Raw genomic sequence first — 288,358 nt, 5'->3', positions numbered from 1 at the left:
CACTGGTTTGGACCCACAGAGGGGCAAGGCTAAAAGTAATCTCACAAATTAAATAATCAATGCAGGAAGATCCTGGAGCTCACTGGGCAGGATTTCCAGCCCAGCTTTTGAGGATAGCTCTTGAGAAAAACATGATAGTGTAACTAATGGGACTCCAATACAGAAAGATCATGATGCCAATTCAAACACAAAACAAGTTAACCTGCAGATGACTTCAAAAATAACTGATCAAGAATGCATATTAACTAAAAATATAAAGCAGCATGAAAAAATCAACCTCTATTATGTAACTGCAGAGCATGCTTAAAAGGATTTTTGCAATTGGAATAAATAAAAAATAAATCCTGCATAGAGAATAAAACCCAAGCAAGTCTCAGTAGGAAATAATGTTACAGGTGCCATCTTACAGAAAGTGTTGGAATTTAAGGAATTGAAAGCTTTCTGGATTCAGGTAAATGTGAATGCTTGTACAAGATGGGAGGACCAACCTAAAATGGAAATTAAGACAACTAAAGAAATTTGGAGGAGTGCCTCATGAAAAGCTTTCAAACAGAGTAAAGTGTTTGAAAATACACCAGAGGAAGACAAGAAAGGATGCAGAGGATAAACAAAGGTGTTCAAGGTAAACTTTAGGAGGCCAACCAAGCAAGCAGGCAAAAAGTTGGAAACCAGTTCATTCATCATAAATGAATGTGTTCAGGGAAAATAGTCCAAGCTATACTTACACATGTTCACCTCAGAAATGGGAGTCAAAGCTGAGGAGGGATACCTAAAAGTCACCCTTCCCAAATTATTCTCTCCAGACAAACCAGCCCAATGTGCAGAAGGGGCCAAAACCAAGAGAGACTTTGAGCATTATGAGAAATTCAGCGAAGAACAAGACAAAGGGATCCATGTCTCCACAAATTTTACAGAGACTTCTACACTGGTCAAAGACAGCTCAGAAGGATGTAGCAGAGCTGGGAAAAGTAAGGAGAAAAGAGGAGGTAATTATAATATTCAAGGGGTTGCAGCAGCTTCCTTAAGAGAAGAGAGTGAAAAGGCTGGAGAGAAGTCCCAAAGGAAAGAGAAAGATTTACCAAATCATGCAAGAAGTTTGCAGAACTACATTTCAGAACTACATTTCCTCATCTCCTTGCAACACCACAATTGGGAGGTACTTGGTGCAACTAAAAGGGGATTCATTTTTAAAAGATAAAGAAAGTATTTCTTCTTAGTGGATCCTAAAGTTCTGGGATTTGTTGTTATATGAAGTCGTAGAGGAAGACACTATCAGACAGTTTGGAAAGGAATTAGACAAATTCATAGACACCAAAGCTTAAATCACGGCTCAAAGGACCAGAAGGATATAAATGAATAATAAAAAGCAGCTTCAAGCACTGAGGAATAAACTGCAGACAGTCTGTAGTCTTTCATGCTTTGTCCAAAGTAGCTTCTCTTTCTGTCATTGGGAAACAGGCAAAAAATCTCTGCTACAGAAGTAAATGTGTTTAGAGAAGCATACTTTATAAACAAATTTAACTTTAATTCTCCCTGCATTTTAATGAAAAGGAGAGAAGATTCTGCAAACCAGTTAAGGAATTGGAGCACATACTCTGACACAAAGTCTCATTTCACCCTGGGCATTTTTGATACCATCAACACAGCTGCATCAGCTGTGACACCAGACAGAAGGAAGTTTGGGATTTCTGGTGGATGTTCCAGAGCAAGGCTCTGCTGGCTTTGACACCTCCCTCTTCAGTGGTGGGCTGAGAAAGTGCAGCCTTAGAGGGATCCAGCACTGCTCTGCTGCATGCTTGCACAGCTCCCATCAAACCAAAAAGTGAGAAGGCATCCCTTCACAGAGAGGGAACAACCCACCAATTAGCAGAATAGCTATATATCAAAGACTTCATTTAAAAAAACCCAAACCCACACACACCAAAAACACATACCAAGCCATGGACAAGGACATTTTTGGTCAGCTCTTACTCTCTACAGATTGCAAGATTGCATGAGGCTCACAGTGTTTGACTCAGCATACAGAGGTTCAGCATGAACTCACAAAGGGATTCAGGTAGAAATTCAGGTGCCCTGACAGTCACACACTTCTCACAACTGGAATAGCACAGGTAAGATCTCAATTTTGGCAAGAGGCAAGCACTGCCTAGAACTTGCTCTTACAACTGGTATGAGGATGGGAATCTGTAAATGAAATCTAAGAATAAGCCCTTACTGCAAACATACCTCAGATTTTTCATCAGTCTAAGGTCTTATTTATTGCACACATTCAGAAAGAGGATTCCTTCCCAAAACCAGCTAGCTAGCTTGGGAAGTAGCCTATCCTCATGTTGTCTGCTCTCTGAGGAAAAAATACTGCTGTTCTTTCAATAATCCTGGAATGCAAAGGCTACTCTCCACCCATTACTTAGGTCACTCCTTTTTGGCTTTGGAATTCTTCGTGCACCTACTCATGGAAAGCCTTTTCCTCACTCCTGTGAGCTCATACACATTTATGTTAACCATGCCTGTATCAATCACTTCAGACTTTGCTAAGAGCTGGACTAAAGGAAGCTGAGATATTCCTCAAAAAGAACCAGATGTAGCATCCACAAGAAAAAGAAATAATTATCACAGTAAGGAAGAATGTCAATTCAATCAGTTTCTATTCAGGCATTGCTCAAAAAAAAAAAAATCAGTCTTAGCAAGTCAACTTCAGGAAATGCTGAGGAATAAGAGATTACACTCTCACAAGATACTTTTCTGTTCTCAGGTGACCCATTAGTCATTCCTCCCAAGTGAAGATTTCCTATTTAACTATTTTGAAAAGATCCAAGCAGGAATTTCTTCATTGCTTTCATCTTGATAGCTTTTTGTGTACACTAGCACCACAAATTCAGACCCAGCCTAAAATGGATGTTACTTCATTTCCTCTCCCCACTCCCAGTTGACATCAGATTTTTTTTATTTTTTCCTTATAGCCACAATTAGGACAAAGGATCAAAAATGTCCCAAGGAGCTGTTCTTCAAGCACTACACAGCCATTACCACCATATATTGCATTATCAATAAAAGAGGCCAGCAATAACTGCTGTTTCTAAAGGAGAACCAAACCAGCTCTCTTTATAGGACAGCCAGCAGCAAGATGACTTTTCTAATAGGTACCAAATTGCCACTCTGATTGGAGCCAGCTGCCTAGCAAAAAACTGGAATCATGCACTGATATTTTGGAGCACTTGCTTTTGTAAAACATTGTCTGGGTGCAGCACTATTTATATACAGCCCTTCTGCATGCTGTATTCCAGATGAAGTGACAGCCACCATCTTCAGGCAGCTGCAAATTCATCTCTGCCCCTGAATCATAAAAATCACAGTATTTTTTTCCTCAATTCACTTAGGTTTAATTAGGACAGAGAAAAAGCACAGAAAATAGTATACCTGTTTATACAGAATAAACAGGTATACTAGCCTACCATTCTACATGGCAGTCTTCAGGAAAACTCATTCAGCTCTTTTATTTATGCTATTCCATTTCAACTGCCTCGTACCAAATTTGCAATGGCAAAAATTTCATCTTTTCTGAGCTCTCCCACCTCAAGGTTCAGACAGCCTGATAAGGGGAGGATGGGGGAAGGAAAGCAAAGCAGAAGGGGCACTTAGCCACTGAGGAAGAGTATCAGTGTTAAGATGCTCAACATCTGGGAAGAACGATGAGCAGAACTCCATGATATCAGAAGGCTAATTGATTACTATGTTACACTATAACTATATTACAGAATATTCCACTAAAAAGAGCTATCACTAACTAACTACAAAACCTGTGACTGCCTGAGAATCCCAACACACACGTAGATCCAACTGGTCAATGAATCAAAACACCATCACTAGAGTCTACTCAAGCCATCACCTTGGGTAAACAACCTCTAGAACACACTCCACATGGGCACAAACACAGGAGCAGCAAATGAGATATGAATTGTTTGGATCATTCTTTTCTCTGCTTCTCTCACAGCTTCTATCTATTCAGAGGGCATGTGAAACTGCAGAGGGGCCACTGCCCAGCAAGCTGGAAGGCTCCTTTCCCAGGTTTGCTATTCCTTACCCCAGTTAGACCTTCTCCAGGGGCCACCCTCTTCCCTGCAGGTGCATAAAGAGTTTTCAGGCTTGAAAGAACAGGAGCAAAATGTGCCCAGTTTGACTGACTCCCCTAACCAAATGCAGACTCTTGTCTCCATTATCAGCACTAGACTGGGAGGTGCTCAGCTCCCTCCATGCCTGGAGCTCCTCCATCCATTGCTGCCACCAGGAGATAATGGGTTTGCTCCATGCCTACACAGTCTGATAGAGACACCTCATCCTGCAGCAGCCTCTCATCCAGCAGGCAAGAACAAACATCTCCATCTGGCAGCAACTGCAGCTTCTGTTTCTCACAAGGGAGGCCAAAACCAAAAGCAATGCACAGATAGCTTTTTTTTCTCAAGCACTCTTGTCACAGCACATGTCACAGTCCAGACATCCACGAGAAACAGAGCACCATCATACAATTTCAGAAAACTTCAACCCACACAGAGAAACACCACACCACTTCAGAAGGCTGCAAGGATCTGCCCTTCTTGCCCTTCAGGCCAGCCTTTGATCCCCTCCTGTTGATGCCCTGCACCTGTGTGCCCTCTGCTCCCTTTGGTGCTTGCTCAGTGCCCCTGAGCACTCCTTACCTTCAATGCTGCTCACCTGTTCTGCACAGCTGTAGCCAATTAGGGGTGAGGCTTGGCCACAGCCCCGCCCCAATCACCACAAACTCTGTGCCTACCACTGCTCTGCCAAAATCCTGCCATCCTCCCATATCACTTTGCTCCTTGTGCTCTCAGGATTTTTCTTTTCAATACCCTTTTACCACACTTCTTTTGGCCTTTAGGAAGCCCTTCCGTCATAAAGAATTCCAAAGTTTTGTGACTTTTAACAAAGCAAAAATTTGGCCCTGGAACATTTGCACACAAAAGGATCTGTTCTACAGCATTATGGATTCAAAGTTCTCTTATAACTCCCATCTACTGTCCAAACCAAGATGCATCATCTTATTTGCCACCTACTGTCTTTCTGGAATCCAGTACTGTAACCATGAACACACATGGGGAAAGGCCTAAACTCCAGTGTTACCCCAATTACTTGTGGTTATTAATCATAGGTTAGCTTTTGAGCTTCAGCATTGCCCAGAGCTACAAACAAGTTGTCCTGGTTTGAAAGAGTTTAAAGAGGTGGCAACTCTGAAATGGGTAACCTCCCCTTGATTCCAACCAATCCCTTTCTACCAATAAGGAACAAGTGAATGGATATATGCGATAAGATATAATTGAAAAAAAAACCAAAACCAAAAACAAACAAAAAAAACCAAACAACCAAAAAACCCACCAAAAAACCCCCAGCAACAGCAACAAACTGACCTGGGAATAAGAAAACAGTGAAAACTAAAAATACCCCATAGGCAAATGCAGTGATCCTCAGGAGTTTTTGACACATATTAAATTGTTAAAAAAATAACAAAAGATTGACCAAAACATTGTTTCCAATTTTTGGAATTATGTCAGATGCAAAGAGCACTGAACTCAAAGCTTCTTTTTAACCAAAGGGCTCTGAATTAGAGGATAAGTAAAAACCTGCTTTGACTTCAGTTTCATGTTCTTTTCTACATTTAAGCTAATCAACAACCACAAGTCTTTGATAATGACAGTTAGGAATGACTGATTTTTAGGAAACATCTGTGTCCCTTCCTAAACATACCACAGGAAAAGAGCTACTTTTCAACTTGGTCTAACTGGACAATTGTTTGAGAAAATTCAGCGATACAGGCCCAACATCCAATTCCCTTCACATGAGAGGCCTACAAATAAGCAAAGGCCTCAGACTTGACAAGTTCCACTGGGTTTTATGGGGGGACCAATCATCACTGATGACCTGTACTAAGACCTAGGCCTACTCAACCCATCCATCTGCTGATGGACCTGTTCCCAGTTCTGCTCTTCCCACTACAGCCCTGCCTGACATGGACAGAGTCCCTGCCAGCGCCCACAAGGACACCTTCCCTAAGGGAGGGGAATGGAGCCCGCAGAGATTCCTGATTGTGACACCAGAGGGACTGGAGTGACATCACCAGCCAGGCCTGAGGTACATAGGGTGTTGTGCATCAACACACCTTGCAGTTGAGGAGTGGATGGCTGAGAAGGAGCTTGCCCAAGGCCACTGAGCCAGTTTTGGTGCCTCTGAGGCAGTTCACAGGCGTCTCTCTTCACTCAAGGCAGCATCGGTACATTTTGTCAGGAGGAGAAAGGCCTGCAGTGCTGCGGCACACATCCACCAGGCATTCCTCCGTAGCCACCATGGTGCAGCAGAGAGCTGCTGAGAAGCGTCCTCCTGGCAAGGAGCGAGGTGAGAGCCAAGTCTCCCTCCCCACAGCTCCCCATGGCTGGCAGAGGGGCAGCAGCCAAGAGCAGCAGAAAGGGGAAGCAGGAGCTCTGCAGAATCACCCCAGACTGGAGGCCCTCCTCTGACGGGCCAGGCTGGGCTGTGGCCTCTGGCACTTCCAGGCCCTTAAGGCAACCCAGCAGGGCCTTGGGGACAATGCTGCAGGGACATTTCCCGAGTCCTGTGAGGTGCTCACACCACCTCCCCTCTCTCTCTGTCTCCCCAATGCACTCTGTGTCACCGGGCAGAAGCAGACGCAAAGAGAAGCGGCCGCCTCTCCGTACAGCCCAGGCCGGAGCAGACCCGCCGCCGCTCATGGACACAGCGGGCCCAAGACTCGGGCAGCCAGATGGGAAAACCCATCCGGCTCAACCGTGTGCCCCTGCTGCGTGCTGCGATCAGCCGCCCCAGCCCCAGCACCACCACTAAGGAGGTGCCAAGGCTGGCCCGGGCCATGGGGCTGTCCCGGGCCATGGCGCTGGTCAGCAGCAGCAGCCGCGGCCGCAGCTTCCCCTGCCAAAAGCGGGCCCTGAAGCGCGGCCGCCCACAGGGAGCCAGAGAGCCGCAGGCACCCGAGAGCCCGCTGGCAAAGCGCCGCAGGATGGACCATGTGGCAGCCCAGAGCGCTGGCACCAGCAGCCAGGTGGCAGCGCAGCTGCTCCAGGACACTCCGCCACCCAGGAGCCAAGCACTTCTCTACATCCCACCCTGGATCTTGCCCCGCTCCCAGGCGGGGCCGATTCGTACCAGGCAGATCTGGCAGCAGCAGCGGCGAGACAAGAAGCCCTACAGTCGGCCCGAAAACCACAGCAGGACCAGACAAGCACCAACCCCTGGTGCTCACCCCCGTCACCCCTACAAATAAAGTTTTCTCTTTGTTTCAACCGGGAGATTCCACATTCCTTTTTCCAGTCATCTGCAGCTGATGTCCACACAGGGGCCTCAGCTCAGCGAGACACTGCAGCACGTGTGTGCCCTCAAACACCCAACCCGTCCCACGGCAACACCCAGTGTCACCATGTCCCATGGCCTGGAGATACCAGCCCTGCTGCTGCCAGGGGAAAAACAGAACGCTGCAAAAGGGCCAAGGAGATTTTGCAAGCATTCCTGGCTCAGGCGGCCTCAAGCGGGAGGGCACAGCTCTACCTGCTGCAGGTGCCCAGGAGGGAAAATCATGGATGCATCAGGATTATTCTTCTCCCAACACAGCCCAGGCACATTTCAATCTACCATTGCTGCCACTGAGGTTGCACGTACCAGCCTGGAGAGTAACTGGGCTACTACAGCTCATGCTGAGAAGGCAAAACTAAGCCCAGCCCCTCCTCAGAAAAAATACACAGCATCTGAAAAAAAAATAGGCAGCACCCTCCTGTCCTCTGCAAATGGGACAAAAAGTTTAAAAAGTATAAAAAAATTAAACAGGTTTTGGAGAAGATTCAGGTCAGACTGCGTGAGGCTGGAAAAGACTGTACAAGTTCTCAGAGGAAAATTAGTAGGAAATCCCTTCTTTCTGCTATTAAAATCTCAGGCTCTTGCCATCAGACACTCAAGCCACAAGAAAAGTGCTTCAGCACCAGCATCCAACTGAGCACCTGCTTGATGCACCTCAGTGGAAAGACATCACTTTGCAAGCAGAATTCCTCCTCTGAGTTACACACAACATATTTTTTCCAACTGCAAGTGCTACTGGGTTTTGTTACCCAGCATTTAATATTAAATTGTGTAAGTATTTGAAATGAAAAGGGAATGAAAACTCACAGTATTTAAAGAAAATTGGCTGCAAAACTCCAATATTTGCACCATTCTAAAAAGGGAACCAAGGTACCACAAGTCCTAAATGACTCATCACTAGAGCTCTCTCAAACAAGGAATAAAGCCTAAGAGGTAAATGAACAGATAGATTTGAATTTTATTGGGCATTAATACAGCTTTACAAAGGATTAGCTTGTTTGCAAGACACCTTTACTTTGATTCAGAGATTAGTTTGGGTTTTCCTTCAAATTCCAGAGAGCTGGCAACAGATCTCTGGGTGGTGTCCACAGGCCAGGGCAGTCAGGGCAAGGCAAGGGCCAACAGCTCATGGGAAGCAGCAGAAAAAAGCACCATGGAATGGGCTGAAGGTGGGATGGGAACAGGATGGAGGCACCTCTGCTCCCACCTGAGCTGGCCTGTGGGTGGAACTGGGATGAATAAACACCCACTTGAACCCAAAGGGAATTCTGCACTCCTATCTGGGGTCCCCAGCATAAGAACATGGAGCCACTGGAGTGACTCCAGAGAAGGGTCACAGCAATGATCCAAGGGCTGCATCTTCTGCTATGGAGATGGGCTGAGAGACCTGGGCTTGTTCAGCCTGGAGAAGAGAAGGCTCCAGGGAGCCATCATAGCCCCTCTCAGTGCCCAAAGGGCACCAACGTTCTCAAATCCTGCCATGGTCACCCACTCCAATCCTGGAATGTTCCACTGCCTCAGAACCTGGACATGGCTGCTTGTCACAGCACATGGCACAGTTGAGACAGCCACAACACACAGAGTTCCACCACACAATTGCAGAAGGTTTTAAGCATTTTCCAATCCACAGGAACACCTTTCCTCATCAGAAGGCTTCTGGTGCCTGCCCACACAGAGTAACACCACAGCACTTCAGAAAGCTGCAAGGATCTGCCCTTCTTGCCCTTCAGGCCAGCCTTTGATCCCCTCCTGTTGATGCCCTGCACCTGTGTGCCCTCTGCTCCCTTTGGTGCTTGCTCAGTGCCCCTGAGCACTCCTGACCTTCAATGCTGCTCACCTGCTGCTCACACCTGCAGCCCATTGGGGATGGGGCTTGGCCACAGCCCCACTCCCAATCACCACAAACTCTGTGCCTACACCAAGGTTCAGTCAGAGACAGCATCTGAGCAATACCTGTATCTTAAAACAGCTGACAGAAATTAATCAGCAAGTAATTGAGACACACAGCTGACAAAATCAAACAGGCATCTTCAAGACCAGATAAAACCATCTAGCTTATAATCCACATGAAAACTACCATGTCTCTTACTGAACCACAAGATAGCTGTATCTACCTGGGGGGGAAAAAAAACCTATAGTGCAGTAACAACATTGCTTCCTTTTGTCTTATTTACCTAATCAAAATGGAAGAATAAAACTCCCAAAACTCTATTTTCAATTGAGACTGTAATGTGGATATGGTAAAGAAAGCCACTTGTGAATTTAGGGTAGAACTATCAGAACAGAAACACAAAGCTTGGTGAAAGGCCCTTGTCACAAAATCCAGAACATTAATTACTTTCACAGAAATACACAGCAATTAAAAAAGTCCAATAGTCAGGATATACATGCATGCCTAAAAGACAAGTCTCAAAGCAGTGTTGTGAATTATACAATACTTTATCTATTGTAAAATAATAGTTTTAGAAACACATGCCCTTCTGCATTCCTCTTCCCCACAAATGACCCAGAAACAAATCAAGTCACTTCTGACTTACATGTCTGGTAGCCACAGCAGCCAAGGGTGGAAGAGGTGATTTGGCTTCCCAGTATTCCCAGCTGGTCAGTGGGGGCACACACCGCAGTTGAGGTGGCCACGACACACAGAGTTCCATAGAATTCCAGAAGGTTTGAGCCCACACAGAGTAACATCCTACCACTTCAGAAAGCTGCAGGCATCTGCTCATCTCGTTCTTCAGCCCAGCCTTTTATGCCCTCCTATTGATGCACTGCACCTGTGTGCCCTCTGCTCCCTTTGGTGATTGGTCAGTGCCCTGGGCACTCGTTACCTTCAATAGTATTCACCTGCTCCCACAGCTGTAGCCAATTGGGGATGAGACTCAGCTGCAGCCCCACTCCCAATTACCACAAACTCTGTGCCTACACTTTCTGGTACTGAAATTTTTTGTTTGTTTTTGGCCCCCAGTAGACACATATTGAAGTTTGGTTTGTGATGTAGGTGCTTTTCATCACTTTCTGAATAAATAAAACAAAAACAAAATGAAAAAAAATATTCAGAACTTTGGAAGTGCTCATAGTAAGAATTTCCAGCTTCGGCAGACTTGTATCTGAGGGCAAAACCAAGGATATCATTAAGGCTCCAGTCAAGTGCAAGAGTTAAGGCCACAAGACTAAGGGTGAACAAACTCTCCTCTGAAATATGAGCATTGTCTCCTAACCACAGCAAAACATCTTTTCTCCTGAAATTGCTTTCTTCCAAACAACATGATATGTAGACATATGTCAGTGACATTACAGGCTTAAATCAAATTGAAAGCATAAGATAGCCTGAAGAAGTTACACTGGTTTAGTAACTGGTGAGGGTCAAAGGAGTTACAGATGTGCTGCTGGCTTCCTGTGCTCATGGCTCTTGTTTGCCAGAAGAAGACAACTTCTGGCAAACCACTCACTTTTAATAAACTTTATTTAACAGAACAACTGTTCTCAAAAAACCTAGCCAAAAAGTGGCTTGTCTGCTTACATTACCATTTTAGCATTCACAAGTCAGTTGCATAAACTTACAGCTCTGCAGAAGGAAAATATTTCTTGAGTTAGAAAACAGCCACGATGTTCTGGATTTTTGGACCAGATCCTGAGCCTGTGCATATCTGAATATCCAGAATTGTCCCACAGACCTAATTTTAACCTTTATTTTTGTAAATATTCAGGGTAAAAAGAACAGATTTTTGAGTAGTAGTAGCCCATATCCTTCCTTCTTCCCACCCTCATTGTTATCATGTCAATTCCACCACCTTTAGCAAACCAGCTTTTTCCAAACTTAGAGGCTTGGACTTAGAGGACATTTATTTTTCTCTTTTCATAGGAAAAAAAAAGGTGAAGCATAAAAAAAACTAAGTGGCTCAAGGTGAGCTAACAAAAAAGACCCCCCCAAGAGGCAACAGTTCAGCACAGAAGTTTTACCTAAATGTAGGAGCAAGGAAAGCATCTCCTAGCAGAATCATCTTTTTGTTGCAGGTATATCAAGGATGGTGACATTAGTGATGTGCAGTCCAACAGGATTCAGGCTGACTCAACTCATTCATCACCAACACTTAAAAAATGCCACCAGCTTTTTCTCTAGACCATTTTTCTTATACTCTCACTAATAAGTTCCTGAAATAACTCAAATTTGGCTCTATTAAGGGACTTCCTCACAGTACTAAAATTCAGTACTTACAAAAGGAAATGCTACATTGTTAAAATAAATTTTAAAAATGCTATTGTTAAAATATAATGATCTCTGCATTTTTGTAACTCATAGAAGAGCTTGAAGGTTTAAAACTGATAAAATCATATAATATACCAAGGAAATAAGTTCCTGAAGGTTAGATGTTATTTTCCATAAAAGTCTTAAAGAAGAGGTGAAATTTCAACCCCAATTTGAAAGAAAATAATTTGAAAATGTCACCACTCTCCTTAGCTTTTAGGGGAGCTAAACACATCCAAAAGCAACTGGGAAATATTACATTTTCCTTGTGCACAATGATATGAAAATATGCTTTTGCAACAAATAAGTTAATAAAGGCATTTAAATGAGAGAAAGCGAGACTCAGAAGCAACAAAATATGATGGTTTAATACTTACACTTTTGTCAGGTCCTTATTTTGCCCCACACTACACCACACCACCTACAGATTTTAGCTGTCTCTCTACCTGGCCTCAATATGGAGAGATCCCAAGAACTACTAGTAACTACCAGTCTCCCTGCTCTTTAATTTTGTGCCTTGAGGTTTAGCAGAGCTTTTACTTGGCAGAGACAAACATTCAACCCCTAATATCAATCCAGGCTGGGGATGAGCAGATGGAGAGCAGCCCTGCCCAGAGGAACTTGGGGAGGCTGGACATGCCCTGGCCATGGCACTCACAGCCCAGAGAGCCAAACGCGTCCTGGGCTCATCCAGAGAACTGTGGGCAGCAGGAAAGGGAGGGAGGGAGGAAGGGATTCTGTCCCTCTGCTCTGCTGAGAGCCCACCCTCATCCAGCACAGGAAGGATGCTGGAGCAAGTCCAGAGGAGGTCACTGGAAGAATTGGGTTTATGCCATCTGGAAGAGAAGGTGACCTAATAGTGACCATCCAGCACCTGAAGGGAACCTTTAAGTAAGATGGAGAGGGGCTTTTTGCAAGAGCATAGATAAGGATGCAGGAGAGTAGGTTAAAATTGAAAGAGTGAGTTTAGACTGGATATTAAGGAAAAAAAGATTCACTGTGAGTGTAGCAAGGCACAGGAACAGGCTGCCCAGAGAAGCTGTGGATGCTCAATCTCAGGAAGTTTTCAATGCCTGGTGTCCCTGCCCTTGGCAGGTGCTTGGAACAAGGTCATCTTTAAGGTTCAGTCCAATCCAAACCATTCTATGTTGCAGACATCTTTTATGAAAAATCCTTTTCTTAGGATTTTTCCTCCTGAGAAGCTGAGAGGCCTCAGGAACAAAATGTAAACATTGATTATCTGCTGCAGTGGAATGCAGGAGGTGGATCTGTGATTGGCCTATGTTGGATGTTTCTAATTAATGGCCAATCACAGCCCAGCTGGCTCCCACAGTCTGAGCCACAAGCCTTTGTTATCATTCTTTGCTATTCTATTCTTAGGTAGCCTTCTGATGAAATCCTTTCTTCTATTCTTTTGGTATAGTTTTAATGTAATATATATATCATAAAATAATAAATCAAGCCTTCTGAAACATGGAGTCAGATCCTCATCTCTTCCCTCAACCTGAGACCCCTGTGAATGTCTGTCACAATTCTATGATTCTGGGATCTAGTAAACAATGACATACTTTTAACCTTTACCCAGCAGCAGCTCTTCCTCCAAATTCATCACTGCCTACATGTGCCAGGCACTCCCTGAGACACACCTAACACTGCAATCCTGGTCCTACAGACATCCCTAAACCAGTTACTCCAAGCCAGCTCAGGTTCTGCTGGCAGAGCATCTGTGAATAAAATACTCAGCACAGGGTGCAACACCCAGCTGGCCCAGGCTCAGGCTCTTTAAAAAGATGCTTTTTTAAGGCAAGCTGAGCCCTTCTGAAGGAGCAATAGTCACAGTAGGACTGCAGTGCAGATATACTTCAAGAAACTGCACCTGCAAAGTCCCCTCAGAGAAAAAAGGGCAATTCCCTACACCAAAATGGATCCCTGAGGATCTGAGCAGAGGTCAGGAAGTTTTCTCTAATGCACTTTGCAACACAGTAACACCAATGAGGAAGGAGCAAGCTCCCAACAGCTTCCACAGTACCAGAGGGATCTGTGTGAAACAGAAACCTCACATCAGAGGCACTCAAACTCCTTTACATGGGAAATCCTTAGCAAGGGCAAAAGAGGTTCTACTGAACCTTTTTCTTTCTTACCAAAGAGAAAAACTCTGAACATTGCAACATTTCCTCTGGAAGATATTAACACTGGTCACCCCTTAGCACAAGGAAGATATTTTTACATACTTGTCACTGTCCTATTTTCTGGAAAAATCCCTTCACCAGGATTTCTTCTCCTGGGAAGCTGAGAAGCCTGAGAGAGAAATGAAAACAATAATTATCTGATTGCTTCTCCTGTGTTTGCTGCTTTGGAATGAGGTCTGGAGGTTGTTTACCAACTGCTCATTGTTTGATTGGTTTCATGTGAATTGTTTTTACTTAATGACCAATCACCATCTGCTGTGTCAGACTCTGAGGAGTCAGTCGTGAGTTTTTCATTACCATTCTTGTTAAACCTTCTGTGTGTATCCTTTCTCTATTCTTTAGTGTAGTTTTAGTATAGCATTCTATAATATTGTATTCTATAATCACATGGTGGTAATATCACATGGTAATATTAATATAATATAATAATAAATTAGCCTTCTAAGAACATGGAGTCAGATTCACTGATCTCTCACCTCATCCTGGGGACCCCTGCAAATAACACACATACTAAAGCAAATTACTACACAGCTTTAAAAAAAAAACACCTTATACTCAATGTAGTGATTGTTCTCTGTGTTGCTGGAGCCAGTTACTTCATTCATTTGCTACCATATTAAAAAAAAAATCCACAGCATCTTGTACATTCAAAAAAAAGCATATAATAACACTGACAAATATCACCTCAATGCACAAGTAATGCAAAGAAACAACTGCATGTTTTTCTGCCTCCTAGGTGGTTAACACTGCTTTTAATTTCATCTCTGTCCTTTCACATTATCATCTGCAGAAGATCATGGCCAGGAGTTTGCCCTGGTAATAGCTGACTGTTCTCTTGGATATCACTCCCTGCTCTTTATGGGCAGCCCAATATCCATTGTGATTAGCAGGGGACAGCCCTGTCTCTCCAGATCAGTCATCAGTGCTTAGCAGTTCACTCCAAGCATCACCATTAATTGCTGTAAAAGAAAACTCCTGCATTACTCTTTTAAATAAACAAACAAAAAAAACCACAATAATTATCTCTCCAGGGAAGACAACAATGCTTCAACACAGTTGGGAAGAATTTGTTTCCATCTGTAATTCCAGGAAACAACACCTTATTTATCAACTTTTTTTACTTGGTCTGAGATTTAATGTTCCATGAACCTGCACTAAAATATTACTGCCTAAAAAAGTCTCAGAAAGGTATTATCAAGTGGCTCATAGTAATTTCAATCCTAGAGCTGCACAACCATGCATAGAAGATAATCCTAAGGAGAATGGAGCAACAAGCCCTAGCACAGGAGTAAGTGTGGGTGAGAGTATCCCTGACTACTACTAAAAGATAGTATTTCTATTCTCAGTTTAGCTAATGTTCTTAAAAGAAAAAAAAACCACAATATATTTAAGCACCTATGGTTTTAACCTCCTCCATATTTGTGGAAGGCCCCAGAAAACTCAAACTTCTTTTAAAAGGGCATTACAGTTGATCATGTTCTCTGAGTTAGACACACAGAGAAATAGCAACAACATCTTCTCAGGGGGTCAAAACAAGACAAAACTTGTCTGGTAACCCTAGAAAAACAGAGAACTTTGTCAAAAGGTTTAGAGCAGCATTCAACCAACATGAAATACTTCATGAAATATTTAATTTAACCCATTCAACTCCACACACTCTAAGTCAGTTCCATTTTAAGTGACTGAAAACTTTCAAGAGGGAATTAGTAGGAGAAAAAGGCAGAAGAGAGATACAAAAGAAGAAACATAACTACCAGTCCTGGTTTCCAGCAGTGTTCAGCTAATGGAAATTCCAAGAGGAGGTAGGGTCTAAACATGTGCCTGCCCCATGCTCTGCTTAAAATATCCCTTGGCTTTCCTGTGCCCCTCCTCCAGGTGGGATTTTGGGTCATTTTCCCCCTCAGGAGCTGGGTGAGGGGCTCCAGAGGCGGGTGTGGAGCATTGTCTGTGCTGTGCCAGGGGTGGGCAGCCCCTGCCAGGCTGGGATACAGGCTCTGGGGGCAGAAGGGCATGGATGGAACAGAGCATCTCCTCACCCAGCTGACCCTTCCCCTCACATGCACACGTGAGATGGTTTGAGCCATCAGTCGTTCCAGTCACTCTCAAATTGGACAGGCTCTCTTTGAGAAATGTGTATTCTCCTCAAAAGTTGCATTTATCAAATTTTACTTTGAAGAGACATTTTTAAAACAAGTGGGAGATGTGGATTTGTTTTGTTGACTTTTCTTCTTGGAGTTTTAAATGATCTGCTCTCGAAATGTGTCCATGGCAATCTTGCTGGTTTTGTTTCTGATGGTGACTGACATGCTTAAGGGAAAACATGGCCTACATATACTGAGCTGATACCAAGAGTGTTTTTAAATATTCTTTCATAAACATGACATTTTACGTCCCCATTTGTTAAAGTAAAAACAAAATGATGCTATGTGCAATCATTGCATAAATCATGTACATCCCATTTTGCCATAGGATAATTATGTTGTCTTAGTGAATACTTTTTTCCATCAGATATTTTTCTTGCAATGAAAGAAAATTTGGGTAAGACAGGTTTAGAAAATTGCACTGTGAGAAAATTGCTGTTGACTAATAGAATCTCCTTCACCAAGAGCAATCCTTCTTCTCCAGGACAGCACTTAAAATTACATTTCTCAGTTGAAGGAATTGTAAATGGGACAAAGTATGTCAGGTGAACAAATATTTTTCAAAAGCCATTGTAGAACCATCGAGGATTTTACAGACACTAACACTGAGCTGAAGGCAAGGAAATACAAAGTTTAATGCTAGTTGCACACATATGCCTTCCTTTGCCACAGCTGCCAAATATCATGACCATGCCAGCTCCAGACAGAAAGCAGACAGAGAGTTCAGTTCAGGCTAAATCTCTCTTTTAGTGGTTTTGGCATGAAAATAAACTGATCACAAAGCTGCCATATGCAGTAAATCCTTTCAGTCATCAATAGCTCTCACCATATCAGCAAAGTCCAGAAAAGCAATTTCTGAAGTAAGTACTCAGGAACATTCCTTTTATTTTGCTTTGTGTTTTTGGAGGGCAGATTTTTTTTATTTGCTTTTTTTTTTCTCCCCTCGAGACTTCCTCTAACTTGGTTCCATGGGCTGAATGCCACTTAGTGGTTGTGACATGCTAGGTGCCCTCCTGGACTGCATCATCTCATCCAGGTTCATCCCAAAGGAATTCAGTTCTCACAGGCAAAGACCACCACATGACACAAACCAAAGCAGAATGAGTGGGGGCTTCTGCAGTCTTCCCTTCTTTGTCTAACCTAAAGAAGCACTCAGGATGACTTAAAAAAAAAAAAAAAAAAAAAAAAAAAAAACCCACTTTTTTTCCATGAAAGTAGATTTATGCACAAAATAAATCAGATGAACAATGTTTTTTGTTGGATAAGAATATCACTTTAAGAACCTCACTTAGTGAGCAAGTGAGGAGTTAATAACAAACTTTCTGGCAAGACTTTTTTTAGCTCAGCTTTTCATTGAACACAGCAAAGGGACACTTCTGAAAATGTCTCAGTCAATCAATATATGAATATCTAAAGAGAATATGTAAGGAGGATTTGTGTGTCCCAAATAAAGTTCTGACATGGAGTCACCATTTACCATTCACCATAAACTATTTTGATCACTATTGTCAGACTCCACATGGAAGATCCAAGCCATACAAGTGGAATATTTAAGATCTTTTTGCTGCTCTTGTGCAAACCTGATAATGAATTCAACCTGCTAATTAACTAGCTTCTAATTAATTCCTGTCAGCCATTAGTGTGCTGTCACTCTAGCACCTACATATTACATTAGTTTTCTTGTGTTGTTACTTTGCTCCTCATTTTTCTAGGTGGAGCATATTGTGAATTTTATTTCATACTGGAAAACCTTCATGGAAGTATTTTCATGTACAATACTGTCATTGAAAATACACATTGCCTAAGATAATAATTTATAAAGTATCTGGAAAAACTTACCAGAAATTCAAGGTATTGATTTTTTTGCAACTGCTTCCATATTGATTATTATTACATTGTCCTGTACTCTTTCAGAAATCCTTATTATTTACAATAAATCTTTGCATAACTACTGCTAACTCTAAGTGAACACTAAAGTTCATGGACCTGTTCAAAGAATTAGGGCCTTAGAATTTTTAAGTACAGTATTTTTAATTTTAAATTAAGAATTTAATAATTAAGATGGTATTTTTTCTAATTGATACCGGCACCTGTAGCCCCTTAAAAACAATTGTTTCCCATGAATAACTAAACATGAATTCGAAAATGAAAATATGGTTTGCCTTTCATTCTAAAACATCTGTTCATCTGGAAATAATTAAGGACATGTATGTTCAAGCTTCCTTTTTGTTGTTTTGTTTTTTGTGAGATCTATTTTAAGACATTTTAATTGTGAGCATTCTGATCATCAGCATGACAAATTCAGTAAACAGAGGTCATTTCTGCATTGTTAACTGTAAGCTCAGACTGCTACAGAAGAGAGATGGAGTACAGGTAAGACTTAGGCACAGTTCAGCTCATCTGACACCAACCATCAGGGTCTAGAAAAAAATAACAGGTCCAGTCCTCAGCTGGTTGTTGATGATAACACCCTTGGTGTGGCTGAGACCCACTAATGAACACAGGCATTCAACTGCCCAAACAAAGGCAACATGTGAACAGTCCAGGTGATTTTTACTCCTATTTTCATCCATTTGTAGAGGGAAGAAGCTCAGTAAGAACAAATGGACATCCAAGATGAATGCCCCGTGATTTTAGCTCTATTTCATCTGCAGAAATTAAGCTGCACCTTAACTACTGAATGCACAGGCAACCAAATACCCAGTGGATCTGTGTTGACACTATTCCTAGCTCCAAAGAACAATTCTTAAGGTGTTCTTTGAGATGCAAGCCTACTTAAAACAAACATTTGTTTCCTCTCTTATCTTCTCAGTAATCAGAGTGCAATCTTGGTGGGTTTGGAGCCATAGGGTCACAGAGATCTCTTGGCTACAAATACCTAGGGAAATGCTCAGAATGATAAACCCTTTCCTTCCTTTCCTCACCACTTTTCCTTCTGCATCTGAAGGAAGAAGCTCATCTCCTTTCTCCTGTCTGCACACAAAAAACACATGTATTATGTTCAAGCCTTCTGAGCAGGGAGCACAACTCCTGTGTTTGTGTCACCAGCTGACACTTATGCTGGGAGGAAATGTTCTTTCTGGCAGCTCTGGAACCTAGAGGTGATTCTTTCTTTTTTACCAAGGTAACAAGATGGGCAAAGCACCATCTGGCATCCAGAGGTCTTACCTGAGATTTAGATGACCACAAAGTAGGAGAGTTCCACTCACATTGGTAGGTTAGAAATCCTCAACAGTCAATAAATTGCCTGGCCACAGCCTAAAGCAGGAAGAAATATACCCTATATAGCTTAATTCTTCCTGTCTGTTCTCTAATTCCTGATTTTTGGAATTGTAATCAAGTTCCTTTGGCAGACTGGTAGGTAGATGGGGTTTTGGCCTTCACACCCACCAAAAACTTCTCAGCAAACCAAGAACCATGAGAGCATCCTTGATGCAATACTGCTGGGTAATTTGGAAGTTATATTGGAGTAAAATAAAAAGGTATAAATGAAGTTGCCTCTTCCCCACGTAGCTCTTACTACCTATATCACAGTATGATACAAGCAAAAAAAGACACTCCATGTTTCTATAGTTAAGGGTCCTAAAAGTGAAAACAGTTTTTTTTCATACATGTTTTTGAGGCCTTTTCACATAAATTAAGTGACACCAAAATAAATTTAAATAAATATTTAAAAATAATCTTCCCAACTGCCTCCAGTTTCTCTGAGGGACTTTTAATCACTTATCTCCAGTGCCAAAGAAATGTTACCTGCCCCATTATGAAATCCCAAGGGAGGCACAATGCTCTAGTTTTTCCACCAGTAAGACTAAAGAAGGTCACAGATATGGAGGGAATGAGGGCGGGAAGGAGTGAAATATATGGCTATGACAGCCTAAGAACTAATGGAAGAAACTACTTACTTTTACCTATGCTGTGATTTTTGCAGTGTTTGCATATATCACTTATCTTGCTATAAAAGATGAAAAATAAATCTTCTTAATGCTGAAGACAGTCTAAATTCACTGGGAGTGAGGCACTGTACAGCAATTTGCACTGCTAGCAATAGTTTTAAATATCTTCCTCCAGGTTAGGCTTTCATAGCACACAGCAAATTCACATCTATTCAGAAGTGAATGTGTGACTCCAACCAAGTCTGATTTTAGGGAATTCATTTCTGAGACAAATGACCCAATTGAGTCTAATGGCTCTGTGAAGCTGCCCAGAGTAAAACATATGAGTAAGAGATTGCATGTTTGAGGCCTAAGACATTAAGAAACATACTGCTGCTACCCAGTGATAGCATCATTAATGCAGCCATTTATTGGTTTATTTTTACTTAGAACAGGAGAAAATGCATGGCCCTTCTGAGACCATGAGAAATCAATATACTTTCAGCTTTTAATAACATGATCTAAAACACTCTCTATAGTCTGCAGTGAAATCTGCTGTGGGTATATGATGCCTTTCATTCTCACAACAATATTATTTCCATTTTAACAGACCCAAGACTTCAATATAACCATAATTAAGGCTATGCTACACTACCTAAAATGAAAATTATATATATTAAAAAACCCACAAACTTCTTTTAACATATTTTTTGGTAATAAAGAAAAAAATTAGGTCGCCAAAATCTGTATAAAATATTTTGCAATCACCAACTTGCAGCAGCAACAAAGTTTGCATAATAGGATATCATTGACTACGCATTCTGTTAAAATAACAACACATTCCATAGATGCTTATTGGACCCATTGATACTCTATTTTGAGAGGATCCACTGCTCCACATGAACATTTTTCCATGTAATTTTCCCCTGGGTGTTAAGCTCAGCAGGATGAGCTCATCCAGAAGCATTATGCCTCCAGGAGAGAGAGGGCAGCACTCCTTAAAAACAGGGAATGTTAGGCCAACACACATCACCATTCCTGAACCACCAATGCCACAACCTTGCATAAGTAATTTATGTTTGGCTTTATTTGAAATTCTCCTTACTCACTATTATTCTCACAAGAGTTGGGCTGGAGCTCAAAAAAATCATCATTGGTTAATCCTGCAGAGCTCATGTGTGAAACTGTGGCTTTGGAGGTGTTCTATTTTCAAAGCTAAAAACTCAAATACATCTGTAGTAAATATATCAGTATTAACTGGTATTGGCTCACCTGTCTTTAAAAAAAGGGTTCATTTGCAAAAGGTATAATCAATAATAAATTGTTTGAAGACCAATCATTATTTCACTGAGTATAACAAAACAGCCTTCCCCTGCTACAAACACTTAGCACTTACTGTTAAAAGGGCTTTAGCTTACTGGCAACATGCATTGTTATTTATTTTTGATTTACGGTACAAGAAGATGTCTTTTCTTCCATAAAGTCTCATCTTCCTTTCAAGTACACCAAATCAAGTGCACAGGTGTTTTACTTGCTTGTACCAAATGTTTCACCCCCATTTTTAGGACTTTTGTAGTGTCACCAGGGTCCGAGAGAATTAAGAAGCTCTCAGAATTCTCATCTGACAAGGTTATTTTAGAACTCCTAATAGTCTAAGATACTAATTCAATTTCTCTTTGTGCTTATAATTTAACACCTGGCATCCAGGACAATGCAATTGGGGTGGTTCATTTTGCCCACTGTATCAAATGATGATACAAGTGCTGCAAGCATCACCAACAAGCAGGAGGTCTGTGGGACTGCACATGGGCAGACATCATGCTGTAGGAATACATTTCCAAAACTGAGCCAAAAGGTGTTAGGAAGAGCTTGATTCAACCTAAACACAATGAGTAAGTATCTGTAATATTTATTTTTCCTTCAGGCAAGTGGATGATGAACTGACATCACAACTGACCATCACTTAATCCAAGAGATTCAGATTCAGTAGCCATGCTCAGCATCTCAGCTTCTGCAAGCCCTAAACCTTGGTGCCAACCAGTTCCATAAAGGGGATTGCAGCTGACATCAACACTGAACCACAGGCACTGAGATATTGGCAAATTTAAGACTTTGACAGGCTGAAGAAAACCAGGAGAATACAGCCATCTTCTGCCTCCCATTTCCTGGCTAGACAGGGCTCTGTGAAGATATTTTGTTCTGTTTGCCTTTAGAGCTTGAGAGTAACAGTGGTTCTCCAACGTGGTACTGAATTAGGAGGCACTGTGTTTGTATTGTTAGAACCTTAATTGGAACAGTCAGAGAGAAATGTTTTATTAGAGAGAGAGAAAGGACTTTTTTAATAAGACTCTAAGGAGACTCAGCTTTAATGATGCTTAACGCCATGTTTTAAATCTACAGGCTATTTCTTGTTAAATGTTGGTTGTTTAACAGCAGGCTGGCATCAGATTGCCTGCTGTGGATAGTTAGGGCTGGCTTGTGCAACTTCTCACAGTCTCAACATTGATGAAAGATGGCACCAAATATTCATTCTTACAGTGTTTCCTCCTCCTGACACTTTGTTTCTCAGGCTGCTTTTTAGAACAGATGTTCCTCACATGGCACAAGCACAAATATAATAAACTGTATCACTTGAAACACCAGGCAAGAGACCAGGATTATAAAAAGTAGATTCATCTGTTCCTTCCTCATCAGTGTTTAACACAAACTTTTGATATGGATATGAAGATACAGAAGTAATGAAATAAATACTCTCGTCATTAAAACCTTTTAATCTCAAGACAGCAATTGAAAAAAGAAACCACAATACAGAAAACCAATTTTAGTAGTGTATTGGTAAATCAGCTTTGCTTTATAAGGATGTTAAGACTAACAGACATCAAATAAGCAAGTTTTTAGAAAAACCTATCCAAGTATGAGTTTTCAGTTAAGTTGTTGAGCCACAGTTCAGTTACATCTCAAATCGGTCGACTACCTTTATTTTTTTAAGGGTTTTTTTTTGTCCCCTTATCCCACTTGGGGAATTTGCACACTCTCCATTTAGAGAGGGGAGACGGGAATGTTGGTTTTTGTGGGGTGGCATTTTGTTTTTGGATATTTTTTTCCTTTCTGTTGCAAAAGAAAACTTCAAATGCTGTCACAGATGAAAGGATAATTTTTTTTTTTCAGTAGAAGATTGAAATATAAACAAAATAAAATGCAACCCACTACAAAATTCCACAACATTAAAATTTGAATTCTTACCTTTCATACACAGAGCAGCAGCAAGCAAATTTTAAAGAATGATCATTTTAAAAAATAAAAATTGCCTCTCTGCCAAACTATACATATTTTTTGTCTAAATGTGGCAACATGTATGCAACTGAGGAAGCTGTTTGATACAGACAAAGAAAAGATGACATTTTAAAGGGTAATTTCATGGACTGAAAATGGTATTTCCACCAAGCTTTGAACAGGAAAAAGCACTCAGAGTTCTGCACTAGTTCTGATTTTTCCCCATAGCCCCTTTCAAAAAGGCAGGAACACCCTAATGGAAATGGGGGAAAGCCCAACCAGAAAGGCTGATAAGGTGATTCAATCACTCATGGGGCTGATATTAGCAGTGGTAAACAAGGTTCTCTCACCCAAACCTCACCTTCAGGAAAGGGGCAGAAGTAATGAATTAATCTAGAGCCCCCAAAACCCCATGAGTTGTTAGACAAGTCTAATAACCAGATACTGTATTATTGATGCTGACATTCTTGCTGTTGATCCAAGAGGGAAATTTGCATTTTCTGGTAGAAAGAACTATCTACAGGAAGTACATAAAATGAAGTGAAACATCTCAAAAATCCTAGCACCATCAAAGACTTACACAATGGAGTAAACACAGCATAAAGAGGTAAAAGCAAACAGCTCACACAACCAAGGTCACAGAAAAGTACTTTCTGACATGTTTTTTGGGGAGTAAAGATTAAAAATTCAATAACACGTTGAAAACAAACATTATTTTCAGATTACTAGAAGACAAAACCAACCAACCAACTACACCACCCAACTGAACCAGCCAAACAAAAAACCACAAAGGAAAAATAATAGCCAAACTTTAAATATTTCAAGCCTGTAATGTTTGTAATTCTACGTATGGAAGAACAACTTAGCAGTGAAAGCCCACAGTTGCCTGGCTGGAAAATGGAATGATTTCTTACTGAAAAGCCACCTGAAAGTGAGCTGAAATGCATGGAGTACCTGACAATATGAATGAAACACAGAGCACCAGAAGGCAGGATGAGGGCAAAACCTTGCATTTCCACCTTCGGCATTCTTAAGTCAAACATTTATATTAACACACAGCAACCCCTCACACAGGACCTATCATTTTCAAGTATTGCTGCACTCATTCTTGCATAAATACACACACAGATCAGAGCTAAAAACACCTATAGTGCATTACACAGTTCTTTCAAAATGCCTGTCCTTTCTAGCTTCCACATTTTTTATGCTTAGAAAGCATTCAATTTTAAATTCTGCCACTAGTAGATTCTCTGCAGCATTTCTGGGGTGGCCATTCCACATCCTAAAGTATTTTAGTTTCCTTTACCTTTTTTGTTCTCCTTTTATTGCTATTCACAATTTTTTTTAAATTACTTTTCTGTAGTTAATTTACCTTTTTTTTTTTCTTTTTTGCTCTGAGCTCCATTTAAATTTTTTTCTCTATTCAAGCATTTGAGATGGTTATAGTGTCCCTTTTGATTATGTCTCCCTTTTCTGGTTGGGGGTCCTCCCTCCCTCCAAAACCAAATACATAATTCTTCTATTGAATATTGCCTGCATGAAAAGGGTACAATGAAACCATTTAATCTTCTCCCACTAATTGGTCTCTTCAAATCTCCAATCTCTTTTAATAGGGTTTTTTTTCCTGAGTTCCTTTCAGCAAATTCACATTTTGTTGTGCCAGCTCCAGCAGCACGAGCACACATCCGGCTAATGCGGGCCCCTTTACATATTAAAAACGTACATGCAAATGTTGAGCACAAAATAGAATGACTTCAAAACACATTTCAGAAAAAATCACACACCAGTGCAAATCCTTTGGAGAACACCCAAGTGTCCTGGAATTAACCTTTTACCCCAGGAAACAGCTAGAAGCACGTGGTAATATAGAACACTGGGGTGATTTGGGTTGAAAGGGACATGAAAGATTAGCCAAGCGCAGGGACATCTTCCACCAGATCAGGTTGCCCAAAACCCCAGTCAACCTGGCCTTGAACACTTCCAGGGATGGGAAAACATGCCTAGCTTGGGCAAGAGAGGCAGTAGAACAATGGCTGTTCATGTCCTACCAAGATCCAAGCTGAATGTTTCCAATATTTTACAGCTATGATATAGATATACACATCATTAACTTAAGACACTCATGTCTCAGACATAGGAATCACACAAGTCCCAGTACTTAGATTTGGAAATTAGTCAATTAATACATATGCTGCAAAATGCTCTTGTACCAACACATTCTGAATTTGAAATCAGCTAAATGACTGCTATTTCAAGGGTTAAAACATCTTACACTGTGGGGTAAGGAAAAAGGGAACAGCCTTCTTCAGAATCAATTCAACCCATCTGTTGAGACTAGTCCAAAATACATTTGGATGAAAATGAGCTTAAAATATCACTGCCTGCTAAGGGCGCATCCATCCAGAGAGGACAGTAATCCTGTCATTTCTGTAACCCTACACTTAGGTATTTTTAGTTTGGACATATCAAAAGCACTAAAATAATCCAGCTTGGTGCTTGCCAGGTGAAGCCTGGAGCCTAAAACCATCTCTGCTCACCATAGACTTGTGGACATCTGCATTTCTGCCTGTTTGAGCTTCTCAGCCAGAAAAATTAATTCTGCTAGGAATAAACAAACTTTCTATGATACATATATGCTCCACCTTAACCTTGTGCCACCTCCAGGTATTTCTCCATGCTGATTTTTTTCTCGTCTAGACATCTCTGTGTGCTAGGATTTAGGTTTTTAGGTTAACCTCTTACATTTCCCCAACAGATGCTCCATACACTCCAATCAGGGATTTTGTTAATTTTGCCCCCTAATGGTGAGGACATCTCAACTTCAAGGGATTAGGAAAGAAGGAGGAAATCCACAACAGGTGAATTAGAAGCGGATCAGACACTTCCCCATTGGAAAAAAAATGTAAATGATAAAAGCTAAGTTTGATCCTCATGTTCATGCATGCTTTCAAAATAGGATTTGTCAATTGCAGATGCAAAGCAATTTCAATTTTATATTAGTCACTTTGTCTAGTTTATATTCTGAAACATTAAAGCTGCATAAATGACCTGCCAAGTATTGATGTAAGCTTATTGACAAAACAGAATGCTTTACAGTAAGGGCATAATCTCACAAGGCTCCACACAGTGACTCTGTAATTACTGTTTCAGCCTCTGCACAGCAGATCTCTAATACACTATGCAAGATTCACCAAAACTTAAAAACAAAGAGCTGATTTGTGTGGGAATAAATTATCTGAAAGAAATACTCATTGAGAACAAAACCAGAATTACTCTAAAATGATCAATTATACTTCTTTCGCTAAGGTTTAGAAATAGAGAGTAAACTCGGCAATTTCTTTATAAATTCATGAAATCCTTGTGCAGTAGCACATGGATCCCTCCCACATCCTCTAGAAAGCTACAGCAGTGCAACAAAACCTAAAAAATAAGCACAAGAGAATAGCTGCTGTCCTGGCATTCCATGTAAAACGAGTAAACAAACCTCTGTATGACAGGAAATCAGGCCCAGCCAGAGCTCCTATTTTGGACTGGGCAGGAGCAGAACCATCAGTTATTTCACAAGGACAGGGAGAGAAAAAAAGTAACAGAAATCAATACCAGGTTCTACTAGACTTGTCTATTTTAAGTCCATAAATTATGCCTGTATTTAGTTTTCTTCTCTTGACTTTCACTGTCATCTTGTATGTGGCTCTCTGCATTCCCACTTCCACTCTCCTTGCTTAGCGTGTTGCATATTTATTTTATCAGGAATAATTTCCATTATGCTCTTTCCTGATAAGAAAATGAAGGGGAAATAAAATGTAAAATCTTAAATGTTTTTCATCATCTGTGAAATGCAAACTATTTTATGGAAGCTTTTGGGACTGGATATTATACTTAGCTCCTTTATCAGAGAAAACATCCCTAACAACTGATTTGTCAAACATGCATATTTTTGCCTGGTTCTGGTTGCTTGTTGGCCAACCACTGCATAAACCTGCCCTAAACAGAGAGCACAAATTAAAGACACAAAGGTTTAATTCATGCTGCTTGCATGAGAATGACCACTTGGAAAATGAATTTTGAAGACTGGCTTTGCAGTGAAGGAGTTGTTCCATGAGGATTCACTCCTCTACACAAAGAACAGGCAAAAAATGGATCCATACTTATAGATGCATTGCTCAATAATCCATCATTTCTGTATCAATGCACAATTCAAAAAATAATGCAAATCATTCTTCAAGTTGCTCTATTTCAGAAAGTTTTTATTCAGAATTCCTTCAGGTTTTTGCCCCTATTAATATTCATCTACAAGAATGATGCCTTTAAATACCAATAACTGTCACTCTTCATCCATAATTTATGAACTTCTTAACACAAAATCCATAGGTTTGACTTTTTGCCCCTTGACTCCAAAAATTAAAGCCAGAAAAAGCTATAGGGAACATCATAGGAATGTAACTATCATTATCTGCAATCTCAAAGACATCTGCTCTTTATATATAGTCCATATTTTTTCCCATCTGGGCCAGAATGCTATTAAAGGCACCCTGTGGTTTCAGATCAATTTTATTTATTTTATTTACATTTTAACAATGTTTGACAAGATAAACCTCTTAAGAAATATTGTATCATTTATGAGAAAGGGCACTGAACCTTAAGAAGGCAGATAAACTGAACCCTTATAAAGGCTTCCCTCAAAGGGATGTTTTCATTTAAGTCAATGTTGTCCATCCAGAACATGGCTTTGTTCTTTATTATGTGGGACTATACTTCAAAAGAAAGAGTAACATGAAAACATGCAAAAAAGCTTTAAATAAGGCTTTGTTTAAATAAATAAAAATAAGGATTAACAGGAGACTGAATAATCAAACATTTCAGAGAGAAGGCGGAAGTCGTCTGTAAATCGAGGTGAGAAACTTTTTAGAAGCATTTCTTAATATGGACACCAATTTATTTACAAATTAAAAGATTTCATTCCTTTTGCTCTTGCAAATCTAAAAAGCACATAGAGCAGATTATATGATTTGGGAGACAATGTTAACCAAATGTTAACACTAATTTTGAAAGATAAGGAAGGACATTAGGTATGAGCCCACGAGCCTTCACAATTGTGTCCAGTATATATAAGATTGCAAATACATACCATCATATGTGTAAAATACTAGCACAAAAAACATATATACCCCTGCCTGAAATCCCATTTTTACAAATGCAGATGGTCATGAAGGACTGGACTCTTTCTGTAAAGATTCTTATTGTATTTCCCAAGAACAGACACATTACCTCATTCCTACAGCAGCACAAAAGCATGCAGCAGAGAGATCCCCAAACTGACTGAGACCCAAACAAATCAGCTTAGACTTGGAAGCCCAAAAAGCACCCCAAAACCAACCCTATAAAGCCCTGCTGCCTGGCCCTGTGCTGACACACACACACACCCCAACCCAAGCTGGCACTGGTAACCCCAGCAAAGCTTTCCTATCTACAAACCATCAATATTTATCTATATCAACACACAACCACTGCTGCCATAGCAAAGTAGAAAAAACAACACTTCAATACTAAGCTGCCAATTTCAACATCCTTCATTTTCTTACCATTTTTATAGTATTTCCTATCAGGACTTCAGGAAGTAATGTTTTTCTAGAATTCTGTCTTACAAACATAAAATCATGACAATTGATTTAAGTCCTGCATCCTTGGTTTACAGGCTGGATCTCACAGCAGGAAAGCTGAACTCAGAAATCAGAATAAACTGATTTATATATAAATTTAGAATTTGTGCTGGTTTTAAATAAATTCAAACAACAAAATAGGCTCTCATGCTCAGCAACAAAGACGCAGCAAGAGAAGGGCAAAAATCCAGGCAGAGCAGATATTTTACTAACATAATCTTCTAAACTTCTGATTTTTCAGTGACAGGCAAAGCTGTTCATTTTCCTGACCATGCTTTACAAATATGGATAAAGACAGTGCATACAGACCAAGCACCTCTTGACAATGCAAACTGTGTTTAATATAGGGAATCTCAGCACAGCAAGACTTGACAACTCTGAACAACAAAGCACTGACCAAGAAGACACCACTCAGCAATCCTATGGCTCAGGTTTTGATGGTCTAGGGGATGGGTATTATCACCAGGCTTGGATATGGTAAAAAGGCAGCCATACTACAGGCTTTAATTTGCAATAAAAAGGGGTTGAAAGGATCTGTGGCTATACCATTCTTTTTCAAACATTCATTTAAAATACCATTTCTTGGGTAGATCAAGTAGCTGGAGAGTGTTACTTTCACAATTTCAAGTGGTGTTTTTTTACTGCTGGTGGATTCAGGCTATCAAATTTAAATAACATTACGTTACTCTGAAGCTTGCCCAGTGTTTCCTCAAAGGGATTGCACAAGGACTTCTTATTGAAAATATTAAGTATCACATTTTTCAATCTCTCTCATGACAATTCCTCTTTGAATTCAGAGATTGCCAAGCTGTCCAAAAGGCATACTGTGCAGCTCATGCTGAACGTGAGCAGATCACAACCTGGAAGGCTATCTGTGCAGACACACACACATGCACACAAAAATCAGCCAAATTGTTCCAACAAGGCTTGCATGAAGCCAATTTGTGTGATGTGCACTGATAACACATCCTATTAAATGATTTGTGTTGATCTGATGGATTTCTTTAAAAAGAAAAAGCCCCCCTGGGAAAAGACAATAAAATTTTATATTTAACTACCCTGGACAATCTGTGGTAGTCTGTTATAACAATCTTCATATTCCACCATTTAATGTGGGAATAAGGCTCACAATATGGATTTCTTACAAGGTTAAAATCCAGATATAATGAAGCACTGTTCAGAAAACACACGTGTAGAAATGCATAACCAACTGAAATACAACTGGATGAGAAGCAGACGTAGTTGCTTTTCATGCTGTTCATCAATTTTTGGGGTCTCTTCAGCCCACTTTACCAGCACATACAAAATTAATTACATTATTCATTTTGGTAGAGGTATGCTCAATTACTATTTCAGATGTAAGTAATATTTTTTTCTTCATATTGTAACAGAAGGGAGAATTTACCCGGGTGCAGTAGAGAGTTTCCTGATTTCATGACTTGTCTGAAATTCTGGTGTGAAGGATTATCATGTATCAGCAGCTGTCATTGACTGTAACTGGTTTACCAGATCTTTAGCAGTGGTTAAGGGTCAACCTGCTCTGCTTGCATTAATGTCATACATCATTGAATTTTGAATGTCAGTATAACAGAACCCAAAAGCAAGCCTACAATTCTTGTTGCTGTGTCTGAGCAAGGTCTGATTATCTGGGTTGATGGACCAAATTCAGTTTCCATCTATTTGAACTGGAAGTGTATAATCCACAGCTGAGGGTCTCACTGCTGCAATTGCCCTCATTTCTGCGCTGGCCAAGCAGTGGTAACTGCATCTACAAAAGCTGAAGTTGCAGCTCTGCCTTGCAGCCAGGCTGAACCCTTTGGATGCCTGACTCTGGTGGCACTAACCTCCCAGCAGCTGCCACCGTGGGAGCCGGCAGCAGAGGTCACACTCCTGGTGGCTTCTATCACTCAGGTACCTCAGGGCACCACTTAGCACAGTGACCCAAAATCTCAGGAGAACGACCACTTCAAGTTAAGTGATGCCTTGCCTGTTGTTTCAAGCTGACATCAGAAAATCCAGACACTGAAGCGCTCCTGGCTGTGAAACGGAATTTCGCAGCCTGCAAAACCATCAGATTAATTTAGGAGGAAAAAGCAAAGCAAACCATTGAGTGGCTGTTTTGCACGACAAAGCCTGAAAGACAAGCACCAACAATGAAAATAATGAGAGGGAGGGGGAAAAAAAAAAAAAAGGCTGCCTTCCTCTACAGTTGTAGAGTAAGCCTTAATGCAGTCAGTAGTAAGTGCTATCTCCATAACTGTTTGTTTCCACTCTGTTTCACAGTTTAGAACACACTTAAGTTTCCTTCTGCTCTGGTAAATTGATTTTTGTACAGCATGAGGGGATGTGTTCTGCTTCCAACCATAAATTTAAGGAAATAGTACGCATCTCCTTACACTAAGTAAAAATCAATTTTCTACCTGTAGGTGATGAAACTATTTCTCACACCTGCTGAGCAGACATAGATTTCATAAGGCTTAAAGTCATAAACTGGCGCAATTCAGCAAGAGCAAAAATAAAATGTAATCATTTTAAAGATATTATTTTACATGTGACTCAGGTGTTCCTTTCCAAAGGTTATCTCTAGTTTTATTTACTGTTTTAATATTAAGCTTTCTCCTCTTCACTCTTGTATGCTCTGCTGTCATCAAGAGACTGGAGTCTTGGTAAAACCCCAAACCACATCACATCTGAAAAATGCAAAGCAGCTGTCTCTCCCCTTCCCCTGATAATAAAGGGCATTCTAGAAGAGCTGCATTAAAAGCTCAGATCTGAATCTGAGCACAACAGCAAGACAGCTGTTAATATTTGGCTGTAGACTGCTACAAAATTACCTTATTTGCAAAGCTTGCTATGTGGTGAGCACATAAATGATAACAGCATGACAAAAGCAGAAAGGTTTATTCCACACGTATCTGGGTCTGCCTTCAAATATGATATTCAATATGCAGCTCTGAACATATAATCATTCACTCCAAGCAGTTCTGCACAGGCAGCATTTTAATATGGGGAAAGCAGTACTAAACTATTTCCCTGTATAATGGTACAGAAACAAGTATTTTAACATTCAAGGGGAATAAAATGCTCAGAAAAGAAATGGCTGGCAAAAAATTGGCTTATTTCTGGCAAATGCATTTCCATTCAAATGAGAAAAACTTCTGTCTGTCAGTCAATCAGCACATAATTTATATTAAGGTGGTGATAATATGGCTTCCAACATTAGGAAATTAGTGAACTACAAAGAAGATTATATTCATTTTCCTTAAAAAATAAAAACTCCCCAACAAACAAGCACAAAACCATCTCTATCAGGTTCAAAATGGAAAAACCATTCAGAAACAGTATCTGATGTGAATTTGGTCAGTATAATGAAGCAGAAATAAATAAAGCCAGATGAGAAGCAGGAATTAGATACCACATGTCTGAGTTGGAGTAGTTTATTATCATGGTTTCTTTTGTTAATTCCCTAATTTGAACAACCACGCAAATGCAAAATGAAGAAAGGAAAAATTTACTGCATAGACAGCCTCAACCAGAACTTTCCAATTTTAATACTAAGAAATTGATTGTAAAGAGGCATATTTAGCACATCAACCATATCAGCTTCATTTTAAAGTCAGTGTCCTGCTTTTGGACAAGATAACACCATGCCAGCTACCAGAAAGAAAATTAACTCAGTGTTGGATTTAGAAGATTGATAACACACGGTGCTTCAGCTTACCCCAAAATCAAGGACTCTTTATTATCCCTTACCCTGACAGTGAGGAAAAGCACAAGAAGCTGGGAGGGAATAGAAAAGCTGACCTCAACAGGCCAGAGCACTGCTCTGTGAGCAGAATGGTACCTGCTGGGCTTAAACCACAAAAACCAGGTAAGTACCCACAAATGGACAGCTGCTGCAAGTTCAGTGTCCAGAAAACAAAGCCATTTGTGATTTAAATTCCTAAATTTTGTTTGATGTCAGGCATCCACGTTTGATTAATTTGGTCCACCATATTCATCTTCCAGCACAAGGAGCACAGATGTGCTATCCCAGAGGAGACAGAAATTATCTCTGCCATGCTCTGGGCAGAAGTTGCACACCATGAAGATGATTTAGGAGCAGAGCTGTTGCAGACGTTTTCTGAAAAATCCTTTGCTAGGATTTTTTTCTCCTGAGAAGCTGAGAATCCTCAGAGGAAAAGAAAAACCATAATTATCTGCTGCTGTGGAATGCAACAGGTGCATCTGTGACTGGTCTCATGTGGTTGCTTTTAATTAATGGCCAATCACAGTCCAGCTGTCTCTCACTCTGGTCAGTCAGAAGATTTTTATTATCATTCCATTTTTTTTCCTTTCTAGCCCTCTGATGAAATCCTTTCTTCTATCCTTTCAGTATAGCTTTAATATACCATTTTCTTTTAATATAATATATATCATAAAATAATAACCCAGCTTTCTGAAACATGGATTCAAGATTCTCATCTCCTCCCTCATCCTGGGACCCCTGTGAACACCACCCCACAGAGCTGCTCCCCAAGCACTGCCAGCACCTTACAGGTAAAGACAAGGCACTCAAACTGGAAGAAGGAGTTCAAGATTCCCTTTAAGAACAGGATTTTATCCCTCCTTCCCATGGGATGGTGACCAAGGTCAGCCTAAGGAAAGGCGATATTTAAAATACACCGGGACAACCTCTGACGTTTCCCTATTTCCCTCACATGCAACACTGTGCTCACTGGTGAAACGTGAAGTCACTTGGCTCTAAAAAGCAAATTACTTTTTGCCACATGTGCTGCTCCTTGCTCTGAACTATTATATTAAAAAAAAGTTAATCCAAAGCCCACTGAAAGATCCTTTCAGCTTTGCAAGAAGAAACATTACTGTATTTTTGATCAGCTATAGCTTCATCAATAGACCTAAAAACACACTCCCCTTGAGTCCCCAGGAAAGGATCACAGCTCAAATGAGACAAAGATTACTCTAAATGGTGGCACAAACCCCAAAAGAAAACATGCCTTACAAACGAGTGCAGCAGCTTTTAATTTCTGCATTGTGCAGTCAAGCATACACATTCTTGTCTGATGAAGAAGAATATAATCACCTAGGGGCATGTCAAAAATAACTGTTGCTTCTCCCTTCCTATCCTTTCTTGGGAGAGCAGAGTTTGGTGAGGCAATCAAGAAATTACAACTGACATTTCACAAACTGATTGTCATGGTTTGGGTTTTGTTGTTTTTTTGTTTTTTTTTTTTTGTTTGCCTATTTAGAGTACGTATGACTATGAGGCAAACACACTGAGAATCTGACACAGCCTGCATAGCAGTATCTGAACTAATCCTGAAGAAAATTCATTCCCTGAAAAAATAAACCAAGACATCTCAGGAGTTCATTGTGACATCTTAGATCTTTTAGTGTGAACTGAATGCTTTAAATTCTGATATAGACAATTTCAGCTGCCTACATTTCGTTTTTAAAAATTAGGAAATTAGTGAACTAATTAGTGAAATTAGTGAATATTCATCAGTTAAAAGAAATTTCAAGTTCATCCTATTTCAAGATACAGTCTGATGAAGGGAAAGCAACAGAGTTTTTTTGGTGCATGGGTTTAGTTTTCCTTTCTTAACTTTCACCCATTACAAAAAAAATTATTTTGCAACCATTCCTTAATGTAGAACAGGATTTTAGCACCCTCCTTAAACAAAACAGTCCTAAACTGAAGAGTATTTTTTCTTTATCCAGTATAGTACAGAGAAACAAGACAATTTGGATATTTTAAATATTCATTTCCATAGCAAATTGTATGGCTTGTTGCTTTAGTTGTGCAATAGCTTTGTTTACAGAGACCCAAATTTCACCTCAGCTCCAGAATTCTTGACACCTGTTTCAGATTTAAATAAATTAATTCAGGTTATACTATTGCAACAGCTGGAAATCTGGTTATTTCTTAAGTTAGTTTAATTTCCAGAACTGTTCATTTCAAGAACAAATCTGTGTAAGCAAACCAGCCTTGTCCTACAAATCCCTGAAACATGAGGAAGGAAGTGTTTGTACAACTAAGTTTTAATCCCTGACACTAAGCCTTAGCATACATGCACTAATACTTGCATTATAAAGACTAACTATTAAGATGACATGGTCTGAGATAAATATTACTGTTTTTTTCCATTACAAATTATATATTCCCCAATGATGCTGACAGACTTTCAAAAAAATTATAAAGAACATTTCCAATACCTGCTTATTAGCATCTACACTTGAATTTCTCTTAGAAGGGACAGTTTCCTAGGTTTTGCACTCCTGCATTCATTCCACTGCATAGGAAAAAACAGAAAACAGACCAGAAAATCCTGAACATTCAAAAAATTCCTCCCAGATATTGATATTGATAAAAGTTCATGGAATCCTACAACATCTCATGTTGGAGGGAAACCCATATTACCAAGTTTGACTTCATTTAAAGTAGAAATTAAATTTTCTTTTAAAACTGCAATGAATGAAAGACCATTAAGGGGAAATTTAAAAATCCGAAAATTAAATTGTATCTTGGTAGGTATCAGTAGTTCATATACCATTAAATACTTTGTTAAATTAGTAACGCCACGTGATACCAGCAAGTTTCCTGTGTTGCACAGAGGTGATATTGCTAACAGCAAATGAAAGAACACAGAATGGTGATGTTTGGAAGGGACCACACTGGGTGGATCATCTGATCCAACCCCCTTCTCAAAAAGGGTCAGCTCAGAGCACAGGATTGTGTCCAGATGGTTCTGGGATATCTCCAGTGAGGGACACTCCACAGGCTCTCTGGCCAATGTGTTCCAGCACAGTCAAGTTCTTCCTCAAAGAAATCAGAATTTATTTAGGTGCCTAAGACTTAGAGAATCAGCTACTCATTCCTCTCCTGTTACAGAAATATCCCCATGATATTCCAATCCAGAGTAGAGATATTTAAAGGTGCATATCCTGCCTTGCAAAAAATCAGATGAAGTGCATGTGTTTGTGCTGGTAGAAATGCAATAGTTTGCCTCACTATTTTGTAAAACCACAAGTCACATAAGATTACCATCATCCTCCTTCTGACACAAACCCTAAATTCTCATGTAACTCAACAGTTAATATTTGCTTTGTGTTTCAAAAATCTGATTCACTGAGATGGTTTCTAAACACAGTAAATAATTTAAGATACTGCAAAGTCTGCATGTGGAAAGGTTCACATGAACCTTGAAAATTCTTTTGTTGCATTATTTAGTATAGCTATAAATGTCAGATTACTGTTCATAAAGGTATGTCTATTTAGAATGGCATTTTCAGAATAACGTTTGCAAAAGTTCACATCAGTATTCCTCTCAGTGCTGCTAAACCCAGTGTTGGTTCCTTTTTTTCTCTTTATTTTTTAAATTTTTCAACATGGCAGGCACCTTTAAAAGAGACGCAGAGCTAAAAAGAGAACAAAGATGAAGCATGTTCTATGTCAGGTCAAAAATGTTCCAGAACTGTACAATTGTTATTGCCATTGTCTGCCTCAGTTGTCTATTTATATTTATTTGCTGCAACACATGGAAGATCTGATCAAGTAACAGCATTCTCCTCTGAGCTTTATGCAGTACAGTTACAATTAAAACAAACAAACAACCTCACCCCATTAAGAAACAGACAAACAAAAAAGCTGTCTGTTCTAAAGTGTTTTCCCTCAAAATTCAAGAAGAAGAACATGAAGACAGGGGAATTTAAGAAAAGCAAGAAAACCAAACAAATAATAAAACAACATGTTTGCCAGGATATATCCAAGTGCCCAGAGGAAGATTTTAATTAATGACAATGAAGATATGGAGTAAAAACAAGTCAGAACCAATCACTTGGTATTAGTTTCAAAAGTACTTGTCTTGTGTTTTCACACTGAAATCTTTTTCCAGAGCTGGAATTAATTACCACGAAGATCACTTACAGTTTCTGATCCTACAAGAAAACCTGATTCATTGAGAATGCCAGCTAAGCTGCCATTAATGACATGGAAGTCAGGGTTAAAACATGGCAGAGGAGGTGAAGAGTTAAAAAAAAAAAGCTTTATCTGTTCTTAGTGCTCCTCTACATATCCAAAACACTTGAGCTTTTATGACACGTATTTATTTTTGTTCAAGGGGAATTAGCCACAATGTAGTGAAACATGCTTTTATACAGCAACAGATCAGAATAAATTAGTTAAAACAAAAATTCACTCCCAAGCTGATATCATATCAGGCAAACTCATTAAGGAACAAGCCATCAAAAATAACCAGCTCTATCATCTTATTGACCACTTCTCCATGTTTTTCAGCACCACAGCTCAGGTGTCTACCAACATGATATTGCATGAAGCACCATGAGAGAGAATATCTACCTTCTGAAAGGTAAAACATTGCAGTGTGCAAGGTTTCATGAAGATCTTCACTAAGTTTACACTCAGTTGGCCCAAGGCACAGATTTAAATATTTCCTAAGATACACGCTTAATTGGTATACAGAACTGAGAACAGGAAATATCACAGAAGCATAAAAAAATCATCTAGATATCCAACACTGGCAATGTCACAAGTTTAGAGAAGTCTTATAATACAACTTCCTTTTCTATAAGCAAAATATTTTTTTCTTGGAAGCAAACACAATGACTTCATACAAATAAGAAAAAAAATCTTTTTTTAAAGAAAAATTTAAAAAAAAAAATTTCTTTTTTTAACAAAGTAATTTGGAATCATTGCAAACACTATTACTACAGCTTAGGATTTCAGACTGAATTTAGGTGCTATGCTATTTAAAATGCAGTTGGTTCATGTTCTTCATAAAAGAAAAAACCACTGTCATATATTAGTCGCTATAAGCATTTTTTTTCCAACATTTTTCATTGGAAAGCAAACAGAATATATATTATGAAGCCTTACATTTTTTCACTACAGATACTTATGAAAATCTAATGTTAGGCTTTAATTTGAAATTTTACCTGCTTTATGTTTCCTACCAATTATGTTTCTTCATGACATTTCATTAGAGCATGGTAATTTGAGACACTTCTTTTCTTTCATTTAATTTCTGCTATTTCAATAAGTAACAGCTGTTCCCAAATAGAACTGCAGGAATTTCTTTTGTCAAAGCATTTTCTATTTATATTTATTTGCTGAAGCAAATCAAACTTCTTTAAAAACAAATATTTTCCTCATATGACCTACTAATTTTTTTTTTTTATCAAAATACCTTCTCTCGATGACAGTTTTTCCAAGGGAAGAGTTCTTAGCTACATAACTCAGAATTCACACATATAATACAAGGCACAAATGTCTTTCAAAAAATGTTCAGGTTCTGTTTGCTTTAATAAATGCAACAAAACTTTATCCAAATGACAAAAGGCAAAACTAGAAAGTTTTAAAAAGGTTAACCATCCTTTAGCCTGGCTCAATCAGTGGTTGGAGAGGCAATGAAGCTGACATGTGATTTATCCCCATGATGTAGTTTGCACTATAAACCATGAAGTGTTATCTACTGGAGAAGCAGTGAAGCTCCTAAAAGCAAAATTATTGCAAGCAGTAAATATGATACATGCAGTAAGACAAATAAAATGAGATAAGCCAAGTTCCAAAACACCAACACTAGATGTATTCTTTATACACTTATAAATTTCAGCAAATGCAGTCTGACACCAATTCTACTCCAGAAGTGTGGGCAAGGCTTTAGCAGTTAATAAAAACCACGAAATAGTGTGTGCATAATGTGAATGAAAGCCTTTATTCCAACCAGACTCTCAGGGAGCTCACAAATATCACAGTGAAATCCTTTGTCAGAATTTATAACAAATATTTACTGCTTACTCTCATCTCCACTTCAACAACACAGAACACACAGATATGTTTGCCAAGTGATGTATTTCAAGTGTCCACTGCCCAGAATTTGATCTATAACACTTTAAGGACCTTTCAGCCCCAAATATTATTGGTTTATCTCAAACTTCCCCAGTGGGAGCAGAATTGCCCACAAAGCCCAAAGCATGATGCTCCTTGAAGGTACTGCCATGGGACCAAGAAAATTCACTGCTACATGAATTTATGAAAGCTTTGTCTTGTTTTGGCATTTAAAAAGCCTTTACCTCCTTTTATCTGTCACTTTTTAACCCAACATCATCAACACATTTAACACTTTGTCTCTTCCAAAACAAAAAATTGCCTTTGCTGAATTCTTCTCCGTAACAAGCATCACTTTTATCACTTGCAAAAGAGGGCCCCAAAACCAGCTGGTTTTTGTTTGGGCTTTTTTTTTTTTACTGAATTCTTCTAAAACTAGAAATGATAAAACAAAACAAACAAAAAAAAAATAAAACCAGAAAAACCCATAAAGCACACACAAAAAAAACCACCCAACAACAAAAAATTATTCTGGCTGAAATAAATTTACCCTCTATTCTGACTACTTCTCTCTACAGAAGAATTGAATATCATCTCCTGGTTCAGAAACTGTACTTATCAGAAATATTGTTCATTTTCTCACAAAAGGTGATCAAGGAAAGAAAATATGAACAGGCAGACTAGATTAGAGTCCTTTAAGTGAAGTCTCTGAAGAAGGGTGAAAGATTTTAGAGAGTTACTTATAGAAGTAACTCTAAAATCCAAATGGTAGAGGATTCCTGACACTTAGGAGTACGAAATCTACAGAAAAACATCACCTGCTTCTAATCTGTGCACTATTTTCCGTCTTGCCTGACAAAACACAAATATAGCACTTGGAAAATCAGAAGTTTACTTGCCTTCACCTGCTAGTCCCAGAAAATACTGAAGACTCAAAACAGTAAAAGAAAAGCTAATAAATAGCTTTGAACTGCTGATCTTGGCTTTTAAATAATTGAAATAACTTCTTCAGTCTTTCAGAAAACAAATTTGAAGAGCAAATGGAATACTAAAACAGTGAAGTACCTCATTCTATATACATACAGTAAAATATCTCTTTCAAAACCAAAAATTTCTTTTGCTGAATTCTTCTCTGTAACAAGCACCATCCCTTTCAAAAGAGGGCCCCAAAACCAGCTGGGTTTTGTTTGGTTGGTTGGTTTTTTTTAATTAACTCTCCTGAAACAATGTAAACATTACACAAGAAAAATTCAGCTTTCTCTTAAAGATTTGTCACACTCCACAAGGGCATTTTAAAACTATATGGTGTGGATTTTTTCATTCAACCCCTGGTTTCCAACAGGACACTCATTTACATTTTCATTTTTATCTGTCTTCTTAAAAGATAAAAAAAGTCCTTATTTTTTTTTCCCTAAAGGTGAAAACAGTTTCTTCTACCCCTATCAACCTGAACAACAAAAACAGCAACTTCCCACAAAACTCATTAGTAGTCTAAAAGTCCTGGCAACATGGGACCAAAGTACCTATAACAAATCTATGTTAACCACATTTTTCTATCTTCATACTTCTGTGTCTAAGTTATTCATTGCTAAAACTGGAAATGAGAGACCTAGTCTCAGCAGAGCTCCAAAAGGCCTGGAAAATGGAAATTTCAATTGAATTGAACATTTCAAGGTATTTTTCTATGAATTAAAAAGGAACTGGTTTGAGTTTTCCCTCCTTCTATTTCTCTATTTCTTTACCCCCCAGTGCTTTGGAATCTAGAGGGGAGAGAAGAGAAAAATCTTCAGTGTCCTCATTTCTCCCACACTCTTTAACTTCATCTGTGACTTTAATTATATTTCTTCTCATAAGCTTGCCTTGACTTTATTTTATTTTTAAAGAGATAAGAGCTTGCAGCAGGGCTCCCTAAAAAACTCTTTCAGCTCTATTTTTAATGCACACAGTAAAGTCAGAAGCATATATTTAAAAATACAAAGAGTAGCTGATTATTAATTCCAGTTAAACTGAAAGAGAATCACTGATCTGGATTATATTAATTAATTTTATATAATCAGTGTTTTTCTACAAGGGCAGCTTTGTGAGAACTTACAGTCTGTGGGACTTTGCTTAATGTTAATTCCTCACCTTTTGTGCTTGCACACTTTATAGAATTGTTGGGAAAATTTAGACAAAAGTAACGATTAAACCTTGGATATTTGCACGAGCTAAAAATGGAATTGCTTCCTTTTGATATTTAATTACTGCTCCAGATTTCTTAAATAGGAAAAATGTTTATAATTCTATGTGCAAAGTTCTCTTTAAGGGTAATCATTTTATCACTGTACAGCATGATTCCAAACCACAATTCAGCACTTGACAGCTTTTGTTCAGCTTGGTTTTGATAATTGGATACAGAAGTGGCTTTTGGCCATTTGGGTGAAACTCTTCAAGTTTCATGGAGCTTCTGAAAGCAATCAAACTTAAACACATCACTCATTCTGCTGAGCCAGCCTGACAGTTTTGATAGCCCATTACAGTAGTTTACATTTCATTTTTGAAAGATTTCAGTGGACATCTCAGAATGAGACTAGCTTGGAATCTTGAGTTCCAAGGGGCTCTGACTTTGATCTCAGGTCATCATTTCTTAATGCAAGTAACCCACAGAGAGTGTTTTCATATTAACTGTGAACATCTGCAGGACTATATTCTCACAGCCTTCTCACAATAATACAAATAACTACATTGGGCAGCTCAAGAGGCAGTTCTGTGAATCAACAGGAGCACTTGGTTTGAATAAAAGCAAGCCACCAATAGACTCACGGAAAACAAAGTTGTGTGCATTTTTTCACAGAGACAGTGAAACACAAATGTATATTGGAAATTCTCTCTATTCTTTTCTCATTTGAACTGCTTATAGTGATGCACTACTGCCAAATAGAAAGATAGAAAGTGTCTAATAAATGTAATCAGCAACTAGTTCTCCACTAGTGTACATAGAACCCAAAAGTGTTCACTAACTACTCAACTGTTTCTTGAACCATTAGCAAACAAAATCCCCATACTTTAAAATGTGCTACTAAAGAAAATTTCCATCAAATACGGTCAAGGCTATTTTTTTAGGCACCCCAGAGAGATGGTCCACTGGCCTTTCTGTTGTTTTTGGTTTCTTCAAGGTTTTGGGGTTGGTTTGGAAAGGATGAGTAGGGTGGGTTGTTTTGGGTTTTTTTTAAGTCTTGATCTTCCCCCACTCTCCCCACCCATATTTTCACTAAATATAAGCAGGCACTAACTTAACCCATGCATCCAGAGGTAAAAGTGGCAATTCAATGATTCTTTCCCTCTCCTAAACATAAGAACAGTATAAACCTTATTTTGGGAGAACCATAGAAGGATTCTAAAAGGGCATATGCCACACCATCCTGTCCCATCTTTTCCCCTTTTCAATCAAAATAAGTGAATGCTGGAGACATTTTTAATCAGAAGAGAATCTATTATTTCCTACTTCAGGCCCTCCTCTACCAGGAGAAACACAGGTTGATTAATAGATCTTAAAACTTCTGCCTGAAGTCACTCACTTCATACTAATAAATACATAGTCTAGAGTTGATGAGGGCAGTGCGTTATGAAATTATGTCCATCAAATATTAATTACCAGCAGATGATTACATAAATTTACCAGTTGCAAATACTACTTCTCTTCACCAGCATCTCACAGAAACAGCATTATGTGGGTTTTTCCTTCCCTATTATAAATATAATGTTCCTTGATGCTCAACAAGCACTAGGGAATAAAGCTTTATCACACTCAAAGAAAATACAGTTTCTTTTCTCATTTATATATGGCAAGAAATAAAGCTAAGGCTGAAATTGATTCATCTTTATAATGAAAAATGCCTTGGCAGAACACACTCTTTACAGGGAAGAAGCAATAAAATGACAGTCCCAAACAATTAGGCAGTATCTATACCAAGAACAGAACAGGAGAAGGTCTGTCAGCATCCTTGGCAGATTTCTGGTGGGGATTACACCAATGATTCTATTTTCCCCAGAAAAAAAAATAGTAGTTCAAAGTAGAGGTAACAAGGCATTTTCAGGTCTAAGGGGCTAGAGTTTGGATGAATTTTAGAATGTGAGCAAGTGTGTATGTGGCTTGTATTTCAATTTGATTATCAATTCAATGGACAGTCTCTTGGGCATCAGAATTGTGTCCCTGTTGCAATGCATCTACATCAGGAAAGACAAGTAAGCAAAGATGTTACAAATACTTGTGTTTGTGAAACAGAACTCTGAGTTTTTTAAGTAAAATGCATCATTATAATGGTCAGAGACATTCAGGTAAATTCATTTTAGGTGTGCCTAAAATTTCTAACATTGGATTTTGCAGTTAATCAGCAGCAGTTAATCACCAGCAATAGAAACTGAAACTCACAGAACCACAGAAGCTCAAGTTGGGAGGCACCTCTCAGGATCACCTCATCCAACCACCCTGCTCAAGCAGTCACCTAGACCTGGTTACTCAGGAACACATCCAGACTGAGTTTTAAATAACCTCTAAGGATGGAGACTCCACAAACTCTCTGGCCAAGTTGCTGCAGAAAGAGTAAAAAAAATGGTGGTTTTTTTGCATGTGTATGGATTTCCCATTTTTCAGTTTGTGCCCATTGTTTCTTGCATGTCACAAGATACACTGAGACATTTGGCTCAGTATTCTTCACTCCTCCTGATCTAATTATAGATATTGACAAGATCCCTGCAAACCTTTTCTTCTCCAGGCTGAGTAGTTGCAGCTCCCAGCCTTGCTCCAATAGATCTGATTCTCTTATCCCTCCAACTTTACCCTATACTGGACTCACTCCAGTATCTCCACGTTTCTTCTGTAGGGCCCAACCGTGGTGCCATCACTCCAGTTTCATTTCATTTCATTTCACTAGTTCTTTCTGGAGAAGAGGGATCAACTTCCTCCTCCTGCTGGCAACACTTCCTGACCAGGCCCAGGAGGCTGCTAAACCTTGTTTCAAAGGCACATCACTGGCTTATGGACACATTGGTGTCCATCAGAGTCTTTTCTGCAAAGCTATTTTTCAGCTGGATGCCATTGCAGGAGGTTATTCCTCCTCAGCTACAGGGCTCTGCATCTTCCTTTGTTTAATTTCACAAAATTTCTGCCAGACCCCTTCCCCAGTCATCCAAAATCTGTGTATTGAGTTCCACACAGCTTTGATAGGCCTTCTTCACATTGCCCCCAGTCATTACACCAAACTTGATAATGAAGTAACAGCACACATTACAATATGCACAGTGAAGATTTCCTGATAATTTTACCTTCTATTTTAAGTGCCCAAATCACCTGCTGTGTAAAAAGTTCTTCACCCTAGCTACAGATCAACAAACTGATCATCTTTTCAAGATCTTTAAAAAACCCACAAAACTGCAAAAAGAGTGAGATATCCTAAATCCTCCTTCTTAAGAAATTCTCTCACCACTGCACAGAGAATTATTGTTAGTTCTTCTCTACCAAATCCTTCTTAACCAAAACCAGCTACACATCTCAACACATGCAGTAAAAACCTAACAAACCACTCCAGTTTTAAACTTTGATCAGGTATTTTAAAGCTTTGGATGAATCACTGGGAAACAACATCAGTTGGGAGCAATGATTTTGAAAATAACGAGGTTAAATGCTGCATTTTAAATTAACCTTGTTGTATTTTTTAGTTCAATCCATTTCTAATTTTACGGCATTTATAACATAATAGAGGTTAGTTATCTAGTCTTATTAGCATAATAAAGAACTATAACCTGTAGCAGTCAGGAAACTAAATTACTGCTTTTACATTTAAGTATTACTTTGACAAATACATTGACCCTTACATTAGAGGTTAGAAAAATGCATTATTTTTCATTTTATTTTCTTTTTGGACAAAGTTTTCGCTGAAAGGACTGTTGAAGGATAAAAGAGTGATGTAAATGGGGAGGAGGGAATAAATTATTAATAAGGTGGGATAATTTGCACAGCAAGTCTTCCACAAGGGCTAAGCATAAATTCCCATGGGAACAAACCAAGATTTTAAGTGGGGAGAAAATAAACCTATTTTGATTTTTTGGCAACATTCCTCTGAAAATGACATCTTGTTTACTGTTATTTTTTAAGCTTTATGTTGTACCATGTCCAGAATTAATGAATGAATTTATGACTAGTCAGAATTAATTTCTTTTGGGTTTTAGATACACATTGGTTAATTTCATAAAAATTATAAAAATTATATATATTATATATATAATATATATAATACATAATGTATACTATATATTATACATATATATACATACATATACATATATAGTATATATATAGTATATATATAATATATATAATATATATATATATAATGTATATATTAGATACACATTTGTTCTATTCATAAAAATTATATATAAATTTCCCACAGCTGGTTTTCAGAGAGTTTAAAATGGAAACTGGAAGACGAACCAATTCTGCATGGCATTTCAGAGATGCTCTAAACCAGGGTTTATTGCCTTGCTCCTTCTGACATTAATACACCAGAACAGAACAGCTCTACTGGAAGAGACCTGGAACAATCACCTAGTCTGGGGCAGTTCAGGGAGTAACATGATCCATAATAATAATTACAATCTTTACATTATATTCAAAATAATATTTAAATTAATTCTAATATCTCATAAGGCATGTTTGAAAACACTAATAATTCACCAAGTCCAACCACAATCTTGGTAGCTCACTCTCAGGTATGGAAGTTATCAGGATGAATTTGTCATTAGAGAAAATAAAACACCAACAAAAGTGGTTTAGTCTTTAGGGTGGAGGAAAAAAAAAATCAGTCTTACTTCTGGTTCAATTTAGGTACTTCTCTCATTTTTCTCTACATATTAGAGAGGCCCACTCAGAAGCACAAAGCCATATGAAGAGTCCTAAGGTTGGGTCAGTTTTGGGGTTTTTTTTTTTGTTTGTTTTGGGGGGCTTGCAACTCTTCTCCAAAAACAGATGAGCTGCACAGACTACAAAAAAAAACAAACATTCCTTTTCTATCTTTTCCACTTGTGGAAGTGGCACATAAAAACACAAGGGCAAATGGGATGGAATTCCATTTTTTGGGGAGATGGGAGGAAAGGGAGTGTTCAGCTGGCAACCGGCTCTTTCCTTTGGCTTGCAAGCAGAATGTCACCCTGGCTGGTAGCATTCGCTGATTGATCTGTTAGGATGATGTTAAACCCACTGTGCATTTTTCACTGAGTGTCTACAGTGTGGCATATTGATTTTGCCCTTCCCTGGCTCACTTCTAAAACCTACGCAGTCAAAACTGTTACTTACTTGAAGCTTTCTGCTTTTCCAGCCCTGCTCTGACAGATATCTCTGTTATGGCACCATCTGCTATCTTCATATTCCATGACTGAACCACAGGCTAGCACTTGTGCTGTGACAGTTTTTGAGGTGTAAAACACACTTCTCCTGACATCTGCCTCAGCTCATCCATCCTCCAATTAGAAAGCCCTGAGAAGACAGGCTTGAGATGCTTTACATTTTAATTTCTCTATAGGATCCTTCTTCACTACAAGGAAGCCAAGTCTCTGAAGATGGTATTTCAATTTTAAAAGAGAGATAATAGGTTTTGTACACAAAATAGTATAATAGGCAGGCAGGGAAGACCTTATACACCAAATTAACATTATTTATTCCTGTCCAGTGTCTGTAAAAGCACACAGGAACAGGCACAACAGGGCCAGATATTCCAAATCTTGAGTGCAATGACACACTCCAGTTACAGAAAATACCTGCTCTTCCAGAACGAAAAGGAAAACACAAAGCAAGCTGATTAGATGAGTTTTGGTCTACTGAACTAGGAAATGGAAGCTGTTCCCATCTAAGGCTTCATCTCTGCACAAAGTGAGTTCAGAATAAATAAATTCTTTACAGGTAACATTCTGATGACATTCACCTGATTGTCTCACTTAGCTAGTACAAGCTTGTTAGTGCTGCAAAATTACTTGAATAATTCAGGATCTAATATGGAACTTATTCTCCAACCTTTATCAACCACGATGAAACAAAGCTATTTAAGAGCAAGGTATATTTTCAAATTGTTACATTACCAGAAAGACAAGCACATGTCTAATCAAAGGAAGAACGAGGGTTGTGTCTATTTCTTTTCTAACTATATCTGACCACCTAAAATTCAGCATAATCAAATGTATGTGGAACATGTTAGAATTCAGTGGAGGAAGTCATGGGAAGTAACAGAATGAAAGGCAACCTATGACCAAAAAATCTCAGTTATGAAAAATGTACTAAAATATAAAAAATATCAATGTTATAAACACAAAAGAGCATGGAATTGGTGACCTTTCACCTTTATTAAACACATAAAGAGAATCCATGCTACTGAACAGAAGAATGATGTTACTTTCCAAATTTGAGTAATGCAGCACAATGCAGAGGAGTACTCTTAAAATATTCCAACAAAAAAAACTACAAATCAGATGGGTTATTGCCATTCAGTTCCAGAGTTATTATTATGATTCATTTCTTATAGGCTTCTTAAAAGCATTCAAACACATTTCATCCATAAATAAGATAGCTTACAGTACATGTTCACATCCTACCAGATATAGTCATAACCAGCAATGTAGTTTGTACATTTTGTACTAATAAGAGTACAGATTTCCACCCCTCTCTCTGTTGTTCCAGCTTCTCTCTTGCCTCTTTGTCTTCCATTGCTCATTTTCCTGAGCCAGCCCTTTCAGCAATAAACTTGCACCTGAGGAGAAAATCCTTTTTCTCCTAAATTCCACATTCATACTTGTATCAGTTTCTGTTTTTAAGGAAAGTTTCCAGCCTGATTATTCTGGGAGTCACACTACCACTGCCAGAGACTGTCAGTGCTGGGACCAAGGCCTCTTCACTGCAGACAGCTTCAGCAGCACAAGCGGTGCCCATTTGATTCCCTGCACGCCTGACTCACAGCCAGACCTGGTTTTCCTTATCACAGCCCCAGGTATCTCATTCTGTAAAGCAGTTTATTCACAGGGCAGTAATGCAGAAAATGGTCGAGCTGGTGCCTCTAAAGAAGGACCCCCAGCAGAGGAACCCCTGGGCTTTTATACCTCCTCAGTCTCCCCATGCACAGGTCTCACTCTTCCTTCTCAGACCTCAACTCCTGCCCTCATCTCTGTGTTCAGTCACCTTGCTGGAGTCACCAATATTCATCTCCTTCTCTTATCCAGAATGTCAGGAATTCCCGACTCCTGCCACGTCTCGGTCTCCATTCCCTTAGCTGGTGTTACCCATCTTTCCTGCCCTTGGTTATCCCAAAGGTTGGCAGTTCACTGCCTCTTGTCAGGGGCTCCCACCCAGAGCTCCATCTGCATGCCAACCTACACCTCATTCTGCAGCTCACAAGCCCAGCCCTTGGACCAGGAGCATCTACTGGACTTGGACCATCTCTTCCTCATCACTGTCAGATGTATTTCCAAACTGGTGCCTGCCTAATATGCTTTACATACATTGTCCTTCTGTCCAAATAAACATCTGTTCTGCATCAACTAACTCACTAAATGCTTTACACAGGGTCCAGGGCTTTCATGACACTATTTGCAAACAGTTTGCCTAGAATAATTCCCAGCTGCTCTAACTGCATACATACATCCACATGCCTTTCTAGTTTCTCTGACTCCAGAGTGCCAAAATCCCTCTGTCAGCACTCATTGATGACACAGACCTCAGCCACACACAGTTAGCCAAGCTCTCTCACTTTTGGCTATCATAAAAATCCTTACTCCCTCCCAGGAGAGGAGGGCTCATTCATGAATGACGATAACAAATAAATCTATCAAGGCAGCAGTTGCAATTTCTTTCAGTGTCCTGTACGATGAAGATCCAGGGACATTTGTGTCTGTTACTGTATTTATTTTATCCTTCCACAAGCATACACACTACAGTTTATGATGCAGCTAAGAAATTTTTTCCTTCATAATGTCAAACAAGTGGACAGATACTCTAGATATTTAACTTGCAATTCTGTTTTTTTATTTCTCTGTGTCATATAATGCTGAATAAAAATTGTACAAAATTATCTGTTACCTCTCACAAAGTGATTTCAACATGCTTCACAGATAGTACTACAGAAAACATCTGTGATTTGGCTTCTCAGTGAATAAAACACTGCAAGTTTTACCAGACTTATGAAACAACTACTTTCACAATGACAAATTAAAATCTACCTAATTTTCATTTTGACCCTGTATTTAGTTTAGAATTTTAACTGCTCTGCTAACAGACCTGGGACTATTTGGAACAACACCCTTTTTAATGAAAAGCTAGAAGAAAATCACAGACCATTCACCTCTAGCTCTGGGCACACATAAAAAGTATACTTTCACTACTGCCTTAAGTGACAGACGTGCTTTCCTGAATGCCACCCAGGTAGAAAACCATGCAGTTCTTGCAGGCAGCACTCTACTGGTGCATGTTGCAGATTAGCATCCTAGACTCTTTCAGTATCACCAGGCTTGGCACAGCTCCAGTTTTACACTTCTCACTGAAAGATTGCATGGATCTAAGTGAGCAGAGGAAGAAATACTGCCACAAAAACACTGTCCCTTACAGAGTCAACTTGCATCCAGCACAAGGACTGAAAGGAACTAAAAGCAGATCCTGATCAGAGATACTGTGGGATGAAAAGAGCTCAGCTGGGGCAATAGGAGTCAGGTGATGATGCCTGAGAAACTGGGGACAAAAATATTCTCCCTGGACTTCTCCTTCCATAACAGTCTGTAACAGCTTTTATCCCTTTTTCTTCAGTTCCACATTTTTCTCCATCAAAATCCTTCAAGTGTAAAAAGAGTTCTGGCCCCTTCCAAATTCTTATGCACACCCAACCTTGTCACTGTTAAAACAGTCTGAGGAGCAGAAAAAGCCTTGACCCTGTGTCAAGAGCACTGCTCAGCAACAGCAGAAACATCCCTAAATTATCAACACTCTTTACAGCACAAATACAAGACACAGTCCCATACCAGACTCTGCAAAGAAAATTAACTCTACTGCAGCCAAAACCAACACAAATACATTTGCAAGCCCTGGCAACAGAACAGTGCATTTCTACCCTTAAAACAGACAGAATTTTAGTGACATTTAGTGTCACCAAAATCAAAAATAATTGCTCAACCACTGGCTTTCAATTAAGTATGTTTATTTTGTCAAGGGCAACATTTACTAGAAATTGTAAATAGCAAGCTAGCCGGAAATCACGTAAATCATAATCCCACCTAATTAAATTCTCCATTTAATGGGCTAATATTTATTGACAGCTCACTAAAAATTAATTAAGAAATACAGTAATTGCATGTGTTGAAAACAACAGTGCTATTAGGAGGGTTTTTTTGGTGTGTCAACTGCTTGAGTTTTGGTTTGGTTGGAGTTTTTTTGTAAGCATACAGAAGGTTATTACAAAATTGCCCCAGGCCATACTGTTAACATAAAAAAGCCAAGTACTATTCTTTAGTCAAACAACTCATTCCAATTTATTGGAAAATAAATTACTGGGGCTCTTCTATCCAATTTTTATTCCTGCTTAAGAGATTGGACACTTACTAAATATTGAAACCTAGGAAGGCAACAGAGAGAGGTTAGTGAAGCACATGTGCTAGTTTACAGTCTGTTAGCTTGTTCTGGTCACTTTGGTGTTTCTGCCCTGTACTTTAGAATGAGTTACTGTGAACATCTTTTTATTAAACTCAGCCTTCAAGGCATTTTCAGACTTTGCACTGAGATTTGGCCTATGGGTGGCAGATGATACTTTAACTTTACTTGCAAGGCACACTGACTTCTGACCTACCCATCCATCCACTGGTTTAAGTTTTAGGCCCAGAAACAGAAGCCAGAAAATTCTGGCAACAAAAAAAACAGGCCCAGAAGGGAGAGGCACATTAATTAAATAAAAGGAAGAACATTCACCACTCTGTGTTAAAGGGTGACAACATGGGCACAGATGAAACAGCAAATGAAAATTAAATACAAAGAGGTCTGATGGGAGAAAAAGGTGCAGCTGACTCAACACAGCAATGTGTTCTTGAAAGCTGTTCTAGGACCAATAAAAGGTATTTTATGGCACATGCAAAAAGGGTATTATTAAAATAGCTAGGATGCTAAACGCAGGATCTGTAAATAACCAGATGTGTAACAATGGAGAGTACACAAAAGGGGAAAAAAGCAGTAGAAAAGTCCCAAGAAAACAAGAACATGCTTCTGAGGTTAACAATAAGCAAAGAAAAAGGAGATAGACCACTAGCATCTGTGCTAATTATTAACTTTGAGGATTTCTTTGTGAGTCTCTGAGGTGGTGACCTAAACCGCAAAAAAGCAGAAAACCAGCAGCCAGTTATCTGAAGAAACTTTTATATCAGCAGTGATGGTCAGGACAGAAATTCTGTTCAGATTAGAGAACCCACCACTGTTTTTATCACCTGTCACAGGTGAGGATCCTCTGTCTCCACCTGTGGGTACCAGGCAAGGCACTGCTGCCTCGTGTTCTTTCCCCCCACACGCAGCAGCAGGACCATGAGGCACCCAGCAAACCACAGGAGCAGGTGCCAAAGGGCTGTGAAATCTGATGGGAATTGGGTCATGCAGGTATTAACAGCTGCAGCTGACCAAAAAAAAATTCAGCTTGCAGTTTAAAACCACTTCTAAATACTTTACCATTCATACTCTGGAAATATCCATGGCCAGCACCAAGAAAAAACTGAGGAACAAATGTATACATTCATACACACTCACAGTAAACGTGATGATATTTAAACAGAAAAATCTTTGCTTCCAAACCCAAGACCCCAGTAGAATTACAGAGAGCTTTGGGTCATTTTCAGCTTCCCCAGCATCTCCAGAAGCAGACAGTCAATTTCAAGGGGAACAGGTAGAATTTCAGAGAACATATAGTATTTGCTGGTGCTACAGTTGGCAAATAGAAGCTACACATAGCCAAAGAGATCAGCTTAAAATGCTGCATCTTTCAAAATCCTCAGCCCAGAGAAAACTTCTCTTGGAGAAAAATCCCAAGAAAGAAATCAGATTAAGTTATCAAATTCTTAAAACACACCAACTTCCTTTGACCCATTTAACTTAACAAAAGCCCTGGCACTTTGTAAAACCCCTTAGGCAAGATCTATGCATTTTCTTCTTTCAAAACTGAAAATACAACACTTTTCTCTTATTAGTTATTAGAATAAATGTGTCATGTCTTACTAAGATAACCAGTGTGAACAGAAAACACTCTTAAACTAAGCAGCTGCTAACCCATGATTCTCAAAAGCATACACAAAGGTTGCAAAGTTCAAAGGATACTAAAGTAGTAAGATGCTCAAATCTCTGAATTAAATTACAATCTGGCATGCAATTCCTGTGGATTGCTTTTAAAAGTCTATCCTGAAATACCACCAATAATAAATAGAAAATCTACTTTAAAAGGAACCAAGCTATTGAGCAGTAGTTTACAAAGAGAAAGGAATTAAATTTAGCCTGGTTCATCTCAATTCCAAATCTGCACACCCTACAGATAAAATTCCAGACCAGATTTTTCAATTGTCTTAATATCTGATGCACCTTTCCATGACATAACAGAGAGATGTGTTTCTCTAAGGCCTTGTATCTCTGCTGTACAGCACAGGCCCCTGTGTTACAGAAACTTCTTCCAGTAAGTTCTTTATTATTTACAAATTGTTCCAGATAAAAATTATGCTAGCTTTCACAGCTGCCAAAAAAATTACTACAATGGAAATTTATGTTTGCAAATGATAACAAAAGCATAAAGGCAATACATATAAAAGTTAGATGAATTTTGTCTCTGAAAAGCAGTTATTTAAATTAATTCCAAGAGCTTCACAGTATTTCCAGTCCCCACAGAAAAAAAGGATTTTTAATGTAGTTTTCAATTCGCTCTTCATGAAAAGAAATTTAATTTTATTATCAAAATATAACATTTCAAGGCATTAACAATATCTGATTTAAATAACAATGTGGCATGATTGTTGTTTTTATTTAATTTTAAGATTTTTCATACAGCACCATGCAAAACAAATTACAGTTATGGGACCTATCACTTAAATAGATATCAGCAAACATTTATGAGGATACAAGTATCATTCATATTGCTGTTAGAGATAAAAGAATCTTTGGCTTATTAAACTAAAGATCAGAGAAGGGCAAGCTCTTGAGCACTTATTCTGCAACAGCATGTAAAAAAATCCACCCTGCTACTGCACCCAAAGCCCCAAGGCAATCCAGCCATATGTGCTGGCAACTCAAACATGAATTCCAAAGAAACTGGGCCAGCACAGCCCACTGTGAACATGGGGCAACAGCAGCAAATTACCTAGAAGTACCTACCTAGCTGAGAATAGCTCCCAAAAGCTGGGGAAACCCTTGTCTTTATTTAATGGGTTATCACATATTTGCCATCACAATCTAGAACACCAATCCCTGGTCTTCCATTTCCCTCTGCCTTGCCTCACTCATTTACGCTTGGAGCAATCTCGGGGCAGAGACCAAATCTTCATCAAAAACACCTAAGCAGCATCACAAAGCCTGATCAGCCCCTTCAAACTCCAATTTCACATTTAGATGAATTGCTAATACTGACAATATGACTGCTCTGGTAGTCAAAGGAGAAGACAGCACTCCATGTTTGATATTACTTGAAAGTCCCAAAATAACTCATGCCATCAGTCATTATTCTGTCAGAGATACAGGTTTTTTTAAATTTGTAATTGATACCAAAGAGCCACCTTAAAGTCATCTTTTTGTACTTTAAGAGAGAGAAGAAACAATTCAGCTGGAAGTCAAATGTTCCAAGTTATATCAGATTAATATCAGGTCTATCCATGCCAGCAGAATAATTTACCTTAGGTGATACCAAGTAAAATTCTGGACTGCAGATGCTGGTCCTTATTTGCATTTTGAGCTCCACAGTCTCTAGTAGCTCAAGAAAAACAGCTGAAGGAACAGAACCATTTTGTCACAGCATATGACACAGTTGAGACAGCCACAATACACAGAGTATCACCACACAGTTTCAGAAAGCTTCAAACATTCCCCAATCCACAGTAACACCTTACCTCATCAGAATGCTTCTGATGTTTGCCCACACAGAGAAACACCACAGCACTTCAGAAGGCCTCAAGGATCTGCCCTTCTTGTCCTTCAGCCCAGCCTTTGATCCCCTCCTGTTGATGCCCTGCACCTGTGTGCCCTCTGCTCCCTCTGGTGCTTGCTCAGTGCCCCTGGGCACTCCTTACCTTCAATGCTGCTCACCTGTTCTGCACAGCTGGTGCCAATTAGGGGTGAGGCTTGGCCACAGCCCCACCCCAATCACCACAAACTCTGTGCCTACCACTGCTCTGCCAAAATCCTGCCATCTTCCCATAGCACTTTGCTCCTTGTGCTCTCAGGATTTTTCTTTTCAATACCCTTTTACCACACTTCTTTTGGCCTTTAGGAAGCCCTTCAGTCATAAAGAATTCAAAAGTTTTGTGACTTTTAACAAAGCAAAAATTTGGCCCTGGAACATTTGCACACAAAAGGATCTGTTCTACAGCATTATGGATTAAAAGTTTTCTTACAACTCCCATCTACTGTCCAAACCAAGATGCATCATCTTATTTGCCACCTACTGTCTTTCTGGAATCCAGTCTTGTAACCATGAACACACATGGGGAAAGGCCTAAACTCCTGGGGTGTTACCCCAATTACTTGTGGTTATTAATCATAGATTAGCTTTTGAGCTTCAGCATTGCCCAGAGCTACAAACAAGTTGTCCTGGTTTGAAAGAGTTTAAAGAGGTGGCAACTCTGAAATGGGTAACCTCCCCTTGATTCCAACCAATCCCTTTCTACCAATAAGGAACAAGTGAATGGATATATGCAATAAGATATCATTGAAAAAAAAAAACAAAAACAAACAAACAAAAAAAACAAACAACCAAAAAACCCACCAAAAAACCCCCAGCAACAGCAACAAACTGACCTGGGAATAAGAAAACATTGAAAACTAAAAATACCCCATAGGCAAATGCAGCGATCCTCAGGAGTTTTTGACACATATTAAATTGTTAAAAAAATAACAAAAGATTGTTTCCAATTTTTGGAATTATGTCAGATGCAAAGAGCACTGAACTCAAAGCTTCTTTTTAACCAAAGGGCTCTGAATTAGAGGATAAGTAAAAACCTGCTTTGACTTCAGTTTCATGTTCTTTTCTACATTTAAGCTAATCAACAACCACAAGTCTTTGATAATGACAGTTAGGAATGACTGATTTTTAGGAAACATCTGTGTCCCTTCCTAAACATACCACAGGAAAAGAGCTACTTTTCAACTTGGTCTAACTGGACAATTTTTTGAGAAAATTCAGCCATACAGGCCCAACATCCAATTCCCTTCACATGAGAGGCCTACAAATAAGCAAAGGCCTCAGACTTGACAAGTTCCACTGGGTTTTATGGGGGGACCAATCATCACTGATGACCTGTACTAAGACCTAGGCCTACTCAACCCATCCATCTGCTGATGGACCTGTTCCCAGTTCTGCTCTTCCCACTACAGCCCTGCCTGACATGGACAGAGTCCCTGCCAGCGCCCACAAGGACACCTTCCCTAAGGGAGGGGAATGGAGCCCGCAGAGATTCCTGATTGTGACACCAGAGGGACTGGAGTGACAGCACCACCCAGGCCTGAGCTACATAGGGTGTTGTGCATCAACACACCTTGCAGTTGAGGAGTGGATCGCTGAGAAGGAGCTTGCCCAAGGCTACTGAGCCAGTTTTGGTGCCTCTGAGGCAGTTCACAGGCGTCTCTCTTCACTCAAGGCAGCATCGGTACATTTTGTCAGGAGGATAAAGGCCTGCAGTGCTGCGGCACACATCCACCAGGCATTCCTCCATAGCCACCATGGTGCAGCAGAGAGCTGCTGAGAAGCGTCCTCCTGGCAAGGAGCGAGGTGAGAGCCAAGTCTCCCTCCCCACAGCTCCCCATGGCTGGCAGAGGGGCAGCAGCCAAGAGCAGCAGAAAGGGGAAGCAGGAGCTCTGCAGAATCACCCCAGACTGGAGGCCCTCCTCTGACGGGCCAGGCTGGGCTGTGGCCTCTGGCACTTCCAGGCCCTTCAGGCAACCCAGCAGGGCCTTGGGGACAATGCTGCAGGGACATTTCCCGAGTCCTGTGAGGTGCTCACACCACCTCCCCTCTCTCTCTGTCTCCCCAATGCACTCTGTGTCACCGGGCAGAGGCAGACGCAAAGAGAAGCGGCCGCCTCTCCGTACAGCCCGGGCCGGAGCAGACCCGCCGCCGCTCATGGACACAGCGGGCCCAAGACTCGGGCAGCCAGATGGGAAAACCCATCCGGCTCAACCGTGTGCCCCTGCTGCGTGCTGCGATCAGCCGCCCCAGCCCCAGCACCACCACTAAGGAGGTGCCAAGGCTGTCCCGGGCCATGGGGCTGTCCCGGGCCATGGGGCTGTCCCGGGCCATGGCGCTGGTCAGCAGCAGCAGCCGCGGCCGCAGCTTCCCCTGCCAAAAGCGGGCCCTGAAGCGCGGCCGCCCACAGGGAGCCAGAGAGCCGCAGGCACCCGAGAGCCCGCTGGCAAAGCGCCGCAGGATGGACCATGTGGCAGCCCAGAGCGCTGGCACCAGCAGCCAGGTGGCAGCGCAGCTGCTCCAGGACACTCCGCCACCCTGGAGCCAAGCACTTCTCTACATCCCACCCTGGATCTTGCCCCGCTCCCAGGCGGGGCCGATTCGTACCAGGCAGATCTGGCAGCAGCAGCGGCGAGACAAGAAGCCCTACAGTCGGCCCGAAAACCACAGCAGGACCAGACAAGCACCAACCCCTGGTGCTCACCCCCGTCACCCCTAAAAATAAAGTTTTCTCTTTGTTTCAACTGGGAGATTCCACATTCCTTTTTCCAGTCATCTGCAGCTGATGTCCACACAGGGGCCTCAGCTCAGTGAGACACTGCAGCACGTGTGTGCCCTCAAACACCCAACCCGTCCCACGGCAACACCCAGTGTCACGATGTCCCATGGCCTGGAGATACCAGCCCTGCTGCTGCCAGGGGAAAAACAGAACGCTGCAAAAGGGCCAAGGAGATTTTGCAAGCATTCCTGGCTCAGGCGGCCTCAAGCGGGAGGGCACAGCTCTACCTGCTGCAGGTGCCCAGGAGGGAAAATCATGGATGCATCAGGATTATTCTTCTCCCAACACAGCCCAGGCACATTTCAATCTACCATTGCTGCCACTGAGGTTGCACGTACCAGCCTGGAGAGTAACTGGGCTACTACAGCTCATGCTGAGAAGGCAAAACTAAGCCCAGCCCCTCCTCAGTAAAAATACACAGCATCTGAAAAAAAATAGGCAGCACACTCCTGTCCTCTGCAAATAGGACAAAAAGCTTAAAAAGTATAAAAAAATTCAACAGGTTTTGGAGAAGATACAGGTCAGACTGCGTGAGGCTGGAAAAGACTGTACAAGTTGTCAGAGGAAAATTAGTAGGAAATCCCTTCTTTCTGCTATTAAAATCTCAGGCTGTTGCCATCAGACACTCAAGCCACAAGAAAAGTGCTTCAGCACCAGCATCCAACTGAGCACCTGCTTGATGCACCTCAGTAGAAAGACATCACTTTGCAAGCAGAATTCCTCCTCTGAGTTACGCACAACATATTTTTTCCAACTGGAAGTGCTACTGGGTTTTGTTACCCAGCATTTAATATTAAATTGTGTAAGTATTTGAAATGAAAAGGGAATGAAAACTCACAGTATTTAAAGAAAATTGGCTGCAAAACTCCAATATTTGCACCATTCTAAAAAGGGAACCAAGGTACCACAAGTCCTAAATGACTCATCACTAGAGCTCTCTCAAACAAGGAATAAAGCCTAAGAGGTAAATCAACAGATAGATTTGAATTTTATTGGGCATTAATACAGCTTCACAAAGGATTAGGTTGTTTGCAAGACACCTTTACTTTGATTCAGAGATTAGTTTGGGTTTTCCTTCAAATTCCAGAGAGCTGGCAACAGATCTCTGTGTGGTGTCCACAGGCCAGGGCAGTCAGGGCAAGGCAAGGGCCAACAGCTCATGGGAAGCAGCAGAAAAAAGCACCATGGAATGGGCTGAAGGTGGGATGGGAACAGGATGGAGGCACCTCTGCTCCCACCTGAGCTGGCCTGGGGGTGGAACTGTGATGAATAAACACCCACTTGAACCCAAAGGGAATTCTGCACTCCTATCTGGGGTCCCCAGCATAAGAACATGGAGCCACTGGAGTGACTCCAGAGAAGGGTCACAGCAATGATCCAAGGGCTGCATCTTCTGCTATGGAGATGGGCTGAGAGACCTGGGCTTGTTCAGCCTGGAGAAGAGAAGGCTCCAGGGAGACATCAGAGCCCCTCTCAGTGCCCAAAGGGCACCAACATTCTCAAATCCTGCCATGGTCACCCACTCCAATCCTGGAATGTTCCACTGCCTCAGAAACTGGACATGGCTGCTTGTCACAGCACATGGCACAGCTGAGACAGCCACAACACACAGAGTTCCACCACACAATTGCAGAAGGTTTGAAGCATTTTCCAATCCACAGGAACACCTTTCCTCATCAGAAGGCTTCTGGTGCCTGCCCACACAGGGTAACACCACAGCACTCCAGAAGGCTGCAAGGATCTGCCCTTCTTGTCCTTCAGCCCAGCCTTTGATCCCCTCCTGTTGATGCCCTGCACCTGTGTGCCCTCTGCTCCCTCTGGTGCTTGCTCAGTGCCCCTGGGCACTCCTGACCTTCAATGCTGCTCACCTGCTGCTCACACCTGTAACCAATTAGGGATAAGTCTCAGCTGCAGCCCCACTCCCAATCACCACAAACTTTGTGCCTACACCATTTCTATCTCACATCTGTCTCACATCAAAAACTGTGAGGGGAAGAAACCCAACTAAATTTTAATTCGCCATCTCCAAACCACAAGTACGCAGAGTAGCAGGAGTCCTCAGTTATCCCAAAGTTAGAGGATGAGGTAGAAAGTGATACACAGATTTCTGGGAACTGCTGAAATTCTGCTCAATGAATTTGAGCAGGCTTGCTTTGGGAACACTGACAGTCTGGAAACATATGAAACAGTGTCAGTTTGCACAAGATCACATTCTCTAGGGCCAGATTTCAGATTCTTTTCATTGCATTTTTGTGTGTAAAGACTGGGATGTCAGAGTTATTGAGTACATCTTTCAGTATTCATTTGCTAAATGCAGAAAATACTCCCCTTGGAATAAGAACCCTGAGTGGTCAATACCATGAAGTGATCAGCATCCTTTTTTTCTTCTTCTTCTTCTTTTTCTTTCTAGGAAGAAAAAAAAAGGAGCACAGTTCAGAGTTTGAAAAGATAAGAACAGCTGTTCCCATCAGAACAACCACGGTGCCTTTGTTATCCAAGATCAGAGGAAAAAACATTACTTTTAAACCTTCAACCAGTAGTTCTCTGGAGAGAGCAAACTGCTTTCTGAAGAATAAATTAAGCATTCAATTAAACTCTACAACAGGTAACTACTGTTCTTACACACTTTGGGGAAAATTCATTCAATGGTATTATTGCAGTCCTGTGCAAATAACTCCAATAAATCACATCAAATTGAAAAATTCTCTTTTCAGATCCAGCAAAACATTCAATATAAGGAACATGCAGATTTAAAAAGGGAGAAAAATATTAAAATAGCTAGAATACTGGCATTATATCAGTCCCTGATTCCCCAATTGCAGCATTAGGTTAGAGACACATCCATTTCTGTAAAGATCTTTATGTGTATAAGGTCTTCTTGCACCACTTCTGATTCTCTACTTCCCAGAATTACAAATGCATATAGAAGAATTCTGAGGTATTTCCAAACACCAAATAATATGGCATTAAAGGATTCATTTGTCTCCATTGATTAAGCATTTAATTCAGGTTAAATTACTATGTTTATGAAATAGCTTCAGGATTTATTGTATTTCCATGATAACTCATCAACTGCACTTTAGCTTGAAGGAATATAAGAAGAGAACTTAATTAACACTAATTTCCAAACTGCCAAGAGCTGCTGTAGGTTCAAGAATTTTATCTACATAGGAGCATGACCCAAATAAATAAACAAAAAGGTACTGCTTCCAGACCACTGAGCCTATTACTAAAATTGATTGAGCAATATTGACTTGGATATTCTAATCATCAAGAAAAGTTAAAGGCAACAGCAGCCTCTGAAGATACAAATTCTTTTAACTTTCTATTAAAACACTGACCACGGTGAGTTAATTAATCAGTGTATTTATCTCTAGATTTGATGTAATTTAAGTAAATATTATGTTGGACACCAGCTGCCATTTTGGAAGGAGTTCTCCAAGCTCAAGAAGGCAAAATAAATAGAGGAAAACAAAACAGTGAAACAATTTTTAAGTATTTTCCCTGTTTTAGTAAACCTGTTTGGGAATAAACTATTATGGATAAAATAAAAAAAGAAAGCCACAAAATTTTCACATGAGCATAAATGTGAAAAATATTTAATATACTACTGGGAAATAAAGTGTTAAAACACAATACCATGATATAAACTTTCCACTCTTAAACAACATAAGTGTAAAGTTGAATTGAACATCTCCTTTTTATTGCTATGTGTCAGATTGTTTTTCTTTGTTTCTAAACCAAAGATGCTGTGCCCTTTAACATAATTAAATAGCTTATTGGGTCAAAGCCCTCTTGAACTGTAATGCTTTTTTAATAAGATATTTGAAGTGTTTTCATGCAAGCAAATCATTATTACAGGCAAAATCCCTTTTCACAAAAAGACCCTTTTAACTGCTTAAACAAAGATAATATAATAAGGAATGGCTGCAAATATAAAAACACATAATTTATAGTAAGTTTTTCTGAAAAGAAGCAAATATAATTTCACAACACTGAGGAAGAGTGCAGCCACTTGGGTAAGATGATTAGAATGACTAAACACTACTTGTGTAAGTGTTCCAAGACTATGTCCACAATCAGTCTAAATTTAAAGTACATATCTATAATGTACGGGTAATGAATATGCACACATCTTTTTCTCTCCACAGAGCCCCTGCCAGGGTGCTATGATCAATGTAACAGGAGAGAGTATTGCTTAAACAGTGTCTCAAATCAAAACCACAGCATTACATTCCTAGCTGCAGTTAACAGCATCTCTAAAATGTGTAAAACACTGAGAAGCAAAGCCATGAGGTAGCAGGTGAGGATGGCTTCCAGCTAAGAAGAGCTCTTGAAGCTGTTACCACATTTGGTATGGGATTTTGGTAATTGATTCTGCAGGAACCTCTGTAAGTTGCTCTCTGTTGGAAATCACATACATCCCGTACCATTTGTTATGTCTGTTCAGAGAATCTGCACTGGAGTTGGCAGCCAAAGCAACTGGCAACGGGAACATTCTTGGCTTCAACACTTCCTAAGTTTTCCACCCAGGAAATATTAAAAGAGGAGTGAACCTAAGCATCACTTCAAGTTTATCAGAACACACATTTTACTTCTTCAGCCACTACAAAAGATGTCATGCCAATTTTGTCATTCCAGAAACCGTTTGGCGTTACCAGAGTTTCTTGTGATTTCTTCCACTGTAAATATACCACTCAGAAACCCTTTCTGCAGATAATAAGGACAAAGCATTAGTCTGACCCCAGCCATACACGTTCTCAACACAGTACTCACTCCCCTGGAGAAATCTCTGTCCCTGGACCACTGCAGGTCATGCAGCATCTTGATTAGGAACAAGAACCAAACCACAAAACCTGATGTCAAGAGTGAGGAGATTCCAGTGGGAGTCTTCTTAAATCCTGAATTTAATCACAGCCATTAAGCCAGTGCAATTACATGTCAGTAGGTGTGATAATTGTCAGATGGAGCAGGGGAAAAGCAAAGAGCATTCATAGGTAAAAATTACAGTTTGGGTGTTCCCCTAGGTTGATAAAAATGTGCAGGATTGGATACAGAGATGAGTTCCAAAGATGACCTAGGCAAAGACAAATATATGCCTTGAAGGCTTGTCAGCTAATTTTCAAGAGTGGATAAACTATCTCCGAGCAACAATTATTTATTTTTTAAATGCTCATTAAGAAGTGATTTATTGTGGCAGAGATTAGCAACTCATAAAATCATTATATATTTACATGGAGAAGGCTGCAAATATTTTACTTCACCCTTCAGTTTAAAACCCTTCAGTAAGATATGTACACTCAGATAAAGAGTTCTCCTTGCAGATCATTTATGTGATGCTGCAGCACATATTGGTTTAGCAAGTGTCCTTCAACTGACAATATACAATGTAAATGCAGAGAGGAAGTCTGCAAATTTTGAAAGAGAGCTTTTTGAAAGGCCTTTTACGGATTCACACAAGTTTAGAAGGGGATAAATTGTTTGAAATGTATCAATTCACATAGCAGAGTCACAGAAAGAAGAGCCAATTTGGAGCAAAAAAAAAAAGTCACTCAGAAAAAAAATCAGCATCAGTAATGGAATTGCAGCTCCTTTTATGTGGTGCAAGCCTTCAAAGTTCCTGTACACCCACATCTTCAGAAAGAGTCTAAAATCTCTGGATGTTGGAGCAGAAATTACATATAGATGATTAAAAAAAAAAACAGAGGAAGAGAGGACTGACATGATGAGAAGCAGGCATAAAAAATAAAAAGATCATCCACTGGATGTTTGGTGTTTACCAAATTCATGAATTTCAAGCCAGTCGAAAAAACGTTGAAATGTATAATTGCCTAGCTCAAGAGTTAAGAGGGTTTTTTTTATTATTTTCTCTTACATTAATCCTTTCAGTTAATCTATTTACACACATGACCTGTTAGGACAAACAAAATTGCTGCAAACTGAAAATTTAGGTCCTGTGAAAATAAGAAAAATCAGATGCCCATTTCCTATTTCTTTGGTTTGAGAATTTTAAATCTGGTGAGCTGAGGGGTTTTGCCTTTTCTCAACAGTTATTTGGAGGCACTTTCTTTTAATTTGTTTGGGTTTTTCTAGGTTTGTTTTATTTTTTCCTCAGCTTCAGAGGCAAATGTCTTTCTCCATTCTGCTTGCTCACTGACCCCGCAATCCCTGCATTTGTCTAACGATAAGGAGACACTCATAGAGTCCTGGAGGTAGAAATCAATTAAAACATGATGACCAAAAGTGTAAACTTTCCAAGCAGTCCACTGCTGGCTTCTTTATGAAAGAATCCTAGAGGTACAGTCATTGTTACATTCATTAAAAAGAAAAAATAAGTTAATAGGCTCAAAGCCTACTCATGAAGAGAACAATTTCAATACCCAAGATACCAGAGAACAAAGGGTTTAAAATCTCACTCTTACATCTCACATTTAGGAAATTTATAATTTAGTACAGATCTTTTGGACTAGCACACATTTGCACCCAAAGAACCATTCACCTGGAAACACCAACAAATCCAAAACACTTCAGAAATTTAGCCTAAGCAAGTAAGAACTGGCACACTATTTCATGTGAGGAAAAAGTGACTAACTCCAGAGATTTCTAGAACAGGTAAGAGCTACCATATCACAGTAAAAAAGAGATAACAGCAATCTTTTACTTCATGCGTCTGTTATCTAATCTTTTTTTGCTTGTTGAGATGATAAAATTTGAATTTTTTTTCCCATTTTGCCTGAACCTCTAGTTCAAATTTCTGCCATGGCAGGTGGTTGAAGACCACCAAGGAAATGGAAAGAGAGTTTCCAAGGAAATGGAAAGAGAGCTGTCCTGTTAGATATCTCACTAGGCTCTGAGCTGATCAATCTCTGCTCTCTTCTGCTACAAGGGAAAACAAGTTCACCAAAAGAACTCCAGCTCTTATTCCCAGCTGAAACACAAAGCTTCCAACTCTTTCCCCCCCTTACAGACAAGAGCCAGAAGAGCTCAAATTTCTCCTCAACTTTAATCACAAGTTCCTATCAGACAGGTCATCAAGAGGATTTGTTCAATCAACAGAAAACTCCAATATTTTCAACTTTTTTTTTTCACATTTCAACAGTAACTGCTCCAAATACAAATCACTATTTGATGTGTCCACAGCTGCTCTTGAATGCCATGATCAGGCAAATGGTCCTGAACAATAACACCTACTAACCTTAAACAGTCAGGAAAAAAAGAGAAACAATTAAAATGATGCATTTAACCCAACGTCACTATGCAGATACTTAGTTCCTCACAGCATTAAATTGAATTAATAAGCCTATTTCTTGTTAAAGACACTTTATATAGTTTAAAGACAAATATATTGATATATTCTGAAAATCCAGAAATTAGGTTGCTTTCTGGGAAAAAGAAAGAAAGAAAAGAAAGGGTTCATAACAATGCTGATAAATTTCCTTGAAATTGATAGAGAATTATGGTGGTTAAAGGTGCAACAAGAACTGTTAACCTGGAGAAAAAAAAAATAGCAAGAGGCTGTGGAAGATGGGGTCAGAGGGGGAAAGGCAGACAAAAAATGAGGTCCAGTTGAAAGAACACAAAAAAATTAGGAAAATATAGAAAAAGAGAAGCCCTCATCAGGAAGCATTACTAGAGGAGGGCAGATGGGAAGAACACAGATGTGGCAAGAGGTCTGCAATGCACATGCTGTTATGTGCCAACTGCAATAGCATCCCAGGGTAGTGACATTCAGGATTACTTGGGTTTAGCAAAAGTGAACTAAAACCATCATACTTGTATTGTTTAGGACCTTCTTTCAGCTCCTTTTTGCCTAGCTCCCAAGCATGGGATCAATTAAATCTTCTGAGGAATGTTTCTGTTCTGAAGGATACTGTCATCTGCTCCTCAGTGGGAATTAGACTTCATTACCAGAGCTGCAGGGCATGCTGCAAGGCACTTGTACAGAGCTGGGATTTGATCAAGGTGAGATCAGTACCTGGGAAAACAGCTGCTCATTGGTTGGGTTCTGTCTGTTTCTGTAATTTGTTTCAGGCATAATGAAGACCTGGAGAACAGTTTTGTGCAAGGGAATCACAGACACTCATCCTGCTGAAACATCTCTGTAGACCTGAGCAGGGGATTTTCTTTAAGCTTCAAGCTTCATTGCTGCAATGCTCAAGCCATTTATAAGGCTTCATATGAAAGTACAGAACTACAGCAGACTAAAATGTGAAGATGTAGAGTCCATCAAATCATCAAATTGGTTTTGGTTTTGTTTTTTTTTTTTTTTTACCAATGAAATCATTTCCAAGAGATTGAGTCAAGTCTTTGGTGTGACTTATGAGGATCACATTAGCTATTAACACAAAAACTGTGCTAGTTTTAATAAAGCATCAATGTTCAGCAAACCTTTACACTCAACAGGAACCAATCTGTCATGCTTAGAACAGCAGATATTACTACTCTTCTACATCAAAAAAAGGATTTACAAGTAGGAGAGTCATTGGTACCACAGCCTGTGCATTGATCACCAGCATCCACTACACTTCACTAAAACTTAAGGAAAGTAGAAGAGTTTCCAAGGAGAACATCCAGTTTATCACGCCAGCATACAGAGACAAGCAAACAAAGATAAAATCCTAGTGTGAGAATGCACAGTTAAGGTGTGGCTTGGAAAAGGAAGGCAACAGCCTTTATCCACAGGAAGGTTTTTTGAACATATTTGCCCCATTTGTTATTTTTTTAAATGTTTTTTTCATTTATACAAGACCTCTACACCCCAGGCTTAAGAATTTGTAAATTTCATATGTACACCCTTATAAAAACAGCAAAATTTGGAAAAATTTTTCATTCTTTTTTTCCTTACACACCTTTATAAAAGCAAGTATTAGAACAACTCCCATTTAAAATTTGCATTACATAGATATCTATGTCTAGCATAGTCTAACCTTTGGTTAGTTTGAAACCTCAGAGGAACTTATGTGCTTATTCATATCAACAAAATTTGACAACTGCCTGCCAATTATTTGTCTTACAGAATATTTTACTCAGTTTTCATTTAATTTATACTTGTTTTGGAGATTTAATTGGATGGCGGATTTTAATTAGGCAAAATGAAAAATTAGGGTTCATGTTTAAACTTCAGTTTCTGGAGATAAAAAAAATTATCTTTTCAACAGTTTCTGGCCTTTACAGAGAAGATTGTGCAACCAGCTTAGATCAGACCAAAAAAAAAGCAAAGCACTAGCCCAGAAAAAAAAACAGGAGGCTTAAGTGAAAAATATTAATACCACATTTTAAAATTCTGCTTCTATGCTGAAAAATAATAAAACAATGCTCTAGTACATAATTTACTATGTTTAATAGGGCTGACAGAAGTTTAAGAACATCACAACCTGTCAGTCCCACTAACACCACTGGATTCTTCAAGTCAAAAACCTTTGAGGTAGTTCATATTTCATCATCACCAACGAGCAGGACACAGTCCACTCTCATGGCTCCCTTGTCCCTCTGGGTTTTATGTTGTTTATTAAAACTGAATGTCTTATTAAGACAGCAGAGAGTAAGCAATTAGCTAGAGAAAATATTGAAAAGAAAGGAGAAAGACACTCTTTAATTTATATGTCAAAGCTTTACATAGACATGTTGTAGCTCTTGGGACACTGGTTTTAAAATTTACTTACCATTTCTAAGTCTATGTTCACATATTCCTTGTAAAAACATCTTGGAGAATATATCTCATTACAGCTTGTGACACAAGTTATGTTCTCCCAGTAAACCTGGGGAAAAGAAAATATACCCCAGAGAACAGCAAAGTAATAAAATCTGACATAAAGAAACAAATTATCATTTAAAAAAATCTAATAATGGCTCCTAGCACTTTTTAATAAAAGATACTCAACTGCAGCATCTTGAGGAACATGACTTGTTTTAATTATTTATTGAGAGTTGATGGTTTATTTGAAAGAAAATGCAATTATATCCTGACACTTTAATCACTATCAGTTTCTTTTGTTCACCTGATGCTGCTAAGAGGAAAGTTACCTTCTTGTGGAAATTCTGACATTTCTGTAATTGGTTTTGCAATCATTCCAAGAGACTGAAGGTATTCCTTTTATTAAAATTGTGCAAAAATTTGAGTTATGATATTATTAAGATTGATGGCAAACATCACCAATAACCCAAACCTCAAATAAAGCTTTTTTTTCCTGTTAAACAGAAGCCCTATATTGGCTTTGGGCATCAAAATTTCTGCTAAGACAAAAAACACAAATCAAACACAGCCCCTCAACAAACCCATTCAAATCAATCCATTAACCAAAGGAAAACAAATTAGGGAAAAAATAATCAAAGACTAGCAAATCAAAGGCTAATAGGATGAAAAATACTCAGCTCCACCATAATAAAATGGAATTTTGCTAAATTTAGCCACTAGGTTAGAGCTTTGTTTGCCAATTGGTCAAAATCAAGAAAAATAAATGACACTCTCACAAACACTGTGCCAAGCTTTGGCTAATTTCAGTACTTAAAGGATCACAGAATATTCAGTAAGACATTCAGCTGAATTAAATATCTAACTTCAAAATAAAGTTAACTCATTCAATAGAGATTCTAACCTTGTTTATCCATAATTGTGTGATGAACATGTTCACCACCCTTCAAGGTGAACACACAGCTGTAAGAGAGGAAGAGGAGAGGAAAGGGAAACATGGTAAGCAACAGAACCACATCATTGCATTTTTTAGGCTGACTTCAGTCCCCATACAACTGCACCTTTTTTTTTTTTTTTTTGGCCTGTCCAGGGACTTTAAACACATTAAATTATGCTGCAAGTGAGAGATGGTTACCAGGTCACTTAGAAGTGACCTGAATGTGTCTTGGCCATGGTTCGCAGCACAATTTTCAGTGGGACTGATGCTCTGGCTTAGTGCATCTGTGAAGGCTTACCCAGCTCCTGGCCAGCATGGAGGAAGCTCAGGAGAGGATCCCTTCCATGCTTTTTGAAGAGGGGAAAAAAAAAGCTTGCAGGGTCAAGTGAAGCAGATGAAGTGCTGTGACACTTAAGAACAGGCACGCTTCATTTCCCCCTCAGAGTTCCACCACACCTTTGTGCAGTTCAACCAAACATTAAAACACCAAACCCTTATCTGTGCCAGACCCATATTATGTAGCCTTAAAGGCTTACCCAGAGAAAAAAAGCAATCAGGAGCTGCAGGAAATTGGATGGACCAGGTGTTCAAACAAAGCCTAGCTTCCAAAAAGCATGCAGAATGTGAAAAGTCAACAGGTATGTCAAATATAGCTAAATGGAGAGTTATTTTAAGTTCTCTTTGTGGGATTTGGAGATAAGCAAGGAAAATATAAATTCCTGAATCTGTCAATGACAGAGCCTCTCTAAACAACCCAAACTGTGTGAACCTTCAAAGTAATTTAAAAATCACTAAGCTAATATTAAAGTAGCAATAGGTATTTTGAAGAGAAAGATATACTTGTTTGAATTATCCCCCATGGTGCATAAGTACCTCACTTTGCACCCTCAAAGCTTTCCAAGTGTCACAGTTGGTAAATGATGCTGAGAACTCTGCCCTTTACTCCCTGCACAGGGAAAAAACCCTAATAAAGAGCTGAGCATGTGCAGGATACAAGTTCAGTCATGAAATTAAACACCCTACAAGAATCCATAAAAGTTATTGAAACATGATCTTACAAAATAAAATAAACACAAATCTACTGCCCTTGTTTTGGAAGAAAGATTCTCCTCAGATTGCCATGTAAACTTCTCAAACTACTTTTTTCTCTGGGTCACATATGAGACCTGAATCAGAAGAATCTTTGCTTGCAGTCCCTATGCTGCATCAGACTGGGAGGGAAAAAAAACCCTACAAAATAAAACAAAGCAAAGAAACAAAAATAACAAAAAAAATCACCAGAAATCCTGTACAAAAAGCAAAAAAACCCAAGAAAATTAAAACAAAAAAAAAATCACTATGCAGTAAGGGAAGTAACTCCTTTAAACAAGAACTGGCCCCTTTTTCAATATGAAATCTACTGCATGCCTAATTTTGGAAGTTAATCCCCCTTAACAGTCAAGAGAGTGTGTGTGGTTTCCCATAAGGAGAAAATGCACCAATATACCCTTCTATGTCCACCATCCTATACCACATTAACTTGCAAACAACTTGTTCAGCTAAATTACAGCATTCCACTCATTTTCTAGTCCTCATGCTGTGAGAGATGAAACAACATTTTGCTGCAGCCAAAAAAAGGATTATTGAGTGAAAGAATGAAAGCAGTTGGTTCCCTATCTGCTGTTATCTATGATTTGGATTTGTTCTGGTTGATCTGTTGGGTTCTGCTGTGAGCGGGGCAGGGTTGAACACAGGACCAAAAAAGAAGGAGGATGAGAGGGAAGGGGAGAGAAGAGTAGGTGGTCGGGAGAGATGTAAATTCCTGAATATCCAACCAATGGGAAAGGGTATAATAAAAAGTTGCCATTTTGTTGTAGGGTGTCTTTGTTCAGCTCATGGAGGAGAGACAGGCACCAGGCTCTGCTGACTCCTCATAAGAAAACAATTTTCTTTGGCTTCAAAGACTTTGTCCCCACTTAATTGTACCAAATGCTGAGTTTATTTCGAACAGTGCAAATGAAATTTTTCTCAGCACCTGCATACATACATTCTAAACGTGCACAGCTGATAAAGATCATCAGTTGTAAAGTTATTCTTAAAGCTAACTTAGCCTAGGAGTACACAGCTTTCCACTGAAGTTTTAACATTCCTCCTTGAGAAAAAAAGGCAAAAATCCTCCTTAGCAGAAATCACAGCCATGCCTTGCACTGAAAAACATTATTTGAAATACTCTGCATGACTTCATGGAAATCGCAGGGAAGGGGGAGCAGGAAATCAAAATGTGATTTTTTTATCCTACTTACTTATTCACATAAACCTTATGCCATCAGATTTATCTAAATATGTAACAAAGTTTGATATAGCTTCATTTTTCATTCTACCTTTTCATTTTTAAAGAAAACTTCATCATGCAATTTATTGGTGCTCTTATTAGGCAATCGTTTTCCAGTTGCAGGTCATGTATTGCCATTGCTTTCAGGATTTCCAGGCCACCAGTTCCTGATGGGAGACAGTGATCTCAGAAGATGACACATAGAGCAGTAAAACAGAATACCCTGACAATGCAAAGACAGGCTGGTTCTAAATTAAATATTGTTATGGCACTCCTTCAGGTGTTCAGCACTACATCCAATTGCAATAAATATTGATATGTATCCGTTCACCTGATTTAGATGAAAGATTCTCATGAAAGCTTATTTCCTCTGTTTGCTAATGCACCACAACATGAGAACCATTTGTTTATTCCCAGCTGCCTAGTGTGAAATATCTAGGTCATTCACCTGCATGCTGTTCCTTAATTACACTGCTCTTGATACTCTCATGGAAAGAATACATTCCAGTATAATCCAAGAAGTACAGTGCATAAATAATATTCACTGATGAACTGCAATGGAAAGGTTATCCAGTCTGATAGAAACTTTAATTTAAAACAGAGACCAGAGTAACAGGTGGACACATGGATGTCTACTAAAGGAGGAAAAGCCACACAGCTCTCTGCTCACATGTGTATTTTTCGTCTCAAGATGCTCACATCATAATAAGTATGACATTAATTTATGAGTTTCACCAATGACTTTTTATGCTCATTACCTTCTAATACCTAAATAACACAGATCAACAGAATGACAACATTAAATGATCAAGTGGTTACTGAATGCAAAGTACAGAAACTGTACAAAATGGACAGTGTACAGAAAATGTACAAAACATTCAAGAGTTGGACTCAATGACCCTTGTGGGTGCCTTCCAACTTAGAATATTCTGTGGTTCTGTGTGAAAAAGCAAACTGACAAGAAAGCATTTATCTGTACAGCTATCATATTTTAAATGTCTACTATACCATCACCAATTTCTATGAACTGCTCTGTTCCAAAGACACAAAAAAGCTCAGAGCAGAAAAATTCCCCACTCAACTCTTTTGCACGATTTTGGCTTTTTAAAATGACAGCACTCACATAGTGAAGCTATGATATCATAAGTAGAGAAATAATCAAGATACTGACCACTGCCAGAAATGGAACACATTCAGAGTCTTACTTCCCACCATAAATCTCTTAAAATTTAAGTTTGCTCCTCAACTATATGATCCAAAGCTGTTTCTGTAACAATTCTGGTTCAGTTCAAAGTCAAAGAAGGATAAGGTCTATTTTCTAGATGTACTTCAAAGTTAGCCCAAGCTGATGGAAGCCTTGAGATCAGTATTTCATTTCCTTTTTCCTTTTTTATCAGTAAGATGATAATTACAGTCTGTCATTTTTAACAGATTATTTTACTGCAGTTGTTGGACACTTTTTTAATATATATTCTTCTAGATAAAGATTTTTTTTACCTTCCTCAGATTCAACTTATCCTGAAATCAAAAGAGCATGTGTTTTTTCACAATGAATTTGCCTTTCTTGATGGACTTCTATTTTTCTGTAAGAAGCATCTGGGACAACTTCAGGTAACCTTCCAAAATAATGGCATTCCCTATGGCGGAAAGATTCCAGAAAACAAAAATCAATTTTCCTGCTATGGTCATTTAGTTTTTCTTGTATTTAAATGAGAAAATAACCAACAGTATTTCTGTAGGCAGCAGCCTGACTTGCCAGCACTGTGTGCCTCCAAGCCAAAAGCCACAACAAGAGCCCTTTTCTGGGCTTAATCACCTTATGTTGATAAAGACCTACAAGCTACTGTTCCTTTAAAAGACATTGCGCACAACAAAGCCTGGGAATTGCTACTACAAGCCTTAGCCTTTAATATCCTAAATTCTAAACTCCATGATATACTGAATAGAGGACAACTACCACTAGGCTTCTAGTGTACAAAGAAAAGAACCTGCAGGTTTGGAATGCAACACAGGTATTTCACAGTGAACACACGTTATCCAGAGCTCAGGAAAAAGAACCTGCAGGTTTGGAATGCAACACAGGTATTTCACAGTGAACACACGTTATCCAGAGCTCAGGAAAAAGAACCTGCAGGTTTGGAATGCAACACAGGTATTTCACAGTGAACACACGTTATCCAGAGCTCAGAAAAAAGAACCTGCAGGTTTGGAATGCAACACAGGTGTTTCACAGTGAACACACGTTATCCAGAGCTCAGGAAAAAGAACCTGCAGGTTTGGAATGCAACACAGGTATTTCACAGTGAACACACGTTATCCAGAGCTCAGAAAATCTGGGAAGTAGGACATGAGCCCAGGTCTTCGTACTTGCAAATAAGCATCCTCACACCTAGTCAAGTCTTCTCCTATTTTGGGGCATTCTTTACTTAAAACAGTCAATTCTGCACTTTTATTACATTTTTGCTGAAAGTCTTATGCACAGTATATAAACATCATGTTTTAATTGCTAGACTGAAGACAACCTAGGTGTTAATAACCCCTATCATAATTTCCTTAACTCTGTAAAATAATGTCACATTAAAAGATATCTAACACATAACTTGCTTTTTCTTTTTGAGTTAATAATGATCCTGATGCCTTACATTTAAATTGAATTTGCACAAAATCAGCTCAAAACTTTAAGTTAGGTGTGCATATTTATCATTACGGTGACACTCTATGGACAGATCCAAGAGAAACATTTTACTGAGAGTAGTAATCCCAAGGGCAAGCAATTCACAGGGACTAGATTTCTCCACTGTGAGAAGTATTATGTAGAAGTTATAGCTGTGACAGATAGATTCTGTGGCCAAGGAGATATGCTGAGAGCATACCAGACAGGCCTGAACGAGGAGCCACACTGGACACACCATTGTAGCAACTCCTGTGCTTGGAAACACCCTCAAGGCATAATTTTACCTGTATGAAAGAGACATTAGGAAGAAGCTGCTTATAGGTTAAAGAACACTGGTTTTTCTGAGCTAGTTTCCCAGTGGAGGGAGAGAAGAGATAAAACAAGAAGGGGAGCTGCATCAGAAGATGGAAGTTTGCAGTGCCCACAAGAAAACCCAAAATAGTGAATAGACAGGATTTACCTGTGCTCTAAGTAGTTCTCTGTCAGCCCTGAACAGACAGGAAGGGTGGAGGTTCCTCAATACAATCATGCCAACCAGATTCCCATTTTGATTTAAAGCAGCAAGAATTTATTTCTCTTTATTGACTTTTGTCAAGACCTCAATAGGCAGTGAAATTTCATCCCCCCTCTCAAGTTTCACACTTAGTTGCTATAAATGTTTTCCTACATCAAAAAACTAGTAAAATAATATAATGCTAGTCAGCTATGTCTTTCAAAGTATGCTTCTAACAGTTACTGAAGTAGTATTTATGCCAATGGCATTGCTGTGTCCTTTACTGGAGGCAGCTGCATATATTACCATCATTTAATGCAAGAAGTTTCCACGTTTATGATATTTTATGCAAGACATTTCATAGTTATGGAATGCAATCAGTAGGCTTCTTTCCTTAAAAGGCTTTTTAAAAACTGTATTTGCCTCAGAAGAAATTGTGCTGTATCTTGTCACAGATTTATGCAACATTATGGTAGCAACCACTTAATATCCATAAAGATAGACCTCCCTTAATATCCATGAGCAAAATATGAAAGTTAAAAATTCCAGTAGCAAGGAAAAAAAAAGTTTAGTACTTGAACTATGGGGATAAAAAAAAAAAACTTTCATCAGATTCATTTTGAACTCGATAAAAGTGTAAAATCTTGAATTGATTACTTCTATCACTACTTTTGAACTGGATAAAAGTGTAAAATCTTGAATGGATTTATCACTGCTTCCCTTATTCTCAGTGGATTTACTAAAAGGGCTTTTCTTTTCAGCCTTCAACTACATGCCTAATGTGGAGTCACATTAATCAGAATTCTGGCGTGGAACCTTCAGCTATCCAGTCGTACCCATTCCTTTATCAGTCTTGCCCTCCTGCTGAACCCAAGCAAGCCCACCTGTTCAGAACTACCTGTAGGTCATAGGAAATCAAACATCAGGTCATGAGTGAATCCTCTTTCTTTGGGAAAATCTCAAAGGAAAAAGGTTCCACGTGTTGCCTTGCTTGGCTTGAGGAGGGCAGCGGCTGATCTGGAGAATGTTTCCTTCAGCACCAGGTACAAATCAGCTCCCAGCTGCATTTTACTTTCCCCTTTTCAAAATTCTTTCCTCCACGTGTCACGTCACTCACAGACTTCCCAAGGCATGGCTGACCAAGCTCACCCCTCCCATCAACCCCATTAGAGATCTACAAACAGCAGGCTAAGGTTCATCTGCCCAAAACAGGAAGGTAACTGAAAGGGATTTCAGAACCTGAAACAACTAAAAGGTCTTGCACCATGACAGAGGGCTGCTTCAGGATGCCATCCATGAGCACTACAGAGCCCAGGGCATTATTTAGAAGGCAGGGGGAGCCAGCTGGAAATAAACTCTCAAATACAGGTCATCCTCAAGCAACCAACTTGAAAGTCATGGTAAGCACCTAATCAAGCCAGAAATTGCTTCCCTGGTGTCAGCTCTGATGGAAAAAGATCATTGCCCCAAATAACTAGTTGGAGGTGTATTTCTGCACAATGACAACTTTAAAGCAATACACATGTAGGACAGCATGAGTCCAAAAATTCTGCCCCGTAGGATTTCTCAGAGGACGCTGAGTAGACTAGGAAAAAAATCCTATCCATAAAATTTTGTTTACCACATGAAATGAAGTGAGTGTGAGTATGAGATAGTTTGTACATTCTCAAGATACTGAAAAGACTATTGGAAACAACATCATGGAAGAAATAAAAGAAAACCAGTTGCAGAGAAAGAGCATTTTCACATGAAACATTAACACATTAAAGACACTTGGAGCTCTGGAAATGTCTGAATCCCAAATGAAACACTTCTGAAAGAACAGTAATACTGTTCAGTGTATGCTGTAACAGTTAAAAAAGCAATACATTGCTAATCTACATAAGAAAGGGAGTAGAATAAAGTGAAAGATTGCATAAAGTCATCATAGAAATCAAATTCGTATTCAAGTGGTATATTGTGTTCACTTCAAGGGTCTCCATTTCAAAAGGAACAGATGATAGCTGATTATTTCAGAGACAAGCAAAAGATGTGATCAGATGTGCTCAGTCCCTATATCCAAGGCAAGGAATAACTTCTTAAAGAATTATAATAAAATTACTCAAAATATAAATTGTTTAATTCCTACAAACCTTTTCTTGAAAAAGAGGTCCAGTCAGACAATTTTTTTTAAAAAGAAAATTCAAAACACCTCTTTATCTTCCCTTCTTCCCTTACATATAGCAGTTAATCTGTGAAAGTCATTGCTACAAGGTTATGACCTAAATAGCAACTGCAGAATACATAAATGCTAAAGTTAATTTTTGCAATCAGTTAGCAGTAATGACAAACAGGAGCCAAACAGTAACTTGTGAGGTCACCCTTGCCAGCTCATGAGGCTAGGGAAGAGAGCTGCTTCTTTCTGTCCTTTGGAAGATGTTTTCAAATGTTTCTGAAACCTTCTTTTCCTCTTTCATTTTAGCTTTTCTCTCTTGTTGCCTTTTTAAGCCATATGTGGAGAGAGCATATCTTAATACTCAAGTTTCAGTTAAGAAGCCCAAACACGACCAAGGAGTTTTTTCAGGTTTACTGTTGTCCCAAGCATTTTTAACATCTATACACACACACTGGATTTATTGATTGCAGACTTCATTATTAAATTTTCTGGGGTGGAAGCAGGATGTCTTCTTTCAAGAGAGCTTTTTTTTTTTCCACACAATTATAATTTTATAGTGGGCACTGCTAGGAGAAGCTTTTATATAGGAGATGATTTTACATAACATTCATACCAGAAACACACTCTTTACTGCACATATTTCTTTTCCCCAGGGATAATGTCTTTAAGCCTCTCTAAACTTATTTATCTATCCCTGGATAGGAGCCATTCTGTTACAAAATTGAATCCAGAAAACACAGCAACAAAGCTGAATTTTTAAAGTGAGAGACTGGATTGCACTTTCACCAAAGAAAAGTCTTCATTTACACCTATTCCAGTGCTTAATTTTGAATCCATCTTCCCTCTTCTCTTCAAAGGAGCATGCTTCACTCATCTCATTACAATGACAATTGATTGCCAAATTATCCAACTTTATTTTTTTCAGTTCAAGAGGTTTTTCAGTTGAAAGCGATTCTCTGCCTTTCCATTTAGTTTGGTTTTTTTTCTTTTCCTGGATGGCTAATTTTTCCCCTAGTTGGCATAACTGACTGAAAGTCCCAAGTTTTGTCTCTGTATGTTGTCAGTGGAAAAGAAAAGGAACGCATGGGGGAGGAGAAGTGTTCTGAAGGTTTATTCTTGGGGGTTTTTTTCTTATTGTATTTTCCTGTTGATAAAGTTTGCTTTCTACCCTTTAAAGTTTGTGCCTGTTTTACCTTCCTTCTCCTGGTGCTTATCTCACAGCAGAAAAATGAGTAAATATATTCCAGTGAGTGCACTGGCGTTTAGGCAACACCAGACCCACTACATAATTGGTGCATTAGCCAGGAAATCAAACAATTAGCAAACCAAAACCTCTACACAAGGCGGTAAAAAACTTTAGATGCTTTTCACAATTAAAAAATTACTTTTACTGTCAAATACATCAAATTGATGAACCTGAAACTGAAGGCTAGTATGTATTTGAACACAGTTTCATATTTACTTAGAGTAGACAATTCTACACTTTGCAACATGAGCCTGAGATCTCTGTTTAATGGCACTGGGTCTTACTTTCACTACATTTTATTTAATATGACAGAGTTCACTTGTTAAGGAGGCAGTTCATATTTCCTCCATTTTTTTTTCTATATCCTTCTCGAAGATTGACTTAGACATGGACTATTGTCTAAAAATAACTCTTCTCAAAATCCCAAAAGCCCAGGCTTTTCACTGCAAAATAGTGTTTACAAAATATTTCTGGCACTCTGAAAGAATTAGTGATTCTAATTTAAATTTTATGACACAGAAGCCAGAGGCAACATTAAATTTTTTGGGTCTAGAAGGGACATCCAAATGCCATCACAAATTCTAATCATATGCTGCTGGGACATCTAAATCTTCTATATGTAAGTATCTTTTGGCAAGGAGAAAATCCTTTGAGTAAACACCACAACCTTCTTTTCACATCTGGCATTTCCAAATGGAGGGTCACTTTTCAGCTCCTCTCACTTTCTGTCTTAGTTTTGCCTAAGTTAGATGGAAAATGTAGATGCATCTTAGTCTCCTGACTGGCCAAGAGAAGACAGAGAACAAAAAACTGCCAGACACAAAGATCTCCCATCTCTGATCAACCAAATTTTTAACTGGACAGGAAAATTCCAATACCAGCTATATCTTAAGAGTTGCCTCCATGTCTTGGTTCAGATAAGCATCTCAGCAAGTGCTTAATGCCAGCCTTGTCTCTGAACAGCTGTATTTCTGCATCTCTGTTAAATGTTCAGACTTAAAAAGCAGCACACTCTTCCACACACACATTATTGCTTAATCACCTAGCAAATGTTGATTTCAACACACAGGTTAATGCTTTCAGTTAGATCAGGAACATGCATATACCCAAGAAATCAGCAGGTAGGTGCATCTTTACCTGTCAGCTCAGATACAAGTTTTGGCTGGGGCATTTCCCTTGCTGGTCATAGGTAAAATAGCAAAAGCAACAAGAGGAGCACAACAACTCATAAGTCAGGTCAAGGACCAGCTCTTCAGCACAACTGTTAATAGGCCACTTCTGGATTTCCTCCTTTTCATAGTGATTCTTCACTGCCATTCAGCTATTATCACCTTAATACAAGAATTCACTTCCTCTCTGCCTGCTGGTTTAAACTGAAAGAGATCTAATTTACCCTCACTTTTATTTTTTCAACTCATCTACACCACAGACAAGTGTTTCATTCTGCAACATCAAAGATAATACTGACCACAAAATTTCCTTCACTGTCCTGAAGTCAATTCTTCTTAAAAGCCAAGACTTAGAGATTTGCCTAGATGTAAGCCAGCACAGCAACCAGCCCCTAGTTTGGTTTTGTCTAGGCAAGAAGAGTAAATATTCACACAGTCAATCAGGATTTAAGAGAAATAGACAACTGAGAGCCTTGTAAACACTGAACATAAATATTTGAGTTTGGATGTTTGAAACAGGTTGTTCTCCAATCACACAGGATGTAGATGAGAAGCTATTACATAGCTACAGAAATGTGTCATGGACAACTTTCCTAGCACTGTGGTAATTAGAAAAGATTTCCCCTTTCCTCAACACTGTGGAAGTTAAAACTATTTCCCCTTTCCTCAGCACTTTTATGATTTTTGGACAATAAAGAAAGAATTATTATGTCCTTCTTTCAGGAGCAATACAAGAAAAAACTTGCCTGCATTTAAATTCTATAAAAATAATATATTCTATGACTCTTAGTTTATTTGTGCAATTTTATAGAGTCCTTCCTATGGGAAAATTACTCAGTGGGTATTTTTCTCATGGTTGGCCTCAGATTTATTTCAGAATAGTTCCTTTTACATTCCAGCAATTAAAGCTGGAGTCACAAGGCACTTCTTTGACATCATTACAGCCAAGTGCCCCAGGGTTTTGTTCAGCACCAGTAATACTAGACTTGCTGGGTGCTTCATGGCCAAAAACATTTTCCAGGGACTTCATATCCCAACTCTTGTTTGATTTCTACCATTAGCTGTTTAGGTGTGCAAGGAAGTTCAAGGTCTCAAAAGGAAAAATGGATCCATATCTGAGCCAGACAACTTCTCCAGATCTCTCCACATGTACAACAGTGCCCAGGTTCCAGGCCAGCTTTCTCTGCCTCATCAGTGAAGCCACTCACCTCGTGCCCTCCTGCAGACTGCATCATGTCTCAACCCAAAGTAGGATCTTTCCTCAGCTGAAGGCTGCTGGAAATCCCTGTGCTCCCTTAAATGTCCTCAGCATCCAAAGAGTTCCTCCAATTCAGACCTCTAGAAAACCTTTAAATTAAACATTGAAATGTGGGAATCAGAGAGATTGCATATTCGGTCCTACTGAAGAATGAACCACGTCTGAAATCTGTCACTAAGTAATTTAGGCACAAAATTAATTAATGTAATGCAACACTTAATATTGATCTGCATGGTTCATAAGTGACCTATAATTTATGCTCACTATGAATCAATAATTTTTATCCTTTCACTTTCTATTTTTGAAGGGTTTGAGAAGTTCCAACAGTTATTGCTCACATCAAATGTCAAAACAAATAGTGATTTATCAAACTCTAGGCTCATTTTTTCTCTTTGTGTCTTCTGGTTTTTTTGTTCTCCATACATAAAAACAACATCAATAATTTCTATATAGTACAGATAAACCATCTCTTCTTTCTTAGTATTCTCCTTCTCTATATATAAAAACTCTTAATTTTTACTTTTCTTTCTAGCATATGTACATACATATATATGGATGACATTTTAAACATTAGTTTGAAGTTATATATAGTAGCTAATATTAATGTATTTAGCACTGTACCCTTAACTGTGTATTTAAAAAATTCTATACCTATACTATATTCCATCCATAAATTTAGACCCCAATTTATTAGAACTGCCCTTCAATACATAGTGCTCTGAATTTTCACCCGTTCTGTAATTTTGCCAGCCCCCAAAACATCTTTGTATTTCCTTTGGTACCTAACTCTATTTAAGGAACATGTGCAAGTTAAAACATGTAGGTTTTCTGAGTTACCAGTCAGTGTATGTATTGAAGCATCTTAAAAAAACAAAACAAAACAACAACAACAAGAAAACAAAAAAAAAAAAAACCCAAAAAAAACCAGCCCACATCTACATGCCTGCATCAGCTGGTTTTGTCCTCAGAATGATGAATTACAGTCTTCAAATTTCATGCTGAGTCAGAGAATATATTTTGATCTACTACAGTATTCAGTGTCCTAGTACACTGAATTTCGTCAGCATTACTCTCTCAGGCAGATGGCTGTGTTTGTGTTTAAAGTGTAGGGGAAGTTGCATGTAAATAAATTCCTGATTCATTTTGATTGAATGGACTCAAGAGGGGTACAAAAGGCACCTGAGGAGTCGTGGCTCCCAGAAAGCAGCCTCAGGGTTTACATGCAGGCACAGGTTCTCCAGGCACTGAAGGACCTCAGAACTACTCTTCCTAACACAGTACAAAAACAAATTGGAGGTACCAAAACAGGACAGGATGCAAACAAAAAGCTGAGCTCCACTTTGATTGAGAGCATCAAAAGCACCAGACTTTTTCACCAAATTCTCCCCCCAGAAGGAATTACCTGGAACTGACATGATTATCTCTACTAATGCTATAGTATTTACAATAGCTGAAAACCATATTTGCTTTCAAACACATTCCTTATTCAAAGTTCCACACATGTTGGGTAAGAAAGCTAAAGTTTCTGAGGCCAGGTTTAATAGGCAAAGTACATTAATCACAACTCTGAAGAGACACAACTCCAGCTCTCAAACAGTCCAAGATGTAATTGCAAACTGAAGGCCTGAAACCAAAATTGGGTCCTTCAACTAAAGTAATGAGGGGGGGGGGAAAGAAATCAATGAACTAAAAGTACCTATTGAAGAACTGGAGCAAATGTTTTCTATCACATGAAAAACTATTTAAATAAGAATAAAAATATAAGGTACGAACAAGATTTAAAAATATTCCCAGAAATGCTAATCAACTCTAGTTTTTGCTTCTTCATTATTAGAGATACCAATCTCTTTTGTAAGTTCATCATTTTGAAGCAAATACCAAAACATCACAGCTTTGAGGGTAAGAATTAATCTTATCTCCAAGATAAGAAAAGAGCAAACCTCTAAGCTCTCCATAGGTCTGCAAAGATTTGGCAGTCATACCCAAAGGAACAATGTCTCCATGTTTCAAGATAAGAATTCTTTGGTGGTACTTTTTATAGCAAAAATATTATAACAAGGCAGTTTACAAATACAATATGGACAGAAACTTGTCCTGAAGCAAGAAATCCTTTTCCCCAACTGAAACTACATTAGTAGGGTAAATCTAATCCCTTGCCAATGAAGGACTCTGGTAACACAGCTGGTAAAACCCAGGCTGACAGCACATGCAGATATAACCTTGTGAACCTAAGCAAAAAAAACCCACAATTTTTCAAATCCTCTATCTATTTAATATATAATGCTAACGTTACTAGCTTGCTAATGATAAATCCAAGTGTCAAAGTATCGTGGGTTTGGAAAAGGGTTATTAAGATCATTGTAGATCACTATTGGCAAATCATTCTGTTTTCTTCTGTTCAGGTTAAGATTCATTGGATCTTACTTGCAGGATGAAGTTCTCACAAGAGAGATTCATATTTTATTTACTCAGCTGTTGGGATTTACTACTTGAAAATAGAGAACTTTTTGGCCTACATTGTCAAAGCTTACCAATTTTGACCATAATAATTATGTGCTGGCTACTACAATAATATATAAACTATACTTGGGATCATACAATCAAAATAATTTTAAAAGCCCAATTAATTTTGAAGTGGTTCTTCCTGTCAGAAATCCAATCTGTCTGTTGAAGGCCAAGAATTCACACAAATTAAACTAATTCACATAAAGAATTGACATCAGGCAACAACGTGCAATTAATTAATGCATTGCTGGATTAGCATTTAGTAGCGATAATTATTCATCCCTAAAGAAATTAATAATAACTCTGCAATAAATACCAGAGAAACCCCACACTTTGGGATCATAAAAAGATAAACATCATCTTTTTTAGTTTCTTTTTGGTTTGGGAATTTCCTGTTTATTTATTCTTAACTGATGCCCATCTTTCCTTCAGATTCTTCTGTGAGACCCTGCAAGTGATAGGTAGCACATTTTCCTTTCTTATTAGCAAGTAAATTTTCTGAAAGGTGACCAAATTACATGAACTCTCAATTTGCTTTCCAATGCCATGCAATTTTCAAAAATATCCAGTATATAACAAACACAATGGTTTGTTACTTGGTGTTATTTTGAACATTACTTTAGTGTGTGACATTAACATCACAGCTCGAAGAATGAGCAGGAAGACTGGTGCAACTAAAAATAAATCAGTAGTAACAGTGACCAGTATTACTGCAACCCCAAAGTGAGAGAAAAGAGAGACCAAGCTTTTCAGAATTATTAATATTAAACTTGGGCAATCAGAGCTCCAGGCAGCTTTGCAAAGTGAAGCCTAAACATTCATTTTATCTTAATCTTCCCTTAAAATTCTAGCCAGAGGAAGAAATTCAGGGGTACCTTTTCTGCAAAATAATATTATCCTTTATCACTCAGACTGAGGTGCAAAGTGACACAAGAAATTGAAAATTTAAAACTCAGGGAATAAAATCTTAGACTCCATGAAGTTTCTAACAAAATCTGCATGACAATTCATTGGACCAAGTTGCAATCAGTGGTCCTTTTTCCCAAACACTATGATTACAAACCTTCAATTTACAATGAAGTCTCCTAAAATATCAGTGTGTAATTCTTGCAGCTATTTTTACATGTATTCTAAGACACATTTTCTACAGCACAGATTTTTATTATTACTATTTTTCCCCTCCAAATGAACTATTCAAAATGTTTCATGTTTTTCAATGCACAACATCTAATGTTAAAGGCTGACATACTTGGTAATTATAAAGTTTGATCAGGTGAAAATGAAATACGTGGTAATATTTTAAAAATTATAATGACAACTATGAACTAAACAGACCTTTGATCAAAGTCCAAAAGCTAATGAGATGTGCAGGCAAGACACAAGACAGATATGTGTAGAGAACAACTTGGGAGGAGGGCAAGGAATTTTTACCAAAATTCTCAAAATGAAAAAGAAAAAAAAAAAAAAAAACAGACCCAAAAGACAGAAGATAAGTGGCTTTGTCAAAAGGGAATGAGAAAAAGAAAATGAGAGGCTAATTATTCCTTATGCAAGGTGAGTAGAGGTAAGATGGATGATGAGAGAGATGAAAATCTGGAATGTTAGATGCACAGCTGAGACTCTGAGACTATTAATTAATAAGTGGCTGTAGGAAGCTGGCCAGAGCTGAGTGTGAAGTACAGCGTGATAAAGCTGGCAGAGCTGTGCACTGCTTGCTTTGTGAAGAATGATCTACAGGCAATATCACCATCTGCCAGGCAAACTCTGAGATCATAAAAGGAAAGCTTCATAATGGTTTTACATCGTTATTCTTCAAGAATCAGACGCTATAAAGTTGGCTAGTTTATGATAAAATATTTCACTGGAAATACAAGAGAGGATTCTGGTAGATGGGAATGGAGTAAATCTGGGTCACAGTGTACTCCTGAGCTGTGACCACTGCATGGTCAGCAGGTTGAGAAATGTGAATTTGGGCAACCTATAAGTCTTCATAAAAACATTAACTTTGTACATGCTACAGTGTGATCTGAGTTAATCTCATTATTTGAGTTAAATTCCCTGAAGAATGAGGCCATTCTAGGCATGCTCCAGGAGCTGCTGGATCTAAGCAGGGTTTCCATGTGTTTTGCATCCTCTGGACCACAAGGTCCCTTTGGAATGGCTTTTCTCATGTGGAAATCCACAGAACAGAGGAATTAGTGAGATTCAGCAGACAGATGAGACAAGACTTTAACATTAACCACATGAATGTGTTAATAGAATGGAATAAAATGCAAGAAATTTAATAAATGGAACATTTTTTTTAAAAAAAAGGACTAAGCAAAGAGATTAAAGGCCAAAGCAGTTGGCAGTAGGCACAGGGAACAGGGACCAGCCTGTAAAGAAGACTAAGTCAGTAGTCAGAAAGGAAGATGAGATGGGACACTACTTCCAAATAATGAAAAACCTAACAAACTTAAATTTGGATGGCATAGACACTTCATGTGAGACATGATAGGTTTTTCTTACTACTAGAAATGTACATGCTGATGAGAATGCTAAAATTTAAAAATAATGATTACATGCTGATTAGTTTGGAGAAAAGGAAAATTAGGGGAAATAACATTTAAACTGCAAATAATGCTGCACACACACAGATATGCCTGTAAAATATACATATTGTTGAAATCAACAGGGCTATTGTGAAGAAAGACTTTGGGAAGAAGAAAAAACACCATGCCAAGCAGATAAATCCATATGAACCTTAACAACAGATTTTCAGCCCAATTCAGCATTTAGACAGCAATCAAAACAGCTTAAGATTGCCCTCAGATCATGTCAGAAAATGCTAGGATCTCCTAGCTGAAAATAATAATACAAATTCTTTCCCTTTTTCATACTTCTCTTTAGCCACGTGGCACTCAAGAAGCTGCTATTTTCCACCTCAAAGTAAGCTAATAGCATTTTCAAAATGCAATTAGAACCTTTCAGGAGAAAGCTCAAGTTGTGTTTGTATAATATGAAGTTAACTCTCTACTACATTTCCCAGACAGGCACACCAAAGCTAATAAATTCTTCTCATGTCTTCAGATTATTAACACACCTACTGGCAATGTCAAGACGTTAGTTTAAAGAATTTCAAATATGAAACAGTTCAATAATCTGGTTTAGGACAGCTGACTGACAAAGCTAATTAACTGCCTGCAGAAGATTCTTTATAAATGAAGCAGCTTCTGTCTGAACAGATTTTCAAGAACAACAAAATATTTGTTTTGTCTTTGTCTCTTCTCTCCTATTTTCTCCCTTCCAGCCTTCCCCATCTCATGTAATCTTTGATAAAAGTTTCTTTGGTGGTATTTATATCTTGCCCTTCCTCTGACTTGGTGGTTTCTTATTCTCTATGTCCTTTTATCTTCCTGCTGGAAATTTCTTCTCCTCTCCTCCAGACCTTTTCAGGCCCTCTCCACAGAGCACTTTCAGCTTTTGTGCCTTGCATCCCTGTGCTCTGCTCAGCTGTTTCAGCACCTCCATCTGCTTCAGATATTTTTCACATTGAGAGACTTTCCACCATGCATCATTCCCAAAAAGAAAGGAACCTGTTTGCCTCCAGCTTTAGTTGCACAAAAGTAAAACAGTACTTCAGGATTTCTTTTTCCCCTCGGAATATTACAATTTGGGGCAAATTTTTATGCAAAGGAAGCTGACACTGGTAGCTCTGGTTTCTAACAGCCTTCATTGTCAGAAAGCACTATAATGCATCTCAGGCTTGCCCTGAAAGACATCATTTGGCCCATTAGATGATCTCTCCCTAGTGAGAAAAACCTATTTATTATACCAGATAGTATACCAGTTTAATGAAATGAACAGAGCTAGTGAAATTACCTATTGCATAATATCCATTACAAATTAAGGGCACTGAGAGGACTGAGATTAGAAAATACCTGCAAAATTCAAAATAAAACAACAGCAACAAGAGGAGGAGCTATTTTATGAAGATGAACATTAACAGACTTTTATTCCCATCAGAGCCCAACTCTGAATTTAAGTATTTCTGCATTACAGGCAGAATAACAGCAGGACTGGAAATACTTCTTTTTAGGCTCTTGCTACATGATGCCTGTGTCACAGACCATCAGCAGCAGATTAATTTTATCCAGAATGTTTTTTTTTAATCATAAATTAATTACAAAAATGTAGACATTCTTCTTATGAAGCAATATATTCCTCAAGTTTTTTTTTAACACCAAAAACAGACTGAAAAAAAAAAAAAACAGTGCATCTCTGGGTAAATATCAAAACACTGAGGGATCAGATTTCCAGCTGGACTTGCAGAAGCATTTGCAAAACTTCTGTTTACAGGTCTGTTTTTGTCTGATCCTGCTCAATCCTCTCAGAATGAGGGGCACCCACTGGAGAGAAGTTTATCCTTTCCCTCCCTGTGTCGTTCACCCCCTGACCTTTCACTTGCTGACAGCCTATGCAGGAAAAAAAATCAGGATTTCACATTAAATCATCACTTTAGCAAATGACCAGCATCATCAAGGAAGGGAGATGGGTTAAAACAACTAGAGTATTACTGAATCCCTTCCCACATAATTTCTCTTCAACAGGAGTAATTTTGTTGATCTTGCCACATTTCCCCTCTTAGCTTTTTTGTGGAACGCATACTCACTGTCTTCAAAAGATCTACATCTCCCACCGTTCAAAATACAGAGGGGACAAATGTTTGTTAGCTATTTACAGGAGGCTAAATGAGACATGGAAAGCCAGTTGTAATGCTGCAAAATGGAGAGCTATGTTATTGTCACTGTCCTTCCCCACTCTGCCCTCTCCAGAAGTCAGATGTATTCACACTCGAAGCCCTGCTTAGACTCCATCCTTAAATTCATTAAATGTATCACTTTAGAATCAGATATTTTGCACAGTTTCAATCAAAAATTAGACTGCCCTTTCTGCTGTCAGATAGGACAGATGTGACAACAATTCTTAACAGATCATCTAGGTGCTAGATTTTGGGGAAATAAAAACACATGAACATGTGGTTAAGGATGCATATATTCATTAAAGGATAATTGGTAAATAATTTTCATTAATAAACTTATCAGACTCAAGCCTGAGAGTCCATCCATAGATGAGTCATTCCTCCCCATCCCTCTTTAAAACTCACTGATTGTGCTTTGCTTTTATAGGGCTTTGCTAGCTAATTAGGGAATTTCAGTAATCTATTTTTAATATGTACCATCTTCTGTTCTGTTTAGTGCAGCCTTAAGATAGACTTTTATCTTTACTGCTGTGCACAGATCATCCGAAAATATAAGTTCTCTGCTACATGACAACTTATAATGAGCCTTAATGAAGCTTGGGAACAGCTGTTAAAAACTCCAGTTGAATAGGTTTGCCCAAGCAGCAGTAGCTTGTAGTGCTTTTTCCTCTTACAGCACTGTTGAGTCATCTCCTACTGTACACAGAATGAGAAAAATCAAAAATGAAACACCAAAGCTGGTTAATCCTTTTTTTCCCAGACATTTTACTTTAATCAGAGTTTTAATAAGTACATTATGAACCATCATCTCTTAAGCCTTTCACCTTTTTAATTATATTACTGCTCTGAACATCGACAAAAGCAAATGTTATTATGCAAATTTTGCTCCAAATTCGTGTCCTTACCGAGAGCATAAGAGAGTTCAAACACCATCTTTCATTATGCTATAGCTAAATGAGCTACAAATCATTAAAATTACAATAAGCTCACAATTTTACATGTTCCCTAAGCTAGAAAACAAAAGATTATATATTTTGAGTAGGATAAAGGATTTAGAGAGCTCTGACCGTCAAACATGATTGAAACAAACAAGTTCTCGTTCTTCGTAGCATTTGTCTTACCTCTTTGACCTTTAAATGCTTAGACACTAAACTATCTGGCATAAAGAACACTCAGTGCTTTTGTGTTGCTTTTCTCCTTACCAGCATGTGTAGATTTCCTGAAGCTTCTTCAATTTACTTCTTAAATACCATTTGCCAGTCATTCATTTACAGCATATGGGAGCAGTTCACTTTCATGTGTCAAATCCAAGGCATACTGCGTGAAATATGAAGGTTGTTTTTATTTCTTTCCCCCTCCAGTATCCATCCTTGTTATCTGGTTTTGTTTCTGTAACACCTATGGGCTTAACTCCCACTCTACATGGCATGGAACAGCTGCAACAAAAAGCAGAGATCAAAAGTACATCGTTTACTCTGGAGCCCGGCTAAGAACTAAGAACTCATATGACAGGAACACAGGAGAAAAAGGAAATAGATGATTGCACTGGACCTGATAAGCAAAATCCACAAAACACCTAGACTTTTTCTCTTCTCGTTCCCTCAGTCAATATTTTCAAATAGAAATTTCACAAAGTCAAGACTTGTTGATGTTGCCAACATTTTGAATGATTCATACCAACCCAACAGGGCCAAAAACTAAACATATCCTTCGGGCTTCACCTCATTAACTAATGTTTCTGAGCATTGAATATTTCATTATGAAATTTTCAGTTGTTCTGTAGGAAAACTGCAAGAGACAGAGGATTCTTACTTGTTCTGTAAACGTTGAGTCTTGTATTTGCAGGGTGCCCCATGGCAGGAAGGAATGATGAATCTGACTCCATGTTCTTAGATGGCTAATTTATTATTTTATGATACTATATTATATTAAAGAATACTAAACTATACTAAAGAATACACAAAGGATACTTGCAGAATGCTAAAAAGATAATAATGAAAACTCGTGACTCTTTCCAGAGCCTCGACACAGCTTGGCCCTGATTGGCCAATGAGTCAAAACAATTCACATGAAGCCAATGAAACAATCACCTGTTGGATAAACAATCTCCAAACACATTGCACATGTGAGCACAACGCAGGAGAAGCAAATGAGATAATTATTGTTTTCCTTTTTCTCTGAGGCTTCTCAGGAGAAAATCCTGGGCGAAGAGATGTTTCAGAAAATGTGAATGTGGCATTTGAGCAAGTCTGTGGACACCCTGGCCCAGGGAAGTTTCACTTTCAACTGCAATGGCGTTGAAATTTGTTCTTTCCTTCACCAGTTCTGAACTCCAGTGCAAGTTGACTGGCTTGCACAAAGAGTAGGCATTGTTTGGTTGTGGAAAGAGCATTATTTGCTGAGTTTGAAAAAGTTTCAGTCTCTTCAGTTTTCATGCCAGTTACGCCAATGTTTTATTTGCATGATGGTTTGGAGGACACTACACAATTACCACAACCCCATAGACAAATAACAAAGACATAACTAGAAAGAAATGGATCTGTACAATCTAGACCTGAGCTTGGCAGCTTATACACTTTCCAAATTGTGACTGTCCTGGGAACACTGCTCTTCTAAGTTCTCTGAAAAAAAAATATACACTATATCTGATAACTCTGCAAAAGAAAAATAAACACTAAGACCTTGATTCTTAGTTATAAGGAGCTTATCTGAAGCAGTTGCATGAAAAGAGTGTAAAGCATCATTATCATAATACATGATAAGAAGTGCAGTTACAGTGAAATTTTAAAACAGCACAGAAAAGGGACGTAATTTAATTCAAAAGTCATTCACAAGGAAGCTCCTCATGCATGAGAAATGCCTACAAAAATAATTCTCACAATTTGGGGAAGAGAAAAATCTTTACACACCATAACAGGGCTAGAGTATATGCCAGTCCCCCAAACATGGCATTAAAAGCCCAGAAGCTGTTTCAGGAGGAAAAAAAAAAAAAAAAAGAAAAAGAAAAAGGACAAAGATCTTCCCAGTTTCACCTAGTTATAAACCTTGTCTCAAAGCAAGACCGTTTTCTCAGCTCTATCAGGCCATTTATCTAAGATAATAACTGGTACCTTCAAGAATTATTTATGAAATCATTTTTTAGTCACTCGAAAGAATATTCAACTTTTTGCATCATAAGGAAACAAAGAAAAAAGAAAGGCAGGAGAAACCTACTGGTGGTTCCTAGCCTATTTTGCATAACTACTCTCTTTTTCCTTGACACATGGAGAAAAATGTTTTGGATATCTTGATATACACATCAGGTTTTGGGAAGGGAAAGAAGGGCAGTGGAGGCTGGAAGAACACAAGAGAACAAAGAAGGAATTTTCTGGTTAGATATAGCTTATCTGGAGATAATTTTTAGTTCATTTCTTGCATACCTTTTAAAGGGAAGCAAAGGTAGCTACCCCAACTGCCAATGTGTTCAGAAGCCATAAGTAAAATCTGGCTGAAATATGGAAACAAGGTAATAATCTCTGACACCAAACACTCCTTGCCACATGAATGTCAGCTCAGAACAGAGAATAGATACCCCCTAGCATGCTCAGGTCTATAGAACACTACATTATTTTACAATTAAAATTATTTTAAATTGATCTTCTAATTCAAAACTCTTTCACAAATGAGCTGTTGCATAAATTCATAGCTTGCACAGAGAAAATAAAAAATTTCAGCTTTGTGCTTCTAGTTTAGATCTGTAAAAAACATAATTTTGAAAGACAACCTGTATACCCAAGGTAACATCCTGCCCCAGGAATTCCACTGGCATTTTTCCATTATTTCCAGAGGAAAGGGCTTGTCTCACTCTTTTATTCAGTTTTTTGTCAACTATCATAACTGCATGTTTGGTAAATTTTCTCTCTTAAATCAAAAGACATCAGTGAAATGGTTGGTGCTAACCCATTGCATTTTCAGTTTATTCAAGTATTAAGAGAAATTACCAGAAATAAAATGTCACCTATCATCTCTTACAAAATGTGGCTTCAATACTATCAAGCCACATAAAATACAGAAGTGACAAATAGCCATAAATACTGCACACAAGCAAGTTAATATGGAGTCTATTAAACTTGTACTTAATTAATTAGGAGTCTATGAAAGTTGTACTTCAATTATTGCCCAGAATTCTGTGCAGTGTGTATAGGCACTCCTCTCTTTCTGATAAATGCTTGGTTAGCATGCACCCTTGCAATGGCTTCTCAGACCTTTGTAGTGCTATTAAACATCTTTAAATCATTATTGTTTCTTTATTTTTTGGTTCTGCTCACTTAAGGCAAGGACCATTAGGCAGAGAAAAGAACTTATTTCAATAGAGAGAGCAGCACATGAGCACATGAAATGTCCCAGCTCAAGGCAGCAGAATACTTGCAGGGTGACAGGCAGTTGTATTTCCTCACCCATCACCACAGCTGTGTACAGAACTTTTATGTTACCTAAACTCATTTATTGATGAAAATCTGACCAGTTTAAAAACTATTAAAGCCCACCAAAAAATCCCTTCAGTGTGATTTATCTCTAACATGATTTTGGTGGCCCTGATGAAAGTATCAGCAATACTTTACAACTTTTCAAAGAACATCTCATTTAAAGCTGCAAAGACACTTATATTGTCATTTAAAATTAAACAACTGATAATTACATATTAATAATGGGAATGAGCACCAAAACCATAACACAGTAGCTATACAAACACTTAATCCTTCTCTTTTTATATAATGATACTAATTATTTTAAATTAAATATCTTTACATAATGCTGATAAGAGTCACAGAATAACCATGCTCTTAATCACCTTGTGACTTGAGAAGAATCATAAAACATAGGCCTTGTGCTATTGAATCCCAAACATGTCCCTCTATGTGTTTTCCCACACAGATCCTAGTTCAATTTTAGGGACTGTACCAAAGCCATCCCCTGAAACTAAAGAAATATTGATAAAACACAATCTGAACACTATTGGGATACCCAGCATTTTCAAATAAAAGAGTTGGGCTTTAAAGCTCCAACACAGTTAGCAAATATTCCCTAAGGGAAGAACTATAAAAAGGAAAAAAAACTAAAAAATCTTGGCAAGTGAACCTGAATCTACAGCATTCATTAACTGTGATACAGCAGTTACATGCCCCCAAACCCTAACCATGCTCTCTATGCAAATAACACAGGTTTAGCTTAAAATAATGAGCCAGCTTAAACCTAAATGCACTTCCAGGGAATCAATTAGAGCTAAGCCATTACTAAATGTGACCCACTGTACACCACTGGCTTAAAATGGGCTGTTTTATATGCCTAAACTTCTTATTTCATGCTGACATTTTGCCAAGCAACCAACTCGGCAAAAATTGAAATAGTCTTTAATGAAAGTTTCAGTCAAACTATACTCTTCACCAAAACATGTTCGTGCCAGACAATAAACAGAGAGACACCAGCCTCACAAATTCAAGGTACAGCTACTCAGAGCTATTGCTAAACAACCAAAGTAATGTGAATTTAAAACCATGGCCTCATGAGGAGCCTTCTCCTTGAGAGAAGGCATGCTGCCATATGCAGACGTAAGACAAAAAAAATGAAGGTCTGTTTTCTAGAACAGACCTTTCCTTCCAACCACAAATGTCAAAAATTTGTGTTTAACAGAATGCATTTTCATAGCTAAGCTTCATAAATTTGCAATGTGATAGAGAGCATTCTGTCAAACAACTCCCAAATAGTTCTCTTGGCTGTGAGGTCTTAACATACTATTAAAAAGAAGAGTATGTGAGAAAGGAGGGATCAAAATAGTGATAAAGAGCAAACACTTTGGGCTGAATCGCTAAAGGATACTAGAAAGCATTTGCTTCACTGTATCAATTAGCAGAGATGGATATGCCAAGCATCGAAAAGAAAATATTTGCACTTTGGTACTTCTCCAACTTTTAAAAACTTTGCAAGAAGCGTAAACTTTTTCATTTAACTTGCACTTCTAAACAGCAGATAAAAGGTCAGAAGTGTGAATACAGCTTAATTTCTCTGGCTAGTGCACACCTGACAATGAAATATCTCATCAAAGAAATCCTATTTAAGGGGAATATAACTAATTCTTTGAGCAGCAACACAGGAAGACCTTTTTTAAATAAAAGAAAAAAGATAAATTCTTGCAGCTGGACACTTTCCTTTGTCAGCTGTCATTTCTCTGGTTAGAGTTTGCAGGTATCCCTCAAATGCTTACGGCTCCATGGGCTAAATTTCCCAAAGTAAAGGATGCAAGTAATGCTTTAAACTCTGGCAGCAGTAAAGGGAAAAAGGCAAGGCACTCCCTATTGCATTGCTGTGAAAACATGCTTCAGTAAGTAGGTGCACTCTATTATTTTAGCACTCTCAATAAACTGTCATCAGTAGAGATAAAAAAAGATTGTTATGTGATTTCAAATTGTATTTTAGGTCATTTATTTTATTTGCTGGTACTGACTTTTATCTGCAACAGTGGCATACAAAACAGTCATTTCTGTGATTTAGACACCTAGCCATCTCATTTACACTCTTCATACTCCAAGAAAAAACAAAAAAACTTGCACTTGCAATACCGACAGTTTAAACTCAGCAGAGCTGCAACATGACATCTCAATCTGTTGAGATATATCATGCAATTACCACTGTAGGCCACTTCAAAATTATCCTCCTTTCTTCCATAATGCCATGTGGGGAGGGAGACGTGCTGGCTTCTTAAGTTCTTGTACTTCCCCGCTCTAAAGATCTCCACTGAGTCAAAATATCCGTCAGTCTGCAGATTACATTGTCATCTACTTTCAACATACTGATTTCCACTGAGACAAAAATCAGGTTTTTTATTTTTTAAGCTGCCTTGTACTTCAACAGAGATGCCAAAGTAGCAGCAAAACTAGACGTGATCCTCTCTACACAGCTAGGCTTTCTTTATGCTAAATAAATCAGTTTCACTCTCTTCCAAAAGGGTCTTGCCACATTAGATTAGATTACATGTTTCCTCTGCCCTTTCTTCTGCATGTGTTATAATAAATCAAAGAAAACCAAAAAGTGACCTTAGAGAAACAGACCCATTAACTAGAGTTGATGAATTTTCCTCTTCACATACATTTTGTCAAAATTTTTGTCCTTCTAATACACAAAAGCACCTAGGCAAGAACAAGACGACAACTGAAGTACATGGTATCCACTCAGAAATTAACAGATATCTTCCATTCCACCCTTCTGAATCCATGTCCTCTCAGCACACCTAAAGTCAAGGTGAGAGCCAAACATAGAGTTTTTAAAGAGCAAAAATAAAGCCTAGCAGAAAAGGTAGCTTCACAAAATACCATAGATCAATATATTGATCTCTCTCAAGTGAACATTGGGGAGCTATGAAACTTCATGAACAGATACAAATTAAAGAGCAGAACTATAAAGGGAAGCAAGTAAATGGAAGAAAACCAGCTATTTATTTTTAGCTTCTTTCCAACCTCTGTTAGGAAATGTAAATAGAAGATGAATTTATATATTCATAGAAAGGGCATTGATAGATATATTTATAGATATTTATAGATGTATTTATTCTGAGTAAAGCTGGACAGCAAAAACCACCTTGACAGACCAACACATTTCTAGACCAGCAGATTTTCTCTGTTGGATTAATTGGTTTCTATCACCAGAAATGCTTGAAAGATCATATTTTTGATGATATAGCAAGACATGTCTGTTAACCAAGCTCTCAATGATGATTTTGCTCATAGGATTTCTGAAAATGCTCTTATGCAGTACAAAAATTAAATCAAAACTAAAATCCCAACATTAAATAAATAGTTGACAAACGACACCATGGGCATGTTAAACAACCATATTGTAAGCATTCAAAACTTGGCTGATATGAAATGTTTCTGTAGTGCACAGAGGACCTCAGTACTGCTTAAGGAGACAAGAATTAAAGAGCTGTCAGACTGCCAAAACAATGTCATTGTAGGCAGCAGATGTGCATCCTGTCAACAGCTACTTTCACACAAAACAGTAAACCAATGGCAGGCCTACCTTTTGGTTTTGTTATTAACAGATTACTGCAGGGGATGTAAAAAGAGAAACACATTCTTCTGTGACAACTGGAAAGAATAGCATGAGCATAAAATAAAAAAAAAGAAAAGAAAAAAAGCAAAGCTAGGTAACCACTTGCTGGCGTTGCAAAGGCACCATGCTGCAAAACAGATACTCAAAATCTGCTTTCTGTATTGCAGGCAGAAAATAAATTATTAACAGCTTTGCTACGTGGCCTTCTAAGAGATTAATATGCAAAGTAAAATTTTCTATCAGCACAGGTGTTTATCTTTGACATCTGCTGTTAGGTATTAGTAAATCAAATTGGTAATTTACAATTCAGGAGTCATGTACAGCAATGTAAGTCCAGAACAATAGCAAGTCCAGTCCAATGTAATGCCAAGAATTCACCAACAAATACCAACACTTCCTCATTTGCTGTGTGCATGATCTGGAATTCACAAAGCCTTGGAGGTTTTTAGCTAATGATCACAGTCTTTGATCTCCAGAAAATTATTATGGCATGTGTAAAAATGAGATTCGTAAGAAATCTCTTAAAAGAGAAATTAATTTAGTGATTATATCACTTTTTTTTTAAAAAATAGAAAAAAAGAAAACAAAAGCACAGTTTAAATTTTAACAAAATGAATTGATCCAAGTACTCATCATCCATATTCAGAACACCATGAAAGACATTCCTGAAGATAAAAGATAGTTCCATGAATGCATTTGCAGCCTGACACACATATTCATTTCAGCATATTGCACCATCAATTATTCCTTTATAAACTCTACTAAGATCATTTGTCACTCATTTACGTTTCAAGCCTTCTGAAAGTGACAAATCTCCTACGTTTCTAAGTACTATTGAGGGTACTTAAGAAAAAAAGCAGCATTAATTTTTCAAGTTCTTTTATGCACATACCACAAAGCAAGAAGATTTTGTCACTGAGTAGCTTGGTAAATTTGTGTTCAGATATTCCCAGTCTTGGTTGAAAAGCTCTGTCTTCACTCAAGGCATCACTAACAATTAACATCATGAATTAATTCTAGTCTTTCTAAAATGTCACCTCTGGTGGGTTGAACACAGACTATCAGACCTCAAAATTGCATCAAGTGGTGGGATCCAACAGGTGGTGACCAAATCCCTTTGTACTCTTATTCCCTGCTTCTACCTCTCTTTACCGCACAATTTTCTGTTAAATAAAAATCTGCACTACTGGCTTTGCCATTTTGTCTCACTTGCACCTTAATTTGGGCAAAGGCATCGCTGTGAGAATTTTAATAACTGCATCATAACATTATTAAAACATTTGTTATCTATGAAGTTCAAATTCTCAGGGAGTTCCCCCCCCACACACTTATTTTTCTCTGTATCAGCCAAGCATCCAATTCTCAGACAATATCTAATTGTAAATATTCTATAATATGCCCCAGAAAAACAAAGGTGACCCATTTCCACCAGATTTCATTGGAAAGAAACTTTTTTGGGAAATTTTGTAAGATTTAAATTGAAGCATATCTACATGGTTCATTCAGAACTCTAGTTAAGGATTAGGAACATAACTTGACATTCCTGCTTTCAAAAACACCACCCCCCTGAGAGCCTGAGAAACCTACTGAGAGGAATTTGCTTCTATCTGTATCTTGGCTCTGGCCAGTTTGGTTTGGAGGGTTTCAGTGGGAACACTAAACAGGGGAAAACCATTCCTAGGCCATGATAATCTAATCTCAATAACACAGTTTTTCCATGGGGAAAGAGGTCACTGAGAAGGACTGCAATTAATCATTCTCTCCCTGAAGATGTTTCCAGCATCACTAATTCTATTCATGCTCCCACTGATTTCATACTCATTATAAAAATTCTTGATTTGTATTGTTCAGTCAGCATAACTAGGAAAGAGATTGCCTGAGATCAGTGTTATTAGAAAGAGCCTGCTGGATTTGGTATCCTTTTCTTTCCTGCTCAATCACAGTCAGCAGCTTCAAGCTGAACACACATGACTTGGTATTTTGATATCAGCAAAACCCCACCTGTCAAAAAGTTTGTGAGAGCTCTGGGCACTTCAAATACAACAGTTGAGGTAGATTTCTATAGATTTTAGTACCAGTTTTTTCCCTGGCATGCCCAGTACTCCTCTTGTGCACAAGCTGTCCCCACTTGCCATGTTTTTGTAAATGAGATTTTGCAGCACACCTTCCCTAGCACTGCACTCTGGGTGCACTGATCTTCCAGGCTCCTCAGCAGCGACCTCCTCTTCTGGTGCTATCAATTAATCATTTCAGAGGCATATAACACCTGAATCAAACATTACACAAACCATGTAAATGTTTCCAAAAAGTACACTGCGCTTTAAATAGTACAAGAGATGCTACAATAGTAATGAGAGATAACACGAGTAAAGAAAGCAATAAAACTCTTCCACACATCCCTTATTTAATATGTGCTGGCATCTAACATCAAAAATCTAAAAGCAACCAAATCCAGAAGTCATTTACCTACCCAGCTTGCAGTAAAATCAACAGGATTTAGGTACCTATGTGATTTTGAGAGGTTTATTATTGTCTTTTCATTCAAGCTGTCTTTAAATCACTCATAAAAAAAGGACTTAAGGAAAAGGTAAGTCCTGAATTCTATGTGTAGTGAAATCTGTAAAAGAAGTCAAACCTACCAAAGGATTTTAGGCAACAAGGGTTAGAAGCTTGTATGACACAAAGCATGGGAACCTAGCTCCATTTAAGCACACAGTTTGTAGAACTCAATAAATAGAAATTTGCCATTTTAGAGGCTAAGAGAGATTTCATTAGAATGAATTATATCTGAGAGCCTTGAACAGGAAATGCCTCATTTTTTTTCTTTTTTTTTTAATGGCATTGCAGACCTACTTTTGGGTGTTACAAAAGGACAAAAGCAAGACTGTGATGCATCTTATAAAATATCTTACACCATGCACCTTGTCTGAAGCTTCTGCATTTCCAGTGTATTTTATACATAGCCTTTATGTGTAAAACAGACATTTTTGGACTCATGTCCAAGAAAACTGTCTCAGAGGCTTAAAATTCACCTTGACCATTAAATAACAATTCAAAGTCACAATATTATCTGTGCTCTAGAAATTATTTCAGTAATATTTAAGGTTACTGAAAATGAGAATTTGAATGGTATAAGTTTTGCAGCAGTATGAAGAATATATGAAGATGAAAATTTTTGCAACACAGGATAGCATTTTCATCAGAAAGTTGTATTTAATGGACTCAAGTCTGAAATACTGAAATCACATGAGATATCCTATTTTCATATTATTTGACATCAGACCTAATCACTTTGCTTGACTTGATAAATCTTATAGAATTACTGTCAAGCTATATTTGGCTGAGAGATCTGTTTATATGAATATGATTCGTAGTTTTGCTGCTAAGCAAAAAGATAAATCCATCTGCTTTCTTTCATCTCACCTTTTTATGAAAGCTTGCAAGATGAAGCCTGTAGCTTTTTTTTTTTTAATCTTTCTTTGGCTGTTCCATTTTCAAATATCAAAAGAGGGTTTTTCAACACAGCCTACTGAAGCTTCTTTCCACTGAGGTTATAAAACATGATTAATGCTTTGCTCTAAAACTTACATATCCAAGATGGTCACATATTCAAATGCTCACCAGCCTTCTGCTTCAAACAAAGTGCAAAGAAATGTCATGAGCCAGATTTACTCTGTTGAGTTCCTTCATTGCAAATACTGAGAGCCCAAAAAGAAAGGCGGGAGATTTCACTTCCTTACATCTTAATATTTTCAGTCTCCTAAATATTTGGGGGCCTGTCTTCCTCTGTTGATATACTGTGTGAATTCTAGATCAACAAAGTCTTCAAAACAAGGTTAAACACATTCCATGGTAAGCAGTACCTGTGTAGTTTACCTAGAGCACAGAGCCACTCACAGGAAAAAGAGTTACTAATGAGATACCCACCTCATCTGCAGCAGGTCATGGCTTCCCAGAAACCAGATTAAGGACAGAAATAAAAGTAAACCAGAAATGTTCATGGGATTAAGAGGAAAAGCTCTTTGCCAAGCACAGGAGCAGGCACACATAAGCTGCTCAGAACAGCAAACAGAGGAGTTGCTCAGTAGTTACAGGAGATTTACTAATGTTTACAGATCACAAAACAACATTATTGGTCATGCATGCTCCATCTTCCCTTGTCAGTCATCTGGTTCCAGCTGGGCAGACAATGCTAACTGGAAATTCCACCTTTGCTGCTCACTCAGGAGATCACTGACACAGTGACAGATTTCTTCTTGTGAAATTCGGTTACACATCACAGGTTAAAATTTATAATAATGCCTGGCAGTAAGCCGCAGTTTATATTTTATATTTTTTTCAGAGAAGTACCCCTGAATAGACAGAGGCTGATTTAGTAGTTCTTTCACTGTATATACCTAGTGTATTTCTTTTCCTGTTTATTATTCATGAAATATTCAGCAGGAGCACAGGGCCACCTGCAGAGAAGGAAACCAGGCCAGTTCTCATGGATCTCCCTCCTAGAAAATTTAGGCAGAAGCAATTTTTAAATAGAGGGTTGGAGCTACCAAGAAAATCTTTTATGACAATGAAAAAATCTTACAGAAACATCTTTTAGAGAGAACTGGGGGTGTCATGCATTCACCCCAGCTCTTCCTAGGATGTTCCTACATTCATACTTTCTAGATTCACCTATGGGGTGTACAACACTTGGGATTAAAATGGGAAGACATTTTTTTTGTGTTTCAAGTGCTTCAAAATGCAGCACCCAGGCTCTGGACATGGTAGGGTGCTAAGCTATCACTTTGGGGTTTTTGTTGGTAAGCAGATTTCAAGGCCTACTTAAAGCCTCTGCTTAAAATCTAGGTGTAGAGCTTCATTATTTTCCAGGAGTGAAATCTCTCATAATTTTCAAGCCACTTGCTCTGAGATTGTTGGAATTTGTATGAACAATAAGGCTGTCACTGGACAAGTTCACATTGCTAGTTTAGAAATTGCTGGTCCACCAGTTTAGAAAGTAAGAAAGCTTTTCCTCAAGAATGCAAAGATATTTCCAAACTTGCCATATATCAGGGGAAAAAAATATGGAAATCTTTCATTCATCTGCCTTTTGCCAGAGGTCTCACAAAGCAAAGTTTATAAACAGAAAAAAAATTACATTTAGCTCTTCTGGATGATAACAAAAATATAGTACAGACAGATAGCACTTATGACAAATAAAAAGTAATTAGAACAGAGTTGGCTCTTCCCTTGACCTCTAAAACCTGAGCAGGCTCTTAGCTGGACACAGTAGCTCCAAGAAATTTTCTCCCATTACTCTCCATCTTGTATTTCCATTAGTAGCTAAAAGAATGTATTCCTGACGAGGATCACTTGAAATACAGATTATGGTGCTCAGAAGAGCCATGGTGGATAGCCTGAGGTAACATGAGCTGTGATGTACTAGAACTGTACAGCCACGCATATATTTATCCATGGGCTCTTAACTACCTGCTAGCCTTCAGGATGGTAAAAATTGTATTTGTATTTCTTCCTAAAACAAAACAGAACTCCTGCTGTTCTGTTATGCAATATCCAGTTGGGATTTTTCCACTCACTAGCTCAGGAGATTGGTCTTTGTATGTGATGCCTCCTTTGATCCTACCCTTGTCTGTGTGCCATGGTTCATACAGAAGATAAATTATGAACCACATTTACTCATGTTCATTATTTTACCAAGTGACAGGTATATTGGCCATATTAGTGATGTCACAGATATTCTTTTTATTCCAGTCATCTAGGGTGGCATTTGGAAAAGGGTACTTTCTACTTAAAATCAATATCTTCTCTAGCTGCTATAATATTTCTTCTTACTTAAAAACGTTACTCAGAATATAAAAGTCATTGATTACAAGCAGAAAATATACTTACCAATTACCAAAGGAGAGTGGAAAAATAAAAAGTGCTCTCTAGTTCAAGTAGTTCCAGCTGGTGACACACCACTACTAATCAGCACATGTTTCAAAAGCACCAGGACCTCCTCAAGAAAATGCTTGGGTTTTCTTCTTATAAGGCTGAAGCACAAAGTGTGGTTTATTCTAGTGAAAACATGAACACATTTTTAATTCTGCATTTCTCAGAGATATGCTTTCACAGCAACTGAGTCAGAATATACTGTTCTTGAATTATGGTGGTGAAAAAGCAACTTGGCTTTTTTTATGCAAGATTTCCAGACTATTTAACAGAATCTGAACAGGTGAAGAGAGCAGTGAAACAGATTTAAGATTAGAAATTTGTCCTTTCTTCTTTGGGCTGAAGATAAAGTAATAAATTGTGTACTTGATTTTGATAGGTTGTGATTACCTAAGAATGGTGTTACTAATTACTATACAGGAAAATATCAAAATTTGGAAACAGCATTATTCCTTTGTTTGTCCTCTTACCCCCAAACCTGCTGCAACCACTTCAGCATTTGTTCATTTTCTCCATTGTGGATGACTGCAAGGAAGTGTCATGGATTTGTGTAGTACCTCTGGCCATGTACTTCTCATTTTCACATTCCCCAGCCATGAATAGGGTGTGCTTCATATAATACCATGGAAGAAGAAACGCCCCAAAATAAGTTACATATTCTTAAAGATCTTGGTTTAAAGAATAATTTTCAGTGACATTATGATAGCTAATATAGAAGTTAAACCACCTAATAATATATACAGTAATTTCTTAAATTATATCACTCTATACTTAGACAGTTTAGTTATTTAAGTAAAATAAACCCTTTCATAAATTTGTGTCCTCTTTGATAACCTTGATATATGAGAAACAAATTCCTACTCTCTTCTGAATGTTCCTTTCCTTTTGAGTGTCTATATAGTAAAATTTTAGGTACATCCCAGACAATTACTCAAGTGTTTGTGCAAGAAATGCATTTGTGTGTTTTTGGTATTTTATGAAGTAAAAAATATTCTGAAAAAACATTTTGGTACTGGTTTATTTGGCAAACCAGAGATTAAATTTGGCATGATTTTTTAATGTGATCCCTAAAGCCAATAAATGCTTTGGCCATCTTCTCTTCCCCACAAATTCCTTCTTCCTTACCCTGACATTATGCAGTCATTAAAGCAGGCAGAGCCTTCAGGTAGCACTAATAGCAAGTTATTTACATTGTAAAAGGATGTTTTGGAACAATTCCAAATTCCAAGCAATTCTTACATAAAATGGAGTGTCATACCTTGGTCAATACTGAACTCCATTTGACAAAGAATACCTTGACCAGTATGACAACAAGATTATTAAAAAAGAACTTATTAAAAAAGGTTCAGCCTTTCAAAACATTTTCTTCTGTTTATTATAAAATTTTTTCATCACCTGTAAGAGTTGCTCAGGTGACAAATAAACACAGAAAACCAAAACTACTACAAGAAAAAAAATAAAGTCCAAATATATAAAGTGGCCAAAAAAAATTTCATCTTCCCTTACTGAACTTTGAAAGCATGCATAAATGCAACAAAAAAAAAATTCAAGAGATGGAGTGCATTTTGCTATGTTTTGATTTGTTTTATAGTATGGAGATCTGTCACATTCATGGTTTCCTCTGTGAGAGGCTGTCTATTTGCATCTGCATTCTTATTTTTTAATATAACATTTTTATGCTGCTAGCAAGTGCCTTTTCTAATAGCATTTCATTTAAGAGGGGTGCTTGAACTTACAGCAACTTCTTGCAGCATGAAACAACATAATACAACCACATAACCTTTATATGCATATTGAACAACTTGGGAATTTTTTTTGAAACTCACAGAATTATTGCACTGACTTTTTTATGTGGCTTAATAACAGCAATAGATGTGTACACAACAGATGTGTGCTGCCCTGACAAAGCAAGGGGTGCTGCTCCAGAATTTTTTTTCATTTTCTTCATCATTTGTAGTCAAATGAAATACTTCAGTGGAGCTCAGGCTATAATAATAATAAGGTATGTTTAACCTAAGGGTTACTCATACTTGAGGCTCAGCAAACTGAGGAATCAGAGGATTACACACAGGGTATAGTGAAAACCAGTTCAGGTAAAGAAGACAAAAATGTGATCTTCATAAAACTATAACAAGGTTCTTTGAGCCTTTTTAGACCCTAGGATTGAACAAGATCCATGAACAGCTCAGTCGCTGAAGCCCTTCTTGGTGCCCCCCACAACTGAACAGTCACCTTCAGAATATGTCTGTTTCTGCCACTTCATAAATGCAAATTTACTTTTAGCAGGGCACAAATAACCCACTCATTCATCCTTGGCTACAATCAGATGAAAATTCATGTGCTGAGCAACCAGCCGTGCATTACTTTTTGTTACAGGTCTGCTCTATCTGCAGATATTTCTCTCCTTGTCCAGAAGAGGGACAAGACCAGGTGATGAAACTGTTAATATAAATCTCAGGATTACAGTCAGGAAAAAAATTATTATTATTATTATTACTACTACTACAAAAAATCCTCTAGAAAACCCTCCAAACTGTTATCATCCCATGGTCTCTAAACCACATTATTATTGTTCATTTCTCAAAACTGCCACTGGAAAATCTGGGTAACCTTGCAATTTCTGGCTGATCTCCTGCCTTTCTCAAACCAACAGAAGAACCTGAGTGTGTGACCTAGAACAGAAAGGAATTCTTGCATCTCCAGCCCCCAGGCTAAGAGAGACTATGCTTCTCTTAACATGAGCATTCACCTCTCTTGGAAAAGTTTCTGTAATTTGCTTATCTATACAAAGCAGTAGCAAAATAATACCAAAGGATAGTTCTGCAATAAAAAACAAATATATAATAAAGTAATAAAAATAAGTAAGGTACTCTTTCATGTGCATCTAAAGGCAAAGACAAAGATTTTGACTTTTCAAAACCAGCTTCAGGAAAGACAACTCATTATTGGCTTATCCATATCTAAAGGACAACGTCCTAGACCTGACAGCACCCTGTTTTTAGAATTCACACTATCTTTTTTATTTTTTGATATCATGCCTTAACTTCTATTGACAAAGTGTTCATCCCCTAGAATTATATCATCTTCTATTACCTAGAAATGATTTCTTTGAAAAAAATATAAGTGATCCTGCCAGATGTAGAAGCAATCTATTCTGCCTCTTGAATAGAAGCCCAGCATTAAGTACAAATTTGAGAAAGGATAATGTACAGGGTCCTTGAAAAAAAGAAAAAAGCAGAAAATTAGTTGCATTAATGAGCAATATATACTGGATTTTAGTAAATATGAGTAATAAATATTGCTATATGGCCTCAAAAAATTATATGATTCCCAAATTATGTCTGTAGAGGATGAAGCTCTCCTAAATGCATGCAAAACTCCTAATCTAATGATCAAAAAGTATTAAATAATAAAATCAATCAGACATCTTATGTCTCCTCTAGAATGAATTTTATTCATTAAAAAGAAAACCTCATGATTATCATCACTCCAAAATCCTCCTTTGTACTTGCTATAATCTTAGAAAATAAGAGGTTTTTCTCTGGGAAATCAGAGTCTTTCTGCATGGCCTGTTTGTGTTTCAATACCTCTTACCACCACTGTGTAACTGGCACCTTTAATCTGCTGTAGAAGTAACCTTATCATCCCACTGGCATTCCTAGGAATAAAAGGAACATCACAGTATGAGTTTGTTAATCACTTCCAAGGCAAACAAAAGCCCATTTTGCTGTCTTTGTATTCTGTTCAAGTTTGTCAATGTCAAGTCAAGCCTCTAAGGCAACACGTCTTCAATTAGAGATGTAAAATCCAGTTTTGCATGCAATTTAAATCCTGCAAACTAGCAATCCTCTCATGGAAATCACAATTATTTCCATTTTTATGCATCAGTATTTCCCATCTACCATCATTTTTCTCTCACATGAAGTGATACTTAATTTCCAAGACTGAGCATTTTTGACAGGGGTTTCTGATTTGCCATTCAGTTACCATATTACAGTCAGGCTAACACTGATAGATCTTTAAGCTAGAGGGATAAATGATATTCTTCTCTGCCACACTCTTTACAGAACTCACAGATTCCCACTCCACCCTCACCAAGAAAAGTTAGTCTTTTCCCACCCTCTCCACTAAAACAGTATAGAACAGATTTATGACCAATTTAAGTTTGAAGAGTTTTTTATGCTGACCACTGAGACAAACATGTGGCCATGTAACCATGGCTGGAGATGTATCTCTAAAATCATCAGAATTCCACATGAGAAACTGAATTTTGATTTAAATGGGTATGGCTGTGTGCATGTGAGGCCATATCTTTGGTTGGTTAAATCAATATATTCCCTTTGCTTTCAGGGAAATTGTGATTTGGATCCCAAACCAGCACAACACTGCAATCCCACTGAGGTCTGTAAGTGAAGTTCAACAGCAGCATTATATTGCTAATATAGTGCTAACAACAATGGATTCCTAAATCACACATTTGCTGTGATCTAGAACATGAAACTTTTCTTTTAGTTTTCTGAAACAGAGCTCGGACACACTCCCAGCTTTAAATGAATGAGGAAATGTCACAATTCAGAAAAACGTGACACCTGTTAATGTTCTTTAAAGCAGACATGTTCTGTGTTGCAAAAATGCTAGGATTCTCTTGTGTTCTGATAAGTACTCACTCAAAATTAGTGCTCTATTCATTAAAGCTTCTCTTGGCTTTTTTTTTCCCTTTTTTTGTGGCAGAAAATCAGGACTTCTTTTCCATTTTAAAAAATATACCCAAAATAGTCCAAAAAAGGTAGACTTTTTAAATTTACTGCCTCTTTGTTTTCAATTATTAGACTGTTTAATTTCCCTGTCTCACTTTTTACCCTATTGAATTTATTTGAATTTGATCATTTTATTCACCCACTTTTTAAAGGCCTCTTTTTATTAAAAATCCTTTTCATTTCTCTCTCTTCTCTTCCTGCAGAATTCTGTCATTCTTGAATCTCCAGAAGACATGAAAGAGTATCAAATTTGCTAGAGGACAGTGAGGGTTGTCCTATGATTTACTTGAAAAAAAACAGAGCTCTTCTTGGGAGATAATTCTGAAAGGAAAACTTTCAGAACCTGATATACCTCCTTGTGTAGGGGGTAGAAAAATAAAGAAGCAAAGATGAGCTTGGGAGATGTGGTAGGACAGGTATTTTAGTAATATTTGTCTCTTTTTCTAATGACTCTATATAAATTGGCAATAAAATGGAAATTTTAGTAATGCATCTGTTAAGGTCTCTTTTCCTTGCAATACTCCCTGGCTTTAGCTCGACCCATCAGCTTTTACCTCCTATTTTTTTTCCTTCCTGCCCTGCTGAGGAAATGAAGTGAGAGCGAGGCTGGGTGGGTGTTTGCCAAGGCTACCTCATCCCACTGCACTGCACTAGGTCACACTTAGAGGATGAGGAACCCACAACTGCATTGAAAACTTCCAAAAATCCTGGCAAATAGCTCTGAGTCTGCAGTTCTTTGTGTCCAGGAAAAGACCTGGGGCTGTGCCCCACTGATTTCAGCGTACCTGCCTCCAAGGGGGGATATTTAAATAAAAAAGCACATGCTTCTACACACAGAACACCTGGCTGGAGCCAGGAGGCTCCACCTGCCTCAAAGCACCTGGGATCAAGGATGAAAAAACAACGGGATCAGGACCACAGAATCTGCAAAACAACTTGAAGCCAATAGATCTGTCAAAGGCATAGGAACCAAAAGAAAACAAAAAACACCTCTTCACAATTAGCCCACAACCACTTAGCTCTGTGGTCATGAAAACACTTGAGAGAAAACTTGTTGCCAATATAGTCAAGGGCTCTCTTAATTTCATGCACTGTGACTTCAACAATTTATTCATGTCTCATTTTATTTCTCTAAAATTGGCCTCATTTAAAAGAAGGGAAACCACATTTCATGCTCTTCAGTTTCATTAAAGAGATACAAATTCCTTACCAAAAGAAGACTCTTCTAAATTAAACCATTGTAGCAGAAGAAAATATTGATATTTTGAATCTGAAAGGACTCTGACACAATCTATATTCTCTTGCATATCATTTTTATGGTATTATTTTTTAAAAAAGAAAAAAAAGCTCCTCCCTTTAAAAAATCGTTTTCAAACGTGATGGAATATGCAACACTCAGCTAAGAGTAACACAAATGAACTATCTCACAGATTTTCTAAAGTTTGTCAAGAAAGAAGGCCACTGATCTCTTCCTCCACAGTGTGGGAATACAATATTTCAGCTTCTGAAACTAACTTGTATCTGCTTGACAAGGAAAGTATGGTTAACTCCCTTGATTGATACCCACTCCATAGGAAATGTGATATAAACCCTATATAAATTACATAAGATAAATCCAGCACCATTCAATATGTGGCTCAAAGTGAACTCAATTTTATGAGTAATAAATGAACAGCTCCAAATTCCAGTAGTTTTTTATGTTTTTCTTGGCTACAGGACATATAAATACATCAAGAGGGTTTTTTTTCCACAAGGGTTAAAAACCATTTATTTGGCTGACTTGAATGAAAGATGAAGCTCATTTTTTATTCAAATCTTACTTCATAGTAGATAAGGGTCTTCAGTTCCCCTTTACATTCACATTCATTACAGAAAAGAACAGTCTGCTGGTGGTTGCATCATGTGAGAATGACAAAATATTTCCATGAAATTCCCCACTGAAACTTCTTCCCTTCTCTTTTTCAGGTTTGTCTGCAAAACAACAATAGGGGGAAAAGAAGTCTGTCCTTTCTGTCTTTTAGATGTATCTAAGGAAAAGAAACTCTTCCAAACTTACCAAAAGCCTTTTCCATAAACACCTTCAGTCCTTGATGTTCTCCACCTCCATCCTCAAAGCTGAACTGCTTCAGTCTCCTGTAGGTACAGCTTCCTGAAGAACAACCTTTCAGGGTCCTTCTACATGGCAAAAAAATAGAATGTAAGTCCTTTGTGCTTTCTTGATTCCCATTGACCTTACCACAGTAGCCCAATATCCACCAAAACACACAAACAATAATTTCCAATAATCCATTGGTACCCTTTCCCAATAATCCTATTTATAAGAGGCAAGACACACCAGGGAGCATATTCCAAGGAACAAAAATGGTGTTTCTTTCACAGCCTGAATAAAAATGGAAGAAATATTTTCCAACTGGAAGAGCAAATTAATTAGTGAGCCTTGTCAAGCTCAAAAACCCCCCTCTATCAAATTAAGGGAAATGAAATATTAATTTTGTTATTTTAAACTCATTTTCCTTACAGTCCACTGTAAATACTGAAATATAAGAAATATCCCATGAACAGACATTCATATCTCAGGTCTATTTCCCTGTTTCCAGGGATCAAGGAGACAAGGAGTGCAAATCCATTACTTACTGACTTTTTGCAGACTTTTTTTTTTTATCATGAATCACTTTTCTTCATGTACATGACTGCTTGGATTCCAGAATAAAATGCACATTTTCAGAAAGATTCTGATCTGAGTGGGTCAAGAGAAGGACCATGAAGAGCCACAAATAGTCATGGCCATAAACCCATCCTGGGTTTTATGCATCTGTTAAGGCAGATTGCCTGAAGTGAATCATGGCATCAGCTCATAAAGAAAGATGTCATGTTTTAATCCTCGCCATACATCAATACCAGTAATTTAAAAGCTTGTAGTTTATCTATTTCTCCATGTAAAAGAGTGGATTTCCCCCTCAATGTGCTGGGTGGGAGAGTGAGTTCCCTAAAACATAACACACTGGGAAGCTGTGGTCTAGCATACCTTGCCAATTTTGCCTGAAGCTGTTTCTGTCTACAATAGAGCAAAGGAATTATCATTTATTTCAATGGATGCTGGCTCAGATGGCAAGACATTATACACAAAGCTTTAGGGACTGGTTTTGATACCCAGGGTTTGGGATTTTTTTTTTTGGTTTTGCTTTTTTGTTTTGTTTTTTGTGGGGTTTGTTGTTGTTGGGTTTTTTTGTTTGTTTGCTTTTATTATGGCTCATCTCTGTGTTTCCTGATTTTGCTGAAGTGAAGTTCAGCTGTTTTCACAAGCTTACCAATTCAAAGCTGCAAATACCAAAGTTGCATCCAAATTCCCTTTTCCTTTAAGAGTGCAGGATAGATGCTGTCTCATTCAATGGAGAACAGAACTAAGTTCATAAAAGGGAGGAAGGGGAGTCAGCCTCACAATTCCACTAACTGTGGGAAAGAGTGCCTCCCTGTAAGTATATCTGGAATTTCTTGCTCCCCAGTAGAACAGATACTGCACTAACATGGTTCACACATGGAAAGCTGCTCCCCAAAATCGTTCCAGGGTCATTACAGTGACAACCCTGAGGCCACCTCAGCAAAGCTGGCTTTTTTCCAGGACAATGGGACAAATGTGATTTCTCCAAAATGTGTGTCCCTTGCACTGTGTTCTGTTGCATTTGCAGATCAGTTGCAGACACAGCACAACTGACCTGAATGTGCTCAGTGAACCTGCCCTGCTTTCCTGGGCACACAGCAGTCCAAAAATACCATGTTGTCTGCCCCAAATAAACCTTCTGCAAGATAAGTAGACATGACAAGAGAAACACAGAGTAAAAGGTACCACAGAAGCATTTAGATTACATGTGCTGTAAAACCTGCCCAGAAGTTTGGTCAGGTGTCTGCTATGTGCAGACACATTGCCAAAATAGCCCTGCAGTTCCACAGATACAGCTCCTACCTGCCAACTTTCCAACAGCAGGTCTGTCCAGGGAAAACACTGCACCCAGGCAGCAGGATGCACGTTTGCCAGGAAATTGTCTGTCTTTGAACAGGGCTGTGCAAGGCAAGCCAAAGTGCAGAACTCTGTACTCTCTAGCTAGCTCAGGCACCAACAAAACAGCAGCCACTGCCACGATAAAACTTTCCACATGTCCTTCAAGTGGGATAGAGTTTGTAGCTGTAGGAAGAAGAGAGATCCCCATTTGATCCTCCCTTGGTAAATTCAAGGAAGCAAATTGAGCACATCTCTGGAGCTGGAGAGCAGAGCTGCTGAGCTTGGGAAACAAAAGGATCCAGGTTGGTGGGGAGGGCAGGCAGACAGTGCACTACACTTCACTGCTGAGGAGAGGTTTGCCTCTCTGACACACCAGAAAACAAGAGAGCATGACTTCTAGGTGCAGCACTTTGTATTACTTCTCCTGCTGTCTCAGACACTGAAATGAGCACTGCTGTAAGTCACTACCTGCATGCAAGTCAAGTGCAACACACAGTGTATTTTCCCACACAAGTTAAAGGCCCATTCAGAATCCCAAATAATCATTTACCTCAAAAGAATTTGCTCATTATGTGCTTTGCCTGGCCCTCATGGTCTTGCAAAGCCCTCTGAATAGTCAGGCCTGAAATAATCTCCTGCTGCCTGTAACACTGGCCTTTCTTTCTTTTCATGTAACTGCAAACAGGAACTCCTTATTCACAAAGGAAGAGGTTATTAAACTCAGCAGAGTTATTCTAAAAAAGATAGAAATGAACTTTGACTGCAATCTTAAGTGTGAGTCTTGCCTGGAAAGCTGTTTGCCACACAAAAGGCAAGCAGGGAGCACAGATTCAAGGCCGGCCATTTTCATGTGTAGTCACCGCTAAGCTGACAAGAGAGTAATCTGCTACCTCACTTTGTTATCAATGGTGCTTTAAGTTTGTTACTTTTATGGAGGGATCCTTTAAGCTGCATGTTCTCTTGACACAAACCTCCCTGTTTTAAACAAGGCATACATCTCAAAATGATTTAGATGTTTGTGGTTGACACCACTCAGTTGCATCACTTACGCCAGAGTGACTCGGATGAGCAACACGAAGACAGATAAATCTAAGCAGCTGGAGCCCTGTCTGATTAAATCTTTAAATCCATAGTGGTTCACCTGTAAAACAGCATCACAGTCATGACATGAAAACTAAGCTGGTGGTTAGCCAATGAAAGTGCACCACAGACCTCCAAAGGCCAAGTTTTAACTCACCTGCTTGTTTTAAACAGGATGATGAATGACAGTGGAAAAGGCACTCAGTCTCCCTTCCTGTAATGCCCTTCTTTGTTTCCTAGCTGGACTGGCCAGCTACAATATTTCTTTTATACACAAAGCTTACTAACTCCACTCCAAACCTGAAGTATTAAAGCTGTTCTCTCTGCTAACCTTTGCCTGGTGCACAAATTGCCACAACAACCTGGCAGCTACTGTGATGGAGGTACAATGCCTTGGAAAAAAAAAATGGTCTGGAGCTGGTCCGAATGATTATTAGCACCAGCCACACTTGATAATAATAAAAGAGATAATCGGTATTTAACTATCTTGTTGGTAACCATCAAGAAATCAAATGAGCTAATTACTATTTCCTTTCTTTCCCCACTGATCTGCAATCCCTGGATGAATGCTGTGTAAACCAGAAAAATTTTTGTGGCCATCCTTTAGTAATTGACCTTTAGCTCTCCCCATTTCATTTGCCCTAAGTGTTAATTGACTTTGAAAAAGCAGTATATTATCCTTTTAGAAAAGAAAGTCTGATTTGTGCCCGCCAACATCTCACAGCATCAAAGCCCTGTTAAATCATAGAGCAATACAGCTGAAAATGAGTCTCCAGAAGATGTGGAAAGAGGGTGGGGGAAGGAAGCACAATTGCTATTGACAGAGCTCCACTGCCATCTAGAGAGAACCTGCACCAGCTAATTTGCTGAAAGAGAGGTTGTTAGTCAAAATATTTCCATTCTGATGTTGGGGGAGGTAGGAAATCCACTCAGGTTCACTGTATCTAATAATTTTTTAACCAATTTTTAGTAATCTGCAGAAAAAGCAGATCATATCCTGGAAAATAATCTACCATTAATTCTATGGAAATCATGGGAGCAAGCTTTAAAGGCTCACTTATTAGCTCCCCTGAAATGATGTACAGTATCTGCAGAGTTTTGTTTCAAAGAAGCTTCTTTGAAGAGGTGAGGATCTTTGTAGAAAGGTGCTTCACTCCTAAACGATCTACATTTTAAAGTCTGTGTTATGTCCTCGGCAGCTGCCTTTATGATGTTGCCTGTCAGTAAAAGTGGAAGAAACAATATGCTATACAGGGTAAGATTTTTATTTGTTTTTTACTCCTTCAAGTATATAAAATTTTCTTTTCTTCACTTTTTATATGAGATCAGGAGGCACCCACGGAACACATTACTAGTAAGAGTCTACTTTAATCTGACTGATTTAATTCACTCAGTCTCTTGACCAAAAAGCTACAGAACTCCATTCAGTGTATGAGACAGGTCAGCTGCTATAAAAGCTGGAGAAGTGTCCCTCACTGGGAGCAGCTAAGCCAATTACAATCTCAAAGCAGCTGACACGACCTAGCTAAGTGCATCTGGAACAAAAGGAATTATTTTAAGGTACAGCCAGCAACTAATTTAACTGGGTCTTTAATGAACCTCAAAATGGAGGGTTCATTACTGCTGTGTCACCAAAACACTCAAGAGTGACTTGTGGTGCTCTTGGCCTCCATCACTTATGGATTTACCTTCTGATTAGAGAGCAGTGTGGGGCTTTTAACAGCCATCATCTGTCTACTGACTCTGAAAATTTTAAAACCAAGACCTGTTTGAGGACTGATAGTCTGCCACTGTTAAAAAGGCAGCCAGGATATTTTTAATAGTACAGCATAGTTTGTGTTTGCTTCCTTTGTGAAATCCTATTGGACTGAAATATCTTAAGATATACAAAGTAGCAAATTAGTTTGTGGTTATTTCCTTTAGCTAGCTGGTTAGATGCTCTGTGGTTGCCCACTTTGGCAGCAGTAGTGAGTTAATAGCGCACAGAAAATTATAATGGTAGTTAAATTTTGGTTAAATATATGTTAAATGTGATGCATTATGCAATTATGAGAGTATCTGAATTATATTTTTCATCTTATTTCCTGACTAAACACAGCATCTCAAAACAGGTTTACTAGGGAAATTAGATTCATTTTCACTGAAATACACTGAATACAGTCAGGTTTGCTAAGCCAAGAAGTGCTTTCAGTGAGGTGACCGTCAGTCTTCTTGTTCCCATCAATGCTGACACTGATGATTCCTGGATGGAAGAGCACAGTAGCTGTGAATGATGGCTTTATGGAGAGAGGGAATCCAATACTTCAACCAAATATTAGGAAACAGAGCACAGAATACTCAATCAGGTGCCTGACTGGATGGATCTCCCAGTCCAAATGTGATGCAAATTGCTGAACGTGTTTCTGCCAGTGAGCACAGCCAAGAGGCTTGTCCTGAGGAAAAACCCAAATGCACCTTTAAAAAAACAAATTACTTTTTTGCTGACAAATACAATTAAGCTGTGCAGTTCAGGGGGAGAATGATAGCCATAAGAAGAGTAACTGTGAGATCTACTATGCTATACTACAAACACACAAGGCTAGACTGGGCTTTTTGCTGTTTCCCTGCTTCTCATCTTGCCCAGAGACCTTGAAGACAGTCCTGAAATAACGACAAAGACTAACAGCTCACCCTATAGCAATAATGCATTAAAACTGAATCAGATAAATGTCAAAAATAAGAGAGTTTTGGACAGAGAACTGCTTCTGGTGAAGCGTAAGTACAGGGTTTCTTGGCTTTCTTCTTTTATTAGAGGCAAATAAATTCAGACCATAATGCTTGCAACATGAAAACCAGCACCTCATCTGGTATATTTTACACTAGAAGTTCTTTTAGGCATTATTTCCAATAGACAGGCTTGTTGCTATCAGAAAAAAAAGTACATCAGCTTGTTATAGATGGGAAGAGAACAATCCATATTGTGAAAATTAAAAGATAGCATCTCTTCTGTGTCTAGAATTTATTGTGGAGTTCAAAGGGCATTGTTGAAATTCTGTTTGATTTGTACTCACAACTGGATATAATAGGATAGGCTTCATGAAGATATGGATCTCTCAGCCTTTTCTGAAGGCTGTCTTAAAATATTATATTTCAAGGGACATAAATAAAACTGCTTTACAGTGTGACTGTAATCAGCTTATGTCACATCTTGATGCTTCCTTCCCCTGGCTTGCAGACTTCCCCTTCTTTTTTACTGAAACTCTTTATTTCTAAGGGTAGACTCTGCCACACTGTTTTTTTCTTTTTTTTGTAAAATGACTGGTACAATAAGACCAAGCACCCTCCCTAAAGGTAACTGTCATGTCAGCATCCAGTCCTTGCTCAAAATGAAATTCCTAGAACATATTCATTCATGCTAGATATTTCCATTCATTTTAGCAAAAAGAAAGGCATACATAAATCTTTCTCCTTCTTTCACAAGCTCTTTTCTCATAGATTCATTCACTGAAAATTCTTATTTGAGCTGGAGCCTGAATTAAGTAGGCTTCATATTAAATGCCAGGTCAAACACGATTACATTGCTGCAACATAACATTTTATGATTTGTAAGACGTTTATTTCTGTACTGATTTTAAATATTTTGAAAAATAGGCTGAGGTCTGCTCTGTGGAGAGCAAAAGCAGCAGTTTGATGTTGTTTGCCTGATTTCTTCAGTGATCAATGCAAGGACTAACCACAAGTCTATCACTTAGCTGAAGTTAAAAGTTGCCATTCTCGCAGAAATGTCAGGAACCTGCCTTCTTGGTATAGAGTATCTTGAGCTAGATCTTGACAGAATATCATCGTGTAACCATGACAATTGATATTAAAATCAAAGCCTCATACTCAGGAATAGCCAATATCATCATGCCCTATCATATATATAGATATTTGTATGTATAGATATGTATATATATATAGAGGCTATACAGAAGAGCCTTGTAATATAGAGGCAGGAATAAATAAACAGGGAACAGGTATGCTCTTCTCTTCTTTACAGGTAGACTCTAGGGATAACCCTTCTAAATTTCTCTGCTTTTTAAAGGGCTGCCACAATCTTTCATTTAGCCTTTTAGAGACCTGACTCCAAGCAGCATCCAGCTTCTCATGATTGCTGCAAATTACTGCCCTGTATACACTTTAATATGTGAGACATAAGAGATGAGGTGCTTGGGAGCATAAAAACCAGCGAGCACAAGAGAGCCAGAATGTACTTATTGACTAGAGGCAGGCCCAAGTGGAAGAAGCTGACTTGTGGAGCACTTGAATATTGGTATTGATTTTGTTTTCTTTATCAACACGAGGAGGGGGGGAAGTACAGCAAAGCGGTGAAATGTGCTGATCGCACGGAACGGGCGAGTCAACAAATGCACAATGGGGAAGCAATGAAATTCTCATGGATTTAGCTAAGCTAAAATCACGGGCAGATAAGTGGCTTACAAAATTCAATTTGAAAAAAGGTAAGATACTGAATCTGTGGATAAAATAACAGGAGAAGGGAACTCTATTTTCACTGGGCAGGGAAGTGACTGCTGAAAAGCTGTGCTTTTTAGCATTTCAATGGAGGGAACTGTGTGCAGTAAACTCAGGTTTCTCTAAAAAAGCTGCCCTCCTGCTAGCACTTCTTTTTCAGACAGTAGCCAGAAGAGAGAACTAAAAAGAATTTGTGAATTTCTTCAACTTTTATCCAATTGGGTCTTTTTCATATTAAAAACAGAGGGAAGAAAAAATATTTAAGAACATAAAAATTAAAGGAGATTATGCTAATACCACACTAGATTAGGTACTATAAAAGTGACATTCAGAATACATGTATCACTGTGATTACAAAAATGAGAGTTGGGAAAGTAGAATGCAAAGAAGACAACAAGGAGATATATATTGGTTAATACTAAATACTTACTTAGGCAGTCTGAGGAACAGGGTGTACGTTTGGAACACAGTGAAGAAGATTAACCACATCACTCTTACTGGCTTTACAAGAAGAACAAATCCCAAGATATTGTTGTGAATCCTGTAAACATACTGTTAAGGGGGAAAGGGAAAAATAAAATCCAAACCCTGACATCTGAGACAGGATTTACTAAGGAATGCAAAATCCCAGAGCTGTCAGGATTTTATCAGCAACTTTTGTACTACTGAGAGCTTCCAAGCACTGGTAACAGCACTCTGACCCCAAAGTTTCACTATTGCCATGCCAGCAATTGTGAGAATCTGTTACTTCTGAATATTTTACTCATCAGTAGTACAGTTAAAACTGTCACAAGATTGAGTTCTGATCAGCTTTCCATTGCAGCCTGTCTGCCTCCCCAGTTTTCCCCTCCTTCATCCAATTCAGAAAGGTTAAAAAGGAAAAATACCTTCCAGAATTCACTAAGAAAAAGAGACCCAACATTTCTCTGGCTGTCAAGACAATAGCAGCAGTCAGAGTACCCACAGAACACATCACACAGACAAGATCACATCCTGCAATCTCAACAGTGCAACTAAACTGACTTTTAACAGAAATCAAAAAAATTATTAACAAATAAAAGGCCCCAGCAAAACACCAAAACCGGAAATATTTGGGGAAGAAAGAGCTAATAAAGGCTTTACTCTATACTTCAGTTATTTTGGGGAAAAGCAGAGCATTTTTTCTCCAATGATTTCTAGGTCTCATGCACACACTTTTCATGCAAAGGCAGGCTCTGGTTTTACTTCAAACAATGTAAAGCTTGTTGGGACCAAAAATTCTCTATGAGAACTTTCCATTTAATGGCTAAATATTAATAGTAATGGTTTATTGTGGTTGTTTTGGTTTTTTTTCACAGGCCATTAGAGTCAAACTGACCCCCCAAAGTCTGCAATGCCTTTGTAATGTCTTCAGCATCACCTGACAGAAAGAGCCAGTGAGACATGGCCCAAGGTTGCTCATTTCTTTCACACAGCCAGAAGATCTTGGCAGCACAAACACACACATGGAGTATGGCAAATTTCTTTAAAATTTTGTGGATAATAAGACTACTGCTACAGGCTGAATACTAATTGCCTGAAATCAAAGTAAAATCAAAAGCAACCCTCACTGCTGTTAATTTGACAGCTGGTCATTTGCTCAAACCTGAGAGAGAATCCTTGGGCCAAGACAGCTTTTAGAAACATAAAAATGCACATTCCTGTAGGAAGCAACACAGCAGCAGGGCTTTGAAGATGGAACCTGGTCTTTATTTAATAGACTGGCAGCTTTAGGAGAGAAATCCAGCCCATGTGCAAATGTGCCTGCAGTTAATGAGTGCATGTGCAGCTCAGAGGGGTTACAGATCTCCACACAGAACTGTGATCTAAAGCTAACCCTCAATTTAGAATCTAATGGGGGGGAGGAGTAATAATGTATAAATAATTCATAAGAACCTTAATTGCTATTTCTTTTGTGTGGCAAGAGCCCATTAGTATTATGGGTGATCACCTGGTTTTTAATCACAAAAATGGTGATTATAGTTGTGCATTATGTCAACTGCCCAGGCCTGACATGCTACAACAATGCAGTGACTGATTCTGCAACAGCACTTGCAGATTTGTACAAAGAGCACAAATACTTCCACCAGTTATACCAGTAAAGGCATCTTACCTTACCCAGTGAGAATATGTTGCATGTTACCTTAATTCTGAGATAAAATATGCCTACATTTTTTGCACTCTGAAGTCCATTTTGTTTCCAAACCACTAAATACAGGGTTAGATATGACATAATTATATATATATCATAAAATACGATATAATTCACTTGATCTTACTGCTTTTTCAGATTAAGATGCTTTCACAGCAACAGTGAAGGAATGGTATGGCAGAGTACATCTATGCACATTCTCATCCACCCCAACACTAAATAGAGAATTTACTGAGGTTATGAAGCCTACTCTCTAAGCATCATTCTGTGGACATACTGTAGCCTGTCAGTGTTTGATCTAAGCCCATATTTAATTTTTTCCTAACCTTTCAGAAAACACAGAAGTGGTAGTTTAAAGCCAACTAAAGTTACAATGCTAAAGCAGCTCAGAGAGAGGTAAAGCCAAAAAAGCAAGCAAACCTGGACCTTGATTAGGAAAGTTCATTCACTGCTCTCTGGTGTTGACCATCTGGTTCCAGAAGCAGCACTTCCATGTAAATAAAATTTCACTCAGAGTGTACAATACACATCACCAGCTTTGCCTCCAGTCTAAAGTCACATCTAGACAGAGTGGAAAGTGGCATTAGAAAAAGATTTGAGATATCAATATATTCTTCCCCCAAATGCAATCCTATGTGTTAATACAGTAACTCTGTGCATCCCCAGAGTATGCTGAAGGGTGTGGCACTCACATTCTCTGAAAAAATTCCTTCACTCAGGGTTTTCTCCTGGGAAGCTGAAAGGCAGTGAGAGAACAGGAAAACCATAATTATCTCATTTGCTTCTCCTGTGTTTTGCTCATCTGGAATGTGTTAGGAGATTGTTTACCCACAGGTGATTGTTTCATTGGATTCTGCTGTGGGTTATTTTCACTCTTTGGCCAATCAGTGCCAAGCTGTGTTGGGACTCTAGAGAGAGTCAGGAGTTTTCATTATTATCTTTTTAGCATTCAGTAAGTATCATTTCTGTATTTTTTAGTGTATAGTATTCTATATTCTTTAGTATAGTATTATTTAATATAATATAGTATAATAAAGTAATACATCGGCCTTCTGATGAGATGGAGTCAGAGTCATCATTCCTGCCTTCATCAGGGCACCTTGTTTACAATAGAAGGGTCCTACAGACCAATGTACAAACAGCGCCCCAGCCCTGCTCAAAAACCCCATAAATCTACAGATAACTAAATCCATGAGCATCTCCAGCTCACTTGCCTCAAGTTGTGTGTGTGCCTAACAGCTTGTAAGAGCTGGGCCTGAAGAACAAATTACATTCCTTATGCTCCTGTGGTTGAGCACAGAACTGTTTCATCCCCAGCCACCAACACAGCGCAGCCACTCACGCAGGAGAGTGCCTGACCTCATGATGCTACAGGGAGGAGTGCAGGTAGGGTGATTAAAATTACTCAGACAGAATGAGTTTTAAAACATGAAGCTTATAAATTATCTAGTCTTGCCAGTGCCAGGGGGACAGGCTGCACAGCAACTTTCATACACCTGCTCTCAGCTCCACACAGACACAGCTGGAAGGTAAAAGTTGCAATCTTGGCATCAGGCAGAGGAGAAAGCAGAGGGGTGGACTTCCTGCCAGCACCTCGATAATGAGGGCACAGAGGGAAGCAAAACCGTGGGAATTATCAAGCTAAAAAGCATTTCTTTTAGCTACAGTATTCACTGTATCCAAATTAAAAGGATCATTTCATCAGCTGACTGCTGGTGGAAGCAAAGTACCCGACTGCCATCTACTGGCACCAGCCGCGTCTCAGCAGTGAGCAAACTGCAATTAAATAAAGGAATTTCTGGTGGTTCCTGCAGCAATTGGCTGTTGGTGGTACCATGCCAAAAAACCCACCACCAAGGCAAGTTCTGCCTACAGCAACTATATTAAAAGGCATCCAGAAGTACAGAACTCTGACCCTTCCTGATATGTGCAGGAAACATAGCAGGGACAAGTTCTGACAGAAAATCAAAAGCAGCACCAAACTGCAGTCACTAAATGTCTGCTGGCATCTGCAAAACTTGAGGCAGGTTCTACCAAAGCTAGCACACAAATCCAGCAGAACAAAATTGTATTAATCAGCCTGAAGAGTATTTTTCTCTAAGGAAAACCAGCACCTTTTAATATACACTCATGCTGGGTATTCTTATGACATGCATCTCCACAAAAGTTGGTGAAGCCTTCAACTCACTGTTTTCTTCTGAAATTATGAATAAAATAAGGCAAGTTAACTTAATAAATACTATAAATTCACTGGCTATTTAGGTCCAAAAAAATTTCATGCCAAGAAAATCAAGGGCATACATTTTCTTCTGTTAATATTCTTTTGGTATTCCCTGGATCTTCCTTAAGTATAAAATCATTTATGGCCAAAATTGGGCTGTCCAACTATTCTATTAATTCCTCATCCTCATTACATACTAAAACACCCATTCAGCATTTTTTTCCTCTACTAATGTACCAGAAAGTCATCTGCTCAATGAAATTTACTGCTTGCTTTTTTTTTTCCCTGTGTATACAAGAAATTGTTGTGCATTTTGTATTAGGTCTTTATTATCTAGTAATGATGGCTTGCTAATTAAATTGGGGTTTAATGGCATAGTTAAATTCTAATTTATGTTTTTGGAGCTTTATTTAATTCCTTTAGTTAAAATGTAATCACTTTCTCACTATTATCTGATATTACATAGGAATAAAAAAAATAATATCAACTCCTCATATTCAGCTGATTTTCTTCTATTAAATCTTGTTACTTTTCTTAACTGAGAAACTTTTTTAACCACTCTAAGCTGATTTGAGGGCAGGGAGAAAAGATGTGCAATTTCTGTGGATTCAGCTCCTTGCAGTAGTCAACTTTCTGCAGCTTCCTGGGATCCCACTGCACACACAGATTTTATTTATTTTTTTGCAACACTTATGCATGAAAACAGACAAGCAAAGAAAACAGAATAGCTCTTTACACCCTTCCCTTCTTGGGCTGTGAAGAACTGCCCCTAAGCAAACCTGTTTCTAGCAACTTCCCTAGGAGCCACTTTGGGGAGTGAAATGAGACTTGAGGAGTGATTGCACCCCCAGCTCTGCCTCAGAGTGATGCTCCTCCCTGTATTCTCACCAGAGCACGTTTTGCTCTTAAATGCTGGCTTTTGAAAACTGTCGGGTCCGGCTGTCTGTCTCTGCCCCGACACGGGTAGAGTGGTTCTTTGGTGGGCGCGATGCAAAGGACGAGTCTGGACTCTTCAGCTTTCGGTCTTCAGGTTGTTTATTATTTCTTATCTACAAAATTTTTCTGTCTGCCCAACAGAGGTCTGATCTGCAAGCAGTCACAGGCACTCTCTGACCACCCATGGGGCGGTCATGTCTTTTTATACTAAAACCTACGTATACAATATTTACCTTTATTTCCCAATGCTTTTCGCCCATGTTAGCAAGTGCACCTTCACTAGAAACCAATCTCTAAGTGCCAACATCATCACAGGAGATGGAGGACAAGAAGAAGAAAGAAGAAGGACAAGACACGCCCTGATCCCTCCATCTTGTCTCCATAACCCCCCTGTACCAAAAACCTTAAAGTCTATATCTCACCCTCTAAATGTGTCTCTTTTACACCTTACACCTATCACCTAAAGTGATTCTCTTGTCCTCAGACTCTTGTTACTTCTGTGGATGGATCAAAATCAAGCCACCAAACACTCTTGGCAACATTCCAGGGTTTTCGAGACCCCCAAGGGTTCTCCTGGCATCTCTGGACATCGGGAACGATGTGCTGAGATCCCACAGAAAACAGCTTTTTACAGGCAATCCAGCAGGAGGTGAAAAGGAAAGTGTTTATCCCATGCATTGTGTAAGATACAGTCCAGCTATAAAGAGAAAACTGAGTTGCACAGAAGAATTCATCCAGTAATCCATACAGCATGTCTTGAGAAAGATGTTTAAGTGGGTTAGTCAGACAAACACTGAGACATAAAAAAAAAAACATTTGAAAGCTATACAAAAAAATCTGGTAAAAAGTAGATCCTACATTTCCAATATTTGAATTTTGAGTCAGTAAAGTTGTCTGTAGCCTGGTCACACCAACTTTTACTTTTCACTCTATTCAGAAAGAAGACTTTTTTTTTGCAAACCAATCATTAAATACATGTAAGTCAAATGAAAAAGCACAGATATTTTAAGTGCCACAAAGTGAGAACTATTGCATATAAATAATCCTGCTTCACTACAAAGAGTCAAAACGTTTTTGATTTACAAATTTTGATATTGTTTCATCTCAGCTTCAATATCTTCATTTTTAGAAGCAATCCTCAAACTGGATTAACCCTTTGCAATCTGCTGCTCCTCAGAAGTCAATAAAAGCTCTTTCTGTGTGCATGAGATATGAGGAAATGCCCTGAAATTCATTACAGGCCTATATCCCCTCTAAGAACAGCTGCAACATGGGCACTGTTTTCTGATTTTACAAGGGCAGCTTCTGTGCTTTCAGACTCATAAGTGTAAATTCAGTTTTGTACAACCCAAAAATAAAAAGCCAAATTATAATTTTTGTTAGACATGCAGTACAGAAGACTTAAGGTTTTTATCCTACTCTTGAGTTATTATTAAAGCTGTTAACATGGGAAGAATTTGCATTTTTGAGAACTGCATGTCATTCATCTCTAAAATATCCAAATCCCTAACTCAGTGACTGCCTTTAACAATACTATCAATAGATGAAAGCTTATCAATGATCCTTTGCTAGCATTACTTTAAAAGGTAAAATTCTCCCAGGAGCAAGAAAATAGGATCTAACTCTTTGAACATGTTTTCAATATTAGAGTAAAATACCTTTTCCTAATATATTTTTATGTATTTTTTAATTTTAAAACTAATTCAATTTTTTTTGTTCTATATTTTTTTAATATATACCAAATGCAGCTTTAAGATGTAGGAGACAACATTAATTTCTTTGGTTTTGACATTTTTAACTTACTTTTAATAGGCCTTGTTATTTTCCAGTTGCTCACTATGCAGAGAGCATGCAACACTACAAGCTCCTCATTTACCTCTGTGATAGATGCCAAAATGACTTGGCATTAAATGAGCTGAAATTTCTTCTAGTGCATGGAGGAAAGTTAAGCCCAGAACCACAACTGAAGTCCATAAATGAAAGTTTTAGAGAAGAAAAGGGGACAAGACTTTCAGTATTTTAAATGGGTGGATTTATGTTAAATTTTCTAATAAGAGTTTCTTCCCTCCAAAATTCTCATGGTCCAGTTGTGTTACTGGAAGCAGCACAGTGTTAAGGTCTTGTGCTGCTGCACACAAACAGAAATGCTATTATTTTAATCTTAGTCACATCTACTCTGTAGCTGAAGTGGTCTTCTTAGTCTGGACTTTAACCTATGCCCTTTAAATATGAATAGTTTGCTCAAAAAGGTAGAACCTAAATCTAAAAATGTAGATTTTCTAAATAAAATCTCCCAGACTACTGCAGTGATGTGGGCTGAAATGATCATACCATTAATATCTGAATACCTTCATTTTCTCAGCTCTTCCTGTAAATCATTGCTTTTGAGAGCAGAGATTTATTGCCATGCAATAATTGTGCACTACATACAATAAATGTGCACTACTTTTGCACTACAAAGGTTGGATTTATGGAGAAAACTTGATAAAAAGGAACAGATAACTTTTGTAAACTTCAGAAAAGCACGTTTTAGTGTCACATGTTATGGCTGGTATCCTGGATTCTATACTTTTGTAGTTCAGAACTGAAGTTTACAGGGAGATTTCTCCATTGGGCAGTGCTGAAACTCAGCCATTACACATTGCCCAACCTAATGTAGATATTCAGTGCACTGCAGCACAGACTTCTCCAGCCATGGAGTATGTCTGGCAAAACAAGAAGCTCTGTGTCAGGGCTCAAGTGGAGCTCCACACGGGGAAAAAAGAGAACCATAAAAGAGAGTTTCTTCTGAGATTTTTTTTTATATATAATTGCAGTTATTCACAATGCTCCATGAAACTGAAAAGCCCCTGTAAATCCTGGAGAGAGAGAGATTAAAAGGCAAGTGAAGCAGTCAGGGGCACAAGATAAAGATTCCAAATCCATTTCAGCTCCACATGCAAGGAATGGAAACAGATATGGGCTTACATGGCATCTATGTTCACACAACAGCACTGAAAATTTAGGGGTTTATAAATTAAACTCTGACTTGAAGCAAGAACAATCAGACACACCAACATAATAAAATCCATCCAACAATCCAAATAAGCATGCAAAAATGCTTAAAAGTAACATAATAAATAAGTAATTATAATAAAAGTAATAAGACCAGATGAAGAAGAATTAAAATTAAATGTCATTCAGGGCCATTACGAGGTAATTTCCTACACTCACCTGTTCTTTTGAGCAATGAGGGAAAGCAAAATGCTGCATTGTCCAAATGTCTAATTACAACTCTTCACAAAGCTGATTACAAATTAATAGCAGAAGCTCCAGTTTCCTGAAAAATAGGAAATTCATGAACAAGAATGTGATTATTATAGCATGTGGTGCTCATGTGTTATTGGCTGCACTACCAACAGATCACATCTTGCAGAAATCCTACAGAAGCTCCAACCTGGATCCAAGCACCTATAGGAAGGAACATCATTCCCACTACAAGCTGAGTCTAACAAGGGACAAAAAAATACACGCTAGAGGAAACACAATATGCGAACATACAATCAGAACCAGAAAAAAAGAATAATTTATATTGAAATCAGTCCCAGGCTCTACTTGCAATTTTTTGTTTTCAACTATAAAAGGGCACATACCTTGGATTCTGTCAGAGTTGTAAATAGCATATGGATTATCTCAAGCAAAAAATTACACAAACATGACAACAACAAATGACATCATAAAATCCAATGCAAGGTTGGCCACCTCATCATTTTCAGAAGATGAAGAAAAAGAATCAGAATTTTAAGACCCAAATCTTACTGAAGACCCTCTCTCTCCATGTTCTTCTGCTAACAAAACCCAAGGGAAATCTGTTCCTGTACCAAGTTCTTTGATAGCCAAACAATGACATTATTATATGGTTTTAAATAATGTTGAGGACAGTTTCTAAGCCTCTGCATATAATATAATAATACATAACAAGTCACTGCCTTTTTTATTCATTCCATCCTCTGCTGTAGAAACTAAAACTCTTTCCACACACAAAAAGAGCTCAAAACATGCAATCATATATTCAAGGATTTTTCAAAAACTGTATTATCATAATAAAAAATAAAAAAAATAAGGAATTATTTTGAAAATGGATAGTACTACTCTTCTAAATCACATCAACAACTAAGTGTCAAGGGCCTGCTATAACTTGGTACCAAAAGAGTGTTCTATACAATTGCCTTGGATTAATGGCTATTTTATGCTAAAGGATAACTTCTTATTCTGCTGCAAGAAGCACATACTTGCCATGCACTGCAGACATTAGGAGTGTTGGTTATGATGTATGCATGGAAACCATCCAGGGGGAAAACAAATCCTATAAACTTAAGTGAATCCACACTGGACACTGGAAGTACAACTGTGAAGTTTCAGGAATAAGCAGTAGAACTCAGAGCTGAAGGGAAATAAATTTTGAGTATTTTGACCAGTTTTTTTTTGTGTCTCAGTAAGAGAAAGTATTTATAGGGACATGTCAATTCAATCTATCACTACATAAAACAACTCCTAGGAGGGAGTCAGGAAGAATTTTCTCAAAACAGCATCCTAGTTTGTTAAACACAGTATGGCATGACCCCATTCTCATGTAGCCCAGTGAAAAACAGATTCTAGTAGCAGTGGGAGGTATATGGAGTATGAGATTTCCATTTCTTTTCTATGAGACTCAATATAAAAAAAATGGCATTGGATACACTTTAAAAGGGCAAAGCCGATCTTCTTTATTTCCATGCTCCCCCAGCTTCTGCAGTTTTTCAAGTCTTACAAACAATATCTAAAAAGACAGTGAAATTTCCCTTGTGAAATATGGAAAACACAGAAGCTTTTTCTTCACCCCAAGCATGCTCACTGGGATTCAACAGGGCAAGTCCTGAAAATAGGGCTTTGAATAAAATATCACAAGTAAATAAGGGTGCAGTCAGAGGCTGTGTCTATTAAAATTACATATTTAATCTCCATCCCAGGATAAAACATGGTCTCTGCACCACCCCTCTTGCATTCCCTGTTCCTCCTTAGGAATTTCCTGCCTTGTTGTTTGGAATTTAAGCATTATTTCATAGCATGCCAGCTTTTACCTGCTGCTGGTTGTGGCACTGTCCTTGCAGGGCTCCCAGTTCTGCAGAAGGGAAGATGGAGGAATTGGGCATGACTGTGCCATTGAAAGGAGGCAGCAGGATGCCCTGCACAGTGCCAAGAGGTCAGGGAGCTGGGTTACTCTTCCTGAGACTAGAAGTGCCAGGAGCTCTGAAAACGGAGCACAGATTTTATTTAAAAAGAAGATAAAATTATGCCAGGCTTCCAAAATGTCAAAAGGCCACCCCCTGTATTAGGATAGACAAACACAGGGTGGGCTGGTAAATCCTTTCCCAGCCTCAGCTCTGCCCTCAGCCCCATGGTCAAACAAAAAAAAGCAAGAAATTTCTGGGTAACTGATTCCAGTCATCCCTCTGAGCCCTGAGGGAAAACATCTTTCTTTCCATCTCTTCATCCCAGGCTGCCCACTGGCCTCAGCACATAAATCCTCAACATTTTATCCTCTTTCAGTAACTTGGATTCTGCTTCATATTTATCAATAATCAAACCCTCAAGGAAGGAATATTACCAGTTTTCCTCCTTTGTCTATAAGGGACAATACAGTTCCTGGTGTTACAAAAACAACAGTAATATCCTGATTGCATTATTTTGCCACTATTTGCCTAGAATAGAATCAGCCCCTCGAAAAAATGGGTTTTTTTGAGGATGGAAGGAACAGAGTGAGTTTTAACCATATTTGATATTGGCCTGCATTGCACATAACATGATTTCAGAAAGCTCTGGATTCAATCTGGGCTAAGGCAATGCTCCCACAGTTGAAGTTTCTCTTGCATAATTCAGAATTTCCTGGGTATAAGATTTACAGATAAGAAGTTTCTTCCATGCATAAATACTACAGCAATCACTGCTCCCACAACATCTATTTTTCCAATTTGCTTTTTTTCCTCACTCAGGCCATATCTTGCCTGGATAGGTGAAAGAGAGAAATGGCATTATTGTCATCTCCATCAAAGATGCAAAAACATGCTACAAAGCTAAAATACCTCAGCTCTCCTGTCTGCTGAGTTTCCCATTTGCTAATGACTAATACAGAAGCAGGTGCTGTTCCAAAGCCACAGGAAAGCACTGAGTTTGCCATATGACAATAATGCCAAGGCCATCATGCAAAGCTGTTCAGGAGAGGGGAAGATGGGAAATTAAACACCTGTAATTAATTTCCTTCACAGAACATCCTCTGGCGACATCTGCACAAACCTCCCTAAGTCAGAAACCCATCTGTGATGTTTTGCAATTGGTTCAGAAGCCAGTTTTGCTCTGCAGACTGACACTGGCAACAGCAATTAAATGAAGATGGAATGCAAGGTCTTGCTGAGCATCCTCTGCTGGGGGGCAGCTCAGCCACTGTATTTGGGAACTTCATGGAGCTTTTGTGTTGTTTTTTGGTTTTTCTTGTTTTCCTTGCCAATTTGTAAATTGTTCTATTTGCTTGCTTCCCCTCTCTTTAAGACTGATACTATCAGCATCAAAATAATAATAATATATTCATTTATTCATTTCTGAATGCTTCTAGAGCCATATCCCAGAATTTCAAATAGTGTTTTAATAGAGACAAGGACAAAACAGGGATGCTTGACATCTGATATAGGAAGAGCTGCCAGCCTGAAATAAGTGCAGAAAGGTACCATGCATGTATTTTTCAAATAGCTAATGTAACTGCATAACAGAGAATTAGAATTAGGTGTTTTTCTGTGTCTCTTATCTACTACACATTTACAGAGGAGGAATGCAGCTTGGAACATTCATCTCCTTTGCAGCTGTTATCCTGCAGAGATTTTCCAGAAGTGGAACTAAGCACAAGTGACCAGGTAGGACCAATTAACCAGACCCATTCTTGGTAAAACACTGAAATTACACTTTCAGGGTACACCCTAATTTGGCATCCAGATTAAAAAATGCAGAATTAATTTAATAATTAAAAATCAAAATCAACAACATCATTGAAATCCTTTTTCATACAGCTACAGGTGGAAAACAGCAACAAGCCTCATGTACTTTCCTGCAGCACAAAGCACTGGAAGAACAAACCCCCAGCTTGGAGGACAAAACAAATTAAACTGACAGACTTACCAAAGGAGATTTCAACAACCTGCCTGGCCACCTCATTAAATACATTTCACATAATAAAACTGTTCAGCAAGATTGGTAGCTTGTATTAAGTGGTCACAGTAACCTTCCTTGATCTTCTGCCTTCTCATTTTCCTAATACAACCTAATATACAATTTGCCTGTTTTAGTGAAACTGAGTTCAATGAGATCGTGTTTTCAACATTTATTTTTCCAGAATAATCCCTAAGCCTTTTTCTTGATCAATGTGCTGAATGATTGTTCCACTCAGCAGGTATTCCCCAGATTATTTAGTTTCTTCTGCTTTTAATAAGCTTACATTTCTGTACATTGAACTCTATCTGTCTGCTGTTGGCCTAGTCTCAAGAGAAACACTTGCTTCTAATATTGATTGCACTATGCATTATTTGTTTTGCCTTTAATCCTGGCACATGAAATCCTGAAGGTTTTGTTTTCAGTATTCTATTTCAAGTCAGCTTGAGTGATGTCAAGAGAACTGGCTCATCCAGTTCAGAAAAGAAATAAATGGTTTTGGAAAAAAAAAAAATCATTGCTTCTATATGAATTTAAGTGTTCCTTAGTAACTAAAAAAGTGAAATTCATGTTTCATGTAACATAAGAACTATAAATTACACATTGCCATCAATAACCTGAATAATTTTAACATCAACAGTCAGAAAAACATTACCTTGAACCCAGCTCTCACTAAAGAAGGGAGAAACATGTTTGAGACAGACTTGCTTTGAGGTCCTTTCCAATCTATGTTCTGAGATGGTAAAGCTTTGGAAACACATGCACTTACGCATGCCAGTAGCCTTCCTAAAGAAAAATGCAAAAAAATCTTGGAGGTGACTGCCACGTGAGATATTTTTATGTCTGAAATGTAGGAGATTCCTTTCCCATTTACATAACTTCACAAGGACACTTAAAGCACTTTAAAACATTATGAATTCCAAAGGTTTGTGAAACATATATTTATATAGATATTGTTTTATATATGTATATTATCGTGGTGGTGCATACCTTGCAGTGACTCTTTGTGTGCATACACATGTGCAATTGCTGTGGCAAACATGGGAGAAATGCTGCTCTCTCAAATGTTTGAGTTCTTTAGACATCTAAGGAAGTTAAGCCTCTAAGTAAGTTTAATTTAAGTCATAAGCTGAGCTAAATGCTGTTAAGTGTAGTTCCTTTATTAAATTGTTAAGTTACAACTGAAGTACTGGTGAGTGCTGTTAAGCCTGCTGTCAGGCCATATTCCTTTTTATCCTTGCCCTTTTTCTCCCTTTGTCACATGCACCTAAACACACACAGATAGTTTTCTGTTTATTGCTGCTTGGATTGACTGACTGAACTTTATTTCTTGCTTTTTCCCCTGCGTGCCTTAACCCTGTAGTAAGTAGCAGGGAGAGCATTTCCAACAAGCCTTTCCGTGCTGTCGCTTAATATTAAATCCTTTCTTTTGCTGAGACCCTTGCCAGTCATTCTTTAAGCAATCTCAAGAACTCCTTCTCAACAAGTATCCTTAAGGAAAGGTTGTTAATTTCAACAGAGCAGGTTGCTTTCAAAATCAAGGTTTTTAACACACAACTGTGAGTGACACAGCTCCATCTGGATGGTTTGGTTTTGAATGCATCAATATACGTGGCCGAATAGAACATTCTCTTTCAAATCACAGCCTCCTTTACCCCTCATACTTCAGCAATATTTCCTGATATGATGAAGCAGTTGCTCATCTCATTTCTGAAGGGCTTTGTTTAGCTCAGTGATAGCACTGATTATGTGCAAAATTATCAGTTATCTGCTATTATTACCGAGCAGCACCATCTTCGTACATATTTACAGAAAACTCTCTCTCCCTGCCTGTTCTCCCTGTTTCCACAGAGTGAGTGTGTTTACTTGAACACTGCCTTTTGAAAAACATCAGAGAAATCAGTTCTATGCAAAGTCATTGTGACCAGGCTCTGTGAAAGCTACAGAAGGGTTTATGCTCCAGCAGCCACCTTAGCAGGGCTTTAATTATGAACAGGAACTCTGCCCTAGTGGCACAAAGGAGTTGGCACAGAAGCATTTCACTCTCCCACTGCTCTCCCTCATCCCTCAGCCCCACTGGCATGGTTTTCCAGGAAAGGAGGGCAAGTGAGGGCAGTCGGTGCTCTTCCAAAAGCAGCTTTAGTTCACCATTAGCTTCCTGCCAAGAAATCTGCAGGGTCAACAGGGAATGTTGTTAGGAAGGCACAATGCTTGGTGCTGGGGGTTTAAGCTTTATTGCAGTGTGAACTTTGTTAAACATTTAGAACGCCTTAAGAAATACAGTGTAAGCACAGAAAAGGGATATCTACACTGAATATTCCTCTCACTCTTTTAATAATGGACCAAAGTCTCTGTAACTTGACTTTCCTCCTCAAGAAATTCCCTATCTATTTCCACATTATTATGTGCTTCAATTGTGAAATTTTATTTCTTCATTACTCTCATTCTGGTACCAGCTCTCCACAACCTGAGTCCTGTTAGAGAAATTAGGGGATTCTTTCCCTTTCAGTCACCTGTACATCAGTTTACATTCATAGATGTCTAAATAAAAGAAGCAATGCCTTTATTACATTCTGGGACTCTGAGAAGCCAATTCCTTTAATAGCTTCCTCAAGAAATGTACATTGTCTCAACTGCAAGATCCATAATGGCTTCCTGGAAATGCTTCAGGGTATAGAGTCTTTACTAGATTAACTGCAAAATTAAGTCTCAAATTAAAGTTACTTTGCCAATTCTGCTAGCATCTTCATCAAGCTCTGGGAAATGTATTTCCAGAGATTCTCTTGTTACATTTAGGGGGAAGACTACCATTCTGTGCAAATCCTACAGTGTTGAGGTTGAGATTAATCACACTCAACCAAGGGAGCAAAGGCAGATGTGCAGTAACCATAAGCTCCCTCCCTAATCCTTAGAGATCACTGGCAGAAAGCAATTCAGGTTGTTAGAGGAATGAATGACTTTTGGAGTGTGCTCATCTCCTCTGAGTGACTACAGAGAGATGCTGACAAAACATTCTCCTGTTGGGCATATCAGCATAGCACTGAAGCTTCAGTAGCAGGAAGGTCCAAGCTCTTCCTAGCTATCAAATAGACTATCAAATTTTTATCCACTAGATAAAAATAACATTCCTCTCTCAGCATCAAACATATCAGGGGATCAAATATAAGAACCTTATATAATAGCTATATCAAATATAAGAACCTTACCCAGCAACCTTACACCATTTGCATCTAAAAGAGCTGTACAACAGCCAACAACTGTTTATCCTAAACTCATTTTGAGCTCCCATTCCCTTTGCAGAGCTCATCATAACATTTATAAAATTGTTATATCATACAATTGTTCCTAACTTCATTTAAATACCTGCATCTGGATATAAAGGTCCAGCAGTATAAAGGCCCTCTAGGTTTCCCTTAAAACCTTCGCCCGTGGCACTCACATGTAAAAGGAGGAATGACTTGGCCCAGGTGTTTATTCAGGAACCTTCTGGAAAAGATCAAAAGTAGTTAATTGTAGTTAAACCATTACAATCATTAATGCCACTTGATGTTCATAGCAAAGTGGACTCATCAAGAAGAGAAAGTGGTGGTGTGTCCACACCCTTGTAAGGAAACAAGGAACCAGAATGATTGCAAATCAACCAACCTTCATTAGCAAAACATCAGCATTAGTGGCTCAGAGCAGCACACCAGCTTATTTGATCCTGTTTTAAATTCTTTAAAACTTCAACTACAGTTTCCAGCAGTGCAAGGTTTAAACTGCTTACTGTAACACAAAATCACCTTCCTGAATGTATAATTGAAGCATTCAATAAATGAGGCAAGTAATGGAAAAGCGGGCGCTATATACAACAGTAAATATTTGACTGGTTCTTCAAAAACAAATTGCAGCATTTCAATATTTACTTGCACTCAGAATTGCTGATGGTTTCCCTGCTGTGCAGTGAAAGAGAAAAATTATAAATGCATTCATAATCACTTGACCTTCCTTCTAAAAAATTATATTTGCCAAAATATTCTCTGTATTCCCATTGTTTGTGAAATAGAAAATGTAAATTGCAAACACATTTGGAAGAGGTACTGGTTTGAAACAGCATCTCAAACTTTGATTTTCCTCTCTGCCTTCTGCCCTAGAGCCAACAGCAATTTCTCACTGTGACAAGACAGATCTGGAGTACTCAAACTGTAGCAGCATGAACTATCATCAGCACTTGCTGAGCATCCATCTCATGTTAGACACAGCTCCTAGCACGTTTATGCTGCAATGGAATCCTAAGAGTAACAGGGGCTGCCTGCAGATGGCTCTTGGATTCCTAACAAAAGTGAGTCCCCTTGTTTCTTACTTTCTCTGGTGTAAAAAAAACACATGCAAGACAGATAACAGGTATCTTATCTCTTGAAATGTGTGGTCTCTTTGGTGCTTGTGAAGGCTGACCTAGAGCAGAGGCTAGACAGTGTTAAAGAATAAAGCAGGGATTTATTAGGAGGCCTCAATGTGATCTGCCTTGGGTGGCACAAGAGCCCAGCCAGGGCTACACCCAAAATGAACCCAAAATGGTCACAAAATGGACAACTGGTCATGGGGTCTCACACCTTTAGCAGTTCTGGTCCATTTGCATGTTGGAGTCAATTGTCCAGTTATAGCTTTAGTCCATGAAGTCCCATCCTTCTTGTTTTCCTCTCTTCAGTCCATGTTGTTGATGCTCTTGGGCCTGAGATCTGGACTGCTAGAGAAGGAATTGTTTTGTCTCCCTACTCTGCAAAGAGAGCTCACCGTCCCCTAAATATGAAACCCAGACCCACACACTAAAGCAGCACAGAATCTGAAAAATATAAAAGCTAAAAACTGAAGCATCATCTTGATGGCAACCCCTCACTGTACACAGTGATAAGGATACTGTAAAATATCACTCCATTTTTATCATTCAAAATATTTGGAAGAAATCTCATTTAAAATAGTAAGGATAGCCTGCCTGCCCAAACCTTTCTTCAGAATTAAATATCTATTTAATTCAAGCAGCTGACACAAAAATTCACCTCATTTTTTGCCCCCCATCTGTCAGGCATGCAACTGGCACCAAATTATGAATCTCATCGTCATCTCCACCAGGGAAATACTAAATTAGACAATGCACTCTTCCTAGGATTGATAGTATGGTATAGTTTATTTTCTTTTAAAGCTTCAATCTGACTCTTATTCTGAAATACCTACTCTGTAAATGGGGGGAAAAATCCTTGGTAACGCTTGAAGGCATCTCTTCAGCATTATCTGTATTTTTCCACATCAAACCTTGAGTTTTTCACGGTGAAAAGTGGAAAGAGAAGGCTGATTTTTTTCTCACTTTGATGGCCAGTAGTTAAACCAAGTGGGTAAGCAAGACTTCTAGGCTGTCCTTGGAACCACTACTGAGAAAAACATCCACCTCCAGAGGGCATTTCATCCTATTCCACAACAAAAGTCACAATACAGAATTACAGTCACCTGTCTGCTCACCACTGAATAACTGAAACAGATGCTTTTTGTCAGATAACTAAAGGTGAGCAAGCCATCTCAGGGAGTGTCTCTGACCAAAGCAAACCATGCAATACATCAAGAAAAGCAAACCTCAACCTCAAAAATAATACATTTTTGTTTTCAGTAAACATCTTGTTGTCCATTTTTCCTGTTTTTCCTATAATTTCATTTAACATTTGTTTTCTCCAATTCTTTTGAGCATTTGTGGAATGGTGGCTCCAGCAAAACAGGAATTCCTGGCCTATTTGTACATCAACAGTTAGAGTGTTTTAGAGGAAAATCAACAGTTAGAGTGTTTTAGAGGAAAATATTATGATTAAATATAACTATGCTACAGATAGTTTTATTATCCTAAAGATAAAATGCTATACAAATGTAACAGTTTTTTTTTTCTATGATCAGAATACTCTTTTTAAAAGCTTTATGAGGGAAAATGTGTTCTTTTTCAAAAGCTTGGCTGAAACCCTTGGCTGAAAAAGCATTAGCCCATCACTTACCTGAGAGACTGGGTTTTATGGATGACTATGAAAAGAAAACAATTTTGTCAAGCCTAATTTTATATTTTCTACCTTTGTCAGCTTGTGTGAGTAACTTCAATCCCCTTTTGCACAGCTTTCAATATATTAAAAATAATGAATAAAGGAGGCTGTAATGGGAGAGGTCAAATTTGGCAAAATAATTAAATTACTAAACATGCAGAAATCTCTTGCTTTCCAGATCTATGAGTAAAATATATGGCAATTCAATTTCCTTAAACACTTGACAGGACCTATTTTGTATGAGATTTATTTGCTAACAGGCTTTCAGTCACATTAAGTGCTCACAAAGTGCACAGAAGCTATATTTTACTGCACAGCCCTAATTGAGCTGTCTGGGCTAAAGTAGCTGAATGTTACAGAAATGTTTATTATACAAATCCATTTACTCTCAAGCTAGAAAAGGACATTCCTGTACATTTGAGTGCAATTTATCCTAGAAAAAAGAAAGCAAAAGATCTTTTATCACCCTCTCAGATCAATGAATTATTCTTATGGACTTCTTTTACAACTCAAAATCTGATTTCACTCCAAACTGCAAAAGAGAAAAGTCTCAAATGCTTCTCAGTTATTTTTCAATTACATTTAATATCTCTTTCTCAACAAGAAATATAACTTAGTGAATTGCAGCATTCAAGCAGCACTCTCTGAATGGGGAAATTACATATTTTTGTTTTCAGTAAACATCTTGTTATCCATTTTTCCTGTTTTTCCTATAATTTCCTTTAGCATTTGTTTTTTCCAATTCTTTTGAGCATCTAACCATCCAATTTGAGTTGACTGTTTAGACACACAAAAGTTACACAGAAAACAAGAAGGAAAAAATCCTAAAACTTGCATGTGAAACACAACTGTGGCTGAAATGTCACATATCCCCAGATTCCATATCTATGTATCCCATAGGTTTTCCTCATGGCACCAAAGGAGGTAGATGATGGAAATCAACTTCTCTCAAACACGGGATTAAAATCCAACTCTCTTACAGAGTAGGGATGTGTTGCAGGACCTAATTCAAGGGTAAAAGCTGTAGCAAAGGTATTTTAGATGTAAGAACGTTAAATAAAAACTTTACCTGTTGTCCTCATTTCCAAATATTTCTGTAATTGCTTACTAAATAAATAAAGGGGCTGAGAAAAAAAAAAAACGCAAAGCAAAACAAAACCACAACACAAAAAAAATTATATTTTGGTTGAAACCCAGCTTTTGCCTCAATCTGGTCCTACTTAGGCAACCCAAGGTACTTCAACCTGAAAAGGGGGGGGGGGGGGGGGCAAAGAACACAAATGAAAAAATGAAAAGCAGAGTCTGAGAACTGAGTTCATTTGTAACCATAAGACTCCAAAATAATCTAAAATACATTTTCTTAGTAGGCCTCCATGCCAGCACACCAACACTGTAATTGCAGGCACAGACATCATTAGGCCACAAGGTGGAAAGGAGCTTGCACACAGAACCATAAAGTAGAAGAGACCTCTATTCTCCTCTCAAGTCTTCTTTCCCACCTCTGCTTTTCTAAATAAAAATTTTATTTTCTAAATAAAAATTTATTTTATTTCATTTACTTGTCTCAAATGTCCTCTGATTACAGTTCAGTGTCTACACCAGACCTGCACCTTGACTGACTGATTTTTCCCCCTCTGTCCATGCTTGGAAAGCATTTAATAATAATTAAAAATTCCTCTACACAGATAATCAAGAGGCAAGTGACTTTGATTGATAGTCACTGTCTTGGAAACTGGAGGATGAAATTTTCTGAGTTTCCTTGAAGGAAAGCTGGGTAGATAACATGTTCCAAACTATCACTGAGACGTATTTTTGCCACGTGCCACGTTGCTTAGAAAGATGGTACAAATACCAGTGATTGGCACAATGAAGGAGATTTGCTGCATCCATCTGAATTCCTCATGCACCTCATTTGCTCTGGAACAAAGCATCTCCTCAATATTCCTTGACCCTCCTTGGTGGCATGAGAATGAGCACTAAAACTGCAGTGAAGCAATTTTCATCACAGAGAAATTAAGAGAGGAACTGAATCTGACACAATTCAAAATAATGATGAGATGTGTGAGCAAGGAACAGTGTGACAGGGTCTTCACAGGATGCAGATGTATGTGAAACAGAAAAAATTCGTGGGCTGCATCTCAAATCCCAGCATGGAAATGGTTAAGATAATTCTGACACACACTGGTGCCAGCAAAAGTTTCAAAAGGGAGGAAACATGAAAGGTGTCTTCCTCAAATATTAAGAGGTGTGAGTTAACTCAGTGGATTTGAAAGCATTTGAAGTTGAAATCTACCATTAAGTTCACCTTTAAACAAATGGTAAAAAACCCCTGAATAAAAGATTAGTCTCTAGTAAAAAAGAGAAATCCTGCACAAAAAAATTCTACTTTGTTGAACATGTTCCTCAGTTCTGTTTATTAATAATGTTAAACAGCATGACTTTACATCTGAGACAAATTTGGTAATTTTGTCCTTCCCTCTCCTCAAGGCTGGACAGGAAATATCTCTTAATCTTCAGTAAAATATTGCCTGGGATTCATTTGAATCTTACTTCCAAGTGGGCTTAGCAAAAGTGATGTGAACCACTTAATATAAAAGCTCTAGGTGATCTTAAACATCACATAAGCTAAGCTAAAAGCTTATGAATAACTAAAAGTTATAAATAACACTTTTAAGGACTTCAGGACAGATCTCCCTGAGATGAACAACTTAGTTGAAGTACATATTTCAGGAAAAATTCTAGTGTTGGTTTGGTTTTTTTTAAACACAGATTAACAGTTTATTATGCAGCAAATAGCATAAATCAGGATGTATTCCATGAAACAGTGTGGTGAGATACATCAAAATCTCTACTCAGTGTTTCTTTGGCTAACTTTAATATAGTCTTGCTTTAAGGTTATTGCTTTAATAAAGTGCCCTCTGCCATTTTATGTTTAGCTTAGAGGGTTTAGCTTCTATGCTGTGTAGTAAGAAATTCTGATTAAGATCTTCTGTCTGTTCACTTGCCATAATAAGTAATTCATCCTTCATAAATATATCTGACTTGCCTTCATTAAAACTTGAGGGGCAAAGCTGAAAATTTAAACCTTAGGCAACCTCAAACCCCTTAAGCAAGGAGGACTTCTCAGCACCTCATGACTCAGCAGCAGGAAGGATTCTTTAATAAACTTTGTCTGAAGCTACCACTCCACCCACGGCATCACCTAAACAATAAAAATTAAAATCTTCTAAGGAGATCTACAATACTTTTCTAATGGCTTTACCTTTGTATTTTAAAATACAGGAATTCCTTTCTGCTCACGCACACTAGCTACAATGTTTTCACATGTTCTATTATGGTAGTAATTCTATTATTATAATTATTCCATTACATGTAAAAACAGTGTTAATAATGTTTGTGATTCCTCTATTTCACAAAAAGCCATTTTTGGCTGGAACAGTGGGTGTATAAAATAGGAAATAGTGCAAGAAGCTGTTTATGGGGAAAGAGTAGCAGAGAGATGCTACTTCAGTCACACCTGCCACCAAAGGGACACTTTAGAATCACACTGTCATAGCTGCTGCCACACACACTAGGCAAGAACACACAGTAGAGATAAAATCCAACTTTGCTGCACTTGAACTCAGCAAGAAAGAAACACTGCCTGACAAAAACTGCTCAGCTTTTCCATTACCCATTCCTACTAACCATAGAAAGCTGCCAGGCTTCTTGCTTCCTTCCTCTTCAAGCAAGTATTAGGAATACCATTGAATACCTAGGAACACCTAAAGGTATTCCTTTAGGACATTTGCCAATGACCTAAAATGGACATTGGGAAAGGCCACTGAGCCCCTACATTGCAGGGAATAGGCTCTGCTTATTGATTTTCATGGAAGCTCCAGCAAAGAGGCCACAATTGTAGGGGACAGCCCCTTCCCCTGTCACACACACCTCTCCTGGCTCTGCTTCCATGAAGTTGCTATTCCAGCATTCCCTTCACTGAAGTGAAAGGAGGGAAGCAAGACCTCAAAGCTGTTGGTTTTTTTTTCTTGTTAGGCAGATCCCTCTTTCTCTCAATACTACATTTTAGTGTGCTTATTGCTTCACAAAGAACAAAGATGAAATTTCTCCTGAACGTGACATCTTCTGATCCCCTGACGCCTTTCACACAAGCTGGAATTCAGACACACAGGTGAAGTGGGAACTGAGAAGTTGCTCCATCTCTGCCTATATTGTGTCTATGAATAAAATGAATAAATGGCTCCATACTGCCAGGCCTTTTTATTAAGCCCACCCAAAAAAACCCCAAACAAAACAAACAAAAAAAACCCCAGCTGTGCATTTGCAAAAACTTACACTATTTTCTTTACCAAAAAAGCCCTTAAACATTTAGACAGATCTAAAATGAACTTTCCAGCTTTGGGCTGCTACCCTGTAGAACATTCTGGCCATGGCTTTTTATCAATTCCACAAACCAGTATTTTGACAAACAAGTTGGACATTGAAACCAACAGCTGCAATTTGGCAGCCACGGGTTTTCTGCTTTTCATTTTAATAATGTTTCTGCCCAGCACTCCCAGCTCTTGCTATTCCAGCTGCAGCAGCCATAACTCATGTCTCTGGGGCGTTTTTGTGTGTATGCTTTGGAGTAAAGAGGCCTCACAGGATGTCTAATATGATGTCCTTTGCAATCCATTATTAGGGTATGAATCACCTTGCCAGTTAATCACACCATTATGAATGCTGAAGGCATAAAAAAACCAAGAGGGATTGAAATACTTATATTTCCAGATTAAGGAAAGCTCTTTAAAAAAAAATGCAGGCAGACTAGTGAATATAGGTTTTTGAACAGTGCCAGATTGGCACACAAAAATGAAAAATTTTAATCAAAAGGGCTTTTTGTCTTAGTTGCTTGAAATGATACTGGAAAAGAAAGGGGAAAATACAAACTTCCATCTTCTGCTAAAAATGGATGTGCTGAAGTGGGAATTCAGTGCACTTGGAGCAAACCCAAGATGATTTCAAACAATAATAGATAAATACATCAACCCTCGATTTACCTGCTCTGTCATTTGAAGCTAGCAGAGGCTGATGCAGTTCGTCAAAGTCATCAGCAGCACTGCAGAGCAGCATTAATCTCTCACTCGTTTCTCCATTCGTGGCCCCCTTCCTTCCCTTGCATGTACTTTGCTGCCACCTCCAGGACACACCTGATTTTAGCCTCGAAGTTTAAAAAAACCTTTTCACCAACCCCAAAAGTTATTTTGCTCTGAGGTGCAATATTTCAAATTGCAAGCATGGGTTTGGTTACATTTAAAAAGGAAACCCCCAAAACTCTGTTTGCAGACACCATTCACAAGCACGGGTGTTGGGAGAGCTTACAGATGCTTCTTCCTTAGAAAAAAGCAAAATAGTGCTTTAAAATAATAGCCTGTTTAGCAAATTACACAGCAAAATCTATAAAAAAGATTATGGCACACACTCATTGCAGAGTCTTTTGTGAGTATTATTGCCCCTAATTACAGGGCAACAAAAAGCAAACAGACTGTTCTTAGCTGGAAGTATTTTATAACATTAGGATTTATTTTTTCTTTTTTAAAGCTGTGTTAGGTCATTGAAGTCACACTCCTACACCCTCAGAAGCAAGCAATAACGGCAATTTTTAAAAGGTTCCAAATCCTCTACAATGAGAAGGTAGTAGCCCTATCTTTCTCCTCTTTTATTAATGAGAGGATCAGTTTCAAGTGGATAGAGTATCAGGCATCATGAAGAAATTCATTCTTCCAAAAGCCATAGTGAGGTGTCACAGGGCAGAGTTGGACACTATGGACTATGGAAAATTTGTCCTAAAATTAAGACTATCGTTAGACTAGAGGAAATCCTTTTAAGATGTTCCACAATTAGCAATATCTGCTTAATATAAACAATGCAAAAGAAGTTGCTAAGGCTAATGGGATGGACTGGTTCCAGAAATAATATCTTTATTATTTCATTACTTTATCTTTTGGTACCTTCAAAAACATAAGATTTTGAAGTAATCATTTACAATCCTGAAGAAAAGCTCACCAAAGTGATTAATTAATTTCTATTTAAATATAAGATTCAGTGAAAGCTAGGTCATATTAGGAACCTTTCCATCTCAAAAGCACAAGGTTAATTCCACTGTCTAATACACATATTCCAGGTTTCTATGTGCCTGATTAAAGACAGCAAGGGGGAAATGAACACATCACACACCTTTGCAGAAATGGGCTGTGCCACTCACTGGGTTCTTTCTCTGCAGCGATCATCAGCACAGGTACTGTACATCATAGAAATTATTAAACAAATTTAGTGACATCTAATCAGAGTCTGTAATTTATTAGACTTTTGCAGAATTTACCAGCACAAACCACATTTTGCCTGGCTTCTGCCAAAGCCTGTGGAGATGGAAGCTGCAACACAAACACAAACATTTTTCCACGCTGTAGCTCAAGCACTTTGCCAAGCATCATTAAAAATTATGTATTTAGGGTAAGCTGTCTCCATTTTTACTTTATTCTTACAATTATTGAAGACTTCTGTTGCTTAAAATGAGGTGTGTGTTCACTGGGTTCTTCTAAAATTGCAATAATCCTGCCAGAAAAAAGTATTTAATACAATTTCCATCGATTTCCTGTACCAATCATTACAAATTTATCGAAGCATAAAAATGCATAGAATAGGCTCTCACTGGCTTTACAATGCTCTTACCTTTTGGAAGTCAAAAGGCTCAATTACTTTTCCACTGTTTTTGATAGAATTCACTTGCTTTCCAATGTGACCAGAATTTGAAGTAGCTATTAATTTGTACACAGTAAACGTAATATTCCTTTATAGCTGAGGAGAGCAGTGTGAGAGGAAGAAAAGATAAAAAATTCAGTGGAATGTTTGTATGTAACCTGATTAACTTTGAGCCTCAGTCCAGAAAACAGCCCATTATATGCCAATATTTCAGAACTACTACAGATATTATAACAAAATAAAAGAACTGCACTCAGAGTAAAGACTCAGTTGCCTGGAAAATCAATCCATATGGAAATACTGCTCTGGGACCTTGGACTAACATGATCATTTCCTGAAAACCCCTTTAAAAAGACTAACACTTTGAAGATACTCAAATTTAACATTTATTTATTTTACTCAAAAGGAAAACGTGCTAATTCACAGCACATCAGCACCTCATCAACATGGCACATTGGGAAAAGGGTTTGTCCGCTAAAAGAAGTACAGACCATGAAGTAACAAGGGTTTTTGGGATCATTTTCCTCTTGGTTGGCTTTTTTTTTTTTTTGCCTTTTACATGCTCCACATGTAAATATTAGAATATTAGAATTTACACTGAAATATTAGAATTACACTGAAAAATATTAGAATTTACAGTGAAAAAAACCCTGTAAATCCAGAGAAGGTAGAAATTAAAAGGAAAATAGTAAATAAACAGACTTCCCAAGAAAAGACAATTTTTTGTTAATGACATCAACTTATTTTTCCTATATAGAACAGATAAGGACATCAAGATGCTTTTGCCATCCTGATTAAAGGGTAACCGGCTTTCTGGAATCCCTAACAGAATTTATACACTCCATTACCATATAGTATCATCAATTTCATCTTTTTCAAGTAAGCCTTGTCTCATTTGTCAAAATACCAAAGTGCAACCTTTTTTTTTTATAATTTATACTGCTGGTGTGACAAGACTGCTAATTACACCGCTAATGTAGATAAGAGTTCCAGTCTCCTGTGTGGAGAATTAATCCAAATTTCTGACACATTTAAACCTTGTCCTCATCACATAAGGTTGAGTGGAAACAGTATTGCTTTGTGCTAAAGGGAGGAGTTAATCCTTCCTTAGCTTTGCTTTAGAAATAATGTTCATAAGAGTACAGCAACCCCAAAAAACCCAAGGGGGTACAATTTATAATTTCACACCACTGCAGCAAAAGGTGGTCAGGGTCTCTAAATTCTCTGAACACAGGCATAAAATTCATGATGTCAAAGAACATTGGGGGAAAAAAATCCACATCAAGATAAGCCACAAAGGAAAAAATTAAATTAGTGACCACTGTGGGCATAGTGCAACTCCTATTTCAGGCTAAATCTCATTGAGATGAGAGTCCCAAGACAGTCCTATTTAAACTAATTTAGCATAAAACACCACTCAATACAATGGTGGCAATATCTAGTCTCTACTGTCTCCTGCAATTTACTTTTCATCAGTAACCTTCCCCACCTTCTGTGCAATTTCACAGCAGAAAAAATAATAGCTATAAAGGCTACTTTAAAATAGCATTTCCAGTTACAGACAATTAGTTGTAAAGACATTGAGGTACCCTAGTGCTTCTATTGAAATGTAAATATTTATGATTTTAACAGCTTACTATTCAAAGCAAGACAAGCTACTCATTTACCACACTTCTTTTGTTCAGAACACTTTGAATAATATTTACAGTCAACATTTTATTTTTTTTCAGGGAAAGTAATTTTTTTTCCATTAGTTCCAAATTCAAATGTTCTTATCATTATTGCTACTAAATACTATGGCATCTTTTTCAGAAACTATAACAACCACAGGAAAAGGGAAAACATTTCAATATTTCAAATATTTCAAAAGCACACTGTAAACAATAAATTGTCCAATTCATAACTGCTGTGGCTGAAATAATGGTAATCATTTCCTTGCTATAGTTTTGCCTCAAGACCTTTACCAGTGACAAGTTCTTCCCATTTGCCACCCCTTACTCATGCCCACCCTACCCAGCGTGAGTTAGAAAGGCCAGTGCAGCAAAAGCTAAATTTTAAGTGTTATTTCCCACTTCTCCCAACTCACCTCACCCAGCAAAAGCAATAGACAAGAGCCAGCAGGAAAGGCAGCTGAGAAAAAGAATCACACAGGAGAGGGCCCTGAAGATGCCTTACTCCCTGGAATCCTGACCCTCAGCACCCATGGAAGTCAATGCTGAATATCTCAATAAAATCACCCTGTTTGAGAAAGCAGATTTTGTAGAACCTGAGAGAAAATGGTGCAGCATTCTGTTATTTACAATGACAAGTGATTTCTTGGCATGCTTTTTATTCCCCAGAACTTGTTTAGGTGTTACACTTCACAACTACACTGAGTTTCTAATTCTGTGCAATTCTATATTTGAACAGTAGTGCTAGAGATCCTTTTTTTGTTAGTGGTATATTAGAACAGTCCATTTTCTCCCCAGTATGTGCTTCCTTAGGAATATTTTTACAGCTGCTCTCCAAGTCTTGAATTTCATTTTCCATAATGGATGTCCGACTTGTGTCTTGTTCCCCCTTCAAGATTGCACACAATCAAATGAGACTGGAATACTTCTCCATCAATATTTTGCAGTTTAGCATACAAAACAGGCAAAACCATTTCAGATGGCCTCTGGGACACTATCTAGCTGAATATAAGTAAACAAGTTTCCAGATTCAAGATTATTTCAGATTATTCTAACATATCTCCCACTCATTCCCAGTAATTTTTCAAACTATCAACATTTTTTCCTAAAAGTTCTTAGCAATTATCATCCCATGGTAGTCCAGAAATTCTAATGATTTGCACAGAAATAATTGGTAATGGGGCAAATATTTTAGATCCAAGTATTGTTAATGCATTGGGCAAGTTGCACTGACTGGAATAGCTCTTTTCTCACAGGTACTGGAAAGGCATTCTTACTACCTTAACCACAATTAAATAATAACCTGATGTGTAATTTTAAAGAAAATCTAAATTTGTTACAAAATAGAATTGAAGATCTGAACTGCTTTAATGGGAAGGGAGAGGAAGGGGAAGCAAAAACATTGCCCACAAGTGCCAGGCTTCATAGTTACTCTTATGCCTCTACCTTCTAATTCTTTTCTCTTCTTTTCCTTCCTCAAGGGAAAACTACAGACTTTGGACAGTCCCTTTTTCAGCCATTCAAGCCAGGTTGCTCCCAGAAATGGGAATGCACAGTAAACATCATCCTGGTTTCAAACTCCTTGATTATTAATTAAAGATAAGAAGATGCTAGATAACACCAAAAAGTTAAATAACCATCAAGCACAATTCTCTTTTCACTGAAACAAAAAAAAAGGCAGGTAATCTCTGGAAAGTTTCTAAATGCAAGTCTTGATATTTCAAAATATTTCAGCTCTTAAGGGCTGTTATTAAAGGGAACTGCTAAACCAGTCCTCTTGCTGGGTGTGGGAATATGTACATCCATAAACATAACCAAACCAGAGACAGTAAATACCTCAGAAAAGCTCTGTTTTCGTTTTCTAATGTGTTCTACCTTTTAAAGCTAAAGAGTATTTATGGAATGACAAGTTTTCAAAAAAGCAGCAAGAACAAAATTTGTTGATGGTATGGTCAAAGTTATATATGAACTGGTTTTCAGGCCAGAAATTAATCATGGGTGCATTTCTACTCTGAAACAATAAGTTTTGGGTAATCATTCTCACAAGTTCCACAAAACCACACAGTTTCAAACTCAGTGGGAAGGTAATAAGATCTCCCTTCTGTTCTAATTTAACAGAAGGCAAAGAGATGAAATTAAGAGATGCATGATGATACCCAAAGTCTCCCTAAGGAAAAGCAAGTTATTTTGTTGCTGGGGCCACAGCAGCATGCCAAACAGCATTTGTGAACTTGGATACCCTTCTCAAAATTGCAGCAGTGCACTTAATGAGCCATACTTCAGAGGTGCATAAAATTAGGACTGAGGTAGACTGCAGACCTAATAAATCTTTCATTACCACTTGTTCAGGTATCACTTTTCCCAATGTCACAATGAAACCACAAGTGAGGGAAGGCCCATTGATTCCAAGGAAGAATCCCACTCCATTCCACAGTGACCCTACTGCTTGAGAGATGCTACCAAAGGCTTAGATAAAGCTCTGCTTTTGACAACAGCCTGTTTAATCCAGGCTGAACCTGACACACCATCATTGGCTCACCCTCCCAGCCAGGGATACAGAATGCTCCTCAGGAACCCACAGGAATTAGCAATAAACATGCTTGCCAGGTATTTCCAAGGGTATCATGTTGAGCATTTTTCACAAGCACACAATTCAGTGAAATGGAACGGGGTTTACTAAAAGAATTGGCAATTATGAAATCAGCAGTGGGGTGTTGAAAGTACCTGAGAGTTTTCCATTCAGGAACCTCTCTACGCAGCAACAAAGTGTTTAACTAGAATCTAGCTTAGTATGAACTTGCAATCAAAATTAATTTATTCATAATCTAATAAGCCCCAAGAGCACTCAAGACTCCTTCCCCCTGCTCTCCCATTTACTTTTTTCACCAGTATAGGGACAACTGGTAAATGGCAGAAACCTGCCAAGGAACTATGGAGCTGGTCTAGGAGTTTGAGACCTATCACCATATCTTATTTTCTCACTTGAGAATGACCAGCCATGAATCAAAGCTCCATAATTTTGAGTCATTGGAAAGACATTTCATTCCATCATCATTATTTACTGTGACTTGACAAATATGGTGAAGTGCTGAGAATAATGGCATCTATTTTCTTCTATTTTTTCTGGGGAAGAGGGAAGAAATGTACGTCCCTGCTAAAGGGCACGTATCATATCAAGGTATTTGCTACACATGAAAACTCAGAAGAAGACAAATAATTTCCAAGTGAGAGTTTTGGAAAACTTTAAAGGTCTTACTGTAGTATCTTCTATGCCACTCAGGTTCAAGTAATTTAATAAATTCACCAGCTTAAACTATTTAAGTAAGGACACACAGTAGGAAAAGACACATTAAAAGTAAAAGCCATATTCAGATGTAGCCATGGTAAAAAATAGAGAAATTGCAATGAGCCCTATGCTTAGGAGAGAGTATTGTGCAGTTAATGTAAGTAATGAACCTTTCATGTGAAATGATGTAGTGTCACAACTCATTTGCATCCCACTTAAAGTGTAATTAAGTTTCCCTGACAGCCTGGCTTATGGCTGAAAGAACAGACCTGGCTGCTAAATTAATCCAGAATCCCTCTAGTTAAACAACCCTCTGCAAAGAAAACTTAACACACGTTCATTTAAAGTTCCTCAACTTACATTTAAAGTGGCTCTACACAGAATTTCAGAGACAAAGACTTCAAGATGCCCTCAGTCACAGAGCTGACTTGAAAACAAGTGTGCTGAACCCACACCAAGGTTTGGCCCAAAGCACAGTGCACAAGACAAGGCAGGAACATGTCTAAATGTTACCATTTTGGGGGTTTCTTGGAACTGACCTACAACATTGCAGGAACTCCATTACCAGGACAGGATTCTCAAACACAGAAAAAGGTCAAAAACATATTGAAAAGGTGCTACTAAACTAACTACAGCAAAATAGGTAACCATCAGCTGGGTCATTACCTGTAATGATACCAATGTCTGATTTTTTGATAGAGTAACATCCAGCAATAATAAGTTCAATATTAGACAGGTGTTTTGGTTCTAACTGAAAGAAGCCAGACTATTAACCATTCTTTTCAGCCACCTACAAAAATCATTCCCTAAAACCAAGTTACTAAAAACATGATAGGAGTGAGTGGCTTGTGGTCTGGAGAGCCTCAGAGGCAACATAGAATTGTGGAGTAGTATTCCTAAACCAAAACACGGAGTAGCATCTTATGGTTCATGATTCAGTTTATTCTTGACTGATTTTCATCCTAAAGGTTCTACTTAGAGCAAAGAAAGTTGAAACACTCCAGTATATATAATCCTGTAAGATTACATATATTTCTAGATGCATATGGATCTCAGAAAAGTGAACTTTTTACCATGAACCATAAGTATGGACTGTCCAGAACAAACAGTCATCCTATTTTCCATTATATTCCTACCTGCACATCACAGTGAGCCATCTGTGCAGTCTCCCCATGGTTCTGAAAATCTCCTTAGAGGGAATTCCATTTTGGCCACTGGAAATAATCCAGTTTTAGCAGCATCACAAGATCACTCCCAAGAGCCACCCTGAAACATCCAGCATGAAAATCTGCAAAGTCAAAATCTGTATCAAAAAGGAACAGGTACATCATGGCTGTAACTAAACTGTAGCTCTTAGAAACCTCTGAGTCCTTTCCTATAAGGGGAGAAGTTTCAGCAGCTTTTTTAATGAGCGGAAAACAAAAATCGTGTTTGGCAAAATAATCTGATGTTCTGGAAAATGATTTTATTCCATAAAATTATTTTACTCCAGTTAAAGAAAGGGTAAGCTGGTAGCAGTTATTTTATACATAAAGAATGTTTGAAATAGACACAGAAATCATGGTTTTAGAGATGGTAGTAACAGAACATGAACAACCATGTCTCTGAATTTGAGAGATTAAGCTATAGCTTTTTAATAGAAATACCATCACTACTTAGATTGGGAAAAATAATTTCAAGTATTTTCCATTAAGGGAATGTTTCAGGAAAGAGTTTTGTGCCCAAGGAGAGAAGTTTAAAGCCCCGCTTATCCCTCCGCAGTCAGAATTGATAACAATCAAGGCAAAACACAAAAAATATTCAAGTGTGGCCCCTTAGAACTTGAGCATTTGCCTGACTGGGATTTTCAGCATGAGACAACACGGTTTAACAAGCTGGATCAGATGCTTATTTTCATGTAGTTTCAGTCATTACTCGACAGTAGCAACTGATTTATCCACATCCACAACAGTAAGGCAGTTGGCTCCCAGATCCTTCCCACATTCCATTTTTGACTTAACATTTTCAAATACACCAAATGGCAGCTAGTGATGAAAAGAAGGAACAGGAAAACACTCTGCAAGTAAATGCTATGAGTTCCACTAACCATTTCCACTTAAAAATTAAATTCTCTTAGGTGTGATGAAACCAGAATTTAGTCTCTGGCTCTCATATGAAGCCACTTGGAAGTCTACCACAGCACTCTAGGATGTACCTTGCCAGATATTGCTGTGTGTTGGACACACATTTCAGGGCAGCAAAATTCAATTTTGCTTCAAATGCAATGGGGTTTTAAATTAATGTAGCAAGTCATTATAAGGAGTTAATTGGCATTAACCAAAGCAGAATTTCAGAATAACAATTCTATAGTAATGTTGTGTAACACTACAAATGGAAATGCTATTATATTCCCACCAATCAGGTAGCTACACACCAAAATACTAATTTATTTTTTAAGCAGCATAAATATGGTTTTTTGACTGGGACTGAGCAGGAAGTGGTGTTCTAATAGAGTAAACCAGAGACCACCTAGGGTCCTTCAGGGAGCCAGAAAATTCTGAGGTTCTATGGAACCACCAAGCCTAAAATGAAGGAAAAACTCCCACAGTTTTTTTGGAAAAACTCCCATAGTTTTGTCTCCAACAGCATTCTGCTCATGTTCTGAAATCAGGGCCTCTGTGCCCTATAAATCAGCCCTAGACCTTTCAAGTCAATGGAATCCCCCATGTAAGGAATACAGCTAAATATATCATATTCTCTGCCAGTTGTTTGTATATTCCTTCTGTATTTCCTCTAAAACATTCATTCCTTGTAACTGTATGCAAATAATCTAATTTACAAAGGATGCTGTGTATACTCATTAGATAAAAGGTCCTGTTTTGCAGATGAAATTCCATTCTGAATTTAACCCAAAATATTCAAGTCAAAAGGAAAAAAAAAAACCACTTACATTGGCCTTAAAGCCCAGTCTTCCTTTTTTGACAAAAATAAACTGTTCGTACTCACAAATCAGGTCCATGAATCAGTTTCATCTCTTCTTTAGGTATTGGATAAAATGGTTATATATTCTTCCACTCCTATTAAATAATGTAGAATTCATTCTTCTTAGGTGGCAAAAGCTTTCAATGAATAAATGAGAAGAGAATCACAGAATAATTTGTTTTATGAGGGATCTTCAAGACCTTCTCATTCCAACACCTCTGTCACCGACAGGTTGCTCAAAGCCCAATCCCACACAGCCTTGAGCACTTCCAGGACTGGGGCACCCAGAATTTCTCTGGGAGACTTATTCCAGTGCCTCACCATTTCCCAGTGAAGAAGTTCTTCCTTCCATTTAATCTAAATCTGCCCTGTCTATAGATAAACTGAGAAGTGCAGGCCTTCCATCCAAGCCCTAAGTGGTACCACCAGTTTTTCCATTTTAAATTTCCATATGAACTTTTCAAAGTGAAAACCACTGATTTTTCAATCAAACACTGATGCAAGGGTACAAATTAGTTTCTATGTTTTAAACTTACAAAATAGCGTGTGTGGACATTTTGGGTGAAGCCAGCCATGTCTAAACCACTACCACCCTGAGAGATAACTGCTTTTCAATGTTTAATTCACTCTTACTGTGGACAGTGCTCATAAAGGTAACACCTTTTTCCTTCTACAGCTCTTTCAAAGTCTCATTAAAAACAAAGGACAATCATGAAGTTGTCCAACCGTGTTGTCCAACCACAGACAAATATAAAACATTAAGATAAATCAGGAAAATTACTCTCTTCTTTAGCCTTGGTTACTGCATAGTTAGATATTACAATACCTGCAACAACCTAAGTGCTACCCATTAGGACAGAAAGTGGTGGCTGATAAAGAATATTTATGTGCTTATAAGAGCAGTGGGCTTCACTTTTTCTCACTTCACGTACTTGCACAGACACAAAATGCTGCAGACACACATAAAAGTACCTCCACAAAAATCTAGGGTTAAAGGATACAAAAAAAAAAGCCCTTTAGATGAGATCAAATATTTTGTTGGAAAATACATCATATCACTATAAAAACATTAACCTAAGTGTGCAGTTAGCTGAAAGTCTGAGCTACTGAAAAACCATCTTTGCATTCCACACAATGTGCCACTCTGAGGTTGGACTTTGTCACAATTAACAGGGGAAAGTCAGCTCTGTATTTCATGGAGCTTAAACGTGAACTTGAATATAAAGAGATACTCAACAGTTTTCTGGTTTACTGGATAACCTGAGCCAATTTACAAGGGGTACAGAGGTATCCTGTTCTTACTCAAAGGGCATCATTTCACTGCTTAGCTTTAGCACAGTAGAACAAATTAAATGAAACTTACAGGTTTTAGAAACCAGAAGGAAATAAAGATTACAGAGGGGAAGATGGTGAAAGGAACAACAATGGTCAATTGGAAAACCATTAAAAGAAATACTGGAGAAATTAATTTTACCATTATGGTTCTCACCTATTTTTACATAATTAAAAAATGCACAATTATTAGAATATCAGATTGCACTCTTACTGATCACAAAATGATCCAGATGATGCCCAGCAAGTCTCAGAATTTGGCCCAAACTCAATTCAGTCTAAACACATGTAGACTTTAAATCTAATCAATACGCAAATCATTACAGCAAGGTAAATTTAACAGAGTTTTCTGGGAACAACAGGGCTGATTTAATAAAGCCAGTATGGACATTTGAAATTACAATCTCATCATCTACCACAGATTCCCTCCTGTGCCCCTTGCAGAATTTGGTGCGACTTCTCTGGTTTCAGTTTTCAAACTCAACTTGATTCCCAAGGGCTGTGCTGTACAGGGGGGGCTCACTGCAACTTAGGGCCTGACATAGCCAATCACAAATACCAGCATTCCAGATTGGGTAACAGGTGGCATCATCTGTTTCCTCAAAATTAGAGCTCTTCCAAGGTGCAATGGCTTTTAACACCCAGCCTTTCAGATCCACACATCACTTGAGGCTCTGCCAACCTTTCACCAGGAGATGTGGACACAGCCTGCAATACCAGTGCTAATGGAGCTTAAGCATATCAAGATATCAAATGCAAGCCCATGGAGCATACTGAAAGGTGCACAAGCAAATAAAAGTTATTCTTAAAAAGAAACTCTCAACATACTCCTGTTGTCTCCATTGTGTGAAGCTGGTGATGCATACTCAGCAAAATCAGAGCCTGACAGCAATTACCAACTCTTCTAACAAGACCTGAGATTCTTAGGTGGTGTCTAATGCAGTAGAAGGGCTCAGGGAACGTGGAACACAAATCCAATGGAAAGCAGGCTTCACAAAACAGCTTTTAATTAGGATGTTCTAATTAGATGCTGAAGAGACACACACAATCACCCACAATTAATTCTACTCTTGATAAGGCTTAGGGAGCATCACAGCTAAGTCAGAAAAGACACAGGCAGTTTAACACTTTAACTTTCAAACCTGAATCCTCCAAGAGGCAATGGGAAAACATTCCTTACTTCTTACTTGTTCTCTAAACTGTCACCCACTGCATGTCCTACTGAAAAGCAAAAAACTCATTTTGCATAATACCTGCAATTTATTTTTAAACAATCCAGTCCTTATGACCACAATTAAATTCATTCCATCTGCTGGAAAACTAGGCAATTAGTAGTTCTAATAAACTAGCCATTAACTCGTACTTAGAAATGACTGATTTTAATAGCAGTATATTTAACAGTTTAAAGGAATCATCACATTTGTCAATTAGCAACATCAATTTTTAACTAAATGATCTTTCCACAAGTGGAGGGAAAAAAAAAAAACAGATGTTTCATTAAGTTTATTTGGAGCAGAGAATTCTTCTGACTAAAATGCAATTTTTAAGGGCTGTTTTGGCTAAACCAACATTTTGAAATGTAAATGTTGATACACAAGCTAAAGACAGAAAGGAGAAAATCAGAGAGATCTTCAGACAAAGGCCTTCTCTAAGGAGGTTTTTGTGGTCTCGCTAATCAGGAAAAAATAGATTTCATCAGAAAAAAAGCAGGCATTGTTGAAAATTACAGAAGACTTTCAGAATACATCTATATTTATGTTTATATATATAGATGTATTATACATATATATATATTTATATATATATACACACAGAGGGAGAAGGGTGTTAATAACCAAAGTGGTTATTTACTCAGCATATCACATCACAGTGAGCACCAAGCAGTCAGTCAGTGCAGGTGATACAGGATCTGTGCAATAGCCCTCATTTTAACAGATAAATTGCACATCTTATAAGCAAGGCCATCAGGATTTGGAGCACTACAGGCATCGTAGACTCAGGAGGGTGAAAGCAAAGACTTGGCACTCTGAAGCTAACACATGCAGAATGTGATTAGTCTTTGCTGTATCATTTACTAAACCTGCTAATTAATCTGGAGGGCCTCACACAAGCATCAAATAGACAGACTAACTGATATGGAAAGCAGTCCATTTACTTCTCTATTATACCTAAACAGGTGCAGAAATAAAAAGGGGGAAAAAATCCACTTCTCATTAGCTCAGACATTCTTTTCCAATCCTACACATTAAATCTCAATAAGTCTTGACACTTGAGAGGTGCAGCATGTGGAAATGGACTCAAGTCTGAAGGATATTCCAGTATATAAAAGAATTCCCCTTGTCTTTAAGGACTCATTTTGTAACTTGAAAAATTCTACTGTGAGCAGAAAAAGACAGGTCAAGCCAAAAGCACTGGCAAGATAAAGATGTCTCCTTTTAGGCAACAGCCTGCACTTAAAATCCAAAACCATTTTTCATGCCAAAATCTTCTCTAATGACCATCTCATCAACAGTACCTGAACAGATAAAATATAGTCCCCACTTCCTACTCAAAGAACAATATTAACAATCATCTGACAGATGAGATTCCTTCAAGGATGACTTGACTCTTGCCTTCTACACATATTTTATCAGCAATTTCAAAAAACAAATAAGATAGTCAGACCTATTTAAGAATGTAAGGAAATATGATTAATGTTAGTTTGAACAGTGATTTGTGATATACAGGCTGGTAGCACTTCACCTATTGTCTTCAGCACAAAAGAGCCTGCAGAGGTGACTGAAAGGATCCATCCAAGAATATAAAGGAGCACAGAAAGGCATTGTGGCATCAGCTTCTCAAGAGTTCAGAGGTGAGCAAGTGCTCTCCAGCCTTACACATGTTATATTTAATTTCTAGCCTATGGCTGTATGATCCTACACTCCACTGGACAACATGCATCATGTGAACTTCACTGAGAGGGTGATCACACAGGAACCAGAACTGCCTGCCCAGTTCAAGAAACTGGAACAGGCCATCCAGCAAAGTGGTGGAACCACCACAGTCCCTGGAAGCATTCAAAAAATGTGTGATTGTGGCACATGGGGACATGGGATAGTGTTGAACATGGCAGGGTTAGGTTCACAGCTAGACTCAACCTCAGATCTTTTCCAGCCTTAACAATTCTTTGATTTATGCTGGACTCTCACTTCACCCTATAGGGAGCATGAAGAGAATGAATCTGTTACCAGCAAGACACATGGAGATTGCTCTTCCCTCCTCATTTATGGTTTGCACTTAGCCCACAACAGCAAGCTCTGAGCTTCCCAATTCCCTGAATTCTGGCAGCTTTCTGCTTCCACTTCTCACTACTTTTGCTCAGCAAGAGAGTTTTGAGAACATCAGCAAGGAGCTCTGCTTGGCCCCCAGCTATTAGCACACAGCTCTAGTATAGCCTGTAAGTAATGAGAAACCACTGCAGGGAATCACAAAACAATCCCTTCAGTTGGGTTTCCAGCTACAAGAATAGCTGCAATACTTCCAGCCAACAATCCTTCCAGCACAGTCATCTTTTTACATAGGTAGATGCCTAAAAAAGAGTAAGGAAGAGAGCACACACTTATCACACTCCCAAATTCAAATTTATGCTGAGAGGATGTCTTTAATCTGATTTAATGTACTTTAAACCCACCCCTTCATCTTTCTGCCACGTACCTTTTGCAGTCAGCCTCCCACTGAGTCCACAGAACCTTCTCAAGCACACAGTGGCAGCAGAGTGTAAAGGGAAATATCACCTTCCTCTGCTCCCAGCATGGCTGAAGGCAGCCCCAGCCTGAGCAGCAGGTGCTCCCAATCAAAGGGCATTGCCCATCCCAGAACCTGCCCCTGCCAGGCACAAAGAACACTTCCCACTGACAAAGCCAAACCCTGGCAATTCCACCTGCCAGAGGTGGATTCCTGCTCCCAGCAGACTCTGCAGAGAATTCACCTCTCAAGCTGTGCTCTTCTGAAACTTCTGAAAAGCTGCTTCACAGAAATTACAAAAAGACTCCTGACAATATGGACTTCTCACCGAGTCCCAACATTTCATTCCAGAAGTCAGAGGAATTCAAGAAGGTACAAGACCACAGTTCTGTCTTCTGACATGATGAACTACCCTTCCTCTAAAACCACTAAATATTTTGCTGAAATTAAAAAGGTTTAAAGCAGATGCTTGGCATAAGAGGTTACAGCCCGCCCTGTTAACATTTAGGAAACTAATATGCAACTTTAAAACAAGAACCAGTTCTTTAAAGTGCCAGACTTAAAGTGTCAGACAGTATTAAACATAAATACCATGGCTTGTATAAGCTATAAAGCACTGAGAAGTACCAGTTTCCAAACAGTTTCATTTGCTGAAGGAAGCAAACTCAGCAGTAAGAAGTGAACCAATTACATTGCCTAGAATTAGAGATGAATAATTTTATGACAGCTACTAGTGGCACCAAGATATAAATTTCATTGCCTGCAGAGGCTGAGTTCAAGAGAAATAACTCATGAAATGAAAGGCAAGATTAAATTGGCAACAAATGTGCTCTACAGAAGGAATTTCTGTATTATAAAAAGGTATCATCTGAAAACTGCTCTGTTTTCCCCTACAAGAATCTGTTCCATATTCCAAGAAAGCCACGGGACTAGTCTGGCTGGGCTGGTTTTAAAACAGCAGTGAGGACATGGAAATTTCATTTTACTTCAGTAATGTTTACTTCAGGTATTTTAACACTACTTAGTCAGTTCTGGGCTACCACATTTAAAAATACATTTGTATTTGCAAATACACTACATAACTGGCAGACAGTATTTACACACACACTTTGTGAGAGCCTACAGCGTAATTTCTGAAAATGAAACAGGAAAATATTTTGGTATGTTCATAGCCAGTGCAGATACAAACAGTGCCTCCTGATCCATCACTGGAAAGCCTCCCACAGACCCCCTGCAGCCAAGGCTTTTACTTGTTTAGGAACAGAATAATGAAAACAAGCTTGGACAGAACAGAATTCTCCTGACAATACTAATTCCAGCAGACAGACAAGTAGATGGAAAAAGGCCTAACTGCAATACAGTTTATGCTAAGTGTTGTATTATCTCACTGAGGCTGTTTATGTGTTTATACACAGCTGTTTATACAACCTGTGCAAATAAATCAGGCTTAACACACACTTCCCTGTACTTTTGCTGAAGCACTGCTCAGAGACACCGTAGTAAACCAAAGCACTCAGCAAAAGAAAAAAGAAGGGAATCACCAACTAAATAAATGCAGGTTAACTATCAAATTTCAGCACCATTATTCTAAAAGTACCATAATTAAATGCAATGAACTCCACTTTAGAGATTGCCCTGGTACCAGGGAAGAAATCTTTAAAACTTTATGTGCAGCCAATTATGCACTGTGCCATTCACATTTCCAAAGGATTTTTACATGGTCAGAATTTAAAACACAAAACATTCTGTGCTGTGCCTTTCAGAGGCACAAAACAGCCTTGAAAAAAGGAACTGCAAGCAACATGGTACTTCACATCACATTCAGCAGGAACTTCTCATCATGGTGCTGGGCAGTACAAATATTAACTCACTCATCTGATAACTAGAACAGATAATGCAGTAGCTGTATCAGCTATAGCAGTCAAAATATATAGAGTCCTGAATGAAATTAGAGCTTCCTAGCTCTAATATCTGACCTGGCATATCAGAAAAAAATATTTAAAAGTATACAAAGACAAGAGCAAAATTTTACTCCTGTTAAGAGCTTTTGCCTCCAAAATGTACAGGATCATTACAATAAATATTAGATATTAGCTGACAGCTCAAGTTGCTCCAGCTTTGTATTAAAGGTACAAATCACTTCTAACAGTAACCAAAGTTACCATTCAAGTTTTCTTTACTTTTTTTTTTTCATTTTTGTATTGAAGAAAAAGAATTTTCTACACCTCTTAAACCGCAGTTCTTGTGTTGTTTTACTGCAGGTTGTTTGAACCGCTGAAGCCTCACCCTTGAAGGGATGCACCACCTCTCACAAAACAGGCTATATTAAAAGAAATCAATTCCTTCAGAATTCAAAACAGCCTTTTTGCAAAGTTTGCCAGAGACTATCCCTGACATTGGCATAAAAAATTTAATCCAGAATAACACAAATCATTTGAACACCACAAAACTACTTTTATACTACAGATTGACTGACACCTTGTGGAATGTATCTTCTATTGGTTTTGTCTCAAAAATTATTTTTGACAATAGCCCTGCAGGAAAGCAAACATTAGAACTGTAACTGCACAGCATGATAAGTGTTTCTTGCAACAAAGATGTCTCAAATAAACCAAAATAAGCCATCATCAGCTTGACTGAAACATCCTTTTTCTAAATCAAGGATACAGCAAGAAGGAATGGATCTGGTTAAGGACAACTAGGGCTGGCAGCACCAAGGCACAGTTTAGACAACCTTCTTCTCCCACCTAGTGGCAAGAAGCAAAAAGAACAAGGTCTTTGGGAGTGCAAACATCATTTCCACTTTCTGGAGCACCTAGCATTTGCATGTCATACTGCAAGGATGATGGTTTTATTGTCAATTACTTATTTGGGGAAAATCATCGGTTTCTCTCCAGGTTCATCATTAACATCCAAAGTCAAATCTGAAGCAGTCAGTTTGAAGTAGGAATAAACAAGAGATAAATAAAAAATTTTATTTACTGTCCTTTACATACAAAGTATCATTCCTCAGGTGAAAACAACCTCTGTGAGAAAAGCAGTACACCCAATTTGAATCTCTGCACACAGTTTTTTCACAAATTTTTCAAAATAAAGTCTAAAAGTCTTGCAAAATGGCATTTTGGTTTTGACTAAAATTCTTAAAGCAGCTTTGAGGCATCAATGTCTAGATGATGCTTTAATCAATATCTATTGAATTTCTGAATATTTCAGACTGATGTCATTCTTTAGAAAACTGTACATGGATAGAAGGTAGAAAAGAAGCCAAATAACTGATTGTACAGTACTTACAATTTTCAACAGATGGCACTTTACAGCAAGGAACCTATACTGCCTAATTGAAACAGAGCAAATTGGATGGCTGAGTGCACTGACATGTCAAAGTCTGCCACAGGAAAAAAAACCTATTAATATCTTCAAATTTGAAAGCACAGGTCAATAAAACTGAAAGCACAAAGACAGAATCTAAAGCTAAACAAAGCATGCTAGTTCAGTTTATCCCAGATATTAACCACACTGAGATGTTCTTCACAGAAGTGAGATACTCCCAACTTCTTCTCAAGCAGAACTTACAGCCAGAGTTAAGCTCAAAGACAGCAAAGAAAACAGGACCATCAAAATGTGTTTATTGCTACATACTGGCCAGGATCTAAGTAGTGGGCAAGCTTCACATTTTTAAAGTTTATTTATAGAAGATTAAATCAGCAGCCACAATCAAGCAGCAATTGCTATGCTAGACAAAGAAAAGGAACATAAGATTGGTAAATCTTGTGAGGGTTTACAGATTAGCTGTTGCCACCTAGGAATATTCACTGTTGTTAAAATGACTCATGCCCATACACAGAAATATACACCTGCAGTATCTCCAGCCCTCAGTGGTATGCCAAAAAAAAAAATATCTTCAGACATCCAAGATGAATTCTTGAAGTGATGTAACAAGTCTTAGAAAAAAAAAAACCTGCTTCTGCATGCACACAACTATACCACAAGATTTTACTGAGCATGATTTGTCCCAAAAACTTCACCTGAAATACATAAAGCCTTTTGTAAATCTATCCTCTGCACTCAAACACCATTAGAAACTCCACAGAGAGGTCTGTGAGATAATAATTCCCCCTTGAACATCAACCAAGGGAAAACTTCAGGCACAGGAACATACAGGAAAGGGCAGTGTTTTCCCCTTGCAGGGCAAGTACTGAGCCTCCAAAATCCATTTTTTCTTCCTCCTGATTGTAAGCAAAAAACCTAGGCATATAAAGGATCACCTTCAGCAGTCAACAAACAAACAAGCAGCAGTTAAAAGACAACAGAAATGCAGCAAACCAAAAAAACTCAATCCTGGTATTTGCCTTATCAGACTTCAGAGCTCTCACAAAAGCACAGCTGCCATTTCAGCGCGTTTCTCTTCCTGCACTGGCAGCAGCACATTCACCTCTTGCACAGATGAAAAACTCCAAGCCATTCATACATTCAGAATCAACAGATCCACAAGCTTTGCAGTTGATTTCCAGACTGATCCATGATTTTGGTGCCAAGGAAAGCCTTGCTAATCTGGTACCTACAACCTCTGCTCAGAATGAGGAAGTTGTTCCCACACAGCTTCAGCCAACTTGAACATCACAAAAATTTATGCCCCAATCCATTCATTTAGTGAGAGATTTCCATATATCTGATTCAGGCTGCTTCCAGTCTTCTCCTGTTAGTGCTTTCAGGTTCAAGTTTTTGAAAAACTCCAAACGATGACTGCAAACAAAAGAGAAATAAACAAAGTCCTAACTTTTGTAGTTATCTGTAAGAGCAAAGACAAACAGAGTAATGAAAACAGCAAGGAACAGTCTCCTCACACAATTTCATCTGCTACCAACATCTGAAAAAGACAAGGGTTTTTTTTAAAGGGGTACTACAGAAAGAACTCCCTCTTAAAAGGTATTACAGCCATTCTCCAGTGCAATAAATAAAAATAAAAATTCCCCTTTGTCAAAGAATACTGATGTGCTTTATTAGCAATAGCTCAGATTTTTTTAATATACAACTGCAGAAGCCTAATTTTCTTAAATAAAGGCTAATTTATCAAAAATTTACCCTACCTCACCATCACTTATGTTGTCTGACAAGTTTTTTAAGAGCTATGGTGTGTCTCTAGAGCTGGTTCATTTATACAAAATACCCAGGAGTAACAGGTTTTATCAGATCATCTCAACCTCACGGGCAAAGAAAATAAACAGGCTCAAAGCACAATTTAAAAATCAAAAATCCAAATTTGCTGGTTTAATATTTTTTGGGTTTTTTTTTTTGTTGTTTTGTTTAGTCTGCCTTTTCAATTTTTTCCATAGCATGGAATCATCTGTAGAGGTGAAAGCTTTCAGACCAGTAGGGGAGGAGCAGAAGAGATTTACTGGAAATGTATCCAATGAAATTATCACTAAAACAGCACCTCAGGAGGAGCTGAAGTCAAGAAGGAAAAGTAGAATTACCTACCCATGATTTAGATGAGAAAGGTGATAAAAGCAGATACCAATGGTACTGAAAGTGTAACTTTCTATGCCCCTATCATGGAAACCAAGGACTAACTACAGTACTTTATACAAAGTCCAGCAGCAGTGAATCCAGAGCTAAGTACCATAATAAAAATATTAAGGGCATTCAATCCAAAGACCAGATGAGCTTTTTCAAGTATTCCAACAAGAGTGCAACCCTTTTACAGAAGGGGTCATTTTATGCTTACAAATCTGGTTCCTGTCCTTCCTGCACTTGGTGTGGAGGCACAGGATAAAGTGCTTCATATTTTCTCTCTTCTCCCGAGCCATGAATTGCAAATGCATTGAACTTGTCAGTGCATGGTGGAAAATAACTCCAAGGGAGAAGAGCTTTACCCTCCCATTTAGTTTTCATTCTGGTCACCTCAAACTCCAAAGGAAGTTCTTCCTGTTAAAGGAGGGAAAAAAATTAAATAAGAGGTACTGGCTATCTTTTGATGAGGAAGTAGTTAAATAAAAATCATTTTGAGTGTACTTGAGCACTTACTTTCCATGCTTTTCTTCTGCCAGAAAGCAGCAGCAGTAAGTACTGCCCGTGGCTGTCAAAGAATCAGAGCACAGTTTTCCTAAAATTATGTCAAGTTATATGTCAAGGGCATTATACCACCCCAAATATGTACATTCCCCATACTGACACAATTTCTGTGTCTAGTCCCCCTCATACATGTGTCTCACAAGCATTAGAACTGCAAGTGTAAATTAACTTTTGGGATTTTTTATTTTATTTTTAAGTGCTATACTTACGGACAAAGCTCAACTTCCAAATACTGCTCAGTTTTGTCACTCAGAAAGAAGGCTTCTACAACTGAAAAAAAACCAAACCAAAGAAAAAAAATTTTAAAAAAACCCAAACAAACAAGCTGTCAGTATTTTATATTAACTAATCTGTCATATCCTGAGATCTTCATATCCCATTAATACAACTGAATTTTTATGGGTTTTGTCCTGTGCCACACCAGAGCCTGACTCACTACTGTAACATACACAGTAACTGACACATACACAGTAACTACAACCCAAATATTCAAAATGCTGTGCCACAATTCCAGCTTCAGGAGCTCCTATTTTTAATTGCTGTGATCACAAAGAGCTTTGTAAAGTACTGTACTGGCTTTATTAGCTTTACCAATCCCAGTTTTGAAAACACTTAGCTTGATGCAGCAGGAAAATAAGGGAAAGTAGTTCACACATTCAGAGCAGGGCACACACCCTGTAACTAAAACTGTTAAATCTCAAAAATCATAAGAAAGCACTTAGCTCTTGAATGGTTTTTCCCTGTAGAGGGATATTTTGGATAGAGGATTACTGTTCCAGGTGTACTTGAAAGCTGCACACATTTGTACTCACATTCAAGCTGTACTTGAATGCTGAATCACATTTCAGGAACACAAAATAGAACTACAATGGTGTTTCTCGTGTAAAATTACAACAGTGCTTCTCACAGCAACGACATTATTAGAAAACTTCAGTTTGAATTATGATATGACTGACACCTTTATTTATTTTTACTTAAGCATATTTATTATAATAACACCAAAGAGGTGTTAATACCATTTTAGTAGAGTTTGAATCAGAATAGGTCAAAAATCAGGATGTAAGGGACTGCTAGAAATATTCAAGGCTTGCTTTACTCAAAGCAGTGGGTAAAAGTGACTTTATGGACAGGAAAGGAGAAAACACCCAGCACTACTATGAGAGTTTGCCCCATTTCATTTAGGTACAATTTGAACTGCATTTCATGAGGTGTAATTTCTAGGTTTCACACCTTCCCATCCCTCAAAGGAACTTTGGAAAAATGATTAAAACACTTCACTTCTTAAAGCAAAAGCAGAATCAGTCTTTAGGATTTCACTTCTCCTGCCACAAGGGGATTTAAATATATATATATATATAAGCCACAAAATTATTTTGATACGCAAATACGTCAAGCTTCTGATAGCTCACAAGTTGCATCAGTAACCCAAAACCTAATTTTGAGTGCAAATACTATTGACAGGATCAGGAAGTCAACTTCAAAATTATTGAAATCAACACAGATTATTGAACACTGATTTTGGGGTTGTTTTGGAAAAAAAAAAAAAAACTATCACAGATTAAGAAGTCTCTTAAAAAAAAGACCAGGCATCTGAAATACAGAGAAAGACCAGTGTCTACAGAAATCAAATATACTTGCAGAAGAGTTACACTTACCCTCATAGTCCCAGAGTCCACCAAAAGGTTTCCCTGGCTCCCCGGGAGGTGCTGGAGGGTCATTAAAGAAAGGAGCCCGAACTTCCATCAGCAATCCTGCATTATCCGGCCTCAGCCCAATTGAAACCGGCTCGTGGCTCACAGGCAAACCATCCCAGGTGTGTTCAATGCGAAACTCCATCTTCGGGTACTACAGAACTGAAAAAGGCAAATTCTGTCAAGATCTCAGATTCCATCTCCGTATGAATTGCCCTTTGACTACCCAGGAAAAAAAAACCAAACACACACTTTGGTACAAAGTCAATTACCAAGTCATGTTTATAGACATCAGAACCGAAACAAACTAGCTTTGTAAAAAACCTAAATCAACAGTTACATAAATGCTGTTTCTTATGGTTTTTATACCCGCAGGGTTGCAAATGATTCTCAAGTCTTATTAAGCTTAAGGCTTTTCACACATACATCTAAGTAAATACCTTCCAAAACCACCAGAAATACTTATCAAGAGGACAGATAAACAAAACGGCGTCCACTACATGAATTTAGAGGATTTGGTAACATCAGAAAAACAGACTGAAAGGAAAACTTTTAATGCTTGAGACACCAGGAAATGAAGCAACTAGCTAGAGCTTTCATTTGCAGTCACTGCCAACCAGCCTTTCCTTAAACACCTCCAGGGACAGCGTACAGCTCGTTCCAAAGTCGAATCACCGTTTTTATAAAGAATTGACTCCTAAAACCCAACCTGTCCCTCCCCAGATGCACCCTCGGGCTGTGTCCTCTCCTCCTGCCGCCGGTTCCCCGGGAGAAGCGGCCGGTCCCGCCTGCCCACAGCCTCCGATGGGCAGAGCTGCAGGCAGAGCTCTGCTGCTCCGGCCACAGCCCGATTGTTTTCCCTAAGGGAAATTAAGCACCGAAGGGAACTTGACCCGCCGAAGGGAATTTAAAAACCCATCTTTAACCCACAGCAAGCAGAGAACGCCCCACCAAAAGCAGAGCTTAACGAGGCGTTCCTCCCACCCGGCCCCAGGGCCTCGCCATGGCCGCTCCCCACGTGACGGGGGGCGGCGCTGCCGGCCGGGCCGGAGAGAGAGGCCGGGCCCGTCCCAGCCTTCGGCGGTTGTGAGGCTGCTCCGCCGGGCCCTGGAGTGGCTGTGGCTCCGCTGCTACCGGGGCTGCCTCCTTACCGAGCGGGCTCTGGGAGGAGCGGCACCGGCGGCTGAGGGGAGCGCGTCCCGCCCCGGGGCACCGGCGGCTGAGGGGAGCGCGTCCCGCCCCGGCGAGCTCCAGCCTCCTTCACTCCTTCGGTACAGCTCTTGCCGCCTTCCTTCCTCCGGTGCTGCTCTGGGTTTTCTTTCCCTCCTCCGGTACAGCTCCTGCCGCCTTCCCTCCTCCGGTGCTGCTCTGGGTTTTCTTTCCCTCCTCCGGTACAGCTCCTGCCGCCTTCCTTCCTCCGGTGCTGCTCTGGGTTTTCTTTCCCTCCTCCGGTACAGCTCCAGCCGGACAAGCGGCTTTTCCCGCCGGGGCTTCGTGAAGTTTGCCTGGGGAAAGCCGGGAGCGAGGCACGGCCGGGTGAGTGTGGGCAATGAGGGTTTAAATTCGCTACCAGTCTGAAGGTTTGTGTTCCGTAGGTTTCCCAGTGAAGGAAGGGCTTTTAGTTAGCTAAACAGCAGCAATGAAAAGCTGCTAATGAGGGTGATGGCCAAAGCACGTGCGGTTTTGTATGAATAGCTCTTTGGTAATTGTGAAAAACGCCAATCACTTGGTTTTTAAAAAAAAATTAAAAGTTTAAGAGTAATAAAATGGTTATAAAAATAGTAATACAATTGGAGTAATAATAACTTGGACAATTTGGATTAGAACAATATGCCACAATAGAACCAAAGAGTTACGGGCGTCCAGGTACCTCTTTCTGGGCAAAATAAGCCCCAAAAAAGGGCACACGTTAACAAAGGATTAACCCTTAAAAACAATAACCTGTTGCATATTCATACACTTGATACACGGTGGATAAATTCCACTCAAAAACAGGATTCTGTCTGGTCAGTGTCAACTTCTTCCTCCAAATCCTAACAGCGCCTTTGAGGCAGGAAGAAGTTGGTTTCTTCTAATAAGAGGGCAATAAATTCTTTTTCTCTGAAAGATTTAGGTGTCCTGTGGCTGCAATCTCGCTGCGAGTCCTTTCTTTAAAAAAAGTATCCTACATAGCATAGTTTCTATTTTAACAATTTTTATAACCTAAAACTATATTTAACACACTACTTAAGAGAATTAATGCAGCATAACTTCCTAACACAACACATATAACATTCATTTTAATATTTGCGAAAAGCCAATCATAAAATACAGATTTTTCCCAGTAATGAAACCACAGTGTGAAAAATGCATGTTTTATCTATATACTATCTTTATAACCGCTTTATTACTATTAAGCTTTTAAAATTTTAATATTTAAAAATTTTAAATACAAATGATTGGCGTTTCCTACACTTTAGAAAGCTCTCTTGCCAATTATTCATGAAATTTGCTTTATGGACTAAAATCAGTATTTTTAATTATGTGTTACTTGATGGACTTAATATGACTTAAAAAGAACACATCTAAGTTACCCACAAAATAACTGGCCAGACAGACTCACTTTTGCTGAGTTTATCTTCCTAGCAGTTGGAGATGGGGTATGTGCTTTGTCCCAAGGAATGTCCCTGTCCCCAGTTAGCGCTGCAGGAAAATTTGGCAGCTCCATCACTGAGACCTCAGAATTTCACTGGGTACCAAGTTCCATGTGCTGGCAAAGGTGAAAAAACCAACTTTTGATTCCAAGGATAGCAGAAAAGCTTCTGAGATAACACAGCCATTCTGGTTCAAAAATCTGTATCTTTCTTGGGCTTTACATTATCCTGTGACATGAAAAAAATATATTTTTTCAAATATTAGAAAGTTGTTGTTATTATTGTATTGCAAAAGTTCTACATTGCTAGAGTTTCATACCTCCTTGATGTTTCTTGTAGGCAGCTCCTCCAGCACTGAATCTTCTTTGTCCTCACAACAGCCAACTAACTCCAGTTCCCACCACCTCACTCTTTTATAACACTCTTCTTCTTATTGGCTACAGCTGTGGCCTGTTAACATCAGGCCTGCTCCTAATGCTTAATAATTGGCAACTCTTTAGGGGGTAAGATTACATTCTATATTTCCTTTATTTACTTATATTCTATCCCCCTACATGTTGCCTTTTCATATATATTTCTTTTGGCTGTAGCTTATTTTGTAAGTGTTTAGAATCTAAGTAGAGCTCGGACTAAATTCACTGTGAAATCACAGAATGGTGAGGTTGGAAGAGACCTCTAAGATCACTGAGTCCAACCCATGCCCTAACACCTCAACTAGACTATAGCACCCAGTGCCGTGCCCAGGCTATTTTTAAACACACCCAGAGATGGTGATTCTACCACCTTCCTGGAGAGAGCATTCCAGCACTTTATTCTTCTTTCAGTGAGAATTTTTTTCCCTTTCCTAGCAAAGAATTTAATCTTTTTTTTTTTTTTAAGAAATATTTATACATTTTCACAGGACAAGATATGAAGTTGGCTTCAATGCCAGCTGAGCCCCAAGTTGTTTTAGGCCTACTCTGAGCCTGATGCATGGATTAATGTTTCTCTTGCTTCACAAATGTAAAATCAAAGTTGTAGAACACTGGATGTGTGTAATGCATCTGAAATGAGATTCTCTAAGCAATATTATACTTAATGTTGCAGAGTGTTTGTTGTGTTAAATATATAGCTGTAAAGAAGGCTGAGTTTTACCTGAATTCTTTTTGAAATATTAATAGCCAGACCTACAAATAATAATCCTCCATTCCATTCCATACTTTTGTGGTACATGCTGAACTTTTTTTGGAATGTATTTAATGCTTTACTGTTGGAAGTGAGCTTCTATAAGTGATGTTTAAAATCTGTCCCTTTTTGCACCTGTGGCATCTCAGGTTTACATCCTTTGGCTAGTAAGGGCAGCAACTTTCCCCTTCCTATTTCCTGGCATTCCTTTGCTGTTACCTCCTTTGTGTCCCCCCTGTCTTTTTCCTATATCCTCCTTTAGAAGTTTAGAACTAGTAAAAGAACCATGGGATGTGTATCAAGAAAAATAGGCAAGAAGTTGTTTAAATCAAAATACAGCCATTCCCAACTTCTTTTTTCTTCTTGGTTATCCATTCCAGTTACAAAAGTATTACTCAGAGTTTTACAAAACAGAGGAAAAATAATTCTTAAAGAAAACTGAATATAACAGGAATGGAATTCAGTACTATTATTATTATTATTATTATTATTATTATTACAGTTCCTGTAGGTTTTTTTCAAGTACTTTTTTTTAAAACAGTTGTGCTAAATGGAAGAATTTTAGAAACTTTATTTTTTGCCCTTGAAGCATTATATTGTTAAACATATTTCTGACTGCCAGTCCCATTTTTTTAGATTGAGGCCTGTGTTGTAGCCATGATTCTCAGATGTGGTGTTTTTCAGATCAGAGGCTAAAAATGGCACTTGGACACTCTGAAACCAATGAGGTTCTAAGAATTACTGCTGAGCAGGTATGTGAACTCAGGCATGGAAATAGTAAGAATTGTTTCGATTATGTTTTGTGATAAACAGCTTTCCAAACATGGAGCACAGCTCACTTCAGTGTTGTCTGGCCCTGTTTTGGGTCCTTCATACAACAGAGCAACAGCAGAAAAAAACTGCCCTAACAGTGGATTGTGGTATTTTTGGTTCATTTCTGGAAGTTTTATCCCTGAAAGAGCACTTGATTTGTAATTCAGTACAAATTTCACTTTTCTAAGAGATTGGCCTCATGTTGAGGTAGCTTTTTGTGCTGGGTACCATAAGCCTGTCTGAAAGCTTGTGCAGAAGCTCGGGCCTCAGTGCTTTCCTGATGCTGAGATGCATGGAAATGAACCAAGCACTTACACAAACTCATGATGGTTCTTTTAAGATTGAGTTGATTTTCTCTCAGATATAATTATGCTTTAGATCAGAACATGTTCAGGAAAAAAAAAAAAATCATTATTTTTTCATATGGGGCCAGCACTCAAGGGTTTTTGAACATAAATCTGAAAGTGATTCTGTGGCATGTTGTGTACAGATTACAGTACAGGCAGTTTTGGGTTTCATATAAAAGTTTAAAACCACATACATTTATGTGCAATTATTAATGATTATTATTCCTTTACAGGAGCATGCCCTTGGTGGTGATGGCACATCAGGATCCAGGATGATGGACCAAAGGTAACTGATTCCAAGTGATACATGGGAATACTGCAGTGTGTTTGAAGGAAATTGTCATGTGCTCACAGGAGTGTAAATATCCAGATGAACTAGGTCTTGTATACACGTGTCTGTAATGGTGTTATTGTAAAAGTTGGTTTTGGGTGGTATTGTGTTTATTCAGTAAATTAAATTACTGACTTTGCTGCCACAAGCTGTAAAATCAAGGATGAGAGATGAATGAAGGAATTTCTAGTCCAAGTTTTGAGAGAATAAACAAAAGTTCTGGTAAGACTGCACTGATCTGCAACAGGTAACTGCTGTCTGTTGAGATTGGGGGATGTTTTTAAAATGTTTTTTTGGCACTCTTCAACTAACAGTTATCTATCAGTAAATGGTTTCATGATCATTGTAATTTCCTCTTACAAAAATAATCTAGCTTTTCTTGTTGCTTTTAATGTGGACTTTTCAGAGAATTCCTAGCAGTTATGAAAATATTAGGAGAGAGAATGTTATAGAAGTAGAACTACAGTGTTCTGCATTGTAGTCTAGTCTTTTAATATGTGGGATTCTGTGTGACTCAATGAAATATTAATATTGTATTAATGGTAATGTATTATGTCCATTATATGTTCTATTTCTGCTATCTAGAACCCTTGCTGTTAATAATCATTATTTAAAAGTAGTGATTAAATTTGTTCATTTGATTCTGAGCAATGTCAAGCTTGGAACTCAAGAAAAGTGACTGCTCTGTTCTGGCCTCTAGATTCAAAATTCTTTCAAACTAGTTAATTATCAGAGCAGTTCAGCATTTCCAAAACTTATTCTGATCATATTTTTCAACTTCTTAGCTTGTCAGCTCTAATCACAGAGTATGGAAAACAGGTGGAGGAAATGAGAGAGCAGCTGCAGCTTTATCAGGTATGGGCATTCCCTGCATTTCGGACTGGAAATTTCTCCTTTTAGTGGGGTGGATATGTGGGCACTGGTTTTCATCATGCTTCACAAAGCTGCTGGACTGCAGGCTGCCTCAAGGGGATGAATGGAGAGCTTCTGTGAAAAGGTTGGGAGATTGTCCAAATTGTATCAGTGTAATCCTGGGAGTTGAGGTGGGAGGCATCCATCTTCCTTTCACATGACTGAAAATATAAGTGATATTAAAATTTATGGTACACAGAAAGCAATTTTTGCTTGTGATCTTCATGCAGAAGTTACACACCACTTTTGGTTTAAATTCACTTAATTGGTTTGATCTGTCCATCGTAATGATTTTGCAAATAGTATTGCAGCTTGATCAGTTTCAGGAGGCAACAGAAGCACTATGGCTTCCTTGCACTAGTAAACAAAACAGCCAGTTTGGTCCATATAACTGGAGTTTCTCCTCAGTGGATTGCTAAACTGTTTCTGCTTGCAGCATAAAAGATGAGTTATCCACTCTGAATTGCTAAACTTTTTATACTTGCAGCATAAAAGATGAGTTATCCACTCTATCCCTAAAAACTTGAGTTAATTAAAAATCAATCTCTAAGAGCCGTAAGAATTTCAAAAGGTTAAGTTTAATGTCTGTAATAACTTCCAAATGCTGAGGTGTAACAGGACTTGGCAGCCATGAAATTCAAGTGGCATCCTGTGACTTGCCTTAAAAAAGCAATTGACTTTCATTTACTGTATTGTGCTGGATTAAAGTGTCCATCTTTTACAGTGTCAGTCAGAAATACAGAATGGACAGTGTTACCAGAGTTGGTGTTACTTAAATGAGTGCTAACTCTTGAGTGTCTTTGTGTCAGGCACAAATGGGTGGGATGAAGAAAAAACTGGAAGAAGTCACCAAGGAAAATGAAAGGTAAATAATTGCACTGCTTTGTTGCTGCTACTGTTTCTCATGACTTCTAAACATCAAAAAGCTTTTTTTTCCTAGGACCTTGAAATCCTTGAAATCTACTTAGTAAACTCAGGATCCTAATATTAGAATCTTGAAGTGCTTAATATAGATAAGAGCACCAGGTAGAGGAGATTTTACCATGTCACTAAAAGCACTAGTTGTGACACTATCTCAAACTGTCCATTTTGTTTATAGAACATAATTGAATATATTTAAATCTGACTTGGAAGGAAGTAGTATGTACAGGTGGAAGGCACAGTATATTTCAGTTGTTAAAAACATCCCTTTTAAAGAAATACCTTGCTGAACTTAGTTCTTTGAATTTCAGGCTGCATGCAGAGTTGAAAGAGCCTCTTGAGAAGCAACTGGAGGCTCTTCCTTATGTGCATCTGGAAACTGATATTCCTGCAGATGAAGGCACAGTGAGAACCCTTCAAGAGGAACTACGTGTGGCAAAGCAAGTGTGTGAGATGAAACATTTATATTGTTTTATTTCTCTTGTTGTGCCTTGGCAGATTAGGGGAGGCTGTTTTATTTTTTGATTCAGAAATCATTTGATCAGAGTTCCTTGAGGCTGTTTTGAGCCCCTCTTGAACTCAAAGACTGAAGAAACTTCTTTCCTGGATTCATAAAATAATTTTTAATATCAATTTGTGTCAGTAATTTTACCTAGTTGACTTCATCTGTATGTCAAATTCATGATCAGCAACTCCATTAAATATTTTGTTCAATTCAAGCTTTTTGTAGCAACTTGTCATTTTAATCAAAACTATTGTAATGTGATATGAGGAGGGAAGTGTGGGATGTAGAAAATAGTATCTAAGTGTAAAAATACAAGTGAATTTTGTTCAGTTTATTGCAATATATCAATTGAATTTTGGTATTTGAATAGTGTCTATACTGCAGGCCTACCTTAAAGACCTGTGAAAGTTTGAACTCTTTAAACAAAAAGGCAACTAGAAGTGGAAATTGAACTTCCAAGCGTCAAGTATTTTTCTGCACTTGAATTTAAATTTTAAAATATGTGCAGAGAACAGTAGAGCTAATGGCATTTCTTCAAAACAGAAGTGAAGACCTGTCCTTTTAGCCAATGCCAGCTGAGGACAAACGTGCTGTGATAGAATATTGTTCTGTAACTCAGGAGAAGGACCGAGCAGTTGAGCGCTGGCAGACGCTGTCCCAGGAGCATGACCGCCTTCAGCAGCAGTACCAGGAGCGCCTCACCAGAACACACGTTCTCATAGCTGAGAGGAAAAAGCAGAGTGTAATTCGCATTTATTTTTGTTCTTCTTTTCTTTTTCATATATATATATATATATATGTACACAAAATGGGCACGTGCATATAAATAATCCTAGGTTTGAATTGCACGGTCGGAAATCTTCGGGACGGTAAAACATCTGAAAAAGTTGCTGAAGATTTCTGAATTCTGAGCTGAAAGTCTTTCTGTATCTGTTCTCCTTTGGATAGCTGGAAAAGAAGTCACTATTTCCTGCTGTTATTCAGTAAAGAAGTAAACAGTGAAAAATCAAGTTGACTAGCCTTTGTCTAATGCTAGCTTGTGTTTAGCAGCCTGTTGCTCTTCTGCTGAGTCTGGGGAAGGCCTTTCAGGAAATTCTTAGAGAAGCTGTTCTGCTCTGATGAGCTGTGTAAAGATGCTCAGTGTGTGAAGAGCTAATAGAAACTTGATGCATTTATGTACTTTGCTACATGTATTTCTAGGAGAGAACCGACAAATTCTTTTAATATTTCCTCTCTATTTTCAAACACACTTGACTTTTGGTCACAGCTACAGCTCACCTCAGAAATATTTATTTACTGATTTTCAGGTTTTTGTAGTATTAAGTTCACCTTGGCGATGTGATCTTTTCTGAGAAACAGTCTGTGCAGCTGTTGTACTCTGTCAAATTTCATAATTATTTCAAGGAATAGTTAAGAGGACTCTGATCTTAGTGTGGTTCCAACTTTCTGCTCCTGTTTCTTCTGTTAGATTACTTTTTGTGTTGCATTGTCAGTTACTAATAACATACTCACACAGTAGAGTATAGAGAGCCATTGGTAGCTGTTGGAGGGCTTCCAGATTCCATTTCTTATTAGTAACTAAATTTTTGGAGCATTGTAATTCCACCTTGACAAGAATGAGGCTAAACAGCCTTTTACTCTTAAATGTCTCCCAGAGAAAACAGCTCTCCAGTTAAATAAAATTTTATTTTAGGTTTAGCTTTCAATGAAGGAGCAGCAAACAGCTGTCAGAGGTAAATAGAAATAGCTAAGATCAAGTAGAATTGGAGTTGACAGAAGGCAAGGAACAGGTTCCTAGCATAGCCTTGGCCTTGAGACTGTTAGATAGGACATTCAGAAAACACTTCAGTCCTCCCTCTGCTCTGAAGGCACCTGGCATGCTGCAGATGGTTTTTCTGAGTTAGGCCAGTTCTCCTGGAATGATGGAGTTCCCATTCAGAGACTCAAAAACTGAACTGAGTTGTGTTTTTTAGAGAGACAAGACATCCTGCATGGCAAAGAACAAATTAAAATGTCCATAAACAGGCATTTTTTAATCAGTGGATGCATGTCTGTTACTTTGCTTAGCAAAAATGCTTGTAGTAGCACCACAGTCTGTGTGACTCTTTAAAAACACTGTTCATGTGTCCTTTCATGTTTTCATAGTAAGTGCATGTGAGGTTTGGAAAGAGGCAGTTTGTGACCCAGAAAAAATTAGATAAATTGTTCAGTAGTAAATCTGATTTATGGGGTATGAAGTCAACAGCTAAAAACAATCCAGCTGAAATCTGTGAAGACACACTGCTACATGTATAAGGTTTTTTTAAATGTTTTCAGTTGACAATGAAGCTTTCTAATTATTCACTCTTTCTGACTGTAATAATTATAAGAAACTCTGAATTCTCTTTTTAGGATCAGCTGAGTAGCATTCAGCAGCTGACTCGCCAACTGCACGTGGTGAGTAAAACCTTCTGAATAGTGAATTAGTAATTTCTTTATTTTCCTAATAGACCCTCAAAGTGCAAAACCAAAGCAAAAAGGCCTTCACACATACCTGGTGCCACTCAAATTTGCAGTCTTCACTCAGAATTACAGTATGTGGCTAGTGTACTTCACACATGTCTTCACCAAGGAAACTTTTCTTTCAATTATGCCCTCTTGGATATGCTAGCTCTGGCACATTTTTATCCATTCCTGTTTTGGTGCTGCTGTCTTCAGTGTCTTTGTCACCTTTATGCACATTTTGCTGAGCTCTAATAACCCTCCAGTGCTTTATCCACATCCTTAGACTGTGAGACTTCTTAGTTAATAAGCTTTAGCCTAGGCCTTGCAAAATTGACAAGCAGTTTTCATAGAATCCCTCAAGTAGCTTTTTGTTGAAAAATTGAGGTGAAAGAGGGGGTGAGGTTTTTGACTGGGCAGCTTCTTTTTGATTCCTCTATGAGTTTTTTTTGAGTGTTTGTTTTGAATACTGGCAAAAAGACTCCTAGTCTACTCTTGTTTTTATCAGTGAAATATTTTTTCCTCACATCAGAGAAAAGAGTTAAGACAATATTTAAGATAAAGGTAATCCATTTGTTTGCATTATCCAAAAAAACATTTGGCACCATCTGTTACCAAAGGCATAAAGATGTCATGGGATAAAGCATGAAGCCCTTTTTTTGAACTAACAAACTGAAAAATAGGAAGTGAGGAGACATGTTAATTAGTCACACTTTTTATTGTGGTAAAACAGCTGTGTTTCCTGGATGTGCTCAGGTTGGAATTGCTCAGCATATTTATTTATGCTCTGGAAATGAGATTCAGTATTGAGGCAAGAGTGTTCATTGCTGATGTAAAAATACTTAGGGTAGTAAGAACTGAAGTAAACTGCAGAAATTTGCAGAAAGATCTCATTGATTATCTGAATTCATTTCTTCTGATATTTTGTTGTTATTAATGAGACCAAAATAATAGATCTGGGCAAGATGGGGTTTTTACTTTAAGTGTGCTGTGGTGGTCTTGAAATGAACTGTTAGCACTCAGAATAGATATTTTAGAAGTAGGAAGTGCCTGAAAACAATTCTTAGCAACAGTCAAAAAAGCAAGAAGAGCATTAGCAACTAATAGGAGAGAGGGGAGAAAAGAAGAATATTGTGCATTTTGAATGCTGCCTGCCATTGTGGTCATCTCTACTATCTCAGTGTAACGTGTAACATTTTCAGAACCATAGTGAACTTATTACAAATCTCTCTTTATTTCACAGACCAATCAGCAGTTTCTGAAAACTGTGACAGAACAAGATGTGGAGCTAGAGCAGCTACGAAAACAACTGAGGTATAAATGAAAAGAAGAATTACCATCTTTTCTGTAGGTTTTCCTGACCTGCTGCTGTGTCATGGGCCTTGTTTGTACTGCAAGCTAATTTCATCCTCACAGTTAAAATGGTTTCAGTAGCTGTTTCTGAAGTTTGCTAGACATCATTAGTGTTACATATGGTAACATATTTCCAGTTAGTGTTCCAAAAGGTCCAGCTTTTCCCTGAAACAGTCAACATTTGACCTTTGATTTAAAAGAAAAATTGGCAGTATCACATCACAACTAATTCTGAAGTTAGGCTTTCATTAGAATGCAGTTTGCTCAAAAGCCAGTTATGTGGTTGCTCATTACAGTTCTGAAATTTGAATGTTCAAACAAGCGTCCAAGTTTTAATTTTTTTTAATAAAATTTGCTTTCACTTCTTATCAATGAAGAGCTCTAAACTGTAGGTTCTGTGGAAGTTAAAGGTAAAAGAAGTGTTAATTACATTCCTGAAGTACGTCACGAGAAAGGAGAAATAATATCTGTGACAAAATTTCATAATTATTTGTGTTTACAGCTATTCAATGCCAGTTTACTGTGTCTCTTCTCTCTTTTAGCTGGTGATGGTTGATGCCAAATTAAAATTTTATTTCATTCAAGAGTGGATTTATGAACTGAGAGTAAAATAAGCAATTCAGTCATTCCATCTCATTCCATCTCTGGTTACAGACACTGATGTATGCTCACCTTCCTCTCAGATCAGCCTGAAGTCCTTTCCCCCCTAAAAACAGTTTTTTATTCCCAAAGTTAATGGCAGGAGCTCTGTCTGACCCTAGAAAGTGCTGCAGTGTTTCTCCAGGAAGTCTGGAATATTCTTACCACTTGCTTCTATAACATGAAGATGTAGTCTGCATGGATTATATAGCATATGGTGCAGACAATTCTAATCCTTTGGGATGTTTTCCATAGTCTTACATGATTTATGGAAATAGACTACTAAGTCAGGAATGCAAAAGTAGATTAAAAAAAAAAAAACAACTTGTGTGTTAGAGAATTGAGGTTTAAATTAGCTTTGTACGGCCTGGATGAAACACACAAATTAAAAAAACTTGGCATAGCTATGGCATGGATCTGCATTTCAGAATCTTAAAGCTCTTAGAGAGAGATAACTTGCCAAAATTAGGTCAAAGATATATTGTACAATAAAGAATAAAAGCTGTATCTTTAGAATCAAATTGTTGCCTGTAAAATGCAGACCTCTGAATTTGATCAGAATCTGAACCTGGCTGTTAAAATGCATTGTTAATACTTAAGGTGCTCTGATTTTTATGACCATTTTTCTTATTTTTCCCTTCCTGTGCTGCCTTTTTTTATTTTATTTTACAACACTTGTAAAATATTTTGCAGGAGGCAATTTAACGTCCTCCTGAATTTCCAGTACTTCTTGTAGGAGAAAGATGCATTGTTTCAGATGGACTAAGATCAAAATTTTGGGCCCACACTGAAGACCATGTGTTTAGGAATAATGTTTTTATTGTAGTTTTTGCATCTTAAAAAAACTGTAACCTTAAATTAACTAATCCAATTAATTGGGCTGAAATGAAGTATTTCTGTAGAATTGCTCAGATTGTATATTTTGCTTAACATTTTCATGTAGGTACAGTACTCTTGACTTGTATGCCCTTAATTCAAAATCAGTATTTCTACAAGAAATATTTTGTTAAAAGTATGAAATATTTTCCAGCTTGTTTGTGACTACAGGTGCTGCAGTTTGCATGAGCTAATCTAATACATGTTTGCTCACTTTTGCTTTTATGACAGAGTCAGTCATTGGTTTTTAAATTTAGCCTAATATGCAGCCTGAATAATTGGGTTACAGCCCAGGTGAAGGCTCTCTGTGTCTTTCTGTTCCCAAGTCAGAGGAATGGGAGGGTTGCTTTTTTGAACAGACTTTTCTACTGAGGATGAAAAGCCACTAGTCATTAACATGATTCACTAACTATTCCTGGGGATTTTTTCCCCTCTTCTCCTTCAGATTACAGAGCACGTCAGCTGAATTCTTCAAAAGTGTACAATGATTGTTTTAATTCCTGATCCTGTTGCTTTAAAGTGAAATGTAATTCTGCAAAAGACTTCTCTGTTACGTATCTGTGACTGATTATCCCTAAGTTATTGAATCACTTGAAGTTTTTGATTTCCTAGTCCTTTAATCAATGCATACACCTTCCTTATAATCTGTGTGGTAATTTCTGCAGGACTTTTGGAATTTGGTATTCCTCTCTCTCTGTGCCACACAGGGAGAAGAAGGGGGAAACCTCTTCTGCCCTGTGAGAACAGTATTTTGGAATTTTTCTGCTCTTCACAGCTATTGTGACAAAGTTTTAATTGAGCCATTTTTTCACCCTCTCTTATAACTGTTTTTCTTTTTATATACAGACAAGCCAAAATAGATGGGCAGGCAGCAAATGCTAAGCTTGAAGAAATGGTGGCATTAAAAGAGAAGCTTCAGAGCCAATTGGAGAGAAAGGTATTCTGAGAAAGGAATCATTTCTGTTGCAACTGAGTGGGCAGTCATTTTCTGAATGCTGACATTAAATGAACTGCAAGTTGTTATCTAGCTTGTTTTATGTGACTATATCTTTACTTTGTTCAGCTCAGATCAGGTCTGGATAATACTTTCATTCTTTCCAGGAAGAAGACAGGATGTCTGCCCAGGAGAGAGAAACAGCATCTGACAAACGCTTGCAGCAAATGCAGTCCAACATAAAACAGTTGGAAATAAGGTAAAGAGAGCTCACTGTGTGTTGCTAACAGGACACAGGCAAAAACTTATACCCTGCAAAAATAGAGGGGTTGTCTGTCCTTGCATGTTTTGTGGCAAACATGTTAGGAAGTAACAAAGATGTTTCTGATGATCCCTCTGAGGCTCTCTTGTCCTTTCTCATGCCTGCCAATGCTGACAATCATAATTAAACAATGAGAATTCCTGAGCTGTTGTGAAATTACCAGTGACTTTCTTGGTCTAAAACTGTAGCTGCAACTTCATTGCCCACATCCAATTATTCAGTTTCCTCCACAGAGAAGAACTTTTATTTCTTCTGGGGCTGTTCTGTTCTGGTTTAATATAGAACATTTTCAGTGATCTATCCCAGGATATCACTGGGATTCTTCAAAGGATCTTCTGAGATTAGATAGCTGAGTTAACTCCTGTAATTCTGTTTCTTTCTAGGACTTGATTGATCATCAAACTCAAAACACTCTGTCCAAAAACAAGCAGAAAACAATGCATTTTGGGCAATTTATGAATAGATACTTACTAATAGCTCAGTTTGAATGGGTCAGTGTCCTGATTGACCATCACATTGTCAAATTTCTGCTGTCTTGTAGATTGTGTGTGGCTGTTCAAGATGCTGAGCAGCTGAGAACAGAAAAAGTAGCCCTGGAGGAACAGATCAGAGAGCTTCAGGCCAAGTCTGCCAGTCTAGAAAGTGAGACATATGATGCTGTTGCTAAAGTCCAAGATTGCATACAGCTCTTGGAAGAAGCTAACCTGCAAAAGAGTCAGGTAAGTCATTGGATGGAGGTGTTTCCTAGAAATTAGGATATTTAGGATACACAAGCCAGCTTCTTTTGTGTCTGTTATGCTAAAATTAGTCATGCACAGAGAGCAAACTGGGATGTGACCACTCATCATTCAGAGTTATATATAAATATGCATAAATATAGTATATTTATATATAAAATATATATAAATAGATATAAATATGTATAAATATATATATAATAACTATATATAAATAAATATATACTTATATTTTATATTAATATAAACTTCAAAGCATATATTGAGTGCCCGGATCAAGGTCATCTAAGTGATAACACTGTACCTAAACACGAATCTTCCCAAGTTTTTGGCAAGAGTTCAGAGTTTCTTACCAAATACTGGTGTCAGGAAAAAAAAGGAAGGTTCTGTTATGAATTTATAACTGTTAAAGACAAGACATAGGAAGCAAGGAAAGTACAGAGTCATCAACAAAGAAACCTAGACATTGGAGGGCCTTAAAAGAAACTTTTGTGTACAATGTGTGATTAAACTATCATAGAAAAACGTTTATGCCAAAAATGTTGATATGAAAACAAGGCTCAAGGAGCCAAAACAAAGTAGTCAATTCTTAATTTACTCCTCTGGCTTAAACATCCTGAATTTTTCAAACTGGGAAGAAAATTCAGTGAACGTAAGAAAAAAAAATCATGTTCAGTTAATGAACAGAATAAAAAAACATGCACATTAATATATATATCTGTTAACAGTTTGTGTTTCAAATTGTTTTCTCCTTGCTCTGCAGGAGACTGAGGTGGAAATTTTGCTCTGGGTTCCTGTGCTTTCTTCTGTATAATTCCATGCTCAGCCAAAATCTCCAAGTCCCAATAGAAAAAGGCATCTTCTGACTCTAACTCTTTGTGTGGTTGTGGTTTCCAAGAACATGCATTTAGTGCCACATGTTGTCAGTGTTACTGAGTCTCAGTGTAAAAAGTAAAAGGGAAAAGAAGGTGGTTTTTGAGCAATGTGTGTTTTTCTCTTGGTGCTCTTAGTATCACACTGAAATATCAGTGATATTTCATTTTGTTATTTTTCTTTTAGGCACTCTTTGGGGAGAAACAAAAGGAGGAAGAGATCAAAAAACTGCAGGATGAAATGTCTCAACTTGCAGAAAATACTGCTGCAAGAATTAGAAAGGAAGTAAGTTATGATGTTCAGAAAGATGGCAAGATTTTTTTGGTTTTCCTCAGAGTGAAAAGCAACTGCTGGTGCATGGTCATCACAAGCAGTTTTCTCACAAGAGTTTGGATAATCTAAGTGGCAAGGCAGCATGCTGATAACACCATCCTCTTCAGCATTTATTGTCTAGACACGTGTTCTCAACAAGAAGCAGAAGTGTTGGTGTCTCTACAGACACTGGCATGGAGAAGGCTGCACTGGGAAGATGTGAATGGCACTTGTGGTGTCTTCATTTGTGATTTTTTTCCCCTAAACACCCTCAGTTCAAGTAGTGTGGATTGATAATAATCATCCTTCTAACATTTATGTCATAAGAGCTGTCAGTTAATGCAGTCCCAGCTATTTCCATGCTTTATATTCATGCACCACCTATATACTACATAATATATATATATTATGTGTGTGTGTATATATATATATATATACATATATATATATACACATATATATATTATGTAGTATATACATATATGCACATAATATATCTATACATTATATATATATATATATATTTCCATCTTGCTTTTTGATATATATATATCAAAAAGCAAGATGGAAAAGAAGTTAATGGGACTAATTTGGGAGTTTTGTTTTGATCACAGGTAGACACTGCAAAGAAGCAATGTAACATGCAGGTTTCTCGGCTGACAGAAGAAGTTTCAGCTCTTCAGATGGTATGGAGTTGAGTGATAAAAATATTTTCAGTAGCAAACCATTCTAAGACTTTAACTAAGACTTTTGCCTGATCAAATATTTCCACTAGAATTTAGTGGTTTAGGTCAATCAGTGTGTGATTAATGAGTAATTGTGTAGGATAGTCCTCTGTTGCTGTACAGCACATTCCATCCTGCATGTCTCCAGAGATGAATTCACTGGCATTTTGACAGTGAGATCTGTGCTCTAGAAAATATTTCCCATGTGATGGCACTTCTTAAGTATCCCTGTTTCTTTCAGAGATAGACTAAACTCAGCCCCCCATGCTTGTCTGTAGTTGTGTGTGCACAAAGGAAAGCTGATATGAAAGCTGAGAAAATATCCTAAGAGAGTCTAGGATCACAGACATCCTATTTCTGAATGAACCAGGAACTTGTAATAAATTATGCAGGTTGACCAGAAGAATTCAGTGCTTATGCACCTATTTATGCATTAAATTTATTTTTTAAAGGTCTCATTTGATGTGTCTTGTTCTGTGTGTTGAGTGATTCTATAGAGAAAATAATGAGCAGGTAAACAAAATCAAATGCATCCATGGCAGCAGCAAGAACTGCATTTACATTGGGTGATGTTTGGCTTCAGCACTTCTTGAGTTTTTATTTTGATTTATTAAATCTTATTTAAAAATTACTTTTATGAAAAGGAATGTGCAGAAAAACAAAGTCAAATTGAACGAGCCATTAGAGAAAAGAGAGCAGTGGAAGAAGAACTTGAAAAGGTAAGGCAGTTGTATTTTTACATCACCTTTAAGATCTCTTTACAGAAGGAAAAATACATAGATTTTTTTTTCCATTTTTCATGTATTTCTCCCTTAATTTCTTATTTTATTTTTGAGTAGATTTTCTTAATTGTAAATTTTCATATATTTACTTTAAGGTTGTTTGCATTCTTTTTTTTTTTTTTAATCCAGAGGGTCTTTTAAAGCTGCAACACCAAACTGAAAGAAAAAGTTCCTTGAAAAGTGTAAAAAGTGAAAGAGAGGTATTTAGCATAACCAAAAGAATGCTGGTACATATTCCAGTTAAGATCAATAGACAGAAAACAAAATAAATGTCTGATCAGATCATTGGAAACTTTCCTCTTTTTCAAGTGGCAGCAACAATGTTAGAAATACAGTTTAATTTTAAATCATGGGAAAATAGGATGCAATGAGGAGTAAACTGACATGCAAGTTGACTCTTTAGATTTACAGGGAGCACAGAGAGCATGAATCTGACAGCAGGAAGCTGGAGCAGCTGCATCAGAAGTATTTATTTGCAGAAGCTGCCAAGGATGACCTGCAGCGGAGTCTGCAGGTGACACAAAATAAACTGAAACAGCTGGAAATGAAGTAAGTGATGGTACAGGTGCTTACAGATGTGAGAAGGCAGTGGAAATTACTTGGACTGTTTAAACTTTTCAGTGTGTGTTGTTAGGGCTTTGTCAAATCTTTTCATGCAGTAGCAGACCTAGTATTAAGATACCATAATTGTGAAACTAAGATTGATTTTATCAATTCCATCATCATGACAAAGGTCTTTGCTGATTTGTGGATAGCTCCCAGTCTATTTCTTTCATTCTCTGCTTCAGGAGTTGTTCAGTTCTTCAGTTGCAGCCAGACTTTCCTTCTCTTTTAGCTCTGAGGAAGAGAAATCCCGTTGCCAGGAAGTTATCTGTAAATTGCAAAGCACTCTGGATTCAGAAAGAGAAAAGAGTTCCTTTGTCAGTGAACAAAGACTGAAACTTCAGCAGGAGAATGAACAATTGCAAAATGAAATGGAGGGTTTGAGAAAACTGGCAATGGAGGCTCAAAAAAAAGCTAAAATAAAGGTATGTTTTTTTGTTTTTTTCTTTGAAATGTGAGGCTGATATTTGCTTAGTAAGGCAGCAGTTCTAAGAAAAAAACATAAAATGTTTAAACTAAGATCGAGAGTTTCAGTGATGCTTCCTGGTTGCTGCTTAAAAGTAGTTTTATTGTCACATTATGTGTCCTCAGAATCCATGGGGGAACTCAATCTCTGCTAATTAAATTGTATTTTAATGTGTATTAAATTCTCCTTGATCAGAAGACCCCAAATGTTCTTTGCTTTAAATGAGCAATGAATAGATTAAATAATGCCATTCCCAATCTTTGTTTATTTATTGTCTCTAATGTGTCAGAAATCTTTGTCTGTCTGACTTTTTGCCCACAGTGTTCCTCTACTTGTGTGTCCACCATGTTGACAGGGCAATGTGTAACTAATAAATAATTTAACAGTGTGGCTGTCAAGCACTGTTTCTTATTTTCTGGGCAGAGGAACTTGTTCTCTATGCTTAGCTGCAAAAAAAAAAGAGTGTTAACTGCAAGCTGCTTTGTTCTTTTTGAATATTCTCCATTAAATGCTGAGCAGGCTGCAGGTGGGATAAGGAATCAGTAGTAACCTCAACTGATTCAGGGTGCCTGTGGCTCCTGGAGGGAGGAACTGCTTTCATCCTTGATGTGCTTTCTGGAAGCTGGTCCTTTCCCCTCTGCAGTGTAAAGATACCAGAGAAAGGGATCTGAGGATCTGGAGCAATGAAAACAACCTCAGTAAGCAGTTTTGCAAGGTGGGAGTGGGGACCAGCTCAAATCTGGCTTCCACTTTGCACTGCAAGATAAAGCAAGCTGTGAAATTGAACAGGGACTCTTGTACAAGCCCAGAACCCTTTGCTTAAACAAAGGACAGAGAGGTGGTGGATATGAAGCACAGAAAGCATATCCTAAATCTTTGTCTGTCTCAGTTTTAATCAGGCAGGCTTCCATTACAGTCACAGATAAGATTCACTGCTTGATTTCATTTCCCTCTGATGTACAAAGGGTTGCAGATGCAGTTATGAAACTCCTAACACATTTAGCAACTTGAAAAAGAACCAACTTGTTTCTGTGGAGGAAACACAAGGGAGAAGAATAAAGATTACTTAGAAAAATAAGCATACACAGCTCATTATCCTTTATTGTCAGTTGTCCTATTTGCTTAAATTGGCTTTGGGAACACGTATCTCTGAGTATATAATTAGAAGTTTAATTATTGTATCTTACACACTTTCAACAAATGTTTATAAATTTAACTCAGGGATTGTAAAACAAATATTTTAAAAAAAAGGTAAAGAGTGAAAGATTTGATAGTGCTGGATTTGTGGGGTTTTGTTTAGATAAGCACAATGGAGCATGAGCATGCAGTGAAAGAACATGGGTATGAAGCTCGGCTCAGGGAGATGGAGGACACCAGCCACAAGTCCACCACTGAGCTCAGACGTCTCTTGGTAGCTCAGCAGAAGGCAACAAACAGGTGGAAAGAAGAAACAAAAAACCTCACTGAAACTGCAGAAGCCAGGATCAGTAAGCTGAAGTAAGTGCAGTTTTGTTCTCCTTCTGCAAAGTGTGCTTCAGATACTGTTTGGGGGATGGCAGTAGGTGAAAAACTTGTGAAAAACCATAAAGAGCAAATGATCCAGACTCAAAGATGTGCTTGCAGCAAAACAAAGAGGGATCTAAACAGAACCTGTGATGCTCTCTGAAGTTAGCACTGAAGTAAAACTTCCATTGTTTCATTATCTTGTTGATAATGTGTAAGGTTTTCTAATGACAAAAAGCAAATGGAATATATTACTTTTCATTTTTCTCTTTCAAGATACAGCACATTCAATTTAGACAGTTTTAGCTTTGGATTATGAGATCTTCTGTACCTCTTCAGAAAAGCCGTAACATCAGTTGTGGAGTGAATCTCCAGACTTGTAAAATAAACTGGACAAAAACCTCTTGGAACGTACATCTAATGTGCTCTTCTGAGCAGTTGCTGTTATAAATGAAGATAAAAATGGGTTGTGTGATTCTCCTAAGGAAAAAAATATGGTATCAGCTTTGTGCATTTGTATAACTTATACATAATATAATTTGTATAACTTTTCTCTTAATTCATCCACATTTCTAAGCTGATGCTTGTATTTTGCAGTGTAGAATACAAGAATATTTTCAGTTTTGCAAGTGTCCCCTATGCTTCATTTCATTTCTGGGCTCAGGAAATGCTGTCGGTTAGCTCAAGCAGGCTATTAATTAGAGATTTAATTAGCCTGGTATTTTTATATAACTGCAGAGAAGTTTATGTCCTCAAGATCTCCTCTTCTTCAAAACTGGTTAAAAATTGGAGGAGGTTGACCCACTGGTCCACAATAACTGCTAAAATAGGAAGCCTTATTTCATAAGTCTAATTTCTCTAAAATTAAAGTGGTTAGGAAGGAATATAGCATTGTATTACCTTTCAGTGGGTTTGAGAACAAAAATTCAGGTTATGTAGCTCTGTTAACTTGATAAATTGGAAGCAGCCCTTTAATCACTTGGAGTGATGCACTTGTGGTTCTTTGCTGAGTGTGATTTTAGAAGTTGCTTTGCTATCATGTTAACATGGAAGCAAAGCTTTTCCTTATTAAAATTGGGAACCTGTGAATTCTACCTTTCCCTTCCTTTGGGGTAGTCTTGGGGTTTTTTCATGTTTTATAATTAATGTAATGCTTTACATGTTCTCAGCTTCAATCATATTTCCAGTATCCCACACAATTTCTGTAGTTACAGTTTCTGAAGCATAGCTTGGCTGCCAGAATTCCAGTGGTGTGAGTGGAATTAGAACCCAGCTCTAAACACAAGCCAGGAAAATCTACTTTGCCACTACTGTTAACCTGGATATCCACCTTTTGCAGTGAAATACATGCTCATCTTTTCCTTCCCTTAGCAAACATTTACAGGGGGCTTTTTACCTTATCTGTTCAAGTACAGGCTGGCTTTATTTTCCCCTAAAACATCCTGCATTTTGCAAAGGTTATTCTTAAACAGTTCTTTAGGAAAGGGAAAAGCCTCTTTCAGAAGACAAGAGTATTGAGCCTGTTTGTGAGACACTGGGAGCTGATTCACTGACAGTTTTAGTGGTGTAACTTCACTGTATGTAATTAGCTGGCTCTTACTGATACTTTTTTAGCTTCATTTGTAAATGCAGTAACTGGAGAAGAAAATTATTTTGCAATCTTTCATGCTAAGGTAAATTTCAGCTCTTAAACTTGTAGCTTATTTTCTGTGAATCAAAATACAAAAATTCACAGCTGAGCATCTAGATCCTGGATGTGGTTCAGCAAGTTCCACTTAAAAGGAGAAAATTGCAGACTTCCAAAATAATTAAAGTTATCTGTGATATAGCTGTTTTCCCTTTAAAAGCTTTAGTGTTCAGTGTTAAAATGTTGTTACAGCAGACCAAAAGATTTAGACCTTATTTATCTGCAGCAAAATGCTGACATAGAAAATACAAGGAAGTCTGCTTTGTGAACCTGGATGAAAAGTGGGTAATAAATCTTGAAAATGTCCCTATTTATGTGACTTCAGTAGGTATTTTGGTGCAAGTCTAAAAGCTAAGTCAGTTACTTTATGATATGGTTTTGTGTGTTATGCCTTTTCATACTGGGTAAGCTAGAAATAGAAGTCTTTATCAGGCATTTGCTCTACCTGGCAAGGAAACTGGCAGCAGAAACAGGAAGGCTGTCATTTAGACTGACATCAGGAATTGGGGGTTAAATCTGTGCACTGATGCTCTGATATCATGGTGACAAGTAGTCTGACTGACCCTTATCAGTATTACCTGGAAATTTTAAAGCCAGCTTGTTTTTTCACCCTATATGCACTGCCAGACACTCAGCAATGTAGTGCAGAATGCAGTTGGTATGAAAATCAGCTCCAGAATTTACATTGTAGTAGTTACTCAGCACAAAAGTCCTTGCTTCAACTATGAATGTATAATTATATTTCTTTTCATCTATCACAATAACATTTTGACTGCAGGTACAGAACAGCAAGTAGCTTCTTACTGTGTTAGGAACTAAAATCAAGTTGCTGATTATTTAAAAAGCAGAATAATTTTGCAGTAAATGCATTTATCAGGGAAATTTCATTAAGAACACAAAATAAGACTGATACTGGTAATGGATTAATTAATCTATTGTTAATTAAATGCTGTGTTTGAAAGGTCTCTTGAGGCTAATGCAGGAAATGTTCTCACCAAGCCTCGTGGTGGGGTCCAAGGGAACAGAGGATCCATGTAAATACGTGAGCAAATGCAGAGGATGTGTTAGTGACATGCAGCAGAATTCAATTTTTTAACAAAAATACAGTTTTTAACAAGAATCATTATTCTTGCAGCATGCTAATGTGTTTTATAGCTGAGTGGTTTTGTGGGAAGTTAAAAACTTCCTAACCAAGTCCTGTCCATGTGTGTGGGGGAAGCATTTTGGATTGCATTGCACCAGGAGGCTGCTGTTAGTGCAGCTCCCATAAACACTGACTCAGTGTCCCATTTGTTAGTGTAGGTGTTTCCTATTCCTTTGCCTGAAAGTCAGGGTGCTTTTCCAGTTCTCTCCTCATTGCTTTCATTTCCCATGTGAAGGTGTCTGAAGCATTCTGGCTTCTTTATTAAAGTGACCAGCAGCAGCTGCTAACTTTTCCACATTCTGTGCTGCTCATTTGTCATGTTCTAAGGCTGCAGGGTTTTGTTGCTGGGGTGTAATCCATATGCACAAAGGAAGCATGAAATAATTTTAAATAATTCTAAGGAATGAAGCAGCACCAGTGAATGTTAAGGGGGTTTTAATCTGAAAAAAAATTAAGAAGTAGAAGTAAATTTTGCAAACTGTAATGGTAGAGCATATAATATAAAAAACCTAAGAATCTAGTAGATCAGTGAAAAACCTGTAGATAGAAGTGTTGATAAGTAAATTGATACTTCCAAGCTTCATTGAAAATTATTCTGTGCTTTTCTGGACCTTTGGGTCTCATTCAGGTTAAACATGTAACTGGTGCTGATAAAACTGAACTTGGAATTCAGAACCAGGGCTGAAACTGGAGGCAGTGCACTGAATACTTGTAGACTAAATTACATTTTCTTCTCACAAATGTATTACAGTCTTCATTTATGAGAAAAGCTTTCTTCCCTCTGAGCATCTTAACAGGCTGCATGCATCTTAAGGAGAATTTCTGGGTAACAGCCCTCATCTTCACCTTGCAGAAGGGCAAGGAGCCACTTGTGCTTCACTTTCATTGGCCCAGTCAACCCTGAAGGTATCTAAGGAGGTCAGTGCTCCTTGTGACACAGGTCATTATTCCAGAGACAAACCTTGCTCTTGGCAGCATGGCCAGCAACTCACTGCCAAGTTTATTCCCTTTATTCCCATAGTGTCTACTCTGGCACAGTCAGAAACCAAACTGCTCTGACCCCTGATTGCATCGATGGTAAATGTACTTTGAGTTCTAATGATATGTACTGAAGTCAACTTAGACAGCAAATGCTTGCAATTATAAAATAGTAGTAAATGAGTATAAAGTGAGTGATCATTGTAAAAAGTTGTAAAAAAAAAAAAAGGTCATCTTTCATATTCTTTATAGGGGTTTAATTGGAAAACAGAAGTATAGAAATTTTACAAAGCTGTCAAACTTCTTTCATAACACGAAAAGAGCTTTTAAGTCTTGGTGAATAATTTAAGTATTTTATGTTCATGAGTTTAACTGATTCTTGAATTACTAATTTATTCTTTCCCCCTCCTCCTCTATATGTGGAATTTTGTCCAAGTAATCTAAATAACCAAATCAGACTTAGTGTTGAAAAAGCCATTTTGATCTCCAGTGTCACTTCTCCACAAATGGGTGTAAAATTTGATAAGAACTAGAAGCAATCCATATTGCTGTTGTTGCTGATCTACAGGCTACAGAGCTTCCAATTGTAAAGCTTTAGGCTCTCAGTTTGAATGTCCCAAAAATTTAAGGCGATCTGCCTTTGACAGCCATGGTAAAAAAAATCAACACCAAGTGCTTTTTACTTTTCTTGTCTTCATTTGAAATAATTTACTTTTGAAAGAAGTGATGAAAGCACACACAAGTTTTTAAAGGCTCTTGCTTTGACTGAAGCACTATAATCCAGAAGAATGGTTCCTCTGGCCACATCTGGCCACATCTGGATGAGACTGCTCTTGTTACTCTACAGCATCCCTGTAAAGCTCTGTAGCTCTTCAGACTTCAGCTGAGAAGAATAAATGACAGCCCATAGGAAGTGGAATCAGCAATACCAAAGGGATGTTTAGGAAATTTGTAAATTGGAAGGAAATAAACTTCAGTAACAGCAGAACAGAGGGTAGAGTGGGAAGGGTTGAAAGAGACAGTTCTGACAGCAGAATTCAGGCAAAACCAGGGTAATTCAGTCTGCCAGCATCTGCTCAAATAAAATGAAGTGACAGACTACGCAAGTTTTAAAAATAAGGGCAGATGATTGATTTGTTCTGTAAAGCCCACCTTTACAGGTCTGTAGATAAATGCACAAATACAAAAGATGGTTAATCATATCTGCCATCTCATTGGCATCTATTTTTTGCAGTATGAGTATTTTTGGTAGCTTTTTATGTCCTTCCCCTGAGAATGAACAGTTGGGGTAAATTGAGAATTTTGCAGGTAAGCAGATAAACCCTTGCCAGACTCTGCACCAGTGGCCAACACCAAGAGCTTCCTTTTGTTGAACATGATTCTGGTTGGAGCAATTATAAGATTCACATGGATAAACAAAGTTTTCTATTGAATCAAATGACTGAATCACCCCAGAATGCCCTTCAGGTGGACTAGATCTGGACAACTGCAGACAGGGAGAAAGGTCAATCCTCTAACTTGAAAACCTGACAGGAAAATGACAGTTCTCTCGACTTTGCCATGGATATTGCTTTGGCCTGTCAGACACATGGATGATTGCTCAGTTTAGCTTGAATAGGGGTAGAAATAGGTGTACACAGGTCTGTTCTTCTACAAAACAGTGCATGAAACAATTTATAAACATTGGCTTAAACTATAAAGGGGGTAGGTTTGCTTCCATGAAACATTGCATTTGAGGAGCTTTAAAATCTGAACTCTAATTACAGAAGTAATAAAATGCAGTAACAATATACAATGTGAATAAACAAATTAATAATCCTGTTCATCTGCCATTATTGTGTAGTAGCAAGATATAACCGTTGAGGGGGGAGGAATAAAAAACAGTTGTAGCATTAAACCCATTAATTTGAGTAATCATACAGAATGGCTTAATTTTCTTAATAGTCACTTGCATGATAATTGTCAGTACTTAAGGGAATCCTTGCCATATTGTTTTTATATTTAAAGACTTTGCTTAGCTTAAGCCATCTGACTGCAGCTATTTTGGGTGTCTTTGTTCCAGTTTTTGCCTCTGACACATTTCTTTGTCATAGCTGGAGTCCCTGACTCATCAGTAGGCATGTGTGGGGTTTGGAGTTCTCTGTTTTTGTCTTTTCTGTGATTGAAAATAGTCTGCCTCTGAGGAATGACCTTTACTGGTGGCAATATATGAAGTGTTGGCCATGAATGCTTTCTCCTTAGTACATGGAGTAATTGCATGGCATCTTGAGATGAGGAAGTTGCCTCTTTTTCTGAAACATTATTCTTGGCTGCACTTGTGCAATGTTTGGCAGCCATAGCTGCTTATTTTAAGATGTTCATTAAAGGAAAAAAAATATTACCAGGATGAGAGACAGCTGCAGGTACTGGCAGTATACAAAATTCATAATTACTAAGAGTAACTGAAGCATATTATAGTATAATTCAACCAAAAAAACAGCTGGCACATGCTATATTTGTCATGAGAGCTTTGCAGAAAGTACTTGCTGCAGCTGGTGGATTTATCACCCGTCTGCTGAAATGCTGGAAGCTCACCTTTTGTTTCCCACTCACTTAGCAAAGACAATGTGCAGTGGGGGCTGGTGTAATTACCCAGCAGTTGGGGTTATTGCTCAGTTCTAATATTGAGGTCTCATAAGTTGTGTTTGGGGGAGGGCTAACACTCAGAATGAATCAACTGTCTGGCTCAATAGCCATCACATTTCCCGATGCTTACAAGGTTAAACTGTTTCCTTTTAAATATGTGTTCAGTGTGATCTCATTATAAAAATAATTTCTTGATCACAGCTGTGTGTGAGCCTGTAAACTCTGTTTATGGTCTGTGCTGCTAAGCATGCTAATTCCACACCTCAGCACAAGCACAGGAGAAGGGCTCTTTTCAGTAACTCACAATTTTTAGGGCATCTAAAAATTGGTCTCCTCTATTGAAAATGCCTCATTTGATGCTTGGTACTAATTACAGAAGACAAATTACAAAAATAGTGTTACATACTAACATACTACCTTGATCCTGCAATCTTAATTCTTTATATAAAAGTGTTCACATGTGATAACAGGTATAACCTATATATATGTGGTTTTAACTGTTTAACAACCTTGAAATATCTGCCTATGTACTTTCATTTCTATGAAAGTTCAAAGTTGTTGAAGTTTTTGTGATATTTACTGGGACTGGTGAAAGAGATTGAGAAGGTGTGTTGAGAACAGGTGAGTGGAAACTCTTCACCAGATGTAGTGGTGACCTGATGTTACACGTATTACAACTTTGTATTTCAAGTGCCACAGATCAAACTTTCACAAAGTACTAAGTTTAAAAGTTTATAAAAGCAAATCATCGTTGAGAACTAAGTGTCATCATTAAAATAGCAGACCTTAGGGTAAAAATCTGAGGTTAAAGTATCTGCTGCCTTACCTCCATTCCCTCAAAAAGAATAAAGGCTTTAGCTTCCCATGCAGTTTCAGCAACAGGTAGAGCATTCAAGGTGAGGTGGTAGAGACTGGTCAGAGGTTAGAGCAGCTCACTTAGGTTTGCATCTTTCTCTGGCCAAAATTACTGGAGTCGTGTCTTTAGTCATCCTTCTTCTTGTGCTGATAGAAGGCAATAACTGTTTCCTTTAGGCACTAGCTCAGAGATTGTCTGTCATAACCCAGATGTTTTTTGTCTTCAATACTGTGTAAATTGAAGATCACTAAAACTCATTCAGTAGAAAAGTAAAAAGACTGCTTTGAAGTAGGTGGTATTTTCCTTTTCCTCACCAAGTGTCACATTGTTGTCTGTCTCACAAGTATAGAATGATTTATTTTTAGGCACTTCAAAGCACCTTTAAAAATGCCTACATTGAGGGCTGGTTATGGAACACTAATTAGAATGTTAATCTCAATATTGAACTTACTGTGCAAAGTGCAGCTTATATTTATTACATACTAGATAGCATGCCTCTAAAATAAGATTCAATAAACAGGGAAAAAGACCCTGTAAAATGTCAAGTGCTCTTGACAAAGTCTTGCTGATTCCAACAAATACATCTTGTTCCTCTGCCATTACACTTCTGAATGCACAGCATGAAGAAGTGCTGTGTGGTGCTTTTGAAATGGGTGGTTTAAGAGTAACCCTGCAATTAAAACCCACCATAAGCCTCCACAATTCAGGGAACTATCTATGAAATGACATTCCAATAACTGAAGCACTACTGTTTGCCAATCAGCATCTTTTCTTGTGATTCCCAGAAGTGAGCTGCGTCAACAAAAACTCCGTAGCCAGGAGCTCATTTCCCAGCTGGAAATAGCAAATGAGAAGGTAACTGAGGTAAGATAATGACTGATGTGACAGCTACTTTCAGTGTGCATACACTTAAGATCTTAGCAGAAACCTATTTAGGTGAGTTATGTTGATGGCTTTGAGAAAATTAAGGATTTTTGACAGGGATAGTAACAGTTGGGAAGCCTCACTGTTTTCTTGCTGACTGACGTGTTCCAATGGCAGGAAGACAAATGAACTTTACTCTCAAATTACAGAAGTGAAAGGGGAAATCATCTTTCTGTCTTTCTAAGTGACTAATCTAGCAATTCTGGACAAATTTCAGGAAATGTTCCTGAACTTAAGTTCTGCCTGTGAATCCCAGGCACACTGGGATTATGGATAATGTGGCACATTCAGATACCAAGTTCTCCACATGCTGTGTGTATGCAGAATTTAAATTCTGTGTCCATATATGAATATAGCAAAAAGCATTATCCATTAAAGATGAAGGGCAGGGTTGTTTTGGAATGTGCATTGTTCAATAATTAATGGGCACTTTAGGAAAGGGCTTTCCTGTCAGCCTTATAAATCTGGGATAACATCTACTTCTATCCAGAAGGATAAGTCCTTCTGTCTTGTTTTTTTTTTTGTAGTGCTGTGTTATTTAGAGGACAAAAATGATAGGAGAAGTGAGTAAAGGCTGGTTAAGAAAGGCTTTTTACAGACCCTTTGAAGGGAAGAGAGGAGATCTGTAGCAGACTTATAATCCCATTTGTATTATCTACTGTATTCCTCTTTCTTCTGAGCTAAATAGCTAAACCATTTACATTGTATGGTTGCATGGATTAAATAGCCTGAATTAAAATGTTAGCCTTAATCCATCTTGCTTCAAGGTGGTGAAATGAGTAAAACTTCCCCTGCAGTTTGATTGATTGGAAAAGTCAGATGATGTCACATTTGAGCAGAAAATTCTCTATAAGGTGTCAGCAGTTTGTCCTCAGGCTTTTATTGTAAGGGGAAAACAGTTCCACTTCTGGCATTCCTCTTGTGCTAAGCTTTCTTTTGCTACTTTATCCACTGAATGAGTGGGTTCAGTGAAAAAGAACTTGGCAGTGTGATGAGAGATTGTGTTTCCCCAGGATGAGACGCTGATGACGGAGTATCGGGAATACATCAACAGGCTTCAGAGGCGGCTGAGCCAGGCAGAACAGAGAGCAGCCACAGCATCCCAGCAGGTACCCAGCTCACAAAAAGTCTCATCCAAGCACATGGAATGTGCAAAAGTACTCACTGTGCATCATTCCTGAGGCAGAGGTGATCACTGATCAGCATTATTACCAACATGATTTTAACGAGTTTGGATTTTTGACATGTCACTTTCTGACAGGATTTTCATTTGACAGCTTAGGTTTGTTTGTGGAATTTGATATGAATGAAACCTGCAAGGTTAAAAATGTGTGAATGTAGGTATACATGGCAAGTTAGCAAAGACAAAAAAACCCCTTAAATAACTGTAGCTCCGGTTTGCTGGAGTGCACCCACTGCAGTTACCCTTGGCTGTGTGCAACAGCTGCAGCAGCTCCTGCAGTGGTAAAAATGGTGCAGACAGAGTAGGAAATGCTTGTTTCTTTCCAGGCCATTGGAGAGGTAAAGGAGAGAGAGAGGGTATTCCTCTTGGTATTCAGTTTTTCCGTAGTGTTTCAGCTGTACAACTTGAAGCAAATCCCACGGGGGTTTATACACGGAGTTCATTTTTTTGCCAAGGAAGTTCATTACTCAAGTTGGCCTCCTATTAAGTAAAGATGGTCTTTCTGCCTCCTGCCTTTTTTTTTTTTTTCAGTGATTTAGGAAAACCATTTGCAAATTACAGCTTGTTAATGTGGGTGACCCCATGTGAGCTGCAGAGAGGAGAGATGTTTGGCTGACCTAAATTGCTCAGTTAGGACAAATGGCATTTTTTTTCCCAACAGCAGTGAATAAATGGACATAGCTGCCAAGCTGTCATAACATAAGCTGTGGTTCCTGGCTCTAAATGCTCTCTGTCATGACAAGGTCTATTCAGCTGCTGAAGATTTGCTCTGAAAGAGGAATTTATTTTTTTTAACTCCTGTTTGTTTTGTGGGTCTGTTTAGCTGTAATGCCTCTAAGATGCTGTCTTCCCATAAAACCCCAAAAGTCCTTATGTCACATTTGAAGGGAACAATCTCCTGGCCTTGGTGCCCACAGAGGTCTTATGGTTCCTGGAAACACTGGTAATTAGCTCTTCCTCACCAGGCTTTCTCTGAAGGATAACAAAGAGATTTGATGTTGTGCAGCCCAAATGCTGTTGCCAGAGTTTCAGAACTGCCCTGCCCTCGTGGGAGAGGTTACTGCAGAGGCCTGGCTGCTCTCTAGTGACTTCAGAACTGCTGTGCCAAGCCCCTTCCTTTTTCTCTCCACCCCAAAAAAACACACACTGGCACTGTGCCTGCTACAGGTCTCCAGTAGTGCTGCAAGAATGTCCCCTCTTCTGAAGCTGGGTATTTGCTCTCTCCTAGGCCCCAGAAGGCTGAATGTTCACATGTGAATTCCATCAGAGTAATGATTCTCTCTGTTCCCAACCTGTAGGCTGAGGGCTGCTTTGTGGATTGTGTGTTCTCACTACATTATCCATCTTCACTGTAAAATTGTATCAGACATAGACTAGAGCTGGACTAGTAGGGAGCCTAGAGATTACCCCTTTATGGTGGTCAGTTCAATGACTGTCAATCTTAGCTTATTCTGAAGTAATAGTGATTCAGTAAGAAACATAAAACATACAAGATAATGTTTGCACAAATTTGAAACACCTATCCTGTCGGTGTCTCTTAAAGTGAATTCCTGCTACCTCTCATCTTGCATTCTCTGGGATCTGAAATAAGACAAAAGCAGTAGTCAGCTACAGAGTACATTGTAAATTCTGCTGTTCATCCCAAATTCACACTGCCTGTGCTTGTTCCCCCTCCTTCATGACACAACGAGTAGGGAAGTGCTACTGTTACTTTGATCCTACAGAGAATTATTATGAAGCTATCAGCTGCTTCTGTTTCATTACAGCTCAGCCTGCTAACTACACAGAATAAAAAAGCTGCTTCCCTGAAGGATCTGGAAAATATTTAAACACGTGTTTTTATCATTCCTTTATCAATTCCCACTCATGTTGGGAGTTAGGAGGGTTGCTGGAGAAACTTCATATTGGAGCACTACAGTCAAAAGCACAGCAAGGCTTTTAAAACTTAAAATTCTGGTAAGAAAAAGAGTGGATCAATGTCCTGTCTCTGTATGCACAATAAAGATTGGAAGAAGTCTGAAAAATGTTGTCATTCGAGTCCTTTAATGTAGCAAATGAAAAAATGTGGCACATGGAGGGTTTTTTGGTCTAAAATCCAGTAGCTCCAGCTGTGATGAGATTGTGTACAGGGAGTAGGTAACACTTCTGTTGAAATTCATCTTGGCTTTCCTCATGTGCAGTCAGTATCTTTTTAATTGTTCTGTATAGTGCAGGTAACTTGGGAACAATTTGAAGATCCTTTGTGAATTATAATTAGTCTTATTACAGCATGAGTGCCAGAGTTGCTCTTTTCTTGGTCAGTGTTTGAGCTGCACGATGCCTCTGTTGCCTTCCGGTGTAAAGAATTCAGTTTGGTTTGGTTTGATTGCCCTAAGGTGCAGGTGATAATGAAAATGCTGCTGTGGCTACTCAGCTCATTCCTAAGATCTGTCATCTTCCTTCAGTTGTGCTTTTTCTTCTTAATGTACTATTAATTTCATAATTATTTTACAATTCCTTGCTTTTCTGTTGGTCTGCTCCCTTGGTTTGGACATATCTGAGAAAGTCCATTCTCTTACTTCAATTTGCACCAGGGTGAAGTCATCCAGCCCTTCTGCCCTTTGAAATAGTGGGTTTCAGTTGCACAGATGCCAAGATGTGGGAATCCTCTTGTATATGGGTTTTTTTTGATAGTTCAGACAGGTCATAGCTATCATTGTACAATTACAGCCAAAGTCCATTTTCTCTTTTAGCATATATTACAGACATTTAATAGGTGTTTGACTGATTTTTGAAGTGCTCACATCTTGGCCTTAACTGACATAATTGCTCGTCCTTCCACTTAAATGTGAAGAGTGCAGTTGTGGTTTCTAACCTCTCATTCAGCTGCTGGGTAGTACTTGATGGACATGTCTGATTTGTGTCCATGGCAGTGGACCTTCACCATATTTGCATTTCAGAGGACAGAGTTGAGCTGATTCCCCCTGTAGAAACAAGACTCTGTGCTGCCTCCTGAAATCCTGGCTGTTCAGGTAGAGCCTGCAAGATGGATCCACCCTCAGAAACAATTCCTGCTTGCTGCAGGGAATGCCACTAGTTCCTAGAGTGGTTGCTTTTTCTTCTTGATAGATGCCTGTATCCACTGCAATCTCTAAATCTCAATTTTGGTTAAAAGATGTGGAAGATTCTCCAAAACAACACGGATACATTTTTCAGAAGCTCCAAGTGTCTGTCTGGGTGAGGTTTTCATCAATCAGCAGAGTGATACAGAGGCAGGCAAGTAGCAGGCACCTTGTTTCCATTTGCATAATGCACAGCTGAGATGATGACAGGCCACCTGGAAGATTTTGTGTGAGCCATTAATCCCCTTCACTCCACAAAGGCAAGCTCTGGCTGTGAAGTGAAACCTGGCTGGAAGGGGCAGGCACTTCTCAGGATTTGGGTAGTTGTTCCTGGGGGGCCAGAAGGGCACCTGCAGGCTTCCCTGTTAATTATGGGAATATTCATTTTACCTGGGGTGCAGCTCCTGCCTGGTGGCTGTTTGCCAGAACAGGAACTGCAGGGATGACACAAAGCAAGGGGCAGCAGAGCAACTCCAGCAGATGACAAAGGAAAAGGTTTCTGTCCTGGTCACAAAGAGGAATGTGGTGACATGAAGCTCATCATAGACCCACCAACTCCTTTATTTCCCTGAGGTGGCTAGAGGAGGCTGCTCCCATGTTGCTCCCAAATTGGGAGATCTGGTTTTTTCAAGATTAATTGCTCAGGGTGTCCTTTCACAGCCTTTTCTTGCTCGGCACCACATCCATTCTGTATTTCTGCATCTGGAGTTTAGAGGAATCCTCATCTGGAAATCCTGCTGTACAAGAAAATGTTCCCTCAGTAATGCATGACCCCAGCCAGTTCAGAGTGTGAATGAACTTTCAGCCTGATTATCCCAAAGATCCACAGGTTCAAAGCTCAGGTTCCTTTTCCAGTGGAACAAGTACAGAGATCATGGACTGTGCAAGGACATCCTCTGTCTACAAATGTAAATGTTTTGAGGTAAGGAACATCTCTGTGAGGATGCCAAGGGGAAAACCACTCAGTGTGCTGCTGATGGGATGGGCACAACTGTCAGTAACAAAAAAAAAACCTTAAAAACCTTAAAAACGTACTAAATCTTGCAGCTGTAGTGTGCATGATGATACCTGTACTAATCCATGAAAGCTGTTCAGACCATTGCAGTGAAGTGGTTTTGTAAGAACCCAAATACAATTACAGGGAGGTCTACACCACTGCTGGCAAGGATACTGCAAAAATGTACAGCATTTATTCACATACAGACAAAAGGCACAATTCTACGGAATATTTTAACAAAAAATACAGCTGTTTCAACTAGGTCTTTAGAAATACTTCAAAAAAGGGAGAAAATAAATACAGGATTGGGCCATGTAATATAAAATAGTCATCTCTACATATACTTTTTTATTTCTGTTTCTCTTCATGCACCTTTTTTTTTTAATTAATTTCAGCTGAATGGACACCAAAGCTAGGCACATAGTGAAAAATCTGTACAAGTTTTACAAATGTCATCACAATTGTCTCAAACTTCTGAAATCAAGATCTGTACACAACATGAACCCTTCATTTTAGATCTGTGTGAGTTTATAACCTAACAAATGGCATTCCAGGCAACTCTACAGACATTCAACTAGCCTACGGTTGGACAGAACACACGGATCATATCAAAGATCTCTTGGTCAGTCAGCACAAGGAAAGGTCACACTTGGAAACAGAAATCCAGCAAATCCCAGTAAATCCCAGGGGTGGGTTTGTCACTGCAGTACCTGCAGCACCTCCTGCTGAGGGCTAAGCACAGGGACAAAACGAACCTACAGAGCTGGTCGTACCACAGCCTTTTTGGTTTGGGGTCAGCTCCACTGGAAACCTCACAAAGCTTCCTGCCCTCAGTGCCAGGGGACAAAGCAGCTAAGGCATTCACTCTGCACAACACAAGTGTTCATCATATAGTGCAAATTAACAAGGTACCTCTGTCCAAGGGGGGTGAGGTTAAAGGTTTGCTCAGAATCCAAATTTAGGGTATTCCATCTATGGCTTGACAATTCCTGTGTGGTCATGAGCTTCTTCCTTACAGAAAATACCAGTGCCTGTCTGGAAAACGTTGCTGGATGTTCAGTAGAACTTACTGGCTTTTACCTTTTGTCTGTCTGCTGTTTATACTTTGAAGACATCCCAAGAGTGGCTATGTAACCTCAGTCACCAGTGCCCTGCCTGACTTTCACCTCTGTAAATCATGTATTTATTCTTGGGACTTGGGACCAGCAACAGGATTTTGAAACTGTATTATCTTACATTAAATTCCCCTTCCTCAAAAGGTTAAGACTTATGAGTTTTAAAACAGGGATGCATTCTGGTGAAATATTTAATTGGTAACATTAACTTGCATAGCAAGATAGGGTGTTAAGCCTTTTTTACTTTCTGATTGAATCCTCAGTCCTGTGGCAGAGGAATTCTGTGTTGTCAGTGTTCCCTCCTCGGGAGGCAAGGGTCAGGCATTCCAAGGTGAGTGGATGCCATAACAGCAGGCTGGGAGTGGGAAAGGGGAGGAGAAGGATGCCTGTCTTTATGCCTGTCTTTAACACATTGCTGCTGCTACTTTTTCACCAGTACGTACTTCTCCTACATCTATGAAAAATTCCAAAATGGACAGGCTCTTACTGCTCCACTGCAGTGTGTGCACTCAGTACAAAACAGTATCCTCACAACCTGTTCAGATTATTGCTCACAGCTTACTCATTATTGCCACTTGCAATTATTAAAAAAGTACACAGTCAGAATACAAGTTCCCTTTTCCATCAAATCTAATCCATCATAGAACGAAATAGTTTTTTCTTTGCTTGACTGTAAAGAGCTAATCACAATGTATTGCCTTTGTGTTTTATCCTATTTAAAAATATATATTTGTGTCCATTTAAAGCAACCTTTTAGTGTCATAAGCCTGACTCTCCCAGTACATATCATTAGTGCATCTGTGGTGGCCTTTGGGAAATCCTCCTAACTAGTGCCATAGAAAACTTCTGTCTGGAATTGTCATCGCACTCCTGAAGGCAGGTGCCTGACCACGGGTGACAGGTTATTCCACAGAGTGCTGGAACCCCCAAAGCTGTCCCTTGCTCAGAACTGAGCCATTTGGGAACATCCTTTGTGTCAGTCCCCATCTCTCAAGCCCTGCCCTGTCCCTTTCTCCTCCTCCTCCAGTGCAACATCTGGCTGTGCCTGGTCATCATTGACATGTAAACTCTGGAGCATAGGGAGGGGTTTGAGCTGCCACCTGTGCTCAAACTGAACACAACAGAACACATTCCGCAAAGAGAGGAGAGAGAGCAGCCCCTGCCCAGGGATGGGGAGCATTTGTCATGGGACTTACCAGTGCAGTGCAGGATGGTCTAACCACCATCTTCCATTCAATACACACGAGTTAAATTAAGAGCTTGTGCTTTTCCAGAAGTCAGGGCGAGGGAGTAAAATTTTCAGTGCCTTTTAGCTAGAAGGGATGAACGCAGCCTGATTCCTCCTGCCCTCCCCCAGCCCCTTATAAAACATTTTTTTTTGAGTTGTGTGCATCCCAACTCCTGTTTTAGTAGCAATGTCGCTCTCCTGCTTACTCAAGAAAGTTGCACATAAGGGAGATTCAGCCTTCTCACTGAAATGGGGAGGATGAGGGGGTGTGGATGGGGCAGAAAGAAAAAAAAAAAAAAACCAAAACAAAATCAAAGAGCTTAAAACAGCTTTAAGTGCATGTAAACATACAACTCAGAAAAATGGGCTTTCATTTTGTCAGTCTGTAGCTCTAAGAATGCTCCTCTCTCACACGGATGGGTAAGGTGGAGTTGGCTTGTAGGCAGTGTGACTCTGGTGACCCCATCCCCGCGTCCAGTCAGGTGGCCAGGATGCTCCTCCGGATAATGTCCGTCCTCCTGCCGATGCTGCTGCTGGGGCTGAGCCTCTGCTGCCTGCACTTCTTCTCAGCCACTTCTGGCTCCGAGTCGCTCATTTCAGCATCGGGGACGTAGCCATCGTTCTCACTGTCAGGCTTTAACTTGCTCTTTGTCCTCTCCTTGGCTGCAACTCTGCCCACGCCCAGGTAGGGGTAGCCCGAGTTCTGGCGGCAGGCCTCCTCCAGGCTCTCCCCCTGCTGCTGCCTCTCCCCCTTCTTTGGAATTCGGAATCCGCCCCAGTTTTTCCCCGGGCTCGTGGGCGTGGTAGGCACTTTAACTACTGTCTGATTAGAGTTCACTTTGACCAGACCCCCGTTACATTTAGGCACTATATCCCTCCGAGTGCCAGGCGCTGCTGACCTCCCACCGGAGTGGTTGACAGCCCTTTTGTTTTCCAGTTGCCTCTGAGAGAGTTCTGTGGGTCTCAGGGGTTTGTGGTTGTGTTTAGAAGTCTTTTCCTTCAGCTCTGCCTTCGTCCCCTCGCACTGTGGGCGATTGTCCCTTCTCTTCCTGTGCTCTGCTAGAACGACGCCGTTCTTCTGCTGCGCCGTCGCGATCCGCGTCTCGGCCAAGGGCTTGTCAAAACTGAAAAAGCTGCCTGGAGCTGCCCCTCCTTCCCTTGGGCTGGGCTGTCCCAGCAGGGATTTGCTGTCGTTCCCAGACCTGTCTCTTACCCTGTCCCTCTTGTGGGGTTTCTTCAAGGAGTGGGCCAGAGAAGTGCCCATCTGCTTCCTGAAGAACGCAGAATGCCACTTCAGGTCCTCGATCTTGGGGGCGTCGGGGCCCAGCGACGGGCTGTTGAACAGCACCGTGCTTTCCATGGAGGAGAGTGAGGAAGGCACACCTGCGTGGAAGCAAACTAAGTTCAAGTCAAGCAATCCCATAGCTGTGGGGATAAACACCAGTTTGCAGTGTACCTGTTTTAACTCTGCTCCTCATGCCTGACGTGTTCACATCAGAAATGGGGATTTGGCTGCCTGTCCTGCACTTTTAGGTGATAACTCCTATGTCTATGTCACGGTTTCCTCTTCCTGTACGTGCACCTAATTACACTTGTAGCAAACACAAGTCCTAACACTCCTCTGTCCTCAGAGACAGAGGCAAAAAGCAACCAGCAAGTGGATCTCCCTGGTGCTAGCTATCTAAAATATGGTTTATTAGTTACGCAACAGTTCAAGGATAATCTGGCCACTGCAGGAATTGTGAAGGTATTTATCTTTCTGAGGAATGAAATGAGAACACATGAGGCCCTGTTTGTCCTTCACAGCCTGTAAGCAAACCTTGTCCCTGTGCTCTGACATGAGGAAGGGAACACTGAGGCATACCTGAAACTCTTTCTTGTTCCAACTGCTTTGTGTAGCTGTTGAATATCTGTTCCTGAACTTTGCAAACAGATCTCTTGATTTTTTCTCTCCGTGTCACCATGTAAGTGAGGTTACGCACCTGGAAGACAGCAAGGGCGTGGGTTTTACAGGAACTGTATTCCCAGGATACTGCCCTACCTGTGCTTTGAATTAATTCACCTGGAATACCATACACCATTTAAACAAATGGTGTACAATTGAATGTAAACCATTTCAGTTTAAACAATTTAAATGTAACTGCCTTCAACACAATTCTTAGAGAACACTCTGTTTAACTGACAAATTATCTGTTGAATTGACAGACAATTTAATTGACAGATTATTCCACCAGATTTGGAGAACCACAGCACAGAAGTAATTCCTACAAACACCTGAGTCACAGACACATGAAATCTAGGGAAATGTTGGGAATCCTTGAAATGTACTCAGTATTTAATACTTCCCAGGAGAGGGAATGACTGAGAAGCAAGCACAGGTGGATGATTCTAAGGTTTCTCTGTCAGTGGTGCAAGGTGGTGCCCTGTGAATTACAACCTTGTGGCCTGATCTGGAGAAATGTAACAAGTGTGTTTGTTCTTGCAAAGGTCCCTTTTTTAAAATCCAAATTATCTTGAATGTACAATCAGTGGGAACAGAGTAGTAAAACATTAAAATATTACTAAAATAATGTATCCTCGTTTGACATCACATTTAGAAATGAAAGGATTCACACACAATAATTTAAGATCCAGAGAACATAGTTACAAACTAATTATTTAACTGATCAAAGAGAAGATGACAAGAAAGCTTGAGCACATGGAGCAGGAACAAAAGATCCCAGGTAACAGCTAGGATCTGGGCCATCTGAACAGCTACAGAAGATCCTTGGGCTGAGTTGAAACTAGGAGAAAAATCAAAAACTACAGCAATTCATTTTAAGAGTAATTAGGCATCAGGATCCTTTACAAAGGATGCAGTACATCCATGAGAACCTGCTGTCCTGATTTAAAGATTAGACAGTATTATGAAAGAGAGGCTCTGGTTCACCTACAGGTTACTGAGGTAGGACCTCCTGAGCCGGCTTTCGTCCATGGCCCACAGCAGCCACGTGCTGCAGGGACGTGAAAAACTAATTTCAGTGTTCTTTCTGGCTCTAAGAGTTCCTAAATTAACCCAAAAAGAAAGGAACTCAGGATCAGATGTACTTATTGAAACATGAAACTGAGCTTATTGAACTGTTCTTCAAACATTCAAAATCTAAATAAATCAAACATCATTTACCTCCCAAACCTACACTGATCATCCTACTCTGGTATGCCAAAGAAAAACAGATCTGCTGCAAAACAAGGTAAGTTTCATCATCCTTTTCACTGGGTGAAAGGAGCATGGAAAGCCCTTAAAGGCTGAAAAGGCTTCAGCTGGGGGCTGCAGTACAGTCAGAGTTAATCAGTAAAAAGGCACGGGCAAAAACACGACAGTGCAGTTGCAGGTGATTGAATGCTACACGCCAAGACCTGCTGGCCCCGTGACTGACCTCTGTGTGCAAAGGGCAATTGCTGTGCTCTGGAGAAATTTAGTGTTAATGGCCTTGCCTGACAGCACAGCTCTGAGCCCAGCTGCACTCTGGCTGAGCACAGTTTGGGAACTCAGTTAACTGTGGCCAGTGCCGGGGCTTACCCGCTCCAGGTCCTGCCGGAGGTGTGTGAAGAGCTGCAGCCTCCTGAACAGAACATCCTGCTCCCGTTTAGCCAGATTGTCCTCCTCATCCTTCTTTGGGGTAATCAAAGGCTTATTGAAATTGGATTTCCTCTTCAGTTTCCAGTACTGGTAAAGGAATTCCACGGGCTCCTCAGGCAGCCGCAGCACTCTGGCCACTTCCAAAGACTCAACGAAGGTGTAGAACTCGTCCTCCAGCTGCTGGAGCTTCTGCTTGCGGAGGCTGACCCTGTGGGCCTCCTCCTGGTTTTGATCCATGCTGTGGAAAGGGTCCATGTGGGCAGGAAGGGAGGTGTCCTGAATCCCATTCCTGTTCTCCTGAGCTGGGCTTTCACTCAAAGTCTCAGCGTCGGCTTTCTTGGTGGAGCTGTGCTTGGGACAGTAGGACTTGAACTTCACCTCGTCGTTCTCTGCCAGGATGGTCTTCATCTCCAAGCCGCGGTCGAAGGCGCAGGTGACGTGAAAGGCTGTTCTGCAGTTCTTCACTGAACACTAGAGAACATGAATTACAATTAACCAAATAAACGTAGAAGTTAAGAAGCCACACTGCCTACAACTGTCGGAGAAGTCGGGGCTGCTTTGGAAGAAGAACCCTGTCACCGCGCTCTGCTTCTAAGCTGCACGCACTTCCTTGCTCCCTTTAATTGGGGTTATGACTTAGTGCTTTCAGGATCAAGTGGCCCAGAGGGACAGGAGTGTTTAACCCCCCTCCAGCCCCACCACACTATTCCATGCACAAAAAGCCACAAGAGGAACATTCCCAGTGACACCAGAGCCACTTGTGCACAGCGCCATTACCAAAGTAAAGTGTTCCCCTTTGGAATGTGCCAGCACCAGAGGGAAGAAAAAGCATTGTGGTGGCTCCAGGCCAGTCTGAGACTTTTAATTAAAAGTCTTTCCCAGCACCTGGATCCAAGCTATCCAAAAGGCCTCAACCAAAGGGAATTTTTTCCCCCATTATCCCAATTTTATAATGTCAAATATTAAATCACTGTCAACCATTACTTCATTTCACAGCCTTCACCTTGGAGAGGAGGAGAACAGGAAATTCAAATGTTGTCGTTTTTCTTCCTACTCAGTGAACTCAGCCATCATAGAGTGATGGGCACTAGTTCAGCTAATTTAGCACTTCATTTCCATTATATCTAATTTCCTTTTGCAAAATTCTATCACACATACCACCAGCTGAAAGGTTTAAATACATATAAGTATGTATATATACACAAACATATGTGTTTGGACCCACTCACACCTCTGGTGAACAGGATTTGAAGTGGAAATGAGCATTAGTGCTCCTAACTAGGAAACAAAACTATGTTTAATACAAGCCACCAACCCTGAAAGAGCCACACAGTGCACTGGGATGTTTATACAGTGCTTGTAAAGAAGCCAAATTTCTCTCCCCTCTGGGTTTTCCTGCTCAGGTTGACTCAGCAGCCAGATGGCTTATAAAGGTATGGCAGGGTTTAAACTGCACAGGTTTCAAATGAGCAGTCTTTAATAAAAGCAACATATAAAAGGAATTTAAAAATACCAAGCATCTTTTGCCCTTTCCTCTCCTACTAACAAAGAGGCCAGGAGCATCCCAACTGGAACACTGGGCAGTACAGAGAAGTGCTTTAGCCATAATTAGCTCTTACTGCAGCTCATGTTTTGTTGGGAGAAGAGAGGAAAGCCTGTCTCACTGGGAGGAAATCTGCTGAACCTGGGGGAATAAGCAATCTTGCTTTTCCCAGCTTAGTGCAGCTGCTCCCTGACCAGCCTGACACACCTTCCAGCTGCCACTTTTCCTAATTGTTGTGCACATATCAGAAAGTGGCCTGGAGAACAGACAAAAACAGCTTCAGCTACGTAACAGCAGCCAAGAGGAAGGGGATGGCTCTGCAAGGAGGGATTATGGTTGCAAATTTATATGCTGTGGACAGATTTATTTTCTCTAGTTAACACTTACTATTTCATACATTCCTCACATGGAAGTGGCCTGTGATAGGTTTCACTGGAACTACTGCTGTGTTGCTGATTTACAGCTCTTCCTGGCAGCCTCAATCAAGTAACTTGGGGCAGAGGAGGAAAGGGAAATGGGGATAAACTCATTTCAAAGCAGTGTAGGACTTGAGCCATTTTTGTGTCCTAATGCTGGTCTGACCACTAGGCTAGCCCCAGAAGAAAAAGCTCTCCTCCAGCCTCCTTATGAGACTGTAGTATCCTTCCTCTCTGTCTCAGGGAGCTTCCTGAGGATTGTTTTGCTGCTGGAAGTGCTCTGAGGGTGAGGAGCATCACCACAATGCTAAATTACATCTTTCTGTCTTTTTCTACACAAACACAACACTGTTCCTAATGGGTCACCTGTCCTTACACTCCCTCATTTATTCTCAAGTAAAGGAGATCAACATCTTGTCTGTTGTCCCAGTGTCTCCTCTTTCAAAAAGCTGAGGTTTGGTAATATGTTTTCTCAGTCTTTCTAGATTTTAAAACTTTTCTTAAAAGGATTATTTAACATTTCTGAGTGGTTTTCCACTGTAAAGGGTCTACAGGTGCCTTACAGCTAACAACCCAAAATAAATATGCACATGAAACAACACTGCCCAGTGTAAAATGCTCTGGTGCAGATCAGGTCAGTTAAGTCCACAGTGTCAATGAGCAAACACATTTTCCTATCTACTAAAAACTGACAGAAGAAAACACACGTGGATATTTATGTGGTTCCATTACCTGTATAGAAGCTCCAACTTTTTCATTACAAAGGCTGCACACCAGTGCCCACCTACTGCTGGGAATGTGGGAAACTTTTGTGATGGGTTCCATTTTTTCGGGGCTTCCGATGCTCACCTAAGAGAAAAATGGTCAAAAAATTGGAGTGACTATGACACCGTTAACTGAAAAGAAAAACAAATTTATTACAGAAATCAAATTCCTTGTGTGTATACACAACTTAGTGTGTCCCAAATTCCTCATTTTATCAGGATCTAAAACTCTTTTTTTAAAAAAAATCAGTTTCTCACTTTGTGAACAAACCAACCAGTTTCAAGGTGAAGCCCACCAATTTAAGATTATCATACAGGATGAACACTTTGAATCTGACAGAATTCCTGTGGGTTCTCATAGTCAAACTTTCCTGATTCACCTTTAATGTTCTGTTTACAAAGTGAAATGGTATCTGGTGTCCTTGTTAAATGAGCTTTGCCAGCAGCAAAGGCCTCATTTTCCAAGGCCTAATTCTGACTGACAGAGGGGATTTAATTAGTTTCTTTACAGGTGAGGCATCATCCCCTGCCAGACTTTTTACCTAACCAAGAAGCTTTTATACTTCATTTTGAAGTTGAATAATGCTTTAAGGAGGTTTTTTTTCTCTCCCAGAATCCCAGGACCAGCGCCTGTGGAGTCTTTGCTTCTTTTTTTGCCAGGGTCAGGATTAAATGTGCAAGATGCTATTTCTTGTTGGGACTCAGATATTTATTTGTATTTATCTATATTACAGTCTCACAAACAGTGAGTTCTACAGTACTTCACTCTAACAAACTAAAAAATGGAGCTGTATTTCTCTCTCTACAAGGCCTTTAGGATGAACTGTGCAATTAAGAAATGACACCTACATTATTTTTACTTTTAACCCAATAACTAATCACTCAAAGTCCACAATGCGGACTTTTCTGTCCAATTACACAAAACCACCCAAACCCATGAAGAAGAAGGTGAAGAAGAAGGTCCAAACTTCCATCTTGCTTTATATATATTACTATATTCTAAAACCTTAAACTCTTTAGTTTTCCACCCTGTGACATTCCACACTTCTATTCAAACTACACACCCATAATCCAAGTTCTACAATTTTTACAATTCAATTTTGGAAACTTCGCCACGGCCTCAGGTCAAAAGCAGCGTTCTCTTGGGGGTGAGCACAGAAAGTCTAAAAATTCTCAGCAGCCAGGCCGAGAATCAGCACAGAAAGCCTGCAATTCTCAGCATTCATGGTTCCAAGAAGCAAGCAGCACCCACCTCTGGGATCCAGAGAGCACAGCTGACGTGCACCCACTTGGTGCCACTGCGGGTGGGCTTCATGGCGCCGCCCTTCTTGGGGCACAGCAGGCACTTGGGCCGGACGCCCAGCGCGCAGGTCCGGCACAGCCAGCTGCCCTCGGGCACCTTCAGGATCCCGTAGCACGCCTGCGTCCCCACAGGCAGCGGGGCAAAGAGAGCACAGCAAACACCTCAGTGATTCTTTTACAAGCAGCCTCACACATCTCTCTCCAAGTTGTTTTTACTCAGAGGGAAAAGTGCAGGATGGCAAATAATTAAGAGCAGGTTTTTCAGAAGGTCGCGTCCTTACGGAGCCCTCTATCCCCATTACTGTTGGCTTTCATGCACTTAAGTTGCAGGTTTGATGTGGTCAGAGAAACCCTACAGGTTTGAAAATACAACTTTGCTCAGTGTATCTTGTGGATGTATCTGTGTATCTGTCACTTGTACTTAGAGCTGTCACAGGCCTAGTCCTTCATCGCAGAATCACAGAATGGTGAGGTGGGAAGAGACCTCTAAGATCATCGAGTCCAACCTATGCCCTAATACTTCAACTATACTATAGCACCAAGTGCCATGGCCAGTCTTTTTTTCAACACATCCAGAGATGGTGATTCTACCACCATGGGAAGAGCATTCCAGCACTTGATTATTCTTTTGGTGAAAATTTTTTTCCTAATATCGAACCTGTACCTTTCCTGATGGAGCTTGAGACTCTGTCCTCTGGTTCTGTCAGTGCTGCCCCGTGGAAGAGACTGACCCCCACCTGTCTACAGCCTCCCTTCGGGAAGTTGTAGAGAGCAATTAGGTCTCACCGCTAAGCCTCCTCTTCTCCAGGCTAAACAACCCCAGCTCCTTCAAACCTTCCTCATATGGCCTGTGTTCCAAGCCCCTCAGCAGCCTTGTTGCCCTTCTCTGGATGCATTAAAGCATCTCAACATCCTTCCTAAACTGAGGGGCCCAGAATAGGACACAGCACTCAAGGTGCAGCCTCGCCAGTGCCAAGCACAGGGGGAGAATGACCTCCCTGCTCCTGCTGGCCACACAATTCCTAATGTAGGCCAGGATGCCACTGGCCTTCTTGGCCACCAAGGCACATTGCTGGCTCAACCAGCAATGTTTCCAAACGCTGAATGACAACAGAAACTTGTTAAAGCTGGGAAGGAAGGACAGGCTGATGGGAAGGCACCTGCCAGAGTAAGAAGTATCCATGGAAACAGGCTAAAACTGTATCTCTTATGTGAAGAAAACTTCTTCTGAACTACCACACAAAGGTGTCACACAGCAGTGCTACCTTAGCACAGCTCTCTGGAATAAACCCTGCTTGTGTCCCTACTGATTGCCCTTTAGAAACAGTTTGCTACCACCTGACACCGTGCTGCTGCCATACCTGGTGCACACAGATATTGCATTTGTCACAGAACACCATTTCATTGCCGTCCTCTCCATCTGGAGACTGGCAGACGTCACAGACAACGTCCTCGTCGTATTCGATGCCCAGCCCTTCCTCTGTCTCGATGGCGTGGCTCATGTTATCGTAGCAGCGCTGCTCAAACTCCTCCATCACCCTTTCCATGGTGTACTCATCCAGCTCCAGCATCCCTGAAAAACAGCAGTTGGTCACATACTTTAAGAAAAGAGCGATAAAACATCACCACGAGCAGCTCCACCTTCTTTCTGAACAGCTGAGTGGACACAGCCAATCCCCATGTAGACACTTTCCATTCCTAGATAACCATGCCAGTTTCAGCATAAACCAGGGAAACTGTAAAAATATGGCAAAGTTGTCTCATAACTAACAAAAGTGGATGCCCAAGCCCTTCAAATTCTAAGAAAAACTTTGCAAGACTGAATCTGGCTTCCTGGTCTTGTTCTTATTTTTCCTTCTGGGACAGCACCATCCATGGCTTTTGCTCCAATTTTGCCACCCAGATGTTGACTCTTTGATGAAAGATTTGGAAGTATTTTGAACCAAAAGTGATTGAGCAGGGGGAGAAAATCAATGGCAAAATCTGCCATGACACTTGGAGGGAATCTGCAATTTCTAACAACAGTTGTTGGTTTATCACAAGTTCCAGCCCAACAGGATGCAATCCCAAATGAGGTCTCCATCAGATCCTACAACAATAAATTAATTTGTTTTAAAAAGTGAAAAATTGTAATAAATGCAACATTGAATCTGGGACAATAACTAAATGCAATATCTAATGTGAAATTTGCTCTTTTCCAACAGCATCCATCAGAAAATTATTCATGACACACAGCTACAGACCCATTATGTTGTAGTATTTTATAATTCAGATTTGTTTGGAAATTGAAAGGCCTCCCTTCTCAAGTAACTCCCCCAGTTTATATCCTAGACATGACCATCTGTCATGGAGAATATCCCTTTGGTCACTTTGGGTCACCTGTCCTGGCTATGCTCCCTCCCAGTTTCTTTTGTTCACCTCCTCCCTGGCAGAGCATGAAAGAAAAAAGAACAAGGGAAAAAAAAAAAAGCCCCTGACTTAGGGTAACCACAGACCCCAAAATATCAGTGTGTTATCAACACCATTCTCATTACAAATCCAAACCACATCACCTTGTAACAGCTACTGAGAAGAAATTAGCTCTATCCTAGCTGAAACTAGGACAAAGAGGAGATGGCAACCCCAGGATAGGTGTTTTAACAAGAAAACTCTTTCAGCTTTCCCTGTGAAAAACTGAGCCAAAAAATCCCACAAAACAAAGAATAAAAAAACCTCTCTAGCTCCTCCAGATCAGAAGACAAACACTCCACAAAAGTACTTCCAGCTTCCCTTGCTGACAGGTAAATCCTTGCAGCAGGGATCAGTGCATCCCATGCTACCCAAACTGAGCAGCTGAAAAGTAGCAAGAGGGAACATCCAAAATCTGCTGATGAAAGGATTTTGCCTTGCACCCAGAACTGCTGCACCAACAAAGCAGGTTTGACACCAGCTTCCAACTGAATCCTATCTGCTCTCACTTTTTAAGTGACCCTTGGAGATGTGACTGACTGCCTGTGTGGAGTTTTTAGGGTCCCCAGGACAAGGGAAGAAATGAATCTGATTCCATGCTCTCAGAAGGCATATTCTATTCTATTCTATTCTATTCTATTCTATTCTATTCTATTCTATTCTATTCATGCTATACTAAACTATCCTAAAGAAAGAGAAAGGATACTGACAGAAGGCTTAACAAGAATGAATAATAAAACTCATGACTGATTCCTCAGAGTCTGACACAGCTGATGGTGAGTGGTCATTAAGTAAAAACAATTCACATGTAACCAATCAAACATTTCACATGTAACCAATCAAACTGTTGGTAAACAATGTCCAAACCACATTCCAAAGCAGCAAACACAAGAGAAGCAATCAGATAATTATTTTTTACATTTTTCTCTCAGGCTTCTCAACTTCCCAGGAGAAGAAATCCTGGCAAAGGGATTTTTCAGAAAATATGACAGTGACAGGCCTGTGCATTTGCAAGGGTTACAGAAAGGGGAGCAGGGGCTGCAGCTCCTGTTCAGATGTTCACAGTCATCCTTTTACAACAACCACTGCATGTTCTCAGTACCTGAAGCACTCCTACAGGGATCAAAGGAAACACAGGGAACTCATGGCCCCAGGGACACCATAAGGAAGTGCTCCAGGTGCAGATCAGGAAGCAGCTCACTTTCCAAATGCCCATTTGTAGTATCTGCAGTGTGCAGTGTCTGACCAAGCACCCATGTACATGTTTCAAGACCCCCAACACTGCCTGGTACTGACATGAGTATTTCCTTCCCTCTGCATACAGCAAAACTGAGTGGGTAATGATTTAGAGCAAACAAACTCCAAGAAACTACAGCAAAACCTGAGATCCAACAAATTCTAGCTGTTCACTGTGCCATGTGCTGCATGTACTTTTAAAGGTTATGCTGGTGTAGCAGAATTGGGCTCCCTGCAGAGGTACAAATCTGCCCCTCTTGTGCTGCTCACACCCCTTGTGAGCACAAGGTATAGGAGCCCTTGTCTGGTTTTGGCAAAAAGCAGATAGACTGGATAAAAGGATACCAAACAAACAATAAAAAGTACATTTTTCCCTTGAGGAAAGCCAAGGGAACTTGCTGCTGCTGTTCTCCTGAAGATAACTGGAAAGGTAACCTAAACTCTGGAATTGTAAACTGAAATCCTCTAAGCCCAACACTAAACCTGAGCAGGGCTGATGTGAGATCTGGAAAAAAGGCCTGGATAAGAGACCAGGCCAAGACATCACCTGTTTATTTCATGTGTTGGTTTAGAATGGAGAAACAGAGTTATAAATGGTCATTTTGTGGTTTACCAGCTCTTCAGCCATGCCACCAATGGGCTACAGCCAGGTAAAACATGTTTGACTAAACTGCAGCCCAAAGCAGGGAACTGCCACAGGGCCAAAACAAAAACCAAAAGTGTTCACCAACATGTCCAAACCTCTTCTAGCTGGCACAGCATTTTCCCTCTGCCAAACAATGTTTTGGAACTACAGCACACAGTCAGAGTGAGGCTCGGGAACTCCCTCCAATAAATCAGTGCAGGAATTCCTTCCTGTCCCATTCCCTGTGCCACTCTGCTGGCACAGATTCTCTAAACCTGCCAAACAATTTGTCTTGCCTTCTCTGCACTGAACACCATGAGCTAAAATAATGAAATAGGCCTGCCTGGAAAAACTACCAGAGTGGTCTCTCTGATGCTGCCTTTGAGAACCAAGATGGCAAACTGGGAACTTTGTGAGATGGAAAGCAGCAGAGAAAAAAACATCTGGCCAGGTCTAAGCAGATAAAACACAGGAGTTATCAACATCTATCTTAGGGCTTAATCACATCAGCTCTGCTCACATGATTACTACCTGCTCATACATCTACTACTTCTTCCCACTGCTGCCTGTGGAGACCCAGGGCACTGGGAATATTTCTCTGTCTGCTCTGGAGTGTCCTGACCCCCAGGGGAGCACTGACTTTGACCCTCATTCATTCACGGAGAAAGTTTCCTAGACTTCAAGATAGACTAAAATCCACAAAAGTGTGAAACAGATTATAGAGAACAGTGTAATGCATCACTCACTGAGAAATTTAAGTTTTGGGATTTTTAGTATGTTGTAAATAGAAGCAAGATGGAGGGCACAAGGTGTCATCCTAAGTTTCTTCCTTCTTCTTCATGAGTTTGGGTAGCATTTTATAAATGGGCAGAAAAATCCACATTGTGTGCTTCCAAAGATCAGTTCTCAGGATAAAAAGGAAAATAATCTAGGTGTCAGTTCTTAATTGGATAGTTTAGTCTTAAAAGACCTTGTAACAAGAGATTGTTGGCCATTTTATGCCTTCCAATGAAAAGCTGCTGAACTCACAGTAGTGAGACTGTTTTACTGATGAGAAATAATAAACACTTGAGTCCAAACACAAATTACTGTCTCGAGTGCCTTCAATCCAAACCCAAATAAACCGACGACCGGTACCCCCTGAAATTATCCTTCAGACTTCCAGCTTTAAAAAGAAACAGAAAGGCACCAAATCCCTGAGTGCTCACCCATTTCTTTGAACTCCTCATTGGCCAGCTGCAGCCATGCCACGTCCACGTCGTTGAGGTCGTAGCGGCACACGCTGTCCGCCAGGGTCCGGATGTCCACGTAGCCCAGCTCCGGCGGCTCCGCGCCCGAGGACACGATGAATTTCCTGGGCCGCGTGAAGGTGACGGCTTTTGTCTCAGACACCACTCTGAAACAGACAAGGCAGGCAGCCATGAGGAGTGCTGAGAGGCTCAGCTCCAGAGAATTCCAAAGCCTTTGCTCTAAGTGCCTAACAAGCAGCAGCGGCAGCCACCTAACTGTCCCAGAAATCACCTGGCACCACTGAGGTGGGAAAACAGCTCCATGCACTTCCAGAACTGATTGGGGGTATTGTAAGAACTTAAATGGAGTTAAGAGTTTAACTGGAGTTGTCTAGAAATCCAATTCATTGCCGGAATTCTAAATAAAATTAAATATTAGAGGACAGAGCTGTGCTTGCTCTTACCTGAAATTCACACTTGTTTAAAGCCAAAGCAGGGATGCTGTATTTACATAGTGGCTGCCATATACACACACTTTAAAACTCTGGTTTAAGACTGTTTTATTTTTTTTTAATCAATCTGTTTAACTAAAATAGTGACCACAAGAACATTCAAGGAAAAATGAAAAAAACATTTCTGGCTATCTCAGTAGAGTACATTGCCCTTTACTCTTAGTCAACAGCACACACTGAAATTGAGCTTGGATGAAACCCACCTCACAATACAACCCCAGTCCCTCCAGGAGCAACAGGCAACACTGCCAAATGCCTGCCTCCTGCACCACCACTGGAGGTGATTTTTTGGGGTGCTGGTGCCACAAGGGAGGAGATTGCACCACCCTGTGTTGCCACAACTCTGCTGGGAACAGCCTAAGCCCCACCAGGAGCATGACAGCCTCCATGCCCCACTCTATTCTGCCCCCAATGTGTTAACTCCTAGCAGAAACCCTCATCCTCCTGTATTTATACAAACAGATCTCTATAAATCCTCTACCTATTTCAGCCTTGCAGATCCCTCAAGCTTCCCCTTTTCTAGCTTATTTCAGGCAACGAGAAATGGTGAGCAAGAGCCAAATGCTGAATTTGGAGCTTCTGAGGTGCTGTGAAAAATACAAATGTGAATGGCCTTGCTGGCCTAGCTGCACTGCCCAGAATGTTTCTGGTCATATTGCAGTGTGCAAATGCTACAGACTTCACAATGTACTTTAAACTGGGCACTTCTCTATCATAAATTCCTTCCAGAGTTCCTCTCTGTGGAAACCATAACCTCTGGGCAGCACCTTGCCACAGCAGCAGCACAGAAGAAACAAGCATAGTGACTCTGACCTCAAAACATCTCCCTTTCCTGGTTTTATTTCTGGGCTAGAAAGAAGTAAAAAAAAAGGCAATCCTTACTACAGACTGAAAGCCATTGAGCTGAATTGTCATTCTGAGCACATGCTCACAGTGAATCTCCACACAGCCTCACTCCTGTCTCCTGCTCCTCTGCCCTCACCAGTCACTACCTTTTATTCACTGCTGTGTTCCTTACTAGCACCAGCTCCCTGTACAGCCTGGCTCCCATCCTACATCAGCTACCATCTATTGCTTATTCCATGTACAGAACCACCCCCTTCCCTCCCCAGGTCAGGCTCAGAGCTGTTCCTGCACTCCAGCAGCACCAGGGCAGGGCTCTCTGAGTGTTTTGTGAAGGAGTAAAGAAAACAATAACCAGGCATCAAAGGGCCCCTCTGACCAGCAGGTGCACAGCAGGCCTACACAAGAAAACGAGGAGTGGTGCCTGCTGTGCCAATACCTACACCTGTGATGCCTTCTTTCCCTGCCTCTCACCATCTTCAATTTGGGGCAACATCTCTATTGGCCTTTGGCAGAGAACAGCTCTCTCCCAAGTGAGTACCTGGACCTGCTATAGCCACCAAAGCCCCCCTGACAGACACAGGGCAGTGATCCCCTGGGAGGTTTTTCCTCTGCCCAAGTCCCCAAGAGGTGTGTGTAGCCCTCCCACAGCCTTGGGAGATGCTGAACAGAGGAATCAGAGAGGAGCAGGCAGTGTGAGTGCACATGTACCATATGTGTGTGTGCCTCTGCAGGGACTGGGACAGGTCAGTGTGGAGCAGGGAAAGGGTTCCCATCTCCTGCACTGCAGAGCAGAGGGCAAAATGCCACCTTGTCCTTGGAGCTCCAGGTGCAATCCTTCAGAAGAAGGATGGACAGGGTTTCCCTGATGTGCAGGTTAGCCCCTCCTAGTGGGGCACTCTGCAGGTGGCTGCACAGAACAAAATCAACGCTAACAAACTTTCCTGAGGCCCTCTTAATCCGAGGCTAAAGCTGGCAGATACAGACCTTACAAAGAAGCAATCAGTGGTCCATCATCACAATTTTTTTGCTGTATATCAAAGATTGAGCTGCTGTGGTCCCACCAGCACTGGTGGGTTGTTTGGTAATGCCTTATGGGCCAGCCTGGACTGACTCAAAGAGATCTAGAATGAGTAAATGGCAAAAATCCTTGTTCTTATTTTCTCCAACCCCTACTAAGCATAAACTGGGCTGCAGCACACTCCTGCCCTTAGGACTGCAGTGTTTAATTTGAAACAGGAAATAGTATCTATGTGTAACAAACATGGTAAGGAAAATAAGGGGCTTTTGGATAAGAGCTAGAAAATCTCACATTATTTAGTTACATGAACATCTGGATGGTTTTTAAAACAGTTGAAATGTTGCACAATCAATTTCTTGGGTTAATAAAAGAAATCACAAAAAAACCCCTATGAAAACAAAATAAATGCTGTGTTTTCTCTAGCCCTTAAGCCTGGTTTGTCCAACTGTTCCTTGAAAAGAACCTATGGCTTGGAAATAAGCAGAGGGAACACCTGACAAGGGCTCTTCCAGCAATGATAAGTGAGCTCAAGTCTGGCTTAAAAATAGAAGCTATTTTTAATGTTCTCTCATCACCTCCCATTGCCAAAAACAGTTCTCTGACATTTGTGTTTCACATGGGCAGAACAGGCCTGACTCTTGACCTCTCTGACCATTCCAAAAGGTGATTCCAGGTTGCTGTTCATCTCTGAGAACCAAGACTTTCCTGTGCAACAGAGCTCAGGAAGCCAAAGCAATGCAGCACAAATGTGTGTGTATTTGTTCCCACTCCTCCAAATGATACCTGGCTACTGGTTCTGGGATGGTCCCTGGGCTAACTGGCACCTGAACTCCCTTTTCCCACTCCTGCCTCCAGGGATCTGCCAGCACATAGTATTCATCAGGGTTCAGCTGGAAGGAGTCATGTAACTTCATGGCAGTGATCAGGTCCGTTCTGAACACCTGCAAAGAGAGGGACCAAGAGAGAAAAAAAACAGAGACACTGACATTTGATATTGAGCATTCACAGCTTCAGGGTAAGCACAGAGCACACTGGGCAACAAGGGGCACTGTACCACCAGCCCACTGCAGAACAGGGATTGGCTTCATGGCAGGGAGAGGGGTGGCTGAGGGCACAAATACTGACAGGATCATCTCACCTAACTGCACTACACGTCCTGGAGCTCCTCCTGCACTGCACACTTGCTCTAAAAGGTGTTACTCACTTTCACCTCCATATTAGCTGCAATAAAAGCTACAGGAGCTCCAAGCAGCACAAAAAAAAGATTCATTTTTGCTCCCAGGCTTTTTTGGAATTTTTTTTTTTAAATTATTGGAGCTCTGACTCATACCAAGACATTCCAGAAATTCCCTGTGGTAGAAATCAAGGCATGACTCCACCATGACCAGCCTCAAGAGGAAATTCTAGGAAGATGACTCTTTGTGCAAGTACTTATAAAAATAACCCAAAAGATAAAAAAAATAAGACCCAAACTGGAATTCTGGTGGTAGCTCCACGTTCAGCACAGCTATTTATTCAATCAGCTACAGACACCTCTGTGTCACAGCTGTAATTTTCCTTTGCCTTTGCAAAGGCATCCAGCTCTAAAGCCAGCAGGATGTTTGGCAACCTGTGGGCTAGCAGCCACGAACAAGCAGCCATGCTGTCTTCAACAAGGCACAGAATGAAATAAAAAAGGGATTCACTCCTGTGGCAGGTCTGCTGTGGCAGCTTCAGCCTGCTGGCATTGCAGAAAGCCAAGTGCTGCTATCAGAGGCATCCCAACTACAAGCCTGCACTTGCTGACACGAGTTCCAGCCCTTCCCACCCCCTGCTCCCTGCAAAAGGCAAGGCCCTCCTCACCTCCACAACATTAATTCCTAACTACTCCATGCCTCATCCAAAGGAAAGGGTTAAAAAAGCAACCAGGTGACAGAAGATTAGCACCACCAGGACAAGAAGATGACAGGTAGAGCTCTCTGCAGACTTCTCAGTCAGCGGTGGTCAGAAACAACATCCACAGAGCCCCACACTGCAGCTACAGCAGAAAAAACTCTGGATTTTCAGGGCAGTGCTCTTAGACTCCCTTATGAGGCTTCTAAGGGGGCAAAGTGACCCATGCTCCCAGCCCCAGAGCAATGGCCATGCTGTCACCTCAGCCCCAGCTCGCTGCTGTGTGTGGCTGAGGCAGAACCAGAGGTGCACAGAGAGCAACCCAGGCAGCCACTTCCATCACCCACCACCCACACACCTGAAAAGCCAGGATTTTGGGGAAGTATTTTAGTGTATCTGATGGCTAATTACATTTCTGAGAATGTTTTCAAGTGTCATTTGCCTTGCCACACTGTGCATCTCAAAACCTCTCCTCCCTCCCAACACACACATACTGTCCCACTTCTGTCTACATATGTTTCTGTTTCTACACTGGTTTTGTCATTAAAATAGCACAAAATCATGACATTTTTCTTAACACTTGTCTTGACATGTTCAGAAAAAACTGCCAGCATTAAACAGTAAAGAGAAAAATTGCCATATGAAGAACGGGGTGAATGCTGGTAATGAAATATAATGAAATGTTTAAAACAATTAAATTACAAGTCCTGTGAGGCTTCAAATCAAGAAATGAAAATAAGCCACAAAGTAAATGGGCTCACAAAACAAACAAGCACAGCTGGCCAGGGGATTCTGCACTTTTAAGTGATTTGACTTAAAGCAATCAAAAGTCAAATTAAGAGAAGACTAAAAATATAAAATGGGACGCAAACCTTGCTCAATCTCAGAGCCAAAATAACTCAGGCTCTTGGATAAATTTGTCACAAAACTCCCTCAGAAGCAAAGCTAATGCAGCACCTGACAGCCAAGAAACTCTTTTCCCAGGCCAGTGGCCCCATGACACCATTCTTTCTGCTCTAGCTGCTGATGCAATCAGAGTGCCTGGAGGAAAGCAGAGCTTACAGAAGTGCTGGCTCTCAGAAGCACTGAACACTTCAAAGCTAAAGGGTGAAACCCTGGCCACGCTGAAGTCAGTGGGAATTCTGCCACCATGTTCAATGAGCCCAGGATTTCACCCAGGGAGTCCCCCCTGAGTGTCACTTTCCTGCCAGCAGCGAGCAGGGACAGAGCAGGGGGGAGAGGCTGGGGAGCAGAGCTAAAGGGAAGCACAAGAGAAGCTCATCCAGACTGAGAAAACAGGAGAGAACAGCAAAAAATGCAGAGATTCTGACAGCAAAAGGTAAGGGAGAGGAGAAAACAGAAGCATACCAAAAAAACCAACAGCACGACTCCTAATTATCTCAGATGATTTCTTGATAGCCTTTCACCAGGTGGGTCTCAAAAGGAGGTATAAGGGGCTACTTCTAAGAGAGGCATGGAAGGTAACTAAGGAAAACAAACCTATTGTTAACAAGAATAAATTCACCAGGGATCTCCACATTGGCAAAAAAAAGGTCTTTAATAGCCAACAATCAAAGGAGTTTGGAAAACACCAGTACTAGGCACAGCTCACACTGAATGGCATTCTCCTTGTGAAAACTCTTCTCAGAGACTCAGGTACACTGTCATTAGGGAGATTAATAAAGCAGTTTTTCCTCAACACCACCCACTTATGTGTAAGGAATACATGTCCTAGGCAAGTGCAATAAATGAGAAATTCCGTTTCCCAGAGCTAATCCTTTCTTTGCAGCTTCTACAAAGTCTGCAGTGTAGTATTTTGCCTGAAGACAGGAAGATTCAGCAAGAACATTTCCAAAGAAATGGATCACATTTTGTGTGTTACTAACAGCTGATCCAACCTGGAAAGTTCAAAGATTTTTATCTCCCCTGATAGCATTTCTTCAAAGCACTAGACGAGACAGAACTGTCAGGAAGCAGATTTCTAGTTTGACAAGCACTTTAGCAAAGATCACACACATAGAGCTCCAATACAAACTATGAAATAAATGCACCTAATGTAAATTTCCACTGTTCACAAATCAAGCTGCAAATAAACCCCGACGCCTAAAATAGCACAAGAAAGACTCTGCAGCTATGCTGAATGGGTGTCAGACTACAACAAAATTCACAGATAGAAACTGGTGCTGGCAGTAGCTGTGCCAACAGCTGAACTCTCTAATCTTCAGGGCAGGGGGGAGAGGGGAAGAAGGGCTGAGGGAGGGGAGGTATGAGCCAGCCAAAATGTAGAGGGGAAAAAAATCTAAAAAATAAAAAAAAGTAAATCAGAAAAAATGGATCCATTACCGGAAAAGATAAAAAGATATAGATATATTGTGTGTACAGGTACTTTGAGAGATGTAACAAAATGCAAATCAAATTCCAGAAATACCTCAGAAGGTTTTCGGTCTTCATCTCTGGAGCACGAAGTCCTGCGACGCTGAGATCTGGAATGCTGGGACCAGGTAGACAGACCTAGGACAGAGAAATGATAATTTGCAGGCTTCTGTGACAAACCCCCAGGAAACTCTTTCAAAATGAACCAGAGAATAAAAGCCACTCAATCCTGAATTTCTGTGATCACTCTCCTGGGTGTGTTTTGTTTCCCATTTCCCAGCTGAGGTGTGCCTGTCCTGGCTGCACTGCACTTACCTGCCTTCCACCCAGCATTCCAAAAAAGCCACTTCAGAACATCCTTCCCCCTGAGCATCAATAAATGACTTCCTGCAGATTAATAACTGACCAGGAGCTCTGCCAACAGCCTGGGATGTACTCTTTGAAGCTAATGTCCTAGATACCTACACTGGTTACCTGATTTCTGCTGGCACAAGCCTCTGCAAAATGAAGCACACACACACACACAGCAGAGCCCACAGAACAAGCTGTTGTTTCTTCTCCCAAGCAAATCTCCCAGTGTGGCTGCATGATTTTTGTCTGCATAATTATTCACTACATTCCAAACAAATTATACCTTTTTGCCTTGAAAGTGTTTGACAGAGTCTCTGTCAGCTTTCAGAAATATTGTAACAGGAGGAAAGGAAAAAGAGAAAGAATCTGCACTCCTTTGACAAGATAGTGCTTTGACACCAGAATGTATTATACCTGTGCAAATCAACCAATTTCAACACAGTAAGATTCACAGGTACAGCAGGTATTTTCCACTGCCAACTACACAGCAGCAGTGAAAAAAAAAAAAGCCAATAAATCTTTCTGGGTTGCAGAGATGAAGGACTTGTACTAGGTCTATCTGATAGGGAAGCTAAGTCCTATGTCATTAACCCAGAATTTGCAGATCTGGACATTAATTGTAGACAAATTGAAGCAAACTGATGCAAAAGCCTTCCCACACTGCTCATTCCTTCATTGTCTGTGCATAAACATGGTAGGAGTAAAAAGGGTAAAGCTACAGTCTGTAAGAGCAGCACCACCTCAGCAGCCCACAGAAACCTCTCGAGGATCAGAAAGCACAGGATGGGATAAGTTCTCTATTAAAAATGTTTAAAAAATCATTTCAGAAGTGAAGTAGCTGTTCAGCATTTTCATTGGAAAGGTATGACTGAATACATTATGCTTTAGTTATCTGTTTGTCTTCTCTTTCCAGTTAGTGATACATTAAGAAATCTGCCCTGATAAAACCTCTCTGGAACACAGCAATGAGTAACAGACATTACACAGAATATGCATAATGATCAAAATTGAAGCAATGTTCCCAGGAAATAGCTAAAAATCTTATCTCCTGAGGTAAGAATACAGAGAGGATCCTTTTAAGCAAATATTAGTGTTTTAATATAAGAGATAGTGAAGTTATTGGCACTCTTCCTTCTTTCTATGAAGGGGAAAAAAAGGAAGAAAAACAGCAACTGACTGCCATTTATTAAAAGCCAGACTTCCAAGATCATTTAACTACCAAATATTCCCTTGAAAACTGAAGAAGAAGCACAAGCAGGAGTACAAACTTCTTGTGAGGATCCTATCAGACCATTCCCAAACTCTACTTAAGGTCAGAACGGAATAAGTAAATCCATCACAAAAACTGTGAGATGTACAGCTAAAACGCATGATAAAAAAATCCAGATTTATTTCCTGTAATGCAGCAATGTAAATATTAACATTTTAACACTCAGACAGATGTGATTTCTTTTATCAACAGCCTCCCTAGAAGACACAGAGCACATACACACCCACACAGATTACTATTCAGTTCTCATGGGTTCTGATATTTTCCATTGGCAAGACATTAATATCTGACCAACTAGCTGCCACTGCAGCAGCAAGTCAGCACCTGGAAATTTCCAATTCTTTTGTGGATCTGAGTGGTTGTTTACACTGCTAGACCTGGGAGAGAGAGCCTGCTCACAAGAGAAAGAATTAGGAACAACAAGTTGTATTGGCAAGGGGTGTTTGATTCAAGTTTTGGTGAGTATTGTAAATGCAGGCAACCCCAACAAGGGGAGAGAATGATGCACCTGACTCCATCTTATCAGAAGCTAATTAATTATTGTACTATATCATATTAAAAAATACTATACTATACTAAAGAATACAGAAAAGATACTTACAGAAGGCTAAAAAGATAATAATGAAAAGTCCTGACTCTCTCCAGAGTCCCGACACAGCTTGGCACTGATTGGCCAAAGAGTGAAAATAACCCACATCAGAATCCAATGAAACAATCACCTGTGGGTAAACAATCCCCAAACACATTCCACATGGGAGCAAAACACAGGAGAAGCAAATGAGATAAGAATTGTTCTCCTTTTCTCTGAGGCCTCTCTCGCTGCCTTTCAGCTTCCCAGGAGAAAACCCTGGGTGAAGGAATCATGTTCAGGGAATGTGAATGCCATGGGTGAGAGATGAGTCTGGAGGTTTTAACACAGCTATTCCCAAGTAAGGCAAGCATCTGGCAAAATTACTGTAGTGGCAGTGTGATGTACTTCTGGGTCTTTACCAGTGTCCTTTATTCAGCTGTGATGTCAGCTTCTCATAAACTGAATTTAAAAAGAGTATGGGCAGCTTTTTCCAGGTCCCCCTCATGCCACAAAGAAACTACAAAGGTGAGGAGTAAGACAATCCCTGCCATATCACCCATCTCCATTTCCTCACTGTGTCATCTTACACATCAGAACAAGTGTCTTAAATGCACCCTTGTGTGTCCATGTACACAAGGGTTTGGGCACTGCATTCATTAACTGTTCCACGCTTCACAAAAGGGCAACTAACTCTTATCAAAACTACAGCAGCTTCACTTGAAATGATTTTTTAAGTGCTGTATGAAAGCACACTACGTAAAATTTCCATGCTTAAGAGACAAGTCAAACACAGCCAGCCTTCATCAGGATCTATTATAATGAGGGGGTTTTTTCCACTGAATAAGGGAAGAAAGTTTCTCAGGTAGTTCTGTAACAGCCTCTTCCTCACACACAACACTGGTGAACTCACAGTGGAAACACTGGTACTGAAGGGGCTGCTGGATTTTTCTGAGCAGTGCAAACTACAAAATGCTAGGAGAAAACAGTGGGAAGAATTCCTCATGGGACTGAGGTTTTACTACACACTGCAGCTAGCAGATGACCTTTGGCAAGGGCTTCACGTCAATAGGGAAAACATTTACTCACTGAATAAACAAAGCCAGACTGTAAGCCTTGAATTCAGATTCAAACCAGCACCACTGCTTAGACAAGAAAGGAAGAAATTGAAAGAGCCAGCCAAATGACAGCAAAATGTCCAGCCCATAAGAGTATTGAATCTAACTACTTCTGAAATCCCAGACAGAGTTTCAATTCTGCTTCCATCAAAGCTAATGGGAAAATGTCACTGTCTTCACCAGTGCCAAGCCCAAGTCACTGAATTTCCCAAAGCCCTCATTAATAAGCCATCCACCCACTCTGCCTACACCAATAGAAGTGCAGGAGGAAAATTCGGGATGTTATTTGTCTATTAAGCATCCTTTCCATATTTTCATACTTAATCCAGAAAAGGGACCTCACTGAAAGCAGAACTTCACAGCCCATTACACCTCCTTCAGTGGTTAATGATCTGATTTGTACATCTGAGTGCATGCAGAACCATCCCTGGATTATAGAGAAGGCAGAATCTACTCTGGTCAAAACAAAACGCAGGATTTAAAAAACAGCTCTTCTGTACTACAATCAGCACATGAACCTAGCTCAGTTATTTCAGGAAGGTTCCAGACACTTCACCAAAATCATTCTCTTTCATTAAGTACCCAAAATCACTGTGTTCATCAAGTTTGATGAGTACTAGCCCTAGTCCCAAACTGGATTAGGATCACCAAGACTGGAAAAGCAACTAAAAGACCAAGACAAGAGTTAAACTCTGTTATGGTAAAATAGAATTAATTTTTTTTTTCAAAAAATCGTAAGGCAAGTCTGAATCACTGGGATTTGGAAGATATAAAAGTTGTGTAAGATACCATTATATACCTCATGGGAAGAATGAGTTTCACAGCAGATGGAAAAACAGTGAGATGTTAAGAGAGCCCATGCTACCATAAGCCATGTGAGAAACAGTAAATATGAAAAATACACAACTCCAAGGCATGAAGCCAAATACAGACATCCAAAACATGCATTTCCATCATTGTTTAGACATCAGAGGTAAAAGGGATCTTATTAAGAGTTACATGAATGGATGAACACAGTAGCCTACTGAGCATCATCCCTCTGGGAGAGAGACCAAGATCATTTGGATTCTCTCACAGTTCAGATTCTTTCAGATGACCAAGGTGTTTGTGTGTTTTAAAAGGATTTCATCACTGAGAACAACAGGAGAGGGATCCCACTCCTATTACCTGCTCTTAGTTTTCCTTTTGCATTTATCTACTTGAAGAAAAAAAAGCAAAAAGGAATCCCAAAGCACAAAAAAGGTGTAATCCTCAGCAAGGGAGGCAGAGCTCTAACACACCACTGGTGCTGCAAAGGATTTCTCAGACTCAAATAGGAATTTTTTTCTGTTCCCCAAAGCTGCTATGAACACTTCACACTGTAAATACAGTGTTCTTATAATACTGCCACAGGGTGTATGTAACACACACGCCTCCTGATCACAAAAGAAAGCAATCAAGGAGTGTGCATTCTTTTTCCCCACTTGTGAAGAACACAGGCTTCCCAAAAGGAAAAACTTAATCAATTTTAACTGCATCATTTTATTAAATGATCTGTCAAGAATACGTTTTCATCCCAAGGAAAAAAAATCCAATCAAAACAGAAAATTGCTTGGAACCAATAAAACAATTCAAACCCTCAGGGAATTCTACCCCACAACTAATACACTGCTCAGCATGAGCAGAGAAGTCTCAGCTATTAGGTATCATGCACAAGGCTGTTGTAAAGCCACCTGTGAGGCACCCAGCTGTGTCCCTGGAGAACTACCTGCTGCTGCAGCCTCTGAACACTTCAAAGCCTCACTTCTTTACACTTCTCCCACGGTAAATACAGGGCTGCTACCCTGCTCCAGCAGGCAGCACGACACAGCAAAGCAGCCCTGACACAGATCCATGTCTGCCTGTCACTTCTGCTTAGCACCAGCCCTTCCAGATGCCTGTGCTGCTCTGCAGCTCACTCTGAGACCAACGAGGTGCTGCTGCCAACGCTGTCACAAAGATCTACAGCCCAGGGAGAAAACAGAGGTGCTCAATCTCTCCATTTAGTGTCTGGCCCACAGCTCCTTACAGCAGGATTTCTGTGCCACTTGGAAATATCTCCCTGCTTGGACTCAAATTCCAGCACAAAGCAAACATAAGCAAACTATTCTGTGGGCAGTTTCTACTACATCAGGTACAGAAAGAGCTGGCTGGGCAGAAATCCTCAGGCCTTACCACAGACAAAGCAGCATGCAAGCAAACACCACCTAAGACAGCATTTCACAAAGCCAAATTTCCTTTCTCACTTTCCTGGTGCTGGAGGGCTTGCTCATCTATCTTCCTTATCTTTATAGCATATTATAATACAATAATCTCATCCAAGATCAGAACACAAGAAGCAATAGCCTTTTATCTCTTGTCAACAGCAATGCTCCTTGAAATTCACTATCAGTTGACGACTCCCCAGTTGCAGCTGCTGAACAATGCGTGGATCCATGAGATCTCTGCAGTGCTTTACAGCACCACAGCACAAGTGCTCAGTCTCTGACACACATAATGAGCCATCCCTGCAGCTCCCTGCCACAGCACTTTAACACAAGTTGCCACCTGTCATCCCTTTCCTCAGCAGCACGTCTTTGAGTTTTATCATCTCACAGAACACACACATAACCACGCACAGGCACACGTCACTCCTGGAACAGTCAGGAATTCCTTGACCTCATCTTGTTTCTCAGCACAAGAGCCAAGTGCCACTCGAGCCCCAGACCAACTCCCATAGTAGCAAAGTTCTACCATGACAGTTTTAACTCAAGTTTAGTAGAGGTTATCAAAGTCAATTTGAGCACCTCCCACTCACAGGCTGATAACATGATGTTGTCAAGGCCTTGAAAGTCCAGTGGACTTAGGTGTACTCAATCTAGCAGTCTTGTAGAGAAAAATGAATGTGCCTCTCCAAAAATGAATCATGGCATCACAGAATGTGCTGAGCGGGAAGGGACCCACAAGGACCAAGGAGTCTGACTCCTGGCCCTGCACAGGACCAGTCCCAGGAGTCACACCATGAGCCTGAGAGCATTGCTCAAATGCTTTGTGAACTCTGTCAGGTTGGTGCTGTGACACTGTCCTGGGCAGCTGTTCCAGTGCCCAAACACCCTCTGGGTGAAGAAACTTCTCCTGACATCCAACCTAAACCTCCCTGGTTCACTTCATGCCATTTCCTTGAGTCCTGTCCCTGGTCATGAGAGGGAAGAGATCTGCACCTGCCCCTCTGCTTCCCCTCATGAGGATGTTGAAGACCACAATGTCTCTCCTCAGTCTCTTCCTCTCCAAGCTGGACAGACCAAGTAACCTCAGCCACTCTTACAGACCCTCCACCATCTTTGTGGCCCTTCTCTGGATGGCTTCTCATGGCTCAATGTCCTTTTTAAATTGTGGCACCCCAGAACTGCCCCCAGCTCTGGAGGTGAGGCCATCCCAGTGCACAGCAGAGCAGGACAATCCCCTCCCTTGCCCAGCTGGCAGTGCTGTGCCTGATGGCCCCTAGGACACAGCTGCTCCCTTGGCTGCCAGGGCACTGCTGACTCATACTCAACTTTCCCTTGACCAGCACCTCCAGGGCCCTTTTTGTGGCACTGCTTGTGCACTTTGTGCACCCAACTCCAGGGCTGCCCCATCCAGGTGCAGAATCTTGCACTTCTCCTTACTGTCCTTCATATAGGGATTGCTCATCATAGGGATTGCTCATGTCTCTTATCTCCTGAGGTCTTGCAGGGCCCCTCTGCCCTCAAGGGAGTTGACAGCAGCTCCCAATGAAGTGTCCTCAGCACACTCACTTAGCATTCCTTTCAGCTCCATGTCCAGGCCATTTAGGAAGATGCTGAAGAGCACAGGGTGAGGAGGGAGCCCTGCAGAGCCTGGACACCAGCTGATGTCACCCCACTCCCTGTAATCCCTTGTGCCTGACCCATGAGCCAGTGGCTCACCCATCATGTAACAGGGTTATCCAGCTGTGTGTTGGACATCTTGTCCAGAAGGATCTTATGAGACACAGTGTCCAAAGCTTTGCTCAAGTCCAAAAAGATTGCATCTACTGGCTTTCCTAGACCAACCAAGTAGGTCACTCTGTTGTAGAAGGATTCAACAAGCAGGACTTTCCCCTCACAAAGCTGTGCTGGCACAAGGCTGGTTGTGTTATCCTACAGCTGTTTGTCAATACCTCCCCAAATAATCTTTTCCATGATTTTACCATGATTAAATTAATCTTTTCCATTATTAGGCACTGAAGTGACACTGACAGAACTGTAGTTTCAGGGATCTTCCTTCTCTTGAAAATTGTGACGATATTTGCCAACTTCCAGTCAGCTGGGATGTCTCAGAATTCCTGAAACCATTCAAAAATCATAAAGAAATGTTTTTCAGTGATATCAGCTAGCTCCTTGAGGATTCTGTGATGAATCCCATCAGGCCCTATGGATTTGTAGGGATCCAGCTGCAGCAACAGATCCTGCACAAGTTCAGGGTCAACTGGGAGTTGATGATTCTCACTGTCATGATCCTCCAGCTCAGGGCACTGAGACCCCCTTGGGCCATCATCAGCATTGAAGACAGGGGCAAAGAATGCATTAAACTCCTCTGCCATGTCCCTGTCCCTGTTTGTAAGGTGACCATCCTCACCCTGTAACAAGCTGATGCTATTTCAGTACTGCCTTTTACCACTAATGTATTGAACAAAACCCTTTATTGTTCCCCACATTTCTGGCCACCTTCAACTCCACGTGAGCTTTGGCCACATGAATTTCTCCCTACAGTGGCAAGCAGCATCTCTGTGTTCTTCCCATGTCACCTGACCTTGCTGTACTCAGAATGCACCTCCCTTTTTTGGCTTCCATCCAAGAGGACATCCCTGTTCAGCCCAGCCTTCTCCCTTGCCTGCTTGACTTGCAACATTCAGGAACTGCCTGCTCCTGTGCCCTTAGGAGGCAGTGTTTAAAAACTGACCCCAGCACCAGCAAAAACATTTGCCCAGGGGACTTTATTTACTAATTCCTTGAAAAGCTTTGTGGCCTGCTCTCCTCGTGTCCAGAGCTGCTGTTTTCCTGGCACTTTTCCTCCAGTCAAATGATGGTGGTCATTACGGGAAGCCCCTTCCTCAGAAGTGATACCCTATCAGGCAAGATAAGCCTTTCAAATCACACTTCCAGATCTCTCCAGCAACTTCAGCACAAGCCACTCTGCCCCACTCTGAGATTAACCCTCAGGTAAGGTGCTGGTTCCTACCATCTGCCATTACTCACCAACCCTTTTTGAAAGGCACACAGTGACCCAGCACACTTGCTGCTTTGCCCACATTCTGAGCACTGAGACTACATTACATTCTGTTGTTCAGTCACCATCCCTTACCCTCCTGGCAGGTTCAGATGAAAAAACAAAAAAACCTTCCTCGCTTCCTTTGCACAAAGCTCTGCACATGCAATTCCACAGTAAATGACACACACCCCCAAGGTTATGTACTCAGTAACCTTTGTGAAGGCACCCTGGGATCCATCTCAAACACTACAGGAATCCACTGGGATTCAAAGCCCTTTCCAAATCTAAGATCCTCGTCATTCAGTCAGCGCAATGGATATTGGCAAAATTCGTTTAACTTTAAAATAACATTTGTTTAGCAATGATACAATAAGGGTCTGCCTAAATTACAGAACTCTATTCTATAATCCATAGGTATTAAATCTTTCATTTCTCAGAACTCACGTGAAACTCTGTAAATCTTGGAAGTATTTTTCATCTGCAAGTGTCTTCGGTTCTCCTCTCGGACACTCTGCATGTAGGAGTGTGATAAATTGATAACCCCTCCAAGAATTAATGAAAAAGCAAGCAAAGTCTGAATAAAATCATGCTTTGAATTCCTTGTTCATGGAGAACAGCACACAAACTCTCTTGGACACCAAGGAATGCCTGGATTTCACACAATATCCCTTATACAAATGCCCATGAGTTTCAGACCTTGCTCAAAAACAAGCTGTCCACATGTCAAACCAATTTATGCAAAAAGGAATGCCTTGAAGCTATAAATGGGAACTCCTCCACTGCACAACTCCATCTCACCAGGAAACAGCATATGGAATATTTAGCACAAACCACCTTTGCAGATTTACAGACCAATGAGACTAAAAAGCCAGGTGTCAAACACTGAGCAGGAAAGCTAAGACAGCTTCACTATCTAACATTTAATTAGAGTGAGACCCCAAACCATAAAGAGAAGGGTTAGCAACAGAGCAGCAAGCTGAAATGCAGTGTTACAAAATTTGCTTAAAAACTATCAAAGCCAGCCAGCAGAAAACAGGAGTGTAATGGATTTGAGGTGAACATTACTGATTTCCTTTCTAGAGGCTTTGAAGAACGCAGCATGTACATCCCAAGGCTTTTATGAAGGGCCTGGCTAATATGAATGCCCATTATAGCTGCTGTACTGCACTATCTGGAAGGCCACAGGAACAAACAAGCTCTGCCAGGTGAGCAAAGAAGAAAAGCTTTCAGCAGCAAAAACTCTTAGGCACTTCCCCAAGCCTCCTCTCTCAACACCATTCCTCTGTATTTAGACAAAAGTTCAAAATGCAGAGCAATGCCTGCAGTCATTTTTCATTCAATTATATTTCACGGGTAAGATGTTCAAAAGTGACCTCTAATTTCAGAAAATGAAATCCCTGAGAACATGCTCAGATATCCAGGGACTCACTTCAGAACTGCCAGGCAAAACTGGCACTGACACCTCCTGCCCAGTGCTTCAAATATGCTATTTTGGCTTTGAGTTGAAATGAGGATTTAGAATTTTGATTCTAAGGGGACACAGCTTAACAAGTTCTAGTAGTTAGGTTGAAGTACATGAAATAAATACTTTTGGGAGCTTAGCTTTAGGAAAAGAATCAAGTCTGAGGGCAAAGAAGTGATGAGGAAAGCAAGGGTGCTGACTTTAAGCTGCAAGTCTTTCAAATTCTGCAAAAAACACATAAACACCCACTCTAAAATATCTTACATGAGTCAGTAAATACATGTACATACTCCAGGACTGCAGCCATGCTGTTAAGCTTTCTTCTCTGCTCTATTTTGCCCCTAAATGAAAGCCATTCTCCCTTCTTTCATCTCTCAAGATGAGAGCACCTTTTTCTCCCTCTGAAGAACTACTGTATCTCCAGAATAATGTATTTTTAGCACTTGGGTATGAGCTTTGTTTCCTTGAGACTACCAAGGAAACTGATTCAGTTCAGTGATCCAATGAAAAACAACTTTTTTTTTTTTAATAAATTCCATTATTAGTGGCATCATTACTATTACATTCCAAATATTCAGGATCCTGAGCTCAAGAGAATGAAATGTAGATTTCAAAATATTTTCCAAGTTGCACAAGCCTAGTCCAAAAAATCACCATCATTCAGGTTAGCCCAACCACATTTCCTCAGTGACCCTCATGATGAATTTGAGATGCCTGATCCCAGCCTAGTAAAGCATGGTATGCAAAAATCAGCTGCAGAACTGCAGCAGCTGGAGGCACAACCCTCATTCAGGATGAGGGACAGCAAGGCTGAGCCCTAAGCTCAAAAAACATGAAGCAACAAGTCCACTGGAGGGTCAAGAAACACCACTGACTGAAAGGGAAGCAGGTGTTTGCCAACAGGATTCCAACCAGGAATCGATTCAAATTGCAGCTTTTCAATTAGATGATGTCTGTTTGAAACACCCAGAATAGTCAAATGTAATTGTTGTCCCAGAATAGTCAAATTTAATTGTTGCCAGGCTCTGGAAACTGTGAGAAGGAAAAACAGCTAGTGAAAAACTTGAAGCCTTCAATACAAACCCTAAAAAATCAGTAGAAATTTTTATATTTTTTGGGGGGGGAAAAACTTGAAGCCTTTGATACATACCACAAAAAACCAAGAGAAATTTTCATATTTTTGGGGGGGCAAACTTGCTTCCCCTTCTAAGACTACTGTAAGTACAGTGGATCAGAGATACTACTGGCAAAGTAAGAATACAGAAACAAACATAGTGAAGAGTAATCAGTAATTCTACCAAAGGCAAGAGAGATCCTGTGAAGGTGAAACCTGTAAGGGGACACCCTTGACATTCAAAGATAGTTGCAAGGAACCACTGGTATCTCCTGTAACAGGAAAAGAGGAAAGGACCTAAGCTAAGTCAGTCATTCTTTTCAGGGAATTCTGAATGACAAAAAGCCTTGGAAGTGCTGACCCCACATTAAACATTCCTCCTGAACATGTATATAGAAATAGAATGAGTATGCAGGAACCTGTATCTTAATTCACCCAGTAACAAGAGGCAAAAAAAAAAAAAGAAAAAAACCATAATCAACATAATCAAGGAAAGAACAAGTGTAATGCAAAGGAAATGGTATATGTTTCAAATAATATTTGAAAACACTGTTAAAATCTCACTACCTTTGCCATGCAATTCATTCAGTGAAGTCATTTGCAATAACCAGGCTTTAAAATAGATATATCATAAAAGGGCAAGAGGTTTCCTTTTCTTTTCCAAACTCATTTTCTTATATCATGATCTATGGAACAGATATTGTGGAAAATATAATTCACTAAGTTGATAGCTCTATTCCAAATAGTCATACATCAAGTGACATTACAAACAAGCACTGTAATCAGCAACAGGTCAGTCAATTGTATCTATTTCAGAACTTCAATTCCAAGATTAACTGCTTCATATTTTATTTGGTAAAAGCTGTTACACAAGGCACATGAAGAGATCAAAGGCTTAAAAAAAACAGCTAAGAGAGTGAAAAGAAAGACTATTATTAATATGAAACACTATTTTATAAAGCTGCTAGGGAATGAAAAAAGGGTGAGACTAAATTTTAATGGAAGATATCATGTTTGTTGCTACTTGTTTATCTTACAATAAAAACACAGCTTTGATTCTGGGAAGTATACATCACCTTTAAGGAAGTACACAGATTTCAATTTTCATAACCTCAACTAAACTTCTAACCAATAAAAACATGTCTGGTTTGTTTGGGGTTTCTTCCTCCGAAATCCCCCAGCTGCAGGTAGCTCTCCAAAACCAAGCCAAATTCCTCACCTCTAACAGATTTTGCCCAATCCTTATTTGGATTAATTCCTAATCAGCCTGCTAGTTCTTACCTTCTCTAATCCCTTCACCTTTACTACTTGATTTCAGCACCAGTTTGCCCAGGGTTGTTTAGAGAGGCAGCTTTGGCCATACCTGAGCAGATCCCAGGCAGCACAGACACACCTATGAAATGCATGCAGGTGAAGCAGTCACCTGCTCACATGGAGCCACAGCATACCACAGGGGTAAATTCTCAGAGTGAAGCTTTTCAAAAGCACCTAGGAAACCACCCCAGTCATTTTCAGACTGAAATTTTAGAAAAAAACCCCAGGCTTGAAGATGTGCACCCAGATAGGTCAAATTAAAACCACAAAAACCTCTCTGACAACTGGCTAAGCTGCAGTACTGCCAAGTGCAATTTACTTGCTCATTTGGGCAAATAAGACACCTTGGCACATTCCCTAAACTGGAATGTCCCTCCCCCCCCACCCCTTATTTTTTCTGCTTAAATGAAAGATTATCAGTGCCTGGAATCCAAACACAAGACAGAGAGAGATACCACAGTGTGCGCTAGTTACAGCAGTACAAGAACAGTTAAAAACCATAAATATCCTCTGTATCCAAATCAGTGATTTGCTGAATTCAAATTCTTGTAAGCAATTCCTCAAAGAAAATCTTCAAATGCAGTGAGGAAAAACTTTTATGGTCTGTAATTCTTTTTTGCTTAAGCACTACTATACTTTCCCACTGTGTAAGAGGGTGTGAAAAGACCGAAGCAAATTTCAAATCCTTATGCAAACTTCTATGGGCAATGTCAGCAGATGTCTCCATGCTCACTCTGTCCTTATAATGATTAAATTATGCTGTTTGCCAAGATTTCCAAGATGACCACTGACTTTTTGTGGGACATGAATTTGTAGAGAATTTTTCAAGTTTGATAGAAGGTTTATATTGTATAACAAATGACATTATAAACAAGCGCTGTAAGAAGTAACAGGTCAGTCAATTGTATCTATTTCAGAACTTCAGAAATTCCAAGATTAACTGCTTCATATTTTAATTGGTAAAAGCTCTTCTTTTATTTTATTCTCTAAAAGTACATGTTTTAGTTTAGCTCTTGTTTTATCTTATTCACTAAAATGTCAGTTCAATGGGGGGATCCTGGATCTCCTGTCCAGCCGTGCTCAGAATGACTGGGCTCAAAACCTCAGATCCTTACAACACACATTGCTCCCAGCTCAACCAATATGCAGAATGCCTCTGGCACATGGAGCACTGCGTTAGGACACGTTTTCCAGCTCGTAACCTCCTGCACTCTACACCAAAGGAGCACTTACTGCCATTGTCGTCAGAGTCCTCACTGCTGCTAGGAAGCCGATGTCGTTTCATGATCTCCCCGGGAAACAGCAGGCAGCCTGGGAAGCAATGAGACAGCACTTAACCCCAGGTAATGACACACACTCAGCAGCTTGTGCTTCTGATGGCATGCGAGCATTTACAGCACACAAAGGAAAACAAACAACTCCAACAGCAGCTGAAAGATGAACAGGGAACCTCTCAAGGGTGCTTAATTAGGCTGTTATCCTATGAGCAGGTGAACAGCGCTGGAGACTGGAAAGGACAGTCCCACCGATGCTTTCCCCCCACCAAAAAGCTGAGTTTTGTCCTGAGAGGCGTTAAAATCACTCAATATCCCCAGCCAATGTGCTTCACTTCTCCTGCCTATTCTGCCACTAGATTTGCAATACAATAACGTTTTTACTGCTTGTGTCAATATTTACTTTGGCTAATATATTTTTGGAGCAATTTTGTTCCTGTTTAAAGCGCCAGATTTACGAAATCGGAGATTAAAGTCATCCACTTACACATAAAAGACAAAACATCAGCAGTAGCAAGCCCAGTTTTCCCAGATTAACTAAACGTGCATCATCTATGCCCTGGAAAGCACCACCCTCTAAGATGAGAGTTAGTTCCTCCTGCAGGGACATTTCTAGAGCCATGCCTAACACTAACTGTTCTTTGGGAGTAAGATTATTCAGATCATTATTCAGAGGTTCCTCCGAAATGCCAGATTTCTACCAAAATACCAAATTCATGGGCACATGGGGCTGTGATAAAAAGGCCAAAAGTTCCAAATCTTTTTAAGTGGTGTTCTCATGGCACTGACATTTTCACGTGTATTCACTGTGGAACGAAGCCAAATTCAGTAAAAACAAGGAAGCTATAAATAGCTAGTCAGTGTTTACATGTAAAAAGCTATTAAAAAGTGCAAGTTGAAGAGCAGATCAAGACATGACAAGTCCAAAAAGGCATATCCACCATAAGTTAAACTGACAAGGACTCTAGATGCACATCAAAACCCCTGAGTCTTTGCTTACCACGTATCAATCCTGGTATCAGCAAGGTCCAGGCACTCTGCTAACAGCAAATCCCTCATACCCACCTCTGCACACAGATTTGGAGATCAGATGCCAAAATATTCCTTTGCTTCTACCTAAGTGCAGAAAATCTAACCTTATTTCCATGTGAGCTCAGACTTCCTCAAACCCTCTCAACAAAACTCCTTGCACTGGTCCTTCAATGTAAGAATTAACTGCTCCAACTTCGTTCACTGAGAGCACAGCTCATTGTAAGAAATTCAGTAATGCCTTCAGTTTTTATAAGGCTGATTCCCAAAATAAGAAAACCCAAAAAACCTAACAAAGCCTGACACTATTTACAATAAAGCACCAAAATATCTGCTTCCAGAGAAGTTAATACAGTTCTAAGAACATGAGCATTGCAGGATTGCCTCCTTTTTCATATTATACCTGCAAACAGAGTTGGGGGGAAGCCTCCCTTCCACAGACTGACTTTTCAGAGTGGGTTTTAATACACCTGTCATTGAAACATGTAACAGTTTTGAACTGCAAACTTTGCTCACTAAAGAGAAGCTGAATGGTTCACATCACCAAGACCTTTTGTCACCCCTTCATAAAGTAAAAGTTCACATACAGTGTCTGATGCCAGAGAATAAAGAATCAACAGTGGCAGCCTCTTACAGGGTTAGAAGAATTCTCTCCAAAAATTGCTTTGAAGCAGGCCAGAACTTTGTGTGTATGGGAGATGGAAATGCTGCCAGTGGATAAATACCCACACCAGCCAGGACCATCAAAACCCAGTGAATACAGATCTGGTATAAATTTAAGAGATCCTGAGCCAAGTTCCTATACAGTCACTTAGAAAGACAGAAAGCCAATATTCAGATTCAAAACAGGCTAAGACAGAGCTGAAAAATCAATTAGTTCTTACAAGGCCAAAACTAGAGGGATGAATATCTATCTGTAAGGTACTTTTTCTATTAATTCACATATTAATAACAGCAACGTAAAAGAAGATATTCACTTATCAAAAATCTCCCATAAACTAAGTAAAGAAAACTTGGAAGAAAATTCAGGAAATTTGTTCTGTCTCAAAAGTGTAATTTGTATATTTTTGGTCCACTTCTTGGTTTATTTCCCACATGGACTGAAAAGCACAATACACTGTTAAGCAAAACAACAGAGTTTATGTACACTAAGACACACCTGTGAACTTGCAACAAACAAGAAAATTTGGAGTTCTGCTCCTTTACATCTTTCTGGACAAGCGTATTTTGAGTTGATCTTCTCCTAACATACTTTCTGCAAATTCAAAAAAAATAAGGAAAGAGACAGAACCTTCTTCTTCCTACCACGTGTCTTTAAAAAACAAACCAAACATCTCCTTTTTGGTTGCTGTTTAAAGGAAAGACTGGTAATCACACCTCCCACAGTTTAAGCACCCTCCAGAGCTTTTCAGGAAATAATCCAGAGCAGAAGCCACTTTCCTGAGCACAGAGTATTGGATAAGGCAGCTAATTTCCTTGTCCACTCTAGTCAGGCATCTCAAGTTGGCCACACTGAAAAGCCTCTGTTCTCAATAGTATCATTAAAAGAAATATCCCATTTGATGAAGCTCCTGGGAGATTGTTTTATAGATCTTTGTGGGGAAAAAAAAATTAAACTTAGAGATCTCATTTTCCCATCTTTGAGCCTAACCTCAGTTTACAGGGAGCTAAATCACAGATGAAAAAACAGCATTTGACTTCTTAGAGCAAGACTCAAACCTCGTAAGATTAACCCCCTGGAACTTCAGTCATTAGAAGAACAGCTTTTTTTCAACCTCTAAAATAATTTTAAACTGCTACCAGCAGATGTTCATATCTAACACATGTTCTAGAGATAACATTGGAACAGCTAGCAAGATTTACAACCATGCAGATTGAAATGCTACTGGTTTCTGTCAGGGGGTGGTGACTCAAAGTCACACAAGAAACATGTTAAAAAGTGCACATTAAAAACAAACATGGGTTATGGATAGTGAGTTAGATGCAGACTGATGCTGCAAGTTTTTGCCCTGTTCCAGCAGCCAGACACCACAATCACTATGCCTGTAAGCAAAGAGAATTCCCATGTAAGCATAAAACCAGCAAAACATTTGAGGCCAGCTTTAATACCAGGAGCCAAAGCTATGCACCCCAGCCTGCAACACTTGCAGGGCAGGAAGAGACACCCAGATGACTGAACTCAATTCCTAAGTGCCTGCAATCACATAATTGCTGTCCAGCCCTGAAGTTCCCACAAAAATCCACTGCAGCCACCCAGGCCACAGAACGAGCTCCCAAACCCCTTCTGAGAATGAACAAAAGGATGAATGTGTCTTTCTCTGAAGAGAGGACACAGTCAGCCAAGCAGTGTTTGTGGGTGAACCCTGGATCTTCCATCAAACATTTCTGTTTTTCCCAAATTCTTACACCGGCCCACAAGGGTGTTTGCCCAACACCCTGTTCACCTAAAGGGAAAGCCCAGCACTCCAAAAGCTGCTGCAGCCAACAACCCTAAGCTGACAAAGGCTGTCTCACCAAGCCACACCCTCTATCAGTTTCCAGTGACTCCTGTGAATTCCTAATAATTCAACAACTCTTATATATAAACTTTCAGTTTCATTTCCTCGAAAGAGGATTGTTCCTTTTTGTTAAAAGCATCCTTTCAGAAATCAGTCAGACCAAAACACAGCATGCTGATCATGTTTTCTCCTGACACTCCAGTGTAACATCCACCAATTTATTGGGGAGGAACCAAACTGGGCTCAGGCTAATGCCAGCTTTCAGCCAAACACAGCTTTTGAGAAACAGCCACGATTCTGCTGGCAACGTTACTCCAATTCCACAGGCAGCAAAGCATCCAAGAGCACTTCATGCAGTCACACCACCATGATAAATGCACCAAGGGGACACAAACCATGCCTTTTTAGTCCCCAGCCACCCTCAGATGAGCTGGCCACACCAGGGCAGCACTGGTGAGGCCAAGCATAGCTTACAGCATGCCCTACTCTGCTGCTCCAGAGGCTGAAGGTGCTGCTCTGCTTTACAGAAACACATCACCAGTTGCTTTTCCATCCTTTTTAATCGTGCTTGCTCCGCAAGTTAAGCTCTAAGTTTTGCTCAATGATTAGATACAAACTTTAAACATAAGAATGTAACTCTGGATTTCCATGGTGCCTTTGCTCAAATTGTTTTTGAAGGCAAAATTACACCACCTGAAACCGACTTCTGTATTTTGGAGAGTGTGGGAGGCCTTTTTCAAAACACTTGTAAATGCTGCTCAAATGAAATGACTGGCCAATAATCCAATATAATCAATGTCAGGCCACACAACAGCATTTGAATTTACATATCCTTGTGGAGCTGGGCAACAAACACCTCAATCTATACCAATAACTAGATGCAGGTAGGCATAGAGACTTGGCTGTCCACTTCCCAGTATTTGATGCCAGATGCTGTGCAATGGGTTAGACTCAGCACCCTGACACAGCACAGCAAATTCACTATTTTTAGCAGTGTGATTACCATGCTACTCCATCCTTACCTCTCCAAGAGATAAATTATCAACAAAACTCTAAGACCCCACTGGACATTGATGTCCAGTGACCTTTCCTTTTTTCTCCCACACCGGAGTCCCAGGAGTTGCACTGATAAGAGTGTAAAAAATACAAAGAGCAGAAATCCAGACACTACCCCATGAAACTGGAACAACAGCATGCACACACACACCTCCATGTGCCAGATACCATGTGCACAGTTAAGAGCCCCACATAGATCTTCACTCAGTTTGACCTCAAGTAGAGAGGCAATCAAAGAGAAAGATGTAAAGTGTGTCAGTCCTTGTTATGCAAATAGCTAAGCAGAACCAGGATTGTAAAAAAAAAAAAAATTATACATGGGAAAATCTACATCCTCAGGTCAAAGGTTTTCCACAGCACAATTCTTAGTGAAGTATTTTCAAGGGCTGCATAAACCCCTGGGTAAAAGAGTGTATAATTCAAACTCTGACAGACAATTAACTGTAACCATGTTAACGGGTGTCACTGTAACAAACTGCACTGAACAGCTGCAGAGACAGAATGGGAAGAAAGCAGAGTTATGACAGATGTACACCCTGAAGACAAACTGAAAAACTGCCTTTTCCTGAAAGTAACCCACTAACTGCAATGAAACGAAGACCCAATTATCTCTAGTACACAAGAAATTGCTTCAGAACACCTATTGTACAAATGGAAGTGAAGTGTGACACAGCTTAATAAAATGGGTAGAAGATGCAGCCATTTGGCTTCTGTTATTGGGCTCTTTTTAAATAGCTTATTTATAACACCACCCCTTGTTCACTGACACCTGACATCACAAGAAGCTTTTTGGCTTCTACCCTAGACCTAAAACAAAACAAAACAAAACAAAACAAAAAAAAAAAAAAAAAGGAAGCACATCAGAAATAAGCTGTATTACTCAAATCCAGCTAAAACTTTTAAATTCCATTATGGAGCACCATCCACAGTGCAAAGACTCACAGACCTTAAATCTGGAGGATAAAAATCTTCCAAGTCTCACGAAACAAAGAAGTACTTGGCAAACAAGGCCAACAGTTGTTCTCCACAGGGAATATTTCTACCAAATTCAGCACACCTATTCAAAATTTATCAATACATGAAAAAAGCACAATTTGGCCATATCAACCCAACACTTCTGAGGAATCCATGTGCTCATTTATGCACCTGTGCAAGCCAGCTCATAATGTCAACTTCCTACCTGAGCAGTAACAGCAAATTATTCCCAAAGTGTGGGGGAGTGAGTGAAACTGACCATCCAAAATCTTGAGCAATGCATAAACTGGGTTCCAAGAATTAATGCAACCCAACCTGCACCCACTGCAGTTCATCTCTTCCACTTTGGTCATCTCCAGCTGAAAACAGGAGCATGAAGCAGCAGTACTAAACACATGGAGAAATCATTTGAGGAAACACTGGAAGTTTGGGTTTTTTTACTAGTTCTGTGAATTGGGAATGAAACCAGAGAAGCTGGAAGGGAAATCTGCAGCTGTGAGAGGAAAGGGGAGTTTATTATTATTATTTTATTTTAAACATATGTATTAAACATAGCTCAAAAGCAGGGAGCAAGTGGTATCTGAAGCCAGAGGGAAAATCCTGCCACTAAAACATACAATCCTTGCTGTTTCAACAATATCCCACTGAGTGTGAGAAACCTCTAGAAATAGAATCATAACAAGCATATTTTGGCATAACTTTAATGAAGGTTTTAGGTTTCCAAGTGTGGGCAGCTTCTGACTTAGTCAAAAGACAGCACCTGCTTCAAAAGGAAATTATTCCCAATAACAGCTAAATGTTTCTCAGAAAAATGGGGCTGGCATAAAAGCATCTTCAGCCTTTGACATTAAAACGTCAACTAAGACGTGTTGCTAAATCCTGCTGGAATTTCTGATACTTCCACGGCCTGTTTCACTGGGAAGGGTTGGGGGGGCTGACAGATCTCAGGATGCCCTGGCTCTCACCTGCCGGTGAACCTAATAAACTTTCTCAGAATGAGCCGATCAGCCGGAGAGGGCCGGCAGGAGAAGTTGGCCGGGGGCAGGCGCTGCTCGCAGGTGCGCTAAGCCCCGGCCGCCGCGGGCTCGGAGCCGCTTCCCGCAGGCTGAGAGCAGCCGAGCCTTCGGGAGACACTTCCAAAGCCGCGCTCACGCTGACCGCCGGCTGCAGCCCGGCTGGCTGCTGCTCAGGGCGGCTCTCCTCATCCTCCTCCTCCTCCTCCGGCAGCGATCCCATCTCGGCTCCGGCCCCGCGCCCGCCCAGGGCTGGCGGCAGCGACCCCGGAGGCACCGGGGCACGGCCGGCTGAGGTCACGGATCAGCCTCCCGGCCGGGCTACACCTCCCGCGCGGGGGTGGCACCTTCCCGGCCAGCTGCACGGCCGCCGGCTTCCAGGGGAAGCAGCCCGGCTCGCCCCCTCCTTCTCCTCCCTCCCGGCTGCCGCTCCTCCCCGCCGCCGGCCGCACCAATCCGCTCGGCCACGGCTGCAAATCAAACTTGGTGCCCCCGGCTCCGCCGCCTGTGGCTCAAAGCGCTGTCACTGCCCAAAACGGCCGCGGCACCTTCCCCGCCCGCCCCCGCGGCCACGCTGCCACGGAGGGGGTGGACGGGACGGCGGATGGAGCGGCAGCTCGGAGACGAGCTCATTTTCTCTGTCCGTCTCTCCTCCCACTCCCAGACAGTTCTGGAAACTGTGTTATCACCTCTTGTCACAGGAAACCAACCAGCAGGCGGTGCAAACAAACAAACACCCTTTGCCTCCACCCTTCCCAAAATCATCCTATCGGGAACGAACGGGCGGGCGCGAACGGGAAGGGAAAAGCAAATAATAAAAAAAAATTCCGCAAATAAAACCGAAACAACAAAACATTCCCCCCTCCACCCCCCCCCAAAAAAAAAAAAAAAAACCAAACCCAAACACCACCAAAATTCTCCTGGGAGCCGGCGACTACGCGAGCCCAGGGGCGGGCAGGGTGGCTTTGTCTAAGAGGAACAAGTGGAATGATGGCTGGAGCCGCACTCACCTCCCCGGGGAGAGCGGCCCGTTACACAGCAATGCCGCAGCCCCGCTCCGTCCCGCTCGCCGGGCACCGGGGCAAGAGCCGAACCGCGGAGCTGCCCCGACCGCCGCCCGAGCAAGTTGGGGCGTTCGCCGCCGCTCCCCGCGCTCCCCCCGCGATGTTACGGTCGCGCCCCAACACCGCCGGCCGCCTTTCCGCTCCCTCGCCCACAAACTCCGGCCCGGCCACGCGGGTTCCCCCCTCGGCCTGCGCCGGGAGCCAGCGCCGTGAGGGGGCCGGGCCCCCCCGCGTCCTGCCCAAGTTCTGTGCGCGCCCCCCGCGCCGCGCCCGCCGCAGCTCCCGCGGCCGGGGCCGGGCGCGGCGGGGTCGCCGTGCACCTGCCGGCCGCTGCCCCGATGCCGCCCCGCGCATTTCCCCGCCTTTTCCCACTCTCAAACACGTGCGCTTCGGGGCTCGGGCAAGTTGCTCTCCAGCGGGAGACACCGCGCACCCGTCTGGGGGGACGGGGCCAGCTCTGACAGCCCGGTGCTCCGCGCCTCCAGCGCCCATGGAGCGGGAGGCAGATCGGCTGCGGCTCTCCCGCTCCGAAAGGCAACTTCTCTTTAATTTCACCGATGAGCAGTTTTAAGCTTTCCAAGCATTTTTACCCCCCCCCCCCAAGCCAAATCCAAGTGCGACTGGGGGGGGGGGGGGAAGCAAAGCTGCTCCCTCACACCGAACACCTCCTCTCCCACGCACACCGCTCCCCGCCCGCGGCGAGAGGCGACGGCTCTCGTGGGCATCTGGGTAACACGGTGCCACACAGTGGCCATGGCTCTCTCTCCCCCACCCCCTTCCTACACATCAGTATCCGAGCAAGACTTGCGCTCTGCCATTGCCATCTGGCTACCAAGTTGCTCCAACGCTCCCTACTTTCCGCGGCGGGCGATACCCGGCGCTGCCCCCGCGGCGCAGCCTGCAGCGACGCCTGGGGCGCAGGGCCGGCGGCACGGCACGGCACGGCGCAGATCGGCACGGCACGGAACACCGGCGGCTGGCTCACTTGGCCGCTGCACCTGGGCAGCTGCGCGGTGCAGCGGAACAAAAAGGGAGCCGGAGCCGGCACCGGGCGGCAGCGCTGCCTCCCCTCCCGCCTCCGCCCGCCACAGCCCCGCACAAGTTGCTTGTGGGATAGCGGAGCCGCAACTCGGCCGCCTCCCCTCGCCCCGTACCGAGCGGCGCGGCTCTTGGCGCCATGTTAATGACGTACTATCTTATTTCCACTAGGCAGCGACCTTCGGCACGAAACTGCTCTCCCGCCGCCTCCGGAGCGACAAAAAAACCCCATCAAATATGGCTGTGCTGGCGGCTCCGCGGCTGGCGCTGCGGCGGGCACGGTTACCTGCTGGCGGCGGCGCGGCGGCGGCGAGGGCGGGCGGCGCGGCCGGGCTCCCCCTGCGCGGAGGGCTCGGGGCCGCCGCATGAGTTCGGGCAGCGGGCACGGAGAGCGGCTCGCTGCGCCACACACACGCACAACACACACACACTCTCTCTCTCTCTCTCTCACACACAGATTCCCTCTGACTGACGTTTGTACTTGTTATGGAGGAAGGACTCCGTGAATCAAACTCGTTTCTGGGTCACTGCTGCCACAGGGGGGAGCTGCTTTAATCCCCTGCCAAAACTGGAAGGCGAGGGGAAGGGGGGAGCAATAATAATAATAATGCAGCGCCGGCGTGGGGAGGCGGCGGCGCGGCCCCGGGGGAGCCGCCGTTAACTCTTGGCGGGCCCGGCCGCACCGTGCGGGGCTCCCGCCGCCCCTCGCCGCCGCCGGAGCCCCCGGGGGAGCGCGGCCGCCCGGCTCCCGCCGCCTCCCGCTCGTGTTCCAGCGGGCTGGAAAATGCGGATGGGCGGCTGGGAAATGATACGTGTCTGCACCCGCATCCCGCCCGCGGCACTGCTGGCCTTACCCTGCAACCATTAAGGCTTCTCTCCGAAAGATTTAAGGCGATTTCGCAAGCAGGAATTGTAACGCTGCACTGGCTCCCCGCGCAGAACGCGTGAGTCACTATTTGTCAAGCAGAGAAACTGAGGGTACCAAGAGTTAAACGCCGTGGCCACATGGGTAGCGCATAATTGCCGGGGCAAGAATAAAACTGCACGCTCCCTATTCTCAGCCCCCAGCGTTATCCCTCTGGCTCGTTAACTTTGATACTTCTCAAAGACTAGAAAGAGCCAACACAATCTGCGGTTCAGTTCACATCTCTCTAGCAGGAGAGGAAATTATCTTAAATTGGCACCAAATGACATACTAAACTTCCCATTACCTAAAAAGCGTGTTTGAATGCAGATTTCCTTATTTTTTCCACATAAATCGCTTTACCTCACGCCATACACCTGTGCTCCCTGAGTGAAAAACTCCCCCTTTCGAGCAGAATTCCTGAGCAGCTACAGTCTGAGGTAATAAACACCACAGAGAAGATTCAGCATCAGCTCAGCCACAGAATTAAGGCGATCTGTGTAAAGTAATCCCCATAGTATGCAAATACAAATGAATGCAGCCTCCACAGCAACATCAGCCTGCCAAGGAATCACACCTTAGCTGAGCAGAGGAATTGGGTCGTTACTCATCCCTGCAAACCGAGTCATTTATTCTGCTGTCTCACGCACCCACCCACCCAATAATGGAACAGTACTTACATTGAATCTGCACATCCGAAAAAGTTGCACTTTGCTACAAAAACATCCTCCCCCCTGGAGATATTCTTTCGCTGGGAAAATCAGACAGTCGTGGTTTTATTCACAGAACACCCTGAAGCACCTTCAGATTCTAGAGTCTAAGACTTTGATTCCCTTGTTTTCTACTACATGAAAATACAAAAAGGCATGAATTCCCTACTTTTTTCCTGCTCTTGCCTTGGCATCCAGACCTGTAAAGATACCTGTTGGCATAGCTTTCTGTACATCAGCAGCTTAATTAGGAACATCCATGATGATCCATGCAACACACCCCATCATAGTACCTGATAATTATAATAAACTCACTGACACACCCCTGTCACCTTACCCTGAACTTCCAGGGCTGCTAATTTTCGATACTGACTGGAGTCTGAGTTGTTCTGTATTTCCTAAACCTGTTGCTGTGCCCTGGTATAAACCCCAGAACAGAACAGGTCTGAGTTTTTCCCGAGTGGTCTGCAGGCCCCTCAGGAGCTCAGGGAGGGACTGCTTCTCCTAAGCTCATAAAGAGTAATCACAGTTAGCAAAGCTACTGTCAATTGGCATTTATTATCCAAAGGCGTGCACTTCTACTGAGCTAATATGATGATGTTTCTTCTAAATAATTTTAAATAATATTGTCCATTTTAAAAAACTAGAGAATCACAATAAATGCTATTTGTTCCACTTTCCTGAATTCTTTCCAAGAAGTTCAGAACAAGCTTCTGAGAAGAGCTTCAATGTGAATGGGCTCTAATTTCTCAAGAGGAATGACAGAAACTTTCCTGTCTCAAGCTCTTTGGATTTGAGACAGTAATTCTGTTTCCCTGTAATTAGTTTTCCTTTGCATATATAGCCAAGTTTGTATTACACATTGTATTTTAGGAATCATTTCTTTTGGAAGCCACATTTAAGATAACATTATTGTTTTAAGATAACATGAATGTTTTCATGGTACCATGAATGATGGGCTGTGTTTTTAAAAAGTACCATCTCTATTACTGTAGAAATTTCCCCCAATTTCTCCACAAGCAGCAAGCCCAGTCTTTACAAGAAGGTAACACAACTGGAACAAAGATGCTATTTTGTCTCTGAGTACAGTGTATCCACAGAAACTCCTCTGGAATAATACACTTCTATGCTTTAAAAGGAAATACTAAAAAAATCAAAGGGTTAGGAGCTGGAAGAATAATTTTGGAAGTGATTGGAATACAAAAAGGAAAGGCTACTGCTTCAGCACTACAAGTATGAAGTTGTGTACCAGTATAGCCACGGTCAAACAAGAGAGAGTAGTCTTCTGCTACCTGCACTGACTAAATGCCAAGGTGATGAGGAAAATTCTGCTCTAAGTAGAGTCAATAGAAGTTTTGACATCAGCCTTTGTCTCTAACAGGTATTTACCCTCTCAGCAAAGCAGGCACTTTGAGATATAATAAATAATGTCATAAGGCTCTGTGCCTCTCTCACTTATCTATGAGTGTTATCATTTATTCCAGGAACACTCAGAGAGCATGTATCCAGCTTAGAGTTAGGCTTTGTGCTAGCACACAGAACTTCTGGTCCCTTCTCCAAGTTGTTTCATCAGATACACTCACTCATATATTAAACTTTATTTTAAATTTTTATTAGTTTCTTAATGTTTCCCTCTTGGATTGGTAAGTTTTTAGCAGATGCACAAATCCAAGGAAAGACTTTGTGGCTTTTCAGCATCCTTTTGTGGAAATCTGTTGCTGTAGCAGTGGCTAATAAAATTAATTTTCTTCCTTCCTCCTTCCTTCCTTCTCCTTTCCTCTTTCTTCCTTTTTTTATTTTCTATTTTGACAATACTCCTTTTACAATTGAAATCTTTTCCACTAATTCATGCAGTCCTCACACATCAAGGTGGAGCTAACAAAACTGAGTTTCTCCGCACTGTTAAATTCAGTCCAAGAGTATCACTTAAAATTCAAAACTGTTTTGCTCTTTTGGCTCCAGCTTTCAGGAACTTCCATTTTCTCTTTTTTATTTCGAACACTAGAAACTTGAGGAGAAGCACAGTACAGATCCAAATTAGCACTGTCAACACTAGATTGTACTTAAAGAGTGGGATTTTCCAGAAAGCATTCATATCTCCTGTGAGATGAGAGGTATTTTATAGAGCAGAGCCATAAGACAAATGCACAGTTGGGCCAATTCCTTTCGAGGTCCTTTTTGTCTCTAGCTGGTCTAATCACACAAGCAAGGGCAAAAAAAGATCTTTGACTCATGCATATGTAAATCTATACCACTTACAAGTTGCATAAGTGCAATATTTTTACCTCCTGCAGAAATAAAACTTGCTCAATGCAGCTCCTGTATGGGCCATAGAGGAACACAGTTGTCACAGTTTTGTCCAACCCAAGTACATCATTTATGGCAAGGTGGCACCTGACTGCTTTACAAAATTGACTGGTGCTCTGGCTTTTTCATTCTTCTCATTATCTACAACTACCAAAATTTGGTGTGTCTGGATTAGGCAGGTCAAAAAGGCTGAGCTCAGGTAGTAAATTATTGCCTTTGACTCTGAAAATGAGGTTTACCAGGATTGCCTGAGGGGTTTGTTTATTCATAGGCCATACACAAAAGATGTGATTTCTCCTGTGCTCATTCTTCTGGTTTATAATTCCTTTGGTTTATTGAGATGAAGTCACGAGAGATCTCTACCTGGTTGTATGGGCCAGTATCCCAGGAAGGGGAAGCTGTGCCAGTGAAGGATGAGGATGGAAAGGGATGAAAATTAATCCTCAGAGCTGAACTTTTTATTTAGTGGGCGTGCGCAGACAGACTTGTGTACTTTTTTTAATGACAAAACTTGAGAAGTAGAAATTATTACACTAATTTTATCTGTGGGTAGACAGGGGCCTGCAAAGGTTATATCACTCACACAAGTCACATGTTAAGTCAGCATTAAAACCAAGAATAGAAACCTGAAGCAATGCCTCTCAGTCCAAGGTTTCTAATGATTAAACCATATCCTCCCCTTTGGCCTGGTCCACAGCACGGAATACAGTACAAAGTGTACCCCCATGACATTTTGCACATAGATATTTTAAAATGTTACTGCAAGTCAGACATAATCATTGCATGGATATGCAACTGCTGACACTGAAAAGGAAGCAGGGACAGGTATGCCCAATAGGTAAAATTAACTACATTCAAAAATTTAAAAGTCTAGGTACTGAAATCACGTGCTTCCAAATTGTTGTAATTGAAAAGTGGAAGCTGACTGGAAACCAGTAGAACAAGAAGCTCAATGGAACACTGGATACAGACTTGCAGGTCTGCAAGTTAAGCTGGATGAAGATGATGCATCACCTTTAAGGGAAATAACACAATTTTGTACATGATGAGAGGAGTAATTAGCAGCCGAGGTAATGCCCTAAGGATTATGAAAACCTCAGGCAAGTGAGAATTTAGCAGCAACAGATCAAATCTTAGCTGAAGTATCTACACGTGCCTATCTGGCAGCTCATCAGGCAACATTACAACAGCTCATCTAAATGAACTTCAACATTAAATTGTGTTTGTGCAGGCAGAAATCACGTAGTGAAAGAAAGGTGCTGTGACAAGGCTTGTGGAAGAGTTCAAAAGAATCTGATTGCAGATTTTCTGATTGCAGAGTGCAACCTGATAACTGGTTGCTAGAAGTGGAGCACTGGTATCAATTCATCACAGAAGTACAGAAAAAATATCTTTTTTTTTTTTTTTAGTAACAACTTAGTGCCAAAATTACTTCAGAAAAAAAAATTGCAACTCCGGATCTTAAGGAATCAGAGAAATATTAACTCAAAAAAGAAAGATCAGGTGTTCCAATTGCTATGAGCAGTTTGTGATAACATGTCTACAAAGAGCAGAAATCCTGGAAGTAACTTCCCATGTGGTCCTTTTGGGTACCTTTTAGTACTTGATGGAATCACCACAGAGCTGCCCCTATTTGTGGTATGTCCTGGGACAACTTCTTCCAAATGCAATGACTCACAATTCATTGAATTTAAAGCTGTTTGCAGGCCATCAAACTGAGGTTTGCCACAAGGGCCAAGAAATCTTGCAACCTCCATGGCAAAAAGCAAACCTAGCACAATTAGCCATAAGACAGGAGCTATTCTGTTTGTCCTCAATAGGTATAAATAAGCCCCTCTCCTCAGTTTCCATGCTTGAAATCCCTCTTATGAGGATGTGGCAATCATGATTTCAACAAAGGGCAAATTTTCTCCTTAAATAGTCAGAGGTCCACTTATTTCAGATGCAGTTGTGCTGAAGCCTACTTCAACTATTAGCAATTTAGCTCAGTAGTAGACAAAATAAAAGGGTGTAAAGAAGTGATCACTACTAGATAAAGGAAATCTAGTCAAACAGAGAAGTGTTGTTTGTTTCAGCTATTTTCCTTTATCAATTAAATGTTTTAGAAATTAAGTTACTCAGTGTTTAACTAGTAGGAAAAAAATTATTGAGAAAACTGAGTATCTTTTTCTTGTGGCAATACCAATTGCTGAGCTTTTCTATTGTGTAAATAAGCACAAAAAACCAGTTTGGGATGTTTTAATCACCATCAATGTTATAAAAGCTGCCTCATGGACTTAGATATCACTAAACCTCTGTTTGTGCTCAGAGGTTCAACAGTATCCAACAAGACTCAGAACAAGAGGTTTGGGATATTCAGCAGAAAAGAATGTTTACAGAAAAGGGGAAAGTTGAGCCCTTATCTAACCCTCCACCATCTGTCACACCCTCACAAAGTAGTGGGGAGCTACTGGGATAAAGAGGGCAGTTTATGCCATATATCCATGGGCAGAAATAACCCTGCAGACCCCACAACCTTGCAGAAACTGGCCTGAGCTGACCCTGTCATAAACACACACCCAAACCAGTACAGTTCTCACTGTTACACTTCCACTTTGCTAAGAGCTTATCAGAAATACACACCCAATAAAAAATCCCCCAACATAAGAAAAGGCACAGTACCCTTATCAGGGAGAGAATTATTATCTCTTTTGCAAATAGGATACTAAGCCATAATTGGAAAGAGATCCAAATAAAAACTGCCCCTGGCAAAGCAGAGAGACTCGAATTCATGATTCAGCCCTAACATGTTACAGCAGACTAATCCTTCAGTGCTGTTTGAAACACACACAGCACGAGGGGGAAGCTGCCCTTAACACTGCATCTGCACACTGAGTGTGTCTAATCCCAAATTTCTGCTCCAGACTCCATGAGGATGCAGGAGGTGACACAGTTTTTAAGCATGAGGATGTCCAGAGGCAGAACCCCAAACACTTGCATGGTAAATAATTTCATACCATTTTATACTAGTAATTTTGAGGTTACTTCTTTTTTTTAATGGACAAAGGAGTTTATTGCTTATTTAGAAGTTACAGCATCTTTGCTCAAAGGTGAGACTGCCACAGTTATTTTTAACTAAGTACACCGAGAAGAAAAATTGGAAATCAGATCATTACTCTGGTTTCTGTTTTGCTTTACTAAGCAAAAAAAAAACAAAAACAAAAACAAACCAAAAAGCAAAAAGTAGTCTCCGACCTTCCAGAACAACAGTAAAAAAAAAAAGTCTGATCTGCTTATGTGGGCAGATTTTGGCACAGGGTAAACACCCATGTTTGCTTCTCAAGTTACACAAGTCAGAAAAGATTCTCTCTGTCTTTCATCCAGGACATGCTTTTAAACCATCACACATTTGTCTCTCTGACAATCTGAGGCAGGTTACTTTCTTCACATGGAAGAGTAAGAACTGGGACAAAGTAAATGTGCCAACTGCCTGTAATCTAGTGTCCCTAAAGGGACATCCCATAGTGGGCACACAAATCCTTCTGTAGCTGCCAAAACCCCCGTTCCAGCCTGCTCAGCTCCTCAAGTGTTCATCCCCAGCAGCATCTCTGCTAAAAGGGAGCCCACAGTGCCTCAGATCTCTTCTGGGAAAGGGTTACTTAAGGTAGAGCCTCAGGCCACAGCACCCAAGAGTTTACAGGAGAGAAGTTCAGGAAAGCCTGAAAGAGTGCCAGCCCCAGTGCCATGCCAGGGTACAAAGTGTGCTGGCACTCTGCTGTGGTGCTCTGGATCAATAAGGTGTGTAATAAAGCACATATTGACTGACAGCCTGGACAGACCCACAGAGACAGCAAAGGGATTTTTGCTCTCCCAGCATGTTGACAGTGGAGCTTAGAGCCTCCATTTGTCTTTACTTTTCTTTACATGTTTATCTCCTGCAAGAGCTGTTCCTGTGGGTTCTTTGGGGTCTCTCTGTTTTTAAAGAAATTAAGCATCCTTAACACCTTCCTTAATAAAATGTTGGGAGTGTGGTGCACTCAGTAGTGCCTCACACAAGGTTTAGAGATCCTGGATCACTTGTTGGCAGGAGTTTTACCTCAGTGAAGGAAGTCAGGGATAGCAAAAAGGTCCCCCACCTTGGACAAGGTAAAGAGAGCCCAAGATCACAGGTTGTGTGAGCCCTGGCAGTTCAGGTGAAGCAAATGAATAAGTACTGAAAATGGGGGAGCCTCATTGACCAGCTAACCTGGTTGTCCTTCAAAATGCAATTAACATCACCTGCTTAAATGTTTTAAATCCCCTTAAAATTGCCAAAGATCCTCTAATATCCCAAATTCCATATTTTTTTCCATGAAAAAAAAAAAATCAGTCCAGAAAATCAAGCTACAACATTCGCACAAAATCCTTTCTTACTCCATGCACACAAGTATCTGAAAGCCTGCAGGTCTCCAAACCCAGCTGAGGAAAGAAGACACTGATGCTTTTCTTACTTTAAAAATGCACTTAGAGTTTGTAAGCAACCATTGAAACCAAAAGCATGAGTTGAAAGTCTCATCTCTTTGTGAATGGATGTTTATGCCACTAACACTTGAGGAGTTAGGCTTTTCCCCAGGCTTGTGTTTTATAATTACAGAGAATTCTACATAGCTTTGAATTTCTATATCAAAAAGTATGATACTTCTTAATAAACTGATGTATCACACACACAACACTTTGTGCCCTGATTGAAAACCACCATCTCAACCTCAAAATCCAGTAAGGAATTAGCTAACAAAGGGTTTAAAATGCATCTCATTTCCAATACAAGCACCAAATGCTATCCTACCTAACAAGGTGTTTGCTGATCCTAACCCTGTTCACACTTCACAGCAGAGAAATAGACACTTTCAACCCCGTGAAAAATAACACTTTTGTTCACATACTACATACATAGGACACCAGCTAAAATATCTTTTTTGTACTCTATTAATAATTCCACTACTTTCATCTTACATTTCCTATTGAGAAAGCTTTTTGTTTCATATACAGGAAAACCTCCTGTATATTTACAGCTCACAAAAAGAAACAAATAATCCATTTTCTAAGAGATTTGGCAGGTGGAGCAAGTTAAAACAAGGGACAGAGACAAGACTCTAAGTTCCAAAAGACTCATCCCAGCAGAGCCCCATCTAATTGCCATCCTGATTGGACTCAATGATCTTAAAGGTCTTTTCCAACCCTACTGATTCTATGGTTAAGTTCCTAAAGTTTCTTATTTATGCTGCTTGACAGTGCCAAAAAAACCACAAGAATTTCCTCAAGGAAAAACAAAACCACTTTTGCAAACAAGTGAAGTTGCAATTTTTTTTTTCTTTGCATTTGGGTTACGTCACTTATCTGTTGGGTACAGATGACATTCATAACCATGGGCCTGGACCCCAGCTAAATTATCTCCTTGCCCTAAATAGTCTGAGGGAAGTAAAACAACAAGAGTTCTGTACAGAAAACTAGGAAAGCTCAGTTTTGAGCTTAATTTTGAAAATTCTTTCAGTTGAGCCTCCAATTTATTTTTTTTCTATGGTTTTTCATGTATGAAAGATTTATCATTTGTGCAGGCAGGCTCAGGAGCTGCAAGTGTAGCTGCCCAGCTGCAAAATGTGGGCACAGCATCTGCTGCAGAAAAGTAGCCACATTCCAGCTATTCAGTCCAAGCATTTGAAATGATCTCCACCCTTCAGGAGACCTCTTTTTACCTTTGTGGAAAATACTTTAGTGGACAGCTTCCTGCTCACCTGCATTCAGGTGCTATTCATGATCAGAAATTCACAGCCAAATTCACAGCAGGTAGCACCAAAAGCATTCTAAGATTTCTACAGCAAAAAATGTAATGACTTCATTTTAATAGGTAAACATGATGAGCTCCACAAATGATTGCTGAGGCATTAGACATCATTAGTCCCACAGAGAAAGCTCTGAAGTCCTGCAGTATCAAATTGTTTACCACTAATTTACAGAGGCTGAATCCACAAATACATTTCTATCATGTTGCAGTTGCCTAATTAATTACATATATTAAACAAATTAAACTGAAGGATGCAGCAAGTACTCCCAGGGCAACCAATGGTGTGTCACCAGCAATTTGCTGCTTTTACATTCATACACAATTTTCTTTTAGTGGCAAAGACAATCATAAAAGGATGAAAGCAGGAATCTCACTAGTACAGCAGAAATCAAAAGAGATTTCTATTGCATTGAAATTAGTGAAACAACTCCAAGAGAAGAACTTCATAAACATGTGCAGGAGTGAACACATGTCCAGTCCTTGAACCATGTTGTACCTTTTGTGTAAATGCATATTTTGTGTCGCACAGACAACACGAGCAATGAATGAAATACCACCCCAGTCATTTATTTTAAATGTACACATGTTTTTGTTAATTTTAAAATAGAGCAAATTTTCATGGTCATTCAAAATCATCTTCCAAAAATAATTTCTGATACTTGTGGAGCTCTATTTAGATTTTAATTAAACCATTGTTGGCATTCTTTTTTCCTGTGCTACCAAGAGCACAGGACAACTGAGGAGCACAGGCCATGTCTTCTATCTTCACATACAGGAAAAAAAACCCTCAACAAACCAACCCAAAACACACCCAAATCAGAAGGAAACATACACAAGGGCAATTCCACAGCTGTTTGGTGGTAAATGATAAACCACAATATGTCCCTTAGTGGGTGTGCAGAATGTGCGATCCAGAGTTTGGAATGTCCTCGTTTCCTGACATTTTTTTCCTTTTTTTTTTTTTATCTGTGGAAGAACTGCTGACTGCCACATTTGATAGTGATAAACAAACTTATTCTTTGATGTTTTAAGTGCCAGACTTAGGAATGACTAATTCTTCTGTTCTAGTATTACAGTAGCAATTCTGAAAGAAAGCACACATAAAATGCCTCTACCTATCTTTCTTTTTCTATTTTTAAGGCAAATTTTGAAACATAATTTTTAGAATCTTCTTGCGATACTCTGTGAAATCTTAAATGTGCCCCATGACACAAGGTCAAAGCCCTTCTCCAGTTATTGATACCAGCATTTGTACCTTGAATTAAAGGTCAAATAAATCAAACAAATCCTACACAACTAAAAGAACTCTTTCACTCCATATCCTCCAAACCCTTATAGTGGTTTTACTTTAAGGTCCAAATCCATGCCATAATTACAGGTAAACCTTTGTTGAATGAACAGAAAGTCCTCTGATAAACAGCAAAGGCAGTAAACTAAAGAATTCCATTGATGCAGAACATAGCAATAACATTTTCAGGAGAAAACTGGTTGTAAGATACACCAAGCTCCAACCATCTAAGAAAACAATCTGCAATTTCTTTTCATACTTCAAAGCAGGAGATGGCTATAAAGTTTTTCTTTAAACCTAAAATCTGATGAGCCATCCCTTCCTAGGAATAGGTAATTAAAGCAGAACAGAATTTCAACAAAATATTTATAATCTACATAGTCAAAGTAGATGGCACTTTTCAAAGTGTCTTTTCACCAGAAACCACAGGCTAACTCTGCCAGAACAGCCTTTATATTCCTTTAAAAGTTACTCTGCTGCAGTCAATACAAAGTTTCCCCTTCAAACTTCTATGAATTGAGGAAAACCTGTCTTGAGCCTTTTCTTCCATTTTAATACTTATTTCCTCTTCTCCTGTTCCTCTTGGATCTCTTTTATTTTGTACCTGTCTTGAGCCTTTTCTTCCATTTTAATACTTATTTCCTCTTCTCCTGTTCCTCTTGGATCTCTTTTATTTTGTACCTGTCTTGAGCCTTTTCTTCCATTTTAATACTTATTTCCTCTTCTCCTGTTCCTCTTGGATCTCTTTTATTTTGTACCTGTCTTGAGCCTTTTCTTCCATTTTAATACTTATTTCCTCTTCTCCTGTTCCTCTTGGATATCTTTTATTTTGTACCTGTCTTGAGCCTTTTCTTCCATTTTAATACTTATTTCCTCTTCTCCTGTTCCTCTTGGATATCTTTTATTTTGTTTCCATTCCTGGCAGCTGTTCCTCCCAGCAACTGCCCTGGCACTTGGACTCTGTTGGCCACCCAAAAGCATCACAATCTAGGCAGTCTGGGCTTGCTTGGATGGAACAGGCTCAAGAATCCTCTCTCTCTTTGGTATCTTCGGTACATGTCTAGAGCACTCACTAGTTTCCTATCAGTTACTTTTTCATGCAATTTACCATAGCCCAATTGCTGTTCCAAATCAATCAACTTTCCCCAAAATAGGCTGTTTTCTACATCTGTGCCTCAGGACACTCCAATTTCCAGCTCATTTTTTTTCAGGAAGCACATGGTTACTGAAGCAAACTGATCCTTAACTCTGGGTGCAACATATCACTTGGAAATCTCCATTTTAGCAACCACATACAGTTTGCTTTTAAAAGTCTCCTAAATTCTAAACACATTCATGTGTGCACCATCCTGGTTCTCTAAAGAGTGTAAAAGACTAAGATTAAAGTCCTCTGAGTACACAATTACCCCTATTCCACACAGAGCTGCTTTCTGAAACAGGAGGCACACCAAGCATCTCAGTGTGCTCGTTTTCACCATCCCAAATGCAGCTGGAAAAAGACCTGTAAATCCAGATTTCTTCTCATGGTATTATTCATCAAAGCCTTTAAGTTCCTTCACCTGCCAGCTGAGCCATTAGCTGTTTACCTGGCAGAATGGTCAGGGTTTTGGTTTGACCACTAATTCTGCCATAAATCACATTAGACTTGTGGAACTCTTCATAGAAGTAACACTGAAGCAAATTTATCCTTTGCATCCCAAAGCTGGCACTTCTCAGAGTGCATTTTCTCAATTATTGTACACTTGGTGAGAATGAACGAGAATTCACAAAGTAAATCAAGTTTGCTAATTTATCTGTAAATACTAATGTTTATTTATAATTTGGGACTACCTCCTTGTAAAAGCCAGCTGCAGAAACAGACAGAAAGCAGCAAGAATCAATTTTGGGTTTTTTGGTTAGTAAGAAACATTCAGAGGAAAACCATAATGGTACATTTTTTGAAAGCATCCATGCCATGGTTTGAGCTGTGGCAGTGTTATGCTATCCATATTCTTGCTGTTTAGAAGAAAAAAAAAATACCATGTATAAACAAACATCTCAAATAATCAGGAAGGATTTTCTCTGGAAAAACTCTCTGGAGTTTTATGATGCCAGTAAGTGACATTCAGGTCTGCAAGTACAGTTCCATTAAAGTCATCAGCATTAAGAGATAGTCCTCCTGCACTTCACAAATGTGTTCCTGCTATACAGATAAGAGTCCCCTGAGATTATTTTAGTGGTGAAAATAAGATCTACTGCTCTTTTAATTCACCAAAGAGTATCTGTGAAATAACTGAATTCTATTTCACTCTGGTAACCATCCACAGAATTTCCTACTGAAATTCTGTCCCATACATCTGAAGACACCAGGATTAAACAGATGCTTTAAAGACTAAGACACCAAACTACTGTACTGATGATCTGCACTTTTCAGTAGTAGCCATTTAGGAAGAGGAAAAAAAAGGCATTTGGTGCTGTTGAAAACAGCAGATATTTAAGCCTATTTTTGGATTCACACCACACTTTTAATATTTTTCTTTTAGGTGGATGGGAATACAGCATAATTGAGGCTGTAGTTTCATTAGCAAGTTGTGCAGCACACTCAGAGCAAGTCAGAAACAGGTGTAGCTGTAAATTAAAACCTCATGCTTGCAGGTGTTACCGGAGAGAAGGAGAAATGTTTTATTTCTGCTCTGCCCTGCACTGAATGACCATTAGCTGTTCAAGCACTAGCATATAAAGATATGGTCCTGTAGCCTGCCTTTTGTTTTAGTTTCATCTCAGAGGAGCTCAGTTTGTGCTCTCCAAGACAGTTTCACAAAACAAACCAACAAAAGACAGGGAAGGTGGATAAAAATATTCCTGTCACAGGGCATCCCTTCTCAGAACTAGCACATTAACACATGTGCACCCTGTGATGATCAGCAGAAAAACTTGAGGGAAAAAATGTTTAAGAAAACCATAGAAGAATAATAGGGAAGAAAAGGATAGAGAAACAGCATGTTTTCCATGAGGGTTCTAACCCTAAAAGCTCTCCTTGATTTAATAACCTAGTAGCTTTCCAGGAATATTACAAAGCCTGCTAACTGTGGAGTAGCCATTTAGGAAGAGGGAAAAAAAAGCCAAAATGTCCATTTAATATTAAAGCACTTGAGGAAATTTAAATGGGACAAAGGTAGAAAAACTAAAGTTGGAATAAAAGGTTGCATTTCTCAGACATTTTTTTCTTTGAAAGAAAAGAAGTTGTTTGTAGCAGTAGCACACAGATACTTGCAAATACAGAAACAAATACAGATGCTGAGCATTAAGTGAACCTCACATCTGTATATGGGTCTAGATTGTCTCAAGAAGAATGAGAAACAGGTTCTGCTCTCCATTTCAGGAGTGCACCTGCATCACTAAAGCATCAAGGAGTGCTCCAAGTTGTAATTCAGTCACTAAATCTAACTACATTACATTTCCCATTAAGTCTGACCATTCAACATTTATCTTCTCTAAATTTAAGGGATATAAGGAATCAGTGTAATTAAACAGGAATTCTGACATACTGAGCCACTGCCATCTTGTCTCTCTAAACTGAACCCAGGCCCATGGACCTAGGCATAGTAAAGATATTAATACTATAAGTTTTGATACCAATAGACAGTGCTGCTTTTTTATGTCAATATCCATTGGCATCACTACCCATTGATGCCTATTAATTTCAAAATTGTGGTATTGACAGGCATTGATATTTGTACACATCCCTACATTTTTATATCAATAGGCACCAATACTTTTTATTTTTTAATGCCAATTTCAATATCTATTTTGATGCACTGATAGGTAAAGTTATCAGTACCTCCTAATTTTGAAACCAAATTTCAATATTAGAATGCATCAAAACCTAAAACCTATTTCAATATGAATTTTGATTCCAATAGGCATTCAAAGATTAAGGTGGCTATTTAAAGGAATCAATACCCTTAAAATCAATGCCTGTCAAAATTAATCTCAATATTGGTAGGGACCCATAGCTATCAATTTCAATGTTGATTTTTATATCATTAGGTACGGATATTTACTGATATCAATAGGTATCAAAAGAAGGTAGCAATACTTACTGATATCAACAGGTATTAAAAGATAGGAATTAATACCTATCAACTTCTGTAGTGATTTTGAAACCAATAGGCATCAATAGACATTGCTAGGCATGAAAATCTATCCCTTTCAAAAGCTTCATTTCAATATTCACCAATACCTAATGATTTTGATATCAGTAGGCATCTATACCTATTGATATTGATACTTTTCAAAAGCAAGAGTAGTTAATATCTATAATTTTTTATACCTACTGATATTGATACAGTGATTTAGATAAGAATTGATACCTATGAATATGATACTTTTTGGTAGAGATACTTATTGTTATGGCAGTCATCAGCAGACATTAATACCAACTGATAAATATCAATACCTATGAATCTGATACCAATTTACTTTCATACCCATCAATTTCAATCAATAACTGGGTATATTAAGAGGCATCAGTTCCTATGGATGTTTACATACTGGCCAAAGAGCATGTGAAGCTTTGGTATGTAGGTTACAGGTTGTATTATTTGGTATGGAGCTTGTCCACTTCTGCTGTGCTTCCTGGAGCAAAATGTTGAAGAAAAAGCATATTAGGTGTACAAAATCCTGCATTTCAAGGTTCAGCGAGTGTGTGCCAAAATCACAGATGTGGGGTCATTTGTTAATAACTGATCCTTGATATTTAGACAGAGAAGAAATGTAGAACAGTCTTGCTATTTCATTATATCCAGGAATTCTGAGTACTTGCCTAGGGCTCAAATTAATTTTCTTAGAAGTCCATTCTCTTGAAATCAGGTTCATCTTAAGCATCTCTCAAGATATCTCAGTTTCAGCCCACGGAGATGCACTTCCTTTCTTCAGGTTTTGGAGAGTTACTAGTTCTACCTAGATTTCTCTGCACAGTTCTGGACCCTCTGCCATGCCCACTGTTTTATTTCTGAAGGCTGACAACACAGCCAGCCCTACTCTTTTTTCCTTTCAGCTGCAAACATCCTCCCTCTGTCCCACACACACCTCCAAACCCAGCAGGGAGAGACAGACACACTCCCACAGAGCTGTCTAAGAAGCTACAGTGCCACATGGAAAGACAGTTGGATTTACTGGCATTGTTTCTAACTTTCAATATTTTGTCAGCTCTGGATTTGGGGTTTAAATTTGCTTATGTGACTACAGAACAAATGATAGCTATAAAAGCTTGCTCATGTTCTCCTAGCACAGATCAGTGCTGCAAGGGGAGTGTCAGCATGTGTGTTGTCACTGGCACCTCCTTGAAGAGGCAAACTTTCAAAGTTCACCTCTTGCCTGCTGGAGAAGGATAGGATGCCCAGACTGACACTCCTTGCTGGTGGTAAATGTCACCATGGTATCACATTACTATATCTAGTTTTAAAAAGTCTGACATTTAAAAGATACCAGCTTGGAAATCTCCTCCCAGCTCCACCACGGATGCAGTACTGAGTGGCAAGGAGAAACCACTGTCTAGCAATTCAGGCCACCTCCCTTCAGCACTTTTGGTTTTTCCAAGGGTGTTTTCCATGCAAATAGCAACTCTGCTCAAATTCTGTTACCTTAAAAACATTGACACAATCACAAGATTGAGAAGCACAGCTGATGGCCAGTACTGAATCAGGGAATTCAGAATGGATGTAACACACTGCAGCAACACTTGCTACACCAAACCTGAGAATGGAAACTGAGAGGCCCCCACCCCTCAGTAAAGTCTGTCAACATAAATGGGATCTCAACATCTGTGCAGCTGCTTCATTAACAGAACAGTCGTGATGCAGGATGGAGATTTTCAATTAAAACTGGAGTCATTTTCACAAGTCATTATAGATCCGTTAGATACAGGAAAAAAAAAAAAAAAAAAAAAAACAAAACCCAAGCTGGAGGAATAAGATTAAATGTCTCAAAAGACAGGCCAGAACCTTGGCTTTTCAGTTATTTCTCATCATTTCTCAGCCTAAAGTGAGGTTGGTGCTGAAACACCTCATATCTCCTTTGTACTTGGTTCAGGAGGGTCACACTGGATCACAGCCTGGCCTAAGGCCAAAGCATCTTCACAAAACTCCTCTAAACTTTCTGCAGGTCAGTCATCCTTCAGGGCTTCACTACCTAAACTAAGGGTCTCTCCAAGCACCCTCTCTCTTCTCACTTCTTACAAATACTTCAGCACCACATTAATGCACTCACGAATGCAGTGAGACACAAGGAAGAGAGAGGATCATTTGCAGCATTTGGGTGCCCATGGGTGTGGCATTCACATTTTCTGGAAAAATCCCTTTGCCCAGGATTTTTCTCCTAGGAAGCTGAGAAGCCTCAGAGAAAAGGAAAACAATAATCACCTCATTTGCTTCTCCTGTGTTGTGCTCACATGTGGAATGTGTTTGGAGATTGTTTACTCACAGGTGATTGTTCATTGGTTTCTGCTGTGGGTTATTTTCACTCATTGGCCAATTAGGGCCAAGCTGTGTTGAGACTTTGGAAAGAGTCTCAAGTTTTCATTATTATCTTTTTAGCCTTCTGTAAGTATCCTTTCTGTACTCTTTAGTATAGGTTAGTATTCTTTAATATAATATAGTATTATAAAGTAATAAATTAGCCTTCTGAGAACATGGAGTCAGAGTCATCATTCCTGCCTTTGTCTGGGTGGAACACAAATGCAGTACATGGGTACCACAGGATGGGCTACAGACCCCCTGTGACACTGGACTCTTGTACTGGGCCTGTCTGGGATGGAGTTAACTTATGAGACTGTCTTTAGCTTGTTCCATGATTTTTTTTTTTTTTTTTTTTTGCTTTTGGTCTTCCTAATCTCTCCCTCATCCTACTGAGGGAGGAATCAAGTGAGCTGCTATGTGGGTGCTCAGCTGCTGGCTGAAGTCAACCCACAGCAGTCATAAAGCCATATATCCTTTTATCATCAAGCTAGGAAAGGAGAGGTGAAGGAAAGCCTGACAAGAGCTGTTAAAGCAGCAACCTTAGCACAGCAGAGAGAAAATCAGTGACAGGGAATCATGCAGCAGCCACCTTGGGTGGGAATGATAATAGCCTCCCAGCAAAAAATCCCCTCTCTTCACCCCTTTCATTGAGACATGAACTTCTGTGCTGTTTAACACCAGCCCCTCCACACATAACCACACACAGACTTTGTGTTGCCTGTGCTGTAGAGGAAGGAGGTAGAAAGTATTTCCCAAGAATAATTGATCAGTGATCTCCCTATTTCTCAAGAATAATTGATCAGTGATTTCAGCACAGCAGCAGAGCAGCCTCTTTGCTGGCAATCTGCTCAATCCCTGCAGACTAGAGAGATCCAGAGAATGATGTGGGCTGCCCACTCTGGCATTTCTACTCATGCACACAGCTGCATCCCAAACTGGTAGTGCTGTGGTCCTGCATGAACCCAAAACCTTGTTTGGAGCAATGGCCTGAGAGCACACAACAGCCAAGAGCCCTTTCTCTCTTTGCCACCCCAATTTTTCTTGTCTGTGAGCTCTTGGATGAAACTAGGAACAAACACAGCTCCCAGCCTCCTTAAACAAAGGGGATGACTCTGTCCTGCACAGCATTTCTGCAGAAGGACTGGCACAATTACAGATGGTCACATCCTTGTGGCTCCCCTTCAGGGGCTGACACAGGACAGGTGACACAGCAACTCCTGATTCTGAGACATGCAGAGGAGGGAAGGGTTGCTGCAATCCAGCAGCACCTCAGCCAATAACTGCTTTGTCAGAAAAGTGGTACTTAATCTTGTGTTTGTGGGTCAGGGACAAGCTCCACAAAGTTACTGCCCTGTGATCAGGCAGTGAGTGTGAGCAAGGGGCTGCATTTCAGCACAGGAACCTTGGAGAGCAGTGCTTTTGCAGCATGCATTAAACACAGCTCTCCAACACTGGGGCTGAGCTAGGTACTCACTCAGAGTAAAGACTGGAGAAGGAATTTCTGAGATAGCTGGAATGCAGGAATTTTTCCACAGCTGATGGCTCTCAAGGAGATGTTTTAAAAGTATCAGACCAGCAGTGTACAGATCTTTGTGGCTCTGAGCCCAAAGCTGTAAGCCTACCAGAAAGGTCAGGCTGTGACTTCTGCCTCTTCCTAGAGCAACATAAAGCAGCTCACTTTGTGGGGCTGGGATCCAGGACACTGACACAAAGGCTCACTGACTCCAGCACTGGCTGGAAACATGGAAGGAGGGATTTCATGGCCTGTCCATGCAAAAGCCTTCTATGTGGAACTGGGATTGTGGACCCAACTCCAGAATAGCCACTCTCTGGACTCTTCTACATGGTGCCTCTGTCAGATGTTGTTCCTGAGTCCTTTGAGGGCTCTACCTTCATTCTTTTGCTTGTTGAATTCCTCATTGCTTGCCAGTGTCCTCTTTGTACAGCCATGATGAGATAAATGACTTCCAGGTCATCAGCAGATAGATTTGATGGCACTAAAATCCCAATTCTCACACAGTTCAAAGACTGTCAGATCTTTGGGGGCCCCAAAGCTGCAGGTTTCTGAATTTCATGAGGTAAAACAGGCAGCTGTGGACTTGGCAGAAGTCTATTTAGTCTATAGGCAGAAGGTGGTGAACAAAGTAGAGAAGGCATTATACAAAATGGAAACAAAGAGAAATAGGAATTCAGCAAGGGAAGACAGAAAGAGAAAGATGGAATCCTTTTAGAGAAGGAAAAGGATTTCCATTTCAAATAGATACAGATGAATGAGAAATGTTTCTTCAGGATGCTGTGAGAGCCATCAGCACTTGAGATCCTCATCTTGACCCTTCTCTATTCAGTTTTCCAAGATAACCTCATGGTGGCAAATCCCAAACTGAAGGATAGAGCCTAACAAACTCCAACACTGGAGCATATTTGGACCTGAACTTCCAGGTCAGATCCTTCCTAGAGGAATCTAGTTGTTTCTAGGTCCCTTTGATCACTGAATACATATACAGTAAATTGGGACAATCAAAGGCTTCACTTTAAAACCACTCATTTAAAATCCAGCTCCTAATATAGACAGTTGTAGTCTTCCCATTACTGTTCTAAACCTTGGCCAGGCATTTTCTCTCTTCTGTTTTTACTTACAAACAATTAATTATTTTCTTGTACTTAGATCTGGAAAACCCAGTATTTGGCATTTACAAATGTTTTCATCCACCACTAAATGAACCACACCCATTGCCTAGCTAGGAAACTTCCCTCCTGCCCATCACCTCAGGTGTCTAAATACTTGTTTAACCTCATAGTCTAAGGATTAAATAGACACAGAATCTGATGTAAAAATCGTGGTTTCTATTGAAAGTAGCTAAAGCCTAAAATTAAGGATTATACTTCCTTTGAACTGGTCATTGGATAAATAGGGTATCCATTTCTTGGAGTTCCCAGGCTTTCAGAATAAAAAAAAAAGCCTGCAATTGCTTGGGAGAGGGGGGTGGAACAAGCTAGTTTTTCACTTTGTTCTTGGAGTCAGGGTTGAAGAGAATGTACTAGGCAGTGTAAGTAAACCTGTAAAATTATTGCCTGTGTTATACTTATTTTAGATACAATTTAAGATTATTTCACCTTCTGTGGGGAAAAGAAAGTTTCATTATAAAAAACTAAAATCAATCCCTGTAAATCCTAAGGACTGTGAAGTCTAAGGTACAATTCTTAGTTTTGTGAGGTTGAACTAGGAAGGGTCATGTGCAATGTTTGACCTACATAGTCACACCACATATGCATACAGAAATGCTCCAAAGCTTTTCAAGGGCACAGGGTTCTGGAAAAAGAGCAAAGAAGGACCTTCCCCATAGAATTTACCTGCCAAATATAAATCTTCCCAAAACTACATTATTGACTATAGCTCTTGAGCACAGCACACCTGAGAAAACCTTTAATTGCAAAGCACTACTGATATTTTTGTGGATTTAGGAGCCTCTGGAAAAGGAAAACAGCAAGTTGCAATTCAGCAGCTAATAAGAACACACACACACACACAAAATCATTCTCTTAATAAAGCTGAAAAGCTCACATAAATTTCAGTGTCCTTGAGATACTGTAACTGCACCTGAGGTCAGTTCCAGCTGATGTTGATCCCACAGGGGTTTTTTTAACTGCTGTTCACTAAGCTGTAGTCATTCCCACTTTTCATGTCAATAAATCATGGGATTCATGCAATCAGCTACAACTCACTGTGGCCTGGTATCCCCATCTCATCATCATATGGGGGTCTAATTTAATTTACATAACCAGCACAGTACAGGCCAAAATGTAAGCTAAGGGAGTCTTTCCTCATTTTGTCCAGAATTTAGACTCATGTTCACTCAGTTTCAGTAAGTTAATTTTTGATACAATCCACTTCTAGATTCAAACCAGTATTTTCAAGCTCTGTTGCAAGGCAAGGAGAGATTGACCATGGTTCTAACACCTTTTCCCAACAGCTCCCTTGAAATAATCCACCTTCTCCATTGACCTAAGCCAGTCCCAGGAATCTGAAGGAAAATGAAAGAATCAATCAAATTAACCTTTTGGCCCTCCTACCCTCTCCCATTTGCTTACCCACTCTTAATTTGGGATCTATACATTTCTTTGCAAATACATTGCTTCCAGCACTGCTTGGGACTTGACTACTATTATTGTAACTTGCCCAGTCATCTGCATCATGTTCCTAATTGTTTGTCTTTCTTGCTGAATAACTGTTAAAGGGAAAATTCAGAATTGCAGTTCATACTTAGGAAGATTCTATCTGGCAAAATGAAGTTTTTTGTCTTAGGATGCTGCATTTCTACTAAGCTCCTTCTGAAAAAAAACATTTAGAACACCACACAGGAAAAGGTATGGGACTGTAAGAGAAGCACACACACAAAGACAAGCCTGTATCATTTACAAACATCACAATTGTGTCATTTCTTCCAGTGATAAAACTACCACAAAGTCTGGTTTATTCTGCTGCCTCCTGAACTTTGGATGTCAAATGCCACATATTTTTATATTTTTACCATTTTTTCCCTAGCAATAGTCTCTGTCAAATAATCCTGAAATTAAATTTTAAAAAAAAACATAAAAAGACAAGATAAGGGAATAAAAAGCCCTACAAGGCACTTGTAGTTTTTGAAACACTGTATCTATTTAATATTAGAGTTATTTCAAATCCTGTGAGCCATCTGGAACATTATGGCTCTGTCTTGACTGCCAGAAATGGCTTTCTTTTGTTTATTCACTAGTAGGGACAGTTTCTAGTCTACAGAGAGTCTTAGTCTTATCACTAAACAAACCAGATAGTCAATCATGAACAAATGAGTACAGTGAACCCTGTCCTTAAATGCCCCACAGCAACAGCCTGCCTGCCTCCCTTGGGATTCCATAGAAGGTGCTTCATCTATCACAGGTAGGCAGTGCCTGAAAACACATGATTGCTGCTGGTAGAAATGGGGTTTCCTCTATGGAAATCCTTTCTTTCTGCAAATGCAAACCCCAGTGCTTGAGAACTTGTCATTTCCAAAGAATTTTCTGGAGAAAACACAGAGCCTATGTAGAAGGAAAAGGATCTCTCAGTGTAGATGCACTTCAATATAAAAATGGTTGATGCAACCAAGGCCTTTTCTCTTTGCTCTCAAGAGACATCTAAAACTTTATGTCAACATAATATGATGCAAATACCTTTGTTTACATGGAATGGGTGTAACATCTCTATTACTCACACTTATAGGAAATGAAAGAGTTCTTAAACACCAGAACTTGTAAACTTACCACCTTTAATATTATTAGAAAGCAAGCATAGAAGGAAAATTCTTTCAAAAGGAAAACAAAAACCAAATCACACCTCAAAACTACTCAGCCCAAAAGTCTGGCAGAACTCTTGAGGTACCAGTGGTGAGACACAAAATGGAGCAGCCTTGTTTTACAAACCCCAGTGCTTGAGAACTTGTAATTTCCAAAGAATTTTCTGGAAAAAATACAGAGCCTATGTAGAAGGAAAAGGATCTCTCAGTGCAGATGCACTTCAATATAAAAAATGGGTCATGCAACCAAGGCCTTTGCTCTCAAGAGACATCTAAAACTTTATGTTCACATAATATGATGCAAATACCTTTGTTTACATGGAATGGGTGTAACATCTCTGTTACTCACACTTATAGGAAATGAAAGAGTTCTTCAACCCCAAAACTTGTAAACTTAGCACCTTTAATATTATTAGAAAGCAAGCATAGAAGGAAAATTCTTTCAAAAGGAAAACAAAAACCAAATCACACCTCAAAACTGCCCCAAAAGTCTGGCAGAAGCCTTGAGGTACCATTGGCCAGACACAAAATGGAGCAGCCTTGTTTTACAAAACCAGTTGATGTCTGTTTGCCTAAGACAAGCCTGTCCTGTCCTGTTCTTGTGCTCTCAGCAGCCTCCTCGAGGCCTGATCTGATAACTCCTGGTGCTCAGAGGAAATCTCTCTCACACCACAGCTGTAATCATGCCATTCTCAAGCAGATGTGGGTTCTTATCACTGTTTGCTTGTAAAGCAACAAAGTCATTTACTCTTGCCTAATCAATCTCAGCTGTTAAGAGTAAACACATTTGCTTTAGACATGCTCTTTATTGTTAAGCTACTTTACTGCTTTTCTCTCTCTTTCACCTCCTTTAAGGATATAGGAATATTGCTTTACTTTCACAGTCAAAAATCAGAACAATTCCCTTTTCTTTTTTCTTCCAGTAGCATCCATGCAATAAATTTTTGCACATTTATTTCCTTTTCTCTTTAACCCTCACAACTTTGTACACAGAAACCTAATAAATTACAAAATGGGAAAAAAACTGGGATATTGTATTGAATTTTAAACTTGCATCCACAAGACAGAAAAGAAGGAGCCAATGGATTTCTGGCCCAAAGCAGAAATACAGTAACAGCTACAACCTAATCAGTGTTTTGCTCTGCCATTGGACTGGCAGAGGTTACATCCTGCAGCTCTCAGCTACAATTTCTCCTTTGCAGGTGAACTATTTGCCCAATTCAAAAACCACCTACAAAGTGAGGTAGCATCAGCATCCCATTTCTTCTCAAATACATTTTTGATCCTTTTTTCCACCTCTTCTGGCTATGGCATTTAAGACATTTATTTTTGCCTATTAAATTAGTAAAGTATTTCAGAAATTTGCCTTAAAAATATTTGGGTAAAGAATGCATCTGCAAAAACCAAACCAAACAACAACTTCTTTGTACCAAACTGTGGGCAGCTGAGCACTAGGGCAGGAATGCCACTAAGACACAGATGTGCCCTCTGTGCTGTCACCCCCTCCCCACCTCAGTCTGGGGACTTGCCCCCTCACCCCCTACAAACTAGATCTAGTTTTTTGACTTTTAGGGCACACTAAAAGGCCCATTTGTTCTCCCTAGCTGGGAAAAGACTAAGAGGACCCTGATGAGAGATCATAAAATTGGCTCCATTCTCACTCCTAAGAGCAGTGATTTGGATGTTAATAGGAAAACTGAGGGAGAAGACTGTCCAGAGAAGCCTGTGTGTAAAACTATTCCCAAAGGGTATCAGAAACAGAGCTGGACACTTAATTTCTAAACATTTATTTAGAAAGAAAGAAATCCATTCTGGTGCCTAAAATAAAAAGGTTCCTTAATTTCAGAGGTGCATAGCACATATATATCACACTCACCCAGCAGTCACTTGTACAGAACATCCCATTTGCTCAACTTTTTGGATTTGACCAAAAAGGCAGGAAGATAAAACAGGCAGTCTAACACACAACTTGGAACCATGGGCAAATTAACACATAGGATCATGACACCTTCATGAATTACAAAAAAAAAAAAAAAAGGAAACATAAATTTATTTTTTTTTAAGCAACAGCATTAAGAACCTGTGTGAAGTGAAAGTGCAGTGAAAGAAAGGAATAGGATTAACAGTGAAATAAATTTTGAGTTTGAAAACAAAGATTTTTGGAAGCTGAATTGTATACATTAAATTTTTTTCCAGTCCTTGGGACTAATAATTTTAACTATGCTTATTTGCTGCTATGTACTTGACAAAACCCTGCACATATTATGCTCTAAAGAAAGAAGAGAATAAAAGATAATTGCCACAAACTTTCATCCCAGATCAAGGTACAGTAAAGACCTTCCCTCAAGGTGGCACATCAATGAGAGCCTGCTATAAAAGGTGTGGTACTACAACAAGAACACTCATTCTGCCTTAACAAATGTCTACCAGAGTTTGCAAAGCTAGCTGTGCAGCCTTATTTAAATTAAAAATTGCAGTGGAAAGTCTTTTTTCAGTTAAATCTGAATATAAAAGTATCCAATTTAGCAATAATTGTGATGCTTTTTGCTTTACATATAAATGCAGATTCTCTCTCCTGGGTCATCACCAAATGGAAAGGAATTGTGTCACTGGAGAAGACTATGATGAATCCACAATGATGTACTGAATAATTAGAAATGCTCAGTTGACAGCACTAAACTACAAGTATAGGAGGTTTATAATGATTAAAGTAGACCAGCAAAATATATTTCCATTATAAACTAAACCTTTCCAAAGAGACAAAACCATGATGATAAAGAGGCCAATGTGGAATTAATCAGAGCTACAATGGCAATACCAACATTTATCTTCAAGAGACGATGGCTGAACTTGTCAAATAACAACCAGCAGAGAGTTCCTTACTGAGGGTAGATAAGTTCCACCTCTACAAACTGAATATTTTATAATCTGCTTATACAGCAGCTCATCCCTACAGCTGTCCCTTCATTTTAAATCCACCTGCTGTTTTAGCTGTGCAATAAAGTGCTGAATTCCATCTTCAGCATCTAGAAGGGTGAAAAATACACAAGCCCCTGCTCTTCTGAAACTAAAATGTAAAGCAAAATTTGCTTTTCTTTTAACTAAATGCTCTTCCTTTGTACTCCACTACAGATACCTTGTTGGAGAAAAAGAGAGGCAAATTATTTGTAGTGGACACATGATGCAATGCACTACATGATATAACTATCACAGAATTCCATCTTCAGCACCAAAAAGGGTGAAAAATACACAACCCCTGCTCTTCTGAAACTAAAGTTTGCTTTTCTTTTAACTAAATGCTCTTCCTTTGTACCCCACTTCAGATACCTTGTGGCAAAAAAAGAGAGAGGCAAATTATTTGTAGTGGACACATGATGCAACGCACTGTATGATGTAACTATCTCAGCCATGATGCTCAGACTCTTCCCTCAAGCTGGCAAACATCTCCATGCTGACAGACCCCACTGGTATCCAGCTGGGCAGGAAGGTCAGCCTAAGAAGATCCCATTGTAGGATCTATTGTTTTGCCTGTGAACTGGGCCTTGTCCATCAAATTAGTCACTTAAAGAAATGAAACAGTTACTTGGTTAAATGACTGTTTCCCCTGGCTATTAGACAAAATATATTACATCTCCAGGCATATGATCAAATGACTGAGAATCTGACCTAAATTTACTTACTGTGCTCAACAGTCATAGGAAAATTAAAAAAAAAAAAAAAAATTATGCCTCACTGCCTACTGTCAGTCACAAAGAATATCTATCAGTCTGTAACTGCAGATGAAATGCAGTTTTGTAGTTTTCTGTGCCAGCTTTTTGGAGCAATTGCAGGTCAGGTGACAAAAGACATTTCAGAGAGTTTAGGGCTTTTTCTTGTTGTTTGGTGTTTTTCTTCCTGGAAGCTTTATGCTAACTGTTTTTGCACTTTGGAGACCTAGAATGACATGTTTTAGAGGTCTTTTGACTAAGCTTTTGTGGAATTTCCACTTGAGACAAATGCAAGATGAATCCTTACAAAAATACCAGTCTCAAATACGGCAGAAGTACAAACAGATCATAGTCTCACACATTTGCTGCACCAGACTAAAGACATGTGCACTTTTTAGAAATAAGCTTTAAATGGGAGGAGGGGGCATTCTGAAATTTCACAGATTCCCTTGATTTCCAGAGCACCTGCTCAAAGCTATTAATATGCAGCCATTTGAAAACAGGTTGAGTTCTTTTATCATTATGTCACTTAAAAGAAATCTGGCAAAAAAAATATTACATTCAGTTAACAAGTCTGAATATTTCCAATTGAAATTCAAATGTTTTGGGCATCCAACTGTCTTTAATTCTTTTATAAATAGATATTCATCTTCTGGTACAGTAGTTTTTCAGTCCATCACACCCCTGAAGAACATATGGGTCATAGCCATTTTGAGAAGCTGCAGGTGATGAGAAAGAGGGCTAAGGGAGTGGTCTGCACCAACAAAATAGGGTTTGTGTGCAAAGCAGAACATGTAGATGAGTGATATGGAATAACCTGCAGGTTTTTAGGGGAAAAAGGAGGAGAACTAGAGGATAAATCCCAGTGTATGGCAAACCTGGGTGCCACAGCTCAGAGGAGCCCAATATGAGCAGGGGCTGCCTCCACCAAAAGCAGCAGGATCTGAGTGCTGTGTGTGGAATCAAAGGGTCTGGCTCAGTTTAATGGAAGCCCTTGTACCATGCCATGGCCAAAGGCTGTCAGGAGAAGACATTGCAGGACTAGAGGATTTCTCAGGTGCCACCAGCAGCAGAACAGGGAATAAAAGAACACAAAAAGCAACTTTCTGGTTGCTCATGAACAAGCAGCCCACAGTGACATGCTTGGATAGCTGTGTGCATGTGTGGAAAACTTGTGAGCTTAAGGGACTGTCCTTGCAAATGCCATGTAGAATATTGTCTCTCCCAAGTGCATCTTTGCTGTTTGGTTTGTTACAACATTCAAAATGACAAGTTGCATTCAGTGTCATAGGTGGTTTAACTTGAGACAAATGTAACATGAAATAAGTTTTATTCATATTCTTCCCTTCATCTCCAGCTTCCTTTTGGCACCTCTCACCAGGCTAAACAAAAAGAGTTTGTTCTTGGTTATTCCTTTAACCACTTTTCATTCACAAAAGCTGCTGTCATGGGACTTTTAATTTTTTTCTTCTTTGTTCTTTGTGAATATACCTTTTTATAAAAACAAATGTCTTTTATCCCAGAAGAACCAACTTTATTCCCAGTCCTAGGCACAGCCCAGCTTTATTTCACAAAATCAAGCAACAGGACATTCAACAAGAGGCAGGGTGAGGGGAAGAGACATATCCTGACACATTGAGAGCATGTTGACAAACTCCTTCAAACATCAAAAGGCTTCCTTCTTTTTGCAATTCATGTAAAGCTTTTGCTCCAAGGCTTTTGAACAAATTCTCCACTGGCAGTCCCTCAAGGATTAGTTTTTGAATATTATAGCTCACCAAAAAAAAAAACAAACCACTGCTTACAGATAAACCTTGGCTTCTGTGAGTCAAACCAGTGCCCCCATCCACCCCCACATTTTAAAGTCTGGAGAAAATGAGCATTGGAGTCAATGTTTTAAAGGCACTTTGAATATATGTCTGGTGGCTCAAAAATGTCTCAAGCCAACCCTTTTTTCCTTTCTCTGGAACCTGATGCAGTGATCATTTCTCTGATGTTTCAGATTATTAAACCTGGATAATAATTCCTTGTTGCCAGCACAGTGAAGTTCTCTCCACCTGCCCCAGACCCCTAATCCCTCCCTCTCTCCCCTCCAGTAATTGAAATCTCTGCTCTTCATATACCAAATAAAGAACTGCAGCCAGAGACAAGGGAGTTGCAGCTGAGCTGACAGAGACAAACTTCAGGTTATACAAAAGATCTCCTTACAAGCTATGCCAAGCAGTATTACCAGCAGAGCCAGCAATCTGAACAGCAGCCCTCTAATTCTCACTGCCTACACTGTATTCCTACCTTCAGCAAAAAAATCCTTCAGGACAGCAAGAATAGCAGCAAACCTGTCATGAACAGCCACGGTGCTGTCACATCAGAGACTCCCCCATGTCACCTACAGCCTTTAGCTCAGCTGTTTGCCTCTGTGGGGACAACTTGCCCTGGCTGTCAGGAAATCCAGTGTGTACATTGGTTCCCTCATAAGCAACAAATAAACAAAACAGCCCTGTTCTTTGGGAAACCAAAAACTTGGGGATTTTTTAAAAAAGAAGCCAAAAGCTGCCTCTGTGAACAGTCCTGTATATGAAGCAGCCCAGAAGAACTTACATGTAAATAGGTATTGTAGAATCACTGTGGCTTGTTTCCTTTCCCTGCATCAGCACTGGGAAAGAGATTGTTTTTAGCACATGCCTGCTATAGAAATGTGTTTCCAAAACACATCACTGAAGTCCTTGAATCACAGCCAAACAATTGGCTGAACCTCTAGAAACCTACCAATCATTGCCTTGGGCACTGGCATCCAAAAGCACAAAAAGAACCCCTCATTTTTAATGTCTCATCAGCCTTTGTGCTGTGTCAACAGCAACAACAACCACCACAGATCAGGGAGCATATCTGTTCAACCACATTCCTAGGTACTATCCATTAGCTAACAGCATCTGAAGAAAGACAAAGTTGATAAAAGCAACTTTTTGATGCAGTCAAACCATTAACACCCCAGCTGAGTTGTTGCAGTGTGATAAAGTAACACAACTTCAGAAAAATTTGCAGCATGAAGACAGGTTTTGAGGTGACCAAAATTGTTGGAGTTTATTATTTATTCTTGTTTTGAGGTGACCAAAATTGTTGGAGTTTATTATTATCTCTGGCCACCTAAAATGCAGTGGCTAAGAGGTATCACATGGGAGTGAGTTGAGAAGTAACAAGTATCAAAACTTACTTGGTAATGTGGTTAAGAGGCCGAAGAAATAAAAAGTATCAGCATCTTGAGTTACAAAGCTCCACAGAACTGAAATTGGCAGGAAATTATTTCATAGCATATATCAGAAAGCTCAATTACCTAAGTACACTCAGAAATTCAAATTAATCTAATAAAATACTTAAACCACTAAATCCTTGTGTAGGTACTCTCATTCAGAATTATGCTGGATTTTGTGTTGCTCATCCTGAATTCCTTTTAACAATTAACCTGGAAGAATACACTTCAGATCTACTGTAAGCCCCATTCTTACAATGATTTGCACAGTAAGCCCAAAAGCAGCAAAGGTGTGACTGAGACAACAGCACTGTGTACCTGAATATAAACCCCTGAAAAAAGAACAGATAAAAACAAATGTATGTGTGCCCCCCACTAGGCATGCTGGCTTTCAAAGCATTACAAACCAAAGACAGAGATAAACTAAGCCATATAAAAGTTGAGTTTCCACAATCCAACAAAGATGCCTTTACATATCCAGTGCTGACAAAACACAGATTTTTGATGATTTTTTTTTTTTTTTTTTTTTTTTTTTTACTGTGGAGTAAGCATCAGGATCTCTAAAAAAAAGCAGCACCACCAGCCACTGGACTTAAATGTGCAATGATGTACATCTTCACAGTGATGAATTCACAAAAACTTTGTGTGCCATGTACAAAAATAAACTACAAGTCATAACTCACAACTAAGTTATACACTCAACATGGCTTGTCAAATATTAAACATCATTTTAAATGGTCTGAGCTTTGTCTGTTCCTTAAATCAGAACTAATTTCAAATACCTCCTTTGAGATAAAGCTTTAGTAGCAATGAGTTGCACAGAAGACAGAGGAAGCCAGAGAAAGCTCTAGAATGATCTAAGAGCCCTCCTGTTAGCACCATTCCAAGAAATATAAAATTTCTACAAGTTCTCTTCATTAGAATTGCTCAGCTTTACTTCAATTTGGTTAAATTTCTGAAAAGGAGCTTTCTCTGTTTTACATCCCACTTCTCTGCCAACACTGTTTGCAGCAACCTCGTCTCTGGTGGTAACACAAAACCAGAACTGCAAGTCTATATATAAATATGCCATAAGATCCCCATATCTGTTGGGAAATATGGGACTCAACTCAAACATATTTGAAAGAAAGTTTAAAAATCACACATTTTTAAATAAGGATTTCAACTCTCATTTTCTTCCTATTTGGTATTGCAAACTCCTCCAAACTCACAGCATAATTCCTAGACATCCAACCACCTTATTCTTGAGCCATCTCACCTATATCCAGATAATTTTTGTTGCCAAGACAGCCTGAGCTCCTGGGATTCTGCTAAAAACAGGCAGAAGAGTGCCTCTTCCACAACAATTTACCCTGGAATGAACTTGATGGTGTTAGCAGCAGGTGGTGTGGGAGAAATAAAAAGCCTCAGAGGAAATCCCCTGCTGTTCTTTGTGTTCTTAAGGTCTCACTCGAGCATACACCTCTGACAGCTTCAAACTACAAGCTGAACAACATTCCATGTCACTGCTTTGCTTTCCACATGTTCCAAGACTGAGGAAAAACAGTTGTGACAACGGGCAGGTAAGTGAGTTGGACAAAGTTTCTTGCTTCCTCCCATGATTATACACAAAACTCTGGGTTTTGCTTAAAATGAAAACCTCTATTTTGAATTCCCTGTGGAGAAATTTTCCATTTTTCATTCCTTTAAGAAAAATTAGTCCCAATGAAGAATTTTCTCTGCACTTCTTACTTGTGGGAAGTAGTCAATGCATGTCTGAAAAACAATTATATGAGGATCTGCAAGACTTGTCTGTTTTGGTAGGTGGAAGTAAAGAACCAAACCCTGAAGTGAGAGACATTTTCTTTGAAGACATTCACCATGTCAAAGCTCTGCATCTGGAATTCCTCAGCAACTAAATGAGAATCAGCTTTTTTTAATGCAAAGAGTACAATAGAGATAATATAGGTGCAATACTCAGTTACCTACTTCCAGAAACAGTCAGCTGCTTTCCTACAGCATTAAAAGGTTTTGAAAGTTGACAACACTGAAGGGTCTACCAATTACATTAGAAACATGACTAGCAACCAAGACAAAATTACCTAAGGAGGAAAGTAAATTATTTTCTTTTAATTGTGAGGCATGAGTCTGTAATCTTTTAGAGCAACCTCTTTCTTTAGTGGGCAAAAAAATTCAGATGGTTGCTTGTAATTGCACACCAAGTTTTGGTCTCTTTTGGTATAACTTGGATCACCTAAAATGCTTTCCTTTATTTGTCTGTCAACAGCTCCCTACTGCTTTTATTTTCAGTCTCTTGATTTTCATTTTGCATAGCTTGATATGAGAAAAAGTAAAAAAAAATACAGTTTATATTGATCCAAGATGCTCACATCTGTATCATGGGATTAATAGGATTATGCCAACATGGAAAATATGTAGAAAACATGGCAACAGAAGAAATACTTTCTGATACCAAGCAAAAAATAGGAAAGCTGACACATAAGGTTTTGTGATGTAAAAGTATTTTACAATGTCATTTGCAGACTATTCGTGATGATAAGCAATGGCAGGGACATCAACTTTGTTTCAATAAATGAATCTTGGATAAAAAGGAACCTAAAAAGCCATCTGCATTGATCTGTAATGTGTAATTTCACAGACTTGCATATTTGCTAACTGTCTGTCAAAAAATTCAGAGTCAATTTTATGAAAAGAAACAAACTGATAGATCTGGAGGCCAAGGAATGGAGAGCACATAGACACAGAACAGACACACGGCAGGAACTGAATCAGTACAGGCTCTCATGTTTTTGACTGGGCCTGAAGAAAACCTCAATGTATATAATTATAATTTCCATTTTCCTACATATTGATTGATTATTGATTCTCCTACACATTTATAGCCCTGTTATCTATGTGATGGAAACATGTAACACCTTATGTGATGATATTCATGTGCACCAAACAGCACATGGCTTAGGTCTGCATAAAGTACTAATCCAGGGCACACCATCCTTAAAATTCCCCTGCTAATATTTGAAATAGTGAAGAAAATGGTACTACTGTTATTTCCCTCAACTCCTTTCAGCCAAGGCAAGCCACTACAAATTACCACTGGAATTCTTACTGAGAAAAACTGTTTCTTGGAGGCACTCAGCACTTCAGAGAAGCTGGGAACTTTTGGGTTTAGAGATGAAAGGAATGGAGAGCTGACAGCCAGGAGATGGGATTGGCTGGAAGCAGCAGCTCATGCTACTGTCCAGCAATTGTAGAGAGCATTTCACAGGAGTGCTCCCTATAGGTCACATGCTATCAAGAAGCCAGAATAGATACAATCCTATGAATCATGAATGGATGAAATATCTTGGAGATAAGAGCCTGTTACCTCTCCATCTAATCAATCACTGCATCCAGCTGTTGAAGTAAACTCAGTACAGGTCCACAGTACAGCATCCCTTTCTACAAATGAAGGGGGACCTGGATTTCAAATAAGGTTCTGCACTATCATTTTTTGCTCATATTTAGTCTTCAGAAAGAGCAACATTAGCATTGACTGACATAATCAACTTCTAGGCAGGTTTTCCTACTGCAAGATAAATTAGGCTGTTTCTATATTCTCTTCCCACACAAAGCTGCATATATCCTTTCTGCTGGATGAAGAAATTGGAACTGGTTAACATTAGGCTCTTACATGACAATTAAGTTCAGCAGTGTTAAGAATGCCTTCAATTCAGTTATTCATATTACTGAGATTGGGTTTTCTGTAGCATAATTGTTGCTATTTCAGATACACTATAACTGAAAAAAAAAAGAAAAGGAAATGTTTTCTATTCCCTCTTTATTCTTAAAAATCGTATTGAAGCAAAATTTCAGTGAAAGATTAATGCAAGACAGGGGGAGAGAATTTTCTAAGAAAAAGCAAAATGTGAGCATTAATTATCAGCATGAATTGAGACAAAGTTCCTCCTCAGGATGTTTCTATCCTGAGGTTCCAGTGTCAAAGGGAAGAACTTGGCTTTCCCTCTTATCTTACATATTACACTAATTAATTTACTTTACACAAATTGAGAGGTGTTATTTCCCTGGTTCTCCCTCTCCCTATTGTACATTTCCTTGCACTGATTTTAATTCAGAGCTACATGCTTTGGGAAGCATTTAGAAGGGCTTAAAGAGGGGTTTTTTTGTGATTTGGGACTGACTCAGTAGCACAGTTCAATTAAAATTCTTTGAGTATTTACTAAAAAAAGTGGAAAATGCTCAAGACAAGTAAGGAAGAAGCTTTCCAAAGCAACAGGCAAGGAGAAATGCCTGTGTCACACTCAGAAAAAGAAAAGCCATTTTCCTTCACCTTATAAAGAGAATGAAAGCACACAATTTTCACATCACAAGCATATCCTGATGGATGTTATAGCTTCCAGTGTATGCAAAGCAATGTATTTTAAAGATGATCTACAATTTTTTCTAGGGGGGAAAAAAAAACCCCAAAACAACAAACAAAAAACAAGCCCAAAACATTTTGAATTTCCCTATATTATAAAGGAATGAAGAAAAACAGAATTCTTTCGTATGACTGCACTAAAAATAGTTATCTCTGATCTTCACTACCTTATACTTTTTATACCAAGGCTTCCCAAATAAATGATCCTTATCTCTCTCTCTGACCAGTAATTTCTGAATCAATAAACTAATTTCTTCAAAGACAGTGATTTTCATCAAGCATTATGATATCAGGTAGTTAAGCTGAGAAGAGAGAGTCTCAACACTTGAACAGAGAGAAAGGCTGTAACTTTTGTTCCAGCCTTACCAGACAGGCAAAAATGCCCACACAGCAGCAAGGTTGAAATCATCCCTGCAAAAAGGCATCAGCTGGTTCTCACATCTTCCCAGACACCAAAACCTCCAGCTACTCAGACATATCTGTAAGAAACCAGGGTCTGTTTGTCCTGCTGCTGGTGGAGTGATTTGATTGAGAACTGCTTTCACAGTTTTTGTAAAGGCAGTTCAATTAACTTCCATAGCTGAGTAGATCATCCAATCATCTGATTTAGTTCATCTAACTTCCTTTTATTCCTCTTTGAAGGCACAGGGAGCATTCATCACATCTGCAAGACAACTTGAGATGAACAAACTCCTCCTGTGGAAAACATTCTCAAAACCATCCATGAATCACAACATAAAAGTTTATGAAAAATAAAAAAGCCATGTAATTTAAGCACATGACAATTATGATAGAGTGCATAAGGTGACAAAGACGTCCCTTTCAGGTTATCTTCAACCAGATATCTCAGATCTGAGTGGGAAAATGTATGCAAAACCCCTACAATTACATCACAGTCATTTCTCCCTTGGTCTGTTATTGCAATATTATTGTTGGTAAAACTAAACTAATGTGAAATACTTTAAAAATGGAAATAAAAATCTACAATAGCCAAAGTATCTTCTTGTCAACCAAAGTGTTTTAGTTTTGGCAACCGAAAAAGCTGTGGTGAGCACTCAACGTGTGAATTGCTCACCCATTGTACACTTTGTTATTAAAATTGCTGCTGTTACTGTTTGTTTCTTATTTCACTGCTGAAATAAGAAACATTTCAGAAACATTTCATTTTCAGTGCATTGTTCTTATCTCAACCAGCAATCTTTGCTTTTCCTGCCTCCAATTCTCCTCTCCATTCTGTCACCGTCACATTTTCTGAAAAAATCCCTTTGCCCAGGATTTTTCTCCTGTGAAGCTGAGAAGCCTCAGAGAAAAAGGAAGACAATATTATCTCATTTGCTTCTTCTGGGTTTTGTCCTTTGGAATGTGTTTGGAGATTGTTTCATTGGATTCTGCTGTGAGTTGTTTTCACTCATTGGCCAATCAGGGCCAAGCTGTGTCGAGGCTCTGGAAAGAGCCAGGAGTTTTCATTATTATCTTTTAGCCTTCTGTAGGTATCCTTTGTGTATTCTTTAGTATAGTTTAGGATAGTATTCTTTAATATAATAGAATATCATCAAGTAAGAAATTAGCCTTCTGAGAACATGGAGTCAGATTCATCATTCCTCCCTTTGTCGGGGGTCTCTGTAAATACAAGACCATTCCACCTCAGAGGGAGAAAAACAGGGAATGAATGAGGGGCATGTGGTTAGGAGTATTTCAGTGGGAGCACTAAATAGGAGAATACCATTCCTAAACCACAACAGCCTTTTTTAGTGCCCAATGCAGGGCTCAAAGGGCTGATATAGCAACAGGTCTAACCAGAACAGGTTGGAAGCAAATTTGGTCTAAATATTTGTTGTATTAGCTATGGACCTGCTGGTCCCAGAGTTGCTTGGTCTGTTCACGTGGCTGTGGAATTGTTTTGTTTGATTAGTTTAACAGTAGAGCTGGAGAAAAATGCCACGAAAGGCAGTGTGATTCCCCAAGCAGCAATAGCCAGCACTGGTTTTGTCAGAGTGCAGAATGCAGAACCAGAATTATTCTTTGGGTAAATAATTCTTGCTACCTACTGCTTCAGGGAACAGCATGCAGTTTGTTTTCCCCCATAACACTGAGAGGACAGTTTAGCAAATGAATTAAAGCTTTCCATCCTGATGTGCACTTGTGCAAGAGGACAAAAATGAATTCATAATTAGGTGGATAGGTTTTCCCTCACTCCTCCCTGCTCCACATACAAGCAAGACTAAGCCATTTGTTGAGCTTCATTTGGTTTTAGAACAGCTTTGATGATTCAAGTAATATTCAACTCAAATTAGCACCACAGTCTCTTATCCAGCTTTGTTGAACTAAAAATTGAACATAGTATTATTAGCAAACAGCAGTAAAAATCAGTCTGTTAAACATAACTTCTTTTATCAAACACCAGAAAGATTTTCCTGTGATTTACTACTTAATTACAGCTGTAGAAGAAGCCCACTCTTTCTGGTTTTTTCCTTTTATTTATTTCTGTGGGTTTTTGAGAAAGTTTATCCTAGAAATAGGCCATGGATGAAAGCCACCCTAGCAGATTTGACAAGGAGGAAGCATTCCTCTGTAGTAAACCTGAAGCGTACAACACTTGTAGGCAAAGTTCAGAAGTACAATTCATCAAAATCTGTGAAAAGAACACAAATGCTGATGACAGGTTAAGGTCATCTGGTCACTTTTTAACTTTCAAGCACTTAATTTTACAAGCCTTTCTGTGCTAGCAGACACATTGAATAATATCAAAGGTTTTGTGAAGACTTTGGGGAAAAAAGTTACCTCAATAAGCCACATGAATGCCCTGTCATTTGGATTTCTCATGCCTTTCTCTCATTTTATTAACATTAACATACTAAAGTGTTTGTTCTCCAGTCATGGATCTGCACCTGTAACTTGATGTTCCCTTTGGGAGATATTTGGGACAAGAGAATTAACAGTGTATAGCTATGAGACATTCTCTCCTGAAATAACAATTGTAATTGTCATGCTCACTAGAAAGATATTAATTGACAAAGCCCAGCATAAATTTTGGAATGCCAAAGGGAAGCACTGGAAAGACAGACAAGACTCTATACTGGCCATGGACATGTGGGCATTTAATTGCTCTGGTAATTGCTTCAACTAATGGAAGACAGCATTTACCCAGTAAATTGATTAAATCTTTTCTTCTCTTTCTGCATACTACTACTGCATTTCCTTTGTGCCAGGCTAAGCAATTGCAGGTAGAAGGCACCTCAGCATTACCCTGACTATATGCAATAAGGAAGAAAATGTAAAAAATTTTAATTGAATTGCAGGAGACACCTACAATCTCTACTGACTCTATAAAGCATCTGGAAAACATCTGGAAGGAAGAAGCCTAAGTGTATCTGCCACAATTCTGGTGCCATTCCTGTATCAAATCCTATTAAAATGAAGCTGTGCCCACAGCACACCTTGATACTGTGATATGTGTATATAATGGCACACATTTCACAGAGGTTCTCTCTCATTGCTTCTTGACTTTTTCCCACTCTCCTGCCCCCCAAAAAACCCAACTCTCACAGATGCACTGGATTTTACACTCCACTCTTCAGATCACTGGTTGTCACCCTCAGAACACACATGGATCCGACCCATGACTTGTCCTGTGTAACAGATTTATGTATTCCTGATTTTGGATTCCTCCATGCTTTTCAATTATGCCATTTAAAGGCAGACAAACAACTAAACAACGTTTGTTACTCTGGAGTATCTACCTGAAATTCCCATTGCTGCTAATGACTTGGGCATTTAGATCATAGATATGAATATTTAACACAGCAGATGTTTTGATAACCCTGGGTTTCTAGGCATTCATTCTGTATCTTTTTCCTTACTTTACAGCAATGAACCACCAAGCAAGTGTTGCTTGTTTTGTTTAAACACACAAAATTATAGGAGCCACTTGTTTTGAAGTCTCTCTCACACAGAAAGGAGTCTTCAGCAGAGTGCAGACTAAACACCAGCCCAGATTATCATGATACCATGATTTCACAGCACTGTATCCAGAACAGAATGTCCTATTCCAAAATACAATTGAAATATCTTTTTTTCTCTACTGATACCAAGCTTTCCTGTGGGAGGTGGTGAACCACAATCCTTCTGAAGCTACATTTCTCTTAATTGTTTTCTTCAGTCAAGGTATTCTATGCAGTTCCAGGAATGGAAACAAATTGCAAAGATTTATACACCACAGAGACATCCAATTTTCACTATTCTGATTTCCTAGTGCTTCAGATTTTGTCCTGTGTATTTCATAATCTCTCTTCCTTCCCACTGGCTTGTGGGATTTTGTCATGGTTTAGGAATGGTATTCTCCAATTTAGTACTCCCAGGACAGATTTTAATTTTAGATTCAGATTATTTAAGAACACTGCACTTGATAAGAAATATTTTAGGATGTTTAGCTTCTCTCTTCCCATTAAGAAAAAGAAGAACTCTTACCTTACAACATTTCCAGTTCTGTGCACTTCATGCAAATGTTTGCTGAACTATGGTGCAGAACTGCAGTCTGCCACAATGGTGCACAATTTAGTTCTACAGTACTAAGATTTTCACTAAAAGCCTCCAATTACTACCTAGTTTCCTACTCAATAGGATTTTGAATTTTATTTTTAAAAGGAAAGAAGGATTTTGTGATATTCCTGCAGAAGTGCTTATATACATATAGTAAGAGGAGACACTTGTGAGAGGATAGTCCCATTTCCATCTCCTCTCAGAGATGGTTCACAGGATTCCCTACAGGAACCTTTTTCTCCACTAGCCTAAAGCAGAAGGGAACCCCTGAAATGAAGAGATTAAAGTTATGCAGTCTGACCATCATGATTTACATTTGCAGAAGTCATGTTTGTCTGAGACCTATCTTAAAATGTCAACATGGAAATAGTCAAGTACTTCAGTGTATAGTAAACTGGCTATGTCAACACAAAAATCAGACCCAGAAGTGAGCATACTCAATGGCCCTATTTTATGCTCAAAGCTTATACATCTAAAGCCAAAGAAAAAGATCATTTTAAAATAATTTAACTTTCTAAGGAGACCAGAACCTTCACAGTAACTTCACTGTTTTCTGGAACAACATAACAACAGAAGGAGAAAAAAAAAAAAAACACTTCAGCTTTCTCTGAAGTTTCAGTTAGGGCAACACAGCTTGCTACTGTTAGAACTAAACATAAATTAGGCAAAATATATATCCAGCGTGTTGAAGCAACAGCTGAAGTTTGATATTAGCCTGGTTGAATCTCTGCCAGCATCTTAACATTTGGATACATATTTGAAACTTACTTAGACATCAAATCAAACATGTGTACCATGCAGATTTGCATGCATAACCTTCTTTTCAGCTATGAAATTTTGCCTGAATAGCCTTAGATTTTAGAAATTACTCTCTTTCAGCTTCAAAGAAGGAAAGCTCTAAAAGGCAAAATGACTTTGCTATTCAACTGCATTCAAATAGCATCCAAAGTATTTACACCCTGTTAAGAGAACCCAAAAGCAAATCTGTTCTGTCCCAAAGTGATTATTTCATATTATATTTCCTGCCCATGACCTGCTGTTCCCTGTGAATGGCCATCCTGAGCCAGACTCTCTGTGGCAGCAGCCAGCAGCAAATATCTGGATAAGGAGCACAAGAAGAGAGATATTCACCAACACATCCCTCAGTTCTTCAGGCACCTTCTGCAACAGAGAGGACATTTTTGCCTTCAAAACACCCTCATGAGATTTCATTTGCCTTATCATTCTGAGCCCAAGCCTACCTAAAAGCATTTGTACAACCACATGGCAACAAGTGCCCCAGGATCACCATTCTGGAACATTTCCAGCCTGCCACTGCCTCAGTACAGCATGCACATTCTGTGAAAAAATCCCTTCACCCAGGATTTTTCTCCTGGGAAGCTGAGAAGCCTCAGAGAAAAAGGAAAACAATTCTAATTTCATTTGCTTCTCCTGTGTTGTGCTCATGTGGAATGTGTTTGGAGATTGTTTACCACAGGTGATTGTTTCATTGGATTCTGCTGTGAGTTGTTTTGACTCTTTGGCCAATCAGGGCCAAGCTGTGTCAGGACTCTGGAGATAGTCATGAGTTTTCATTATTATCTTTTTAGCATTCAGTAAATATCCTTTCTGTATACTTTAGTAGAGTTTAGTACAGTATTCTTTAATATAATATAGTATCATAAAGTAACAAATTAGCCTTCTGAGAACATGGAGTCAGGTTTATCATTCCTCCCTGCCACAAGGGTCCCTGCAAATGCAATACCTCAGTATCACTTGAGGTGCCTCCCATCCTTGGGCTATGAGAAAATGTGCTTATTTGCTCCTTAGTCACCTTTTCCATGCCACCCAGGATTTTACAGTCTTCTGTCCCATCCTCTTCACAGCCTGGTTTTCCTCAACCCTAAGGAAGCCAGGTTAAGCAGCTGGGATTTCTGTAGGAGCCATTCCCCATCTCTGAGTATCCCTGTTCCTGCTGCAGTGGGAAAGTGGGAAGGGAATATCACAAGTGCTCTGAGTTTCAAAGGGGAGGCACACAGGTGTTTTAGATGGGTATGAGCCCATGAACTCAGGTTTTGGGTTTTTTTCAGTCAGGGTTAGAAACTTGGCAATCTCAGCCAAGAACTGGCTAATTCTAAATGAACCAGCCCAAAGACAGGAAGCAATTCAGCAACTTGAAGCAGCACTTTGCAAGTGCTAATTAACTTAGCTTAAATTTTTTAAGAAGCAGTCTGAGCTAAGTAAAACAAACATGTTTCATGCACATTCTTCTGGCCATCTTTTCTCCTAGTTTCCACTCTCCCAGAGAGCTGTCATAAAAGGCTCCCTCCCTGGAGTCGTGCCCTGTTTTAGCTTCACCCATTTTTCCTCCTCCAGACTACAACACACAGAGAAACAACTTCTGCAATGCCTCTTCTCTAGCTCTCATGCACCTGGCTTCTGCCCAATAATTTTATAGCAAGGAAAACCCTCATTTAACTCTTTTCTGAGCTTCCAAATTCCAGATTTTTTCTCATTTTCCTCTGTCCTACGGTTGTTTTCAGATCTTGAAAATGAGGAATATCATGGGAGAAGGAAAATAAAATTGAAGGTAGGAAGGAGAGGTATTTATATAGTCAAAGATATCAGGCAATTATTTCTATGACCTCCACAAATCAAAAAATAACTGAAAAAATTCAAGGTCTGTATCCTATGGAGACATTCTGAAGAACATAAATCACTCCCAGGGTAGTGTGGAAAAATGGGAATTATGCCTGAAACAAGGTAATGAGGTCAATACTCCCCCTTCCTAGGGTCAGAATTCAGGACTAGAAAAATTATCCTTATCTATCAGGAGTCAAGATTTCCCTAACCATATAGTAGAGGCCATAAAATAGCTTCTCAGATTGCACTCCTAATATAAAACTGATATTAAAGGAAGAATAAATTTCACAGTCAAATTTTCCAGTCAACATTTCATGGCACAAAGAAGGAAGACTGAAGTGCAAAGTGCACAAATCTCCATCAGACATATTCTAAAGGCATGGATTCTACCAGACCAGTAGCTGTAAAATGCTAGTAAAAAGCATGTAATTGGTTTATAACTTTGTGACCTTAAAACCCACTTCTGAATAGGTTTCTGAAATGGTCATCTCATTTCATTAGTAAGGAAATTATTCAGCTGTCTTTCCTCTCCACAGTTCTTAAATTCACCCTGCAGTGCTCCACATGAAGATACACACCCAGCAGAAATAAACACTGGGCATGTTTTTGAGCTCCTCCACAGCAAGTAACTGGACAAAAGCAAACCCTGACTCTGTTCATACACTGGAATTCTCTGTTAGAGGCCCTGAAGATGCATTACCAGCTCTCTCATGTGTTTCTTGCCCTTCCACATGCAGCCAGTGAGAAGTGGGGATGTTCCATATTGCATTAGCTATAAGCTATACACACTGGGCACCGAACAGGATGACCAGAAATCTTGCAGGATTTAATTTACAATCTTGCATGTTGTAAGCCCCTCAGGACAGGAAACTCTCATGGTTTTATGTATCTATAAAACAACATGCATACCTATGACACTGTATAAATAACAGGATTGGATTAAAAACATCTGTAGTCACTCTGGCTGATCTATTGTCTTTCTGCCTGCTGTCTCTTCATAATTTCTGAAGGCAGACAAGCCATTTCACACAACAGGAATGCTGGTGGTGCTGATGCAGCTACATATAAATCTGTAGCAACATGTTAATAAGAGACCCAATGAATAGAGAAATTAAAAAATAATAAAAATCTGTCCTTCAGACAGGACGTCCTGACAGGTTTCCACTTGATTTTTGTTTACTTTTGGCCAAGAAAATACAGGAAACATGGATAACTCAAACAAAACAGTTTCCAAAATATGGTAGGAGGTGGTAAGGACAACATTTCTTTGATTCAGAGCTGAGACTGTTGTGATACTCTTTTCTCTGCCTGCCCAGAAGTGTCAACAAGGATTCATGTATTGTAAACTGCTTCTGTGAAAGCAAAAAGAATCTATGTCCACAACATGGTGATAGTCACAGAAGATATAAAGAGATTCACACACTGTGCAACTATTGAGTTCAGAAATAATGCTAAAAGGGAGGCAGACTGTTATTGATACCAAGCAGGGAAGGGAACAACTACATTTCCAAGAGAGAGGCAAAGAGGAATCCTAAATTTAGAACAAAATTCAGAACTGAAGCCAAGATACTGTCACCACCAGAGCTGCGTGAACATCTCACAGAAAATCCTTCAACAGTTTTAAACTCAGCTCACTTAGGTTTAGAAGAGAGGGGGGGACAAAAATCAATTCCCTTCACGTGAATCATCTCTGTGTCCTTCAAATCACCATGTAGAAATTAAAAATGAAACACCTCTCTCCCTGCCCAGCTATGTGATTTTCTAAATTGATTACAAGCCTTTCCCTTTGACTCCCTAGTCCAACTTCTGGCAGCTGGTCACACGGTAGGTCTGCTGAATCCAGTGAGTCTGCTCTGGTTTTGCACTACACCTCAGGCTGCTCTCATCGAAGACAAGCATTAATTAAATTCACTCCATCTAATAAGAAACTCCCCTTTTGCAGTGAGGAATTAAGAACAGTTTGAAAGATAGAGGAAAATGTCATAAGTGTGAAACTGTATGACAGATGTTTTCCTCAAAAATGAGATGATCCAAAGATATTCAGTCTGATCATTTCACATGCAAGTGCTTCCCTCCACCTTTCCATGTTATTCTCTCAGATTTATCCACATTTTATCTCATCCATTTTCCTCTGTCCTAGCAGCAAGTTAGTGATTTACTGATGACACTTCTACAGTTTTACATGGTGTTTCCTATTTGATTTTTACCACTAATTTTCAAACACTCTGAAGCCTAACAAGAAAAAAGTGTTATGGGGCAGAACAATTCTGCCCTTACTCTTCTGGGAAAAGAGAATTGGACATATATGTACAGATGTATGAAGGACTACACAGAGAATGCACATAGTTTCCAAATTTAGAGTATGTGAAGCTTTTCCACTGATAATGGTTTTTTGTCTCTCATGTCACAAGTCTGGATACCAGAGACTTTGGCTCTGCAAAGACAACGGGATGCTCAGTTTGCTCAGGACATTCACTTAATAAACATCATCCATAAAAACTGAGATTGTCTAAAACTGAAATTAGAGTGTGATCAAACTGTACTCCTGCCTGTTACACAACCAGAGGGTGCCAGGCCAGCTTGCTAGCAAGGGCTTAGCAGGTGGAAAGCACATCTGTTGCAGCTGGCAGCATTTTATATGCTGCTGCTGCATGACTGCAGGTATACTTAAACCCTTCTTCCTCAACCTCCTCCCTGTGCCCAGGAAGGGACTGACAAGAAAATAAGTCAGAAGCTTAGCTAGTTTATTGCTTACTATAAGGGATTTTTATTAAAACACATGAAGTGCAACAATAAAGCACCGTGGTGAGTAAGGACAGAATCAGGTTACTACTTGCACCAGCAAAAACAAGAGAGGCTCTGGCACCTTCCTGCTGCTGCGGAAGCAATTGGAAAAGGAAGGCACTAATGAAGGCAATTGAGTAGCTTTGAAAACATCAAAATCCAGAAGAATCCTAAATTCTAATCCCTCAGCACAATACAACCTTCCCTGCTACACACAGTGCTCCAGCATTTACTAAAATCAGATTGTGCTTTTTAAATGTAGCCCACATTTGGGAGTATTATTTATTTGGAAGAACTGCAGACCATTAACTCTGAGCCTACTAATCTCTATGGATCCATTCTAGATGTGCTGTTGGTTTACCCATATAACTTTTTGTTTCTTTTTCAAGCTCTAGAGGAAAGAAAGCTCACAATTTGGAATTAAATTCTCAAGGATGCCAGAAACAGCTCACAAGAATAGTTCAGCTGTTTCATAACAAAACCTTATTTATAAAACACTCAAATATCTCTTTGGACATCAGGAATTTCAACAAATAGATTTTTAATTGTGCCTTTTTTAGGGCTTTAAAGATCACTTTCAACAAGGACTACAAGCTTTGTTCATTCACCCATTCAGACTGAGAGGTAAGAGAGAAGGTTTGGATACATTCTCTGGCATTCAGGGGCCTTTTTGTAATTGTATGACATTAAAAGTCTTCACCACTTCTTTTGAACACACTAGGAAGAAGAGCAGCAGCTGTGAAGTTCTTGGCCAATGTCAGAAACAGTTCCTACTAGACCTAAATGGTGTAGGGAAAACAAAATGGAACACCACCACCCCACATATACACACACAAAGCCATTTGCTGCCAAAATATAAAGGGGAAAAAAATTATTAGACAAAATTGAGTCTTTTTTTCCCAGAAAATGACCTAGGAGAGAAGAAAGAAAGCAAAAAGGGTACAGGACACCTACAGGAGTTGTGAGCATTCATTTTGACTTTTCATTACCCTGAACAAGATTTTTGGTCTTGCTAATATGAGCAACTGCTGAAGAAGAACATTAATTGGGTATCAGCATTTCCCCCTCCTTTAAGAGCAGTTACAAGTTTTTGGTAAGCTTTCTATTCTAAAGGGAATGAACTCTGAAAATCCTCTCTTAAATCAAGCTTTTCAGCTAGGACTTCTTACCAGTTCCTACAGCTATTCTCCAAAGAAGAGGAAGAGGGAGAAAAATCAGAATTTTGTATACTCTTTCAAAACTATCTTCCTTACCCTTCCCCTAATACTCATTCAAAAAGATCTTCTCAACCTGCTCTTCAAATGACTCAGACCAGTTAACAACATGCAGGTAGTTGTTATGTATCCATTCACCACTACTGTACCTACAGTCACCCAAAACAGCTGAAAAATCTGACTTCCTGTGCCTTTTGCCTTTGAAGCTCTGGATAAGGAACCCTTTTCAATACACAAAGGACTTGAGGTATGGAGTTTTAGCTAAATCACTTCCCTTTTGTCTTTTTTCTTAACCAAACCAGCTGGGTCCCACACTGTGTCAGTTTTTTCTCTTGTTGCTACTCTCCATGTGACTTGAAGGGGGGATCTCAGCTCTGCCTGCAGCACCTCCTGCCCCTCCTTCTGCACTGACCTTGCTGTCTGCAGAGTTGTTCCTCTCCCACGTTCCTCCTCCTCTGCCCAGCTGCAGCTGCTGTTTCACAGGGTTTCTTTTTTCCCTTCCTTAAATCTGTTATTCCAGAGGCACCACCACTGTCACCAATGGGCTCAGCCTTGGTGAAACCCTGGCTGGCATTGGCTGTTGGACATGGGGAAAGCCTCCAGGAGCTTTCCATAGGTCCTTTTTAGGGCTTTGTCACACAAACCCAATACACTTGGCGTGTATCTTCTGCTTGCTATTAATACAGAAATGCAAGGTAGAAATTTTATCCAGTGAAAGGTTTCTGCCTTTTTCTACAACAGCAAAAGGTTGTTGCATAAGCAGAGAAAACAAACCAAAAATTATCCTGAGGATGTTTCATTTCTCTCAAGGTACATAATGATCCCCATTCTACATTGGCAAAGTTTAAACATACCAAATACTAAATAAAAAAGCATAGAAAACTCTAAGACATACTCACTATTAGCAATAAATGATGAAAAACATCTGCATGTGAGGATGCATGGCAGGAAACACAAGGAGTCATACAAACAATGCTCTGTGATTTATCCTAATACTGGGAATTGCAGGACGAAGGCTTTTAATCAGGTGGTCTTGAGCTACAGCCCTGCTGCTTGGGAAGCAAACACATGCAGGAATGGTTTTTATAAAGGCATAATAGAGCATGTGCCAGAAGATGAGCCTTCATTTTGCAACAAAATAAGTTGACATTCATCACAGCTATATCTATGTAAAGTTAAAAGATTTTCATGGTTTCAGTCCTGCTTGCAATGGTACTTTCTTTTTTACATTTCTGTGTTTCAATTTAAGCACCAATTTCCAGAACACAGAGAAAGGCAGACACCAAAAGGTTTTCCCAGGGAATAATTTCTGCAGAAGGAGCATAATAAGCTCTTTGAGATAGAAATCTGTCTTTATTTTCATGTGCTATATAGCACAAAGCTACCAACAATAAATCCTAAGAGAGGAAAAGAAGGAAACATAGCAGTTGATTCCATCTCAGTTTTCCTGAAAGAAAAGAATCACTGGATACAGAGTGGAAACACTTGAGGGAGACATTACTACTAACAAGCAGTGATAGAACAAGAAGAAAAGCTTGATGCCACCCAGCTCCTTCACATTTCAGAGTGAAGGAGGCTGTGACTGCTCAGCTGCAATTTGGACACAGAGCAGAGGTTGGTGGGCTGGAACCAAGTGACAGTCACTGGGAACTTTAATGACAAGCTGCCACATAAAACAGGACCATGCAAACTGATGAATCACACAGACTAACGAGGAGGTGCTCAAGATGAGCAGCCCAACCCCAAGCATGAGAAATAATTGGCAAGATGAAAGGATATTCCTATGTACCATGCATATGGGAAGGAGATGGGAGTACAACTGCCTGGCTTTACAGCTTCCTAGTGGAAACACAACACCCTGCTAAGCAGGGCTGGGAAACTCTCTGTGACATGTTGTTTAACTGCTCTTTCAAGTCCAAATTCTGCACCTTCCAGATCCCAAAGCAGTTTCAAGGAATGAAGATGCTCTGACTGCAGTGAACTCCTTCCCATTGACATTCAGACCACAGGTTCTCAGGATTTCGAAGCATATTCCTTTTTGTTGAATACATTACCACAAAAATCCAGAGGCATTTTGAAGAATTTCCTTTTGTTCATCCAACTGTAACCTCTAAACAGGTCCCTGTTCAGCAGTTTAAGCATCCTAGATGTGCTCTGTACATTATCAGTATTAGATGAGCCCAGTGCAAGCCTTTCACTGACCAAGCTATTTTGCTCAAAAAATAAAATTAAAGAACAAATTGCCATTTTTTATAATAGTGTCCCAAATTCCTATCTATCCAAACCACTATCCCCAATGCCAATCACAGTTTTACACCTCAGAACTACCACATCCTTTAGCTGCAGTCAAGAAGGTTACTCACACTGTGTGCTCTGCACAGTAACAAATTATGAAGGACACATTCTGCAGTCTCTTCCACTTGAGAAGGTGTCTGTACCTTACATGACAAATCAGGATTACATGATGCACCATCACTAGATTTCTTTGCCTAAATGTTTAAGAATCTCAGCTGAATTCACTGCTACACTCTAATTAATTTGTACAAGAATAAAGCTGTCTTTTTAACAATGGGGTGCAGATTCAACAACAAACAGGATGCAGTATTTAAAATAACAGAAACCTGATTAATCAACCTCTGCAGAAGCTACCCAGACCATGATATCCATGTAGGTCAAGACTGCTATTTTTGTTTGTTGAAGCAAAAGGACAAAGACTGGCACATTTGCATTGTCCCTTCAGCAGCCAGCTAGCACTTGCCTAGAACTGGGACATCCTACATTCCTTTTGTCAGGAAGCACCACTTCTGGATGCTGATGTTTCTGGGTATAGTCACTGGAGAGGGTGAAAATGAGTAGTTTGGAAGATGCATAAATGTCATATTTCTTTCTCACTCTATCAAGAGCTGAAATGGTGAACTAGGTCAGGATCACCAATTCCTACTATGGCAGCATTTGTGCTTGTCCAGGATGGGTCAGCAAAGGAGCTGTTTCCTTCCAGGTGGAATTCTGGGTAGAGACTCATATCCACACCAGAACTCAACAGCAGAGCGCTTCCTTAGTTTTGTGAACAAAGTGGATTCTTAAAATGGGTTATTTACTGAAAGAGTTTTAAAGCTCCAAATGGTGAAACTGTCTTGGTTTATGTGCTGTGTTGAAGAAAGTCAGGCTTGGCACATGTTTCTCATTAACTGTGCTAAAGCAGCTCAGTTTCCCTAGAAATTCCCAGATTCTCTTTTGCAATAGGGTAATCTAGAAAGCCCCTAATTTTAGCTCTTGAGTCTGAAAGGGTGGCACATACATAAGTAGTGCTGAGTGAATGCTGCTGAAATGTCTATGATTGTGTGGAATGCTAAAGAAAGTGGGCTTTCTTGGCATGTACAGCATCATTAAAATCTTCCAAATCATGTCTAGAAGCAAGGAAGTCTTATAGATATTGGTGAATGCTTCTCACACTGCCACCTTACACATCTGTCAGTGCAGCCAGGTGACAGTGTGAGAGCCAGGATCCCAGTCACATCACCTGCTGCAAAATGGTCAGGGCTAAAAGCTGCTCCCTCTGCAAGCCCATGTGTTGTCTGTGCCCAAAGTTTAGGGCAATGTTAGCACATCTGCAGGTTTACCCCAGAACCTGGATACCTACCATTTCTAAATTTTATTATTATTTCTGAACAGGGAGAAGTAAAATGGGCCAAAGTCATGACATAGTCAGGGGAAAGCACACAATGCTTTTGTTATGATGAGTGCTAGATAAACTCTCTCATTTTCAGGCAGATTAAATCACTTTTGAACTGCTTGCTTGTTTTTTTTTTTGAAAACAGCTTTCAAGATGAGGTAATAGAAGGAAACCTATCAATTTAGTGTATATTTTCAAGTTAATAATGTTGACATATTGTTCAAATAAACCCCCAATTCAGCACAATTTGTTTTTAGACAAGCCCTTCATTTTAACCTCCACATGGAAGGAAAACTAAGTGACTTCCTCATCTCACTTAATAGAGAACATATGTTCAAAGATAATGCTGTGGGCTTGCTCTGAGAAGCTGCTCCTCTTCTGACAGAGAAGCTGGGAGCTCACAGAGTAACACTGATATATAAAGTTGCCATAAATCTCTCTCACAGCAGAGCTCACTTCAGAAGAAAAGACTGCTGATCCAAAAAACACACACACAAACAAAAGCACCCTGGAAACAGGTGAAAAAAGCAGCTGATATAGCCACTGGAAGGATCAGAACTAAAACCCACCTCAACCCTATTTTTTTAGGAGGAGTTTGAGGGGTAGTATTTAAGACACAGAGCACAGGAAGCAGCTCTGGAATAAAACTGTTTTAAATCCTTGCATTACAAACTCTCTGGAACAATTTGAGATGGAAATGTTATGGTAATATCAACAGTCATGTTCAATTATTTTATAAATATTTATCTAGCTCAGATTTACTTTGATAACATAAAGGATGTAATTGTCACTTGCTTCTCCAAGTCTCAATTTTTCCATCTACAAAAGAAAGTCAATTCACCTGCCAAGGCCATTGTACTTGATGCTGGA

The 288,358-nt window shown here is 39.6% G+C and overlaps 3 protein-coding genes and 4 long non-coding RNA genes across 24 annotated transcripts; 2 read left to right on the top strand and 5 right to left on the bottom strand.

The window, feature by feature from the left end:
• Positions 1-78,477: 78,477 nt before the first annotated feature.
• On the bottom strand, positions 78,478-99,885 carry LOC139602511 (uncharacterized). Its single transcript, XR_011683264.1, has 3 exons — positions 99,748-99,885; positions 86,976-87,209; positions 78,478-78,616 (listed from the first exon to the last, which is right to left on the bottom strand). It is a non-coding gene; the product is annotated as an uncharacterized lncRNA (long non-coding RNA).
• A 6,441-nt stretch (positions 99,886-106,326) lies between these two features.
• Positions 106,327-107,168, bottom strand: LOC139602532 (uncharacterized). Its single transcript, XR_011683286.1, has 2 exons — positions 106,603-107,168; positions 106,327-106,517 (listed from the first exon to the last, which is right to left on the bottom strand). It is a non-coding gene; the product is annotated as an uncharacterized lncRNA (long non-coding RNA).
• Positions 107,169-122,651: 15,483 nt separating this feature from the next.
• Positions 122,652-130,145, bottom strand: LOC139602539 (uncharacterized). Its single transcript, XR_011683294.1, has 3 exons — positions 130,020-130,145; positions 124,541-124,709; positions 122,652-122,760 (listed from the first exon to the last, which is right to left on the bottom strand). It is a non-coding gene; the product is annotated as an uncharacterized lncRNA (long non-coding RNA).
• Positions 130,146-155,383: 25,238 nt separating this feature from the next.
• Positions 155,384-161,449, bottom strand: CUNH4orf33 (chromosome unknown C4orf33 homolog). Of its 3 annotated transcripts, none has more exons than XM_071452415.1 (6): positions 161,337-161,449; positions 160,150-160,347; positions 158,704-158,764; positions 158,447-158,498; positions 158,148-158,347; positions 155,384-157,165 (listed from the first exon to the last, which is right to left on the bottom strand). In XM_071452415.1, exons 2-6 carry the CDS (start codon positions 160,328-160,330, stop codon positions 157,066-157,068), a joined length of 594 nt encoding a protein of 197 aa, XP_071308516.1. In that variant the 5' UTR covers positions 160,331-160,347; positions 161,337-161,449; the 3' UTR covers positions 155,384-157,065. The 3 variants fall into 3 exon arrangements, with proteins under 3 accessions (XP_071308516.1, XP_071308517.1, XP_071308514.1); XM_071452416.1 differs by lacking the exon at positions 161,337-161,449 and adding an exon at positions 161,170-161,206; XM_071452413.1 differs by lacking the exon at positions 161,337-161,449 and adding an exon at positions 160,895-161,188.
• Positions 161,450-161,587: 138 nt separating this feature from the next.
• Positions 161,588-192,171, top strand: SCLT1 (sodium channel and clathrin linker 1). Of its 5 annotated transcripts, XM_071452409.1 has the most exons (21): positions 161,595-161,721; positions 164,672-164,734; positions 165,376-165,428; positions 166,259-166,328; positions 167,195-167,250; positions 167,618-167,750; positions 168,431-168,553; positions 170,203-170,247; positions 171,536-171,606; positions 174,007-174,097; positions 174,262-174,353; positions 174,958-175,135; positions 176,213-176,311; positions 176,953-177,024; positions 177,708-177,782; positions 178,249-178,394; positions 178,681-178,873; positions 180,215-180,411; positions 188,493-188,571; positions 189,645-189,740; positions 191,581-192,171. In XM_071452409.1, exons 2-21 carry the CDS (start codon positions 164,681-164,683, stop codon positions 191,641-191,643), a joined length of 1,986 nt encoding a protein of 661 aa, XP_071308510.1. In that variant the 5' UTR covers positions 161,595-161,721; positions 164,672-164,680; the 3' UTR covers positions 191,644-192,171. The 5 variants fall into 5 exon arrangements, with proteins under 5 accessions (XP_071308511.1, XP_071308510.1, XP_071308509.1 ...); XM_071452410.1 differs by lacking the exon at positions 191,581-192,171 and having other exon boundaries at positions 161,588-161,721; positions 164,667-164,734; positions 189,645-191,572; XM_071452408.1 differs by lacking the exon at positions 191,581-192,171 and having other exon boundaries at positions 189,645-191,572.
• Positions 192,172-194,074: 1,903 nt separating this feature from the next.
• On the bottom strand, positions 194,075-239,418 carry JADE1 (jade family PHD finger 1). Of its 12 annotated transcripts, none has more exons than XM_071452397.1 (12): positions 231,983-237,246; positions 230,795-230,910; positions 229,754-229,831; positions 216,114-216,196; positions 212,597-212,754; positions 209,417-209,604; positions 205,261-205,472; positions 203,850-204,017; positions 202,566-202,682; positions 199,815-200,345; positions 198,120-198,237; positions 194,075-197,638 (listed from the first exon to the last, which is right to left on the bottom strand). In XM_071452397.1, exons 3-12 carry the CDS (start codon positions 229,803-229,805, stop codon positions 196,734-196,736), a joined length of 2,532 nt encoding a protein of 843 aa, XP_071308498.1. In that variant the 5' UTR covers positions 229,806-229,831; positions 230,795-230,910; positions 231,983-237,246; the 3' UTR covers positions 194,075-196,733. The 12 variants fall into 12 exon arrangements, with proteins under 12 accessions (XP_071308498.1, XP_071308508.1, XP_071308503.1 ...); XM_071452407.1 differs by lacking the exon at positions 230,795-230,910 and having other exon boundaries at positions 233,259-233,267; positions 235,141-235,168; XM_071452402.1 differs by lacking the exons at positions 230,795-230,910; positions 231,983-237,246 and adding an exon at positions 239,322-239,418.
• LOC139602508 (uncharacterized) lies at positions 239,326-273,631 on the top strand. Its single transcript, XR_011683263.1, has 3 exons — positions 239,326-239,411; positions 269,683-269,801; positions 273,299-273,631. It is a non-coding gene; the product is annotated as an uncharacterized lncRNA (long non-coding RNA).
• Positions 273,632-288,358: the final 14,727 nt, after the last annotated feature.

The sequence above is a fragment of the Agelaius tricolor genome, unplaced genomic scaffold (genome assembly GCF_023055355.1).
Source record: "Agelaius tricolor isolate 1412-34295 unplaced genomic scaffold, bAgeTri1.0.p SCAF_34, whole genome shotgun sequence".
NCBI classification, from domain to species: Eukaryota; Metazoa; Chordata; class Aves; order Passeriformes; family Icteridae; genus Agelaius; species Agelaius tricolor.
This window is presented reverse-complemented; position numbering and strand designations above follow the sequence as displayed.

Bases quoted from the DNA above. Each gene is read 5' to 3' on its own strand.
- CUNH4orf33 (XM_071452415.1), bottom strand. From the start codon at position 160,330: ATGGAGTTTCGCATTGAACACACCTGGGATGGTTTGCCTGTGAGCCAC. The intron at 158,765-160,149 runs GTAAGTGTAACT...GTTTTTTTTCAG, and splicing joins TGGACTCTGGGACTATGAGG to TTGTAGAAGCCTTCTTTCTG. The intron at 158,499-158,703 runs GTAAGTATAGCA...ATTCTTTGACAG, and splicing joins TTGGAAGTTGAGCTTTGTCC to CCACGGGCAGTACTTACTGC.
- SCLT1 (XM_071452410.1), top strand. From the start codon at position 164,681: ATGGCACTTGGACACTCTGAAACCAATGAGGTTCTAAGAATTACTGCT. The intron at 174,098-174,261 runs GTATTCTGAGAA...CATTCTTTCCAG, and splicing joins AGAGCCAATTGGAGAGAAAG to GAAGAAGACAGGATGTCTGC. The intron at 177,783-178,248 runs GTAAGGCAGTTG...TTGACTCTTTAG, and splicing joins TGGAAGAAGAACTTGAAAAG to ATTTACAGGGAGCACAGAGA.
- JADE1 (XM_071452395.1), bottom strand. From the start codon at position 238,608: ATGGCGCCAAGAGCCGCGCCGCTCG. The intron at 198,238-199,814 runs GTAAGCCCCGGC...GCTGTCTTCCAG, and splicing joins TCCGGCAGGACCTGGAGCGG to GTGCGTAACCTCACTTACAT. The intron at 197,639-198,119 runs GTATGCCTCAGT...GCTTCCACGCAG, and splicing joins GGAACAAGAAAGAGTTTCAG to GTGTGCCTTCCTCACTCTCC.